Genomic DNA, 288,358 nt, shown 5'->3' with positions numbered 1-288,358 from the left:
TGAAATATTCACCAAAATAAACCATATGCTGGGTGATAAAATAAGTCTCAATGAAATTTAAAAGAGATTTAAATTTATGCTTGGAATTTAACCAAAATCTCAACTGTGGCCTTGAGCAAGTCATTTAATTTCTTATTACCTCTGTAAAGCAGGCTAACAACATTGCTTCACAAATGTTATAAAGATTAAACTAATTCCTGAATAAAAGTTCTTAATCAGTGTCTGACACATGACAGCTGATACTGCTGATTTTGTCGTTGTCATTATCCTTAACTTGTGTTAGACTAAAGACCTCCCAAACTCAGTCAAGAACTGCTTATCAGTTAATTCAAAAGAAAAGCCCTCACTGGAAGCCATTATCTTCAGCAAACTAATGCAGGAACAGAAAAACAAACACCACATGTTCTCACTTATAAGTGGGAGCTGAACAATGAGAACACATGGACACAGGGAGGGGAACATCACACACTGGGACCTGTTGTGGGAGGGAAGGCAAGGGGAGAGAATTAGGGAAAAGAGCTAATGCATGCTGAGCTTAATACCTAGGTGATGGGTTGATAGGTGCAGCAAACCACCATGGCACATGTTTACCTATGTGACAAACTTGCACATCCTGCACATGTACCCTGGAACTTAAAAAAATAAAATAAATATTAAAAACTAAAAAAAAAGAAAGAATAGCCTTCCAATATATATGCGTATATCAGTAATGGTGGTGATCTTAACCAAGGGAAGACTGAAACACAGGAATCTTCCTGCATCTATCATCATTATTTTGGCCTCAAGACAATCAATTTCAATTCTGATATCAATGTAAAATTATTAATTTACATGTCATTGCAGATAATGCAACCACTCAGGTGAATCAGAATCTCATTTTCAGCACTGAAGGTCCCTATGCTCACATGTCTGCTCCAATTTTTCAACTAAAAAGTTTTTCTTCAATTTAGAATATACTGTCTTTAAAGTTTCCATCAATCTAAGGCACTCAAAAACGGAAAAGGTCATTGAGATGGTATGGCAAATGAGAAAGAATGAAGTGACAACAAAATGCAAGAGCTAAAGGACTAATAGAAAATGAAAAAATGAGGCCAGGTACGGTGGCTCACGCCTGTAATCCCAGCACTTTGGGTGGCCGACGCGGACGGATCACCTGAGGTCAGAAGTTCGAGACCAGCCTGATCAACATGGAGAAACCCTGTCTCTACTAAAAATACAAAATTAGCCAGGCATGGTGGCGCATGCCTGTAATCCCGGCTACTCAGAAGGCTGAGGCAGGAGAATCGCTTGAACCTGGGAGGTGGAGGTTGTGGTGAGCCAAGATTGCGCCATTGCACTCCAGCCTGGGCAACAAGAGTGAAACTCTGTCTCAAAAAAAAAAAAGAAAAAGAAAATTAGAAAATGAATAAAGGTTGAAAATTACAAATGTAATTTAGATAAGATAATCCTTTGTAATTATAGCTACACTTTGGGAATTTTATGTAACACAATGAGAGTTTTATTATTCCACAGATATCCTGCCTATTCACAGTCATCATTTTACTGATCCTCAAATAATAATGCTTCTTACTGCAGTTTCAAAGGAACTGGATAATTTTATCCACTTGTCACCTTCATCAAGACAGAAAATACTTCCTGTTCTCAGTTGGTCTCAAGAAATATATGAAAGTTCTCAAGATTATAAATTAGTGATTTCTGCAGGTTGGCACTTCATAGATGGCTATGCAGTAAGAGCCATAACAGCATGTACCATCTGCTGTGATCTGAATGTGACCCTCCAAAATGTGTATCTTGAAACCTAATCCATATTGTGTTAGCATTAAAAGGTAGGGCCTTCCTGAAGTGATTGAGTCACGAGGGCTCCTCCCTCATGAAAGGGATTAGTGCCCTTATAAAGGAGGTTGAAGGGAACTCCCTTGTCCCTTCCACCATGCAAGGATGACATGAGAAGCTGCTGTCCATGAGTAACAAGCCCTCTCCAGATATCAAATCTGGATCTTGGATTTCCCAGCATCCAGACTGTAAGAAAATAATTTCTGTTGTTTTTAAATTAATTATTCTAAATTAATTATTCTAAGATATTTTTGTGATAGCAACACAAATGGACTAAAATACGATCTCAGTCTAGACATCAGAAAAAAAATAAGTATATGCTGATTCATTTTCATATTTATAATCAGAAAGTACGAAACTTTACGCTAAATGCATATCCTGTCATTATTTACAGCAGCATGGCATAGTACGGCATAGGAATGACTGTAAGATAGTGGCCATTAAAGGGTTTAAAATCTTCTCTCCCTAGCTTTGAATCCTAGATCTGCCACTTACTAGCTGTGTGACCTTGAACAAGTACTATTATTTTTAATTTTTTTAAACTTTTCTTCCTCTCCTCATAGAACTTTCACTTTAATTGGTAAGTGCTAAATATCTTTGGATCTCCCTTTCATCATCTGTAAAATAGCTACTTTTCAAGGTTGCTGTGAGATTTATAAATAATAATGTAGGGGGTATATCTCTTATTTTTAAACTAGCTTTCTTTATAAACATAAAATATTTATAAAAACAAAGGTTGGAAAACACTTGTATAGTACTTAAGAGAACAAAATGATATTCATGTTTCTGTGTTGAAACAGGTTACTTTTATGTTTGGTTAAGATAATCCCAGTTGGGTTATGTTTCCAAGCAACTTCACCCCTAAAATGTATAAACAAAGTGTTTCACTTTCCACCTGAAATGTCACTTCTACCATTAAATGTCCCTTCCTTTCAAAAGAACTTTCATGATGTAGTTGAAAGTGATGGGTCGGGTGTGGTGGCTCATGCCTATAATCCCAGCACTTTGGGAGGCCGAGGCAGGAGGATCACCTGAGGTCAGGAGTTCGAGACCACCCTGGCTAACATGGCGAAACCCCCTCTCTACTAAAAATACAAAAATTAGCTGAATGTGGTGGTGGACACTGGTAATCCCAGCTACTTGGGAGGCTGAGGCAAGAGAGAATCGCTTGAACCCGGGAGGCAGAGGTTGCAGCAAGCCAAGATCACACCACTGCACTCCAGCCTGGGTGACAGAGGGACATGCTGTCTCAAAAAAAAAAAAAAAAAAATAGTGATGTAACCTAGGCATTGAAAGCCTGGAGTTGAAACTTCATTAGTTGTTAGCTCTATAAACTACAGTCAATGACTTCATTTCTCCAAATTCCAATTTTCTCAACTATAAAGTCTATATAATAACCTCCAATCCAGTCTATCTCAAGGAATTATAAGGAAAAATGCATAATTTATAGAATAGTTCTTTTAACCAGTAAGGGCATCAATATTTCCACATCTGAAAAATATTCAGTGAATACATTGATAAAATACTCAGGTTATTTCATGAAACCTTTACATTGCCATCTTTAAGACAATAATAATAATGGTACTTTGCCTTTTCTTAGTGAAGTAAATTTAGCAATGCAATTTTTTAGTAACAGCAAGAGTATCTGACTTGAAATTAAGAGATTTAGATTAATTTCCATTAGCCATTTAATATGCAATAGTGCTTTGTTCACTTTAATGTACAAATAATGTACAATAAAAAGTTATCCACTTATTTATGTGTTCAACTAGTATTTTTTAAACACCTACTATGTGCCAACACTGGTCTAGACCTAAGGGTAGAGCAAAAAACAAAATACTTTTTTTTTTTTTAAAGATTCAGGGGATACATGTGTAGATTTGTTACATGCATGTATTGTGTAATGGTTAGGTTTGAGCTTCTAATGGACCCATTATCCAAACAGTGAATGCTGTACCCAATATGTAATTTTTCAATCCTTGACACCCCCATCCCTCCCCCGAGGACTGTTCATTTTAAGGAGAGAGTGCAGCTTCTGATTTTGATACTCAAAACTATCATATGAGGTGAGCAGGTGAGGCTCAGAGATGTCAGTAGGCTTTACTAGGATCAATAATAAATTGTGGCAACTTCAATCCAGTTCTGATCCTTAACACAGTTATTCCACTATACTATTTTCTCTCTGAATAGGTATGCCTGATTCTTTAAAGACTAGCACTCTACTCAATTAGATTATACTATCCCCAGATGATCAAAACCCAGTTAGAGGAAAAGGCATTTATTCCCATAAGTTCTTTCAAGAACTATATTGCTTTATCTGCAATGAAATGGCAAGACTTATTCAAGAAGCTGTTTCCAGCTACTGGCCCATTTTCCAGCCCATTCTTTATAATAAACCTCCTTAAAAGAGTGATTTATATTCATTCTCTTCATCTTCCTTCCCTCTATTATCTCTTTAATTCACTCCAGTTAGGCTTTTATCACACTCTTCCACTAAAATCACTTGTGTCAAGGTGACCAATAACCTCTCTCTTGCCAAATCTGATGGGCATTCATCTTATGCCAAACATATGCAGCATTGACACAGTTGATTACCTCCTCTTTGTTTAAGCATTTTCTTCAATTGGCTTCAGAAATTTCCATCTGTTTCTTGGCCTCCCATACACCCTTCCTTTTCCATCATCCCATCTTTTCCCATCTTCTCTTTCTACCTTCCTTACCTGGGGGGTGGAAGAATTAGTGGCAGGAAGAGGTGGAGGGGTGGAGAGAAAGTATGTGAAGCATCTTGGCAGCCTGCCTACTGGTGTCCGAGGATGTGGGATATGAAGCAATGAGTGAGGGGCGCTACATCAAGCATGTTTTCAGCATACTTAACAGCACCCAAGAATGCAGGGCCCTGCAGGAGGCAGGAAGGATGATCTCACAGCAACTGCTTGCACAAAGGCACACTGGCAATTTTCCGCAGATTGAGCTACAGATTCCATTTATCTCCAATCAAAACCCAGGAGGCTTTTTTATAGACACTGACAATCTGATCCTAAAATTCATGAGGAAGTTCAAAGTACCTACAATAGCCAAAACGACTTTGAAAAAGAAAAAAAGTTTATGGACTTATCCTATCTAATTTCAAGGCTTACTATATAACAGGAGTAATCAAGACTCTGGTGTTGAAAGACATATAGATTAATGGATTAGAATAGAGAACTCGGAAATAAATCCACAAAATCATAAGCAAAAAAAAAATAAAAAAGAAAAAGAAAAAAAAAAGAATGACCAGGAGCAGTGGCTCACGCCTGTAATCCCAGCACTTTGGGAGGCCGAGGTGGGCAGATCACCTGAGGTCAGGGGTTTGAGACCAGCCTGGCCAACATGGAGAAACCCCATCTCTACTAAAGGTACAAAAATTAGCCGGGCATGGTGGTGCATGCCTGTAATTCCAGCTACTTGGGAGGCTGAGGCAGAAGAATTGCTTGAACCTGGGAGGTGGAGGTTGCAGTGAGCTGAGATTGCACCTTTGCACTCCCGCCTGGGCTACAAAAGCAAAACTCCATCTCAAAACAAACAAACAAAAACAAGAGAACCTAGACTTAAACCTCACACCTCATACAAAAATAATTCAAAATTATTATGGATTTAAATATAAAACATGAAATGTTTATAAAATAGGAGAAAATATTCATGACCTAAGGATAGGCAAAGAGTTCTTAGACTTAACACCAAAAATATAATCAATAAAAGGAAAAATTCATAAATTGTACCTCATTGAAATTAAAATCTTTATTCTGTGAAAGACCATATGGGTCGCCCACGGTGGCTCACGCCTGTAACCCCAGCACTGTGAGAGTCCGAGGCAGGCAGATCACAACGTCAGGAGATGGGGACCATCCTGGCTAACACGGTGAAATCCTGCCTCTACTAAAAAATACAGAAAATTAGCCGGGTGTGGTGGCAGGCGCCTGTAGTCCCAGCTACTCAGGAGGCTAAGGCAGGAGAATGGCATGAACCTGGGAGGGGAGCTTGCAGTGAGCCGAGATGCGCCACTGCATTCCAGCCTGGGTGACAGAGCGAGACTCCGTCTCAAAAAAAAAAAAGAAAGAAAGAAAGACCCCATGAAGAGGATGTAAAATTGGTGAAATCGGAATAACTTCTGTGGGTGATACCAATGTGTATTTCCCAACTTTGATATTGTACAATGGTTATACAAGATGTTACCATGAAGAGAAACTAGATAAATCAAGACCTGTCTGTATGTACAGTATTTCTCCAACTTCCTGTGAATCTATTGTTATTTCAAAATAAAACTTTAAAACAAACAAAAGACATTGTTGTGAACATTAAAAGGCAAGTCTGAGGCTGAGAGAAAATATTTGCAAAACCTATTAACTAGAGAATTTTATCAAGTACATATAAAGAGTACTTACAATTCAAAAATATAAAAACAAACAACCGAATAAAAAACAGACAAAGATTTGAACAGATTCTTCCCCAAAAATACACAGATGTTAAATAAGTACATGAAAGGGTGCTCAAAATCATTTTCACTAGGGAAATGCAAATTAAGACCACAATGAGATATTACTCCCTCTAGTAGCTAAAATGTAAAAGACTGACCATTGTAAGTGTCGACAAGACTGTGAAGGAACAAGAGAGTTCTCATTCACTGCTTGCAGGGAATATAAAATAGTACAACCACTATGAAAAACTCTCTGGCCTTTCTTTTTGTTTTTTTGGAGATGGAGTCTCACTCTGTCACCCAGGCTGGAGTGCAGTGATGTGATCTTGGCTCACTGCAACCTCTATCTCTAGCCATTTCTTTAAATGTTAAACGTGCATCCTTCGAGCTGGAGCTGCAAGGTAAAAATTTAAAAAAAAAAAAATTTAAGGCTGGCCACAGTCGCTCATGCCTGTAATTCCAGCATTTTGGGAGGCCGAGGCAGGCAGATAACTTGAGGTCAGGAGTTCAAGACCAACCTGGCCAACATGGTGAAACGCCATCTCTACTAAAAATACAAAAATTAGCCAGGCATGGTGGCAGGTGCCTATAATCCCAGCTACGTGAGAGGCTGAGGCAGGAGAATCACTTGAACCCAGGAGGCAGAGGTTGCAGTGAGCTGAGACTGTGCCACTGTACTGCACTCCAGCCTGGGCAACAAAGCGAGGCTCCACCTCAAAAGAAAAAAAAAAAAAAAACTGTTTAAACTTAGACCTACCATATAACTTGACATTCTACTCTGAGGTATGTACCCAAGAGAAATGAATGTATAGAGCCACACAAAAACATACACGTGACTATTCTTAGACACTTTATTTATAATAGCCCCAGACTAGAACACAAATGTCCATCAACAAAATTAAAGTAGAAAAATTCTCAGAATGGCCCACATCCTAATCCCCTCCCCTTTGATTTGGGTAGAACCTGTGACTATGAAGAAATATCACTCTCATGATTATGTTACCATATATGGCAAAAAGGAGATTATCTGGTGGGCCCAATCTAGTCACAAAAGCTCTTTAAAAACAGAGCATTTTCTCTGGCTGATAGCAGAAGGCAAGTCAGAGAGATTGGAAGCACAAGAAGAATTTGATACACCCTTAATGACTCTGAAGATGGAGGGGGCACAGCCTCTAGTTGCTGAGAGAAAGCGCTGCTGACAGAAAATAAAGAAGCAAGGACCTCAGTCCTACAGCCACATGGAACTGGATTCTGTCAACAACCTGAATGAGCTTGGAAGCAGATTCTTCCCCAGAGCCTTCAGAAAATGGCCCAGCCTGACCAGACTTTGCTTTGGGCCTTGGGAGACTCTATGCAAAGAATCTAGTAGTCTGCCTGTCTTACCTAGTGTTTTTGTTTTTGTTTTTTGATACAAGGTCTTGCTCTGTCGCCCAGACTGGAGTGCAGTGGCATGATCTCAGCTCACTGAAACCTCTTCCTCCCAGGATCAAGTAGTCCTCCCACCTCAGCCTCCCAAGTAGCTGTGACCACAAATGCACACCACCACACCTAGCTAATTTTTTGTGTTTTTTGTAATGAAGGGGTTTCACCCTGTTGCCTAGGCTGGTCTCAAACACCTGAGCTCAAGCAATCCGCCCACCTCAGCCTCCCAAAGTGCTGGGACTACAGGTGTGAGCCACCATGCCTGGCCCTAGTGTTGTTTTAAAATGACTATGTTTGTGGTCATTTGTTACACAACAATAGAAAACTGTTACATATTTTGGTATCTGGAAATGCAGGGACGTGATAACAAATATGTTAAATATGGTTCTGAATTGGACAGAGGGCAGAGGCTGGAAGGACTTTAAGGAGCATAATAAATGTCTCTAAAAGACTTAGTAGAAATCTGAATGTTAAAAATGCTGCTGGCGAGGGCTCATGAAGAAGTGAGGAACATGTCATTGGGAACTAGAGAAACAGAAATCCTTATCATGCAAAGGCAGAAAATACTTAGCAAACTTATGACCTGCAGTTGTGTGGAAAACAGAATTCAAAAATGATGAATTTGAATATTTATTCAATTCCTCCTCATTTATTCAATGAGATCTCCAAGCAAAGTGTTGAGTGTGCTGCCTGGTTTCTTCCTGCTGCTTTTAATAAAATACAAGAGGAGACAAATTGAGAAAAGAAATGATAAGGTTTCAAGACTTGCTGATTTGGGAAATCCTTGGCCTATCCAGGTGGCAAGAGATGCCAAAAGTAAAAGACTGTTCTGAAAACATGTTATAAAGAAGAGGCTGGGCATGTGACTGTACAACTCTTCGCTGACACCTTGGAAAACCAAAGGGTCAGAGTGTTCAGCCACATAGAATATCCTTCCAAGAGATTAAAAGTGTTCCTAATAAATCTGCTCAATCAATACAGAGGACCTATAGGAAATTTAAGGGCACTGACCCTTAGCCATCTCAGCAGAAAAACAGAGGTATTATCTTGAAAAGATCTGTGGATTTGGCTCTAGGGAGGGAAAGAAGGGAGAGGAGAGGAGGGAGAAGAGGGAAATGAAGAGAGAGATACAGATATAGACATCGATGATATAGAAATTTGTTCTAAGCATTCTAAAAGAAGCATGCAAAATGCTCACTTTGATAATAATTACCTCTGACTATAAAATAGGAGGTTTCACAGAGGTTACAGCGGTGAAAAATAATTTAGAAACTCTTTGGTACTTTTGCATATTTTCTATAAGCCTAAAACTAGTCCAAAATAAGGGTTTTTTTTTGTAAAGTGGGTCATGAAATTAGAGGTGTTGCCAGGAAGACTGTAATTTTTTTTAAAAATGAGCATATACGGAATACCTGCTAGGTTACTAGGTCCTATGCTAGGCACATTCAGTTATTTCATTTCATCCTCAAAATAATTCTATAAGGCCCAAAGATCAGCCTTCTTACTCCTTAGAAAAGGAAGTTCAAGATAATATAGTTTAACTAATTGCTGAAAGTCACTCAGAAGCTAAATATATCAAGACTCAACATGTAGATCTAGCTGATATCAAAGTCTAGCTAGTTTTTTCCTGGCAGGGAAAGTACCATGAGCAAAAGCAGAGGCCTCAATCAGGTAACAGCATATAGTCCAGTCTGATTAACATTCAGGGAACATGTGGACAGTGTTGGGTGAAGCAATTTCAAAGCAGGTGGGGAACCATGTTTTTCTTTAATGATACTGACTAAAAACAGTTTTAATACTGCAACCACTCTATTTGCCTTACCCATCATCCCAAGGTATCCCATTGTCACAGTTACCCGACAACCAGGCCAACATCTCATCTGAGAAAATAAATTAAACCGTTTTCCTCATGCTCTCCACTACTAGATATCAATGTGTTTGTATATGGCTCCAGGGACTTGGATGGATACTGAAAAATCTAAGAGGTCCCACTCAAGTTCACAGAAGCCCCAGGAGGTCTAGGTTAACCCCCTAAGAATATTTAGGGGGAAAAGGCTGGTTGTGAAGTTATCATGGTAGTTCTGACTTATTTTCAAGCTGGTGCAGACTGGTCAATAGAGTTGTGAATTTAAACGAAACCCCGTCTGGAGTTATGAGTTGGCCCATATATCCAAACACTAGTATCGGATCACCATAAATTATCTACACTTGTGCTTACCTTACTCCCTTTTCTAACTACCCATACAGCTTCAAATCCAGGTGAATATTTTGCAGAAGAGCTTCCTTAAAATGTGAGCTTAAAATGGCTCATCTATTGAGCTGTTAGAATACAATGGCATGGTAAAAGTGCTTACGGCTTATGTCAAAGGGTTTAGCAGCCCATCAGATTCTAAGTGATTCTGAGTTGACTGAGGCTATCAGTTCAACTAATGTCACTAAAATCTCTAACAAAAAATACTGTGTTAATAACACAAGAATGATGATGTGGTATATTGAGAAAGGTATGTTTGGGTGATTATATATGAACCATTCTACATTTGCCCCAGCCCATACAATGAACCTCTGATTAGTAGCTGATGGACCTACTATTAAGATCTCAAGTTCATTAGCAAACATGTAACAAAAAGTGCCTTAATTTAGGAACCAGAATAGAATTTCAGTCTTGGTTATTAACCTTATGAGTAGCCTCTGTGACCCTATTCCCTCATTATACCTATACCTTCGTAAGATTGTTTTGAAGATAAAGTGAAACAATTAAAGTAAAAGAACTCTAGTAACCACAGAACAGTGCCAATAGTGCTGTGGTGCTTACCAAGGCATGGTAGGCCAGTGGTGCATGACATGAATCAAATGAGGTAAATTGGACAGCATCTTCAGGGAAGGGAAGGTCCTTTGAAGTGATTATAATCCTCTCAATCACATCAGGAGAAAAGCCAGCATCTGCCTGAAGCTGAATACATAAAAATGCTCAAAAGATATGTGTAAGTTTGAGATGGTAAGATTTGGGGCCCATGATTCTCTTGTGAGAATGAGTTTGCATCATAGAATTTAGAGGACTAGAACAGGACAAGGTAAAGAGAGCCCGCAGCAAGGACAGAGCAAAGGCAGATCTAAAGCTAGGCCCAGATCTAGATCCAGACTTATATCCCCAGTGTCATGGACTAGGCTGAAGGCCACTGGCCCATGGTGATGTTGGCCTCCCTCAAAGGTTGGCATTCAAGAGAAGAAACCTATCCCATTGGTGCCTTTCAGACCATCTGAAGAAACAGGACTTCTTTACTTGGTCTGTGCCTTATCAACTGGAAAATCCCCTGGATGACAAATAAAGATCAACTTCCTAACACCTGCAGCAAAGTGTAACACATCTGTTTTGAACCAAATTTACGTGGCATGGGCCTGAAGTCTCTGAACCTAGAAGAAACATAGAAGTAACATTATCGCTAAAAGGCGACCTATTTAGCACCTGTGGAATTCAACAAAAAGCAATGTAGAGTAGCTACACAGCTTAGTCAACATGGCAGGAGGCAATTAAAACATGAAGCCCAAAGCCACACGTGGCCCTTGTCTTAATTTGTTTCTTAGGCAGGACCACAATGGGAAAGAAGATTTCATAGCTTCCTCATGTATGAAATCAGGTGCAGGTTCTGAACAAGAAACAGATTAAGAAAAAAAGGATGTTTAGACAGAAAAACTGTATGGGCAGTTTAATAACACTCAGGCAAAGGGATGGAACTAACATTTAATTTCCAGTGCGTTCCCTGATTGAGAGCCCAGACTGCGGTAAGAACTTTTTGACCTGAAATTTAAAAACAAAAACAAAAACAAAAACAAAAAAACTTGTCACATTTTTGGAGTGCTTAAAATATTCCAAGCACTATTACAAGTGCCTTGCATGTATTAACTCATTTAATCCTCATAACAACTCTATGAGGTAGTATTATTATCACCTATATGCATGAATGGACACCAAGGCCTAAAGATTTAATTAACTTGCTCAAAGCCAAAAGCCAGTTGGGTTCAAATCTACACAAGCTGGCTTTAGACTGCACTGACCGTGCCACACTGAACTTACTGCCTTAGGTACAAAAAAGATCGTGTCTACAGTGGCCAAGAGAAAAAAAAACTGGGTCAAACTTTGACTACAGGGTACAAATAAAGGTTGAGGAAGAAAGGAGGGCAAATGATAAAAAGATCAAGTTTTTTAAAGAGAATCTGTTTCCAAGAGTAGTTGTGATTTTGTGTGTTTTGTATTCTGTGATTTTACTCTGCTGGATCTCATGTAGAAGGGTGAAAGAGTCAGAGAAAGGCCAAGAATTCCAAGGATATGACGTTATGAGGCACAATTCCCCCAGTTTCTTGAGTGGTGTTAGCAGTTAAGCACGTAGAGGCAAAAGAGCTCGAGGGGGAAAGCTAGAGTGTAATCCTATCACTTGAGAAATCCTTAGTCATTTGCTCAGTTTTCCATGTTTTTACATAGAATACAGCATGGGCTATGGAGTCAGGAAACTGTGCAACCTAGTTCTGACACTTGCTGTGTGTTTACAGACAAAATAGTCCTCTGGGCTTCAGCTTTCTCAACTATTAAATGAAGGTTGTATCTATCTCTCAGGGTTATACGAGGATTAAATGCAATAAGTAAAAAGCATAGCAGAGTAACATATACTACTCAACAAATGTTAGCTGCACCCCTTTGCCTAAGCATTATTACCAAGAGTCCTAAAAGACCTTAAGCCTATAAAAAGAATGTGATAGAAAAAAACCCCACAAAATTCTTACAAGTTATAAAAATAATATAGGAAGGTCTGAATGAAAACGCTGTAAAATATGTAAGTCCAACAGGTCAGTTGGCTAAACCAACTGTAGTAATGAAGTCAAAGTTTGATGTTCATATTCCTTCATTTTTGTTCTCACAAGGTATGTTATTGTTAAAATTTGCAGACTCCTTTGTTTAAAAAGGAGCCCAATAATTAAACTGGTGTTAAAACAAGGTCCAGAGGTTTTACAACTTCGGAGTAGAGCTAAAACTAGTACTCTTGCAACGTGAATAACAGATTCATTGAATTAAGATTCTCTCTCTTTTCTTTCAGTACCAGTATTTATGATGCAAAAATGAAAGTCCAAAAACTTGGTGAGGATAAAATGTTCCCACAAAGTATATAAAATCTATAAATACTAAAAGAAGCTGGAAAGAATTCAAATGAGATCATGAGAAGTTTGCTTCAAGTTTAATACCTTTTTCCTTTTAAATAACAAGTTAGAACAGCTCCATAAACACAAAATTAAGCCTCTGATACTATACTCACACACTCAAAGGATGAACAAACTTCAAAAATAACATATTTTTCTTTGACAAAATCAGTAAATTGGCAAGCTTGTCAAAGAATCATTTCAGTCTAACATTTTACTTAGAGGATAAATATTTGTCAACAACCTGTAAATAGTATAAATGCTTTTCTCAAAATGCTAAGTGAAAGAAGCCAGGCACAATAGATTACACATTGCATGATTCCATTTATATGAAATTCTCAAACAGCAGAACTAATGATAGAAAGCAAACCAGTGTTTGCCAGGGGCCAAGGATAGGAGCAGGGGATTGACTGCAAAAGGAAAAATGAGACGTTTTCAGGGTAAAGAAAGTGTTCTGTATCATGATCACTGTGGCAGACAGACAACTGTATATACGTTTTCAAAATTCACTGAATTTGACACTGAAAATTGGAGAATTTTGTGAAAATTATACCTCAATTTTTAAAAAGTTAATACATAATAAATCAACATGCATTTCAAAGAATCATTTCAGTCAAAATATTTTACTTGGTAGACAAATATTTATTTGTAGAAAATCTATAAATAATATTTTTTTCACAATCACACTGTTTACTTGCTGCCATGTTTATTATAAGGAATAGCTTTTCATTTTCTTCTAGAAAAACAAGCAAAACCAAAAAGTGCTTGGAAAGTGACCTTGAATGCAACTTAAAACCCTACAAAAATGCTGTATAAACTCAGTATACTAATGCAGTACTTGGCAGATCTTTGAATATTTTTTCCAGAACATAATAGTATACCAGAGGTTGCAAATTCAGGTCATACAAGGGCCAAATGGATGACATAAGTAAGCAGCATGGCGGCAGTGGTACTGTGGCAAAGTGGAGAGCACAAGGCTCTTCCCAAGTGAGCCACCACCGCTAGGTCCTGCAGACTGATGCCAGGAAAGAACAGAGGCCTCTGTGTAGCCAGAGCCTCTGATGTTTAAAAAGAAGCAGAAATCTGGACTTTAATGTGAAATATCCCCATTTTTTAGAATAATGGTTCTAAATGTTTTTTACAACACTGTATGGGTCACACAAAACACATCCATAGACAGGATTAAGACCTCTGGTCCACGGTGTATGTTTTCTGAACTTTTTCAATAGCATGGTCCTGCCATTTTTATAACCGCTTACCACTTAATTTGTATAGTCTAGAATAACATAGAATGTTAGTGCAACTCAAGTAAAATTCATCTTAAAATTACATGAAGGCTAGTCACTTCTGGTCCCTTACTGAAAAAAACAAGTCCTGTTTATATTCTAAGAATACGGGTTGGTAACAAAATAAAAAAATGAGTTCGAATGAAGGGAAAAGTGGTGAGGAAACAATGAAGAAACCACTACTTTAATCAAGATCATAGTCAGCTTCCAGACTCCAGAGCAATAAAATAATCCACATGCTGAAATTTGAGAACTTCATTGCCCCAACTAGTCCAACCTGGCTGTAAATTTCGAGCAAACAACTCCAAATATTCCCCATCTGGCTTGATGTAGTCTTTTAAAACCTCTGTTTAAAAAAGAGAAAAAACACAAAAATTATTATTGAGGAAGGAATCCACTTCCTTTTAGCAGTTAAGAGTAGAAAGGAAGAAATGTTTCATTTTGTTCTTAAAAGACAGCAAATTAATTTCAAGGATTTCATCACAGGCTTTACTATTTATAGTTAGAAAGCCATTTAAAATAAGTACCCTTGAGACCGGGAACAATACCATCTGAACTTCCATAGTCCTGGTTTACTGGTTTCATTTGTAGATGAGAAATGAGGACTTTAACACCTACTAGGTGACTTTTCAGTTTTCCAGTACTGCTGATATATCTCCTGAGTACTAACTTTATTTATTTATTTAATTTTTTTTTTTTGAGACAAGAGTCTCGCACTGTCACCCAGGCTGGAGTGCAATGGTGCAATCTCGGCTCACTGCAGCCTCCACCTCACGAGTTCAAGCGATTCTCCTATCTCAGCCTCCCAAGTAGCTGGGATTATAGGCGCATGTCGCCACTCCCAGCTAATTTTTTGTATTTTAGTAGAGATGGGGTTTCACCGTGTTCCCCAGGCTGGTCTCGAACTCCTAACCTCAGGCAATCCACTTGCCTCGGCCTCCCAAAGTGCTAGGATTACAGGCAGGAGCCACCGCACCCAGCCAATTTATTTTTAATAAATATAATCCATACATGAAAAAGAGCTCTAAAAAAAATTCAAAAACAACCCATTTTAAAAAAAAATAAGATAAAAGTCTCTCTGCAATATAAACTTTAATAAAATAATAATAAATGAAGAGCTGGATATAGACAGAAATACTGAGAACAAATAACTAACATTTAAATAACTAGCCCCTTTAGCAGTAAGTTGGTAGCACTAAGAACATTTCTTCATTTTCAAATTATAGATCCTTCTTTACCTAAAATTTCATCATGGTATTTCCACAGTTAAGTATTCCTTGTATTATTCAATGTGTTAATAACTACTGAACATTGTATTTTGTTGGGGAAAGAGCTGTTAGGCTAAAGAGCTGTTGTCTACACTAAAAGAAAAGAAGAACACAGAAACTTTTTGAAAAGCACATGTTCACTCAATTGGACGACAAATACTTAAATCAATTTAATCTTGATCATGCTGCTGGTTAGGAATTTGGTATAAAATTCAGATAAGAAAAATCACTAGAAAAGGTAAAATATGGTTCATAATTGCTATGTAAGATTGCGCTTGGAAGAAATCTATCAAATTCCTTTAGGAATGATAAGGGTTCTTTAGGAATACTAGAGACAGGTAAGGTTTAAAAGAGAATATATCAAATATTTTAGGTTTCATCATGTTCTTCAGTTTCTCTCACAGCAAAATACTTGTTCATCTGTCAGAAAGTACTGGTCCTGTTTAGCAAAAATCAAAGAAAAATTAAAAGGTTTCACTGTCTGTAATTCAAGTGAACTCAAATTTGGGCTTTGATGGGTTCTAGGAGATACTAGCACAAAGGCTTCTAACCCTTTCCTAAGCACATAAATTAAATGCTACTTACCTTGAAAGAGAAAGATTTCCCTAGAGTCTTAGAGGACAATAACCCTACATCATTTTCTTCCCATGAATTTAATGCCTTACCAGCCTCAATTCACTTTTAATGTGGTCTAAGGTTACACTGAAGAAAGGTTTTGTTTGTTTTTGTTTCATTTGTTCAGATTTTTGGTACGAAGATGTTAGCAATCCTATTTTAGAAATTTAAACTGGAGTCAGCCAGTCAAAAATGTTTCCTCTTCTGAGCGCCCACTATAATCAGTGTTATAAAACTTAACAAAGGAAGCAGAATATCCATGTTTTATGAGAGTTTACAATCTAATAGAAAATAATGGCCAGGTACTTGGATGGAGTGGAAAAATACATACAACCTAAACCCATTTACTGCCATCCTATTTTCTCAATGTAATAAGTTTTTGCATGGTTCTTTTCCTTTCTAGTTAAGAAAAACAGAATATTAAGTTGTGTTTTTATAACGTTAACTACAATTGTTTTATTTCAAAATAAGGGAGAAGAAATAAAGGCAAATTAATAAAAATGTATTATTCTGGTTTTTAAATATTAATTTAAAAATAAATGGGAATGTATAAATTTAGACATGAGTAGGACACATAAACTTCAACAATTACATAACATCTGGAGTTAGTAAAACACACTTTAACCAATGGAGAGGATGCAATCTGTGCACAGCTAGTCATTTCCTTTTTGCTCTGAAAGCATGGGGCAGGAGTAAGAGAGAAGTGGCCCAAACATCAGTGCATATAATCCCATCAACTAAACTTCACTCTTCAGATGGAAACTGTTCATATGTAAAGCAGTAAAAAGCAGTGGAAATTCCTCTCAGGTAAAACGTGAAAGCTAAAATTTTGATTTAAATACTTTATTTCATGATTTTCCTACCTTAAATCTTCAAACAATATCACTTTATAATGTTAGGTTGTAAACCATAGCTATTGATAGCTTATCTTTCAATCGGAGAAAATTTCAAAACTTATGCAAATGTATCATTTTGAAATGCCATATGCTACCAATGTGGTCTCCTACATTTTGCAGCAGAAATAACCAATTAAACTTAAAAAAAATAAAATCAGGGTGTTTCTAGATACAAAAGAGAAAACATTTCGTTTTATGAATTTGCATAAAACGGTTTAAGAATATTTAAATGTAAAAGCTGTAAGCATTATATACAGAACATATATCATCCCAAACCCCTAGAGTTATGATTTCAGGGTAAAATATACTGCAGAAATCTGCGAGATGCTTTCTGAAATATATAGAAACATGAACTATACTAAAAATATATATAGTAACATGAACTCAAAAATAAAATATTACAATATTTCCCATCACTACTTAACCAAAACATAAGATTTTATATATATATATATATATATATATATATGGAGTTATTCAGATGTTTCCTCCATAATCTAACTTTTGTTTTTAAATGTTTTCAATCCTAAAAATGTGTTTGTGCTGCTCTCTACTGGGAATGAGGAAGAACTGCATTTCAAAGATACAAGCTGTAATGCTTTAGGGCAAGACTCATTTTTATTCACTATTTTAAAACCTGTCTCCTGAGGCTCATCTTTAAATATAACTTATTTTATTTTAAAGGAATTGATAAATAGTTTACTATCATTTCAGAATGAAAAGTTTGTGGTCTTAGCTTTTGAATTTTTAAAAGAAAAAAATAAGGTTTGAGACAAACACTAGCTTTGTTACCAAGTGATAAAATTCAAATGAGAGGAATACATATACATATATAATCAGGTATTACTAGTGCCAAGTATAATTTTTTTTTCATGAGGAACAATGCAATCTCACTTTTCATTTGAGTTATACATTAAAGCATTAAAGGTCTATGACAATCCAAAGCATAAGGCAGTCGATTATTCACTGAGAATCCTTCTTAGTCAAAGAATGGATTATCAGGTAGACATCTGTACATGTCTCAAATGAAGTAATACTATAAACACCCTTCTAGAGGCTGGGTGCGGTGGCTCATGCCTGTAATCCCAGCACTTCGGGAGGCCGAGGCGGGCAGATGACTTGAGGTCACGAGTTCGAGACCAGCCTGGCCAACACGGCGAAACCCCGTCTCTACTAAAAATACAAAAATTAGCCAGGCATGGTGGCACGCGTCTGTAGGCCCAGCCACTCAGGAGGCTAAGGCAGGAGAATCGCTTGAACCCAGGAGGTGGAGGCTGCAGTGACCCAAGATCAGGCCACTGTATGTAACAGAGTGAGACTCCATCTCAAAAAAAAAAAAAAAAAAAATTAAAAAAGGACCCTTCTCCATAAACTATTTAAGATAACAGAAATCCTAAGTGCTAGCAATAAAAATTCTCTAGGAATTTGTATTCACTTTCTACATATCCCAGTTCATGAACTGCCTCATATTCTGCAAGGTAACATAAGCTCCCTGTAGTTTTCCTGAGTGGCAACTTGTAGCAGTTTTTTGTTGGTAGAAATTACCAAACTAATAAAATATGTATTCCTGAAGAAATTCTTTGAAAAGTAAACTTTGAATATCAAATTCAGTATCTCTCAAGGACTTATATTTCTATGTTTTTAAACTCTGACTTAAAAAATTTAGCATTCATTGAGCTTCTACCACATGCTACGGAACTTTAAATATAACTAATTCTCAGAACTCTAGAAGACTAAATATCATTATTCCCTCTTTAAATGAGGACTTTGGTATAGAAAAATATTTGAGTGACTTGCCCAACTCCCAGAGCCAGGATTCAAAATCATGTTAGTCCATTTCTAAAGCCAAATTCCCCACTATTCCCTGCTGCATAGTTTCATTGAATGATAAACATTATACTAAAGCATTAAGACTAGTGAGAATTTGCAGGCTGCAGCAATTACCTGTCAATGTTCCAGAAAAGCAACAATACCTTTAAAAAAAAGTAAAACTGAGAGCCACTAACCAAATATCAAGGGACTTCTATCTCTCTGACTACTATTCTGAGTTCCTGGTTTTAGAACAAGCAAGGGATAGAGCCCCAGTAGTAAAATAAAGGGTCTAGCTGAACTGCATCCTCAGATGCCCATCAGCATTCTTTGTGTCAGCCCAGTGATGGGAAGCAACTGATAGCAAGGGGAATCTAAAAAATGGTATAACTGGAAAAGCTGAGTAACATAAAACTAATCTATTCTCTATTTCATAGAGATAGAGAAATTCTGCTATGAATTCTGCTATAAAGTTTTAGAATATTCATTAACAACCTACGTCTGACTTAATTTCCGAATCTGTAGGCCGTCAAAGCCAAAATGTACTCTTTTTTTCAAATTTGACAAAAGTGATAACAATTCTATTTTATAAAAACATACCAGCAAGCGGTGGCTTATGTGAGTGAAGAGTACAGGGCACGCTGACAATTAATTTGTGGTCTGGAATGGGGAGCACGTTTACATCTGCATTCCTAATTAAACAGAACAAGAAAGTAAACTATATTTTAAAAAACAACTTTCTATATATAAGCCGCAGCTGCATTGATTTTTGTTCTCTTTCTGTATCTGATTTTAACACAAATTTCACAATCAATGAAAGAAATTAACAATTTAAGTATTGAGACATTCCTATAATTTCATTTTCTATAATAATGACAATTACACACCAGATAAAACAAAATATAGTTTCCTGTGCCATACCATCCATTCTTTTCTACACTGGACCATTTTCAGATTTTCAAAAACATAAAAATTTTAAAAAGTCAATGATTACTAAGCTAATCATTTTTAAAAGCGTAAAAATTAATACATGTATATAATTTTGAAAAATCACCTTTCCTACCTCAATGGTAGAGCAATTTTTTCTTGAACTCTCCCCAGTATAAGACCTTCATAGGGCTTTTTGTGTGGAGAATCTAATGGGAACACAAACTCTCCTGAATTGGTTATCTGATAGGAAGGAGCCAACAAAAGAGGGTTATTTTTTCCCATCACTATAGAGCTTCCACACACACACAAAAGAAATTAAACCTCCAGGCTAGTGATGTTCAGTAAAAATACTATGTGAGCCACATTTATCATTTTAAATTTTCTAATAGAAACACCAAAAGAAGTAAAAAAAAATGCAATGAAATCAATTTTAATTATATATTTAATTCAATCTAACATACCTGAAATACTGTCATTTCAATATGTAATCAATTCAAAAAAGTTATTGAGATATGTTACATTTTTTCTTTTGTACTATGCCTGAAATCCAAAGTGTATTTTATACTTAACAGTACATTTCAGTTTGGACTAGCCACATTTCAAGTGCTGAAGTGTCACATGTGTTAGTGGCTACCATATTAGACACTGCTTCTATAAGAGATTTTTTTAAATATCATATAAATATTTCAAATATAACTTCATTATCATCTTGCACATAAAACAATCTCTACTCTTAACTAAAATTGATTCCTGGAAACCATGTCATCAGTAATTTATTAGTTCATGCAAATAAACTAATAAATGAATTACTAATGAACTAATAAATGAATTAGCAATATGACTAAGTAGATCATAATAACACATTTCCCTTTACTTACAGGAAATAGTATCATTAAACATCGTCAAAGCCAAAATTAATAAGGATAGAAAGTGGGTGGTTGATAGACAATACCTAGTCCAGAGACTGGCCCTTGGCATTATAAAATTAGAAATTCAATTTCACATTTCACCCTGGGATGATCATACTCTCAAAGACTCATTTAAGCTAATCAAACTAAAAATAATTTAAAATATCAATTCATTAATTTACCATGGGAATATATATTTTCACTGTCAGAATACTGATATCTGTGAAACCCTTTATCCGATATCAATGTACCTAAACAACCAACTCAGTAATCAGAAAGTCTTTTATCTCCTCTAGGGCCAATCAGACAGCATCTCCTACAAAAAGTGCTGTATAAATACTGGCACATTGGGTAGTTTTTATACTCAATGCACATTACTCCTCCTATCATAACAATATGTATAATTGCCTAATAAATGCTTCATATAACATAATAGATGATATTTATGTTTTAAATTCTGGTCTTATCATACCATTTCTTAGAACTGATAACTACTACAGATTAATAATCTTAGTTTCTATGTATTAACATTTTACTGGGTTTGATTTCAAAAGGTGACCTCCTCCTGACTTTGGTCCCAATTTCTGACTATAAAAGAACTATCATAATAGGCAAGACGGAACGGGGTAGTATACTCCTATCACAGTCCTATACCAAATCAACCAACACTAAGACCAAAGTACAGCATGAAAACAAAGATACAACTGTAAGTCCTTGTCAAGTCCCATAATATAGGTATAAATAAACAATACACACTTGTCCCCCCTTATCCACAGTTTCACTTTCCAGGGTTTCAGGTACTCATGGTCAACCGCAGTCCAGAGATAGGTAAGTACAGTACAGTAAAATATTTTGAGAGAGACAGAGACCACATTCACATAACATTTACAGTATATTGCTATAATATTCTATTTTATTATTAGTTATTGTTTATCTCTCTATTTATAAATTAAGCTTTCTCATAGGTATGTATGTATAGAAAAAAAATTATATATGGGGTTCAGTACCATCCATGGTTTCAGGCATCCATTAGGGGTCCTGGAATGTATCCCCCCAAGGATAAGGAGAACTACTGTACACAGCTTTTAGAAGATATTCCAGTAGATGAAAAAGTATACACAAAGCCATAAAAAGTATAACTCTACTGTGTCAAAAATGAGTAAGCTTGCAATATAAACATTAAACACTAAAATAATAGCTTGGATTATCTTTTCAAAATTTAAGAAGGCATTTATATAAATCATCTAAATAGTCAATGTATCTTTAAAAGGAAACCTGATGAACTCTAAATTGATGCCTTATTTTTCTGTATTTTTTGGTAATCTTGTAGCATGCAGAGATATTAAAGATCATTCAACCAATTCTAGAGTTCAAATCATTTCTTTCAAAAATATGCACAGCAGCACAAAAGGCACTGAGGACCTAAGTTAAGATTTAGAGCATAAAAGGTTCTTGGTTCTGGCATCTTCCCATCCCCTCCACAATGGGTTACTTTGCTATTCCTTGCCCTCATCCCCCACAAAATAAGAAAAAGAAATCACAAAGGGTGGTTGAAACTGTGAGTATATAAAGGGAAGAAGATGAAGAGTAAGACTATTTCTATGTTTGGTGATACACAATTCCCCAAAGTTTTTGTTTGTTGTTTTTTAAACTACAGACATAATCAGAGCTTTTAAAAATTTCATCCTGATATCTTCCTGACTGACTCCCCAAAGCCAGCAGTTTGAGGCCCCATTACAAAAATACATACAAAAAAAAATAGCCTTGAGAATAAAAAATATAAAAGTGGTAAGCAGCAAAGCAAAAGTCTGAATTAGCCCATGTTGAAGGAGTACAGCAGTGACATGTTGAGCATTATAAAGTAGATGCTACCTTTACGTGACTTCTATCAAGCCGTATTAACAAATAAGCTAACTTCTGAACTTACTTTTACCCAGTGCCACTCAGCAACTACCTCCACAGACCAAGAGGGATAAAGTTCTTCCTTTATAAAACGTAGGTGCTTCTGTCTATTGGTCACCCAAGTAACAAGAAGACAGTTTGGAGCAGCCAGTTTAGGGATAGGTATTTGCTTTATTTGCAGGGGTGACAAATAACTGTACCTAAAAACAAATGGAAAAAAGGATGAGCAAAATTCACTGCAAAAAAAGAAAAACAAGCAGGGAGAAGACATGCACAACACTGACTCCACAAATGCAAAGCTCTTACTGCTATTTATCTGTGTAGCAAAATATAAAGCCACAGTGACACCCAGTGGACACATTATCACACATAAGTCAAAAATCACCTTTTTTTTAACTAGTTTAAAATCATCAGGCTGTATTTTTTTTTAGTCACTTCTAAATGCATTACATTTCAGTAATTTTACTATTTACAATATTTTTTCTCCAATTCAAAATTAAGCAAATATTGTTGTTTAGATCCCATACTCTACGTTACACAGAAGCCCCGTCACAGTGAGTCTTGAAACGAGTCTCTCAATAACCTAAGTCAAACCCTACAAGCCTTACCTGGCACCAAATCAGTGTTGCAAAATTGGTAATGCTAAAGCCAATCTATTCCAATGAAGCTTCTCCTAGCCCTAGAATCCTCAAACCCTGCACTAAATGCTGACTCCCTGTGTCATCTATCATCTCACCCATCCTCATCTCCACTGCACTGCATTTGCAACCCCCAATCTATCATCTTGCTTTTTGCCTTCCCAGTCAATTCCACTGGGTTCTCTAAAGCCCTCATATTTTCATTTTGTAAAACAAAATCTATAATCTTGTACCTCCTGGCCATAGAGTATAATGGCTAGTTTGTCCTGTAAAAATACTACTTGCTCTACAATAGTCAATCAAACGAATATGGCCCTTTCTCCAACATTCAGTGGAAGGGGAGAAGTCATTATTCTCCTGGCTCCCCCATTGCTGCTTCTAGGCTATAACTCATCCACTTTTGCAAAAAACGCTGTTCTCTTTGAGAGGTATGCTATCCAGCTATGTTAACCTCTACTGTTCCTCATTGAATCCATTTCATCCTCAACATATTCAATAAGGGCTTAAGCTCTGAGATCCCACTACCTCACCAACACAAAACTGGCCATTATTCTGAACAATTTCAAAGCACAATCCATATAATGTACATACTTCAACTATTTTTCACCTAAACAAATACAACTGCCTTCATCCCACTTCCATAATCCACTCCAATGCCATAACCTGGACCCTGTCATCACTCACACTTGCTCCTTCTCTGAAACCACAAACATCAATCTCTGGCAATAACATCCTATGCCTCACCTACTCTTTAACCTTATCTAGCAGTTTATTCCTGATTACACTTACTCTTCTTCCCTGTGGACCACCAATCGTTTCATTGCCTTCTCACTAGCACTCTCAGTTCCCATCCTCCCTTTACCCTTCACCCTCACAGTTCCTGCAAACCTCCAATCTTAAATCAATATCACAATTTTATTCAACTTGTTTGTATAGGGAAAATCAGATGAAGAAAATGCAGAAGAACTGGGTATTAAAAGTTTATGAAATCCATTATCAGGATCTCAAACTACTCATCAATTCTTTTACTCATCCTTGGTCAAGTACCACAAACCCTCACCACTTTTCAGATCCCTTGACCAAACTCTCTCTTAGCAGGTAAAGTTAACTCATACATCAGTAAAACTAAAGGCCACCAACCTCCCTCAACTACCCAACCCTAACCCCTCTCCTTTATATACCTTTACTTATCTATTTCCATACATTTCCTCTTAAAGGAAACGGCATGATTTCACTTATTAAAGCTTATCCCTCCGGTTGTATTCTCTCATTCCCATATACTAGTATCTTGTAATACCAATTATCCCCTCCTTCTCTATTTTCAACTTCTCTAGTAGTTCTTTACCATCAACCTACAAATATTATTATCCTATCTCATTTGAAAAGAAGACGAGAAAAGGAGAAAGGAGAGAGGGAGAAGAGAGAGTAAGAAAAGGAGAGGAAAAGGTGTGGAGGGGAGGAGAGGAGAAAGAAGAGGACAGAGAATACAGAAGAGAAATTCCCTCAATTCCATCACCTTCCATCTACAACTAAGCTAAGGACTTGTATGCAAATCCTACTTTATCTCCTTTATTTTATTCCTTAGTTGACTCCAATGAGACTTTTACCACTATGCCTACTCTGAAAAAAGTAAATGACTTCCTAATGGCCAAATGCAACAAACATTGGCATCCAGCTCTAGCATGTGACAACTGTATGTCGGAACAATCAATAAGCATTTCTTAAAACAAATAGGGCTGGGTGTGGTGGCTTATGTCTGTAATCCCAACACTTTGGGAGGCCGAGGCAAGTGTATCACCTGAGGACAGAAGTTTGAGACTAGCCTGGCCAACATAGTGAAACCCCATCTCTACTAAAAAAAAAAAAATACAAAAATTAGCCGGGTGTGGTGGCAGACGCCTGTAATCCCAGCTACTCAGGAGGCTAAGGCAGGAGAATCACCTGAACCCAGGAGGTGAAGGTTGCAACAAGCCGAGATCATACCATTGCACTCCAGCCTGGGCGACAACAGCAAAACTCTGTCTCAAAAAAAATAAAATAGAATAAAAATAAATAAATAAATAAGCAAAAGAATTCAGATCTCAAGCACCCAAGTTTCCTGCCATCTAAACAAGTGCTCTTCCAGCAGACTAGTATTTCTCATAATCAAAGTGATGAAAGAACTAATTTTGCTACAGTATGAAGAATGTCAGGTCAAAAATTTGAAAGTACATGGTTTCAATAACTGCAGATTCCTTGATTGCCTTAATTTAATTGCGTTGATTTGTGTGGAGAAAGAGGAAATATTCATATCGCCTCTTCTAGCTCTAATTTCATGGAAATCACTGAGCAAAATCTAAAATATGCATATTTATGTGATGCAATGGAAAGTATGCAAAAAACAGAAAGAAAATGGCGAGAATGTGGAAAATCTAGACCCCTCATTGCCGGTGGGAATATAAAATGGTGCAGGCACTGTAGAAAATAGTTTGATAGCTCCTCAAAAATTTAAAGATAGAATTACATTGTGTAGTAATTCCACTTCTAGGTACACATCCAAGAGAACTATTAATAAAAATACATTACCCAGAGTTAGCCAAACTGCAAAGTTTGAAGGCACAGTCCTCAAGACACCTCACTTCTAAAACCAACTGCAAGTTAAGGTAGTTTCCAAAGCCACCCATAGGATCAAAAATTTGCTAAACTAACAAAACTTACTGAAAGCTTTTATATTCATAGTTACAATTTCTCAGGGGTAAGGATACAAATTAAAATCAGTCAAAGAAAGAGAGTTAAAAGATACTAAAGAAGTATGACAACTGAACATGTATAATCCAGACTTTTATTTGCTACAAAGGACATTCCTGGGACAGTCAGTGTGGCCTGAATAATGTCTGTACATAATAGTGCCAAATCAATAAGAATATTATATCAATGTTGATTACCTATTTTGATAATTACATTATGTAAAACAATTATCTTTGTTTTTAGGAAATACTTACTGAAATATTCAAGGCTAGCTAACTTACCCTTTCTCTTAATTAATTCATTCTCAAGTAACTCACAAAAAAATTATATAAAGATATAGATATCTACACATACAGAAAACAGATACATGAATTCTTTGTGTGATTCTTAAAACTTTAAAAGAAACAAATCTGGCCAGGCATGATGGCTCACACCTGTAATCTCAGGACTATGGAGGCTGAGGCAGGAGGATCGCTTGAGACTAGGGGTTCAACCTGGGCAACATAGCAAGAGACTGTCTCTACAAAAAATATGTTTAAATAGCCGAGTGTAGTGGCATACACCTGTAGTCCCAGCTACTCAGGAGGCTTAGGCAGCAGGCACATCTGAACCAGAAGTTTGAGGCTGCAGTGAGCTGTGATTGCACCACTGCATTCCAGCCTGGGCAACAGAGTGAGACCCTATCTCAAAATTAAAAAAAAAATAAGAAGAAGAAGAAGAAAAAGGAAAAAAAAGAAACAAATCCTACTGGCACAGCTCATAAACAAGAAGCATAAGAAAGGTGAGGATCACTGCGGAGAAGAAGAAATTTCATATGAAGTTTAAGTCAAGGAAATTGGAATTTTTTAGTCTAGAAAACTGAAAAGTGAGAGAAAACGTAACTGAAGACATTCATTAGAATTGAAAGGAAAAGGCCAGGCATGGTGGCTCACGTCTGTAATCCCAGCACTTTGGGAGGCCGAGGCAGACAGATCATGAGGTCAGGAGTTCGAGACCAGCCTGGCCAATATGGTGAAACCCCGTCTCTAGAGACCAGCCTGGCCAATATGGTGAAACCCCGTCTCTACTAAAAATACAAAAATTAGCCGGGCATGGTGGCGTGCGCCTGTACTCCCAGCTACTCAGGAGGCTGAGGAAGAAGAATCGCTTGAATCCGGGAGGCAGAGGTTCCAGTGAGCCAAGATCGCACCACTGCACTCCAGCCTGGCAACGGAGTGAGACTCCATCTCAAAATAAAATAAAATAAAATAAAATAAAGAATTGAAAGGAAAAAAATGTTTAATGCTATAGAAAGGAAATATCATCTTAGTAAATAACTTATCGCCCTAAGAAGTAACATAAACTAAAAAATTAAAAACAAATTTAAGAATGAATTAGACAAATTCATTCATAACACTTTATTAAGGAAAACTAGAAATATTTTGGCACATATTTCTAAACTTTAGAATTTGATATCAAAGAAGACAAATACATTGTCCTTTGGTGTTAACAGAAACAGCCCTGAACTGCTTCTGGCATTAATAAATGCACTACTTTTGACATTCTTACACTTATAGTTACAGTTCAAGAGAATTAACTAGTTAAGGAAATTAAACTGTTAAAACTATTGAAAGCATTTCAGTAGTTTCAGATAAACTATATCATAAAGTAATGCCAATAGTATATTAAACTATAATGTACAAAGGACTACAGTTTTTTTAGAAAGCAAATGCTTTCATTTCCACTTACCTATTACTTCTTTTAACTGATTTGTTCTGCCATGGTGGATCTATCACAATTACATCAAATGTTTTCCTATCTGAAAACAAAGATACAATTTCAGAAAATACCTTCTCTATGTGATCACTTTAAAAACTAAACATGTTCTTCAAAACTCAAGTGATTTCACTATGGACATGAATATAATGGAATGCACCAAAAGGATCTGTATATAGCATTTATTCAAACAGAGTAATTTATCATTAAATATTAGATGTTTCCCTTACCTCTAGAATTGTATCATAATGTTACCTATTGCAATTTTTGCAGAGACTATCTGCAGATGACTATAGCTCAGTAAGCTGAACACTAATGATCTGTGAATTCCCTATGCGTCTTGGCAGCCATATTAATATAGTTCTAAGAAATCTAGGTCATTTTTTTTACTTTTTATTTTAAAATAATTTCAGCCTTTACAACTGACTTATTGGCCATAATAAAACTTCCCCAATTATTTACTAATGTACTTTTTCTGACCCAGGATCAAAGCCAGGATCAAACATTGCATTTAGCTGCCATCCCTCCTAACTCTCCTCCAACCTGGAAAAGTTCCTTGGTCTTTCTTCGTCTTTCATGATTTTGAAACTTTTAAAGGCTACCAATTATTTTATAGGATGTCCCTCAATCTGGGTCTAGTATTTTCTCATGAGTAAATTTAGATTACTTATTTTTTGCAAGAGGACCACCAAAGTAATGCCTGCCATGCCCTACCAGTGCAACATATCAGGAGATAAAGGATGTTAAAAAGTCTTTGGTTAAGGTGTCGTCTGCTGAGTTTCACCAGTTTTTCCCTTGTAATTAACGAGTATCTTGGGAGGAGATACTTTAAGACCATGAAAATATTCTGTCTCATCTTTTCATCCACTATTTTGACATCCAATTATTATGGTGTTTGTCAAATGGAAATTCTCTAGATCCATCATTCCATTCATTTATTAACTGGAATTTTACGGTAAGGAAGAGCTGTCCTTTCTCCTCCTTTTATAAACATAGGTATATTTTTGTCAATGTGGACAATCTCATAAGTAATCAAAAGAATGCAAATTAAAATAAAAAAGTGACACTTTTTAAGCTATTAGAGTAACAAAGATCAAAAAGAAGAGAAAAAATGTTCATGCATAGCATGGTTTTCTCATTAATTTGTTATCCTGTCATTTACTCTGAAGAATTTATGGCATTGCTACATGGATAACCACTCAAGTGTAAGATGGCTTGATAGCAATTAAAAGAAGCTTTTCATTAGTAAGTTGTGTTGTAGTTGCTCAATAACATAAAATTTTGCTATAAAATGTCCAAATAACAATAAACTGCACATTAAATTCAATCTGATCAATATACCTCAAAATGACCCTAAGCAGCAGGTATTATCATGTCCATTTTATAGACTGGAGACTGGGGCTCAGTTTTGTGAAATGAATACCCCAAAGACTCACAGTTAAATAAGCTTCAGAATCTAAAGTCAAATACAGGTCTGTGTGACTGCGGACTTCAATATTTAAATTTTTTAACTTTGTACAGGAAAATGTTTCAAGAAATTTTAGACAATGAGCTTGAACACTAGCTTAAAAGGTATCCTTTATACAAGGCTAGGAATGATTTGGGAATTGATATTCATAACTGAAGTGTTTCTACTTTGCTATGAAGAAAAGTTAAAAAAAAACTGATTTGGTTAAACACAACTGCATACTGAATTCCTAAGTACAGAGAAGTAACTATATTTTGTTCTCTTAGAAATTAGCTTTTGACTCTATTCATAATATTTATTTTTTTAAAAAAAGCAAAAGCCAGCACCTTAAAATTAAACCTAAGAGACAAATAACCCGAGGAAAAGTGTTTACCCTATCCTCATAAATGCTGACCCATCTTCAAATTTCAGACTAGCTCTTAACTTTTCAGCCCACAGAAAAATTATCTTTTTCTAATAACAAACACAATAATTACTTACAGTTTAGAAGTGGTTGCATACAAGAAATGTCAGATAAAAGAAAACTGCTTTTCGGTGGTAGCAGGTATTTCTGTCCCATCAAAGTAATCACTTTTGTAAAGCTAGAGTTGTTTTCAACAACTCGCAAAAATAAATCCTGTTCTGTAACAGATGTATCCTCTTCCACCAACTGTAATGTCTGATGTTCCATTTCATTCAGAGAAGGCAAATGCTTTGCCATTTCACATAATTCTGACAAATTGCAGGTGTCAAGTGGTAAAGTAATGGGCTTACTACCCTTGTCCTGTTTTTCAAAAAGTGGATAAAGAAAACCACTTTTGAGACCTTCCTGGATTAATTGTAAAGATCCATCCAAAATCAGCTCCCTGATCTGTAAGAGAATTTTAAGTACATTAAAAGAACACTGACATTAAAAAAGAACATTGACTGTGCTTTGAATATCTGAGTTTATAAACTCAAATCAATATACTTAACGCTTACAGTAAAATAATTCTGTGCTACAATGAAAAGATAAGAATGTGCAAGCACACCTTTGAACTGCTATTTCCCAACTGTAGAGTGAAACAACCTCACAAATTCACTGACAACTAAATAACCAAACAATATATGTAAGAAAATATATCTTTAAACATGTATAAGGTAAATTTGATAATCTGAATGTTTCTAGAAGAAAATGGGATTTCTAATCTATAGGGATTGCATGAGGAAGTATCTGCTCTTCATTCCTTTGGGAGGAGAAATACATCTGTAACACGCTAAACTACAAAAGTAGGTCTCAGGGCTGCCAACCTTTCAGTAGAGGTTGAGTGGTGGCATATTACTCCTATATAAGAAAAAAAGAATCATCATCGTCTATAGGGAGAATTAAGTTTAAATCACAACATTTAATCTTAGATTTCTCTGGTTATCTAATTTTAAAATAAACATACCTTTTCTTTCATAAAACACAGCTTGAATTATAAAGAAAAACATAACTCTGTAAAATAAACATATAAACAAAGTTTTATAAAAATACAACTAAAATAATTATAAAAAATAAAACCCAAGTTCCCCTTCTGGACAAGATGGAGTATCGTGGATCAGATTTACCCTTTCATCTGAAATTACTTTTTTTAAATGCACAAAATATATTCGTTTGTTTGTTTGGTTGGGTGGTTGGTTGGTTGGTTGGTTGGTTTAAAAAAAAAAGGCTTTCAGACTTCGGATGCCATGCAGCGTAGAACAGTGGTCCCTAAACAGCAAAAACAAAGGACTGCTCCAGCTTACTGCCTTCAGAAAGTTCCCAGGCACAGGAAAGACACATGCAGAGTCCAATAGTCTCTCTGAGTTGAGGAGATGGAGCTTGGAGTCTAGAAAAGCCAAGGAAGGTGACAGAGAGGAGACAGCACAGACAGAGCTCCTAAGAGCTGCAGGGGATCTGCCCAAAATTCCAGCCGAGTCATGATCAACACATGCATGGGATGAAACTACCAAGGGCAAGGAAGGAAGAACCAGATGAAATGACAAGAGGAAACAATACCCAGGGCTCACCCAGGGCTGAGAATAGTTAGTGCTCCCCAATGCCAAAATGGAAAACCTCATAACTCACAGAACATCAGGCAGACAATTCACAAGGGCATTGCCTCGGCAATTGCGGAAAAAAAAAATAGCTCTAGACCAAAGTCTGCTCTGATCATAACTAAATAAGCTTAAAGAGAGTCTCAGAAAGATCAACCAGTTGCAAAGAAACTTTTTCTGAGAAAAAAGCTCAAGAATATTTAAACGAATATGAAAATATGAACTACCCAAAAAGCTAAAGTAGAAATATCTTACAAAAAATTTAAAATTATCAGGAATGTAAAGAAGCAGAAAAATTTATTATAAAAAGAAAAAAATCACCAAATGGAAACACAGGAATGACACAGACAATAAAATTAGTAGAAAAGGTTAGGCAGGTTTACTTGCAGTCCAAATAAATATATTGGGAATAAAAGTAAAAAATGATATTAAGGTATTTATACTATATTCATATGTTCAAAGATGTAAAGGAAAAAATGAGCATATTAAGAAGTGACATAGAGACATAAAAAAAGGACCAAATGTGTCCAAAATGAAGACAGAAAAAGTATTTGAGGAAATAATGGCTGAAAATTTCTAAATTTGCTGAAGAAAATGAGGAGGAGGTGGGGGTCAGGGGACGAGGAAGAAGAGGAGGAGGAGGAATCTGCACTATGTAACATCCTAATCAAATTGCTAAAAGAAACAGTGATAAAGAGAAATGTTCAAAGCAGCGAGAGACTTCCACTGGCTGGAACAACAAAGAGAAACAGTAACAAGAGCTTTTAAAACATTAGGCAAGGAAGGACAGTAGCCCTAAGCAATGGGAAAGAAATCGATAGCCCCAGCAAATTGCCTGGAGAGAGTTTCCAGGCCATAGAAAGGAAGAATCTGAGCAGAGCCTGGAAGAATCCCTGAGTTGAGGAGATGGAACTGAGAGTACAGTTAACAGTTCACAGGACAGAATATCAGAGAGGAAAGGGCTCCACAGAGAGAGAACTCAGGAGATCTGCAGGTAGGCACACTAGAGAAATTTACCTATGTACTGATCAGTACAAGTGTGTGAAGGAACTATCAGAAGCTGGGAAAAGGAGTACCCCCAAAATTTAAAAAAATAAAATAAAAAAAGTGTCTGATGCTCCCTAGGGCCAAGAATAGTGCCTGTTTCCACCACTCAGATGGGAACACCTCATGATTCACAGGGCAATTGGGAGACAATTCATCCTGAGTCTCTGAGCAGAGGCACTGACAGCTTTTGTTCCAGAAAAAATTTCCAAGGATATGTATACAACATGGAAGATGGAGTAGTGTCTCCCCAAGGCAGAGGATAGACTTGTATGCTGTCCAGGTTAATAAAGTCTCCCTCTGGGGCAAAAGGTCAGACAGGTTTGTTTGCAACCCACTTAAAAGATGAGAGTTCCCTAAGCTTGGGATCCTTAGCTGTGAATCAAAGAATCGCTGCATGCATAGGAAACCCACTGCATGCACAGCATCTAACTACGTTGATTGCCATTGTCCTCATGGGACATGGGGTGCAAAGGGAGTCTATGAGCATAAAGCACATGCTGTGCCAGGAGCAGTAAAATCCTTTGTCCCTGACCTAGGAGTCTCCTATCTTCTCCTAGCATCCATGAAACTAAGGCAAGCTAACTTGTTAGCTTCCAAACAGGGTAAAATTTCAGACACTTCACAGTTCTTGACAGGGGTACTGGGTAATTAGATGGATCCTGCATCAGTATAGAGGCATAATTAGCCTTAAACACTATTCTAAACCAACCCAAAAAAATCTACCCAGCAAGTGAGAAATTAATGCAAAAATCTCTAAAGACACAGAAGTTCTGAAAAACACTATCAACTAACGTTATCTGACATTCATAGAACACTGCATCTAACGCTGCATCTGACATTCATAGAACACTGCATCTAACAATTTTTGGAAAGAATATGTATAGATAATACATATTCTTCCCAAAAGCATATAATACAGGCACAAAGATAACTCGTATGCTGGGCCATAAAACAAGGTTCTATAAATGTAAAAGGACTGAAATCCTAAGCGTATGTTCTATACCCCATTGGATTTAAATTAGAAATCAAGAACAAGAAGACACGGAGATAAACTCATTATCTGGAAATGAAATAGAACACTTCTAAATAATTCATATAGGTCAAAGATGAAATAATAAGGAAAATCAGAAAATACTTTTTATTGAATCAAAATGAAAATACAAAATATCAAAATACGTGGAAGGCAACCAAAGCAGTGATTTAGAGGGAAACTTACAGCTTTAAGTGCTTAAGTTAGAAAAGAAAAAAAGATGTAAGTTAACCGACATAACATTCCACTTTAAGAAAATACCCAAGAAAATTAAAAATTAAAAAAGTTAGAAAAAGAAGAGCAAAGTAAACCAAAAGAAATAATTTAAAAAAACAGAAGTCAATAAAATGGAAAACACAGAGATAGTAAGGAAAATTAACTAAATTAAAAGCTTGTTCTTTGAATATTTGTAAATCATATATCTGATAGGGGGTTAATAACCAGACTATATAAAGAACTTCTAAAACTCAGCAAGAAAAAAAAAACAGCCCAGAAAATGAACAAAGGATACGAACAGACATTTCTCTCAAGAAAATATACAAATGGCCAACAAGCACATTAAAAAAGCACATAAAAAGATGCTCAACATTACTAACCATTAGGTAAATACAAATCAAAACCACAATGAGATACTACTCCACACCTACTAGGATAGCTATTATCAAAAAACAAAAGTGTTGACAAGGATGTGGAGAAACTGGAGCCCTTGGGTATTGCTGGTAGGAATGTAAAATGGTAGAACCACTGTGGAAGGCAGTATGGTGGTTCCTCCAAAAATTAATCACAGAATTACGATAAAATCCAGCAATTCCACTTCTCGGTATATATCCAAAAGAATTAAAAGCAACAACTGGAATAGATATTTGTACACCTGTCTTCAGAGAAGCATTATTCACAATAGCCAAAAGGCAGAAACTACCCAAAAGTCCATAAACAAATGGATAAACAAAAGGTAATATTTACATAAAATGGAATATTTTTCAGCCTTAAAAAGGAAGGAAATTCTGATATATGCTACATGGATTAACCTTGAAGACATAGTGAAATAAACCAGATGCAAAAGACAAGTATTATGTGATTTCACTTATATGAGGTATAGGCAAATTCACAGAGACAGAAAGCAGAATACTAGTTACCAGGTAGCAGGGGAAGGGGGAGTGGGGAGTTACTATTTAATGTGTAGTTTCAGTTTGGAATGATGAACACGTTCTGAAGATGGATGTGGTAATGATGGCATGACACTCTGAATGTACTTAGTGCCACTAAATTGTACATCTAAAAAATGGTTAAAACAGTAAATTTTATATGTATATTTTACCTATTAAAAAAACACAAATTACTAATAAAAGCAATGAAAAAGTTATTATCACCACAGATCCTACAGACATTAAAAGAAAGCATAAGATAACATGACTTCATGCTAACAAATTTGACAATTAGGATGAAATGAACACATTTCTGTTTTTTGTTTTTTATTTTTTTGAGAGGGATTCTCTGTCACCCAGGCTAGAATGGAGTGGCATGATCTCAGCTCACTGCAACCTCCACCTCCCAGGTTCCAACAATTCTCCTCCCTCAGTGTCCCGAGTAGCTGGGGTTATAGGTGCCCACCACCACACCTGGCTAATTTTTTTATATTTTTAGTAGAGATGTGATTTCACCATGTTGGCCACACTGGTCTCCAATTCCTAACATCAAGTGATCTGCCCACCTCGGCCTCCCATAGTGCTGTGATTACAGGCATGAACCACCATGTCCAGCCTGAAATGAACACATTTCTTAGAAGATAAAACTTGTGAAAACTGACATCAACAGAAACAGAAAACCTGAAAATCCTGTTCTCTATTTAAAAACCTGATTTTGTTACTAAAAACCTTCCCCCATGACAATTAAAACACAACACGTCGGAACTTACATGATGTTGCTAAAGCTGTGCCCAGACAAAAAGTCTCACCATTAAATTCTTCTATCAATAAGTAAAGAAAAAAGAAAAGAGGAAAAAAGTAAAGTTGCCAAAAAAGTACCCACCACAAAAAGCAACACACTGAGATGGTTACAAAGTGGGGGTTCTATCAAACTTTATCAAACTCTTAAAGAACAAATTATCCCAATTCTTTTTCTATTGCTCCAGAAAATTGGAAAGTAAAAAGAAGGAAAACTTCTAGCTTTCAACACGAGAGGGCTAGTAAGTTCTCCAGTGTGCAAACATCCTACATATTTACATATATAATTATATATAAGGCCAAAGAAGTAAATATATCAGACCAATCTCTCTTATGACTGTCCCAAATAAAATATTAGCAAATAAAATCCAGAAGAGGCCAGGCGTGGTGGCTCACGCCTGTAATCCCAGCACTTTGGGAGGCCGAGGCGGGTGGATCATGAGGTCAGGAGATTGAGACCATCCTGGCTAACACGGTGAAACCTCATCTCTACTAAAAAAATACAAAAAATTAGCGGGGCATGGTGGCAGGTGCCTGTAATCCCAGCTACTCGGGAGGCTGAGGCAGGAGAATGGCATGAACCCAGGAGGCAGAGCTTGCAGTGAGCAGGGATGCACCACTGCACTCCAACCTGGGTGACAGAGCGAGACTCTGTCTCAAAAAAAAAAAATCCAGTAGAACATTTTAAAAATAGTAACATCATGATCATTTGGAATATATTCTGCAAATGCAAGGATGGTTAATATGAGGAAGAAGCATAGGAAAAATCTATTCAGTCTCCTTCAATAGGATCAATAGGTTCATGCAAAAAAATTTTTAAAAAAGAAAAAAAAAATCTCTTCAATCTCCATATATGCCTAACATGTTATTTCCAACTCAGTTGAAATCCAGTATTACGCTTAATGATGAAATATCCCCCTTGTCAAGGACAAGACAAAGTAACTATGCTCACATATATTATTTATGTTTATTATGCACACAAATATTCTTTAATATTGTATTATAATTTCCACCCTATAGAATTAGAGAAGAAATCAGAAACATGATCATTGGAAAGGTATAAGTAAAATTACTACTATCTGAAAGAGTTATATATCTGGAAAATCCAAGAGATACAACAACAAAAAGTTACTACAACTTAACAAGAAACCTGTAAAGCCTTTATAAAGAAAAATTTACACAATGACACAACAAAACGTGGACAAATGGAAAAATACATTCATGTTTTGGGGCAGAATCATCAACATCTTAAAGATGTTAGAAATTTAACTGATGCCATAAAAATGGCAATAGGTTTTCTAACTAGATGTTATCATTGATCCTAAAATTTATATGGGGAAAGAAAACAAATTTATTAAAAAGAGGAGTGATGAGAAAAGGATGGGGATGGGCAGGACTGGCACTACCGGATAGTCAAACCTCTAAATCTGATTCAACAAATATTCTGTCCTACTACTTTTTAAGAGTTTGATTCCATTCTGCAGCACGTTTCATAATTTGCATTCATGATTAATACAAGTATTTAGCAATTAGAATATACATGAATTCAAGAAATTCTATTCTCTAATTTCATGTAAACTTTAAAGTGAAAGTAAATCTTATTAATTTTTTTATAGATATAAATACCCTGGATTTTCCTGATATTTCTGCAGTTAACCTTGCAAGTGGCATTTCCAGAAAATAGGTGTATTTCCAAAATTAACAGATAAACTGCTCACATTGAGGGATTTAACATTTGTGTATTCAGCTGTCTTCAGAATATTTAAAACCCAATGTCTTTACGAAAACCACAATAAGATACCACTTTATATCCATCATAATGGCTATGATTAAAAAAAAAGGGGGGGTGGGGGCTGCATACAGTGGCTCTTGGCTGCATTCCCAGCACTTTGGGAGGCCAAAGCAGGAGGACTGCTTGAGCCCAGGAGTTCAAGACCAGCCTGGGCAACACAGTAAGACCTTATCTCTACAAAAAAATAAAAAATTAGCTGAGCGTGGTAGCACATGCCTGTAGTCTCAGGAGGCTGAGGCAAGAGGATCACTTGAGCCCAAGAGTTCAAAGCCGCAGTGAGCCATGACTGCACCACTGCACTCCAGCCTGGGCAACACAGTGAGACCCTGCCTCAAAAGAAAAAACGAAAGTTAAACATAAAAGCTAATCCAACAATTCCACTTCTGGGTATATACCTAAAAAAAGCAGGGACTCAAACAGATACTTGCACACCAATGTTCACAGAAACATTACTCATAATAGCCAAAATGTGGAAACAACCCAAATGACCATGAACAAATAAATGAATAAACAAAATGTAGTATATACAAACAATGAAATATTATTCACCCTTAAAAAGGAAATTCTGATAAGTGCTACAACATGGATGAACCTTGAAGACATTATGCTAAGTGAAATTAGCCAGATATAAAAAGATAAACATTGTATGATTCCACTTATATGAAATATCTACCATAGGCAAATTCACAGAGACAGTGAGTAGAATAAAGGATACCAGCAGCTGGGGGACAGCAGGGATGGGGAGTTATTAAATAATGGTAGCGTTCCAGTTTGGGATGATGAAAAAGTACTAGAGATGAAAAGCAGTGGTGTGGTACAACGTTGTGAATGTATTTAATGCCACAGAATTTTACACATAAAAGTGGTTAAAAATGGAAAATTTTATGTATATTCTACTACAACAAGAAAGAAAGGGAAAAAAACCCAGGGTTCTACCATCACATTAATTCAACAAGACCGAATTCCAGACCGAATTTTGCCATTTCAAAGGTGCTTCATGGAAAAAAAAAAATTAAGCTTAAAATATTTGTGTTCATTCTGTTTCTTCTCATTTCTTTAACTCTCTGATCTCATTTATCGCTATGTTCTAGAAACATATCCTTCACATTACTCATGCTCTCTTCTGCCACTATCTTAATATATTGTTTTATCTAGACAATAGGATTTTATAATCTCTAAAATCTCTAAACTTAACCAATATAGCATAAGTTTACTTTGTTAAATATTTAAACTAATAGAAGTACATGAAGTTTCAATAAAAACTGGTTTAGGCTGGATGCAGTCACTCACTCCTGTAAAATCCTAGCACTTTGGGAGGCTGAGGCTGGTGGATGGCCAGAGCTCAGGAGTTTGAGACCAGCCTGGCCAACATGGTGAAACACCATCTCTACTAAAAATACAAAAAATTAGCAGGGCATGGTGGCACACGCCTATAATCCCAGCTACTCAGAGAAGGCCAAGGAATGAGATTGCTTGAAACCGGGAGGCAGAGGCTACAGTGAGCTGAGATCACACCACGACCACTCCACTCCAGCCTGGGCAACAGAATGAGACTCTGTCTCAAAAAAAAAAACAGACAAAACTGGTTTAAACTGTTCATTACTATAAAATTAACAATAAATATATTAAGTGCTAAGCCTGATCAAAATGATTGCTTGATTTTGAAAAAAAATCCTTATTTATGTTGTCCATTTATTTTCTACTACTTCACATTAATCTTCCAATGTGATCAATGAACATTTTACACTTACCTTTGTATGGTATTCCATAGCATCCAATTCACCTTGATTGAAAACAACACATCTTTTACGCTTCTAAAAGGCAGATCAATTACAGGGGAAAAGTTATGTTGCCATTAATATTTTGCTTTTTCATTATAACATTATTTATGTCTTATATATCAGCCTAATAATAATTAATAATTAATAGTAGTAATTGTCTACTGAGGTCAAAATCAATGCAAAGGGTATGGAGTGAGGAGGTAAGCTTTCCCAAAGTAAATTAACAACAACAACATAAACAAAATGGATTGTAAAAGGTCACCTCAGCTTTATCTGCTATTAATAAGAACTAGTTCTGGCCGGGCACGGTGGCTCACGCCTGTAATCCCAGCACTTTGGGAGGCCAAGGCAGGCGGATCACGAGGTCAGGAGATCAAGACCATCCTGGCTTAACACGGTGAAACCCCGTCTCTACTAAAAATACAAAAAATTAGCCAGGCGTGGTGGCAAGCGCCTGCAGTCCCAGCTACTCGGGAGGCTGAGGCAGGAGAATGGCGTGAACCCGGGAGGCAGAGCTTGCAGTGAGCTGAGATAGCACCACTGCACTCCAGCCTGGGTGACAGAGCGAGACTCTGTCTCAAATAAATAAATAAATAAATAAATAAATAAAATAAAATAAACAAATAAATAAAAATAAGTAAAAAAGATAATGCTGATATCAGATACCTAAAATGGACTTTGTAAAATCACCTCTAAATTCCTGAAAGATATAAAAAGTATTAAAGCATAATTAATTTGATCTTGTATGGCATTCCCAAAACTCTACTAAAAGATTGCACCAGTGTGAATATACAAATACACATACTTTACAAATGGGTATATTTACCACAGGAGCTTTCTACTTGTATTACTAGAAACTTTTAAAACAATCACCCTTCTTACAAACTTTTATTACATATCTCCAAGGGATAGCTCTCTAAAAACCTCCAAAAAACCATTTACTGCTTAGAAATTTGGCAGAAAAACTTTTTTTTTTTAAGCAAAAACAGTTGTAAACATAGTCAATTAATACAAATGCCTAATCAAGAAAAGGGTTTTTTGGGAGTTTTTTGTTTGGTTTTTTGTTTGTTTGTTGCTGTCTGGTTTTATTTTCTTTGCTTAATTTACAGAGAATTCACTTCCCAGCCAACTTTGCTTATTTTTGAAATACTATGCAATTTGGTCTTCTAAGAATAGCTGAAGCTAGAAAAAAGCTACAAATTATTTCAGATATGCTAAAACCTTTTTGGGTTTTACTGATTCTTCTTTATACTTAATGAATCACCAGATATTTAAGACATTTAGATGATAAATCTCAATTATGTTTTCTGGAGAAAAATAAATATTTCTTAAAACTTTCTACCTTCCCAATAATAGAAATGGAGATTTCTTTTTCAACACCATTCATCAGATCTTCCTTTTCATTACTTTGCTGGCATTCTTTATGAACAGCTGGAGTTATATAAGGTTTGGTGACATCAAACAGTTCAGGTCGAAAAACAAATTTTTGTGTGAACATTTCATAATTTCCTCCATCATCATTCTCTGGCTTAGTGGAAGAGTCAGAAGCAATAAATGCAGCACAGGCTCCAGAGGAGGACACAGAATCCATTTGAAGAGACTCAAAGTGAACAGAAGTAGTGAACTCCTTTTTACTGCAACAAGGTTCATGATGCTGGTGAAGTTGATAGTTTATCTTGTTGATAAAAGAAAGATGATCCAGTAACCACCCAGCTGACAACTGGTGTACCACAGACATTCCCTTCCTTTAAAAAAGCCTCTGGGAATTAGGAACTAGAATTAAAATCCAACTTTCCAGATCAGCTTCTTAAATGTCTTGTATTTCAATAAACATACACTTCATACACACAGATAGATTTGATATACAAGTACATAAACCTGACATGCACATTGAAGAGAATTTATCATGCACGATGTTAATATATACAGAAATTCTAAGGAAAATTGCAGTGTTTTAATATAAACTTTCTTTTTAATTTCAGAGTTGATAATTCAACATTTTCAGCCAAAATTTGGCCAAAGGGGGTTAAAACCTGATCTTATGTCTGGAATCCCAATGTGATCCTCCTGTCTTCCTGGGCCCCCCACGACTTCTTGCTTTGGTCCTTGGGTCTAGCCACTAGGTCCACATCCTCCAAGTCAGGAAGTCATTGAATGCTTAAAAGGACAAAGTACCCTGTAAAAGCAAAGAACACTACATTAGCTACGTGAATTCACCCTTTTTAATGAGATAAACCTATCTAGAGAGGGGCACAGAATTTCAGAAGGTGCTGTTAGCAGGTAATCCCTCGTTTTTGCAAACTACACTTGTCACAGTAAGTCAGCCCATTCTCCAGTATCATCCGCCCTACTTAATCACTACTACCAATGGAGTAATAAGGTAAAAAGAAAAAATTGTTCTAGTCAGAGAAAATGCAATTTTAACAGCACATCAGAAGCACTAAACCCTAGCAAAACTGCAAGGTTAAGAGTCTAGATCTGTAATTGGTTCTGAGCAATACCCCTTGGATAACCAGTTTTCTCAGAACTAACCTTTTTTCAAAAGATGGATTAGAGTTCTAGATACTGCTTTCTAAATCCAGTGCAGTGGAGAACTTGAGGGGACAGAATAAGAAATAAACGAGTGCTTAATGGCACAATTAATAATCATAGCATTTAGATTCAAATTTCTAACTCCATGAGTGATATTATGATGTACACTGGTTTTCATCCACAGTTCCTGGCTCACAGCCCCTGTAGCCTTACTGAGTGCAGGGATGAAGGCTGAGTTGATTACCAGTGACCAATGATGTAATCATTCATGTCTGTACAATGAATCTTGGAAACGTGACACTATCTCAAGATAGAAATAGTGTCAGAAATGAATTAGAAGGAAGAAGGGGCCAGCCTAAGAGTGACAGTGACACATGATGGCAGCCACCACAGGCTCAGGAGTAGGAGGAGTACCTCTCAATTTCCAACTGTTGGAAGAACCTGAAGAAGGTTAGAAAGGAGTGGCTGGGCATGGTGGCTCACGCCTGTAATCGTAGCACTTTGAGAGGCCGAGGCGGGCGGATCCCCTGAGGTCGGGAGTTCGAGACCAGCCGGGCCAACATGGTGAAACCCTGTCTCTACTAAAAGTACAAAAATTAGCTGGGCGTGGTGGCATGCGCCTGTAATCCCAGTTACTCAGAAGGCTGAGGCATGAGAATCACTTGAACCCAGGAGGGAGAGGTTGCAGTGAGCCGAGACTGCAGTACTGCACTCCAGCCAGGGCAACAAGAATGAAACTACGTCCCAAAAAAAAACAAACAAAAAAAGGAGTATGAGACGGCACAGATAGCTAGAGTCTAGAAGATGATAAAGACATGACACTTACCAAATGGACAGGAATGATAATTGGGCCTCCAAGAACAATTTACGAAAACTGAATATACAGCCTTAAAATAGAATGTGGACCTAAATACCCAGCAGCACACCCCTTTGTAAGACGTGTAACAAAAATTAATGCTATTCTAAAGGAGTGGTGGACTCAAGAGCCACTTCAGTGCCAGCAAAATAGCAGAATTCACATAGCATCAAAGTTGTCTTGGAAGAGGTTGGACACCTAATGACATCTAAAGAAAACATGAAACTCCCTCAGCAGCCTGAAAGACACTGTTACAGTAATTAATCAAAAGAAAAACCATAGTCCCTTTTCCCCACCCCCATTCAATTTAAGCAGTCTTCATTTTCAACAGTAGTAAATTTTCTAGATACATCTTGTAGACCTCACAGTACTAGAAAGGATGCTCCTATTCAAAAGAAATGTATCTTAAGACACTGTGAATGATACTAACTTTTTTGTCCATTTGAATTATGTAAGTTGTGCTATAACAAATCATCCTGTCAAGGGACAGGATCAAGCAAGTATATTTAAACTGATTCCCATCATAACTGGCGGGGTACATCTAATTCAACTGTGGAAAGACCACACAATCACCTTGCTGCTCCTTACATGGCCTGGGGTCTCCGCCTTCTCCCCCTACCGCTCTCCCTTCCTCCCACCCCCACCCCCTGCAACAGCCCTCTAGCCTGGGAGGCTTGTTAGAGTAGACGTGAAGATCACAGCCTGTGGGACCACTGCTGAGTGTGTGGGCACTCAGTTTAAGTATTCAGTGATGCTCCTTCCAAACCACTGTCCTGTCCCCACCTCTTCGACTCCCACCCTTGGCCAAAGCACAGATCATAAGCCCTCCGCTCCGCTCCCCTCTGAGATTCGCCTTCCATGAGGAATTCAGGGCTTTCCCCATGTCTTCTCCTCCCCACCTTTATCAAGAGATGCTGCTCCTTCTCCGTCAAGTCTCTTTTTGCATTGTCACCACCCAACACTTTCCATGACACTTCTTTGCTTTGACCAGAAGCCATAAGGTAAGGTTGGAAGAACACTTATTCACTCTCCAGCAGCCTAGGAAATGAATAGTGGGTCCTCAGCCCTGCCACCTTCTGCTGTTATCATCAGCCTTTTAACTCAGGTTTTGATGTGGTGAAAAGAGTCACCAGGGTTATTCAGACACCCCGGCCATCAGGGTCCTTGGTGGTTAAACCTGGGAAAAGGCCACATGAAGACAACTGTAAGCACACATGATCCCTCTGAATTGTTTTCTTTTCCTGCAATTGTGCTTGCTCTTAAAAATTGAAGTTTTAAACAGGGCTCACATTTGATCATCCTTGCATCTACTGGAGTCTAGCTTGAAATGTGACAACTGGAACCAAAAGAACCTTGAATTTGGTGCCTACTTTGGTTTTGGTGCTGCTGCTTCTCAAGATCCTCAGCAGGGATTAAGAAGTTGGGGTGCACAGCAGGAATATCAGGAAATTGGCAGGCTTGACTTCCTGGCAAATTGCTGCCAGGACCACTAAATGCTGAACTGTACTGTGGATGTATACCGAAATACAAGCAATTATCTCTGTACTAAAGGTTTTTTTAATTTTGTATTTGTGTAAAACCACCTTTGGAAGCAGCAACTATCTAGTCAGAAAAGCAAATGATGTTTCTATTAATCTTTTCTGGGGAAAACATTAGTGCTAAGGATTTAACAATCTGTAGGTAAAGTTTAACCTAACAGTATTCCACAAGGAGACTTTTTATTATCAGACGGTTGCCTAATTTTAATATAATTTTTATATTAATATAATCCTTGGTTCCTCCCCATCCCCTTCATAGGCCACAGCTGAGGTGAAAAGGATCCTGGAACGGCTAGTGAGAGCTAGAAATTCAGAAGGGAAAATTGAAACTCAGAGCAGAAAGGCAACCTGCCCAAAAATAACGCTAGTTAATGGCACAATTGCTACTAGACCCAAGTATCCAGACTTCCCGGAGCTGTGAGATCTTTCATCACCACCACTCTCCAGGTACAGGGCAGTGCCTGTTTCTGGGTTCAAACTCACAGCAGCGAGGAAATCCTATTTTAGCAAAGTGATCTACTGTTACTGTTGTTAGTGCACCCCTCTCCTGCGTCTCTGCTTCACATCCACTCCCTCGCCGCCCGCCCCCAAACACTTGGATTCTTCCTAGCCTCTCACAGGTCCGGAAAGTGATCAAATACTGAGCCCGAATTTCGGCGGCAGCCGTACCAACGCAATCCTTGGAGCCCATTCCACCCACTTCGCAGCCCCTCTCCCACCTCACCTCTTCCCTTGTCAGAAAAGCGGACGCCGCCTTCCCAGACTGTCCGCATGAAAACAGCACCCATCTAAATAGTGATCATGAAAAACGCCCCTTTCAGTCCACAGAAAAAAAGCTTTCTCCTTTTCTAAGAGTCCATGGGCGCCGCCATGTTGCTGTACGGAAAACGTTTCCGGGGCGAGTTCAGCGTTCAGGGCGCTCCTCGGCGCTCAGGCTGCCCACGGGTCTTCAGACCTAACTTTAGGAGTCGTGCCAGACTTCGTAGGGACGGCCACACTGGCCCACAGACCCCAGTTCCTGGGTGAGGAGGCTGGGCTCGACCAGCCACGCAGCTTCCGGCGACGAGGCGGTCGCATGAAAGTTACTGCGCGCGTCGTGCGTGATGACGTCAGCGCCGGCGGAGAATTTCAAATTCGAACGGCCTTGGCGGGCCGAGGAAGGACCTGGTGTTTTGATGACTGCTGTCCTATCTAGCGGATACTTGCACGGTTTACAGAAATTCGGTCCCTGGGTCGTGTCAGGAAACTGGAAAAAAGGTGACTGAATGACACTGGATTAACTTGGTTTCTGCAGAGCTGTTCTGGAGTAAGAAAGTGATGGCGCCAATGACTTAAATTTAGAGGTCCTGAGGCAATGTTTTGGTGTTTGTTTGCTGTTGGGAGAAGCCTCGAGGCCAAAACTGTGCGAGGCGCTGGTTTCACGGGATCCATTAAATTTCTAGTGGCAACGATTTCCCAAGGAGGAAAGGGGAGGGCCTGGGGGACACTGATGAGGAGTGGAGGCTCGGGAGAGGAAACGGGGAAGAATTGAAGGGGGCGGAAAGAGATGGACAAGAGAGGACTCGTTGGGTGGGTTGCGTCTGAATACTAGTGTAGCTTCTTATGGCCGTGTAGGACTGCGCGTAGAAGTCTTCATCTTATGAGAGCACATTATAAGTGGAGATTAAACGTGGACACACAGGTGTGAGTGGAAAAGTTGAATAGATGAACAAGCGCATATTGAAGAAGAAATAGGCGGCCAAAATCAGGAAGAGTGTAATCAGTGTAAAAGACTAAGGAGTACCCAGAGAAGTAAAAGGATTGTCACCTTCCTGAAAGCCAGGGCAGGACCTGAGAAGGCTGGGTGCAGAGATGAGACAGGATCAAAAGTTTTGTCAATCATGTGTATCCTAGGAGACAACCTTTTTAGCAGATGTGAAGGGAGTGACCTGTTAATGTGGTTTGTAAATGGAGGCAGCCTATAGACCATTTTATAGACCAGATGATTTATCCTTGTTGAAGGGGACATTGATGCCAAAAGGGCAGTAATTGAGGAAACAATGGGTTAAGGACAGAGCAAGAGAGATTGACATTAGGAAAACAGAATAATTCCATTCTCTGAAACCAAAGAAAAGGAAACATTTTGAGGTGAATAAGAGAATTTGAGGTAATTTTTTTGTCTTCCTGTTGAAATAGGCACAGCCAACAGCAGTAATGTGGTCTGGGTAACAGACAGGGCTTTAGCTACCACGGATACCCTTGTGAAGGCAGAAACCATAACTTACTCATCTTTGCATCTCCTGCATTGCCTAGCACACTCCCTTATATATAGTGGGCAATTAATAAATGTTTATGTTGAATATTTTTAAATGGAATTAAATAGATGTTCCTTGCAAATGAGAACTTCAGTGTACATGAACAAATAAAGATACCCCAGGGGAAAGATGATGATCTTGAAGAAACAATGAAACCTGACTGTCTTTCTGTTTAAGGATAAATAGCTGCTTAATGTACCATCTCTGTCTGGAAATTTTTTTTAAATACTGAATTCGTGAATGTAGGTCATAAGCATGAAGCGCAGTTCAGTTTCCACCGGTGGTGCTGGCCGCCTTTCCATGCAGGAGTTAAGGTCCCAGGATGTAAATAAACAAGGCCTCTATACCCCTCAAACGTGAGTATTTCCCTTGTGGTTCTAACTTGCATGCTTTATCATCTTAGGCAAAGAAATCATAAAAAATAGTTAATACAAAGATGTAATATGAGTGATGTCTTGGTGAATCTTGTCTGTTCCTAGGGGTACCTAATTTTGGATCAATGAAATCTAAAAGTGGGCATGATACTCTGCTAGGTGTTGTTTGTCTCATTCGTTTCATAAATTCCCAAAGCCAAACGCTTTACCAGGCACCCCCTAAAAGGACTGTTAATTCTTGTTCAGTACACTCTTATTTTTCTCTTTTATTCTAGAGCTACTTGTTTAAGCAGGCTCTGTGCTGTAACTTAGAGTTCACTGAGATATTTCCAATTAGCAAAGCTTCAATCAAATCAGAGCAAAATTATTTGCTCTCATAAGGTATAATATAGTAGCAGCCTACAAAACACCACTCCTCCGAACTCTTTCCTCAAGATTTGCTGGAAAAATATCTGAAAGAACCTGCTATCATAAACTATAGTTTTTCATTATGAGTGATTATCTTCCAGATTAGAGAAGTCTATTTGTAAGCCATGGTAGAGCTGTATAATTCTTCTCTAAGTACCGAGGTACAAGTTACTTGCTAACTGTTTTTAAATTACTTGGATTTACATAGTATGAGCCTGTGTTACTTTTAGAAATTTGAAATATTTATATATTTTTCCTTTTGAATACTGTAAACCAAGAAAATGTTTGTGCTGTTATACATTACTTATACCAAAAAAAGTTATGCCTTTAATTGTATTAGAGGCTAAAAGGTCACCATTGTCAATGTTCTTTTGCCTGCAGTTTAGATAATGTAATAAGGGCAGCTACATTCTAATACAGAGTAGGCTCTAAAAGAAAAAAAAAAAATGTAAATGTGGTTAAGATAATGGAAATCATAATGTAGATAGGATTTTTGTTCTGCAGAGAAACAAAAGACTTAAATCTGCATAACAAGCCTTACCTTTGACCATTTTGTCTTAACTGGACTTCCTACTTACACTTTTCTTTGTCTTGGCAAATAAGTGAAATAAGCAGGGAACAGACAATTAGACAGCACATGTTCTCATAGGTGGAAGCTAAAAAAGTTTATCTCATAGAAGTAAAAAATAAAATGGATGCTAGAGGCTGGGAAGCATAGGGAGAAGAGGGAAATAGGGAGAGATCTGTTAAAGGACACGAAATTATAGCTAAATGGGAAGAATAAGTCCTGGTGTTCTATAGCACTGTATAATGACTATAGTTAACAATAATATATTGTATAGTTTTAAATAGCTAGGAGAATATTGACTGTTCCCAACAAAGAAATGATAAATGTTTGAGATGATGGATATGGTATTTACCCTGATCTGATCACTGTACATTATATGTATCACAGCATCACTATGTACCCCATAAGTAGGTACAATTATGTGTCAGTTTTTAATTTTTCTGTTAATAATTTAAAATCAGAAAGTAGTAATAATAATGATATTTAGGCCTGAAAGTATGTTCTGTGTCTTTGGGCTACAAATTATCTATCTTGTACTTTACCTTCAGGGTTTTTTTTTAACCTTGTTTTTACCCTTTGGAAATGCAAATTTAGGGTAGAAAATGTTTAGATAGTTATTAAAAATCAGACAAGTAAAACAGACCCTGCTGAGGTTAAAACAAAGACTAAATCTACCAAAGGGTACATACACCAGAGGGACCTCTGCTGGTCCCCCAACATTACAAACATTATAACTTATAGTACCATGTTTAGCCCATCCTATTTATAACAGCTTTCATGACTGCTACACATTTTTATGATTTTTGAATTATTTTTATAGGTAGTGGGGAAAAGTTGTTGGTTCTAATATATTTCTAAAAGTTTCTTGAGCTAATTTTAATTTTTATTTTAAAGAGTTGTTTTCTATTTTTCTTAAAGCAAAGAGAAACCAACCTTTGGAAAGCTAAGTGTAAACAAACCGACATCTGAAAGAAAAGTCTCGCTATTTGGCAAAAGGTAATTATATTTTTTATTAGCTCTAATAAAGGGATTCTTATAGCCATACGTTGTTGCCCTCAGAGAACAAATACATTAGATGACATGGTTCCTTTCGAAAGAAAAGTTATAATCTAGTTTTCCTCTGATTTTAAATGGTTAAAATTTTAGTTTATATCTGCTTTAGACAGTGTAGCTAACACATTCAGACCACTATTTCATTGTTACAAATAAATAGTTGATTGAAAATTCTATACCTAGCTTTCAGACACAGTGGAGTCATCGCATTTTAAAATAAGGAGTGGCCAGGCATGGTGGCCATGCCTGTAATCCCAGCACTTTTGGAGTCTTTGCTTGAGTCCTGGAGTTCGAGACCAGCCTGGGCAACATGACAAGACCCTGACTCCACATTTTTTTTAATTGGCCAGGCAGGCATGTAGACCAGGTGCAGTGGCTCACACCTGTAATCCTAGCACTTTGGGAGGCTGAGATGATCTTGAGTCCAAGAGTTCGAGACCACCCTGGGCAACATTGCAAGACCCTGTCTCTACAAAAAAAAATTTTTTTTAATTAGCCAGGCGTGTAGACCGGGTGTGGTGGCTCACACCTGTAATCCCAGCACTTCGGGAGGCCAAGGCGGGCAGACCACTTGAGTCCAGGAGTTCAAGACCTAGCTGGGCAATATGGTGAAACCCTGTCTCTACAAAAAATACAATGATTAGCCAGGGGCAGTGGCACATGCCTGTAGTCCCATCTACTTGGAAGGCTGAAGCAGGAGGATCACTTGAACCCAGGAGGTGGAGGTTGCAGTGAGCTGAGATCGCACCACTGAACTCCACCTTGGGTGACAGTGAGACTCTGTCTCAAAAAAAAACTTTTTTTAATTTAAAAATTAACCAAGCATCATGGTGCACGCCTATAATCCTAGCTACTCAAGAGGCTTAGGCAGGAGGTTTACTTGAGCCCAGAAGGTCGAGGCTCCAGTGAGCCAGGTTAGCACCACTGCACTCCAGCCTGGGCAACAGAGAAACACCCTGTCTCAAAAAAAAATGTAAAATGAGGAAACATCATCTAGTCCAACATTTTAGTCATTTTTACAGTCTAAAAGATTAATGAGAACTCCACAGAGCTTTTGTTTTATGGGCTATATCTGTCAAAATTAACCATAGTAGAAATTAAAACTGAGAAAAATTTAAAATATGCATTCAATTTAAAATAACAACCCATTACATGGTAACATAAATAACATGTTTTCAACTTTTAAAAAACATATTTTCAAAAATAAAACAATTTCAGTAAGAAGAGTGACTTTTTTTTACATTTTTGCAAATCTCTTATGGCTTAATAGCAGACAGCTAGATTCTAATACTTGCTTCTGCATTTAATCTGTTACAGTATCATACATCATGTTACCAGCCTCTGGAAAACTCCACTGTACACTCATGAGAGATTGAAAATGAAAAGAGCAAATAACATCTTAGTTTTATCATAAAAATAGTTTTGACTTCTCAGTGATCCTTAGACAACACTTTGAGAACAACCATCTATCTGGAGTAGGTCAGTGGTTGTCTAGGCTGCAGTTTGAAGAAGGATTAACTGTTAAGGGGCATAAGGAGACTTTGGGGGATGATAGAAATGCTCATATTTTGATTGGCAGAAGTGACACAAATGCGTTTATTGTCAAACTTCATCAAACTGTATGCTTTAAACAGGTGCACTTTATTCTAAACAAATTATGTCAATAAAATAGATATCTTTAAAAAAAGTTCAACCCCAAAATTAAGATGATAAATTATGTTGTTGTCTCACCAAAACAAAATATAACTTTAAGACAAACCTGTTTCTTCCATTCTTTTGAAAATATTTAGAGATGAAGTACTTGTCACCTTTTTAAAAAGTCTCTGCCGTGAAACCAATTTGGTTTCATTGGTTTAAACTTCCATTTTTGGTATTTATTTCAGTTGATAAAAAATCTTAAGGTATTTTTGTAATGTAATTCATCTCAGAGCTAAACTTTAGAGATGATAGTGATTACAAAATCTAATATTTGTGGAGCATTCCTATAGGCCAGACATTGTTTTAAGTGCTTTATCTACATTAAATCTTTCAATCAATCCTCAGAACTGCCCTGTGAGAAGGTACTGATACTGTCTGCATTTTTTTTTTTTTTTTTTTTGAGATGGAGTCTCGCTCTGTCACCCAGGCTGGAATGCAGTGGCGCGATCTTGGCTCACTGCAACCTCTGCCTCGCCAGTTCAAGCAATTCTCCTGCCTCAGCCTCCCGAGTAACTGGGATTACAGGTGCCTGCCAACACGTCTGGCTAATTTTTTTGTATTTTTAGTAGAGACGAGGTTTCACCATCTTGGCCAGGCTGGTCTTGAACTCCTGACCTCATGATCCACCGCCTCAGCCTCCCAAAGTGCTGGGATTACAGGCATGAGCCACTGTGCCCGGCCAAATGTGTGTGCCAAGTGTGTGTTTATTCTTGCCTCGTTTTACATCCTTATCTTTAACTGCTGTAACCTCATATTTTACTCTTCATTATTTGCTCCTTTTCTCTGCTTTATATAAGAGAATTGTTTAGTTATAAGAATGTAATGTTTGATGTTGATGTTAAAATGCAAAACTGCCTTGAAATAATTTAGACTTGATCACAGAAGCAAATAGTTTTAACTGGCTTTTTAAAAATATATTTCCAGAACTAGTGGACATGGATCCCGGAATAGTCAACTTGGTATATTTTCCAGTTCTGAGAAAATCAAGGACCCGAGACCACTTAATGACAAAGCATTCATTCAACAGTGTATTCGACAACTCTGTGAGGTACTTTAGGATTTTAATCTAAACTGTGATTGTTGTCATAGGTATTTTCCAATAATTTTCCATTACAAAACGTTTGGTGGTTCATAAAAATTATTGTAGTTCCTTACAGAAAATGGTTATGCACATAATGTGTCCATGAAATCTCTACAAGCTCCCTCTGTTAAAGACTTCCTGAAGATCTTCACATTCCTTTACGGCTTCCTGTGCCCGTCATACGAGCTTCCTGACACCAAGTTTGAAGAAGAGGTTCCAAGAATCTTTAAAGACCTTGGGTATGTATATTTCTTATTAGTTTAGAGACATGACTGGCACACAGAGACGAAACAAATGAAATCAATTTGTAAAAAGTTTGAGGTACAGAAATAATATGTTTTAAGATGACCACTGTGGGCAATATATGTAGGATAAATTGAAGAGAAAAAAAGCAACTGCTTACAAAAATAAAAATAAAAATTGCTGGTGGTAGAAGCAGGAAGGATTAACAAATTGTTAGTAACTGATGAAGTTTGATGATGGATACAGACGGATTAAATACACTTTTCTTTGTTTAAAAAAAAAAAACTACTCATAGGTTATTACAGAGCAACAGAAGATAGAATATAAAGCCCTGAACTGCTGAAGTGACAGAGAATAGAAAAAACAGGCTGGATACCACAGATTTTACAGAAGCCAAAAAAAAAAAAAAAAAAACCAGGATTCACGCCTGGTGAAAACAGAGTGTGATGAAATTCAAAGGGGGAAGAATGGATTTGGAGGTGTACATACATGTCGTTTATTGGGGGTATATTGAATTTGAGGGAACAAAAGACGTTTTGGGAGAGTAGTCCAGCATATTGGTTGTATAGGTCAAGTTCTGCAGCTTGGGGCGTAGATGTACAAAGTAATGTACAGAGAAATACACAGAGATTAAGATGACTAAGGATAGAATCCCAACATATCTTACCTCTAAACAAGTCAAGACTGAGTGTATATGTGGAATTTTTTAAATGTAACTTCTTGATTAACCGTTATCTTTAATAAATTATAATAACGTTAAATTAGCTTATGTTTTTCTGATTTCTCATAGGTATCCTTTTGCACTATCCAAAAGCTCCATGTATACAGTGGGGGCTCCTCATACGTGGCCTCACATTGTGGCAGCCTTAGTTTGGCTAATAGACTGCATCAAGGTATTTGATTGGTTCTTTTGAAATGTATACATGGGAAAGGGTTTTTTTCCTCAAAAAAATATTTTTCTCTCCCAGTCTTTTGACAGTGTTCTCAAAGTCTGCTTCAGAGTTTTCATTTTTTCAAAGCACGTTTGATTTTAAGTGTTTCAAACTATTATCGCAAGGTAAAAGGAAGAAAGTACCAACTGACAAGGAGATTATTTATTATCATGAGGTTTTACGACTCAAAAAAAATGAGTCAATAGGAAATTCATTTTTTATTTTCCCTCATGAAATTCATTTTTACCCTTTTTAATTAAAATCCATATTTACTGCAGGAAGTTTGGAGAATACAGTGATATAACCATAGTCTCCAAACTCAGAGAAAATAACATAAAATATTTCCTTGTGATAGCTTTGTTTTGTTTTGGTTTGGTTTGGTTTGGTTTGGTTTGGTTCTGTTTTTGAGAGGGAGTCTCGCTCTGTTGCCCAGGCTGGAGTGTGGTGGCATGATCTCAGCTCACTGCAACCTCCACTTCCCAGATTCAAGAAATTCTCCTGCCTCAGACTCCTGAGTAGCTGGGATTACAGGCATGCACCACCACGCCCGGCTAATTTTGTATTTTTAGTAGAGACAGGGTTCCACCATGTTAACCAGGCTGGTCTCAAACTCCTGACCTCAGGTGATCTGCCCACCTCAGCCTCCCAAAGTGCTGGGATTATAGACCTGAGCCACCACGACCGGCCCCTTGTGATATAGTTTTAAAAGTGTGTGTTGCTGTGCAAAGTACTATATGTATATTTTTTAAACTTTTGATACATACTGACAGATTTTTCTCTAGAAAACTTGTACCAATTAAAAGCTCAACAATGTTTGAGCATACCCATTTTTCCAAACCATAAGCATTGTTGTTTTAAAATCTTTATCAATTTAGGAGGTGAAAAATAGCTTGTTTATATATAAATGTGTGTGTATATGTATATACATGTGTGTATATATATGTGTGTGTATATATATATTTAAACAATTTATGTTTTTATATGATTATTTTTCTTTTAACTGCTTATACGTGGTTTTTTAGGCAAGTTTATATTTCACCATTTGCTTTTTGCTATGAATTTGAATCTTTATATATTAAACGTACTGATGGTTTTAATAGTTGGCAACACAACAAGCAAAAGATACTGACAGCTAATTTTTCCTTATTTACATTTTTTGTTTTTAAAGGTGAACTTTTTTACATTTATTGTAATATCTACTCTTTTGATATTTTTCTTTTTTTGTATTGATTTGCAAGAGTGCCATTTTGCAAGTCAAAAATGGTTGAGTCAGAGAAATTAGCTCCTGTCTATATGGTGCAAGTAATTTTTTTCTCTCTCTCTTTTTTTTAATTTCATGTGCTGTTTTGTCTGTTCAGAAATGTGAGTTTTTATCTAATTTAATGCAGTCTCTCCTTTTGTAGCTTCGAGTTTCCTGTTCTACTTAGTGCTAGAATTCCTAAAGCTAATGCTGTTCCCCTGACATTGTCTTGGCCATCAGCAAGGCTTTAGCTAAATGAAGGCAGGCACTGGGTGTATGGATTTTGACCCAGGAGCCATGCTGGTACATACAGTACCACCCATTGTCAACAGAGTAGAATTCCAATGCCATAGACCGTTAATAAAAATCCAAGTTTCATTGGACTTTATATATAATATTTATGCATTCAATTTGTCTCTCCCCAGTGATGCCCATGGACATTTGATAACTACTTTTTTGGTCTCACCATCAGATATCCCCATTGTCACTAGAACACTTAACCCTTGTTTGCCTAAGCAGCTTACGATATTGTGTGGTTGGGAGATAGCATGTGGAGCTTGTGGATTACCTGCACTAGCTTCGCTTGGGGAGGGTCCTCTTGCGATGCCTCCAAGCCCCTCTTTTTTTTTTTTTTTTTTGAAATGAGTCTCACTCTGTCGCCTGGGCTGGAGTGCAGTGGCGCAATCTCGGCTCACTGCAACCTCCGCCTCCCAGGTTCAAGCAATTCTCTGCCTCAGCCTCCCGAGTAGCTGGGATTATAGGCACCCGCCATCATGTCTGGCTAATTTTTTGTATTTTTAGTAGAGATGGGGTTTCACCATGTTAGGCAGGCTGGTCTCGAACTCCTGACCTCATGATCCACCCACCTCGGCCTCCCAAAGTGCTGGGATTACAGGCGTGAGCCACCACGCCTGGCCCTCCAAGCCCATTATTTAAGTTGGAATCCCCTCCTTTTTATATTGCTTTGCATGATGTGATGTATTAATCCATGAGAGACTTCAGGTTTCTTTTTCTAATTTTCTTTCTCACTTAACATAAGCCTAGAAATTTAGCCACATTTAGGAAGGCCTCTTTTCCTCCCCAATGTTTTTTAAAAAACAATTTTACAAATTTTCTCCTAGTATTTGTATGACTTCTTTGTGCTGCGTTTAAATCTTAATTCATCTCCAATTTATTTTAGTGTAAGAAAGAGAAGGCCTTCTTTTTTAAATAATTCACTCATGTATCACAGTCCCACTTATGGAAAAACTGATATTGGCCGGGCACTGTGGCTCATGCCTGTAATCCCAGCACTTTGGGAGGCTGAGGCAGGTAGATCACCCGAGGTCAGAAGTTAGAGACCAGCCTGGCCAACATGATAAAACCCCATCTCTACTAAAAATACAAAAATATTAGCCAGGTATGATGGTGCATGCCTGAAGTCCTGGCTACTTGGGAAGCTGAAGCACGAGAATCATTTGAACCCAGGAGGTGGAGGTTGCAGTAAGCCGATATCACACCACTGCACTCCAGCCTAGGCAACAGAGCAAAACTCCATCTCAAAAATAAATAAATAATATTTTCCCCACAGTTTTGAACTGTCACCAGTATGTTCTTAATTAAACCTATTTGTCTGCTCTTTTTTTTCTATCCCTGCTTCATGACCATACTAATTCCTGTCACTTTCTAATATATTTTATCTAGAAGACGAACATTCTTACTTCTTTTCACAATGTTAGCTATTGTCGTATCCTCACTCTCTAAATTATTTTTTCAGATTTTAACAAAATCTTGTGATTTTGATATTATCGACATAACATTGAATTCATGATATATAAGGGGAAATTTCCATCCTGTCAATAGTTAATATTGTCATATGGGAAAGTGTTAAATCTCATTTATTCATCTCTTGTCCCTTCAGTAAGATTTTGTTTTTGTTTTTTCATTCTATGGTTTTTTGTTGTTGTTGTTGTTGTTTGGTTTTCTTTTTTTTTTTTTTTTTTTTTTTGAGACAGAGTCTTGCTTTGTCGCCCAGGCTGGAATGCAGTGGCGTGATCTCAGCTCACTGCAACCTCCACCTCCCAGGTTCAAGCAATTCTCGTGCCTCAGCCTCCCAAGTAGCTAGGATTACAGGTGCCCACCACCAAGCCTAGCTAATTTTTGTATTTTCAGAAGAGACAGGGTGTCACCATGTTGGCCAGGCTGATCTTAAACTCCTGACCTAAGGTGATCCACCTGCCTCAGCCTCCCAAAGTGCTGGGATTCCAGGCGTGAGCCACCATACCTGGCCATGTAGTTTTCTTAATATCAAACAACATATTTTTTATCAATGCCATGTGTTTTGTTACTATGATGAACAGACTTTCTCTTTTTTTAATTCTATTTCTATGGTGATTACTACTAAAAGAGTTTTTTGTGTTTACTACCCTTATTGAATTGCTTTATTACAACTACTGTTCTCAGTTGATTTCTATTACTAACCACTGTTTTTAAATTAAATATTTTTCATTGTATCGTTTAGTATGATGTATTCAGTAGAAGATGTTTTGCATGTTGAAGTTTATTCACTTTTATCAAGAATGATCTTTGAAGGTTATCCTATGCTTTTGCAGGATGTATTGAGATTATTCTTGTTATCTTGACCTATTGATCTAATATGTTGATTTCCTAATGACCTCTATTTGTTCATTGTTTATTATTCATTTGTTATGCTCCTAAATTGTTTGTTCATGCTTTGTAAATAAACTTTGATTTCCTATCTCACTATGCCTCCTTGCATAGAACTTGGCACATAATCAGTCCTTATTATAGTGTCTAAGTGATAATAATTTAGCTAAAGTTACCATGTCTTCTCTACTAAGGACCATAAATAGGAGGGTTGCATACACTTCAGGAGCGTCTTGTTAGCCTTTTGGTTAGTGATCAAAGTGGACTTGGACCTGACTTATCCCAGATCCCTCTGTGTCCTTTTCCTCCTCTGATGTTTCACAATATTAAGAAGTGGTGTTAGAGTGGAAAACGCCACCTTTTGATGAAAACATGATTCGAATCTATACTTTTTATATCTATAATTACAGGTTGAAACTATTTCAACCAGTCTTCCTAGTTCACAATTCTTCAGTCCTTTCAGTAGTCTTTTCTATAGCTCTTGGGGATCTGTATGTCCCTGTGTAAGACTCTCCTTGAATCTTGCAAAGTAGCAAAAGTTTTCATAAGGACCTTGGCAAGGTGACAGAAACTGTCTTTACCCTGATGACAAGATATAAGATTCTGTTCCTTATCTTGGGTTCTGCCCTACATGTCTTTCAGACTTTATTAAATCTGTGTATTGGCCGGGCGCGGTAGCTCATGCCTATAATCCCAGCACTTTGGGACGCCAAGGTGGGTGGATCACCTGAGGTCAGGAGTTCGAGACCAGCCTGGCCAATATAGTGAAACCCCGTCTCTACTAAAAATGCAAAACTTAGGCATGGTGACAGGTACCTGTAATCCCAGCTACTCAGGAGGCTGAGGCAGGAGAATCACTTGAACCTAGGAGGCGGAGGTTGCAGTGAGCCGAGATCTCAGCCACTGCACTCCAGCCTGGGCGACAGAGGGAGACTCTGTCTCAAAAAAAAAAAAAAATCTGCCTGCCACCTGAGGCCTTGTTGAAAAAAGACAAGGTAGAAGACCCAGTTGTTAGAGGTCTTCTGCATCTGCCTTAGATAAACAAAGAATCTTCTGAATGCCTTTATAATAGGAAAGGGGTAGCAGGGCAAACAACTCTAGGCTAAGGACATTGTCTCCCTGGGACATCTTGTATGTGAAACCCCATTCTTCTTTTATGTACTCCTAACGCATAGTCCTTTTCTTAGAAGTTAGTATTCTTATACTTAGTGTTCATTATACTATTAGATACATATTGATATCTTGGCCAGGTGCACTGGCTCATGATGCCTGTTATTCCCTGCACTTTGGGAGGCCAAGGCAGGTGGATCACCTGAGGTCAGGAGTTCGAGACCAGCCTGGCCAACATGGTGAAACCCTGTCTGTACTAAAAATATAAAAATTAGCCAGGCATGGTGGCTCATGCCTGTAATCCCAGGTTCTCCAGAGGCTGAGACAGGAGAATCACCTGAACCAGGGAGGCAGAGGTTGCAGTGAGCCAAGATTGTGCCACTGCACTCCATCCTGGGTGACAAAGTGAGACTCTGTCTCCAAAAAAAAAAAAAAAAAATACATATTTATATCTAGATATCTATATATCAAGATAATAGATATTAATAGATATATATTTATATCTAGTATATCTGCGTTCATATCTACATTTATATATATTTATAGTAATTTCATTTAAGTTTTCTATTTTTTCATGTTTTAAATGTTATATTTTTAAAAGAAGATATAAAAACAGGCATTCCAAAATGGAATTTCTATGCCTTAAAAACCTTTAACTATTTTCCTTTTGGCCTGTCAATTTTAACCATCTGAATGTTTTGCTATAATTTATGTTATCACTTTCAATTTAAGCTACTGTATTTCTAAAGATTTTTCTATTGTAAAATTTCATCTAAAGTTCATACTGTACATACTGAAAGAGTTACTCGATTAACATTTGAGCACCAAAATTGAGCTCAAAGAGAAAAATTATTATTGGCTCACCTTTTATGTGGCAATTCTGTTTTGGATTCTTAGTTAAAGTTGCATTAAAATGTGTATATTTGCTCTCAATGGGTTAATAACAGCATAAAGGTCAACTTTTTTCTCTGTAGAACAGAAGTAAATATAGAGTCCATCCTTTCTAGATCCTGAAGAGTTTAGTTACTAAACAAAAGGGTTTTGAAATTATCAAAAGGATACCTTCAAATTGTTTTATTTGAAAGAAAGTCAAAAGTGTTAATGTTCAATATAATAACCTATCAAAAGAGACTTTTAGTTACACAATAATGTAAATGCTTCTAAAATTGACACTAAAAACATAATTTGCCAAAAAATGAAAGTTGCGTTTTTCAAATCAACTTGCTTTTCTTGCTTGTGTACTAATTAGATACATACTGCCATGAAAGAAAGCTCACCTTTATTTGATGATGGGCAGCCTTGGGGAGAAGAAACTGAAGATGGAATTATGCATAATAAGGTACCATGTATTATCATAAACTGTAATAATGAATTGCCTTGATATTATTGTGTCACTATTGGATTTAATACAGATGCCCCTCGACTTATGATAGAGTAATAAACCGACTATAAGGTGAAAATATCATGTCAAAAATGCATTTAATACACCTAACCTGCCAAACGTCATAGCTTGGCCTAGCCTACCTTAAACATTCTCAGAACAATTAAACTAGCTTACAGTTGGGCAAAATTAATCTAACACAAAGCGTATTCTATAATAAAGTATTGAATAGCTCTTGTAATTTATTGAATACTATACTAACAGTGAAAAACAAAAAGGTTGTATGGATACTTGAAGGATGGTTTCTACTCCATTGCTTTCGCACCATCAGAAAGCTGAAAAATCTGAAGTCAAACCATCGTTAAGTCAGGGATTGTCTGTATATTCTTTTGTAGAGTTGTCTTTTTGCTTCCTGAAAACATTCTAAATTTGTCTTTTTTTTTAATATTAATGGATCTGTTTGAATCACATTACAATTTCTTAAAAATAACTAGGCACAAAAATTTCAAAATTTTAACTAAGTGAAAAATGGAAGGGGATTGGAATTAAATCATAACATGTTGTTACATGTTATAGACGTAATGTTTCTTTTCCTCCTTTATGTTGTGGAATGAAGATATCAGTATTGGCAACATTATTTTAATGTAATTCTTTGTCAATACAAAACATAATGGGTTAAGTCTTAAGATATTGCACGTGGATAGGTTGTTTATTTTGTTTTGACCTTTTTCATTAGACATATTGCCACTTAGCTCATAGTCGCCACTTCCAAAAGTGGTTGAGATAAAGGAAAGATTAAGATTATACATTAATATTTCCTAGCATACATAAAAAACCAGTCATCACATGGGCCACTTAGAAGAAAAACTATTCTCTGTTCTAATTCTAACCTTCATTCTTTGAAACTTTTGTCACAAAAAAAGTGGAAATAATTTCAGTCCCATCTTTTATGACTGCCTGGGATGTAGTTCAAAGATACATCAACTGACTAGTGTTGGCATCATTGCCTTTTTCTTTTTAACAAAAAACAAACATGCGCCTTTACTACTTCAACAATGATCCCAGTTGGAAAGACTCCTAGAAAACCTTTGATCCCACCCTTGAGAAAATTATCCTCCCACATTGCAATATGTATATTGGGCTGCCTCTAATTGCCCCTCAGTTTTCACCCAAGTACATTACAACATCTATTAAGTATTAAATGTCTTGCCGGACACAGTGGCTCACACCTGTAATTCTAGCACTTTGGGAGGCCAAGGTGGGCAGATTGCTTGAGCTCCAGAGTTCAAGACCAGCCTAGGCAACATGGCGAAACCCCATCTCTACAAAAAGTACAAAAATTAGCTGGGTGTGGTGGTGCGCGCCTGTGGTCCCAGCTACTTGGGAGGCTGAGGCTGCAGGATCACTTGAGCCCAGGAGGTCAAGGCTACAGTGAGCCAAGATCATGTCACTGTACTCCAGCCTGAGTGACAAAGTGAGACCCTATCTCAAAAAAAAAGTGTTAAATGTCTTGACATCCATCCTAAAGGTTAAAAAATTGTTCTTGCTCTCTGAGCTATTATAGCTATTATTTCAAATGACAATATATAGAGAAGCACATGGGAAACTATAAAGTACTCTTTGTAATTAAAGAAAGTTGTCAGGGTATCTGGCTTCACAAGATTCTGATACTCAGCTTTGTGAGTCCACAAAATCGGTATTTTTAAACCTATAAGATCAAAATTGACCAAGCTTAAGGAAAATGATTCAGTCTTACCAAATTCACAGCAACTGATCTGAAGGAGAATGAAAATGTATTAATTTACCATCAGTGATACACCTTTCCAGTTACAGGAATACTCAGACAGCCTATTCAGGGTACTCACTTCAAGGTCACCTTAATAAGCAACAAATTAGCACAAAGGGAATTGGTTTGTCTTGAGGGATATTTACTTGAACTAAGCTATGGAAAATTCTGATCATCCATTCTTGCCTTCTCATAAAGTCTACATTCTCAGTGACCAAAACATCTCATGAATGCAAAATATAGTGTTATTTTCTCTTGGATAAATGTTAAGAATTCTAGTATTGTACTGTTTAGATTGCTACTCATCATGCAATTCATTTTTTAGCCTGAAGTTACAATGTAATTGTAGCCTTCATTAATTACATTTGGGTTTTTACAATTAGACCTCATCAATTCAATTGGACTTAGATGATCAGTAGTTTATTTAAATTTTTCATCAGGTGCTTTATTCCTAAAGATGATTAAGTTTGTGCATTTTATGTTGAATTACATTTATTAATAAGCTTCCCTATTTGTTTGACCTTCTCAAAATTCTGAAGGTATGGCTGTTTTTAAATATTGCCTTTATCCAAATTTAAGTGTTATTTTATCCTCATTATTCATATTTAGAAGTAGCAGACTAAATAAGTCCGTATAGCATATATAGCGTAGGTTTTTGTCTCTTATTTATAGGTTCATCTGACTACTTAGTATTTCTATTTTTTAAATTCAAATTTAAATTTCCACCTAGAAAAGTGAAACAAACCAAATAGAGACTCATGACTTTGTTTTTAAAATCTGCTTAACCCCATAGTTGTTTTTGGACTACACCATAAAATGCTATGAGAGTTTTATGAGTGGTGCCGACAGCTTTGATGAGATGAATGCAGAGCTGCAGTCAAAACTGAGTAAGTGTTCTCATTCTTAGGGTGCTTGCTTTTGGTCATTTCACTCTGCTCATGGAGTGGTAATCTATTTACCATATCCAATGTTCATATGAGCTACTTACTTTAAATGTATCTGGATGCCTAGTGATTTTTATCTTTGTGGTTTCTTTGGTGGAGAAAAGTTAAGCAAAAAGAATACTAGTGTTGGAGCCAGACCTGAGGCATAACCTCTTACTGTCTGTGGGGCCTTAATAAAATACTTGACCTATCTGACAAAGTTTAGCAGCAGTAGATGACAGTGTAATAAAGTACCAAACATGCTACCAGAAGCATAGACGATAATTAGCAAAAGCTATTCCTCTTGGGGGATAATATCCCTATGTTGTCCTTGCTTACTATTTGAGAAATTAAAGCACCAATTAGTCAAAAGACCTAAGGTCTCTTTCAAAATTTGTGGCAAAAAGTTAACAAGACATTACACTTCCAAATATGTAAGGAAAATCTTTTTTTTTTTTTTTACTCATTTACAACCTAGTGACATACAGTATTTACTAGCTAACTCTGAAACATTCCAGAGGTATTATTTTACATTTTCGTTCTTTCTGTTGAAATAGTCTTGTATATAAAATGCCAAAATGGAAGGTAAAATAGATAAATGGAGATGAAGCTATTCCTCCAAAGACAATAGAATCAATCACTTTGCAGGTATTATCACAAAAAGTGAAAGCATTCCCTCATAGTCCCCTGGGATTGTATCTTCCTGAAGAGTAACCAGGACAATTTCAGCTTGTTCACATGGGAAAGGGAGCAAAATAAATGGCTTTGTTTTAAGAGAGGAAAATTTAGAGTGATCCAAGCATCTAATGAGTAGTTTGATATTTCTGTATATAATTAACCAAGCATAAAAACTGCATTCATTCATTCAAATAAATATTTATTATATACCTACTATGTGCCAGCCACCATTTAGGCACTGAGGATACAGTAATGAATAGGATAAAAACCTCTGCCCTTATGAGCTTACATTTTAGTAGACAGAAAGAGGAAAATAATGAAATGAGCAACTTTAAGTCAAATGGTGATAAGCGCTTTGGAGAAAAATCAAGCAGGACAAGGAGAGTCGAAGTATGGTGGAGTAATGGAAAGGGTTTGCTGTTTTACAAGGATGGGATGTACTTCACTAATAGTGTTTTGGGCAGAGACCAGAAGGAAGTAAGGGAGGGAGTAATGGGAGGGAGTAAAGAATGTTCTAGGCAGATTTGAGGTCTTAAAAAGCTTTTGGATTTTGTCTCCAGAGGATTTATTTAATGTGGATGCTTTTAAGCTGGAATCATTAGAAGCAAAAAACAGAGCATTGAATGAACAGATTGCAAGATTGGAACAAGAAAGAGAAAAAGAACCGGTTAGTAAACATGTTTACACACTTACTTGAGAGCTCTTTTAGACTTTTGGGTGTCCTTGGATATTAGCTCTCTTTATCAAAATTTTAAAAAATAGATTAACAAATTAAGCTTCTTAAAAGTTAAATTTTCACATAGAAACTCCCAATGAAAACATGTTTGGTATCTGTGGAGCCTTGTTTTCCCTTGTGGTCTATCAGTCTTAGACTAATGGTGCTCTGAATCTGATGAAAGATTCTTACCTACTTACAGAAGACCAAAAGTACTTTTGAACAAAGTCCCCGTGTTATATACCTCTAGGGAGCATTAGTCACAAGAAGCCCTGGGTTTTGGAGGTAGTGCAAAAGGAATGGTTAATAAATGGGTTTATATAGTGTATTTTATCCTGAGTTTTCTAAAAGCTAAATATTAATATCCAGATATCTAACTTTATTTCCTGCATTATTAGTGAAGCACTCAAACTGTTGTTGTAAAATACCAGATTTTAAATATTTGTGCTTTTTCAACCCTAGCAATTGTGTTTTTTTTTCTATTTCAAACTGACAGTGTAGTCCCCTTTTAGTTCTTTTGACTTCCTCTAAAAGTGAAAGGAAAACTCAAATCTACCTTTCTCTAAAATAAATTTAAATAATATTGCTTTACTTTAAAATAAAATATGGAACGGTTATTGAGAATAATTAAAGTTATATTCTTTTCTCTTAAAGAATCGTCTAGAGTCGTTGAGAAAACTGAAGGCTTCCTTACAAGGAGATGTTCAAAAGTATCAGGCATACATGAGCAATTTGGAGTCTCATTCAGCCATTCTTGACCAGAAATTAAATGGTCTCAATGAGGAAATTGCTAGAGTAGGTAAGCAGAGCTAATGCTAACAGACTGGGATGCAAACCTGTGTGGGATTTGTCACATGTAAAAACAGCTTTGTTATCCATATCTTTTGTTCTTCTGTAGTACATGCCTAGAGCAGGCTACCAAGTTTTCAGTGTGTTTCGTATTTGTTTCCTAAGGCTGCTGTCACAAATGACCACAAGTTTGGATGGCTTAAAACAACAGAAATGTATTCTCGCACAGTTCTAGAGGCTGTTCCAGCAGATCTGCATCCCTCCAGGGACTCAGGGAGGATCTATTCCTTGCCTCTTGCAGCTTTTAGTGGCTGGCAGCATTACTGGGCTACATTCACATCACTCCCATCTCTGCCTCCATCTTCACATTGCCTTCTCCTCTGTGTGTTTGTACTCTACTACCTGTGTGAAATATCTCCTTCTGCCTCTATCTTATAAGGACATTTAAGATGAGATTTAGGGCCCACCTGGATAATAATACAGGGCTATCTCTTCATCTCAAGATACTTAATCACATCTGCAAAGACCCTTTTCCCAAATAAGGTAATTTCACAGTTGCCAGAGATAGAACTTTATATATTTAGGTGGCCATTGTTCAACCTACTACTCCTTACATGTTTTCAAGCGTTTGGCTTTTTAAAGCCAAGAAGGGCCCAACCTAAGAAAACATGCTGCCTGAATATAGAAATATATAAAAATTCTATACAAATATATACTGTATTCCACTTTGTAATTAATAAGCCAGATAAACCAGATTCTTTTGGTTTTTTTGAGATGAAGTCTTGCTATTTTGCCCAGGCCAGTCTCGAACTCCTGGGTTCAAATAATCCTCCCACTTCAGCCTCCCACATAGCTGGGACTATAATAGGTGGGCTCCACCATGCTTGGCTCTAATAAGCCAGATTCTTGATCTCTGCCTGCCTCAGTCTGCTATAACTGGCTATCCTCCATCACTACCGCCTAAGCAGCTCAGCAGCTGAATCTGATTGAAAATCAGAATTAAAGCTGCAAGTACTACAGTTCTTGGGGAAAAGAGCAACTAAAGAAAGCTCTTTTATGTCTTATGTCTTGTAAGCTTACTTTCATAAACACAGCAATCTTAATCATAAAATTCTGTAAAACACTGTGGCACATGCAATTGCTTGATTCTTCTGCAGTGCCTGAAGGAGAGTGAAGAAAGGTATCTACAAGTCACAGAGCCACTGGGCTGTACTTTTAAAAATAAATTTATTGACAACTATATTATTTTCCCAGGACTTTGCCTACTTCTGTTTGTTTCTTTTGGGATTTTGCTGGCTGTGTCTGTCCCATGTGGGAATTGTATACATGGCCCTTAGGATATTTGATTTAACTCTTAGTCTATGGAGTATTGATTGTCAACTCAAGACTAGTAATTACCAGGGTTATTTGCTGAATCTGTTTATTTTTTTTTTCCAAATAACTCTGATTTATATATATATATATATATATATATTGGATTTGCTCTAAACCACCTCTTTAAATATATTAACTACTTTACACTTGGCCCCTAATCAATGTCCTTTGTTTATTCTCCATGATGACAAAGAAGCTTGGACTAAATTATTATTATAACAATTTTTATAATGCAATTAATCAATACTTTTTTTTTTTTTTTTTTGAGATGTAGTCTTGCTCTGTCACCCAGGCTGGAGTGCAGTGGCACCATCTCCGCTCACTGCAACCTCCGCCTCCCAGGTTCAAATAATTCTTCTACCTCAGCCTCCTGAGTAGCTGGGATTACAGCTGCGCGCCACCATGCCCGGCTACTTTTTTGTATTTTTAGTAGAGATGGGGTTTCACCATGCTGGCCAGGCTGGTCTCAAACTCCTGACCTCGTGATCCACCTACCTCGGCCTCCCAAAGTGCTGGGATTGCAGGCGTGAGCCACAGCACCCGGCCTTTAATCAATACTTTCTAATACTAATACTTTATCTTTCTTGTCAGCATATGACCAAGAGAATTGTCATACATCCTTCTTGTTCTTGTGAGAACTTTTTCTGATAGCTGCAAACTCAGTAGGTGAGAGAGAAATACTTAATCATTTGCCATTCCAGAGTGATTTAGTTTGAGACATTAATTTTATAACTGTTAAGATGTTTTTATTCTATGAGTGTTTGAACTTTCTTGATTATGTAAAGCCATTCATGGCATGAGTGGATGAGACATATTTAAATTTTATTTTGTTTTTGTTTTGTTTTGTTTTTTTTTTTGAGAGACAGAGTGTCACTCTGTTGCCCAGGCTGGAGTAGAGTGGCTCAATCTTGGCTCACTGCAACCCCCGCCTCCTGGGTTCAAGCAAGTCTCCTCCCTCAGTTTCCAAAGTAGCTGGGACTACAGGCGTGCACCACCATGCCCACCTAATTTTCATTTTTTTTAGTAGAGACAGGGTTTCACTATATGTTGGCCAAGCTGGTCTCAAACTCCTGACCTCAGGTGATCCACCCGCCTCAGCCTCCCAAAGTGCTGGGATTACAGGCATGAGCCACCACGCCCAGCCATAAATTTTATAGATATTATATGTTGTGGATTTTTTGTGCAGATGCCTGTGATAAATGCATAAAGTTTTACTTTATCTAACCATGAATTTGCTCTAAGTTCACTGTGTTGCAAATAGGTTGTAACAAACCAAGATACCAAAATACCAATCCTCTCCACCCTTAGGATGACTCTCTTGACCCCTTGGTCATCCTCATCCTTTCGTCCCAGCCCGCTATAAAAATGCTAATCATGTTCTATATAGGCCATGAGTCACAGAAGGTTGGAAAACACTATTGGTAAACAGAGAAAGCAAAAACCTGACCAGTTTGGTATGGTTATCACTGAAAATGTCAGTAAAATATGAATAAACTCTGGTGTGTGTGTGTGTGTGTGTGTGTATCTTTTTTTTTTTTTTTTTTTTTTTTTTTTTTTGAGTCGGAATCTCACTCTGTCACCCAGCCTGGAGTGCAATGGCACGATCTCAGTTCACTGCAACTTCTGTCTCCTGGGTTCAAGCGATTTTCCTGCCTCAGCCTCCCGAGTAGCTGGGACCACAGATGTGTGCCACCACGCCTGGCTAATTTTGTATTTTTAGTACAGACAAGGTTTCACCATGTTGGCCAGACTGGTCTCGAACTCCTGACCTCAGGTGATCCACCCGCCTCGGCCATAATAAGTCTTATCTCATTTTTTCACATAGTATAAATTATATTCTTATGCAGGACTGTATTAAGACACAGTAGTTCTTAAACAATGTTACCAAATAACCACATATCCCAAAGGCAGACAGTCTTCACAGTGTACTTTTACCTCATTGAAGTTGAAGCTGTTCCTTTACGATATTTTTCCACTTCAATGTGAAGTGGACTGTTAAGATTTCATTAGGGGTTTTATTATGTGTCCTTTTAAAGAAAAAATGGTTTTGACAATTCTTCCACAATTCACAGTTCTCAGACAATAACTTTTTTTGTAAATCATATAGTCCAACTATGTTTTGAATAACCAGATGCTCTTTAGTAGATGAAATCTCTCAATGCGACTGTAATAAATAAGCATCTGTATCCTGATTCTTATTTGTGGCATCTCATCATATACCAGTATATCCTGGAACCAAAGTAAGATGATTTTCCTGTGGATTTCCTACAATCAACTTAATTGTTTTAAAACAGAATATTTCCGTCATTTATAATTTCTGTTTGGATGATAATTCTGACCACCACCTTTTTATGACTGCTTGAAGCTAGTTTATTTTATTTTATTTTACTTTATTTTATTTTATTTTCCCAAGACAGAGTCACTCTGTCTCCCAGGCTGGCGTGCAGTGGCGCGACCTCGGCTCACAGCAGCCTCCGCCTCCCAGATTCAAGTGATTTACGTGCCTCAACCACCCGAGTAGCTGGGATTACAGGCATGCGCCACCACGCCCAGCTAATTTAGTAGAGACAGGGTTTCGCCATGTTGGCCAGGCTGGTCTCGAACTCCTGACCTCAGGTGATCCGCCCACCTCAGGGCTTCCCAAAGCGCTGGGATTATAGGCATGAGACACCGCACCTGGCCATTGAAGCCAATTTAATCAACTATTACATACTCTTCAAATTTGCTTTAAAGCAGTCACTTTACTAGAAGTAACAAGTGTACTGGCTTTCTTCTGTAAACTGTTGGTAAGCACAAGAAGGCAGTCTACCACAGCTCCAAGCTCTTCTATCCTCACCAAACAAGCTACAAGTTCACTTATACTTCTCTTTCTCCAGAAAGTTAAAGCTACATTCAATGAGCTTTTTCAGAAAAAAATCAACAGTTTTCCTGCTGAACAAAATTTTGGCCATTGTTTCATGGTCCTGAGAAACCTTAGAAAAAAAACCCACTATATTTTGATGATGGGTTTTCTGTTTGGGAAGAACCAGAATCACTGGAATTAACCAAATATGTGTGACTCAACTGTCATGGCTTAATTTTTCAGGCAGGTAGCCTGCACAAGTCAATTCATTTTCTTATTTGCCATGGCACAATCCCCACTTCTAGGCAACTGTTTTTTCTGTAACAAGAATTTAGAAAGGGATGATTAACTTTCTGAAATAGACTGCCTTATGTGGTTTAATCTGGGCTTTTCACACCTTGTCCAGCTGTTCTGTTTATGTAAGCAGCCAACTGTTTTGGAGACTTCTTAACCTTCTTCATGTTTTATTAGTGAAATTAGAGATCCTTTTTCTAGGAAGGTCAATGGAGTGATCCTCGATATTACAAAAGTTCCATTTTTTTCACATTGTGAGTTTCAAATGTCATATTCTCTTAAATATTGGCACCTTGTGGTATCATGGAGCCTCAGCCTAGAATGTCCCTTGGCCCCATGCAGGGCCATTCAAATGTGGATGCATGCATGAACCCAGGATTCTTAATGGCAGTCATTATTTATGAAGCCACATTTTTTTTTCATGTAGTACTTTTTGAAAACCATTGCAAGCTAATAGGGAAATAAGTTTCTTAACATAAAACTTTAATTGTCCTATCTACCAGAATGTTATAAACAAAGTAAGATCAAAAAGAATTATCCCAAAAAATGAGAATATACATATATATGTATATATATGACTTTGAAATTTATATATATATGAGAGACTTAGAAATTTTTATATATATAAACTATATATAAAAACATATATATAATATATATACACACATATATATGACTTGTAAATTTAGATATCTTAGCTCTATTATATGATGGCATCTGTTTCTTTGTAGGAATTGAAGATACATTAAAAATTTGTTTTTTTTCCAACACAGAACTAGAATGTGAAACAATAAAACAGGAGAACACTCGACTGCAGAATATTATTGACAACCAGAAGTACTCAGTTGCAGACATTGAGCGAATAAATCATGAAAGAAATGAATTGCAGCAGACTATTAATAAATTAACCAAGGACCTGGAAGCTGAACAACAGAAGTTGTGGAATGAGGAGTTAAAATATGCCAGAGGCAAAGAAGCGGTATGTCATACCATTTCCAGAGTGGCAACTCATCATAGCTGACCTTTCTAAAGGTCTGTCCCAATTAAGAAGTCAGTGGGTAAAGTAAATTGGCTTAAGAGGTAAAACATTAGCATTGACATTTTAATGAAACACTCATCCCTTTATGTCAATTCAGTAACATCCCAATTTCTCTCAAATTTAAGATAAGTTATATTTCATAACCCAATGAAAAAATAAACAAAAAAGTCTCTAAAACTATGAAAATAATGTTCATAGGTCCCACTCCTTTTACTCTAGAAGAGGAAATGAGTCCTTCATTCACTTATTCACTACTTAAACATTAAGATTGAACATCTGCTGTGTGTCACTTATGCTAGGCATAGAGGAAATAAAGATGAAACATTGGCTTTCCCCTCAAAAACTTCCAACTGAGTTTGCATTTACTCCCATGAAATGAGACCTCTAATAGATGTTTGGTGCACAGGGTACTGAGGAAACATATAGTATACCTAGCCCAAATTTAGTGTACATGGTGTGGGGAGATGGCTGAAAGGTTTTTAGAAGAGAATTTCTTAAAGAGGGGACAAGTGAACTGAATTGGGAAGTATAGGGAAGGGTTAGCATGGCACAGGTAGGGGATTTGCCAAAGAATTATGTATAGGAAAGTTCAGAGATAAAACAATCTGATGTGTAAGTTTTTCATGCAGCTGGAGCTTAATAGCAAGTGGGACAGAGCAAGAGATGAGACTCAAGAGATAAGCACAGACCAGAGGATGAAGACTCTTTTCTTGTTTAGAAGTTTGGACTTTATCCAGAAAGCTCTAAGAAGGCCCTAAAATTTTTAAACAGGTGTGGTTACATCTCAGAAAGATCTTATTTCTGATAAGGTGAAAATCTGTGGCAGCAATCTAATAAGAAATTACTATCATTCTCTAAAAGATAGTAAGGATTCGGTCTGGGTGCAGTGGCACATGCCTGTAATCCCAGTACTTTGGGAGGCCAAGGCAGGTGGATCATCAGAAGTTATGACTTCGAGACCAGCCTGGCCAACATGGCAAAACCCCGTCTTTACTAAAAATACAAAAAGAAGCCATGTGTGGTGGCACGTGCCTGTAATCCCAGCTACTTGGGAGGCTGAGGCAGGAGAATTGCTCGAACCCGGAGGCGGAAGTTGCAGTGAGCCAAGATCACACTATTGCACTCCAGCCTGGGCAAAAATAGCAAAACTCTGTCTAAAAAAAATAAACAAATAAAGTTAAAGACAGTAAGGATTCAAAGAAGTAGGTAGATTCTGACAACTTAGAGGTAGAGTGAATGAGACTTTATGAAAGAGGGAGGAAGTGGTTGCCCTGTCTGGCTTGGGTAATTGGGCAGGTGCCACTCACTCAGGGAGAGAAGAGAAGGAAGAAGTTGTGAGACAGGAATGGGGATGGATGTGTTATATCCACGTCCAAGTGAAAATAGGTAATAGGCTGTTTTATATATGGGTCTGGACCTCGGCATGAGAGAAGCCAATTATTCAACTTAATTTCAATGTTATGGGTAATACATTACCAATTTAGCCAACATTTAATGTATAAATAATAAGCCCAAAATTTAATGTATAAGTAATATTGCTTTTGAGATCTAATGCGTTTTTGGAAATTGCAAATTGGTTAAGCAAGTTCCAAGGAGTGCTCTTACCATTGCATTCCTTCACTCAAATTGATTTTTATGGATGGGTAATAACAATGAGAAACGAAGTATGCGTTTAATGGAGGAAGCAGATTAAAAACAAGTTGCCTAGACTCTGCAAATTCATTTATTCAATCAAATATTAAGTATCTACTATATGCCAAGCACTGTTCTAGGTGCTGAGGATAGAGCTGTTTTCATGGAACTTATATTCAGGAAGAGGAGATGAACAAATATATGTCAGGTAGTGATGATGGCTATGAAGAAAAATAAAGCAAAATAAGCATTTAGAAGAATTAGGGGGCTATATTAGGGGAAAGCTTTTCTGATGACCTTATTTGAACGGAGCCCTGATGGAAGAAAGGAGAGCAGGAAATGTGAAATATATTACTAAAATATTTTTATCAGTATAGTTAAAATAACATTTTCAGACATAAATGATTACATTCTACTTATTTTGGATACATGAAATGTTTTAATTTGTACATTGACAAAACTAAGGTTGGTTTGTTTTACATGTTTCGTAATTTCTTTATCTGGCACTTCAAAAAGTAAATTTTAGTTAATACCTAAATATGGACTCTTATTCCAAGCTGTCAGATAAATAGAAGATAGTAGTACATTACACACCAATTGATAGTCTTAATTATTCTGTAAATATAAGTGTTACTAAAACCTTATCTTCTTTGTATATTTTAAAACTGCTACTCTTACTGCTAAAGATTACTGAATTAGTAAATTACTAAAAATAGGCGTGATATGTTTTGTATAAAATTGCAGAAATGCCAATTAAAAAAACATATGGAATGGGGCTGCTTTAACATTTCTTTTTGTGTTCTCTTCTTACAGATTGAAACACAATTAGCAGAGTATCACAAGTTGGCTAGAAAATTAAAACTTATTCCTAAAGGTGCTGAGAATTCCAAAGGTTATGACTTTGAAATTAAGTTTAATCCCGAGGCTGGTGCCAACTGCCTTGTCAAATACAGGGCTCAAGTTTATGTAAGTAATCATGACTACTTTTAAGATTTTTTAATTCTATGATTGGTATCTCTAAGAGTTTGAACTTTGGCATGTTCATAACCCAGTACTAAACAAAGGAATAAAACACTGAAACTGTATCTTCTTTCTTCTTGGTCGTAGAAATCTTCTACTATCCAGTAAAAAAATTGATTACATATAAAATAGATGCCAGTACTATAAAGACAAAGAGGGCCAAACCCTTACTGTCAAGTTGCTAATGATCCCCCCAGAGGAGAAAGACATAAATAAATGATATATATGTGCTTAATTAGAAGTCTTTACAAGTTATAGTGAAAAGATCAGTTCTTCCCATATAGCAAAAAAGACTCTGGAGATGGTAACCGTGGAATGAAATCTTGAAAGATGAGACATTTATGGGAAGGGTCTTTAGAAAGAATTCCAGGCACAAGGGCGCACATGAAGGCATAAAACGTGTTAGAGTACTAAGAACACTGGTAATCAACAAGGAGAAATTGGTGCCTAATTTTAAAATATGGCCAAGGAAGTAATTTTGGGAAGAAAATTTTTAAATAGCTCTATTGTAACTTGTCAGTTATTTATAGATTTTAGTATTTGAGTTGCCTCTAAAAATGCCAATTTTCAAAATACTTCAGTTTTGAATAGAAGAATGTTTATTAAAGTCAAAAGCTATACATTTTCCCTTGAGAATTATTCATTTAACAAGTATTTATTGAGTGCATAGTATGTTCCAGACCAGCTACGTGTTAGAGATAAAATATCAAGAAACATACATCCCTACTTTACCAGAGAGAACAGTTTGTGAGTGGCCAGACGTTGATTAAATCAAGCTATAGTCATTTTCAATAGAAAAAATACATCCAGTAAACATTTAGTCTATTACTAATCTATCTATAGATAGGTAGGCAGAGTTTGCTTACCACTGTTTTGAGTAGTTTGACATGGCTGATGCAAGAAAATAATTACGTGAATCACATTCTTGTAGAAAAGATTACACAATGCAAAAAGAAGAATGAATACGCTCAAGGAGAAATTTTGCTTTCATCTCTAGAAATAGTTTTACATAATAATAGAACAATAAAATAAAATCAATAAGGTACAAAGCCAAGTGTTACAAGTAGTACTTGGAGAAAAGTTCTTTAAGAGATTTGAGAGGCTGGGCATGGTGGCTCAGGCCTGTAATCCCAGCACTTTGGGAGGCCTAAGTGGGCAGATCACGAGGTCAGGAGTTCGAGAGCAGCCTGGCCAATATGGTGAAACCCCATCTCTACTAAAAATACAAAAGCTAGCCGGGCGTGGTGGTGCACACCTGTAGTCCCAGCTACTCGGGAGGCTGAGGCAGAGGAATCGCTTGAACCCAGAGACAGAGGTTGCAGTGAGCCAGGATCACGCCACTGCACTCCAGCCTGGGCAACAGAGTGAGATTCCATCTCAAAAAGAAAAGAGAGAGAGAGAGAGAGAGACATTAAAGAGGCCATTGCATCTTTTGCAAGGAGCAGGCCAAAATTAAAACTCAGCAATAACTTCAAAAGACCTACTTAAAACATAATGGCATATGGGATTTTCTTTCAGCATAATGAAATGTTTTGGAACTGGAGGTGATGGTTACTGTATTAAATGCCACTGAATTACGCACTATAATTTTATGTTAAACTTTATGTTTATTTTATGTTGTATGTTTAATTTTATGTTAACGTCATTTTAACCTAAGTATTTCAGTTTAACCATTTTAAAGTGTGAATTTCACCTCAATTTAGAAAAATGACAAGCAATGAAGTGCTGTGTTAAAGTCAGTAGAACAGAATAAACATAAGAAATACAGGCAGAGAATCCTAAGACTAAACAGTTGAAAAGGATTAAGAGAAATTGATACTTCTGGATAACATAGCATAAAAATACAACCTACATATAAATTGTTTTCAAAAAAAATACTGCAGTAAACTAAGTGTACTTGTAAAATGTTTAAATAATAGCAATGAATTTCCAGTATAGATGAGCAAATCTTGAATTTTGCAAGTATTCAAAACCAAAAGCAGGTTATAGTCTACACTTACAGAAATTTGATTAAAAACTAGTTTTGTTTCTGTTTGACAGTATATTAGATTTAAAGTGTTATAACTTCACTTTTCCTCCAAAAGTGACTCCTCCTATCACAGTGTGTAGATGCTTCAGGAGGAATATTTTGTAATTAAATGTTATATGTCACCCACATTCCTATGTATTTTATAGGTACCTCTTAAGGAACTCCTGAATGAAACTGAAGAAGAAATTAATAAAGCCCTAAATAAAAAAATGGGTTTGGAGGATACTTTAGAACAGGTAAGTAATAAAACATAAAAAGTCATAAAAAGCAAAAATTAGATTTTAAAACCTAAAATTAAATGTTATTTGTGGTTTCTGATTGCTAAGAAATTAATTTTTTAATAAAACTATGAAAACATGAGAATTGGGTATACCCTCGACAGAAATATTTGAAGTAACTTATTAAGACATTTAAACATCCTAGCCTTCACACATCACATATGATGAAGCGAGATGAAAGTAAGTAAATTTTCCTTTTTTTAATAGAGAAGTGCCTCTAACGAGATAATTTAATATTTTTATACTAAAAGAGGTTTCAGGCGGCTACCTTGAAAGTAGGCAAGTATAATTATGGCATTAGAGGCTAATTAGCTGTGATAGATTAAGAGGTTTCTTTTTACCAAGTCTTTGCATTCTGGATCATGGAATTTCAGGAGAACTCAAATTCCTTTCGAAGTCTATTTCCAAAAGTGAATTTCAGGTAGTCTCTGCTTCTGAGATCCTTAATATCACCTATATCCCTGAAAAGGAAAATTCTATTATTGTATTTAGTAACCTTTAAAGTGAACATTGTTAGTTAAGAAAAGTTAAGCTACTTCTCAAATGCACACACAAAGGATTTCATTTATAGGACAGCAAAGCAGTTAAAGGAAACCCCTTGTTAATTCAGCTCTTCAGAACTACTGTGATCTGGCTAATAGATTTCAAGATATAAAATGAAATTTTATGTTTTCTCAGAAGAGAAGCTTGTTTATTTTTTCTCATCTGGAAACAAAACCTATGGTATTTCACAAATAATTATGCTAGTAACCCAGAGAAAGACATTTTTCCAATATTAATAAATTCTATCAAGACTTACTTTGTATTAGAATTTTTACATTCTCAGAAAAATAGAAAAATTTGTAACATTAGATAAGTGAAGAGTTTGATCACATCATACTATTATTGCTGTAATTTGAGGTTTCTAAAATATCTATGGAGAAAAGATGAGGAATTTGCTCCCTGGGACTGCTCCCTGGGAATGATGATTATTTGCGGTGAAGTCTTCCTTTAGCCTGCTTCATTTTGATTTCTGTTTTTTGTTGGAATGGGTACTAAAACCTGGAGATTCTCAAAAGGTATGAATTCCAAACAACAGGAACTTCATATCTAAAACATCTTTTAGACTGTCTTGAACTTTTTAAAGGCTATAGATGGGGCAAAGTTATAAAATGCCTGCTATAGACTAGGACCCATGTTAGTGTCCTAAAGGTAAATACATCCTTCAGGCACTCCCATATAGAGAAAAAGGCTGACATAGGTACAGTTATGCTCATCAGATTTTTAGGTTTACAAAACCCTTTGGGCTACAGGAAAACATGGCTTAGAGGGGATGCAACTGAAAATGTTAGGAGACTTAAACCAATGTATAGTAGAGCTAGAGGGAAGGAAACAGGTTTAAGAAATGTTAAGGAGGTAGAACCCAAGGATTTCATGGCTGAATGTGCAAGCTTGAGGAGAAAGAAGTATCGACATGACTTCCATATTTTTGATGTGGGCAACTGAGTGAATCATAGTGCTATTAACCTAAAGGAGGAAAACTGAGAGTAGGGTGTGGTGAGATGTTGAGCTTGCTGTCTGTGGGATATCCAAGAGGAAGCAGAAGCTATAGATTCAGAGTGTAAGAAGGAGATCAGGGCTGAAAATACAGATTTGAGGGTCATTAAAGCATGTGTAATAGTTGAAGCCATATATGTGGATGAATGTGGAGGGGAAAGTGGGAGAGGATTGAATCCTAAAGAGTAACAACATTTAAGGGACTGGCAAAGGAAGGAGATTCTGGGAAAAACTCTTAGAAAAAGTGGACAAAATTAGTTGGAGAACAACAGAAGAGAATCTGTTTATGTGTAATATATATATGTAATATATATGTAATATATGTGTAATATATATGTAATATATATGTAATATATATGTAATATATATAAGCCAAAGTAGTGAAAACTTTTCAAGAAGGGAGAGATCAGTAATGTCATACAGAGACTAACAACTAAAATTGTTTTTCCTATTGGACAAATAGTTTAAATTAAGATGGGATGGGGTAAAATGCAACTGGAAATAATAAAGGTTATACAGAAATTAATAGAGTAACAAAACATTTAACCTGAAAAGTATTTTAAAATAATTGCCACAACCATTTAAGAAAAAGCAGGAAAATATAAAATGAGAAATAGTTTATAGAGATGGTGGAAATTTATTTGAATTATGAAGTAATATAGTATAAACAGAAATTTATGTTTAAAATTTTTTGATGAAATGGATTATAACCTGAACAATAGAAATTCCAAAAAAGTCAAAATATGTAAGTAACCAGAAACCAAAGTGAAAAAGAGAATTTGCTCTTCAAAAGACTCCAATAACAGATAATTTCATAGGTCACTGTTTTCAAATACTGAAGACTGGATGATTTCTGTGACATGTAAATTATCATAGAGCATAAAGAGACCTAATTCATTTATAAGGCCAATGTAGGCCTCATACCACAACATGACAAAGATATTACAAAAAGAAGAAATAAAGCTAATCACACTTATAAATATGAATGTAAATACAGGTTAAAGTTAAATATTTGAAACAAATTTATGCAGCAAGTATTCTTTGAGTGCTTATGTGCCTAGTACTGTAATAGATGGTGATACTAGTATAGTGCAGCTTCTGCCTTTGGAACTTCATTTTAAGTGGGGAGATGGGCATGAAAACAATTTCTTCTATCATAGCTTTTTGTAATGTGAATACAATGCACTATGGGTTCTCATAATACACTTAACTACAGGCTCCTTCTGAGAGAAGTGATAGCTGGGCTGAGTTGTGAATAACAAGTAGGAGTTGGCCAATGGATACACAGAAGGATGCTCATGCTCATCCACATGCATGCACACACACATACACCTTGAGGACCAGAGACCAAGGAGTACAGCATGGACCGGGCGTGGTGGCTCACGCCTGTAATCCTAGCACTTTGGGAGGCCAAGGCGGGTGGATTGCTTGAGCTCAGGAGTTCAAGACCAGCCGGGCAACATGGCAAAACCCAGCCACTACCAAAAATATAAAAATTAGCTGGATGTAGTGGCATGCACCTGTAGTCCCAGCTACTCTGGAGCCTGAGGTGGGAGGATTGCTTGAGCCCTGGAGGTGGAGGCTGCAGTGAGCTGAGATTGTGCCACTGCACTCCAGCCTAGGTGACAAAGTGAGACCCTTTCTCCAAAAAGAAAAAACAAAGAGCACAGCATATTAATAAATTACCATGAGTGTAAGTGAGATAAGGGAGAAGCCTGGAGAGACAAGAACCTAATTATGAAGGGGCTTGCTTACTGGTTGAATTTTTTGTATTCTTTAGGCAGTAGAGATCAATGAAGATCTATAAGTAAGGAAATAACAACAATTATTGTTATTTTAGTAATTCACACTGTTGGCCTTTTGAAGAATAGATTAGAGGTGCATGAGACTAAACCATGCAATTAAGAGACCTATCAATATCCTGTACAGTGAATAGTAAATGGTAGGGACCCAAAGCAAGGCTATTACAGTGAAGACGGAGAAAGGAGATTTAAAGATGGAAACAACAGTTTGGTTGTCCGTTTGTATGTGAAGGTCAAGAAAGAAATCAAGAATGCCCAGGTGTCTTATCTTTGGCAGATGGGTATGTGGTGATGTTCTTTACCTTGATAGAGAATATAAAAGAGAAGGGTATAGAAGAGAGAATTGTAGGTTGGGATATGCTGAGTTTCAGGTCCCTGGGGCATCAAAGTGGAGAATGTCCGGTAGGCGATTGGAGTCGGGCTATATGTATGTATGTGTGTGTGTGTGTGTGTGTGTGTGTGTGTGTGTGTGTGTATGTGTGTGTATATATAGTGTGTGTATATATATGTGTGTATGTGTGTATACATATATATATAAAATATATATATACAATGGAAATGTGTACTTTGGGAATCAGAAAAAAATGTTTAAGTAATTAACACAGCTTTAGTAATGCTGACATGGAAAGTGGAAGCTTCTCAGAGATGAGTAAACATGCTTTTGACCAACCATGAGGATCAGTGGAAGTTCTGGTTACTTGAGTATCTGTTGTTGTTATTACAGGTGAATTTTAAACAACTTGTTTAACTTGTTATTTACTGCAGATATAACATACCTTTTGAAAAAGTTCTTGGTGTTAGATCTGGTTTTGAGTTCTGGGCGTATGCTAGTTATATATGTCACTACCCTGTGTTTTGTAGCAAATAACAATAGCTTCACTAAATTTGAACCCCTAAATTTTTTTTTAATTTCATATGTATGTAGAATTATCCTTTAAAAAAAAGTCAGCTATTTATACATTTTACTATTTTATGTTTCCTGCAGGAAACAGTTTCCTCTTGGTATAGCTGAAGAACATTCTCTATTAATTGCTGACATCAACTGGTATCAGCACTTGCCAACAGGAAATGAACTTGAAAAACACTTTTTTCTTTCAGTTTTGGTTTCAACTGATCTTAAAGTTCAAGCTTTAACAAGATTAAATGTGGTTACCTTATTACTCTTTGAAGGAATGCATGACTATAATAGCAAACATCCAATAAAATTAATACAAACAATTCTTTTTTAACATTTTAGAAAATGAACATACAAATGAAAAGCTAAATAGCTGTAGTAGATATAGTCTAAATAAAGCTAGATTTCAAATCCAGAGGCAAAAATTATTTATATATGAATAAATTAATATAACAATATTAATAATATATAATATATATGAGAGCTTAAAAAGCACTCCCACAACAACTAGTGGAAAAACAGATATTAACATCGTTAACTTTGAGGTTTCTTTGAAATTAGTTTCTCTTTGGAGAATAATAAAGTTTTTGGACAAATGATAAGTGAGAGTCCAAAAGGACTAGAAGAAATAACATTGTTCAGTTAGTTGATTGATAATACAAAAACTCTATAACTTGTTAAAATATCTTTAATGTATAGTTATGATTTCTCAACCAAAGTTTTATTTCCCCAGTTGAATGCAATGATAACAGAAAGCAAGAGAAGTGTGAGAACTCTGAAAGAAGAAGTTCAAAAGCTGGATGATCTCTACCAACAAAAAATTAAGGTAAGAACTTTGCCACAGTTTGCGTAGGTTATCGAAAGCTATGTCATGATTGCTTGATGAGTCACACATTCTGACATCAAAACCAAAATCTTTAAGCTATGTACATCCTATAATTTGTATCTTGGGTTAGTTTTCTCTGCCAAAGTTTATCGTAAGGAGTCATTTTATTTTGTTCTTTAAAGGACATTTTTCTGGATTAGGGCTGTTTTACAATAGAAAAGGAACATTTACTGTTCCTTTTATACTTGCATATGACTGATATTTTATACTTGCATATGACTCAGTATCCTTGCAAAACTAAACAGAATCTCTCCTACCTTTTTGTAGAGATTTAGTGTTATGTACTGCTAAAGCCTGAACCCCAGTAAGGTCTTTTGAATATGTAGTTGCCCGCCAAGAGTCATTGTAAACTGACTATCCTGGTCAAATTCCAAAGACTGTTTACATGCAATCTAGAAGGTGGGTAAAATAAAAAGACTGATTCTTCAACATTCTACTGTCTGACCAGCATTTTACTTAAAAGTATTCAGATGATTCTATTCATTACCACTTACACAATTCATGTGAAAATTTTAACTATGCCAATATTTTTTACATATGTCAACAAAGTATTAGGAATTGAAAACTTTTCTCTTGGCCTGTGTTATATTTAGGACCTATTTGTTTTCTTAAACACTGTGAAATGTTTAGAAAATACACCACATAATATGATCTAAATGTGAAATATAAGACATTGGTAATCATTTTTCTTTTTTCACACATCCTCCACGACAATGCTTGAGTTTACTCTCTGACGCACTTAAATGAAAGGTTTTATGATACTTAATCTTCACAAACCTTAGAAATGATTAATTTGGGCTACTTTGCCTGTGCACAGTTAATACAGCTGTAAAATAAGGACCTAGATAAGGCCTCCCTGAAGCTCATGGGAAAAAATCTTAATTAAAATATTATAAAATTTCTTGTTGTTCAGACTGGAAAATACTGCTGAATGAATCCTATGCAAGCTTTTTGAAAAGGTCACATTTGGTAAATCCTTCCAACTCACCAAAAAACTAAAAAACTTCACTTACTAAATTCTAGCCAGTTGACCTTGGCACCCTAAAAACTGAACCAATTTTATTTAGTTTCTGCATCTTTGAGAATAAAATGACTTTTTAATTTTTTAAAGGAAAAAGTATTTTTTGTTCATAATATAAATGCTCATTACAAACAATAGAGACTTGAGAGAAATGTATAAAATGGGAACTGAAATGTACCTTATAATCTACTATAATCCCATCACTAGAAACAGTGGTTAAAGTTTAGGGAGTGTCTTCCAGATATACAAACATGTATTTTTTTCATGGTACCAAATTATACATAGTTTTTCATAATCTGTCTTTCTCAAGAAAAGATAACATGGATATCTTTTCATACAAATGTAGAGAGAACAATCCTTCTATTGTGTTTTTATTTTACATATATACATAAGTATATATATATATATATAAAACTTATTTAGCTAGCCCCTTATTAATTTTTTCCCTAAATTTTCAACTGACAAATAATGTTGCTGTGAATATCTTTGTATATCTTTATGTATTTTTCCATTCCTTCCCTTTGATACATTTCTGAAGCATTGAGTTAAAGGTTATATATATTTTAAAGGTTATATATATTTTAAATTTTAATAAATATTTTCAAATTAAAAAATAATAAAATCACTTTTTTTTTTTTGTGAGACAGTGTCTCACTCTGTCGCTCAGGCTGGAATGCAATGGCAGTCTCAGCTCACTGCAACCTCCACCTACTGGGTTCAAGCGATTCTCATGTCTCAGCCTCCTGAGTAACTGGGATTACAGGCGCATGCCACCATGCCCAACTAGTTTTTGTATTTTTAGTAGAGATGGGATTTCACCCTGCTGGCCAGGCTGGTCTGAAACCCTTGACCTCAAGTGATCCACCCACCTCAACCTCCCAAAGTGCTGGGATGACGGGCATGAGCCACCATGCCCAGCCACATTTGTTTTTATAATACAGAATTCCCAAAGGAGCACTTTAAAGTCTCTTGCATGTAAAACAGTAAGCATCTTGAGAATACAAATGATGCAACCTGATTTTATTTAAGTGCTTTTCATAATTATTTTAAATCTACCTAAAGTATACAGAATGTGAATATCAAGAAACCCATAACCATGACTTTATCCTGATAGGAAGCAGAGGAAGAGGATGAAAAATGTGCCAGTGAGCTTGAGTCCTTGGAGAAACACAAGCACCTGCTAGAAAGTACTGTTAACCAGGGGCTCAGTGAAGCTATGAATGAATTAGATGCTGTTCAGCGGGAGTAAGTTTATCTCACCAAGATTTATATGTTTATTTTCAGATTATTAATTTAACAGTTCTATAAAATTAGATCTATTTTTATTTGCTTCAATTTATAGTATACAGCTATTTAGGATGGAAAGAATGGTATATAGAACTTAAGTACAACTGCTTATAACTTGAGAACTTTCCCTATCAACAGATACATTCTGTTAGTATTACAGTTACTGTCTACCAGGAAATCATTAATCTTTAGATCTAGTTAATACATGGCTTTTAATCCCTGAAAACAACATAAAAAATTTTAAATCAATTCAAATAAATTTGGCTATTTGTTTGTGAATTTTAATAAAATTCCACTAAGCTTTAATAAACTCCACTGAGCTCATGTTTTTATTTCCTAGAAATTATGTATATTATATAGTAAAATGTAATTATACTATAAATTATAGTCAGTCTACTATAACACAACATATGCCTTCTAAATAGTTACCATGCTATGCAAAATCATGCCATAAAAATCACAGGACCTTTGGGAAAACTGATATTGAGGCACAGCACTAAAAAATTTCATCAGTAGTCAGGCTCAGTGGCACACACCTGTAGTCCCAGCTACTTGCGAGGCCGAGACAGGAGAATCACTTGAGAAGTTCAGGAAGTTCAAGGCCATCCTGGGCAATATAGCAAGACTCCATCTCTAAAAACATTAAAAACTCCATCAGTGACACATATAAACAAAAGATAAGAATCAAACAAAAATGTTAGCACAATGATACACATACTTAATGGCTAAGAAATATATAATGCTACAATAAATATGGGACCCTTCGTATTAAAAAGACCTCTAGTTTGATTTGAGAAATGGGCATTCAGAAGGCTGCAGACTGTGGGTTACTGTAAAGAGGTAGAAAGTGGGTTATCTGAAGTGGGATGGAAATTGCACCATCAGTACTGGATGCATGTGGCTCATTACATATGCAGTGCACTGAGTAGTTGGTGTACATTTGATGTGTGTGCTTACATGTGTGTATTCTTTTGCATCCGGATTCAGCTGGGTGCGGTTTTCTGCATTCACCAAGTATTTCTCAGGAAAGAAATTGGCATAAACAAACATGAAATTTGCCAGATTGCGCTCATATTTCCAAACAAACACAACAGAACTGCCTATATATTTTGTTGTATTTCTTAGAAGTACTTTATAATCAAATTATACATTGTCAGGATCTCCCCCTTCTCAGTTTCCCTTACAATTTTTAAAACTTACATAGGAAAAATTTTAGCCACACTATATAATAACATCCTTTCTTTAAATAATATTCTATCTCTGTGTATATAATGCTCTTGTCAACTTATATAAAATCAATATACTGAACAGTTAATCCATAGGCTCCGTGTACATTTATGTAAAATATGCATTTCTTAAGTCTTAAGTTGCCCTCAAATAACTGAAAAATTTCCTACTTTGAGATTGCAAGTACAAGCCTTGTGAAAGTCACTTCTCTTCACTCCTTTATTTGTAGGCCAAGGGTAGAAAACTCAGTTGAGGTTTATTTGGCCTGCAATTTTATTGGTTTTAATTTGAATTTGAATTCCTATAAGTAAGACTTCTCCTCCCCCATTTGCAAATTTTGTCTTGCCCAGAAAGCATTTGAGTTTACAATCCCTTTGGAGACTCAGTTACAACCCTTTGCTCCAAAGCTTTATATGTTAAAACTTTGGTGCTCTTTTGTTTTGTTGCTTGCAAAGGATCTTTGAAAATGTTTATATTTCTCTTTTAATGATTGATAGTGGGACCGGTACAAATTATACATATAGTATGCAGCACATAAATCAATCACAGTTTGGTTTTATTGAATGTGGAAATGGGAAGTGAGCTAACTAGAACTGATGTATTAATATTTTTCCTGGACAACTTAAACAAGAGTTTTTGTTCTACAGATACCAGCTGGTTGTGCAAACCACGACTGAAGAAAGACGAAAAGTGGGAAATAACTTGCAACGTCTGTTAGAGATGGTTGCTACACATGTTGGGTCTGTAGAGGTAAGTATGTGATGGTCTTTCCTACGTTCTAAGAAAGGTTTTTAAAACTTTGATATATTTCTGCTTTCTTCCATAGAAATTAAATGATGAATTTTATTTCTATTTAAAGTATGATCTAGCAAAAATTTATCAGAAGAATCTTGTCTAGTGGTGTGGCAACGTGATGCAGGGGAACACTTGTGCATTTTTGTTTGTTTGTTTTGAGACGGAATTTCACTCTCGTCACCCAGGCTGGAGTCCAATGGCATGGTCTCAACTCACTGCAACCTCCACCTCCCGGGTTCAAGTGACTTTGCTGTCTCAGCCTCCCAAGTACCTGGGATTACAAGAGCCTGCCACCACACCCAGCTAATTTTTGTATTTTTAGTAGAGACGGGATTTCGCCTTGTTGGCCAGGCTGGTCTCAAACTCCTGACTTCAGGTGATTTCACCCGCCTCGGCCTCCCAAAGTGCTGGGATTACAGGCATGAGCCACCGTACCCAGCCCACTTGTGCATTTTATAAAGTAATCTACTGTATTTGCATAAACAACATATGATGTTATGTATTACATCAACAATGTATAATGATGCTATGCCAGGCCATGTTCTACATACTGAAAACATATTAGTACATTTGAAAACTTATTGTACATTTAGGATTTCATTAAGCTTAAGATGAAAGGGCATATCTTATTATGATCGTTATTCTTTTCTGTGATTTCATATAAGCACAAAGTAAAGTATTTCAGAAGTATGAGGTTTATTTACCTTATCCCCACTCTTCACACAGCTAAAGTTCACCAGTAAAACTGTCCCTCCAACCTGCTGCACAGAGCCCCAGAAGCTAAGATAAATTGCTGAACTATAAAATTCTTGGTTAATTTATTAGGTGATAATATATTTCCAGCTGAGTATGGTTTAAGAAAAAAATTCACTTTATCATATTAATAGACTTCCATTTATTGAAAACATGAGCATGTGATACCCCACTACCCGTCCTCTCCCCTAAAAGACATTGAACTGCTGCTTTCTTGGTGCCAATGGTCTTCACTTTTTAGTGTGAAGAACTAAGAAAAGCATCCTAGATATTATGTCAGAAAACGTGGGTTCTACCCACTTTCTAATTCAAGCACTTAGTGGTTCTGTAACCTTCCCTGATCCTTTTCAACCAGTGTTATTCATCTGAACCATGGGACAAAAAAATTATCTGAGTGATATGTTCTCATTTTCCCAAGCATAGTATACAATAATTCTATTCTAGATGCATAAGAGAAAAGTTTATTCATAGCATACAATTGATGGCTTAGGTTGACAGAGCCTGTTTTTATGTATCATTTTACATCTTTGTGTCCTTAGTTTCTTCATCTGTAAAAATGAAGCAGTTGTGCTAAACAGTTATGAACATCCTTAGCACCTCTGACTTTCTTTTCTTTCCTTTTCTTTTTTTTTGAGACAGCCTCACTCTGTCACCCAGGCAGTAGTGCAATGGCGCGATCTCGGCTCACTGCAAATTCGCCTCCCAGGTTCAAGGGATTCTCCTGCCTCAGCCTCCCAAGTAGCTGGGATTATAGGCATGTGCCATCATGCCTGGCTAACATTTGTATTTTTAGTGGAGGCAGAGTTTCACCATGTTGGCCAGGCTGGTCTCAAACTCCTGACCTCAAGTGATCTGCCCACCTCAGCCTCCCAAAGTTCTGGGATTGCAGGTGTGAGCCACTGCGCCTGGCCGTGATTTTCTATTTTCTGCAGCTCTATTGTCTGTCCTTTGTTAATTCAGTAGTAACTTATCACTAGGGATTTGTGTGAAGTAATCACAGTTATCAATGTTTTAATCAGTTAACATAAAGCTAGATTTGAAAACCTAATGGTAAGTTACTATTATTTTTTAGTTTCTGTAGAGTTTGGTGTTATTGGGAAAATTAGACCAAATTCAGCAAGCACTAAGCACTTACTTTGCACTATGCAAAATTTATGATTAATCAGTATAAATTCTTAATAGCTTTCATAAAATATGGAAGAACCATAGAAAGTCAAACTAGTGTGGTTCCAATAAGCAATATTTGTTGAACAGGATCAAGCAAAATGAGGAAATTTTACAATGAGTAATGAAGTTGAACTAAAGAAAACGGCGGGGGGAGGGGTTTAGATCTAAAGGTACCTTTAGATGGAATATTTTTCTTGTGGGACAAAGTGTTTATTTGAGCAGTTCCTGGTTGGAGCCCCATAAAGGTCTCACATGTGGCTTGATGTTCTAGACCAGGGGTCAGCAAACTGCAACCTGCAGGCCCAATTGGGCCTACAGCCTGCTTTTTTAAATAAAGTTTTATTGGAACACAGCCACCTCATTTGTTTTAGTATATGTTTGGCTGGTTGTGCGCTACAGTGGCAGAATTGAGCAGTTGTTAAGAAAACCATCTAGACTGCCAAGCCTAAAGTAGTTATTATTTGATTCTTTACAGAAAAACTTTGCTTTTCCTGCGAGACACAAAATCACCTTTTTTTTTTTTTTGGTCTGTTTAGGCATACCAAGAATTATTATAAAGCTGTAATAACTAGCACATTGTAGTATTGATGCAGAAAGACCAGTCTCTGTGATTGAGAGTGCAGAAATAGATGCATGAGCATAGACATGAAATATATGTGAGAGAGGCAGTATTTCAGAATAGTCAGATAAAATGAATTGTTCAGTTAATGAAGTTGGATCCCTACCTTAAACTCTACACAGAAATCAGTTCCAGATGGATTCAGAAATTAATGTGAGGCTAACCTTTTTAACTTTCACGAGAATTATAAGAAAGTATCTGTATACTTTAGGGGTTGTAAATGAGTTCTTAAATTAGACACAAAAAGCACAAACCACAAAAAAAATTATTTACAAATTTACCTTTATTAAAATTAAAATCTTCTCTACATCAAAAGACATGGAAAGAGAGTGGAAAGACAAGCCACAAACTGATAGATGTTTTTTAAAACACAACTGGTAAAGGATTACCATCCAGATATACAATGGCCTCTGAAAAATAAATAAATGGACCAAAGATTTGAAGGGGCCCCGAAAATATGTACATCTGATATGTATCAATAAAAATAATTATTTTACTTGAATGAGAATTTCACAAAAGAACCAAGGTGGCCAATAAACATATGAAAGCATATGTCCATATTCCACACTTAAGAAATTGGCAAAAATTTAGTTTGATCATTACCAAATGCCAGCAGGAATGTGGAGAAATGGGAGTTCTAATTTACTGCTAGCAACTATGTAAATTGATAAAATAATTTTAGAAAATAATTTAGCGGCTGGGCACAGTGGGTCATGCCTGTGATCCCAGCACTTTGGGAGACCAAGGCCGGCAGATCACAAGGTCAGGAGATTGAGACCATCCTGGCCAACATGGTGAAACCCCATCTCTACTAAAAATACAAAAATTAGCTGGGTGTGGTGGCGCGTGCCTGTAATCCCAGCTACTCAGGAGGCTGAGGCACGAGAATCTCTTGAACACAGGAGGCAGAGGTTGTAGTGAGCCGAGATCACACCACTGCACTCCAGCCTGGCAACAGAGCAAGACTCTGCCTCAAAAAAAAAAAAAAAAAAAAAAAAAAGATAAGAAAGTAATTTGGCAATCCCAAAAACCAACTTTTCACTCTAGGTATATTTGCCCTAAAAAAATATTTACATTATATGCTAGGGGGCTGTACTAGGTTGAATAGTGCCCCCCCGCAAAAGTCATGTCTATCCTAAATCACAGAAGGTGACCTTATTTGGAAGTAGGATCTTTGCAAATGTAATTGGTTAAGATGAGGTCGTATTGGATTAGGGTAGGCCCTAAATCCAGTGACTGGTATCCTTATATGAAGATCATGTGAAGACAGAGGCAGATATTGGGGTGAAGCAGCCACATGCTAAGGAACAGCAAGGACTGCCAGGAGCCACCAGAAGCTGGGAAGAGGCAAAGAAGGGTTCTTCCCTAGAGCCGTCAGAGAGACCATGGCCCTGCTGACATCTTGATTTCAAACTTCTGGCCTCCAGAGCTGAAAGAATACATTTCTGTTGTTTTAAGCCACCTAGTTTGTGGTAATTTGTTACAGTATCAGTATTTGAAATAGCAAAAAAATAAACAACAACAAGAAGAAAAAATAATGTGGCTTGCTAGTTTCCCATTGCTAATGTAGCAAATTACCACCAACCTAATGGCTTAAAACAACACAAATTTATCATCTTAGAGTTATTAAGGTTAGTCTAAAATGGGTCCAAAGGGCTGTAGTCTTTCTGGGGCCTTTGCCAGCTTCTAGAGGCCACCTACAGTCCTTGGCTTGTAGCTCCTTCCTTTATCATTAAAGCCAGTGCATGGCATCTTGTCTCCTCTCTGCCTTCTGCTGCTGTCCTTAAATTCCTTCTCTGACTCTGACACTGGTGATTTCCTCTTCTAAGGACCCACCTGGATAGTGCAGGATAATCTCCTTTTCTCAAGGTCCTTAACTTAGTCACATCTACAGTTTCTTTCGCTATGTAAGCTAATAGTCACAGGTTCCTTTCTGGAATTAGGGCATGGACATCTTTGGAAAGGCTGTTACTCAGCCTACCACACCTGGGAACAAACAAAACTTCATTACCAGCAAAATAAGTAAATGTTGATATATTCATTCTAGAATACTATGCAGTCCATTGAATCAACTGCAGCCATATGTAGTAACATGAATGAATTTTAAAATACTGGATGAAAAAGTCATAGAACATTATATTTAATATCATTTGATAAATATGAAGATTAAAACCAGGTACTATTAAATCAATATTATTTAGACATACATTCATCTCTGTGTGTGTGCGTAATAAAGGTATAATATAAAGAAAAGCAAAACACCAGTCAGGCAAGAGGTTATATCTTGGGGAGAAAAAAGAAGATACAATTAGGAAAGGGCACAAAAAGAGAGCCTGCGTGGTGAATACAAGTATATTCTTCTTACTTTTTTTTTTTTTTTTTTTTGGAGATAGCATCTTGCTCTGTGACACAGGCTGGAGTGCAGTGGTCCAGTCTCGGCTCACTGCACCCTCCACTTCCCAGCCTCAGGTGATCTCCTGCCTCAGCCTCTTGCATAGTTGGAATTACAGGCACACACCACCATACCTGGCTAATTTTTGTATTTTTAGTAGAGAGGAGGTTTTGCCATGTTGGTCAGGCTGGTCTCAAACTCCTGACCTCAAGTGATCCACCCACCTCAGCCTCATAAAGTGCTGGGATTACAGGAGTGAGCCACCACGCCCGGCCCTTTTTATTCTTAACTTAAAAATGTTATTCTCTTGTTTGTAAATTTTACAATTAAACATTTTAAAAGAAATTAATTTTTTTTTACTTTAACAATTGTTAATTCTCTTCACTAGAAACATCTTGAGGAGCAGATTGCTAAAGCTGATAGAGAATATGAAGAATGCATGTCAGAAGATCTCTTGGAAAATATTAAAGAGATTAGAGATAAGTATGAGAAGAAAGCTACTCTAATTAAGTCTTCTGAAGAATGAAGATAAAATGTTGATCATGTATATATATCCATAGCGAATAAAATTGTCTCAGTAAAGTGTATTTTCTCTCTCATTTCTTACTAATTTCAAATGGTGAGAAGACAAGGTAGTATGATTTAAACCAGAAGTTGGCAAAATACAGGTTGAGGATCCCTTACCCAAAATGCTTGGGACCAGAATTGTTTTGGAATTGGGTTTTTGGGGGTTGGGTTTTTTGGTTTTTTGGTTTTTTTATTTTGGTTTTTTTTTTCAGATTTTGGAAATCTTGTGATACCTTGAGGACAGGACTCATGTCTAAACATGAGATCTATTTATACACCTTATACACATAGGCTGAAGGTTTTTTCATACAATATTTTTAATAATTTTGTGCATGAAACAATTTTGACTGAAATCCTTCGTGAGGTCAAGTGTGGCATTTTCCAGTTGGTGTTATGTCAGCACTCGAAAAGTTTCAGATTTTAGGCTGTTTGCGATGGCTCATGCGTGTAATCCAAGCACTTTGGGAGGCCAAGGTGTGAGATCCTACAAAAAGTTTAAAAATAAGCCAGGTATGGTGGCACCCACCTGCAGTCCCAGCTACTCAGGAGACTGAGGTAGGAATCCACCTTGAGTCCAGGAGGTTGGGGCTGCAGTGAGCTGTGATCATGCCACTGCACACCAGCCTGGGTGGCAGAGCAAGACCCTATCTCCAAAAAAGAAAAAAAGAAAAGAAAAGTTTCAGATTTTGAAGCATTTTGGATTAGAGATGTTCTTAACCTACATCATGTGGGCCAAATCCGGCCGCACCCATTTATTTTCATATTGTCTATGACTGCTTTCTTACTGCAATGGCAGAGTTGAGTATATTCTAAAGAGACCATATGGCCTGCAAAGCCAGAAATGTTGAGAAATGTTTACTGGTCTGGCCCTTTACCAAAAGTTCGCTGATCCCTTGTACAAATTATACAAAAGTTGGTACTAACTGAACTTTTTAATGACTCTAGGCATATAGTACAACCTACTCCTGATCCAGAGCCCTATGGTTTTCCAAGCAGATAAAGTTCTTTCTGGCTTCATGCCATCTTTACTCTGAAACAGAAGAATACAGAATATGAGAAACAGAAGAAATAAAAGAGTTTAACCCCCTAATTTTAGAGATGGTAGTTTATTTCTAGAGAAGCTCTGATTTCCCTCAGATTACACCTCTTAGTAGTGCTACAAGCCACAATGGAATTTACTGGAGCTGGTGCACAATCCTGGGTACAGCTACAGGAACCATGACAAATGAATATTCAGGGTGTTAGAATGTGAGGTTTAAATTTCTGTTCTTTCAAATGTGAGTCGGAATGAAGAACATAAAAAGAAATGTAAGTAATACACAATAAAAACTTGGTATTACAGCAAGGCTTTATGAAGAGAAGTGCATTTAGAGTGGAATGAAAAAGAGGTTACAGTTTAGGGATAACTAATAATGATGATTAGTAGTTACCAATGTATTGAAAAATCTTGACTTCTGACATCTCATAGAACTTTCTTCGATATAAATGTTCTATCTGCACTATCCAGTGTGGTACCAGCCACATGTAGTTATTGTGCACTCAAGTGACACATGAAGAAAGAGACTCAAAGATCTGAATGGACATTTCTCAAAATCAGACATACAAATGGCCAATGGGTATGTGAAAAAATGCTGAACATCACTATTCAGAGAAATGCAAATCAAAACCACAATGACATATCTCACGCCAGTTAAAATGGCTTTTATCAAAAAGGGAATAGGGTTCCTGGCAAGGATGTGGACAAAAGGGAACCCTCCTCCGCTGTTGATGGGAATGTAAATTAGTGCAGCCACCATGGAAAACTGGAGGTTCCTGAAAAAATTAAAAATAGAACTATCATATGATCCAGCAATCCCACTGCTGGGTATATATCCAAAAGAAAAGAAATCAATATACTGAAGAGATGTCTGCACTCCCATGTTTGTTTCAGCACTACTTACAATAGCCAAAATGTGGAATCAACCCAAGTGCCCATCAATGGATAAGTGGATAAAGAAAATGTGATATATATACACAATGGAATATTCTACCATAAAAAAAATGAAATCCTATCATTTGCAGCAACATGGATGGAACTGAAGGTTACTGTTAAGTGAAATAAGCCAAGCACAGAAACACAGATATCACATGCTCTCACTCAGATGTAAGAGTTAGGAATGTGGATCTCATAAAGATTGGTGGTTACCAGAAGCAGGGATGGGTAGGGGGAGGGAGGGATGAAAAGAGGTCAATAAATGGGTACAAAAAATACAGATAGATAGAAAAAATAGACCTAGTGTTCGATAAGTCAGTAGAGTGATTATAGTAAACAAACATCTATTGTATATTTCAAAATAGGGAATAATTCAAATGTTTCCAGCATAAAGAAAAGATAAATGTTTAAGGTGATGGATGTTCCATTTACCCTGATTTGGTTATTACATATTATATTAATATATTAATATCAAAATATCACATGTACCCCAGAAATATGCACATCTATTATGTATCAATAAAAAATAAAATTGCCACAGTCATAAATGAAATCATATCCTTCGCAACAATATCGATAGAGCTGGAGGCCATTATCCTAAGTTAACTGACTCAGAAATAAGAAACCACATACCATATTTTCTCATGTATAACTGGGAGTTAAACATGTACACATGGACATAAAGATGGACATAATAGACACTGGGGGCTCCAAAAGTGGGGGAGGGTGGAAAGGAGCCTAGGGTTGAAAAATTACCTATTTTACCTAGAAGCCCCATCAATATGCAATATACCCATCTAACATACAAGTAACCCTTGAATCTAAAAATTGTTAAAAAAAATAAAAAATAAAAAGACTCAAGATCTTTGCCACTCAAAACCTGGTACAGAAACAACAGCAGCATCACCATCACCTGTGAGCTTGTTAGAAATGCAGACTCTGTTTTAAGAGACAGAGTCTCGCTCTGTCACCCAGTCTGGAGTGCAGTGGTGTGATCATAGCTCACTGCACTTTCAAACTCCTGGTCTCAAGCAGTTCTACCACCTCAGCCTCCCAAGTAGCTAGGACCATAGGCTCATGCCACCACATCTAATTTGGTTGTGTTTGTTTTTGTTTTCTTTTTTGACACAGAGTCTCACTCTATCACCCAGGCTAGAGTGCAGTGGTGCCATATTGGCTCACTGCAACCTCTGCCTCCCAGGTTCAAGCAATTCTCATGCCTCAGCCTCCCGAGTAGCTGGGATTACAGGCACGTGCCACCATGCCCAGCTAATTTGTGTATTTTAGTAGAGACGTGGTTTCACCATGTTGGCCAGGTTGGTCTCGAACTCCTGACCTGAAGTGATCTGCCCGCCTCAGCCACCCAAAGTGCTGGGGTTACAGGCATGAGCCACCACATCTAGCCTAATTTTTTTTTTTTTTTTTTTTTTGCTTAGAGACAGGGTCTCACTATGTTGTCCAGGCTGGTCTCAAACTCCAGGAGTCAAGCAATCCTCCCAATTCGGCCTCCCAAACTCTAGAATTGCAGGTGTAAGCCACTGTGCCTGGTTCAGAAATGCATACTCTTGATCCCACCCCAAACCTACTGAATCAGAATCTGTACTTTTTATAGTGTGGTAACATAAACTACATATTTAAAGTTTTCATAAGTGTTGACATCTATATCTGTAAAACCATCATCACAATAAAGCTAATGAATATATCCATCACCACCAAGAGTTTGCTTATAGCCCTTTGCCATCCATTCTCACCCCCCACACCACACCAATCTCCAGGAAAGCACTGATCAATCACCTTTCTGTTACTACAGACCAATTAGTAAATTGGTTAACAGAAACAGTAAATTGAAAACAAATTTACAATTTTCTAGAATTTTACATAAATATATAATGTAGTATGTATACTTCTACATGGCTTCTTTCACTCAGAATAATTCTTTTGAGACTCACACATGTTCTGTGTATCAATAGTTTATTCCTTTTTATTGTCAAGTAATATTCCATTATATGAACACGCTGAGTTTGTTCATTCACCTGTTGATGGTCATTGGGTTGTTTATGGTTTTTGACTATTACAAATAAAAAGCCATTATGAACGTTCATGTATAAATGTTCATATGGACACGTGCTTTTTCATTACTCCTAGTTAAAAACCTTGGAGTAGAATAGCTAGTCCATACAGCATAGATGCAAATTTAACTTTTAACAAACTCACTGGAGGCCGGGCGCAGTGGCTCACGCCTGTAATTCCAGCGCATTGGGAGGCCGAGATGGGTAGATCATTTGAGGTCAGGAGTTCAAGACCAGCCTGTCCAACATGGTGAAACCCCATCTTTACAGAAATACAAAAATTAGCCGGGCATGATGGCGGGTGCCTGTAATCCCAGCCACTTGGGAGGCTGAGGCGGGAGAATCTCTTGAACCCAGGAGATGGAGGTTGCAGTGAGCCAAGATCACACCATTACACTCCAGCCTGGGTGATAGAGTGAGACTCCATCTCAAAAAAAAAAAAAAAGAAAAGAAATTCACTGGCTTGTCCAAAGGTAGTACGTTATCTCAATTGATTTTTCATATTCAGTTACAGATCAAACTCCTTGTTCTACTCTTTCCCTCTTCTCACTACTACACTTGACGAGTCTAAGAAAGAAAGAAAAAGAAAGAAAGAAAGAAAGAAAGAGAGAAAGAAAGGGAGGGAGGGAGGGAAGGAAGGAAGGAAGGAAGGAAGGAAGGAAGGAAGGAAGGAAGGAAGGAAGGAAGGAAGGAAGGAAGGAAGGAAGGAAGGAAAGAGAAGACAACTCACAAAATATTTGTTTTCCAAATGGTTGTACTATATTATGTTCCTACCTGCAGTGAGTGTTCCAGTTGGTCCAAATCCTTACTGACGCTTGGTATGATAGGACTTCTTCCAAACTGCTCATTACTTTAAAACATTTGATGTTTGAGCATGCTGCTTGTCATAAAGTTCTGTCTTCTACTGGACCAAAGTCTGCCTCTTTGTAACTTCCTCTAGTTCCATGTTTTTACCACTGAGTAGTTGGGTTATCGCAGTTTCTAATTCCATTGAGGAACATCAATTATCTTTATTTTTTATTATCCATCTTATGTTTGATTCTATGTTTGGTTAAATCAATTTTTTCCCAATTGTTTTAATCTCTTTGTCATTTTTCCTCACTTTCAGTGTTGTTGTTTAAGTCTTTGTTCTATGGAAGTGTTTTTTAAATTTTTATTTAATTTTAAATTTTGGAAGAATTTGACTTTTTAAAAAGGTTGTAAGAGTAATTCAAATAGTCCCCCTCACACAAATTCTCTATCTAATATTTCACTACAAACATTTATTTATCATTCTCGCTCCTCTCCTTTCTATTTACTTATTAATATCTGTTTTAGAGATAGGGTCTTGCTCTATCACCCTGGCTGGAATGCAGTGGTGTGATCATGGCTCACTGCAGCCTCGAACTCCTGGGCTCATGTAATCCTACCTCAGCCTTTTGAGTAGCTGGAACTACAGGTGTGCACCACCGCATACAGCTAATTTTTGTATTATTTTTTGCACAGACAGAGTCTAGCTATGTTGCCTGGGCTGGTCTCAAAATCCTAGACTCAAGTGATCCTCCAGCTTCGACCTCTCAAAGAGATAGGATTAAAGGCATCGTCACTGTGTGTAGCCTTTTTTCTTATCTTGACTCACCTGTAAGTTGCAGACATGATACCTTTTTAACTTTAAATAATTCAGCATATATTTCCTTAAAAGAATTTCCATCTTATATAATCATAATACAATTATCAAAATCAGGAGATTAATATTGGTACATTACTACCTAATCTACAGAAAGTACTCAACTGTTGCCCGTTGACCCCGAAATGTTCTTTATTACGATTTTTTTTTCCTGGTGCAGGATCCAACCCAGTACAAACATTGCATTTAGTTGTCAAATCTTTTCATTTATTTTTATATTTTTTATTTTATTTTATTTTATTTTATTTTATTTTATTTTTGGAGACAGGGTCTCACTCTCACCCAGGCTGACGTGCAATGGCATGATCTTGGCTCACTGCAACCTCCACCTCCTGGGTTCAAGTGATTCTCCTGCCTCAGCCTTCCAAGTAGCTGGGATTACAGACGCATGCCATGACGCCCGACTAATTTTTGTATTTTTAGTATAGATGGGGCTTCACCATGTTGGCCAGGTTGGTCTCGAACTCCTGACCTCAGGTGATCTGCCCACCTCGGCCTCCCAAAGTGCTGGGATTACAGTCATAAGCCACTGCACCTGGCCCAAATCTATTTAATCTCCTTTACACTGGATGAGTTTCTCATTCTGACTTTGACTTTTATGACCTTGGTATTTTTGAAGAGTCATTTATAGAATATTTCTCAATTTTTGCCTAATGGATCTCATGATTAGATAGGATAGCCACAGAAGTGATGTTACATTCTTTTCAGTGCATCCTACCAGAAGGTACATGGTGTTGTTAACTTTAATCGGCTGATTGTGGTGGTGTCTGTAAGGTTAATATCTTCACCTTTGTAATTAATAAGTATCTCACAGGGAGGATACTTTGAGACCATGTAAATATAATATTTCTCATCAAGCTTTTACTTAACATCTGTGTCTCTTGAATGAATTATTACTGCGTTGGTTGCCAAAAAATGATTTTTAAATTTCTATATTCTTTCTATAATTCTTTCTTATTAATTGACATTCTACTTAAGGGAGAACTTTCCCTTCCCCACCATTTATTCATTTATGTCAGTATGGACCCATGGATTCTTATTTCATTTTTATTTTTATTTTTTTTTTTAGATGGAGTTTTGCTCTTGTTGCCCAGGCTGGAGTGCAATGGCGCGATCTCGGCTCACCGCAACCTCCGCCTCCCAGGTTCAAGCAATTCTCTTGCCTCAGCCTCCCGAGTAGCTGGGATTACAGACATATGCCACCATGCCTGGCTAAATTTTTTTTGTATTTTTAGTAGAGACGGGGTTTCTCCATATTGGTCAGGCTGGTCTCGAACTCCTGACCTCAGGTGATCCGCCCACCTCGGCCTCCAAAAGTGCTAGGATTATAGGCGTGAGCCACTGAGCCTGGCCTGGATTCTTATTTCAATCAATGGGTTGTAATCTGTAACTATCACTATTTATTTTTATGTTTAAATCGTCCCAGATTTGGCCAGCGGGAGCCCATCAGGCTGGCTCCTGTGTCCTTTTTTGACATTTCTCCATCATTCTTTGAGCATTTCCTTAATTTCTGACACAATATGATGTTCCAGTCCCATCCTGTATTGTCCATGCCCCACCCCTGGAATCAGCCAATCCTCCAACAATCCCTGATTCCTTTTAGTGGACAATAATATTTAGAAACCAAAATCTGGGTCAAACAGAGTGGCTGATGCCTGTAATCCCAGCATTTTGGGAGGCTGAGGCAGGAGAATTACCTGAGCCCAAGAGTTCGAGACCAGCCTGGGCAACATAGAGACCTCACCTGTACTTTAAAAAAAAAAAAAAAAAAATTATCCAGGATGGTGGCACGCTCCTGTAGTTCCAGCTACTCAGGAGGCTGCAGTGTGAAGATAGCTTGATACTGGGATATTGAGGTTCAGTGAGCTACGATGGTGCCACTGCACTCTAGCCTGGGCAACAGAGCGAAACCTTGTCTCAAAAAAAATAAAAATAAAAAATCTGGGCACATATGTGCCCATTGTTCCTAAGGCGCCACTGCTTTCAGGCCCTCTCCAAGGACAGAGCTAGAAAATAGAAGTATGCAGGCCGGGCATGGTGGCTCACCCCTGTAATCTCAGCACTTTGGGAGGCTAATGCAGGCAGATCACCTGAGGTCAGGAGTTTGAGACCAGCCTGGCCAACATGGTGAAACCCCGTCTCTACTAAAATACAAAAATTAGCCAGGCGTGGTGGCGGGTGCCTGTAATCCCAGCTACTGGGGAGGCTGAGGCAGGAGAATTGCTTGCACCCAGGAGGCAGAGGTTGCAATGAGCTGAGATCGAGCCACTGCACCCCAGCCTGGCCAACAGAGTGAGACTCTGTCTAAAAAGAAAAAAGAAGAGAAAATAGAAGTACGTAGGTACATACACACATCTATATTTATATCTCTATCTGTATCAATATATTAAAAACCAGGAGTTCACATGGGTATCTCCAGCTTTAATCCAACACTATGTGAGTGCTTCATCATGAGGAAGCACCACAGCATAAATCTCAAAAAGCAAGAATTCACTGGCTTGGGGGCACTTTTTCAGAACACAGGATTTAACACCATGGCAAGGACCCCAGGGGATGGGGGCAAACTCACTACTGAGGTGACTCATAACAGCACATGTAAAATGATGGCTCTCAGTGATGTGGAAATGGCTGAGTTGCCCTGGCAGAGAGGAGAGGAAGAAATGGAAAGGCTGAGGGAAGTGGGCATGCTGGAATGCATCTATCATGTAAAGCCAGAAGACCCTCCAGAGGACCATGTTCCGCAGGAAGGCCTTGAGGACACCCCATCCATTAAGGCCATCAGCCCTGGTGAGAGGGGCTGCAGCATCACCAGGAAGTTCAGTGGTGTCTCCTCTGCAGGCTGTAGGAGGTGGGAGAGGCAGGTGCAGAGTGCAGTTCATTAACATCCACGTGCATGACAGAGCCCTGAAGTAGCAAAGGCCGGGAGGCTGCCCACAGTGATGGGCAAAGCCAGACAAGCTCTCAAGGGAGGCTTGACCTGAAGGAAATTGTGCAGGTAGTTAATAGGGATAGTGCCCATACGGGTAAAACAGAAGGGCAGAGCTGTGTTAATTCTTCTGCCCACTGTCACAATTTAGTCCAAAGAGACCTAGAATGCCTGGACATCACACTGATCCCACAAGGGCAGGGTGTTTTTTAAATCTATTAAAAAATCAATAGACTATTTTTAGAGCAGTTTTAAGTTTACAGAAAAATTGAACAAGGGTGTTTTTTGGAGTGGTGGGAAAAAAGCAAAAATGGTGGAACAGGGGCCTAAGGGCAGTCACTCCTATAAAAGAATCACAATCTCTTGCTCAGTTCCCAGATCTGAGCCATTTTCAGATCTGAAACTCATTGACTGAAGAGGTAGCTGACTTTCTAGAAAAAAAGAACCTAACAACACCATGGCAAGCATATACTGTGGCAATGGCAATTCCCCCAGTTCTTTTTTTTTTTCTTTTTTTTTTTTTTTTTTTTTTTGAGACAGTCTCACTCTGTCACCCAGGCGGGAGTACAGTGGCACGATCTCTCCTTACTACAACCTCTGCCTCCTGGGTTCAAGCAATTCTCCTGCCTCAGCCTCCTGCATAGCTGGAAATACAGGTGTACGCCACCATGACTGGCTAATTTGGGAGGCACTTTAGGAGGCTGAGGTGGATCACCTGAGTTCAGGAGTTCAAGACCAGCCTGGCCAACATGGTGAAACCCTATCTTTACTAAAAATACAAAAAATTAGCCAGGCATAGTGACGCGTGCCTGTAGTTCCAGCTACTCAGGAGGCTGAGGCAGGAGAACTGCTTGAACCCGGCAGGCGGAGATGGCAGTGAGCTGAGATTGCACCACTGCACTCCAGCCTGGGTGACAGAGGGAGACTCCATCTCAAAAAAAAAGAGGAAAAAGAAAATATGGTACATATACACCATGGTATACTATGCAGCCATAAAAAAGAATGAAATTGGCCGGGCACAGTGGCTCACACCTGTAATCCCAGCACTTTAGGAGGCCGAGGTGGGAAGATCACGAGGTCAGGAGATTGAGACCATCCTGGCTAACACGGTGAAACCCCGTCTGTACTAAAAATACAAAAAAAATTAGCCGGGTGTGGTGGCATGCGCCTGTAGTCCCAGCTACTCAGGAGGCTGAGGCAGGAGAATCACTTGAACCCGGGAGGCAGAGGTTGCAGTGAGCCAAGATCACGTCACTCCACTCCAGCCTGGGTGACAGAGCGAGACCCCATCTCTAAAAAAAAAAAAGAAAAGAAAATATGGTACATATACACCATGGAATACTACGCAGCCATAAAAAAGAATGAAATTATGTCCTTTGCAGCAACATGGATGCAGTTAGAGGTCATAATCCTAGGCGAATTAAGGCAGGAACAGAAAACCAAATACCACATGTTCTCACTTATAAGGGGAGCTAAACATTGAGCATGCATAGACATAAACATGAGAACAACAGACACTGTGGACTACAAGAGAGCAGAGGTAGGGAGTGGGTCATGGGTTGAACAAATACCTATCTGGTACTATGCTCATTACCTGGGTGATGGGCTCCATATCACAAACCTCAGCATTACAAAATGTTCCCATGTAACAAACCTGCACATTTACCCTCTGTATCTAAGATAAAAGTTGAAATTTTTAAAAGAAAAAAAAAACAGCCTCAGCAGGTCCTTTAGGAGGAATCCAGAAGAAGGCATTATTATCCTAGGAGATGACAGCTCCACATAGTTTATTGCCCCTGAAGACCTTCCGGTGGGACAAGATGTGGAGATGGAAGACAGTGATATTGATGATTAGCCTAAGCTAATGTGCATGTTTTTGTCTTAGTTTTTAACAAAAAAGCTTAATTTTTTTTAAATAAAATAGATAAAAGCTTAGAGAATAAGGATATAAAGAAAGAAAATACTTTTGCACAGCTGTACAATGCTTGTGTTTTAAGCTGTGTTTAGAAAAGCCAAAAAGTTTTTTAAATTAAGTTTATGAAGTAAAAATGTTACAGCAAGCTAAGATTAATTTATTATCAAAGAAAGAACATTATTTTTAATAAATCTAGTGTAGCCTAAGTATACAGTGTTCATAAAGTCTACAGTAGTGTGCAGTAGCATCCTGGCTCTTCCCATTCACTCACCACTCACTCGCTAACTCACACAGAGCAACTTCCAGTCCTGCATGCTCCATTCATGGTAAGTGCCCTATACAGGTGGACCATTTTTTTAATCTTTTATGCCATATTTTTACTGTACCTTTTCTATGTTTAGATAGATTTAGCTACAGATACTTACCATTGTGTTACAGTTGCCTGCAGTACTCAGTACAGTCATGTGTTGTACAGGTTTGTAGCCCAGGATCCACAGGCTATACCGTGTAGCCTAGGTGTGTAGGTGATATCTACATTAAAGACTTAAAGGATTCAGGGGTGAAAGCTAGGTGATACCACTAGGTTTGTGTAAGTGCACTCTATGACATTCACACTATGATGAAATCACCTAATGATACATTTCTCAGAACAGATCCCTGTCATTAAGTGACTCATGGCTATACTTGGGTGGTTGTAGACTGCAAAGGGTATTAACAGACAGTTTTAGGACAACTTGACATAGGATCTGAGTTGTCATTGACCAACAGCACCACCCACAACCCCTCTATTAGAGTAGGGTTTGTGAGGACTAAGTAGTTCAAGGAGTCTCAGCTAAAAGGCCTGGCTCATAATATACCCACTGGGTCTGTAGACCCACCCAAAGGCCAGTTCCTTGACCCAAACTGCAAAAATGAAAATTGGTATACTTGGGATTTGGAGTACACCAACACTGGGTCATTAGGCTGTAGCATAAGAGCTATTATAATGAGGAACGCCTTGTGGAAACTGCTGAAGCTGCCTGCTAGGCTACGATAGTAAATTAAAATAACATCAGATACCAGGAAGGCAGAGATCAGCGCCATCATTAAAGACTTAAAGGATTCAGGGGTGACGAGCCCTGTCATATCTCCATCTAATTTACCAATCTGGCTCTTTCAGAAAGTGAATGGGCCCTGGAGAATGGAGACTACCCCAGACTAACCCAGTAGTAGCCTCATTCCCAGTTCCTATACCAGATGCTGTCAGTGCTAGAGCACCTTTTTTTTTCTCCAAACATGATGTCAAAAAAAAATTTTTTTTTTGAGATAGGGTCTCAATCTGTCACCCAGGCTGGAATACAGTGATGTGATCATGGCTCACTGCAGCCCCAACCTCCCCAGGTTCAGGTGATCCTCTCACCTCAGCCACCCAAGTAGCTGGGACTACAGGCATGCACCATCACACCCAGCTAATGTTTTGTATTTTTTGTCAAGATGGAGTTTCACCATGTTGCCCAGGCTGCTCTAAAACTCCTGGGCTTAAGTGATCTGCCTGCTTTGGCCTCCCAAACTGCTAGGATTACAAGCGTGAGCCATCATGCCCAGCCTACTAGAGCATATTAATAAGGCTTCAGCACGTGGTATATAACCATTGATTTGGTGAATATATTCCTTACCATGCTGGCTGATTTTAAAAGTAGAACAGTCTGCATTACTGTGAGACAGATAACAATATTCATTAATAGTCATTTACAGTGTTTGTCACAGGCTATGTTAAGGCTTCTGCCTTCTGCCATAATACATCAAGATACCTGGATATCAAATATATCTAGACCACCTGGACAATGTACCAATACATTATGTCAATGACATCATGCTGATTGACAGGACAACCAAGAACTAGGTGTCATACACACATGCTCCAAAGGATTGGAGATAAACCCTACGGAAGATTCAGAGACCTACTGTTTCATTGTTTTTAGGGGTTCAGTGGTTGGGGCATACCAGGGCATCACTCCAAAGTAAAAGACAAATTGCTATGCTTTGCATTCCCTACCATAAAAAGGAAATACCACGCCTGGTAGGCATGTTTGATTTCTGAAGAAATATATTCTGTACCCAGGAGTATATATTGGCCCATATACTGGCCAAGAGGCCATGGCTGTTCACCTTGAGTGGAGCCAGGAACAGGAAAAAGGCCTGCAGCAGGTCCAAGCCATGGTGCAATTAGCTCTGCTTTGTGTTTCATAAAATGCTAGAGACCTTAGCATGTTGGCAGTGTCTGTGGTAGGCAAAGATATACTAGGGAATTCCAGGGATGGATCTCTAGGGTTCTAGAGTAAACTTATGCCATCCAAACAGAGATGTAGACATCCTTTGAAAACCAGCTTTTGGCATGTTCCAGGGCCTTGGTAGAGACAGAACACTTGAACATGGGACAATAAGTGACTGTCCATGCTTCTGATGGTGACCCTCTGAGTTATAAAGTAGGACAGGCCCAAGAGCAGTCTGTTTGCAGAAGATGAAAATGGTACATCCAGGATCAATCTGAGCAGGACCAGAGGACACAAATAAGCCACCCAGCAGGCAGTTTAGGTCCTCGTGCCACCCATTGCGTTGCACCAGCTCTGCTTCCCCAGTTTTCATCTATGGACACAGAGGTTCTCATACAACCAGCTGAAAAAGGAGGAAAAATTTCTAGCTTGGTTTATGGATGAGTCAGCTAGTATGTAGGGCCCAAGGGGAAAACACTCAGCAGTTGCATTGCAGAAGGAGGGTAAAGGCGATACCATCGTGGTGGAGACAAATGACCCTGCTCAGCAAGGTCATGTTGGAGGGGGCCCTGGAAGCTTGTGCCACCTAACAGGCAGAACTGTGAGCAGAACACACAGTGGCCATCCACTTTAAGTAGAAAGAGAAGTGGCCTGAGATAAGAAGACATAAATTCCTGAGCAGCTGCCATGACTTGGCCATCAGGCTAGAACCTAGAAGGCAAAGGACTGACTGAAAGATAGGAGATGAAATTATCTGGGGTAAGGCCAGGTGCAGTGCCTCATGCCTGTAATCCCAATACTTTGGGAGGCCGAGGCAGGTGGATCACCTGAGGTCAGGAGTTCAAGACCAGCCTAACCAACATGGTGAACCCCTGTCTCCACTAAAAATACAAAATTAGCCAGGTGTGGTGGCACATGCCTGTAATCTCAGCTACTCAGGAGGCCAAGACAGGAGAATCACTTGAATCTGGGAGGCAGAGGTTGCAGTGAGCTGAAATCATGCCATTGCACTCCACCCTGGGCAACAAGAGCAAAATTCCTTCTCAAAAAAAAAGAAAAAAAATTATCTGGGGTACAGCCATGTGTATGAACACATGGGAGTGGGCGCAAAGTGTGAAGAATTTTGTATCACATGTTAACACGCACCAGAAAACATCTACAATGGAAGAGGCACTGACAAAAGCACTCAGCAGTTGACATGGACAGAACTGGTGTGACAGGCACCTGGGTGGAATGGCCATGTTACCAGAGATGGAAGCCATGTGTAGGCCCTGTAGCAAGAACTTCCACACACCAAAACTGATCTAGTTACTGCTACTTGTAAATGTCCATATTCCCCAGCAGTAGGGACCAACACTGAGCCCCAGATACAGCACTGTCCTTTGAGGAAACCAACTGGCTATTTGGTGGCAGGTTGACTCATGAGGCCTCTTCCACTCTTGAAGGACCAGCACTTCATCCTCACAAGGATAGATTACTATTCTGAGTAAGGGTTTGCCTTTTCTGCCTGTAGGGCCCCAACCCTCACCATTACCTGGGGTTCATGGAATGCCTGGTCCACAAACATGGAATTCCATACACATAGCATCTGATTAGTGAAGGAATACAGGAGTGAACCTGTGACCATGGGATCCACTGGTCACATCATGTACTTGCCTTCTAGAATGTTGGAACAGACATCCAAAGGCACAACTGAAATGCCAGCTTCCAGGAAACTCTCTGAAGGAATCATTCCATAGGCTGCGACACATTTATTAAATCAGAGACTCTTTATGGAGCTGTGTCCCCAGTAGGAAGGATATGTGGGAATGAGAATTGAGGAGTAGAACGAAAGTGGCTCCATTAGCATCACTCTGAATGACCCACTGGGGAATTTGTGCATCCCATCCCCAAACATTGCCTTTTTCTGGCCGGGCGTGGTGGCTCACACCTGTAATCCCAGCACTTTGGGAGGCCAAGGTGGGAGAATCGTTTGAGTCCAGGAGTTCAAGACCAACCTGGGCAACATAGTGATATCCTGTCTCTACAAAAAATTTAAGAAAAAAATTATCATGCCTGTAATCCCAGCACTTTGGGAGGCCGAGGCGGGCAGAACACGAGGTCAGGAGATCAAGACCATCCTGGTCAACATGGTGAAACCCCATCTCTACTAACATTACAAAAATTAGCTGAGCATGGTGAGGTGCACCTGTAGTGCCAGCTATTCCGGTGGCTGAGGCAGGAGAATCACTTGAATCCAGGAGGCAGAGGTTGCTGTGAGCCGAGATCGCACCTCTGCACTCCACCCTGGCGACAGAGCAAGACTCCATCTCAAAATAAGTAAATAAATTAATTAATTAAATTAAAATAAAATAAATAAGTAAAAATTAGCCAGGCATGATGGTACATGCCTGAGGTCTCACCTACTCCAGAGGATGAGGTAGGAGGATCGCTTGAGCCCAGGAGATTGAGGCTTTGAGGCTGCAGTGAGCCCTGATCACACCACTGCACTCCAGCCTGGGTGACAGAGCAAGACCCTGTCTCAAAAAAAAAAAAAAATTGTTTTAACTTAACACTTCTGTCTTTCTGTTCTCTATCTTACTAAATGTTTGCTTTTTTCTTTACTAACCCACTTCTTCTGCTTTGCTTCCATTTATTTTGTTGTTTTCCCCCTAAATTTTGATTAGATTCTTAATTCTTTAAAAAAAATAAGTATTTAAACCTATAAATTTTCCTCTGGTTTCTACCTTAGTAGTATATCACATTTTTTATGTGTTGTGTATTCATTTTCTACAGTTTCAGTTAGTGGTTTCTCTTTGCTGTAAGAACTGCTTAAAATAGTTTTGAATTTCCACATAGAAGGAATTCCCACCCCCCAAAACCCCCAAACTTTATGAATTCCTAGTTGCATTGCATTGTAATCACAGAATGCTGTCTTCACTATTCTGTTTGGACCTTGCTGAGGTTTTTTTTTATGGCCTAATAGTTTTAGTGAGTGTTCATGGGCAATGGAAAGGAAAGCATATTCAGTTTTAAGGATGTATACATTGGCATGTTATCAACCAGCTCTATCTTATCAATTACTAAGTTCTTCTGTGATTTATTTATTTTTTATCTACTTGATCACTGATAGTCTGAGAAACAGAAAGGTTAAATACATCCACCCAGTTCTCCTAGCAAATGGCAAACGTCTCTAGTAAATGGCAAAATCCGAATTCAGGCAATCTGACTTCAGTTCAGTACTATACCATGCTGGCTTTCATGGGTATTTGTTAGATTTTTCTTCATATGTTGTCACTTGGGGTCAAACCATTCAGGAGAAAGACAGATCTCCCAGGGAAACGGCTTGAAATCAATAAAAAGGATTGTGAGGACATAGGAGTTAGCAAGATACTGAGGAAGTCAGTGATATGGTTTGGCTGTGTCCCCACTCAAATCTCAACTTGAATTGTATCTCCCAGAATTCCCACGTGTTGTGGGAGGGACCCAGGGGAAGGTTAATTGAATCATGGGGGCAGGTCTTTCCCGTGCTATTCTCCTGATAGTGAATAAGTCTCACGAGATCTGATGGGTTTATCAGGGGTTTCTGCTTTTGCTTCTTCCTCATTTTCTCTTGCCGCCACCATGTAAGAAGTGCCTTTCACCTCCCACCATGATCCTGAGGCCTCCCCAGCCATGTGGAAATGTAAGTCCAATTAAACCTCTTTTTCTTCCCAGTCTCGGATATGTCTTTATCTGCAGCATGAAAATGGACTAATACAGTAAATTGGTACCAATAGAGTGGGGCAGTGCTGAAAAGATACCCCAAAATGTGGAAGCAACTTTGGAACCGGGTAACAGACAGAAGTTGGAACCATTTGGAGGGCTCAGAAGAAGACAGAAAAATGTGGGAAAGTTTGGAACCTCCTAGAGACTTGAATGGCTTTGATAAAAATGCTGATAGCAATATGGACAATAAGGTCCAGGCTGAGGTGGTCTCAGGTGGAGATGAGGAACTTGTTCGGAACTGGAGTAAAGGTGACTCTTGTTATGTTTTAGCAAAGAGACTGGCAGCATTTTGCCCCTGCCCTGGAGATTTGTGGAACTTTGAACTTAAGAAAGATGATTTATGATAGCTGGCAGAAGAAATTTTTAAGCAGCAAAGCATTCAAGAGGTGACTTGAGATCTGTTAAACACATTAAGTTTTATAAGGGAAGCAGAGCATAAAAGTTTGGAAAATTTGCAGCCTGACTATGCAATAGAAAAGAAAAACCCATTTTCTGGGGAAAAATGCAAGCCGGCTGCAGAAATTTGCGTAAGTAGCAAGGAGCCTAATGTTAATCCCCAAGACCATGGGGAAAATGTCTCCAGGCCATGTCACAGACCTTCATGGCAGCCTCTCCCATCATAGGCCCAGGGGCCCAAGAGGAAAAAGTGGTTTCGTGGGCTGGGCCCAGGGCCCACCTGCAGTGTGCAGTCTAGGGACTTGGTGCCCTGTTCCCAGCCACTCCAGCCATGGCTGAAAGGGGCCAACATACAGCTTGGGCTGTGGCTTCAGAGGTTGGAAGTCCCACACCTTGGCAGCTTCTGCGTGGTGTTGAGCCTGCAGGTACACAGAAGTCAGGAATTGAGGTTTGGGAACCTCTGCCTAGATTATAGAAGATGTATAGAAACGCCTGGATGCCCAGGCATAACATAGCCATAGCAAAGGCAGAAGTTTGCTACAGGGGTGGGGCCCTCATGGAGAACCTCTGCTAGGGCAATGCAGAAGGGAAATGTGGGATTGGAGTCCCCACACAGAGTCCCTACTGAGGAACTGCCTAGTGGAGCTGTGAGAAGAAGGCCACCATCCTCCAGACCCCAGAATGGTAGATCCACCGACAGCTTGCACCGTGCACCTGGAAAAGCCTCAGACACTCAATACCAGCCCATGAAAGCAGGTGGGAGGGAGGCTGTACCCTGCAAAGCCACAGGGGCAGAGCTGCCTAAGAGCATGGGAACCCACCTCTTGCATCAGTGTGACCTGGATGTGAGACCTGGAGTCAAAGGAGATCATTTTGGAGCTTTAAAATTTGACTGCTCCCTAGATTTTGGACTTGCATGGGCCCTGTAACCCCTTTGTTTTGGCCAATTTATTCTATTTGGAATGGCTGTATTTACCCAATGCCTGTATCCCCATTGTATCTAGAAACTAACTAGCTTGCTTTTCATTTTTCAGGCTCATAGGCAGAAGGGACTTGCCTTGTCTCAGATGAGACTCTCGACTGTGGACTTCTGGGTTAATACTGAAATGAGTTAAGACTTTGGGGGACTGTTGGAAAGGCATGATTGGTTTTGAAATGGGAGAACATGAGATGTGGAGGGGCCAGAGGCAAAATGATATGGTTTGTCTGTGTCCCTACCCAAATATCAACTTGAATTTTATCTCCTAGAATCCCCATGTGTTGTGGGTGGGACCCAGGGGAAGGTAATTGAATCGTGGGGAGGGGGTTTTTCCCGTGCTATTCTTCTGATAGTTAATAAGTCCCACGAGATCTGGTGGGTTTATCAGGGGTTTCTGCTCTTGCTTCTTCCTCATTTTCTCTTGCCACTGCCATGTAAGAAGTTCCTTTCTCCTCCTGCCATGATTCTGAGGCCTCCCCAGCCATGTGGAACTGTAAGTCCAACTAAACCTCTTTTTCTTCCCAGTCTCAGGTATGTCTTTATCAGCAGTGTGAAAACGGACTAATGCAGTCAGGCAATTCTCTGAGAAGCTGAGGAATAGTGCAAAATGGTAACGTGACTAGAGCAAAACGAACTGCAAACTACATGGAATTTTGGTCAGTGAAGTTGCCAAGGGTTGGTACAGTAAGCAAGGGTGTGGTGTGGTGAGGCAGGAGATATGTGGGTAAGGTGGGAGGGTAAAATGCCTCATATCAAGCAACTGAGTGAGCGGGGGACAAGTCCCATCAACATTCTGTAAGAGGGTTATGATAGTGGAATCATTTCTCCTCTGCAGACCTTGAGACCTCTGACTTGGGAGAAAGAGATCATTTGTTCTGAAGCAGGAGACTCCACCCACCAGAAACTTGCAGGTTTAAGAAACAAATGGGGATGGCCCCTGAGTTGTTTGCCTATTAAGGGGAGGTGACAGCTCCTTTGTGGAGGAAGGGAGGGTAATCAGTAGCCCTCCATCAACGGCTCTTTCCACTCCTGAGAAAAGAGGAAAACATCAGTGCTGAAGAAGCCAGTCTGTTTGCTAGAAGACATGGGTCCACCCTAGGGAACTCGAAGAGGATACAAACTAGACCAGTGTCCCAGCAGAGGGATGGAATGGTGGGGAAAATTACTCCCTTTTTATCTTTCAGCCTTAGAAGTAGGAAGAGGATCTACTCTCTACAAATTAGAGACTAAGTTAGTTGCCCAGGCACTTAAGAGAAGTATATTGTTCACAAAGACAAACAATGCAAAATTCCATCAAAATGCTGGGAGACAAATGAAATGGTTGTAAAACGGATTCCCTAGGTATCTGACAGCTTTGGAATAGGGAAGATGAGAGTAGGTCTATTGGAGAGAGTTGGTTTTCTAGGCACCAGGAGGGTCAAGGGCCAAGTTATTTGGATCCTTGAAAAGGAATTTTTGATCTACTCTCACACCCGCATCTTCATGCCTCACATCCTGGAAGAGGGATACGGAGAAGTGAAACAGTTGGTTACTCAAAATTGTCCATTTTCAGGAGAGGGAGGAAAGATGTGGAATTGAGTCAGGCTAGAAGCAGAATTGGCTGTGGAGGCCTGGAAAGGGCTGGGAAAGGCTGGCACTTCCAGCAAAATCCCCTGATGGAGGGTGACGAGCAGGACAGACAAAAAAGTCGCCCAGCGGTGGATGCTCTCAATCTGTGCATGGAAAGAAAGGAGTAACTGGGTAACCGGGAGCCAAGAACAGCATTATCTTGATGTCTTTCCTTAAAGCAACCTCTATCCTGGGGCAAAGAAAAGGAACTTGGGGAGTTCCATCAAGTAGGTATAGTAAGCAAGGGTGTGGTGTGGTGGGGCAGGGGATGCTATACTATAGTTTAGCATTAATTATGTTTGGTTAGAAACATTGTTCTGTTGGCCTTTCTGTGTCCTGTTGAAAACATTGTTTATCACAGCCTAACTGCTGGCAGAGTTTCTCAAGCCCTGATTAGAATGTGGCTTTTAGGGGAAGGGAGGGTTAGGAGACTTCAATTCTACGGGACAATCACTCTGAGAACTGAAAATGCCACCCAGAGCTAATAAAAGCCAGTTAAAGCTCACCAACCAAAGAAAAGACCACAGGTCTTACCTACAGAAAATAGTTGCATGACTGTACTTGCTGTAGTGAGGAGGAACTGGTCATGGGATATCTCAGAAACATGGAGCAAGGAGGGGCTTTTTTTTTTTTTTTTCCCGAGACGGAGTCCCTCTGTTGCCCAGCCTGGAGTGCAGTGGCACGATCTCAGTTCACTGCAACCTCCGCCTCCCGGGTTCAAGCAATTCTCCTGCCTCAGCCTCCCGAGTAGCTGGCATTACAGGTGCGTGCCGCCACACCCAGCTAATTTTTGTATTCTTCGTAGTGACGGGATTTCACCATGTTGGTCAGGCTGGTCTCAAACTCCTGACCTCAAGTGATCTGCCCGCCTTGGCCTCCCAAAGTGCTGAGATTACAGGCGTGAGCCACCGCGCCCAGCCAGGGAGGGGCTTTTTATAGGGTTTGGCCTTTGTTCGGTGATTCTAAGAAGGAATGGTTAGTCTTTTTTTTTTTTTCTAACTACGGTATAGCATTAATTATGTTTGGTTAGAAACATTGTTCTGTTGGCCTTTCTGTGTCCTGTTGAAAACATTGTTTATCACAGTCTGACTGCTGGCAGAGTTTCTCAAGCTCCGATTAGAATTAAGGGTCCTGTTTGGGGAAAGTAACTTGGCTGCGTAGAAGGCCATAGAAACGGTTCAGTAGGACTGCAGTTTCAGAGGAGCACTCCGTGAAAATTTCAACCACAGCAGAGGAAAATAGGGACTTTGACTTCTATGGAGATAGCAGGCTGCTCGGCCACTGTGAAAAATCTAAGGGGAGCCCTGCATCGGATATCCAGAAGCTGTTACCTGCATTTCCAAGGATGCTGTACCCTGTAAGAAGATTTAGAGATGTGTGAGAGATGTAGGGACATGAGGAGAGAACAGCAAAATTATATAAAGTGTAAGATACTGTGTACTTCCCCTTCCTGTTGTGGTTGGCTTTGAGCAAGAACACCTTGAGGATTTGGCTTTGAGTTACAAGCAGTTAGTTTCTCTTAGGCTAGCAAAGCTGGAGACAATACACAAGTGTATACTTCCTTTTCTTCTGAAAAAGCAACAAGGTTGGACAGATTTAGTTTTGCACATGTGAGGCAAAAACATTCTCTAAAATGAAAAGGGTTGACATAACAGGGAATCTAAAATGTTCAGTGTGTGTGTGTGTGTGTGTGTGTGTGTGTGTGTTTACTTCTTTATTCTTTTTTTGAGAAGCTTTCTTTTTTTTTTTTTTTTTTAGGTTTACATCACCGGAACAGGAGGAGGGACACACCCAACAGCTGTAGAAGCAGGAAATATCTAATACAAAACTAAAGTACAAAAACATGAAAACAGAGTCTTTGCACATATTTTGTTCCTGCTAACTGCCTTGAAAAAGTCTACATTTCCTATACATATGATTGGGAATTGGGAGGGTTTGGTTCTCTTTGTGCAGCATATTCAGCATGATTTAGGCAGTTTTATCTCTGCAAATTTATGTTTCCTTTGCAGAAGTATTCATTTTCTAAATCACATCTCAGAAGTATCGAGAGTTATGTACCACAGGACAGCAGGGGGCAATTATAGGAGTCAGATTCACATCAAGCCAGAGTACAGTCTGTGAGGAGGAACTGACCCAGGCTTGGCAAATGTCAGCGTGAATTAACTTTTTTTTTTTTTTGGCCAGGAGTCTTGCTCTGTCGCCCAGGCTGGAGTGCAATGGCACAATCTCAGCTCACTGCAACCTCCACTTCCCCAGTTCAAGTGATTCTCCTGCCTCAGCCTCCCGAGTAGCTGGCATTACAGGTGCGTGCCACCATGCCCAGCTAATTTTTGTATTTTTAGTTGAGACAGGGTTTCGCCATGTTGGCCAGACTGGTCTCAAACTCCTGGCCTCAAGTGATCTGCCCGCCTCAGCCTCCCAAAGTGCTGAGATTACAGGCGTGAGCCATCGTGCCCGGACTTAAATTAACTATTAATAGGGATATTTAGAACTGAAAAATACACATTTTGAGGAATGTGACAAATAAAAAGTGTCCTTATTTTTCATAATTGATATGGTTATGGATGGCTAATGATCTTTGTGCTATATGATCTGTGTATCTTGTGTGGGGATGCTGCATTCTAACTCTAGAACCGGCTAATTGCCTTGTAAGGGGAGGATAAGTAATATAGTTTTAGAGAAGAGATTATTTCTCTCTAAAGAAAGTGAAACTTAGATAAGAAACGGAAATTTAGCCCGGGCATGGTGGCTCACGTCTGTAATCCTGGCACTTTGGGAGGCCAGGGCAGGCGGATCACGAGGTCAGGAAATCGAGACCATCCTGGCTAACACAGTGAAACCCCGCCTCTACTAAAAATACAAAAATTAGCCGGGCGTGGTGGTGGGCGCCTGTAGTCCCAGCTACTCCGGAGGCTGAGGCAGGAGAATGGCGTGAACCTGGGAGGCGGAGCTTGCAGTGAGCCGAGATGGGGCCACTGCACTCCAGCCTGGGCAACAGAGCGAGACTCTGTCTCAAAAAAAAAAAAAAAAAAAAAAAGAGAGAGAGAGAGACTATGTTTTTAGAACAGTTTTAGGTTCACAGCAAAATGGAAAGAAAGGTACCCCCTGCCCCCACACATGCCAGTTCCCTGGTTTTCAACATTGCCCACCAGAGAGCAGTGCATGTGTTACAATGAGGGAATCTATGCAGACACATCATAACCACTGAATGTCCGTAGTTTACATAAGGGTTCACTCTTCATGTTGCACATTCTGTGGGTTTGGACAAATGTATAAGTGACTTGTATTCACCACTACGGTATCAGACAGAATAATTTCACTGCCCTAAAAATCCTCTGTGTTTTGCCTGCTCATCTCTCCCTCTTCGCAGCCCTTGGGCAACCACTGATCATTTTTCTGTCTCCATAGTTTTGCCTTTTCCAGAAATGTCATATACTTGACATCATTCAGTATGTAGCCTTTTCAGATTGGCTTCAATATATTCTTTTCTACATCCATCACCTTTTTTGTCCCATTTGGTTCAGTGTTTCTCAAAATGTGGTGTTTGAACTATCTCTGTCAGAACCACACGAAAGTTGTTAAAAATATACATTCTCAGTCTCATATTTGACTGATTCAAAATATTAATATCTGGGTGTGGAACCTAGGAATTTGTATTTTAAACACACAGTACAGGTTATTCTTATGCATACTATAGTCTGAACACCCAGTAAAGTCTCTACTATGCTGCCAGGAATTAAGGTGGGGACCTATGTTCATAAAAGGTGATAGTGGCCGGGCGTGGTGGCTCAGTCCTGTAATCCCAGCACTCTGGGAGGCCGAGGCGAATGCATCGCCTGAGGTCAGGAGTTCGAGATTAGCCTGGGCAACATGGCAAAATCCCGTCTCTACAAAAAATACAAAAATTAGCCAGGCATAGTGGTGGGCACCTGTAGTTCCAGCTACTAGGGAGGCTGAGGTGAGAGAATCTCCTGAGCTCAGGGAGGTGGAGGCTGCAGTGAGCTGTGATTGCACCATTGCACTCCAGCCTGGGCGACAGAGTGAGATCCTCTCCCCACCACAAAATAAAAGTAATAGAATTTACAAAAAAGGAGCTGGCAGTGATAGCAATAGAAAGGGACCCCAAAGGGAAGATCGGGGCTTCAAAGTCTAGCTATTCTACAGAGCCCATGTGTAAATTCCCCATCTATTGCCAATTGTGGAGTTTTAATTTGATTGATATTGCAGGAGCTAGCGATTTCCTGCAGACTTTGACTCTTTCTTTCTGGAGAAGCCTAGAAATACCTTATGTATTATTTGCCAACAGATGAAGCCTGAGGTTTTCAACTTGGACTACTGTTAAATCCTTATGAAAGTGATCTTCTTTGAACTAGACAATACCTTCTGTAACCATTTTAGTAGGATCTCCCTTGAGTTTCAGTTCTACCTTCTCCAAGTTCTACAAAGACTCCTCATCACTATTTCATCTGGAGCCCAAATGAAAGGTTGGAAATTACTGATCAGTCTGCTGTGTGGCCTAATGAGGCCTGGACACCTGAGTGATGACACAGACTCACAGGAGCCCCAATAATAATTTATACTTGCTCTTTGTGACACATGCGTGCCATGCACACCCAACTCTATGTCTCTGTATGGTCAGTCCCTCCTTCCCTCTCTCCTTTCCTTCCCTCCACATGCCTTATGCCATTGCTAATCTCCTATGGAAGCAAAACTCACGCTTTGTTCTGCTTCCAGTATGATTAAGCACATCACATACTATAGATAGGAACAAAATCAAACCACTTCACATTCTTAAGAAAAACTTAAAAGAATAGGGTCATCCTGACTGGTTCTGGTCTCCAAAATAATAAACTCTAAAAAATTTGCAGGGAGCCTGGATTCTCTAAATAAGGCTGTCCCTGACTTTTGCTATGCTGATGTCTAAAGACATGAGTGATCTTTCCCTTTTTTTTTTTTATTAATTTTTTGGAGACAGGTTCTCACTCTCTTGCTCAGGCTGGAGTGCGGTGGCACAATCATGGCTCACTGCAGCCTCGACCTCCTGGGCTCAAGCGATCCTCCCACCTCAGTAGCTGAGACTACAGGTGTGTGCCACCATACGTGGCTAATGTTTGTACTTTGTTATAGAGAAGGGGTTTTGCCATGTTGCCCAGGCTGGTCTTGAACTCCTAGGCTCAAGCGATCCACCCATTTTAGCCTTCCAAAGTGCTGGGTTTACAGTTGTGAGCCACCATGCCTGGCCAACATGAATGATTTTTGCATATATGATACCTGTATGAGTAAGTTGCTTTTTTCCTCACCTTCGACAGGCTGATATAAACTTAGTGCCCTGATAATTTTGCCTTTCTTTCCATTTAAATACTTGTGTTTTGAATTTGCTGAGCCACTCTTTCTGGCTTCATCAGAAAGAAGTCTGACACCCTTATACTGACAGCTAGTGAAGTTTCTCTTTCCTTGTCTCTTTTTCTTCTGTTTTTAATTTTCAGAGTAGAATTAGGCTTTTTAAAATAGTACATAATTTTAAACTGACAAATAAAAATTGTATATATTTATTGTGTACAACAGGATGTTTCAAAATACATATACATACCATACTGGAGTGGGTAAATCAAGCTAATTACCATATGCATTACCTTATATACTTATTATTTTCATTATGAGAATCTCTTTCCTCTTCTAAATGCGGAAGTCTCCTGAGAATCCCTGTGGCACTCTCTTCCAACCCTTTGTACTGTGCTCTTGGGAATCCCTTCTATTGCAGTAATAGCACTTCTCTCCCCCAGCTCAATGAAAGCATCATCATCTACCCAGTGACCTAAACCCTAAACTTGGGAGTCATCTGTGATTCCTACCTCTGCTCACTTTTTTTTTTAGACAGAGTCTTGTTCTGTCACCCAGGCTGGAGTGCAGTGGCACGATCTCGGCTCACTGCAACCTCTGTCTCCCGGGTTCAAGCAATTCTCTGCCTCAGCCTCCTGAGTAGCTGGGATTACAGGCACCTGCCACCACACCTGGCTAATTTTTGTATTTTTAGTAGAGATGGGGTTTCACCATGTTGGCCAGGCTGGTCTTGAACTCCTGACCTCGTGGTCCACCCACCTCAGCCTCACAAAGTGCTGGGATTACAGGTGTGAGCCACTGTGCCCGGCCAATGAATGACTACTTCTAATAAAGTGTCACAGTTATTTCTGGTTTTGTGCCTGTTTTTTTTTTCATTTGTAATCTGTCTTTTTAATCTTGTGTTCAGTGCTCATTGAATTGCCCTTTGTTGCAATAGCTAGCTAGAAAAGGATTAGGTTTGGCACCTGGGAGCACAAGTCCTCACTCCCAGCTCAATTTACTCGTCCCTAACACCATGTTGCCTCTTTAATGCTGTGCAAATAAAAATATTATTGTGCTTCTCTAGGCTCACAAACCACAGTTTCAGTTTCTTTTCTGATAATCAGTTTCGTTTCTTCATAGTTACACCTCTTGTTGGCAAGCATCACGTTATTTTCCAGCAGCATGTTTCAAATATTGAAATCCCTCATCCTTGGGGAACTATAGCTGTTTAATTATTTAAAATAGCATGAAAATAGGTGTTTCAATCAACCACAGTATTTAATGTTTCTGGTAACAGATATCATCTGAGAAGGAGCTCAGTATATTTACTGATAAAGCACTTTGCCTCCATCTTCTAATTGACCAAAACAAGGTCTATTAAAACTGAAATTCAGAAAAAAATTAACTAATTTTGCCCAAATTTCAAACAACACTAACAAACATTAGAATTTATTTTGAACTTGATTTATGGCCCTTATCAGACTATGATAATTTTTTCAAAACAATGATATATCTTGATATTTCAGCATTAAGTCCTATACATAGTTTCAGAGGATTTCAAGGAAAATTGAGAATTTGTTGTGAATACATATATAAGACATAGAGACAGCTGAATTAATGTGAAAATGGCTCAGTTCATATTTTATGAACCCCAGATGAGGTTATTTGTAGTGTCCAAGCTTTGGAGCCAAATAAACTTAGATTTTTTTTTTTGAGACGGAGTCTCGCTCTGTCGCCAGGCTGGAGTGCAGTGGCGCAATCTCGGCTCACTGCAACCTCCATCTCCCAGGCTCGAGTGATGCTCCTGCCTCAGCCCCCAAAGTAGATGGGGTTACAGGCATGAGCCACCATGCCCGGCTAATTTTTGTATTTTTAGTACAGACGGGGTTTCGCCATGTTGGCCAGGCTGGTCTCGAACTCCTGAGATTAAGTGATCTGCCCACCTCAGCCTCCCAAAGTGCTGGGATTCCAGGCATGAGCCACTGTGCCTGGCCTGATGATTTTTGTCCTTTACATCTCAGTGTCCTCACTTCTCAAACAGGAATATTCATCTAACAGAATTCATTGAAATAAGTGTCTTGCTCACTCAATGAATGACAGTTATTATTATGACAACATTCACAGTAGAATATCAGTCCTTGGTGGATAAATCAGGGTTTTTAGTTACAAGGAAAAGAAACCACCTCTGGTTCCTTTAAAAGTAGAAATATTATTTTTGGCTAGGAAATTGGGTAGCTTGTGGCTTTGCTGGGAGTTTGGCCAATCTGACTTGAAAGCTACATAGTCAGAAGCATAGCTAAAATCATGAACTGGTCCCATGGGGATACCACTGCTACCTGTCCCTTGCACAGCTAACACTATTCCACCCTAAGGTACGTGTGCCTCTGTTGCCTCCACAAACTGGGTACTGGTGCTGCTGCCCCATCAATCTCTGAGAGACAGAGTCCTATTCATGTGCATACATCTCGACTGCAGGGGAGACTGGAAAAAGAGCATCTGGCCTCCTTCAGTGGGAGGTGGTCTCTGTCTGCCCCTCAGATTTATATGATGGGGAATCCCCCAAACATCGGAAGGGACTGAGATGCTGGATAGCAAAAAATATGCAAGTATGCACAATACTTCCCCGGGAGCCACAGATTTTGGAGATTGGCTTAACTACTATCTTTTTCATATACTCCACATTTGATCCATTAATGCATCTGTCAGTTGCACCTTAAAAATCTGACTCCTTCTGCTCAGCTCCACCACTGCCAGCCCAGCTCATGTCCTCACTATCTTGTGCCTGGATTATTGAATCAGCTTCTTAACAGGTAGGCTGGCCTCTGTATTTGGCCCCGACAGTGTGTCTTCAATAGAGCAGTCAGAGTAGTTCTCTGTAAAAATATGTCAGACCATACCACACCTCTGCTCCAAGTCTTCCAACACATCCCATGTCGTTCGAGGTGAATGCCAAAGTTATCACAATGGCCTCCGAGGCCCTGCATGATCTTTTCTTCACATAATTCCCACTCTTCCCCACTGATCTCTCTGATCGCCTCCCCTGTAACTGTATCACAACATCATCCCGCCAAAACTCTGATCTTTGCACTTGTTTTCCCTCTGCCAGGAACACTTGTCTCCTAGATTGTTACACAACTTGCTCCTTTACTTCCTTTAGCTTTCTGCTCAACTTAAGAAAGATGTCTTAACAATGTCACCTTATCAGAGAGATCTTCTCTGACTTTATATCAAAGTGTGACCATCCAGCCCCTAGCACTCTGCATCCTTTATTTTTCTCCACAGCACATTGATCTCCATCTGACATTCTGTATATTTGTTAATTTTTTTCTGTCTCCCCCTATAGAATGTGAGCACCATGAAGATAGAGACTTTGATTTGTTATCTCAATTTCTACACAATATGTGTTTGCTGAATGGATGAATGATGATAGATCTTTAATAACTGTCACTTTATCATCTAACTAAGGTATAAAGTATGCTCAAAATGGTGTCCCTCCTTTCCACTCTTGCCAGAGTTTTATTTTTATGATAGATCTTATTATGCCATACCTGCTTATAAAAATTTTTTGTTGCTTCTGACTGCCAAGAGCCATGCTTCTCAATTTGGGATACAAGGGGGTGAGGAAGTCACAGGATAAAGCCATACATTATTCTAGTCCAGAGAGTCAATTTCACTTTTAGAATTTGGGGCCAGAGGAGAAGTTCCCAATTTTATTTGTCTTGAAAATTTCTGCCACATGTGTGTATACATGCAAGTGAAATTAGCAGAATCATGTTTTCCTATTTAGTTCAGTTGGGTGAAACCCATGAAAAGCCAAGAAGGAGAAAATTTTCTATAAGCAGTGAGTGATTTAAAAACTTGGTCTTTCTGTGTTGTTAGGGAACCTGGTCTATTAGCGCTGTAATTGAATCAGAATGCACAGGGTAATGATGAACAGTATGAAATATCAAGGGTTGTGGGATCTGATAATGAGGTTGATGTGGAAATAAACAGCAGCTTTCCAACCACAACTAAGCATTTGGTAAGCAATTTACAAAGCAATACTAGTCAATTTAGAAAGCTTATGAGGTACTCAAGTTTTTATTGAACCTCAGGTATTACTATTATGGAAACACAGTTGACCATAATTCTAAGTATCTCTTGTGTGAGAAAGCACTGAGCAAAAAGAGGAGGAAATTATCACAAGTGATACCTAAAAAACAACCACATATCTTTAAGGCAGCAATGGCTTAAAAAAACAAAGCAAAACCAACTACATGACACTCCAGAAAAGGAATAAGATGAGGTGGTTTGCTCCAGTGGACATCAAAATATAATACAGCTAGAGTAATTAAGGAAGTGTAGTATTAGTAAAGAGGATAAAAAATTGACCAACCAAACAGGCTAGACAATCCAGGAACAGAGGCATGCATTTATGGAAACTTGGTATGTAACAGTAAGTCACACATAATACAGCAGAGGAAAGATAGACTATTCAATAAATGATGATCAGACAATTTGAAAAAAAAAAAAGGAGTTGGAGCCCCTTTTAGTATAATACATAAAAACCAGCTTTGCACAATTTAAGGACTAATTTTTTTCTTTTTTTTTTTAGACAGAGTCTGTCTCTGTCACCCAGGCTGGAGTGCCGTGGCACGATCTTGGTTCACTGCAACTTCTGCCTCCCAGGTTCAAGTGATTCTCCTGCCTCAGCCTCTTGACTAGCTGGGACTGCAGGAGTGCACCACCATGACCAGCTATTTTTGGATTTTTAGTACAGACGGGGTTTCGCCATGTTGGCCAGGCTGATCTCGAATTCCTGATCTCAGGTGATCTGCCCTCCTTGGCCTCCCAAAGTGATGGGATTACAGGTGTGAGCCACCATGCCTTGCCATTAAGTGTTTTTAAAATTTTAAACTTCAAAAATAGAAAAATTTTAAACTTCAAAAATAAAATTTGAGGCCAGGCACGGTGGCTCATGACTGTAATCCCAGCATCTTGGGAGGCCAAGGTGGGTGGATCACCTGAGGTCAGGAGTTCCAGACCAGCCTGGCCAATGTGGTGAAACCCCATCTCTATTAAAAATACAAAAATTAGCTGGGCGTGGTGGTGGGCATCTGTAATCCCAGCTACTTGGGAGGCTGAGGCAGGAGAATCGATTGAACACGGGAGGTGGAGATTGCAGTGAGCTGAGATTGCGACACTGCACTCCAGCCTGGGCAATGAGAGCGAAACTCCGTCTCAAAATAAATAAATAAATAAAATAAAATAAAATAAAATTTGAAAATGCCTTTGTATTAGAGGAATTCTTAGAGACCAAAAAGTACAAATCATAATGGAAATAATTTGATAAGTTCTAATATACTGAGATCAAGAACTACCATTCATTAAAAGATCTCACAAAGAAAGGGAAATTACAAATCACAAACTGGGAAAAGATGTTATATAGACATAACCAACAAAATTTTAGTATCCACAATATGTAGAGAACTTTAAAAAAATCAATAGGAAAAAATCAAGCAATTTCATCAAAAAACCGGCACATTTAATCAGGTGTGGTGGCCTGCACCTGCAGTCCCAGCTACTTGGGAGGCTAAGGTGGGAGAATACCTTGAGCCAGGAGACTGAGGCTGCAGTGAGCCTGATTGTGCCACTGCACTCCAGCCTAGGCAACAAAGCAAGACCCTGTGTAAAAAAAAAAAAAAAAAAAAGGCTGGGCGCAGTGGCTCACTCACGCCTGTAATCCCAACACTTTGGGAGGCCGAGGCGGGCAGATCACGAAGTTAAGAGATTGAAACCATCCTGGCCAAAATGGTGAAACCCCGTATTTTTCTACTAAAAATACAAAATTAGCTGGACGTGGTGGAGCGCACCTGTAGTCCCAGCTCCTCGGGAGGCTGAGGCAGGAGAATCGCTTGAACCAGGGAGGCGGAAGTTGCAGTGAGCCGGGATTGCGCCACTGCACCCCAGCCTGGGCACAGAGCCAGACTCCGTCTCAAACAACAACAACAACAACAAAAGGCACGAGCCATGAATAAGCATTTCATAGAAGAGGATACACAATTAGGAAATACACACATGAAAATGTGCTCAATCTTTTTTTTTTTTGAGACAGAGTCTTGCTCTGTCATCCAGGCTGGAGTGCAATGGTGTAATCTTGGCTTACTGCAACTTCCGCCTCCCAGACTAAAGCAACTTTCGTGCCTCAGCCTCCCAAGTAGCTGGGATTACAGGCAGGTGCCAGAACACTGGCTAATTTTTTGAATTGTTAGTAGAGACGGGGTTTTGCCATGTTGGCTAGGCTGGTCTCGAACACCTAGCCTCAGTTGATCTGCCTGCCTTGGCCTCACAAAGTGCTGAGATTACAGGTGTGATCCACCACGCCCAGCCTCAATCTCATTTATAATGAGGTAGGTGCAAATTACAACCACAATGAGGTACAATTTCACATCTACCAGACTGACAAACATTTTCAAAAGTAAAACACTCCTACATGTTGACAAGGTAGTGGAGCAGCAGGTCTTCTATACTGCTGGAAAATAATTTGGCATTATCAGGTAAGTGTGTAAATTAGCCATATTCTATGACTCTTGATATATAAACCTATGCAATATTATATCCATCGCATAAGAACATCAGGATACAACAGACACATACTCATAGAAGCTTGATTTCTAAAAAGTAAAAGCAGACAAAGAAACCAAAGACCTGGAAATAATTTAAATGTTCATTGATAGGAGAATGGAAAGACAGTGGTGTACTCGTATCAAGAAATACTATATAACAGTAAAACGGAATAAAAAAAGAATGAACTACAGTAACTTGCATCAACATTACTGAATCTTACAAATATGATGAACAAAAATGAGCAGAAGAATGTATATGTGTACACATAGTTCAAAAACTCAAAAACTAAATAATTTATTACAAACAGAAGGAAAACAAATACCTACAAATTTCAGAATAGAGAATACTTTAGTAGTAGAGAGATGTCATTTTGGAAGGGGCTTACTGCGGTCTTTAAAAGTATCACTAATACTCTTTTATTTAAGTTAATGGTTTTAAGACAAATGTGTTTGTCTTTTCACAGACGTTTAGATTATGTATACTCTTTTGTATGCGTGAAATATTTCATGATATAAAAATGTAGAAACAGACTGAACAAGAAAATGTAAAGTGTTTGTAGAGGTACTGGCAGTTTAAGAACTCAATAAATTCTAAGTACCGTTTTTCATATGTAAGGAAAAAATCAACTACATGGATTTTTTTTTTTTTTTTGAGATGGAGTGCAACTGCGCGATCTCGGCTCACTGCAACCTCCGCCTTCCGGGTTCGAGTGATTCTCCTGCCTCAGCCCCCGGAGTAGCTGGGATTACAGGCATGTGCCACCACGCCTGGCTAATTTTGTGTTTTTAGTAGAGACAGATTTCCTCCATGTTGGTCAGACTGGTCTTGAACTCCTGACCACAGGTGATCCGCCCGCCTCGGCCTAACTACATGGATTTTTGAAGGAAAAATAATCAGTGCTTTACAATCAAAACAAAAGCATAATCAAACAGGTAATGAATTTTTTTTTTTTTTTTTTTGGAGATGGAGTCTTGCTCTGTCGCTCAGGCAGGAGTGCGGTGGTGCGATCTTGGCTCACTGCAACCTCTGCCTCCCTGGTTCAAGCGATTCTCCTGCCTTAGCCTCTGGACTAGCTGGGACTACAGGTGTGCGCCACCACAACTGGCTAATTTTTATATTTTTAGTAGAGACTGGGTTCGCCATGTTGACCAGGCTGGTCTCAAATTTCTGACCTCGGATGATCCGCCCCCTTCAGCCTCCCAAAGTGCTGGGATTACAGGCGTGAGCCACTGTACCTCACCAAGAAAAGGATTTATAGGCATTGATAGAGTGCCTTGAAGGAAGAGAAAAGCAAAGGATTTTATCCAGATTAAAAAAGAGATTCCCTGTAGGCTGGTAAAATGGCCTGGTTCCCCCCTCCCCAAAATACCCATATGTATATATAGGCAAATGGGATTAAAAATAACCCTTGCAAATGGCGCCTATGTCCCAAACAGCACAAAAGCAGCAGGAAGCCACTAGATCTAAAGAGGCTGCCTCGTAGACATGGATGAGCCTCTAACCCTACCACCCAGACGCATCAAACTTGTTAAAACTGGGAATGAGGCTGGGCACAGCGGCTCATGCCTGTAATCCCAGCATTTTGGGAGGCTGAGGTGGGTGGCTCACTTGAGCTCAGGGGTTCAAGACCAGCCTGGACAACATGGTGAAAACCCATCTCTACAAAAAATACAAAAATTAGATGGACATGGTGGTGCACAACCGTGGTCCCAGCTACTCAGGAGGCCGAGGTGGGAAGATGGTTTGAGCCCAGGAAGTAGAGGCTGCAGTGAGCTGAGATCGTGACACTGCACTCCAGCCTGAGAGACAGAATGAGATCCTTTCTCAAAAACAAAAACAAACAAAAACTGGGAATGAAGGAACTCCAAAATGTTCTCTACCAGTTTGGTAGATTTGGGGCTCAAAGTCACAAATTATATTACAGAAAGTATTTTAACTGGCAAAGCCTGAATTCATGTCACTAAAATTGTTCTTATCTCTCCAGAAATAATAAAAATAAATACATTTGAGAACATAGAGGTATTAAAAAAATCACTTTCATCCTGTAGAATTCCCCACAAATGGGCAAAATGAAAAATAACCCCCCAAAATCACTTTCCTTGCCCCCCCCCTTTTTTTTTTTTGAGACAGAGTCTCACTCTATCACCAGGCTGGAATGCAGTGGCACGATCTCAGCTCACTGCAACCTTTGCCTTGCAGGTTCAAGCGATTCTCCCGGGTAGCTGGGACTACAGGAGCACACCACCACACCCAGCTAATTTTTGTATTTTTAGTACAGACGGGGTTTCACCATGTTGGTCAGGATGTTCTCAATCTCTTGAACTTGTGATCCGCCCGTCTCGGCCGCCCAAAGTGCTGGGATTACAGGCGTGAGCCACCATGCCCAGCCCTTGCCCTTTATTTTCTAGGTATTTTTATTTTTTTATAATACGGAATGTTTCACTAATTTGTGTGTCATCCTAGCACAGGGGCCATGCTAATCTTCTCTGTATCATTCCCATTTTAGTATATGTGCTGCCAAAGCAAGCACAATTTTCTAGGTATTTTTATTTGGGGGAAATTTAATCTCATCAGCAAATCCTAACAACACTCCTTTTTTTTTTTCCTTCTTTTTGCCAGCTACCATATATCTGCAATACTTTTTCAAACTCGTCTCATCTCAATATACAGATACAGCGCTATTCTCCGTATCGGGATTTTTGTAAGCCTACCTCTATCGTGGGAGTGGACCACACAGGGGCTTGGCTGCATGACTAGCTTTGGCCAGTGGGACATTAGAAAACATGATGCAGGCCGGGTGCGGTGGATCACACCTGTAATCCCAGCATTTTGGGAGGCTGAGGCAGGTGGATCACTTGAGGTCAGGAGTTGGAGACCAGCCTGGCCAACATGGTGAAATCTCATCTCTACTAAAAATACAAAAATTAGCCCGGTGTGGTGGTGCGCACCTATACTCTCAGCTACTAAGGAAGCTGAGGTGGAAGAATTGTTTGAACTCAGTTCAGGGGCTGCAGTGAGCTGAGACCGCGCACTGCACTCCAGCCTCGGTGACAGGGTGGGACTCTGTCTCAAAAAAAATATATATATATAAAATATATTATATATATTATATATATTTTTTATATATTTTATATATATATAAATTATATATTTTTTTATATATTTTATATATATATATAAATGTGATGCAAGCAGAACTTCCATAAGCACTTGCACACTGGAGCCTTTTCTTTTGGAACGCTGTGACAACCAAGTAAGAAATCAAGCTATGCTATTAGAGATGCCTACTAGAGGAAAATTGAGGCACTCCAACCAACAGCCTTAGCTAACTGCCGGCCATGTGAATGAGGCCACTGTGAGCCATCCAGCCTTGGTGAAGCTACCAGGTGATTGCAGCTGTTGAAGTGATCTCAAGTGAGACCAGCAGAAGATCTATTCAGCTGAGCTTAGCTCAAATTGTCGATCACAAGCAAATAAATGATTCCTGTTTAAGCCACTAAGTTATTTCTATTTTAAAAAATATAAAGCTACGTATTGATCGCTATTCAGCAGTATCTACAAGAAAGTAAACAATACACACTCAGGTAACATACTTATTACTATGGTGTTATTGTTTTTCCTGGCTTCTTCTGAACCAGTAATCTAAATAGTGAAATGATTGATCCTACATGTAATGAATGGATTGAGGTAAAGAAAAAGCATGCAAGTCAAGAGTTTACATTGCAATTGTTCACCCATGTATGCCACCAGGTCTTAGACAGCAACATCTCTAACCATCTATTTAGTTTCATGGGCAAAGACATTCCATGAATTATGACCTTTTGGCCAATATAGCATAAGATTTTCAACTTTTTGTAAAGAAATGGCTCTTTAGAAGGAACCTTTAAATGCTCACTTAGCTAAGCCTTGCTTGGCTAATTAAAACACACCAGTATTGGGCTGAGAGTGGTGGTTTATGTCTGCAATCCCAGCACTTTGGGAGGCTGAGGTGGAAGGATCGCTCAAGGCCAAGAGTTAGAACAGCTTGGAAAAGAAAGCAAGACCCTGTCTCTACAAAGAAATTTTAAAATTAGCTGGGTGTGGTGGCATGTGTCTGTAGTCCCAGCTACTTGGGAGGCTGAGGTGGAAGGATTGCTTGAACCCAGGAGTTCAAGGCTGCAGTTAGCTATAATTGTACCACTGCACACCGTCCTTGGCAACATAACAAGACCCTGTCTCAAAAAAAAAAAAAAAAAAAAAAAGGCACATCAGTATCTGTCTGGTTTCCTTATCTGAGTGCGGAGGTTGTTGGTGATAAAATTTCTCCTTTTAGAAGGTTTTGCAAATAAACTGTTGCTTTTATATGACTATAGCTATAGACATTATGGACTCTGACTTCGCTTCTTTTTTTTTTTGAGATGGAGTTTTGCTCTTATTGCCCAGGCTGGAGTGCAATGATGCAATCTCAGCTCACCGCAACCTCCGCCTCCTGGGTTCAAGTGATTCTCCTGCCTCAGCCTCCCAAGTAGCTAAGATTACAGGCATGCATCACCATGCCCGGCCAATTTTGTGTTTTTAGTGGAGATGGGGTTTCTCCATGTTGGTCAGGCTAGTCTTGAACTCCCAACCTCAGGTGATCCACCCACCTGGCCTCCCAAAGTGCTGGGATTACAGGCATGAGCCACCGAGCCCGGCTCTGATTTGGCTTCTCTAAATTGTCCAATTTAAATTGTTTACATTGTATTTAACTTGGCCAACTAATTACAAATTATTCAATTTGAAACATTGTGGCTTTAGGAAAAATTTTAACTTAAGGTGATCTATTCCTTGGGCTGCTTACAATGATGGCATTCCAGAAGAAAACTTGAATTTACCCATGATTGTGAAATGCTATTTCTTAGTTCATGTAAAAAACAAAACCACAACTATGAATGTGTATATTTACATATACACAAACAAACAAAAATTCAGAATAGCCTTAGGCATTATAGGTTAAACACAAGTTATGATTGAGTAATGATTATGGAAAATGTTCCCAACATTTAGAAAAGAGGAAATAATATACCATGGAACCAAATATTCTTTTCTGGTAAATGAAGCAGCTACAGAAAGCTTTTTCTACTTGTTCAAAAGTAACAAGTGCTATTGATGAAAAAAAACCCAACAAATCCCCAAAACAAACCAACCCCCAAAACTCTCTAGATTCTACTTCAAAACAAGATTTTGAAGTAGAAAATAGATTTCATTAGAAAATAGCTGGCCAGGCAGGGTGGCTCACGTCTGTAGTCCCAGCACTTTTGGGAAGCCAAGGCAGGAGGATCACTTGAGCCCAGAGTTTGGGACCAACCTGGGCAACATAGTGAGACTCTATCTCTATTTTTTAAAAAATAGAATATTTCACACTAATAAGAAAATCAAGACCTAGGTTTTACACACACACACACACACACACACACACACTATATGGCAGTATACTGAAGTGCAACAATTTTTGAGTTTCATTTTCTGGACAGGAATGCCAAGTTAGTCTCTCTTCATAAAAATAATTTGCAATTTGAGGACACTTCGTGTTTGCCTCTTTGCGTTTGCCTCTTTGCCAGCACCAAGTCAGCCTCGTCTGAATCTTTGTGTTCCATTAGAAACATTAATTCTTCACTGTAGTCTGTGGCACCAATTCTTTGCTTAGGATCATGAGTTCTGGCAAAGTCTCCTGGTTCTTCAGTAGCATCCCTTTCATTTGCTGTCATCAGATTCACTATCAGATAAAGATTTCCTTTTTGTACTATCTTTTCCTTTACCAGTTTTTTTGAGGATTAAGAAATAGTTCAATGAACTCAGGAAAATCTAAGTTTTCTTCAGGTTCTCAATTATTGTCAGCAAGTGTAAATCCTTTCTGCTTCAGGGAATATTCCACCTTCCCATTCACCACACCTTGGTGTAGTACTTTTTCCACCACAAAATCCTCAGGCTCTGCTTCATCAGCTTTTATACCCTTTCCATTAAGTCTTTTGTCCCATTTTTTTGCAATGTACAGTGGCCCTCAGTATCCTCGGGTTCCTCATTCCTGGATTCTATCAACCGAGGATAGAACATATTTTAAAATCACAATAAAACAAAAAAAATACAAATGAAAAACAATACAGTATAACAACCATTTACATAGCATTTATACTGTATTAGGTATTATAAGTAATCTAGGATGTAATGTAGATTATATGCAAATACTTCGTTCTTTTATATGAGGGACTTGAGCAGCCTTGGATTTTCCTATCCATGGGGGTCCCGGTCCAGAAACCAATTTCCCAAGGATACCAAAGGACGACCGTAGTTTTACTGGAGGCCATTTTTAATTGCAGACATGAAGAGCTATTGTTCACCATCTCTGAGCTGCACCTGGCCTGGGTCTGTGGCATCTCAGGTCCTGCCTGACTCAAGCTTGAGCTACATGCAAGGAGGAAAGGAATGGGGAACTTCTTCAGGGGCCACTAAGTTTGGGGGAAGTTTGTTATGTAGCAATAAATAACTGATACAAGGCCACTTAAATATTTTACTCTGTAGTAAGATAGCTAATTAAAATAAAAATTAAGAGTCAATTGAAGAGAACTCATTAAGGAACTGTGTCATTTCAAACGCTTTTATTTACTTGTGATGAAAATTAAATAAAGAACAAACTCATCATCTTTCTTTGATGAAAAAATTGTTTGATATTCTGAGAACAAAAGTGATGCTATACAGCCATTAAGAAACTGATTCAGACTCGATATCTCAACAAGGTAAGACATCAATGTTCCCACTAAGAGCTGCCCATAATACTGCAGTACACTTCTCTGGCACCATCAAAAAAAAAAAAAAATCTCTTAGAGATGATCCTGAAATCTCTTCTAAAGACATGAAAGAGGTGCTTGTATAATCTGGTATTACGAAGAAATGAGAAATTGCCCTGATGACCAACCTCCAGCTCTAATCTCAATTTGCTGAAGTAGAGAGGCAATTCATCTTACCCATTAAGTAAGAATTAGAAAAACAATTTGTGTTTTTCTTTGAGTCATTTAACTCAAACACCACTATATAAAGGAATAGAATGAGACATTCGCATGAATTTGAAAGGTAAATAAAACATCAAACTTCAAAGAAATTCCATTAGAATCGGGGGTTACATTTTTTTTTTCTTTTCCTCCACCTCCAACTTAAGGAACATGAACGGCATTTGGCCAGTTTGTCTTTTCAATTTTATCTTCCACCATCTACCGCTCAGTTCTCCCCACTTCCAGCCGAACAATTTATGTTCCCCAAACACGCCTTCACAATTCCGTTCTAGTTGGTGTCTACCTCTAGTATATGTGTAGTCAATTTATACACACATTCCCCACGATCTTGAAGCGTCTTGACATCCACAAGCAAATCTAGGTTTCTAACATAACACTAACTTTGTAAGTCTGTCCATATAAGCTTTTAGCAAACCTAGTAAAACAGAAAACGCACTATTATCCAGGCTTATATTCTGAGATTTGAAAAACCCCTCTATCTGCTACCTTTGGGTTTCTGAATTTACATACCACTCTCACGTATACAATATTCACGATTTCTAAGAATTGGAGAGTAAACCTAGTCCTCTAACAATGGCATTTTATTTGTTGAGTTAGGGCACTACCTGCCCACGATGAGGATAGTTACTGAAACGTTGCCCGGTAATGACGATTAAAGGCTTTTATTGAAAACGTATTAGGCCTTAAGAATTTTGCGAACATCTAATTTAACCCTAGTAACTGTGGCGTGGGTTCTTTCAGAATTTACAGGCACGTGGGAGACCACGAAGCGCAGGTAGCGTGAAAACTAGGGCGCTGGAGTCACCCCCGTACCCCGAATGCCGTCGGCGCTCCAGGGCCCCCAGAGGGTGCGGGCGGGGACGCTGTGACGTCACAGAGTGCCCTTCTGACGTTCTCACGGACCAGCTTTGTCTCGGGGCCCACGCTGGAGCCCACCCAGAACTACTAAGAAATGAGGAGGAAAAAGGGGCGCCGGCTCTCGTAGCGCCTGTTTTCTCGGCAGAGGGACCCACGTGCTCGCTTTGGTGGACTCTGCGCCCGGCGAGTACCGCGGGCCTGAAGCTTCCCGCCGCCGCGTCCACGCGACCCAGCCAGAGAGGGCTCAGCCAACCGGCGCGGCACCTACAAGCTCAGTCGGGATCATGGCGAGGCGGGAAGGCAGCGGGGCCCTTTCCATAGAGAGAACACAGCTCTTCGGGAGATTCCCCCGCTGCCCCCGAGCCCTGCTCTCCCGCCTTGGCTTCTGAGGACTACCCGCAGGGCGCAGGCACCCGCGAAGCATTCAGCCTCCCTCCAACTTCGCGAGGGCCGGGAGGGCGGGTCCCGGGCGCGCGCGCGCGCGCGCGCGGCGAAGCCCCGCCCCTGCCCGCGCGGCCTGCTGGATTCGCCCCACCCCCTCGCCGTCGCCCGCCACCCGCCACCCCTCTTCCTCCTGCGCCACAGTCCCGGCGGCGGCGCTGGTCGCGGGTCGCACCGTGAGGCTCGCGTGGGCGGCGACAGGCGCTAGGCCCGGGCCCGGTGAGGAGCGCGCCGCGCGTCCCCTTCTCCTCAGGAGTGGCGGGCCGCGGAAGTGACGTGGTGCACGGGCAGGAGCGCGTTTGAATCGGTTCCCGGGTGATCCTCGCGCCTGCCGCTGCTCGGCCGCCGCCGCTGAGGAGGAGCTGCAGCGCGCCGGGCCGAGGCCTCGAGCCGCCCGGGGAGCTGGAGCTGAAGGCGCCGCGCGGAGCGCGCACCTCAGCCCTGAGCCCGGCGGCGGCAGGCGTCGCTGTCTTTTCGCTTTCTCACCAATATGGCAGCGGCGGACGGCGGCGGGCCTGGCGGGGCCTCTGTGGGGACTAAGGAGGATGGCGGAGGCGTCGGCCACAGGACGGTGTACTTGTTTGACCGGCGCGAAAAGGAGTCCGAGCTCGGGGACCGGCCTCTGCAGGTCGGGGAGCGCTCGGACTACGCGGGATTTCGCGCCTCTGTGTGTCAGGTACGCGAAGGGGCGAGGAAGGGATGCGCGTGTAGACTTGAGGGGCGGGAGGGTGACGAGAAACTCAACTTGCTCACTGAGGGCAATAAACCTGTCACCCGGTCCTGGTCCTGCGGCCGTGGCTTCCCTCTCCCATGTGCCCGCCATGTCCGTGACCTGGTGGCCGGACGCCTCGGGCGGGCCCGAGCCTCGAAGTGCAGAGCCGGCTCCCCCGTGGCCCTCCCTCTGCCTCCGCTCCTTTTACGGGAGGCCTTGCCGCCCCGGGTTGAGACCTCAGCGTTTGTTGGCCCTGGGCGAGCTTAGCCCGATTGCGGCCCTGCAGTCTAGGGAAAGCTGTTGGTGGTGTCTGTTTTTACTCTGTAACTTTTTTAAAACGAGAGAACGGAGTTAACACCCAGGGGCTCTGTTGTGAGTGTTGCGACGGTGAGAAGTTGTGAAATTCCTGGAGTCGATCTCCCCCAAGTTCATTAGATGATGCGGGGTGTCCCCAGGCTGCCCTGTCAAGATTGCAGGTCCTTCTGGGGCGGGGCGGCGGGGGGGATCCTTCCGCACGGAGACACTTGTCCAAGTCAGCTTTGCAGGTAGAGCTGGCCTGATTGAGCCCTAACCCTTGGGAATTCCTAAACCAAGTCAAAGGTTGGTATGAGTGGCTGTGGAACACCAGAAAACGTACCTATCCCGTGTATTGGTTTGCTTTAAAAATGAACGTGTAGGGAAATCTGCTTTAAACTGTGATGTACTTTATAGATATGAGGTGGTGGCTTTGCCTGAGCTTTGAAGAAGGAATATTGTCATGCTCTGAATTAACCATATGAGGTCCCTTTTTAAGCTGTTAAGAACACTTAGCTTCCAAGGGAAAAAAAGAACTTTGAAGCCGTGTTTTGTCTTGAGGCTGATAGGTTTAGAAATGTTCTAGACCATATAACTGTATGGTTGCTGAAATAATTGAAATTATGATCCGTAGAATGAAAACGATTTGAGAAGTAAGGACTTTCTTTTGTTCACAGCTGTAGTCCCGGCGTCTAGAACTGTGCCTGCCACATTGTAAATGCCCAGGTTAGAATGGATAAATGAATGAAGACAAAAACCTATCCCCTCAAGTTAATTCTGTGCCTGAATGTAGTAGATTCCCGTTGTTTGAAAAGTGAATGAATGCTCATCTTTTTTGTTGAATGCTTTGTATTCAGAACCATTCTACAAAAGGGAAACTTTTTACGTTTATTATGTTTATAGTAAAAATATCAGTACATTAGAGAAAATACGGAACCAGAGGGGGGAAACAAGTAAATCTTTTACTCGCTGTAAAACTACTATATGACTGCTCTTAGCACCTGAGGTTATGTCTTTTCAGCCTTCCTCCTCCTTCCCACTCCATTTTTTAAATTACTAAAATATGTGTTTTATATTCTATTATTTTTTTCACTTAATGTCAGAAGTGTCTTTAAACGTAGGTCTTCAAATCAAAATTTGAAATGGTCCATTTGCTACCACTATTTACATAACCGAATCTCTCCTTTCTGTTGACATTTACATTACTTTTAATTTTTTTGATTTTAAGTAATGCTGTGATAAACATTTTCCCAGGCCCAAATATTCCCGGGCTCAGGTGATCCTCCCAAGTAGCCAGGACTACAGGTGAGCGCCACCATGCCCAGCTATTTTTTTTTTTTTCGTATTTTTCTTACATACGGGGGTTTGGCTGTGTTGCCCAGGCTAGTTTCGAGCTCCTGGGCTCAAGAGATCCACCCGCCTCCCAAAGTGCTGGGATTACTGGCGTGAGCCACTGCAACCGGTGGAAAAACATCTTTGAATACGTAGCCTTTTATGTCTTTATTATTGTTTGCTTAGTTTGAAATCTTAGAACTGGATCAAAGATGAGACACATCTTTAAAGTTCTTGTTTCGTATTTTAAAATTGCTTTTTGAAAATGTTTTGCTACTTTACCCTTCCTCTAGAAATGCACTGTTTCCCTCTTGTGAGATGTCTCAGTAACTCTTAGATAAATAAAGGAAGTATTATTGGCCTTTTATTACAGAAGTATAAACACAGTCGTGGAGATGGTGACTCATTACTCAGATAGTAAAGCTCAAGTTAGTATTCAAACCCAGAACCTCTGTTCATTCTGTTATACTACTCAAATGGCATTCTTTGCTGTAGGGAACAGATGTATTTATTCCTTCCTTCAATATTTCAACTGGAAAACCAAGGAAAATATTTCTTTTAACTAATTCTGTTCCTCCTTCCTCCCACTTTATCCTGCTAGAAAACATTTTAAATTTAGTTAGAAATGAGAGGGACCAACTAGTAAGAAAAAAGAAGGCTGAGAAGGCTAACTTTTTTGTTGTTAGACTTCTTTTAAGCGTTATTAGATTATGCCTCGGATCCCATAACTTTGTCTCCATTACGTACTCGAAGAACTGAATTAAGTCACTGAATTAATAATGTGAGATTACATGGTCAACAAGCAGTGAAACTGGGATTGGAATTTAGGTCAATTTGATTCCAAAGCTTATATATACATATACATATATATATATATTTTTTTTTTTTTTTTTTTTTTTTAAACTACGCCACACTATTTATTAGAACCATCACTTTTGTCCTTAGGGGAAGAGACAATATACTAAAGTTTTTGTTAAAATGTAAATTAAACCAATAAATGTTTGTAGTGTCAGGCAGTATTATGGATAATCCTAAACTGTTACTTATTTATTTATTTTTTTTGAGACGGAGTCTCGCTCTGTTGCCCGGGCTGGAGTGCAGTGGTGCCATCTTGGCTTACTGCAACATCTGCCTCCCAGGTTCAAGTGATTCTCCTGCCTCGGCCTCTTGAGTAGCTGGGATTACAGGTGCCTGCCACCACGCTTGGCTAATTTTTATACTTTTAGTGGAGATGGGGTTTTGCCATGTTGGCCAGGCTGATCTTGAACTCCTGACTTCAGGTGGTCCACCTGCCTTGGCCTCCCAAAGTGCTGGGAATACAGGCATGAGCCACCACACCCAGCTCTAAATTGTTATTTGAATAAAATTCACCTCATGGAAAAGGAGAGGGAAGAAATGGAAAGGGCAAATCTGCAAGAAGCCCTTAGACCTCTGATAAGCAGCTGTTGACTCACCTGAACCCTTGTGGCCTTGAAGAATCAACGATTAGAAGATGACTCATTTGGTTAGTTCTAAAATATGCCCAGATATTAAGTCCTGTGTGTGCATATCCCCCACCACCAATTGGAAGAAATCGTCTACATTTTCCTTTGTGTGGCTCCAATGTTTTTTGTTGTGCGGCTATTCTAGGTGTTTTGTATTTTAATATAAGATTTGCTCATCAATTTCTACAATAAACTTGAGATTTTGAAAAAAAAAAAGAGCAGAAAACAATGGCGTAGCAAGTGCCATAGTAAGGTAACGAAATATAATGGAGCCACATTAAAAGCTGACTAGTTTGCAGAGTTCAGAGCAGTGCTAATTAAGCTGTGTGCTTTCTGACTAATCCATGGATGAAAATTACCTGTTGTTCAGAGATAGTGAAAGAAAATAATTTAAAAAGTAAAATTAACTGATCATTTTGGTAGGTAATCATTTGATGCACTGCAAGTCAGTTAGTCCTTAAATATTTAAGAGAAGTTGGGGATGGCATGGTGGCTTACACCTGTAATGCCAACACTTTGGGAGGCCAAGGCGGGTGGATCACCTGAGGTCAGGAGTTAGAGATCAGCCTGGCCAACATGGTGAAACCCCGTCTCTACTAAAAATACAAATATTAGCCAGATCTGGTGGCGGGTGCCTGTAATCCCAGCTACTCGAGAGGCTGAGGCAGGGAGAATTACTTGAATCCGGGAGTCGGAAGTTGCAGCGAGCTGAGAACGCACCGCTGCACTCTAGCCTGGGTGGCAGAGCGAGACTGTGTCTCAAAAAACAAACAAACAATAATAAAATACTTAGAAAAATTGTGAATTCAAGATATAATTTTTATAGATGAAGCAGGGAAAACAAAGATAGTTTATTTGTCTTAATTAAATAATAATAAATTTATAGATTAAAAATCCATGTTTTTTTTTTTTTGAGATGGGAGTTTCACTCTTGTCACCCAGGCTGGAGTGCAGTGGCGCAATCTTGGCTTACTGCAACCTCCGCTTCCCAAGTTCAAGCGATTCTTCTGCTTCAGCCTTCCATATAGCTGGGATTACAGGCACCAGCCATCATGCCTGGCTAATTTTTGTATTTTTAGTAGAGATGGGATTTTACCATGTTGGCCAGGGTGGTCTGGAACTCCTGATCTCAGGTGATCTACCCACCTCAGCCTCCCAAAGTGCTGGGATTACAGGCATGAGCCACCATGCCCCCTGAAAAATCCATGGATATTTAATATGGATGAAAAATCCATGGATATTTCATATGGATTTTTGATGTGGATTAAAAACCATGGATTTTTAATATGGATTAATTTTAAAGTTTATTGCAGCACTATTTACAATAGTAAAGACTTGGGACCAACACAAATGCCTATCGATGATCAACTGGATGAAGATAATGTGGCACATATACACCATGGAATACTATGCAGCCATAAAAAAGAATGAGATCATGTCCTTTGCAGGGACATGGATGAAGCTGGAAGCCATCATTCTCAGCAAACTAACACAGGAACACAAAACCAAACACTGCATGTTCTCACTCATAAGTGGGAGTTGAACAATGAGAACACAGGAACATAGGGAGGGGAACATCACACACGGGGACCTGTTGGTAGGGTAAGAGGCAAGGAGAGGGAGAGCATTAGGACAAATACCTAATGCATGTGGGGCTTAGATCCTAGATGACGGGTTGATAGGTGTGGCAAACCACCATGGCACATGTATATCTATGTAACAAACCTGCATGTTCTGCACATGTATCCAGGAACTTAAAAAAAAAAAAAGATAGTTTGTGTGTGTTAATTGAATAATAGTAGATTTATAGATTAAAAATCTATGGGTTTTTAATATGGATTAAAAATCTGTGGGTTTTTAAAATGGATTAAAAATCTGTAGGTTTTTAAAATGGATTAAAAATCTGTGGGTTTTTAAAATGGATTAAAAATCTGTGGGTTTTTAAAATGGGTTAAAAATCTGTGGGTTTTTAAAATGGGTTAAAAATCTGTGGGGTTTTAATATGGGTTAAAAATCAAAAGAAAATGAACTACTTGCTCCAGTGCAGGAAAATACAGGCAAAACTGGATATAATTAGATGGTCAGGAACGATAACCCAGTTGCCATTGTTTGAAGAAGAGAATAAGGTGCTAGCATTCCTATCCGTAAATAATTTGACAGCTAGGAAATAGGGGGCGTCTTCTATGTAGTTAGTGAAGGCTAAATGAAGTATTATATGCAATTATCGTAGAAGAGTACTCAAAAAATCTGTAAAAAATAAAAAATAATAGACTTATGTGGGATTATATGGAATAATTAGATATATGTTTAGGTGAACATAGATCTTAAAAAAATCATTTGCACATAGTTTTTCAGTAACTACAGGATGCATAATTACGTGATTTAACAAGTGGGACATTGGCCAGGCCTGGTGGCTCATGCCTCTAATCCCAGCACTTTGGGAGGCCAAGGCAGGGAGATCATCTGAGGTCAGAAGTTTGAGACCAGCTGGCCACCATGGTGAAACTCTCTCTACTAAAAATACAAAAATTAGCCAGGTGTGGTGGCGTACGCCTGTAGTCCCAGCTGCTTGAGAGGCAGAGGCAGGAGAATGGTGTGAACCTGGGAGGTGGAGCTTACAGTGAGCTGAGATTGCGCCATTGCACTCCAGCCTGTGCAACAGAGCAAGACTCCGTCTCAACAACAATAACAAAAACCAAAAAAAAAAAAAAAAAAATTGGGACATCATAGAAATAAGAAAGTAGTAATGAATTAAAAAATACACAACTGTCATGGCTATATGAAACCTAATAAAAATCTGTAAGGTCATTTTTGTCTCTGTTAAACAAATAGAATCTTCCCAGTCAGTTTAAGTTCATAGCTTTATTTCTCTAGGGTGGAATTGCATGGAATATGAGTATCTTTTAAGTTTACTAAAGTATGCCAAATTAATTAGTTTCTTTATGTTTGACTTTTTTTCAGTCATATCAGCAGTGTGTAAGGTACCTATTTCTCTGTACAGAGGTCTACACTTGATGGGCTCAGAATTTAACACTTTTGCCTACCTGATGATAATAAGTTATATTAATTTCTCTGATAACTAGTGATGTTGATCTTTTTATGTTGTCTGGTCTTTTTATTTATGACTTGTGCTATTTGCATCTTTTGAGACAGGGTCTCACTCAAAAGTCACCCAAGCTGGAGTGCAGTAGTGTGTGATCATGGCTCACTGCAGCCTTGGCCTGCCAGGCTCAGGGGATCCTCCAACCTGAGCCTCTTGAGTGGTTGTGACTACACCTGTGCACCACCATGCCGAGCTATTTTTTTTTTTCCATTTTTTGTAGAGATGGGGTTTTACCACATTGCCTAGGCTGGTCTTGAACTCCTGAGCTCAAGCAGTCCACCCACCTTGGCCTCCCAGAGTGCTGGGATTACAGCCGTGAACCACTGTGCCTGGCCCACTGTTTGTACCTTTTCAGAAATCCCTTTATGCTCACTCAAAATTATTTCCCTTTGTATTCTTTTACAATTTTGGGCTAATGTACAGCTGCTTTAATTCTCCTGGAATTTATTTTTGTCTAAGTTAAGGTGTGGATTTTATCTGTTTCCGTGTTGAGACAACTAGTTGTCATAATATCATTCATTGGATAGTTTATTCTTTCCCCACTAATTTGTAATGTCACCTCTCTTGTTTGCTAGGCTCTCCATCCATATATATGTGGACCTGTCTCAGGGCCCTCTATTCTCTTCCACTGGTCTATTCCAGGAATTTTTTTTTTTTTTTAAGATGGAGTCTCGCTCTGTCGCCCAGGCTGGAGTGCAGTGGCGCGATCTCATTTCACTGCCAGCTCCGCCTCCCATGTTCATGCCATTCTCTCCTTCTTCAGCCTCCCGAGTAGCTGGGACTACAGGCGCCTGCCACCACGCCCGGCTAATTTTTTTGTACTTTTAGTAGAGATGAGGTTTCACCGTGTTAGCCAGAATGATCTTGATCTCCTGCCCTCGTGATCCACCCTCCTCAGCCTCCCAAAGTGCTGGGATTACAGGCTTGAGCCACCGCACCCGGCCTATTCCAGGATATTTTAAAGTAGAAATTTTCTTATGAAAAGCTTCAGACACATACAAAGAGAGAATCATGTTATGAACCCCAGTGTACTCATCCAGATTCAAGTTAACAGGAATTTACCACACTAGCATCATTTTTGTTTTTGTAATGTATTTAAGGCATATTCTAGGTCTTAGGTCATTTCACCCCATATGCTTCAGCATGAATATGTATTATCAAACCATTAAAATTAAGCATTTTTAATATTGTCTAATGTCCCTGTCCATATTGAGTTCTCTGAATGTTTAAAAGTATCTTTTTATAGTTGGTTTGTTTAAATCAGGATCTGACATAGTCCTCACATTAAACTTGTTTTTTTGTGTTTCCTAATTTTTTTCAATTTAAAGCATTTGAGCAAATTCCTCCTCCCCCAGTCTCTTTAGTTTTCCTGCAGTTGACCTCTTGAAGAAATCAACTAGGTCTTTAATATTCCACATTATGGATTTGTTTGTGCTCTTTTTTGGTGTTACTTAATTTGTTTTATCTCCATATATATTCTGTAAACTAAAAGTTAGCTTTAAAGCTTGATTTGATTTAGGTTCAGCTTCTTTGGGGTCAGGAGGCAAAGAATGCTTTATAGGTAGTACTGATACTTCATATGGCATTACATTGGGAGGCACATGATGTGTGGGTGTTTCACCCACTCATAGCAATGCTAACATTAAAATCTTGGGATTCACGTGATTTCAGCAGGATTCCTCCATAAGGAAGTTTTGATCTGATTTGCCATTCCTCCTGTGTTTATTAGCTGGAATTCTTTAAGGAACAACTTTGCCTCATCAGCCAGAGCTATTTTGGTTATCCTGAAGTATCATTGATACAAGAAAAGCAGTGTAAATAATTTGTTCTTTCCCTTTAATTTGTCAATGTTCAGAGTAAGAAGTTGGTGCCCTAGCTCATCCAAGTGGTGAGCAATAATGGTTTTTATTAATATCATTTTTGAAGATTTGAGTATTACTAGTCTAGATTTTTTAGCTGTTTTCAATAAGAATGTTAATCTTTAGACTAGTCCATTACTACCTGAAACAGAAGCCTTTTCTCTTGACTATATATTGCTGTATTGTTTCATTTTAGACAGAGCATGTATGTTTTAGTTCTAATGTAAATGAAAATGTTAACTACTTTTCTAATTCTCATTTTTTGATTAATGTGATTTTACAGTTCATGTGTTAGTTGGTCATTTGTATTTTCTCCTTTTCATTTTTTTGTGTTTTTACTTTTTCTCTTTGTTGATCCTTGTCAACCTTTTGTTTCTTGTTGCAATTTCCCTCTAATTTTTTTTTTTTTTCTTTGAGACGGAGTCTTGTTCTGTTGTTCAGGCTGGAGTGCAGTGGCATGACCTTGGCTCACTGCAACCTCCGCCTCCCCAGTTCAAGTGATTCTCCTGCCTTGGCCTCCTGAGTAGCTGGGATTACAGGTGTGTGCCACCACACCTGGCTAATTTTTGTATTTTTAGTAGAGACGGGGTTTCACTATGTTGGTCGGGCTGGTCTCGAACTCCTGACCTTGTGATCCGACGGCCTCAGCCTCCCAAAGTGCTGGGATTACAGGTGTGAGCTACCATGCCCAGCCAGTTTCCCTCTAATTTATAATTTGCTTTAATTTTTAAAGTTATTCATTTGAATGGACCTGTATGTCTTACAAAGCATGGCTATTCTTCCCTCCGTGCTATAAAATGCTAACTTCTGTTTTCTTCTATTTTGTTTTTGCATACTTAAATATCTAGTCTATATGAACATGAGTTATGTTAAAGCTTTGTTCCAAATAAGTTGATAACTTGTAGGTTGGTATGAAATACTATGTCTTTTGTCTGGGTGGGTCCTGCTGATGATGTTAAAATGCTTTTAAAACGTTCCACCTAATCACTAGTGTTCCTAGGTTGCTTATAGTAGCAGAAAAAATGACCTTGTTAAGTAAGTAATTTATATAGATTTATGCACTATTAATTATGCAAAGGCAAAATTTAGATATACTGAGTTTTATATTTCCTAGCTAAATGTAGTAATTACAGAATTATAATGTACTATCAATATTTTCATATTTTTATAAATTTGAATAATACATTTATTTCCTTTGTGTAATAAGTGATTTTATTTCTTATTTTGGATAGACACTTGGCATTTCACCTGAAGAAAAATTTGTTATTACAACAACAAGTAGGAAAGAAATTACCTGTGATAATTTTGGTAGGTAAACAGTGTTACTAAGTTCATGCTTTTATATTTAATAAGGTCTAGTACATGATATAGCAATAACTTTTATTAGATATGCATCTAAATCTGTTGATGATTTTTGTTAATTTGTTGGGATGAGGGAGGAAACTGGCTATATGTGCGTAGTTTGCACAGAGGTTATATTTTTCAAGCTTGATTATAGAAAAATAGTTGATATCAGTTATGGCTACAGAAGATGATTCTGCCTAGCACAAATCTTCTGAAGCTAATTTTCCTAACCAACTTGGATTATTCCATTATCTTTTTTTAACCTAATTAGTTTTCCAAGACTTGCTGGTTTTTCATGCTTGATTCCATCTGAATTTAACCATTCTCCATTCATGTTGACACTACTCTATTTTAGATTCTCGTCTGATTTCCTGTGATAGTTTAACTTATTAAGAATTGTTTCAAATGAATGGAAGTATTTGTGCTTGTTTCATTAATATCCTTAACATGACTTTGCTTACAGGTAGATGATTGGGGTTTTTTCTTTACCATCATTAAAGATATTTCATAGATAGAATTTGTATATTCACAATTAGAAGTTCATTGAGTTTCTGATGTTGACCTAGCACTTACGATTTTCACTCTTGATTACAGATGAAACTGTTAAAGATGGAGTCACCTTATACCTGCTACAGTCAGTCAATCAGTTACTACTGACAGCTACGAAAGAACGAATTGACTTCTTACCTCACTATGACACACTGGTTAAAAGTGGCATGTATGAATATTATGCCAGTGAAGGACAAAATCCTTTGCGTAAGTATCCCATTCGTACTAATTTTGATAAACTATTACCTGCCTTTATCCCCTGATCACATATCCCATTCCTTCACTTTTTATAAATCTTCTTATTACACTTTATTAGAAGACCACTCGTTTTCTTTCTTACTCAAATTCATCACGGTATTATTATGTCTTCTACCTATGTCATCTTCAGTGAAAAAAAACTCTCCTTTAAAGCTAACCTACTAGTAGAACTTTTCTTGTCAACTCATAAGGGGTCTTGTACCTATACAGCTTTGCATCTCCTGTATACTCTCTTCTCCTGATTTCCTGGCCTCCCATAGACCTTTCCCAATTAAGAAAATACTTGTTTTACTTTGCAAATACATATAGCTAGATTGCGTAAATAAGAAGTTTGTGTCCATATTTCCATGTCTTTATCATTTCCTTCTACCTTTACTACTTGCTAGTTTCTGTCCTTTCTCTGGACCATTTGCTAGTGATCTTTACAAATCGATTAGTTTACTGAATCCTCTCTTTCAGGACTTGCCAAAGTGTCTAATACTACTTACATGTTCATCGTAAACTTTTGTATTAAAATTATTTTTTTCTCATTATATGTGTATTCTTGTTTGCAGGAAATTAGAAAACATAGATAAGCAAATAGAACATAAAGAATATCTCTACTACCCAGACATAACCACCACTAACACTTTGGTGTTTATCATTTCAGACCTTTTCATATTATTTGATTTTTAATGGTTTTATATGGTGCATACTTCTTTAACCTACATTTTGTTTAAAAATAAAGTGAATATCTTTTAATATATATGTCTCCGTATATTTTGATAATATTTAGGTAATATAATTTATTTGAACAGTATTCTTTTTCTTTGTTTTTTTTTTTTTTTTTTTTGAGACAGAGTCTCTCTCTGTCACCCAGGCTGGAGTGCAGTGGTGTGATCTTGGCTCACTACAACCTCTGCCTCCTGAGTTCAAGTGATTCTCCTGCCTCTGCCTCCCGAGTAGCTGGGATTACAGGCAGGCACCACCATGCCTGGCTAATTTTTGTATTTTTAGTAGAGACGGAGTTTCACCATGTTGACCAGGCTGGTCTTGAACTCCTGACCTCAAGTGATCCTCCCGCCTCGGCCTCCCAAAGTGCTGGGATTACAGGTATAAGCCGCCGTGCCCGGTCTCAACAGTGTTCTTCTATTAGACATTTAGGTTGTTTTTAATTTTGTTATGGTTACAAATGACTCTGAATGTTCTTGTGACTAAATCTTTGTGTGCTTTCTTAACTCTACCACTACTATCATTACTATTGGCTACAGTGCCAGGCATTGTACCAAGTACTTATGAGCATTGTACCAAGTACTTATGAGCATTGTCTCATTTACTCCTTAATCCTGTGTGGTAGCTAATGTTAGGAAATAATATAGGTAAAGATCCTGTTTTGCAGAATTAACTGGGGCTAAGAGATTTTAGGTAACTTGCCACACTACTAGTGAGTAGTGGAGCCAGCATTTAAACTTTAGGAGAGTGACTTCAGAGCTTGAATATATAACTAGTACATTTATTACCTCTCATGTTGTTCTTTTTGTACAAAAAAGCTCTTCTCCCATCTTAGAAACACTAAAGTCTTACTTCCTTCACTGGCTACTGCCTAAAATTTATTGATCCTGTTTATAGCAAAACTCCTCCAGAGAGTTGAATGCATTCGCTATCAGCAGTCCTTCTCTTCCTCCCATTCTTTCCTACTCTGACCAGACGTTTTCGCCTACCACTCTACTGTACCCATGCTCTTATGGTCACCAACAACTAAATCCAGTGATCAATTTTTAATTTTCAGTTCTAATTTTTCTTGAAGTGTTACTTGACATTGTTTTGTCACTTCTTCCTTTTTGAGATACTTTTTTCACTTGACTTTCGAGGGTCCATATTCTTGATTTTCTTCCTTTTTGCAGTGACATGACCACAGCACACTGTAGCCTCAAACTCCTAAGCTTAAACAATCCCCCTGCCTCAGTCTCCTAAATGACTAGGACTGCAAGTGCTTACCACCATGCCCAGCTAATTAAGAAAAAAAAAAATTGTAGCTGGATGCAGTAGCTCATACCTGTAATCCCAGCACTTTGAGAGTTTGAGGCAGGAAGATCACTTGAGACCAGGACTTTAGGACCAGCCTGGGGGACATAATATGACCCCATCTTTACAAAAAAATACAGGAATTATTTGGACATTTTGGTGCATGCCTTGCTTAGCTACTTGGGAGGCAGAGGCAGGGGGATTGCTTGAGTGAGCCAAGGAATTCGAGGCTATAGTGAGCTATGACTGCACCCCTGCACTCAGTCTGGGCAACAGAGTGAGACTCTCTCTCTAAAAATTAAAAATAATAAAATTTTCTTTGTAGAGATGGAGTCTCACTATGTTGCCCAGGCTGGTCTTGAATTGCTGGCCTCAAATTATTCTCCAGCCTTGGTCTCTCAGAGCCCTGGGATTATAAGCACCTTGATTTTCTTCTTACCTCACTGCCTGCCCTTTCTTCTCTCCCCACCTTATTAATGTTGAAGTGCCTTGGGGCTTAGTTCTTGCCCTTTATGTTGTATCTTACTTCCTCACTTGGTGATCAGGTCCTATCTCGTGGTTCTAAATAACATCATTATGGAAGTGACTCTCACAAGGAAGAGGTAAGAAATGGTCATTTTTAGTTAAATATTGAAAATGGTGCTTGTAGAGGGGGGGAGGAGCCAAGATGGCCGAATAGGAACAGCTCCGGTCTACAGCTCCCAGCGCGAGCGACGCAGAAGACGGGTGATTTCTGCATTTCCATCTGAGGTACCGTGTTCATCTCACTAGGGAGTGCCAGACAGTGGGCGCAGGTCAGTGGGTGAGCACACCGTGCGCCAGCCGAAGCAGGGGTGAGGCATTGCCTCACTCGGGAAGCGCAAGGGGTCAGGGAGTTCCCCTTCCAGGGGTGACAGACGGCACCTGGAAAATCGGGCCACTCCCACCCGAATACTGTGCTTTTCCGACGGGCTTAGGAAACGGTGCCCCAGGAGAGTATAGCCCGCACCTGGCTCAGAGGGTCCTACGCCCACGGAGTCTCGCTGATTGCTAGCACAGCAGTCTGAGATCAAACAGCAAGTCGGCAGCGAGGCTGCGGGAGGGGCGCCCGCCATTGCCCAGGCTCGCTTAGGTAAACAAAGCAGCCTGGAAGCTTGAACTGGGTGGAGCCCACCACAGCTCAAGGAGGCCTGCCTGCCTCTGTAGGCTCCACCTCTGGGGGCAGGACACAGACAAACAAAAAGACAGCAGTAACCTCTGCAGACTTAAATGTCCCTGTCTGACAGCTGTGAGGAGAGCAGTGGTTCTCCCAGCACGCAGCTGGAGATCTGAGAACGGGCTGACTGCCTCAAGTGGGTCCCTGACCCCTGACCCCCGAGCAGCCTAACTGGGAGGCACCCCCCAGCAGGGGCAGACTGACACCTCGCACGGCCGGCCAGGTACTCCAACAGACCTGCAGCTGAGGGTTCTGTCTGTTAGAAGGAAAACTAACAGAAAGGACATCCACACCAAAAACCCATCTGTACATCACCATCATCAAAGACCAAAAGTAGATAAAACCACAAAGATGGGGAAAAAACAGAGCAGAAAAACTGGAAACTCTAAAAACCAGAGTACCTCTCCTCCTCCAAAGGAACGCAGTTCCTCACCAGCAACGAAAAAAGCTGGACGGAGAATGACTTTGACGAGCTGAGAGAAGAAGGCTTCAGACGATCAAATTACTCCGAGCTACGGGAGGATATTCAAACCAAAGGCAAAGAAGTTGAAAACGTTGAAAAAAATTTAGAAGAATGTATAACTAGAATAACCAATACAGAGAAGTGCTTAAAGGAGCTGATGGAGCTGAAAACCAAGGCTCGAGAACTACGTGAAGAATGCAGAAGCCTCAGGAGCCGATGCGATCAAATGGAAGAAAGGGTATCAGCCCTGGAAGATGAAATGAATGAAATGAAGCGAGAAGGGAAGTTTAGAGAAAAAAGAATAAAAAGAAATGAGCAAAGCCTCCAAGAAATGTGGGACTATGTGAAAAGACCAAATCTACGTCTGATTGGTATACCTGAAAGTGACGGGGAGAATGGAAACAAGTTGGAAAACACTCTGCAGGATATTATCCAGGAGAACTTCCACAATCTAGCAAGGCAGGCCAACATTCAGATTCAGGAAATGCAGAGAACGCCACAAAGATACTCCTCGAGAAGAGCAACTCCAAGACACGTAATTGTCAGATTCACCAAAGTTGAAATGAAGGAAAAAATGTTAAGGGCAGCCAGAGAGAAAGGTCGGGTTACCATCAAAGGGAAGCCCATCAGACTAACAGCAGATCTCTCGGCAGAAACCCTACAAGCCAGAAGAGAGTGGGGGCCAATATTCAACATTCTTAAAGAAAAGAATTTTCAACCCAGAATTTCATATCCTGCCAAACTAAGCTTCATAAGTGAAGGAGAAATAAAATACTTTACAGACAAGCAAATGCTGAGAGATTTTGTCACCACCAGGCCTGCCCTAAAAGAGCTCCTGAAGGAAGCGCTAAACATGGAAAGGCACAACCGGTACCAGCCACTGCAAAATCATACCGAAATGTAAAGAACATCGAGACTAGGAAGAGACTGCATCAACTAACGAGCAAAATATCCAGCTAACATCATAATGACAGGATCAAATTCACACATAACAATATTAACTTTAAATGTAAATGGACTAAATGCTCCAATTAAAAGACACAGACTGGCAAACTGGATAAAGACTCAAGACCCATCAGTGTGCTGTATTCAGGAAACCCATCTCACGTGCAGAGACACACATAGGCTCAAAATAAAAGGATGGAGGAAGATCTACCAAGCAAATGGAAAACAAAAAAAGGCAGGGGTTGCAATCCTAGTCTCTGATAAAACAGACTTTAAACCAACAAAGATCAAAAGAGACAAAGAAGGCCATTACATAATGGTAAAGGGATTAATTCAACAAGAAGAGCTAACTATCCTAAATATATATGCACCCAATACAGGAGCACCCAGATTCATAAAGCAAGTCCTGAGTGACCTACAAAGAGACTTAGACTCCCACACATTAATAACGGGAGACTTTAACACCCCACTATCAACATTAGACAGATCAACGAGACAGAAAGTCAACAAGGATACCCAGGAATTGAACTCAGCTCTGCACCAAGCGGACCTAATAGACATCTACAGAACTCTCCACCCCATATCAACAGAATATACGTTTTTTTCAGCACCACACCACACCTATTCCAAAATTGACCATATACTTGGAAGTAAAGCTCTCCTCAATAAATGTAAAAGAACAGAAATTGTAACAAACTGTCTCTCAGATCACAGTGCAATCAAGCTAGAACTCAGGATTAAGACTCTCACTCAAAACCGCTCAACTACGTGGAAACTGAACAACCTGCTCCTGAATGACTACTGGGTACATAACGAAATGAAGGCAGAAATAAAGATGTTCTTTGAAACCAACGAGAACCAAGACACAACATACTAGAATCTCTGGGATGCATTCAAAGCAGTGTGTAGAGGGAAATTGATAGCACTAAATGCCCACAAGAGAAAGCAGGAAAGATCCAAAATTGACACCCTAACATCACAATTAAAAGAACTAGAAAAGCAAGAGCAAACACATTCAAAAGAGCTAGCAGAAGGCAAGAAATAACTAAAATCAGAGCAGAACTGAAGGAAATAGAGACACAAAAAACCCTTCAAAAAATCAATGAATCCAGGAGCTGGTTTTTTGAAAGGATCAACAAAATTGATAGACTGCTAGCAAGATTAATAAAGAAAAAAAGAGAGAAGAATCAAATAGATGCAATAAAAAATGATAAAGGGGATATCACCACCGATCCCACAGAAATACAAACTACCATCAGAGAATATTACAAACACCTCTATGCAAATAAACTAGAAAATCTAGAAGAAATGGATAAATTCCTCAACACATACACCCTCCCAAGACTAAACCAGGAAGAAGTTGAATCTCTGAATAGACCAATAACAGGAGCTGAAATTGTGGCAATAATCAATAGCTTACCAACCAAAAAAAGTCCAGGTCCAGATGGATTCACAGCCGAATTCTACCAGAGGTACAAGGAGGAGCTGGTACCATTCCTTCTGAAACTATTCCAATCAATAGAAAAAGAGGGAATCCTCCCTAACTCATTTTATGAGGCCAGCATCATCCTGATACCAAAGCCTGGCAGAGACACAACAAAAAAAGAGAATTTTAGACCAATATCCTTGATGAACATTGATGCAAAAATCCTCAATAAAATACTGGCAAACAGAATCCAGCAGCACATCAAAAAGCTTATCCACCATGATCAAGTGGGCTTCATCCCTGGGATGCAAGGCTGGTTCAATATACGCAAATCAATAAATGTAATCCAGCATATAAACAGAACCAAAGACAAAAACCACATGATTATCTCAATAGATGCAGAAAAGGCCTTTGACAAAATTCAACAACCCTTCATGCTAAAAACTCTCAATAAATTAGGAATTGATGGGACGTATCTCAAAATAATAAGAGCTATTTATGACAAACCCACAGCCAATATCATACTGAATGGGCAAAAACTGGAAGCATTCCCTTTGAAAACCGGCACAAGACAGGGATGCCCTCTCTCACCACTTCTATTCAACATAGTGTTGGAAGTTCTGGCCAGGGCAATCAGGCAGGAGAAGGAAATCAAGGGTATTCAGTTAGGAAAAGAGGAAGTCAAATTGTCCCTGTTTGCAGATGACATGATAGTATATCTAGAAAACCCCATTGTCTCAGCCCAAAATCTCCTTAAGCTGGTAAGCAATTTCAGCAAAGTCTCAGGATACAAAATCAATGTGCAAAAATCACAAGCATTCTTATACATCAATAACAGACAAACAGAGAGCCAAATCATGAGTGAACTCCCATTCACAATTGCTTCAAAGAGAATAAAATACCTAGGAATCCAACTTACAAGGGATGTGAAAGACCTCTTCAAGGAGAACTACAAACCACTGCTCAAGGAAATAAAAGAGGATACAAACAAATGGAAGAACATTCCATGCTCATGGGTAGGAAGAATCAATATCATGAAAATGGCCATACTGCCCAAGGTAATTTATAGATTCAATGCCATCCCCATCAAGCTACCAATGACTTTCTTCACAGAATTGGAAAAAACTACTTTAAAGTTCATATGGAACCAAAAAAGAGCCCGCATCACCAAGTCAATCCTAAGCCAAAAGAACAAAGCTGGAGGCATCACACTACCTGACTTCAAACTATACTACAAGGCTACAGTAACCAAAACAACATGGTACTGGTACCAAAACAGAGATATAGATCAATGGAACAGAACAGAGCCATCAGAAATAATGCCACATATCTACAAGTATCTGATCTTTGACAAACCTGACAAAAACAAGAAATGGGGAAAGGATTCCCTGTTTAATAAATGGTGCTGGGAAAACTGGCTAGCCATATGTAGAAAGCTGAAACTGGATCCCTTCCTTACACCTTATACAAAAATCAATTCAAGATGGATTAAAGACTTAAATGTTAGACCTAAAACCATAAAAACCCTAGAAGAAAACGTAGGCATTACCATTCAGGACATAGGCATGGGCAAGGACTTCATGTCTAAAACACCAAAAGCAATGGCAACAAAAGCCAAAATTGACAAATGGGATCTAATTAAATTCAAGAGCTTCTGCACAGCAAAAGAAACTACCATCAGAGTGAACAGGCAACCTACAAAATGGGAGAAAATTTTCGCAACCTACTCATCTGACAAAGGGCTAATATCCAGAATCTAGAATGAACTCCAACAAATTTACAAGAAAAAAACAAACAACCCCATCAAAAAGTCGGCGAAGGACATGAACAGACACTTCTCAAAAGAAGACATTTATGCAGCCAAAAAACACATGAAAAAATGCTCACCATCACTGGCCATCAGAGAAATGCAAATCAAAACCACAATGAGATACCATCTCATACCAGTTAGAATGGCAATCATTAAAAAGTCAGGAAACAACAGGTGCTGGAGAGGATGTGGAGAAATAGGAACACTTTTACACTGTTGGTGGGACTGTAAACTAGTTCAACCCTTGTGGAAGTCAGTGTGGCAATTCCTCAGGGATCTAGAACTAGAAATTCCATTCGACCCAGCCATCCCATTACTGGGTATATACCCAAAGGACTATAAATCATGCTGCTATAAAGACACATGCACACGTATGTTTATTGCGGCATTATTCACAATAGCAAAGACTTGGAACCAACCCAAATGTCCAACAATGATAGACTGGATTAAGAAAATGTGGCACATATACACCATGGAATACTATGCAGCCATAAAAAATGATGAGTTCATGTCCTTTGTAGGGACATGGATGAAATTGGAAATCATCATTCTCAGTAAACTGTCGCAAGAACAAAAAACCAAACACCACATATTCTCACTCATAGGTGGGAATTGAACAATGAGAACACATGGACACAGGAAGGGGAACATCACACTCTGGGGACTGTTGTGGTGTGGGGGGAGGGGGGAGGGATGGCATTGGGAGATATACCTAATGCTAGATAACGAGTTGGTGGGTGCAGCGCACCAGCATGGCACATGTATACATATGTAACTTACCTGCACATTGCGCACATGTACCATAAAACCTAAAGTATAATAATAATAATAATAATAATAATAATAATAAAAGAAAAAAAAAAAAAGAAAATGGTGCCGGGTTTATCTCTTGAAGTCCAGTTTTATCCATCCAGCTGCCCATGTGGCATCTCCTAGGATGTCTAAAATGGGAACCCTCGTCTACTCACTGAATTTTATACCACACGTAGTTCCCCCTATCTGAATTGATTATTACTGTGTCCTTCCTGCTGCACAGGCCAAAAATCAAGTTGATACTTGTATTTCTCATACCTCTTATTTAATCTGACAGAAAATCCTTTGGGTCCTATTCTGAATGTTTTATCTTAAAATGACCATTTCTCACCATTTCTGTTGCTACCACCTGGTCTGGAGGCACCATTGTATCACCCAGATTACACTAACTGGTAGTTACTGGTACCTGTCTTTTCATCCCTGTCCATAAAAGGTTTGAGAAATTAGACTGTGTCACTCTCTGCTGAAAACACTCATGGCTCCCCGTTTCACTAAGAGTAAACGCCAAAGTCGTTACAGTTGCCTGCAGGGACTTACTAGCTCTGCTTTGTACTTCTCTGACTTTGTTTCTACTACCTTTCTTACTTTTTCACTCCCCTTCAGTGCCATCCATATTCTCAGCTTAGGGCCCTCTGCTTGGAATGCTTTTCTTCCAGTTAGCCCTGCACTCATTTCTTCACTTCCTCCAAGTCTTGGTTATCTGTTGTGTTCTCAACAAAACTTACTCTATTTAATTGCAGCTGTATTCCTTCTGTGTCTTTACTGTTACTTGATTTCATTTCTCTGCTGTTTCTTTTTTCTCCATTACACAAACCATCTTCTAACATGCTATAGAATTTATTTATTATGATTATATTTTCTTTCCCATATTCCTCCATTAGAATGTTAAATCCCTAAGAACAGAACCTTCATCTGCTTTGTTCAGTTCCTAGAACAATGCCTGGCACATAGGTGCTTAAATATTTTAAAATTGAGTGAATCTGGCTGGGCTCACGCCTGTAATTCCAGCACTTTGGAAAGCCACGGCGGGCAGATTACTTGAGGTCAGGAGCTCGAGACCATCCTGGCCAACATGGTGAAACCCTGTCTCTACTAAAAATACAAAAATTGGCCAGGCATGGAGGTGGGTGCCTGTAATTCCAACTACTCAAGAGGCTGAGACAGGAGAATCGCTTGAACCTGGGAGGCGGAGCTTGTAGTGAGCTGAGATCATGCCACTGCCACTCCAGCCTGGGCACCAGAGGGAGACTGCATCTAAAAAAAAAAAAAAAAAAAACTGAGTGACTCTTTTAATTTTTTTTTTTTTTTTTTTTGAGATGGAGTTTCGCTTGTTGCCCAGGCTGGAGTGCAATGGCGTGATCTCGGCTCACCGCAACCTCCGCCTCCTGGGTTCAAGCAATTCCCCTGCCTCAGCCTCCCAAGTAGCTGGGATTACAGGCATGCACTACCACACCCGGCTAATTTTGTATTTTTAGTAGAGATAGGGTTTCTCCATGTTGGTCAGGCTGGTCTCAAACCCCTGACCTCAGGCGATCTGCCCGTCTTGACCTCCCAAAGTGCTGAGATTACAGGCGTGAGCCACTGCACCTGGCCCATGAATCTTTATTTTCCTGGGGATAAATTGCTAAGTGTATAATTATAGAGTCAACAGAAGTATTCATTTTAAACTCTTAATGTAGTTTATGTTTCATATTGATCAGGCGATCTGCCCGTCTTGACCTCCCAAAGTGCTGAGATTACAGGCGTGAGCCACTGCACCTGGCCCATGAATCTTTATTTTCCTGGGGATAAATTGCTAAGTGTATAATTATAGAGTCAACAGAAGTATTCATTTTAAACTCTTAATGTAGTTTATGTTTCATATTGATCAGTTTTCATCATACCATCATTATGAAATGATACGAAAACCATATCAGTTGAAACCATGTCAGTTGAAAACCATATCATTTTTCATTCATACCATCATTATATGGATAAGCAGAAAACCCCACTGTTTAAAATCTTGCCTTGATTTCTGTGACTTTACAGTACATTCCCGGGTCTTTCCCTACTTCTGTTTCCCTACTTCTGGTTCTTTTTGACTCTGGTGGACATTTCTTCAACTCATGTTGATCTTTTCTTTTTTTTTTTTTTTTTTTTTGAGACAGAGTCTTGCTCTGTCGCCCAGGCTGGAGTGCAGTGGTGCTATCTCGGCTCACTGCAAGCTCCGCCTCCCGGGTTCACGCCATTCTGCTGCCTCAGTCTGCTGAGTAGCTGGGACTACAGGCGCCCACCAGCACGCCTGGCTAATTTTTTTGTATTTTTTTAGTAGAGACGGGGTTTCACTGTGTTAGCCAGGATGGTCTTGATCTTCTGACCTGAAGATCCGCCCGCCTCGGCCTCCCAAAGTGCTGGGATTACAGGCATGAGCCACTGCGCCTGGCCTTGATCTTTTCTTTTTATACTTTCAGTAAGCTGATCCAAGCCGTAACTGTTGTACCTGTGTGATGAAGCAAATTTCTTTTTCCCCTCTTCTTTTTCATCTAATCGATTATAAATTCTACTCATTTCTTCCTTCCAAATTTCTCTTTAAGTTTCTTTTCCTGCCATTTCCTGCAGCGTCCCTTTTTCATTTTCTGGAGTTATTACCTTAGCCAGACCTTTGTACGTAATCTGATTTGTGGTAACTTCTTTGCAATTCGTTTATAAACATAGCTGTCCTTGGAGTGTTTAGGGTGAGTAGAAGTGCTTGCTGGAGTGCTACTTGTTTTGTTTTGTTTTTGAGATAGAGTCTCGCTCTGTTGCCCAGGCTGGAGTATAGTGGTGCAATCTCGGCTCACTGCAACCTCTGCCTCCCAGGTTCAAGCGATTCTCCTGCCTCAGCCTCCCGAGTAGCTGGGATTATAGGCACCAGCTACCACGCCCAGCTATTTTTTTGTATTTTTAATAGAGATGGGGTTTCACTGTGTTGGCCAGGCTGGTCTCAAACTCCTGACCTCATGTCATTAGCCTGCCTCGGCCTCCCAAAGTGTTGGGATTACAGGTGTGAGCCACCACATCCAGCCTGAAGTGCTACTTTGGATTAATTACAGCTTTTGTTGGGTTAAGCTTCTGCAGAATTAAGATACGTAAATTTGATATGTTCCCTTTCTTTTTACTAAGGGGATAAAAGCAGGAAATAGTGTGAATAGTGACCTTGAAGAAAGGAGAATATTAGTTAATGTTGAGGCAGTGATAAATTGAATGTCAGGTTGGTGGTGTGGTAGTGAATCTATAGCAGTTCTGTGTCAGTTGAGCAGATGTATTCTGCCACTTGAAAAATTTGTTAGTCATAAGAATTCTATATCCAAATTAGCTTTCAAGAGACACTTATCTTGCAGAAGAGCAGTATAGGAAATTTTTTTAAAAGACACTTATTATCACTTTATATTTGCCCTCGTATTTCTAAATGTGCTTACTTTGGACTTGTGCATGATGTACTTACATACTGCAGACTATTTGATTTTATGGTTATGGTCTTCTGTTTGTCTCTTAATGTCTGTATGTCTGTCTTTAGATTATAAATTCCTTGAAGCCAGGAATCATGGCTGGCTGACTCATGCTGTATAGTGCCATACAAGTACTGATTAATGACTGCTTTTTTGATGCTGGTGGTGATTGGTGATGATGCGTTTATTATGTATTATGTCATTAGGATCAGGATAATACTTTAATTCTAGCTCTTTGGCTTTAAGGTACTTGATAGTTTCTTCTTCTTTGAACTTTTATATAAAGTATGTGGAAGGGAAAAGTTAAGCAATGTTTTCTTAATCTCTTGCAGCATTTGCTCTTGCGGAATTAATTGACAATTCATTGTCTGCTACTTCTCGTAACATTGGGGTTAGAAGAATACAGATCAAATTGGTAAGGAAATAATACTGTAAAGCAATTTAACTTTTCCTTTTGTAAGAGTAATAAAAGTTTATTGGAGAAAATTAGAAAATAGAGATAAAACTAAAAGTAGAAATAATTGTCAGATATCTCTTCATCCATTGTTAAAATTTTTTCATGTTTTTTTCCTATGCATATATGTATACATGTATATGTACCTTTGGTTTTTTGTAATCTTCTACTTTCCCTTAACAGTACATTGTTAACATGTATTATATCATGAATGTTCTGCAATATAATCTGTTGTTGCAGTGGCTTATTGGCTATAATATAAATTGTGTAGTTGTGTTCTGTTTTTGAACATTTAGAATTTTTTTCTGTATTTTTGCCACTGGAAGGAATGCTGGAATGATGAACATTCTTGCACACCTTTGTACATGTCTCTGAATATTTCCTTAAGTTGAATTCTGAGAAATGGAATTTCTAGGCTAAAGGACATGAAGAATTCTGAGGCTTTTTGATACTTACTGCTGCTGAAGTGCCTTTCAGAAAATTGTATTAATTTGCACTTCCATCAGTAATGTATAAGTGAGCCTGTTGAGTCATTTTTTTCATGTTTGACTTTTCATGTTTTAAATATTGATTTGACTTTTCCTGTCTTTTTGAACTTATTTTGTTTCATAGCTTTTTGATGAAACACAAGGAAAACCTGCTGTTGCAGTGATAGATAATGGAAGAGGAATGACCTCTAAACAGCTTAACAACTGGGCCGTGTATAGGTTGTCAAAATTCACAAGGCAAGGTGACTTTGAAAGGTTAGAAAACCTTACTTTTTTTTTTTTTTTTTTTTGTGGGTAGCTATGTATTTTAGTAAGGATAAAAAAGTGGTATGCCTTTGGATGCATATGATACATTGGAGGTTTTACTGTTATTCACATGTTTATTTAGGTTTTATATTATAGAATTTTTATGGTTGATACTCAGAAATAGAACTATATAATATTGTGCCTTTGCATTAAACAGCTTATTTTGCATTTCCTGAGGTATTTAGGAGTTGATATGTTGGGTACCTTAGAACTTTTCCCTTTTCCCCTTTCCTAACTCTGTATAGCCTCTATAGCAGTAGAATCGTTTTAAAATGGGCTTTAGAAATTGCTTCATACCATTTGCAAAATGTCTAAAACTGCATGTGGTTCTGTGGAGCTCACTGTTGCTCTACTTTCAGAGCTCTTTTTGCAAAACATTCAGGAGTGGAATCTAGTGGAGTTATATATCAGAATGTGCTTGTAGAAAATATCCTGAATGAGGATGTCACAGGGAAACAAAATATGCTAACAGCCATCAGACATAAAAAAGATTTAGATTCTTGGGATATTAGTGGAACTCTAGTAAGAAGAGCTTTGACCCACAAGTCTTTTGATATTTTAAGCTATGTTGCTCTACTTCTAACAACATACTTGGGAAGAGTCTCTTGTCATTCTTATTAAATAGTTGGTGTGTGTTCATAACCTACTTTGTTCTTTACCTTGTCAAGAAAAGTCACCCATGTTTAAGGATCAATCTCAGTGTGTTAATATAGCTAAAACATTGGTCTTCTAAAATTTCAGCACCCTCAGAATTTTAATTAAATTAGTAAAGACTTAACAGTGCCATTTAAGAGACAAGGTAGTATGAAAAACAAAGACTCTTGTATCATTTGAACCTGGTTTGGATTCTAGCCTTGCCACTTACTAATTGTGCGACATTGGTCAACTTACTTTACTTCTCTGTGCCTCAGCTTACATAGCCATAACATGGGGATAATAATCCCATGAGGTTTTATGACAACTAAGTGAGTTAGTACATGTAAAATCCTTAGGACAGAGCCTGGCATATGGTAAACAGTCAATAAATATAAGCTATAGAAGCTGTCATTTTAGTTATTCTCATTCCTGACCTCAGCCTTTTTTTTTTTTTTTTTTTTTTTTTTTTGTTTGGAGACAGAGTCTTGCTCTGTCATCCAGACTGAAGTGCAGTGGTGCAATCTCGGCTCACTGCAACCTCTGCCTCCCAGGTTCAAACGATTCTTCTGCCTCAGCCTCCCGAGTAGCTGCGACTACAGGCACCCACCACCATGCCTGGCTATTTTTTGTATGTTTAGTAGAGACGGGGTTTCACCATGTTGGCCAGTCTGGTCTCGAACTCCTGACCTCAGGTTATCTGCCCTCTTCAGCCTCCCATAGTGCTAGGATTACAGGCGTGAGCCACTGCACCTGGCCTAGATTTTTCCACAACCATTCTATTTCACCATTTTCATAAATGGTGGCATTTAAAGGATTTATAAAAAGCCAGGGAGAAGGCAAAGACCACCGTCTTTAATAGTGTAAGGATAGGATTTAGCATATGACAGAAGTATTAGGTAGAAGGGAAGGTAGAACAGATGGTGGATTAGGCAAAATGGTCAGAAAAACATCAGTTATATCAACTGGAAGAGTAGAAAGAAATGAAAATCTTAACTGAATTCATGGGACGTTGACTCTGATTTTTCTCTAGTTCTTAGAACAAAACAAACTTTTAAACTTAACCAAATATTAGGGAAATTATAATTTCTGGCAAAAATCTTTTTGCTGCTGGTTTTAGTCTTAGCTTTATGGGTTTGGTGTCAGTAAACAATCAGTTGTTATTATAGCTGTTAGGTACTCCTACTGTCTTTTAAGTCCAGTATCAGTTCCTTGACCCACTGTAATTTCTATCAATATCAGATACACCCCTTCAGTCTCTAGCTTCTGCTCAGTTGCTTTACTCCTTCCATTTGTTTTTTCTGGATACAAGGATGGATGTCATAGAAGACAGGCTGTAGAAGAAAGGCAAGAACAGGCTAGAAGTACTAAACAACTAACAGTCTTGACCTGTAGCTTATGTTGTATTGGAGAGAGAAACAGAAGTAAATACAAAAAATTACATGTAAAAGCATTTCAGTTATTATTACTATGAATAAAATGTAAGATTAATGTTGAAGGAATGGATTGCTAGAAAAAAAATGTAGAATAATAGAGCTGATGCACATCTCCTCTAGATAAGGTGGTTGGAGAAGAGGGCCTCTTTGAGATTATATTTGAGTTGAGGCTTGAATGATCAGAAGAAAGCAGCCAAATAAAGATCTGTGAGAAGTGTGTTTCAGGTAGAAGAAGCACCAGCAAAGCAAAGACTGAAATTGTGACAGTCTCATTTTGTTTGAAGGACAGAAAGGAGACTATTGTGACTGTAGCATAGTAGATAGAGGGGAGAGTGGTGGGAGATGTGAGAATTTCAGTTTGGAAATATTATTTGTAACTCTTATTTACCTGGGTACTACTCCCTCCCTCCACCCTTTTTATTTTGAAACGTTTCAAGCCAATAGACAAGATGAAAGAACTAACACCCATATATCCTTCACTTAGATTTATCAGTTGTTAACATTTTGTCACATTTATGATCTGTCTACGCACTTGCACACACACACTTTGCTTTTCTGAATCATTTGAAAGTACACTGCTGCCAGTTTGTGAGATTTCACTCCCAAATACTGTAGCATGTGTATTCTGAGGACAAGCGGATTCTCATAAATAACTACAAAATCATTATTACATCTAAGAAATTTATCATTAATGCAACAATATTTAACATAAGATTTTCATAAGTTTTTTTCCTGTTGTCATGTCTGACCTCCTTCATTCTATGATAGTTTCCCTAGCTTTTGTGTTTTTCATAATATTTCAATTTTTCTGTAGTGTTTAGGCTAGTTTTCTTGTAGAATGGTCCACAACCTGGATCTGAGTGTTCCCTCAGCACTGTTTTTTTTCCTTTAGTATTTTATTATGAACATTTAAAAACATACAGAAAAGTTGAAATTCTGCAGGGAATACCCATATACTCACACCTAGGTTTTACCGTTGATAGTTGCTTTACTCCTTATATATCTGTCCCACCATTAGTTTTTCTGGTTTTTTAATACAGTTCAAAACAAGTTATAAAGATCAGTATACTTTTTCCTAGTTTTGAAAGTGTCCGTATTAATTTCTAGGGTTCAATATTTTTAATCTTGTGGTAAAATTCACACAGTATACAGTTAGTTGCTTGTATCTGTCTTAAATGTATCTTCATTGAATTTATCTTCTATGGAGATAAAATTTACGTATCATAAAATTCACAGTATTAAAGCATACTGTTCAGTAGTTTTGAGTTAACAAAATTGTGCAACCATCACCACTAATTCCAGAATATTTTTACAACTCCAAAAGAAACACTGTACTAAGTGGTAGTCACTTTCTATCTCATGGCAATCACTAATATCCTTTTAATAGTTTTGTTTTGTTTTTGAGACAAATCTCGCTCTGTCGTTCAGGCTGGAGTGTAGTGGCGCTATCTTGGCTCACTGCAACCTCTGCCTCTTGGGCTCAAGTGATCCTCCCACTTTAGCCTTCCAAGTAGCTGGGACCACAGGTACATGTCACCACACCTGGCTAATTTTTTATAGAGGTGGGGTCTCACTATGTTGCCCAGGCTGGTCTCCAACTCCTGAGCTGAAGCGATCCACCTGCCTCAGCCTCCCAAAGTGCTGGGATTACAGGAGTGAGCAACCACATCTGTCCAATAGTCGTTAATCTACATTTTTAGTTGTTTTTCTAGGGATTACAACCAGCATCTTAATTTATAACAATCCAGTCTGGATTAATGCCAACGACATAATCTGTAGTATACAAAAACCGCTCCTACTTAGCTTTGTTCTCCTCCCACTTCTGTGTACTATTATTTTCGTATAAATGTGATCGTTATACATTATAGCCCTGTTACTAGAGTTTTATACTTACTATTTTATGCCTTGATCTTTTGAATCAGATAGGAGATTTACAAAGAATGCATTTATACTGTCTTTTCTTTCTTTCTTTTTCTTTCTCTTTCTTTCTTTTTCTTTCTCTTTCTTTCTTTCTTTTTTTTTTTTTTTTTTTTTGAGACAGAGTCTTCGCTTTGTTGCCCAGGCTGGAGTGCAATGGCACAATCTTGGCTTACTGCAGCCTCCACCTCCTGGGTTCCAGCAATTCTCCTGCCTCAGCCTCCTGGGCTTGGCTTATAGGCACATGCTGGGATTACAGGCACATGCCACTACTCCTGGCTTATTTTTGTATTTTTAGGAGAGACGAGGTTTCACCATGTTGGCCAGGTTGATCTCGAACTCCTGACCTTAGGTAATCTGCCCGCCACCTCGGCCTCCCAAAGGGCTGGGATTACAGGCGTGAGCCCCACCGCGCCTGGCTTGTCTTTTCTAATTATGTAATTACTGCTACCTTATTTTCTGTTTATTTCTTCATGTGTATTTGAGTTATAATACTTTCTAATATCCTGGTATTTTAGCCCAAAGGACTCTCTCTAGTGGCTCCATTAGGGCAGATCTGCCAATAACAAATTCCCTCAGTTTTTATCTGAGAATGTCTTAATCTTTCCTCTTTTTTGTTTTGAGAGGGAGTCTCGCTCTGTAGCCCAGGCTAGAGTGCAGTAGTGCAATCTCAGCTCGCTGCAACCTCTGCCTCCCTGGTTCAAGCGATTCTTTTGCCTCAGCCTCCCAAATAGCTGGAATTACAGGCGTGCACCACAATGCCCGGCTGATTTTTGTATTTTTAGTAGAGTCGAGGTTTCGCCATATTGGCCAGGCTGGTCTCGAATTCTTGACCTCGTGATCTGCCTGCCTCGGCCTCCCGAAGTGCTGGGATTACAAGTGTGAGCCACCGCACCCGGCCCCTTTCCATTATTTTTGAAGGCTACTTGTGCTGGGTAAAGAATTTTTTGTTGGGCCAGGCACGGTGGCTCACACCTGTAATCCCAGCACTTTGGGAGGCCAAGGCAGATGGATCGCAAGGTCAGGAGATCGAGACCATCCTGGCTAACACAGTGAAACCCCATCTCTACTAAAAATACAAAAATTAGCAGGGCGTGGTGGCTGGCACCTGTAGTCCCAGCTACTCGGGAGGCTGAGGCAGGAGAATGGCGTGAACCCGGGACATGGAGCTTGCAGTGAGCCGAGATGGCGCCACTGCACTCCATCCAGCCTGGGCGACAGAGCGAGACTCCGTCTCAAAAAAAAAAAAAAAGGAACTCTTGGTTGGCAGTCTTTTGTCTTTCAACACTTTGAATATGTTAGCTCACTGCCTTCTGGCTTTATGGTTTCTGATGACAAATTAGCTGTTAATCTTTTTGAGGATCACTTCTGTGTAACAAATTGCTTCTCTCACTGCTTTTGAGATTCTCTTTTTGTCTCTGGCTTTTGACAGTTTAATGCTGATGTGTCTAAGTATGGATTTGAGTTCATCCTACTTAGAGTTCATTGAGCTTCTCGGATATATAAAGTTTTTCATCAGATTTGGGGAGTTTTTGGCCATTTTTTTCTCCAAGTATTCTTTCTCTCCTTTGCTTCTATGACTCCTCTTATCCATATACTTGATGGTGTTCTATAGTACAGGTCTGTTCTTTTTTCTTCATTTTTCTTTTTGTTCCTCAAACTAAATAATTTCAATCAGCCTGCCTTCAAGTTTATGGATTCTTCTGCCAACCCAAATCTGCTCATGAGTCTCTTAAGTGATTTTTTCTTTTTGGTTATTGTTTTCTCCAAATCCAGAATTTCTATTCAGTTCTTTTTTATGATTTCTATCCCAACTGATACTCTCTGTTTGGTGAAATACATTTCTTATACTTTCTTTTAGTTCATTAGACATGGTTTCTGTTCTTTGAATATATTTAAAATAGCCGAGCTTCTTCTGCCACAGTCTCTACCAACTGTTCTTTTTCCTGTGTGTGAACCATACTTTAATATCTTTTTGCATGGCTTGTAATTTTTTATTGAGAACTGGTCATATTATAATAATATAATGTAGCAACTCTGGAAATCTGATACCACCCCCTTCCCCAAGACTTGTTGTTGCATCTGTTGTTTGTTTATGTAGTGGCTTCCCTGAACTAATTCTGTTAAGTCTGTATCCTTGTGTTACCCTTGAAGTTTCTGATTAGTTAGCTTTGTGGTCAGCTAATGATCAAACATTATCTTAAGTGCCTTGAACCACTAAGTCTCCCAGCTTTTGCTGAGGGGCTCTGTGTGCATAGTGGGGTATGTTTTTAGTGCTCTGTTGCAGAGTTTACAACTCTGCCTTACTTTCACTTCTTGCTTGTAGTGAACCTCAAGGTAAGCTAGAGGTAAGTCATTACTAGGACCTTTTCAATTCTTTCTTGAACGTGTGTTAAGCCCTGCACGTGGAAATGACCTTATTGAGTCTAGTGAATATGTTGAAGCTTTTAAAAAACCCTGCAGATCTCACATTCCCCAGCTTTTCCTTGTATATTTTTGGTCAGATTCTTGTTTTCTCCAACTGTTTTCATTGCCTTAGACAGCTGTTACGATAAACATTTGCTGCTGATTGATTTTGACAGTTTTTTCAGGCATTCTCATTGCTTTCATCAGTGAGTGGATTCTTGGAAGTCCTTATGCCACCATTCTGGAAGTGTTCACTCGTTTACTGATTTTTGACAAATATATACACTTGTGTATCTCAAACCCTTGTTAAGATATAGGACAATAAGCTGGACTCAGTGGCTCACACCTGTAATGCCAGCACTTTGGGAGGCTGAGGCAGGAAGATTGCTTGAGCCCAGGAATTTGAGACCAGCTTATGCAACATGAGAACCCACCACTACAAAAAATATTTTTAAAAAATTAGCCCGGTGTAGTCCGGGCACGGTGGCTCACGGGTGTAATCCCAGCACTTTGGGAGGCCGAGGTGGGCGGATCACCTGAGGTCAGGAGTTCAAGACCAGCCTGGCCTTCATGGCAAAACCCTGTCTCTACTAAAAATACAAAAATTAGCCAGTTGTGGTGGTGTGTGCTGGTAATCCCAGCTACTCAGGAGGCTGACACAGGAGAGTCACTTGAACCCAGGAGGTGGAGGATGCAATGAGCCAAAATTGCGCCTCTGTACTCCAGCCTGGGTGACAGAATGAGACCGCATCTCAAAACAAAAAAAGGAAAATTAGCCAGGTGTTGTGGCTTGCACCTGTAGCCCCAGCTTCTCAGGAGGCTAAAACGAGAGGATCGCTTGAGACCAGGAGGTCGAGGCTGCAGTAATCCATGATCACGCCACTGCACTCCAGCCTGGGCGACTGAGTGAGATCCTATCTCTCAAAAAAAAAAAAAAAGGATATATAACATTACATAAACCTAGAAAATTCTCTCATAACTTGGGCACTATAAGAATTATTGCTTTAGAAGTTAACTTGGATACCTGGAACATAATTATAATAGTATGTGTATAATTATTTTGTAGGGGAGAGGTATGACATTAGTTAGGTCAGCTGGATTCAGGTATCTGTTGGGTCAGCGCTACTCTTTCTGCACTTTCAACTTGCTCATCAATTAAAAGGCTCTCCACTCAGAGCCATTTTGTTGAAATATGAATGAGTAAAAATGCTACATGACCCATGCCATATTTATTTTAAGTTGTAGAAATGGATCCCCAACAGGATTTTTCCTAATATTCCTAAAGAAAAAGCTGGTTTGTCTTCGTTGGTTTTCAGCAAATTAAGATGAGCTTTTGTTTTCTTTCTAATATTTGTGTTTACTTGAATGTTGGGAATACGTTTGTAACATTTAAGCACCATACTTTAATTTGGTCATTTCCATATGTCTGGCACATTTATTCTAGAGGCTCTGATAGAGATTGGTGGCCAGTTTTGTTAGAGGTGGAGCTTTCTTAATTTTGGTGGTTTTTTTTCCTCCTTTGTTAGATTCAAGATAGTGAGATATATACATACATAGTTACTCTACCCTGGCTTCCTGGCAGTCATTTAGATAGTTTCTTTTACTAATTTGATCCTCTTCCCTGATAACTTTTTCTTTTCTTTCTTCTTTTTTTTTCTTTTTCTTTTCTGAGACCGATTCCCACCTGTCAGCCCCAGACCAGAGTGCAGTGGCGTGATTTCAGCTCACTGCAACCCTGCCTCCCAGGTTCAAGCAGTCCTGCCTCAGCCACCCAAGTAGCTGGGATTATAGACGCACACCACCACTCCTGAAAAATTTTGTTCTTTTAGTAGAGGTGAGGTTTCACTATGTTGGCCAGGCTGGTCTTGAACTCCTGACCTCAGGTGATCCACTCACCTCAGCCTCCCAAAGTGCTGGGATTACACACGTGAGCCACCGCGCCCGGCCCCCTGATACTTTTTCTTACTTGAGACACCTCTTATGTTTTGTTTCCGTCAAAATTTCCCAAAGATTAAGTATCCTCTTTCATTGTATGAAGATTATGAATTAAGATATTTTCTGAAATATTTTTGGACTTTGATGTAAATTTATTCCTGAAGGAGATTAATTTCCTAATTCTCCAGAGGACTGCTGTGGTGTAAAACTGTTCCTTGAAATTGTATTTTTCTACTTTTATTTGTATTCATGAAGGGATATTTATGTAGTCCTTGAGTGGATATAGGAATTTTTCTAGACTCATTAACACAAGTCTGAGACTGTCTTGAAATAAATATTCTCAGCCTTACTTGCTGTGATGAGTTGTTGCCTAGATTTGGTTTGCGTGGGTCATTTGGGTTGAAAAAGGGATTTGTGATTTTGTGCATTTCTAACTAGTGGAGAGAATTCTTTAGTTTTGCATGACCTGATGTATGTATGTTGTGTTTTATCAGTGAGCTTCTCCCTTCTCTAAACTTTTGTATATTTTCCCAGAAATATTTTAAGGAAAATATCAGAGGGTATTTTCAACTTATTTTCTAGAAGTATTGCCATAGTAACTGAATACTTAAAACTCATTTACTTTTTTTTTTTTCTTAATAAACATTAGCTCATAGACTTTGGTTAATCATAATTCTAGGAAATAAGTTGCAGCATCTCACAAGTTTTGTTACACTGTATTTTCTGTTTCATTCAGTTCAGTCTACTTTTTTCCTTTGCAACTTGGTATTTAACCCGTGGATTGTTTTAAAAGTGCATGAATTTATAAGTGTTCCAACATATTTTCCTATTGTCTTTCTATTGATTTCAAGTTTAATTTCGTGATAGCTAGAGAATGTACTCTTAAGTGATTTCAGCTGTTTTACATTTGTTGGGTTTTATGATCCAGGATGTTATCTATCTAGGTGAATTTTCTATGTGTCTTTGAAAAGAAGGTGTATTTTGCTCTTGTTGGGAGAAGTGTTCTGAAAATGTCAGTTAGATTCTATTGGTTGATGATATTATTCATTTCTTTATATCCTTGCTGGATTTTCTATGTGGTAGGAACTAGGGGGTATTGAAGTCTCCAAGGATTGTTATGCCTTCTGTGCCTTCTTGGTTGACCAACCCTTTTATTCATTATGTAGTGTTGCTCTTTGTCACTGGTTATTTTCTTTGCTTTGAAGTGTACTTTATCTGTTAGTGTAGCCATCCCAGCTACATTTGTGTTTTTTCATTTGTGTTTCATTTCATTTGCGTTTTCATTTCATTCATTTCATTTGTGTTTTCAGGCTATATATTTTTTCATCCATTTTATTTTAACCTACTTTTATTACTATATATGAAATGGGTTTCTTATAGACAACATATAGTTGGGTCATGTTTTATAACCACACTTACAATTTCATTTAGCATCTTTGTATTATTACATTTAATGTAATTAAATGTATAATGAGCATTTCATATTTTGTATTTTTGAATTTGAGATGCTCAATTTGTACTTAAATTTTTTTAAAGTCAAGCTCAAACTAGATGCTCAGCAAAACTATCTTTGGAGTTTGGGGGGAAGAGAGAGATCCTGTCAGACATACAAAATCTGAAGAAAATTCACCAAGAACAGACTCAAGTTATAAAAGAATGTTTAGAAAGATCTTCAGAAAGGAAAACAATACTGGATATTATTACATTATCCAGAAAGGAAAATAATACTGGATGTTATTACATCCATAATGTAATTAAATGTAATAATACAAAGAGTGATCGTCTGTTTACCCATTTATTTGTTTTAATTGTTCTTTGTTCATTTCCTGGTATCTTTTACTGACTTTATCTGGTGTTAATATATTCACTCTAGCTTTCTTTTCATTAGTGTTAAAATGGTAAATATTTTTCCAACCTCTTAACCTATTGTCTCTTTATATTTAAAGAGGGTTTCTTTTATGCTATAGATATTTGTGTCTCAATATTTAACAATCTCTGCCTTTTAATTGGAGTGTTTAGATCAGTTGCTTTTAGTTGGATTATTGATATGTTTAGATTTAAGTTTACCATCTTTGTTTTTTATTTTTCCTGCCTATTTTTGTTCCCATTTTCTTTTTTTTCCTGCCTTATTGCAGATTCAGTGTGTGTGTGTGTGTGTGTGTGTGTAAGATTCCATTTTATTTCCTTTTTGGCTTATTAACTATAGCTGTTACTTTACTGGAAACTCTAGGATTCATAGTATAAATCTTTAATTTATTACAGTCTGTATTAAGTAATACTAAACCACTTCGCATATAAATACATCACAACAGTATACTTCCGTTTATGCTATCTTGGTCTTTGTACTTTTGTTTTTATACATTTTACTTTGGCATAAATGTCAAAGTACAGTATTGTTATTTAGCTTTAAATAATCATTTGCCTCTCTCCTTAATGTAAAAAGGCTTCTTCTCAACTTCCTGACCTTTCTTGCTAAACTATACACATCTGCCCTGTTTTCCAACAGCACACTGTTCTGTTCTGTCCCTTTTTTTTTTTTTTTTTTTTTTTTGAGACGGAGTCTCGCTCTTTTGCCCAGGCCGGACTGCAGTGGTGCTATCTCGGCTCACTGCAAACTCTGCCTCCTGGGTTCACGCCATTCTCCTGCCTCAGCCTCCCAAGTAGCTGGGACTACAGGCGCCCGCCACCACGCCCGGCTAATTTTTTGTATTTTTAGTAGAGATGGGGTTTCTCTGTGTTAGCCGGGGTGGTCTCGATCTCCTGACCTCGTGATCCGCCCGCCTCAGCCTCCCAAAGTGCTGGGATTACAGGCATGAGCCACCGCACCTGGCCTGTTCTGTCCCTTTTTAAAGCAGTTCTCTTTTAAAAAACTGTGGTAAGATATAAATAACATAAAATTTGCAGTTACAACCATTTTAAGGTATATAATTCCATGGCATTAATTACAGTCACAGTCTTTTACAACTATTATTACTATGTATTCCTAAAGTTTTTTCACCCTGTACCCCCAGATTGAAGCTTTACCCATTAGACAGTAACTCCCCGTTGCTCCCACTCTTAGCCCCTGGTAACCATTATTGTACTTTCTGTTTCAATGATTTTACCTAATCAAGGTACCTTATTTAAGTGGAATTATACAGTATTTGTCATTATACAGTATTTGTCATGTGTGACTTACTTCACTTAGCATAATTTTCGAGGATCATCCATGTTGTAGCATGTATCAGAATTTAATTCCTTTTTATGGTTGAGTAATTCTCCACTGTACAACCATACTGTGTTTTGTCTGTCAGTTCATAGATTAATGGACACAAGTTGTTTCTACCTTTTGTCTTTTGATAATGCTGCTATGAACATTTGCATACAAAATCTGAGTCCCTGAACCAGTTTATGTTTACGCACATATTTACCATATTTACTAGAGCTTGTATTCATTCCTTTGTGTAAATCTGTCCAGTATTGTTTTCCTTTCTAAAGAAAGATCTTTCTAAACATTCTTTTATAACTTGAGTCTGTTCTTGGTGAATTTTTTTCAGATTTTGTATGTCTGATAGGATCTCTCTCTTCCCCCCAAACCCCAAAGATAGTTTTGCTGAGCATCTGGTTGAGCTTGACTTTAAAAAAAATTTAAGTACAAGTTGAGCATCTCAAATTCAAAAATACAAAATCTGAAATGCTCCAGAATCCAAAATTTTTTGAGCACCAGTGTGACACTTAAGGAAATGCAACTGGAACATTTCAGATGTTGCATTTTCAGACTTGGGATGCTCAGGTGGTAAGTATAATGCATCTGTTCCAAAATTGGAAAAGGAATCAGAAATCTGAAATACTTTTGGTCTGAAGCATTTTGGATAAGGGGCACTCAAACCTGTATGTTAAATATGTCACTCAATTTTCTACCAGCTTGCATCGTTTATAAGAAGAAATCTGTTGTCAGTCTTATCTTTGTATCTCAAAACATATAATCTGTTTTTCTCTGACTTGTTTTAAGATTTTTTTTTAAATCATCAGTGTGTATGCTTTGTAGCGTTGTGGTATGTGTTTCTGTTGAAAGTAGTGGTGTGTTTGTGTATTGAGTGAGGTGTTTTGTATAAATGCAAACTTGTGTGGGGAGGCATTTTCTGTGTGTTATTTTGTGTTGACAGTTTGTGTTGTGTGGGGATGTGATTGTAGATGTTGGGTGGGGTATTGTGAGGGGATACTATTTTGGGTACTTTTGTTGTTTTGTATCTCTGGTATTACAGTGTCCTACCTGGTCAATGTTGTCTTTATGTTTATTTTGATTATTTATATATGAGGATAGGACTTTTTATACCAATTAAAATGTTTTTGTTTATCTCATTCTTTCTGTTTCTGTTTCTTCTGTTTTCTCTTAAATTTATTGTCTTCTGCTGTTTTGTTTTCTTGCTCCTTTTTTCTTTTTAATATTTTAGACTTTATACCTTCTCTGATCTTCTTTGAAGTTTTAACATGCATATTTAACTTTAGATTTCAGGATTAAAAGTATTTTCCTTCCCCCAACTTAAGGACTTCATTAGCTTTGGTCACTCCCTTCCTTAATGACACTTTTGTTATTGAAGGTATTTAAAGTGTGACTTTTTAGAAATTCAACAATATACACACACCAGTTTTTCACCACACCAGTAAATGTCTCATATGTAGTACTTAAAAAAATTACTTTTGTATGTATTGTATTATGGTGACCTCTTGTATGTTAGATTGTGCTTGTAGGAACATTTCTTTAGAACAAGTCTTCTGGTGGTAAATTACTTTGGTTTTTATCTATAAATTATTTATTTTTCTCTAGTTGACAATTTTAGGTTAACAGATTTTTTTCAGGCACTGTAGAGATAATATTCCTCTTTGTCTTTTACTGTCGCTGTCAAAGCCTGCTCATCTATTTTGTCCTGTCTTATCTCTCAGCCTATTTTCTAGTTCTTCTGTTTGGTTTTTGGTGTTTACAGTGATGTTGATTTCTTTTTATGTATCTTGTTTGGGCTCTTTTGGTTTTCCTGGATCTGTGAAGCCATGTCTTTTATTGGTTCAAGAATATTTACAGCTATTTTCCATTCTCTGTCCCTTCTCTTTCTAGAACTACATTTAATCTGTGTGAGATATTTTCCTTTGGTCATTTATGTCTTTTAACGCCACTTTGATATTTTCAGTTTTCTTTTCTTTCTTTGTTTCCTGTGGTTACGTTCTTTGAGTCTTTCTGTTCTCTAATTCTCTCCAGCTATGTCACACCTGCTCTTTAATCTTTCCATTGAGTTTAATAGTGGTTCCAGCCTCACCTTCATTCTGTTTATTTCTGATATTGGGGGATGATGTCCTGGAGACTTTGCCTATATCTTGAAAGACCAGTGGTGCCTCTTCTTCAGAATATTGTTATGGTACAGTGTTCCCTCAGAGCTCTTCATTTATCATGATATATGGAAGTGAGATTCTCCTTTGCTCTAATTACCATTATTCTTCAGACAATATTTTAGCAAGTTTTGAAGTAGCAAACAATTTTGAAGGAAAGTTTTAGAGGCATGAGGATAATAAAAATACTTATTTAGTCCTGTTTGCTGAGAGATTTTCTGATTCAGTAGGATTGAGCCCAAGAGTTTGCATTTCTTAAAAGTTTTCCGCTAAAGCTGATGCATCTGGCCTGGGGACTACACTCTGAGATGCACTGGAGTAGATGTCTTGACACTGATTATTTCACCTTTCAGTTAGGGGTGTTTGCAGGCATGGTGATCATTTTATTAACACTGAATACAAGTGCAATGAAAGTTTCTTTTGACACTTAACTAGCTTGTTTAAAATCACTGCATTAATGTTTTATTTTAGTGATCATTCAGGATATGTTCGTCCAGTACCAGTGCCACGCAGTTTAAATAGTGATATTTCCTATTTTGGTGTTGGGGGCAAGCAAGCTGTCTTCTTTGTTGGACAATCAGCCAGAGTAAGTAAAAAGATTTCTTATAAATGAAAGTTGATCGAAATATTTTGAAGTTGACTCTGTCTAAATGCATTAACCAGTTTATTAGGAATTTAAAAAGTACTCTTTTTAATATTTAACAGATGATAAGCAAACCTGCAGATTCCCAAGATGTTCATGAGCTTGTGCTTTCTAAAGAAGATTTTGAGAAGAAGGAGAAAAATAAAGAGGCAATATATAGTGGATATATTAGAAACAGAAAGGTACAATACATTTTAATTCATAATTATAAATTTACTCCTTTGGATACGGTAGGACAGAACTTAACTTGAAGGTATGAAATTTTCAAAATGAGTTACCCTTTCCTTTAGTCATAATAACAAAAATGGGCTTTCTCAAGCCAAAAATCTTCAGACAAGTTGTCTCATAAAGCTTACTAAGCTTTCTGTAAATTGCTTGTAGGATTGTAAGCTTTTTTCCCTGGTCTGAATTTGGGTTTTAAAATCTTTGTTATGTAATAAAATTATAGAGTAGAAAAACAGTAATAGGGTAATGGACTTTCAGGAAATTGGACCTCTAGAGAAATAAATGAGAGATTGCTGTTTCAAGTTTGCATTGAAATTCTTGTGTTCATAAGACAAAATGTTAACAAATTTGAATCTTGGTGGCAAGTAAATGGTATATTTATTGTATATTCCTTCAACTCTTCTTTGTTTGAAACATGAATTTTTTTTTTTTTTTTTTTTTGTGAGATGGAGTCTCACTCTGTCTCCTGGGCTGGAGTGCAGCGGAGCAACCTCCACCTCCCGAGTTCAAGATATTCTCCTGCCTCAGCCTCTCGAGTAGCTGGAGTTACAGGCGCCTGCCACCACGCCCTGCTAATTTTTTTTGTAGTTTTGGTAGAGACAGTGTTTCACCATGTTGGCCAGGCTGGTTTTGAACTCCTGACCTCAAGTGATCCGCCTGCGTCAACCTCCCAAAGTGCTAGGATTACAGACGTGAGCCACCGTGCCCAGCCTGAAACACGATTTTTAATCTAAAATCTTTAATATATAAGTTAGTTTACTTACTATTTTAAGAGATGGGGTCTCACTCTGTCCCTCTAGACTAGAGTGTAGTGGTGCTATCACAGTTCACAGCAGCCTCGAACTCCTGGACTCAGGCAGTCTTCCAACCTTGGCCTCCCAAAGTGTTGGGATTATGGGAAAATCTTTATTTTAAAGTGATTTTGGGCTGGGCACGGTGGCTCAGTCCTGTAATACCAGTACTTTGGGAAGCTGAGGTGGGAGGATTGCTTGAACTCAGGAGTTTAAGACCAGCCTCTGTAACATAGGAGACCTTGTCTCTACTTAAAAAAAAAAAAAAAGCTGGGTGTGGGAGTGTGCACCTGTAGTCCCAGCACCTCAGCAGGCTGAGGTGGGATGATCACTTGAGCCCAGCTGCAAGTGAGCTATGATCATGCCACTACATTCCAATTTGGGCGATAGAGCAAGACTGTCTCAAAAACAATACAAAATTTTTAAAAGGTAATTTTGAACTTTTAAAAATTTGGCTTTCTGATTCTAAAACAACTTGTAGGAAACTTTATAGAAAAGCCTAAGGAAGATAAAAATACTCCCAAGTCCTAAAGAAGCCTACTGAAACATTTTGGTGAATTTCCTTCTAATTCAGCTTTTTAAAATATATACTTAATAGTTTTGATCCCACATTTAAAAAATTAACATGTTGAGTATTTCCCCATTATAAAATATTTTGATACACAACAGTTTTTAGTAGCTTTATAACATTTCCTTCAATGAATGTAACATAATTTCATGATTCTGTTGAGCATTTGGCTTATTTAAAGGATTTTACAGTAATTGTAAAGACATTGCGATGAATATCTTTGCATAACATCTTACCTGAATTACAGATTTTTTTCTTAGTTCAGATTGTTATAATTTTAATAGCTGTGATAATGAATTTGAACTTTTTTTTTGAGACGGAGTCTCGCTTTGTTGCCCAGGCTGGAGTGCAGTGGCGTGATCTCAGCTCACTGCAACCTCTGCCTCCCTGGTTGAAGCAGTTTCCCTGCTTCAGCCTCCTGAGTAGCTGGGATTACAGGTGCATGCCACCACACCCGGCTAATTTTTTTCTTTTCTTTTTTTTTTTTTTTTAGTGGAGACGGAGTTTCACCATGTTGGCCAGACTGGTCTCGAACTCCTGACCTCAGGCAGTCTGCCCACCTCGGCTTCCCAAAGTGCTAGGATTACAGGTGTGAGCCACCACACCCAGCCTGAATTTGAACTTTTTAAATGTTCATGGCATGTATTTCAAAACTACTTGTCAGAAAGGTTAAACCCAAAGTCACATACACTTCCAACAACTGTATGGAAGTACACGTCTGACCATTTACTTTTCAAAAGAATGAGAAGGGGAAAGGGCAGCAAAATGTTGGGCATTTGATAATTGAAAAAAAAACCTTTTCTTTCATTAGTTGGTGGGTTGGATTTTTTTTTTTCCATTTTATTATCTACTTTTATTTTCTCGATAACTTAATATACCCTTTGTGCAGGACATTACTTTCTTTTCTTTGTTTCATTTGCTTAACAAATTGCATATTTTGATATTTTTACATAACAGTATTCCGTCTTGTCTTAACCACCACAAAGCCCTATAAAATATAATGATGGAAATATTACTTGCCATGATAAAACTGGTGAAAAATAGGAATTGAGAATTTAGGTGGTTTTCAAAACTGTGTGCATATTACAAAGCTTGTATACAACTGTGTCTCTTGGAGCACCATTTTTCTGCCAGCCTTTTCTGTGTTTTGTGCTTAGTTCTTCCCAACAAACATTTCATGGGTACCACCAAGTACTTGGTCTGTTTCCTTTTCTGACCAGTCTTTTCCAGCCTATTTTTGTTGGACTTCTATCTCTGACCTGTGAGCAGTTTTCAGAATGTGGGTGGAATTGGTGGTTCTTGTTCTATAGTCAGTGGTCTTACCTTTTCTAAAGATGTGTATTTGCTACTTATGTCAAAAGCTCTCAAATCTGTGTTTCGTGTGAAAACTTTTCTCAATACTGAGACACTGAATCATGCTAGCTTCAGTAAAGGAAACAGACCATCCTGGGCCCTTTAAACAGGAAATATTTAATAGAGGGAATTAGATGCTTACCTGATTACTGGAAGGGCCAAAGGAATGAATTATGGGCTAAGCCTTCTAGAATGATGCCAAGACTCTGAAGTTATCCTGGAGGGATGCTGCAGCATTTGCTATAATCATTCAGTTGGAGGACCACCACTGGGTCTGGAATTCAGGAACTCACTGCTGTATCTGTGATCCAAGAGTTGGAATGATCTCACTGCCACAATTGCTCCAAAACTGGAAAACAGAGTTTCTGGCCATAACTAGGGCTGCAGTGGCCTTTTGACACTTTAAACCTGAAACCTGTTTACTGATCTTTCAGTGCCTTGTGTGATAACAGAAAACTTTTAAGAAACTTCAGGAAATAGCCTCTGCTTCATTTTTGACATCCAGATTTTGGCTAGTACATCTAATTGGTGAAACCTAATTTGCATCCACAATCCAAACAGTATTTTTTTGCCTTCCAACCTCTGCAGCCCAAGAGAGTACAGTAAAAGGTGGTAGGAATGGGTGATGAATACCAACTGATCATATCCAGTACACTCATTTCCAGGTTCAATTAGATGTTCTTTCTTAGGTGTTCGAGGAGTAACTCACTTTTGGTACCTTTGAAGTCAAATATTGGTTGGGCACAGTGGCTCATGCCTGTAATCCTAGCAGTTTGGGAGGCTGAGGAGGGAGAATCTCTTGAGCCCAGGAGTTCAAGACCAGCTGGGCAACATTGAGAGACCCTGTCTCTTAAAAGAAAGAGATGAAATATTATCCGTAAACTTTTCTTATTCTCTCCTTCTCCTGTCTTCATCTCAACTACCCTTTTCAATTAATGGCATCCACTAGCCATGCAGTTAAAGTTGGTAATCCTTTTTGTTAATCATTCAGCACATTTGATTTTGTCTTTCGTATTATTTTCTTTCATCTATCCTCTCTTCCACCCACTTTCTTTATGATCTTGAATTCATGTTCTCATTTGTCTGGAATGTTATTATTCAGTCATCTGCTGGGTGACTGTCACCGTCGTTTTACCTCTGTAGCTCTTGGTTCATATCTTCATACATAATGGCATATTGTTTTGTAATCATTTGTTTTTTCATCTCCTACCAGATGGAGTTTGTAGAGCACAAAGGCACTGTCTTATTTATCTTGAACCTATCTTTCTCAGGCCCAAGTTGAGGCATAGGACTTACAGAAGATGCTTGATAAATATTTGGATAATGAATTTGCATCATTAGTAAATTCAGACTAATCTCCTGACTCAAAATATATGAAATGTTACTTGTATATATTGTAGCTGTGATATTAGCAATTTAGTGTATAGAGATGCATTATAATGGTTTTGAAGGGGTATGGTCTTAAGGATTTATTGTTTTTTTAATCAGAAATTTTAGAATTTGATAGACAAATTCTGAAGAGCTGTAACACTTTTTAATTAAGCAAGTAATCATACATACTTATTTTTAAAAATCAACCTGATTTCCTAGATAGAATAGTTTAGTCTGTTTTTATTTCCACAGTTTTAAAATGTATATAGCAACATACACAGTAGATATAGTCTCCTATCACTTAAGGACAGGGATGCATTCTGAGAAATGTGTCATTAGGTTATTTTGTTGCTATGTGAACATCATAGGGTGTACTTATACAAACTTAGATGGGATAGCCTACTACACACCTAGGCTATATGGTATAGGGTACTGCTCCTAGTCTACAAATTTGTACAGCTTGTTACCCCAGGCAGTTGTAACAGAATGGTAAATACTTGTATAGCTAAACATAGAAAAGGTACACTAATTCTACAATACCGTATCATCTTATGGGACCACTGCAGTCAACTGTTGACAGAAATGTTACATGGCATATGACTGTGTGTGAATGCACACGCGCTCACGCGCGCATACCATGTTTTTTGTTTGTTTGTTTTTTGAGACATGCTTGTTGCCCAGGCTGGAGTGCAGTGGCGTGATCTTGGCTCACTGCAACCTCAGCCTCCCGGGCTCAAGCGATTCTCCTGCCTCAGCCTCCCTAGTAGCTGGGTTTATAGGCGTGTGCCACCACGCCTGGCTACTTTTGTATTTTAAGTAGAGATGGGGTTTCGGCTTGTAGGCCAGGCTGATGTTAAACTCCTGACCTCAGGTGATCTGCCCGCCTCGACCTCCCAAAGTGCTGGGATTACGGGAGTGAGCTACCGCACCTGGCCTGCAATTTTTTAACACCTAGATTCATAGTACAGATGGAGAAGTTTGTAATTTTATCCTCAAATTCCCCTACTAATATCCATAAGTTTTAGATATTCTCTGAAAGTGGACTAGTGTCCAGGATGATTTTACTTTTAAGCACTATGTGTTTGGGCTTAGCTAGCTGGGTCCAGCCTGCCCTGTAGTTTTCTTGAACATGGAGGGCTGGGCATTGGTCCTGACCGAGTTAAGTGGTAGGTCTCCCAAGCAAGGGTTCATTCTACCCTAGGGGTAAGTGTCCTCAATTTTTTAAGGCATTTTAAAACTCAGTATTTGTCTTTACTTTTTCGTTTATGATTCTAAAATCAGTTTAGCATTATAAGATAGGGTGCTCTTTATGCATGTTAGTTTAGCAGTCTGTGTGAAAGTTCCCTTGTCTTCACAGTGTTGTCACATACTCAGCCAGCTTGTTGTATTGGGCCAGTTTCCTCCAAAGCTTTTCTGAAGCCTATTTGTGAAACTCCAAGTAAATCACATTAAAATTTGATGCAATAGCTATTTGTATAATTATAATTTAGATGATTTAATCTGTTGTATTTCTGTTCACTCTTGTAGCCCTCTGATTCTGTTCACATTACAAATGATGATGAACGATTTCTACATCATCTTATCATAGAGGAGAAGGAAAAAGATAGCTTTACTGCTGTGGTTATCACAGGGGTACAACCAGAACACATACAGTACTTGAAAAATTATTTCCACCTTTGGACACGACAGTTAGCGTAAGTAATTATATTTGGCTTAGGAAATGTTGCTACTTAACTTTTTTAAGACAGAAAATATTACAGATACATTGAAGCCTCTTTGGTTTTGCTCCTGTCTCATTTTCTTCCTTTTAGTATTATCCAGTACTCTGATATTGGTGTTAGAACAGCTCTCTATTCATTTACTCTGTAAGTATTTATAGATCACCTCTGGTGTACTGAGCATTATTTGAGGCACAGGATTTTGACAATATTATAAAATTAAAAATGAACTTTACAATTTGTCAAATTGAGCACTATATCACTTCCATGACCCCGTTTTGTGCTTCTTTTCCATAGGACCTGTCATAATCTTCCATACCATATATATTTATTTTTGTTGTTGTTAAATTCACTGCTGTATCTCCAATGTCTTCTAGAAGAATACTTGCTACATGGTAGATGCTCAAATGTTTATCAAGTGAATGAATGCATCAAGCCTATTAAAATATAAAATATATGTACATATGTGCCTATATGACATTAGTACTGAAAATAATCATTGTGTTTTTATTCCAGTAAAACTTGTAGGGACTCTATATCCCATTAGGCCAAATCAGAGGAATAGTTATTTAATGGCTCTAAAAATTTTTTTTTCTTTCTTTTTTTTTTTTTTTTTTGGAGACAGAGTTTCACTCTTGTTGCCCAGGCTGGAGTGCAGTGGCACACTCTTGGCTCACTACAACCACCACCTCCTGGGTTCAAGTGATTCTCCTGCCTCAGCTTCCTGAGTAGCTGGGATTACAGGCGCGTGCCACCACACTTGACTAATTTTTGTATTTTTAGTAGAGACTAAAAATTTTTGCCGTGTTGGCCAGGCTGGTCTTGAACTCCTGACCTCAGGTGATCCACCCACCTCAGCCTCCCAAAGTACTGGGGTTACAGGTGTGAGCCATCGCGCCCAGCCTAAAATTTTTTTTTTATAGCTATGTGATACATACGATTTACTATATTGTTTCCCTAATTTGCATTAGTATGAATTACTGAGACTTGCAAAATGGGTACATCTGCTCAAAATTCGTATTTTAAAAATGTATCTTTTTACATTTACCCAAAAGGCTATTGTTCTTGAGAGTCTCAATTTTATACGTGATGGTACGCTAAGAGAATTTTAAAATTTTTTTATGGGAAAACAAATTTGGTTTTAGGAATACCTTTTTTCTTGTTGAATAGTTGTTTATTATCCGTGTTACCCAAGGTATTTAAATAGGACTTTGCAGTTTTCTTCAAGTACATATTTTATTAGCTATTTTATAGTTTATTGAAGGAACTCAGTGTACATTAACACATAATTTAAATATACTCTTGCTCTAATAAAGGATTATGAAGAAATATTGCAAATTTCTATTTCACCAATAAAGACTTGGTATTTTATAATCCTGAACAATGTTACCAAAATATAATCTTTTTTAACCTTTTCTTAAAAAATAAAGAGGTGTTGATTTCCAAAATGTTGGTTTTCAGTGAGATGGTGTCAAACTTACTAGTTTTGTTTTTGGAATGTTAGGGTAAGATTGTCTCAGTGCTATAGGAGAGGAGAGATGAATGTTCTAGAACAGGGGTCTCCAACACCCAGGTCGTGAACTGGTACCCATCTGTGGCCTTTTAGGAATCCGGCCCCACAGTGAGTGGTGGACCCGAGTGAGCATTACCACCTGGCTCCGCCTCCTGTCAGATCACTGGCAGCACTAGATTTCTCATAGGAGCACGAACCCTAATGTGAACTGTGCATGTGAGGTATTGCGTGCTCCTTATGAGACTCTAGTGCCTGTTGTTCTGAGGTGGAACATTTTCATCCCAAATCACCCCCCCTTCAACTCCCATCTCTGGAAAAATTGTCTTCCATGAAACTGGTTTTGGTGCCAAAAAGGTTGGGGACTGCTGTTCTAGAATGGTGTTCTCTTATTGAGATTAGATATCTAATTCAGTTTACCACCGATAATTGAGTCCTTTCTGAAACGTACCTGGCAAGTAGAATTATAGACTCTTGCTGTCTAGTTTATATTTATTTGATGAATTATTCCTTTTGGAAGTGGTGTATGTGGTCTTTGAAGTTGGAAAGGCCTGGGTTGAAGCCCACGGCTCCCTGACTCTATTCTGTGATGTCAGAGAACTTACATATATACTTCTTGCACCCCAGGTTCTATATTTGTAAAATGAGATGCAATAATACCTGCATCTCAATTGTTTTTACCATTAAATGGAATATGTATTTTAAAATGCTTAATAAAGTGCTTGATACCTAGTAAATAGTGTTAAAATATTTTGATAGAAGATTACATTAACTATAATTTTATGTGAATTAAAAGTATAAAATTATTCTTCTCTATTTTAGGCATATTTATCATTACTATATTCATGGCCCAAAAGGAAATGAAATACGAACATCAAAAGAAGTTGAACCTTTCAACAATATTGATATTGAAGTAAGAGAAAAATCCATCTTAAAAAATTATGAGATATTTGTTCCAGTTCCAAATGACTCAGGATAATAAAAAACACTCAATAATTAGACAACTTCTCTCTCCTTGCTTTTTACCAAACTACTTTGATTGTTTGATATCCAACTAAAGAGATTATTCCTAGATGTATTTTTCTCAAACCTTTATTTACTGTAGGCTTGGTTTATCTTTTTTTGTCTCTCTTCTGTAGAGCTATGCATTGTTACTGAACATCAATCATCTCTTGAAGCATGGAGGAAAAGGGAGATAATGTAGCTTTCCTTTTGTTAGTAGAAGTTATATCGTGGTGACAAGGTTTAGCAGCACAGAGCATTTGAGTATTGGATTCTCAGTACTGTAACCTACACGTTAGAATTTCACATACAATGTTGTCCCACTTCCTACCTCTAGCAAGAAACCTTGAATTAAATATACTCATGACTTTTCTGTCCTTCAGCTCTGATTTGCTGTTTCTTTGCTTACTTTATATTTTTTAGTAGTATGTTCCTTATTGAGATGCTACTTAAAGCTGTTTAACTCATATATAAATATATATATTTCATTAAGCCAGATTATTACTTGTACAAATAAACATAATTTTTGCTTATTCTATTGTTGAATCATAGCTGAGAACAGAAGTAAAGTTACCATAGAATTTAATTATTTTTGTTTCATTTTTATTTTAGATTTCTATGTTTGAAAAAGGGAAGGTACCTAAGATTGTCAACCTAAGGGAAATACAAGATGACATGCAGACGTTGTATGTAAACACAGCAGCTGATAGTTTTGAATTCAAAGCTCATGTTGAAGGAGACGGTGTAGTGGAAGGGATTATCCGTTATCATCCATTCTTATATGATAGAGAAACTTACCCTGATGATCCATGCTTTCCATCAAGTATGTTAATCTGTTATCTTAATTATAAAATATGAAGTTGTGATTTAGGACAGTGATTTGTTTTTCTACATGATTATCGGTTGGGCTATTCAGGTTAGATAAATATTAAAATTTTTTCTTATGCAAGTCTTAGGTTGTTAGGTATTTGTAATTTTTGTAATTCCTGATTTTTGTGTACATTCATTTCTAGATGAGTAAATCTTTAATGAACTCTTTTAGTTATGTTATAAAACCAAACTTTTAGATATGTATGCATATTAATCCTTTATATGTTCCCTTGTCTTCTGTTTATCCTCGTTGCAGTTTTACACTTTATGCAGTCATATTTATTAACTTTTTCTTTATGCTTTCTGATTTTGTCTTACTGTAGAAAGGCTTTTTACATCTCAAGATTATATAAATCTCCTGTAGCTTTTTTGTTTTTGTTGTCATTTTATGGTCAATGCATCTGTGTTTTCCTTTTTTGTATGTAGAGCAAGGTGGGGCTTTATTTATTTATGTAAATTTTTGAGTGATGGGGTCTTGCCATGTTGCCCAGGCTAATCTTGAAATCCTGGCCTGAAACAATCCTCCTGCCTTGGCCTCCCAAAGTACTAGGATTACAGGTGTGAGCCACCACACGTGGCCCCCACCTTTTTTTTTTTTTTCCAGTAGAGAGATAGGGATTTAACAATTATTTTCTATGTGGTATTCATATTCAGTTTCTTAGCACCAGTTATTGAATGTTATAATTTACCCAAGAGTTAGAACTTTTATAATATAAAGTTCCCATAAGTACATAGTCTAGATTCTTTACTGTAAAGTACTATTTTTTTTTTATATGAGTAATGATACTGTCTTGTAGCTTTATCTTGTAATTTGGTATCTTTGGGAAAAAACATTTTCGCTATTGTTCCTTTTTGAGAATACTTTTGCTCTTCTAGATAATTTCAGAATCAGCTTCGTACATTCACTTGAAGTAATTCTAGTGAGATTATTGGGATTGCATTGAATTTATAGGTTAACAATATTAAACTTTTTCATTCAGAATACTTCCTTAGTACATTCTTGGTTTTCTAGGGTCTGCAACCAGATTTCCTGATTTGAATCCCATCTTTGCCACTTTCTGTTGGACAGACTACTCCCTACCTTAGTTTCCTTATCTGGGAAATGGGTAGTTCACACCTCATAGGGGTGTTGTGAAGATCAAATTTAAAAACCGGGGCAACTTCTCAGAATAGTGCTCAACACTATTTATTAAGTGCTCCTGCCCAGTACATATTGTTACTCAGTGGCTCCACTGGCCTTTTTGGTTTTGTTTTTTATTTTTTGGAGACAAAAGTCTTGCGTTGCCACACAGGCTGGAGTGCAGCGACACGATCTAGGCTCACTGCAATCTCTGCCTCCCAGGTTCAAGCAGTTCTCATGGATCAGCCTCCTGAGTAACTGGGACTACAGGTGCCCACCACCATGCCAGGCTAATTTTTTGTATTTTATTAGAGACAAGGTTTTGTCATGTTGCCTAGGGTAGTCTCAAACTCCTGAGCTCAGGTAATCCTCCCACCTCAGCCTCCCAAAGTGCTAGGATTACAGGTGAAAGCCCCTGTGCCTGGCCATCTCTGACCTCTTAAATTTGCTATTTCCAATTTTTATGTGCTAATAGACAAAAAGATATAATTTTTTCCAAATGCTGCCTTAAAAAGAAAAGCAAGTAAGTTGAGTGATCAATTAGAGGGATTCTCCTCTAAGAGCAAAGTGATTTTGTTTGATTGAAAGCACCTTTTATATAAGGGACTTCTTGTGAGGGCTTTTAGGGAGAAGGTTTTGTTTTAGGTGGGTAAACTAATGCCAGGGTAGCTGAGGTGTTAATATGTCAGGATCACGTTGTTTAATCCTAATTTATCTGGATACATGAGAGTGTGTTGCTAATAAACACAAGATTATAGACAATTGTGCAAATTAATGCTCTTGATGCATAGTAACATGTCTTACAGTTCTGTGTACATTTTTCATGCTTACTTGAATCTGAAAATAATTTCTAAAAAGTAAACTTAATTTTAGCATCATTCACTAATTTGTTCAAACTAGGTAAACTCGCTGCTATTAGATGTCATAGATTTCTCAGATGACTTTCATGTGAACATACTAATTCTGATAAAATTGTGAAACTGTTTTGGATACAGGATTTAAGCTCCTATATTTGTAGGAAGGAGGGATTTTGTTATAGGGGATAATCTTTTTGGATGTAAGACTCTTTTAGCCTCGTGAATAGGTTTTAAAGATGACAGGCCCAGCAGCTAGTACATTGGTTCATATATAAGTAATTATTGACTTTTAAATGACAGACACCATTCATAATGTGGAACCACTTTGTAAACCTGCCTTTTTGTGGGCAAACAGTATAAAACTACCTTTAGGTTTTATAGAATGCAATTTGAAACATTTATGTGTTTGTTTCATTATTTCTCACATTTTAGCAATAAACATTTTGTTCCATTTGCCCTTTTGATCTAGAATTAAAAGATGAAGATGATGATGATGATTGTTTCATACTTGAGAAAGCAGCTAGAGGGAAAAGGCCTATTTTTGAATGTTTTTGGAATGGACGATTAATACCATATACATCAGTTGAAGAGTAAGTTTGATTTTTGCTGAAATTATGTTTTTACAACTTAATTTTTTTACTAACTAACATTTTGTTCTGTTCAAGCTTTGACTGGTGTACTCCTCCTAAGAAGAGAGGGCTTGCACCAATTGAATGCTACAATAGGATATCTGGTGCATTATTCACTAATGACAAATTCCAGGTCAGCACAAATAAATTGACGTTTATGGATCTTGAGCTAAAATTGAAAGATAAGAACACCCTTTTTACAAGGATTTTAAATGGACAGGTATGATTTTTAAATATAAAGTTGTGAATATTTGCAAATGTTTTATTTTTAAGTAAAAGAAGACACTAGCAGTGTAGGTTTTTATTGATATTTTGCATCAAAAGACTATGATGTATAAATTTTTTTATTAGCAGTCAAGTGTTCACATTACTAAAAAATTTTAAGCTAATTAGACTAGGTTTGGATAGAATTTACATATTTTCATTAGTTTTTTTTTTTTTTTTTTAAAGACAGGAGTTTCACTGTTTCCCAGGCTGGATTGCAGTGGCTCAATCTCGGCTCACTGCAACCTCTGCCTCCCAGGTTCAAGCTATTCTCCCGCCTCAGCCTCCCAAATAGCTGGGACTACAGGTGCATGCCACCACGCCTGGCTAATTTTTGTATTTTTAATAGAGATGGGGTTTCACCATGTTGGCCTGGCTGGTCTCGAACTCCTGACCTCAGGTGATCCACTCGCCTTGGTCTCCCAAAATGTTGGGATTACAGGCATGAGTCATCGCGCCCGGCCAAGATCTTAATATCTAGCCCTTGACATAGTAGAAGCCACAGAAGCATCTTAATGAGAACATGTATGAACAGTTGTATTTGCTTTAAGGGCTATATTTGTACATTAATAACCTAATTGTGCAATTTTTAGCTAGTCTTGAGGGTAAAAATGGGGTAAAACTGTGAAGTACTTTGAGCTAAAAGGTGGTTTGAGATTGATCAGTATTAAAATACATTATTACAAGAATGATTTCACTTTGAAATTTGTTAAAAAGTTGAGTGAAACTAGTATACTAGTGTACTTGTATTCTGTGCACAGACCTCAGAGACTTTTGATACTACTCTTTCAGTAGTTTAATGTTGAATTGCCAGGAAATAGATGATTTTATTATCAATTTATTGCTGGGCAATAAATACAGTGCATAGCACATAGTATTTGTAGTCAGTCCTATAAGATGTTGAAATTAATTTTGCTCTTATAAAGATTGTGAATCATAGAAGATTAGGACACTTTTAAGAATTATGCACCGAGAAAGACCTCATCAAAATGAATTACTACTCCTTTATAATACACTTAGAATTCATTTATAATATGGTGTTAGTTATCCAACATTTATTGAGCAGTGGGTGTTTTCAAAAGCTATCCAGAATAAGTTACTTCTATTCCTTTGTTACACTGTACTTTTAAAATATGTATTTTCTAATTTTGAAACATTCAAGCTGCGCATAATGGTTCACACCTGTAATCCTGGCTACTTGAGAGGCTGAGGCAGGAGGATGGCTTGGGGCAAGGAGTTCAAGACCAGCGTGTGCAACAGAGTGAGACACCCTCTCTATTTAAAAAAAAAAAAAAAAAAGGAAAAGAAATGTTCAAATACACAGAAAAGTTGAAAGAATATTATAAAGCGAATATCTGCATACTTTTCCCCTAGATTACCTGTCACCTTGACGTGCCTTCTGAATTGTACTTTGACTGTTACTGAGTGTCTGGAATTAATGCATTTGGTAATTTGTTTGGTTGATAGTGAAGCCATCCTGAGAGTTTTAGAAGGGTAGTTTAACATTTTGGTTGTCAGACTTTCTGGTTCCTAGTTACTAATTTAATCTCCATGTCAGCTGGCAAACTGACAACAATGATTTGCTGATTTGGGAAAGAGTTGGTACCTAGGTATAGGAGTAAGGGTGGCAGCAATTTCCTGGAAACTGTATATACCATTTTGGACCTCTGAATCTTTACCATGTAGATATATTCCTTTTTCATTCATATAACTTTAAAAAAATCAAATTTATTAATAACAAAGATAGTATCGTTCTTGACAGCAAGCTTCAAAAACTTAGGCTGAAATTATTTTTAATTTTGCCTTACTTTCCTTTGGAAATGGTATATTATGGTATAAGGTACGTAAGAAGGAATGGAGTTCTGTAACTTTAGACTGTCCTCTGTGAAAACATGTAATGGGGAGATTGTCTTACCTCCTCATTGTCCTAGAGGCAGGCATCAAACAAGTGTGTAGCACCTTATGCTTGAATACAGATTTCTATATTCTCTCCCAACAGGGTGAAGAATGGTTGGCAAAAACACATCTTCTTAAGTATTATTAGAAAACACTTCAGTTTTATATTATGAGTTTATTTTTTGGATAGGCTCTAGATATAAAAGAGAAAATTAAAAAGAAAAGTACATTTTGCATAGCAGTGTTTCTCAACCTTTTTTCGTTATCACCCTCATAAGGAGTCTTTCTTGGCATGTTTTTCTCAATTGTTTTCCCCAATTAAATTTTACTACTGCAGATTTACCATTTGTCTGTTTGTATATTGTATTCACGTTTATAAAGTACTTGATACACAATGAGATTTTTATCGTCCCATTGAGAATGTGGTTTACAGTTAGAAGGCCTCCACTCATCCCTTTTGTGGAGCTAGCTAGTTCTTCTCCCAGGCAGTAAGGGTTCATTGGTTTTTAGTGTGTCTTAGGACTTAAAGGTGGAAAGGAAGGTTTTATTGTTGATATTGACCAGGGAGACCTTGGTTCTAAGAATAATATCAAATTTTTCTTCTTTGGTAATGCATTTGTTTGAAATATCCTAAATGTGTACAGAGGAAGGATCCAGCAGAATATTTAATTTTTTATTAGGTTTTCTGAATTGGAGTATATGAAAGGAAAAAATAAAATGAATGACAAATGTTTATGGTTATATTTGTTTGCTAGTAGCTATATTTCATAAAACATTTTAAAATTCTACAGGAACAGCGAATGAAAATTGACAGAGAATTTGCTTTGTGGCTGAAGGACTGTCATGAAAAGTATGATAAACAAATAAAATTTACACTTTTTAAGGGAATAATTACACGTTCTGATCTTCCTTCTAAAAAGCAAGGTCCCTGGGCAACATATGCAGCAATAGAATGGGATGGAAAGATATACAAAGCAGGACAGCTGGTAGGTTTAACTTATTGTCACTTTTTTCTTATAATTTTTAATTTAATTTAAAACACATATGCGAAATCACATGTATAGAAAATAAGCTATTTTAAAAAATTTCTTTTTCTCCCATTCTCACATTTCATGAAAAACATTTATTCAGACTTCACAGGCCTGTTTGACATCAGTGTCTTCCATCATCTCTAAGGAAATTTAACTTATTTTTAGATTCAATTTTTAGTAGAAGTTGAGACTAAATTAGATGTATTAGAATTTAACAACAGTAACAACAAATTATGCAAATATTGGCTCCTCAGGAGCTAGGTAAGAATGAAAAGGACAAACTAATTCTAAATTCCATAATTTATTATAGCATTAAAAAAACTATTGCCAGAGGCTCAGTTAACAAGGTTTTTATGGTTTCCTAAACTAAACTTTACTCACATGGAGATCTTAGTGTTTTTTGTTTGTTTTTAATGTAATGTGTTAAGTAATGATTTTTAAGTACTTTTTTGTCGAGCATCTGCTGACATAGTAAGTTACTGCACCTTTTGACTGTGTGGTGGAGAATTCAGAGATCTAGGAGATGTGCTTTGTTCTTGGTGATATTATATCCTAGCAATGGAGATAGTGTAAGCATAAATAATAGGTAAGAAGTGGATCAATGCAATGGAAAGAAAGGATTAATAGTGTTTTGGCAGATTAGAAGGAGAGAAGAGGAGAGGATTTTTTTTTTTTTTTACTTTGGTTGGTGTTGTGGGCTGGAAGAACAGAGCAGATCATTAAATACTTTGGAAAAGAAGTAACATTTGTGTGGACCTTGAAAGGGGTAGAGGCTCAGGTTTACACAGATAATTACAAGGTAGAAGGCTGTCTGTTCTCTCCATAAATGAGAGACACCATCATATATTTAAAGCTATAGAATTGGATGAGATCATCTATACTTGGTGAGTATAGCTAAAGAGATAAAAGGATTGAGCCTGGAGCTTTCCCAACATTTAGTGGTTAGAATGAAAAGGAGGAGCTGGCAGAGGAGACTGACAGGGATAAGCTGGTGAGATAGAAGGAAACTAGCAGAATGTGACATCCCTAGAGCCAAGTGAAGAGTTACAAGAAGAAAGGAGTGATGAGTTTAGTCAAATGCTTAGTGGTAATGGAGTAAAGTGCTTTCTAGAAGGTAATCTGAGCATAGAGATGTGCGTAGGTAAATGCAGAAAAACAGCAAGTAGTAAGAGTTGGGTTGTCCTGCTGCCTATTGTATGTGTGAAGAGAAATAGTTTAGAAATGGGGCAGGCAAGGTAGGTTGGGATAAACTCTTATAGTCCTTGTTGGGAATTTCTGAATTGGAGTAGTGGAAATTTCCCTTAGATTTTTTAAGCCAAGTAAGGAGAAGAAATATGATAGGCAAGTTTTGAGCTGATGCATTTGAAAAATAATATTAACTTGTCAAAGTTTATAAATTGCTGTTCATCATCTGAGAGCAGAATTTTATGGGGAAAAAAAGGTTTCAGGTATGTTGGCATTCATTATAACTGAATTTGAAGGAATTCTGGACTTGTAAGACACATGCTTAATTCTAACACATTTGTATTAAGAAGCTGCCGTATTTTCACAACTATTTGTTAAGTACAGAACTTCAAAAATACAATTTTATTTTAATATTAGAATGCTGTTTTCATTAGTTTTTCTAATGATAGTTACCAAGGTTTTTTTCTTTGTAATAAAGAATTTCTGTGAAATTATTATTAAGCCTATTTCTCGTTGTAAATCTTAATACTGAAGCTTTTTTTTTTTTTTTAAACTAAATATTAGGTCAAGACAACCAAGACACTTCCCCTCTTTTATGGAAGCATAGTAAGATTTTTTCTTTATGGCGATCATGATGGAGAAGTATATGCTACAGGAGGAGAGGTTCAAATTGCAATGGTAAGACAGCAAGTGTTAAAACATACTGAAAGTTTCTTGATAACACTTTTGCATAATTGTTAAGATACAGTATATTTTGCTAGTGACTAGTTTTCCATTGGATAAAGTGGTTGTAGTTTTTATGTGGATTTTTATGTGTCATAGTTGATATTTTTAATAATCTATACAATTTAACATCATATGCTTAGTTTTTGTAAACATGTATACGTTATAACTAGTTACCAAATTAATTTTATAAAGTCATATTTCCTCTAGGGCCCACTAACTAGTAAACATTGGAGCCAGAATTCTATCTGAGGAATGAGTAACTACAAAACTGGAACGGGTTTTTTCCCTATACCATGCTTTCTTGTTAATGTTTGATATGTTACGACTACAGAGGTTATGTAAAAAATACAAACAAACACTGTGGTGTAACATAAGAATAGATACTGTTATTTATGTACTTAATTAGGATAAAATATATTTCTTTGGAAGAAACAAATGGGTGTTTGTTTTTATTACAGCTAGATTTAAATAGTTTTCTTTGAAATGTTGGTAAATTTATTTATTCAGGAACCTCAGGCACTATATGATGAAGTAAAAACTGTGCCAATTGCAAAGCTGGATAGGACAGTTGCTGAGAAAGCTGTTAAAAAATATGTAGAAGATGAAATGGCAAGGTAAGTCACACTTCAAGATGCATGACAAAAATAAGAAAAATTGGAAATAATTGTGCTGTAAGTATTCTGAATATGTCATTTACTCTGCTGTTAGGGCATTTGTAGTCTTAGATATTGTACCTATTGAGATGAGCTTCTTGTTAAAAAATTAAGAGGTCTAGTTATACAAACAGAATTCTGCATTTGTTTTGTAGACAAAGAAGGAAATCTTATATATCTAAAGTGTCACTCTTACAGGCACAATGATTAACATGTTTTAAAAAAAACTCAGTTTGGCCTATGACTAGAATATTACAATACCTGCTGAGAGGTAAAGATGAGTGTATTAGTTCATTTTCGCACTGCTATAAAGATACTACCTGAGACTGGGCAATTTGTAAAGCAAGGAGGTTTAATTGACTCAGTCGTACATGGCTGGGGAGGCCTCAGGAAACTTATAATCATGGCATAAGGCGAAGGGGAAGCAAGCCATGTCTTACATGGGTGGCAGAAGAGAGAGAGAGGGAAGGGGGAACTGTCAAACACTTTAACACTCAGCTCTCATGAGAACTCACTATCGAGAGAACAGCATGGGGGAAACCATTCCCGTGATCCAGTCACCTCCCACCAGGTCTGTCCCTTGACATCTGGGGATTAGAATTCGAGATGAGATTTGAATGGGGACACAGAACCAAACCTTATCAATGAGTTATAAAGAAGAAGAAGGAAGTAGAAAGTAGCTTTTCTTCTTGTATAGCTAATGATGCAATCATTTTGATTCTTACTGAATTTTGATTCTTAGGGGTTATCCTGTCTTCTAAAGGTAATTTGTACTATAAACAAGTAGAAAAAAAAAAATCACAAAAATTTGACAGTTCGTGGCTTTTAATTCCAAAAGGTTTTTTTTTTTTTTTTTTTTTTCCAGTAGCTACAGGAATGGTTAGAGAGGAAAAAAATTTTTAGATGATTAATCGTAAAGAATTCCAGATTTAACCTTTTAAAATATATGAGCAATAAATATTTAAGTTTCTAATAACTCGTATCTTTTTAATTAAAATCATAGTTAACAAAGTTTGTGGAACATTAATATGCTGGTTTCATAACAGGCTGCCTGATAGATTGTCAATAACTTGGCCTGAAGGAGATGAATTATTGCCTAATGAAATTAGGCCTGCTGGAACCCCTATTGGTATGTTTATTTATTTTTCTAATACCAAAAAGTGTGCTTTACTTTTGTCTTACATTTCCAATATGTAAAAGCTCATGAGATATTAAAATGCAATGGGAAGATTTGGCAGATTCAGCAAATTTTTGGGTGTAATTAAGATACTTTTAATTTTTCACTCACAGGTGCATTAAGAATTGAAATACTGAATAAAAAAGGGGAAGCAATGCAAAAGCTTCCAGGAACAAGCCACGGAGGGTCAAAGAAACTCCTGGTTGAGCTCAAAGTTATTTTACATTGTAAGTATACAAACTAATTTGGATCTTTAATATTGTTTTTAAAATATATCAAATTAAATATCTTTATGTAATTATTGATGACCTAGCAATCTGATAGGCACAGCAAATTTTATTGAAGTTAGGAATTTCAGGAATGTTATGAATAGCTCATTTTCTTGGTGGATATTTTTCTAAGGTTTTTAAAAAATATCTTGAATTTTTTCATGTAGGTAACTGTAGGCTAAAGTAAAGGTATGATACATATATGTAGAAGAATTTGCAGTAGGAATTTCCATAAGCATATATGTATTATTACAGTTCTAATAGTTACAGTAATAATTACAGTATTATTAGTCATCCAAAACAGGTTTCACTGAGCTAAAATTAAAGTGTCTTCAGGACTGCATTTTTTCCTGAAGGTTCTAGGTGAGCCTTGCCTTTTCTGCCTTTTAGAAGTTACTCTCAGCTGGGCTTGGTGGCACGAGCCTATATAGTCCCAGCTACTCGGAAGGCTGAGGCAGGAGAATTGCTTGAGCCCAGGAGTTCGAGGCCACAGTGAGCTATGATCATGCCACTGCACTCCAGCCTGGGTGGTAAAGTAAGACCCTGTCTCTAAAAAATAAAATAGATAAATCACACAGAAGCTCCACTCTCATTCCTTCATCTTCAAAGCCAGCAGTGCAAGTTTCATGACCTTCCTGCTTTTTTTTTTTTTTTTTTTGGAGACACAGCTTCGCTCTTGTTGCCCAGGCTGGAATATGTAATGGCACAATTTAGGCTCACTGCAACCTCCGCTTCCCGAGTTCAAGCAATTCTCCTGTCTCAGCCTGCCGAGTAGCCGGGATTACAGGCACATGCCACCACTCCCAGCTAATTTTTGTATTTTTAGTAGAGATGGGGTTTCATCATATTGGTCAGGCTGGTCCCTACTTCTATTTTTAATAACTTTATATTTATATATCTATATATAACATTAACATGAAATTTATGAAGTGGCATTAAGTACATTCATATTGTTGTGCAACCATTACCACTATCCATCTAAAGCATTTTTTCGTCATTTCAAACTGAAACTCTATAGTAATAGTTCTTCATCACTCCTTTCTCCCTGCCCTGGTAACTACTTTTTAACTTTCTATCTCTGAATTTGACTATTTTAGGTACCTCATAAAAATGGAATTATATTTGTCCTTTGTGTCTGGCCTGTTTCGCTTAGCATAGCGTGTCAGAATTCCCATCCCTTCTTAAGGTTGAATAATATTCCCTTGTGTATGTATATATACACACATATATATATATGTGTGTATATATACGTATATATAGTATATGTATATATGTATATGTATATATGTGTGTGTGTATATATATATGTATATATATATACACACACACCATATTTTGTTTATCCATTCGTTTGATGGATACTCAGGTTACTTTCACCTGTTGTCTATTGTGAAGAATGCTCCTGTGAACATTGGTGTACAAATAGTTCTTTGAGTCTCCGCTTTGGTTCCTTTTAGATACATTCCCAAAAGTGGACTTGCTGGGTCATATTATTATTTAATTTATTGAGAAACTACCATACTGTTTTCCACAGTGGTTACCCCATTGTACATTCCAGTTTCTCCATGTCACCCACACTTGTTATTTCCTGTGGGTTTTTTTTTGTGGAGGACGGATAATAGCCATCCTAACAGATATGAAGTGGTATCTTACTGTGGTTTTTTTCCCCCTTTTTCCTACTAAAGATTATTGTGGTTTTGATTTGCATTTCCCCAATATTCAGTGATTTTGTCCATCTTTTTATGGGCTAATTGCCATCTGTATATCTTCTTTGGACAAAGGTCTATTCAGGTCCTTTGGCCATTTTTAAATTTTGTTGTTGTTGAGTTGTAAGAGTTCTTTATAATCCTGGATATTAATCCCTTATCAGATAAATGATCTACAGATATTTTCTTCCACTCTGTGGGTTGCTTTTTCACTTTGTCGATGGTGACTGTGATGCACAAAAGTTTTTAATTTTGAAAAACGATTAGTTTTTCTTTTGTTGGCTGTGCTTTTGGTGTCTTATCCAAGAGATTGTTGCTAAATTCAGTGTTATGAAGCTTTTCCTGAATGTTTTTTCCTTACAAATTTTATAGCTTTAGCTCTATTGTTATTACTTTGATCCATCTGACCTTGACTTTTGCATATGGTTAACTTCTTTTTATATGGAAAACTTCTTTTGCCTGTAGATAATCCAGTTTTTCCAGCACCATTTGTCAAAGACTATACTTTCTCTATTGAATTGTTTTGGCCACTTGTGGAAAGTCAGTTGTCCACATATGTGAGAATTTATTTCTGGGCTCCCTGTTCCCTAGGTCTATATGTCTGTTCATATACCCATGCTGCACTGTTTTGTTTACTGTAGCTTTGTAAGTTTTAAAATCAGGAGGTGTGAGTCCTCCAACTTTATTCTTGTTTTTTAAGATTGTTTTGGCTATTTGGGTCCATGGAGATTCCCTATGAATGTAGGATGCGTTTTTCTATTTCTGCAGAAAACACCATTGCGATCCTGGTAGGGATTACACTGAATATGCAGATCACTTTGAGTATTATTTTTACCTTAACAATTGTAAGTCGTTCAATCTGTGAACATGATTTTGTATCTGCAACTTTGCTGAGTTTATTAGCTATACCAGGGTTTTTTTAATGGATTATTTAGGTTTTTTGCATATATGAACATGTGATTTATGAATGGAAATAACTTATTCTTTTCCAAAGTTGACGCCTTTTATTTCTTTTTCTTGCCTAATTGGTCTGGCTAGGACTTAAAATACTATGTTGAATAGAAGTAACTAAAATGAGAATCCTTGTCCTGTTCCTGATGTTAGAGGAAAAGCTTTTAAGTCTTTAACAGTTGAGTATATGTGATGTTAACTGTGGGTCTTATATAAGGCCTTTATCATGTTGAAGAAGTTTCTTTCTATTCCTTGTGTAGTGTTTTTTATCATGAAAGAGTATCGTTTTCCCAAATGTTTTCTCTGCATCAGTCCAGATAATTATGTAGGTTTTTTCCTTTATTCTCTCAAAGTGATGTATTGCGTTGATTGGTTGTTTTTTGTTTTTTGGTTTTTTTTTTGAGACAGGGTCTCACTCTGTCACCCAGGCTGGAATGATGCGGCACAATCGTGGCTTACTGCAGCCTCAAACTCCTGGGCTCAAGTGGTCCTCCCACGTCAGCCTCCTGAGTAGCTAGGACTACAGACATGCTCATTGCACCCTGCTAATTTTTTTTTCTTTTTATCAATGGATGAGAGTTTTTTTAAAATATTGACCAGATTGGCCTCGAACGCATAGCCTCGCCTCCTTATGCACCAGGACAACTGGCCTGAGCCACCATGGCTCCTTTTGTGTGTGTGTGTGTGTGTGTGTGTGTGTGTGTGTGGTGGAGACAGGGTCTCTTATGCTGCCCAGGCTAGTCTCAAACTCGTGGCCTCAAATGACCTCTTGCCTCAGTCTCCCAAAGTGTTAGGATTACAGGCATGAGCCACTGCACATAGCCTTGATTGTTTTTTATTTGTTGAGCCATCCTTGCATTCCAAGAATGAATCTCACTTGATTATTATGTATAGTTTGGATGTTTGTCTTGATCCCTGGTGTTGGAGGTGGGACCTAATGGGAGGTTTTGGAGTCATAGGTGCACATCTCTCATGAAGGGCTTATTGTGTGAGTTCTCGCTCTATTATTTCCCATGAGAGCTGGTTGTTAAAAAGAACCTGGCACCTCCCTCACCCCTCTTTTGCCATATGATCTCTGCATACACTGGCTCCCCTTCACCTTCCACCGTGAGTGGAAGCAGCCTGAGGCTTTCACCAGATGCCCAGTCTTCCAGCCAGCAGAGCTGTGAACCAAATAAACATCCTTTTTTTATAAATTACTCAGCCTCAGGTATTCCTTTACAATAACACTATATAGACTAAGGTGAGTTCTTTTAAAATTGTGCTGAATTTGGCTTGCTAGCATATTGTTGAGAATTTTTGCATCAATATTCATAAGGGATTTTGGTCTGTAGTTTTCTTTTTCCTTTTTTTTTGATGTCTGTGTCTGACTTTGGTATCAGATAATGTTGACCTCAAAGAATGAATGAGTTAGGAAGTGTTCTCTCCTCTTTAATTTTTTGGAAGAGTTTGAAAAGGATTGGTGTTTCCATTTATTTCTTAATCCCCTATAACCAATCTATCACCAAGTATCACACTAAAGTACAGTTGACCATTGAATGACATGGGTTTGAACTGTGCAGGTCCACTTACATGTGGACATTTGTGAATCAAATGCAGATTGAAAATACGTTTTTGCCGGATTTGAAACCCACATAAACAGAGGCCAATTTTTCATATACACAGGTTCTGCAGGGCCAACCACAGGAGTTGTATGTGCAGATTTTGGTATACATGGGGATCCTGGAACCAATCTCCTGCATAAACCAAGGGACAACTGTGTATCTTCGTTCTGCCCATTCAAGTCCAAGTCATCATGGTCTCTCATTCTAACCACGTAGTAGCTGCCTCAATGAAAAATCCTCTTTCACTCTTGCACTGCTCCAGCTCATTTTCCTCATTTTACGCCAAAGTGATTTTTTTTGAATTGCAGAACTGTGTATATCACTCACCTGTTTTATATTATTTCATCTTTAGTGGCCTAGGAAACTAGTCATAGCTCTGCAATACTCCACACGTGATCTGGCCCTTCCTCTCTCTCTAACTTGATCTCATCCTCACTTACCATACCTCTAACCACAACTGTTTTCTTTTGGTTCTCATCGAACCCCAGTTTTCCCAACTCTAGACCAAATTTTGTTCCTTAAATATGTCTTTCCCCTCTAGGACAGGGGTGGCAAACTATTTGGAAAGCGTCAGGTAGTAAATACTTAGGCCTTGAGAGCCGTATAAGCTGTTTCTTATGATTACGTAAGTCTGTTGTTGTAGATGAATGCAGCCATTGGCAGTCCAGTAGTTTGCCAGTCCTCTTGCTCTACAAGATTAAAAACTCCAGGAAAGCAATGATGTTGTTTTCTTTACCCTTTTTCTAGTACTTTGTATATAGGAGGTAATTAATTAATATTTGTTGAATAAATACATCAAAAATCAGAAAGTTGCTTGCATCTTTTTAGAGAATTCTCATGGTGATTTGCTGTCTCATTTATAATTGCACCCTTTTTTAAAGCAAATATTGAGAAGATGTTTCTAGAACATGTTTCTTTCTCTATTGGTACAAGTTGAGAAGTAAAAGGCAAATATAGGCATGCTTTCTTTAAGATACATCATAAACTGGCCTGGCCAACATGGTGAAACCCCATCTCTACTAAGAAGTACAAAAATTAGCCGGGTGTGGTGATGTGCGCCTGTAATTTCAGCTACTTGGGAGGCTGAGGCAGGAGAATCACTTGAACCTGGGAGGCAGAGGCTGCAATGAGCTGAGATTGCACCACTGCACTCCAGCCTGGCAACAGAGTGAGACTCCATCTCAAAATACATATATGTATTTTAAGTTTTCATATCAATTTTATCATTGACATAAAGGTTATTTAAGAGCAAGCTGTTTGATCCAAGTATTTTATAGTTTGAGAGTTTCTCTTGGAATTGATTTCTAGTTTTATTCCACTATGGTCCAAGACGTTACTTAATATGATTCTGACTTTTCAAAATTTGTTGAGATTTGTTTTGTGGCCTAGTGTATGGCCTGTCTTCGAGAACGTTCCATTTGCTGATGAGAAGAATGTATATTCCGCAGAATAATGTATATTCTGCATATTGTTGGGTAGAATGTTGTATAAATCTTTGCTTAGGTCCATTTGGTCTAAAGGCCAGTTTAAATCCGATGTTTCTTTGTTGGTTTTCTCTCTCCATGATCCATCTAGTGCTATCAGTAGGGTGTTGAATCCGTTATTATTGTATTGCTTTCTATGTCTTCTTAGGTCTGGTAATACTTGTTTTATGAATCTAGGCACTGGTATTTGGTACATATATATTTAGAATTGTTATATCTTCATGTTGAATTGATCCCTTTAACATTATATAATTTTTTTTAACTGTTGTTGATTTATAGTCTATTTTATTTGATATCAGCTACTCTTGCTCACTTTTGGTTTCTGTTTGCATGGAATAGCTGTTTCCACACCTTTACCTTCAGTCTATAATTATCTTTATGAGTAATATGAGTTTATTGTGAGTAGCATTTAGTTGGTTCATTTAAAAAATCCATTACTGCCAGTCTATATCTTTTAGGTAGAACATTAATCGATTTACATTCAAGGTTAGTATTTATATGTGAAGTTTTGCTCTTGTCATGATGTTGTTATCTAGTTGCTTTGTAGATCCTTTCTTTTTTTCCCTCCTTTCTGTCTTTGTGGTTTGGTGGGATTCTGTTGTGCTGCTATTTGATTTTTTTCTCTTCCTACCTTGTATAATTGTTTTATAAGACCTGTGAATTTTATACTCTCATGTGTTTTTATGATGGCTAGTATTGACCATTTGTTTCCATGTTTAGAACTCCTTTGTTTCTTGTAGACCTGGTTTAGGGGTAGTGAATTTCTTCAGGGTTTGCTTTTCTGGAAAAGACTTTATTTTGCCTCCATTTATGAAGCTTGTTCTAGCAGGACACAAAATTTGTGGTTGACTGTCCCCCTGCCCCCTACCCCCAGCACTTTGAAAACAGAATCCTACAGATGGAGCAGGATTGTAAAAAAAGAAAAAACAAAATGCCAATCTCTACTAGCTTATAAGGTACCTGCTGTGAAATCCACTGTTAGTCTAATGGATTTTCCTTTACTGGTGACTGGATGCTTTTTCTCTTGCTGATTTTAGGATATTTTCCTTCACATTGACCTTAGACAGTCTAATTTCTATATATTGTAGTGAGGCCTTTCTTGCAGTGTTTTTGCCTGGCATTCTTTGAGCCTCTTACTCTTTGGATGTATAGATCTCTTGCTAGACAAGGGAAATTTTCCTCAATTATTTCCTCAAATAGGTTTTCTAAAGTTTTTGCTTTTTCTTTTCCCTTGGGAATACCTGGGATTTGTTGGTTTGGCTGTTTTACGTTGACCCATACTTTGAGAAGGCTTTGATCATTTTTTACAATTCTTTTTTCTTTATTTTGTCTGATTGATTAATTCAACAGATTTATCTTCACATTTTGAGATTCTCCTGCTTGGTCTAGTCCATTGTTTGCTTTCAATCATATCTTGTAATTTCTTCCATGAATTTTTTTATTCCAGAAGTTCTTTTTTTAAAAAACAAAAAACTATGCCTTTAGTAAATTTCTCATTCATATCCTGAATTTCATTTTCTCACTACTTTATATTAGTTTTCAGATATCTCCTGTATCTCATAGAGCTTCTTTAAAAATCAGTATTTTAGCTGGGCTTGGTGGCTGATGCCTATAATCCCGGGAGGCTGAAGTGGGAAGATAGCTTGATGCCAGGAGTTCAAGACCATCCTGGACAACACAGTGAGACACTCTCTAAAAAAAATTTTTTTTAATTTAACAAGTGGGCATGGTAATGCACACCTGTATTCCCAGCAATTTTGGAGGCTGAGGTGGGAGGATCACTTGAGCCCATGAGACTGCAGTGAGCTATGATTGTGCCACTGAAATTCACCCAGGGCAGCAGAGCAAGACCACATCTCAAGAAAATAAAATAATCAGTATTTTGAATTTTTTATTTGATATTTCAAAGATTTCTTTTTGGTTAGGATCCATCGTTAGAGAATTACTGTGTTGCTTTGGAACTGTCATAGCACCTTATTTTTTAATATTTTCTGTATTGTCCTGATTTCCTTTGTATCCGGAGTAGTAGTTGCTTATTGTTATTTTTGAATTTACTTTTGTTGGGGCAGGACTTATTTTTTCCTTGACGATGTGTCTATGATGTATGTTTAATAGATTCTTTTGGCTTTGCTTCTTGGGTGTATTCAGTGACATAGATTATCTATGATTTCCTTGTTTATAAATAGCCTTAGTGTGGTGGCTTTCTCCAGTGCTGGCTGTTGTAGTAATGTATCGGGCGGGTGAGCAGTCTCAGGGCCTCCTGTGTAGCTGCAGTGGTATGGACAATTGTGGTAGTAGAGGTGGTTCAGAGCTTGTCTCCTTCCTCAGCACTGCACAATTGTTTTAGCAGATGTTTTAATGGGCTGTGAAGGTTGGCCTCCTGTCCGGTATGTGGTGCTAGAAGGTAAGAGCTGGATGCAGCTGTTGTAGTAGCATTTATGGGTTACCTTTGTTAACCAGAAGTACTCTGATGTCCTAGATGATGGGCTGGACTGTGTAACTTCCAGGGGTCCCAGTCCTGTGCTCTGCCCCTGAGGCAGGTGGGGAGGGCAAAGCTAGGCAGGGCTGGGCTGGAGAATCCTGCATTCTGGCCACCCCAACAGTGGGCACAAGCACCAGCCCTCTCAGGGGTTGCAAGGCAGTTCTCAGGCCCCGAAGCAATGCCCCAGGGAGGAGCAGAGCAACCACTGCCATGCCAAAGATCCAGCATGGGGAAAGTGGGGTCGCTAGGGCTCCACAACCTGGCAGGTGATAGTGGGACCCGGTTCTCTACAGTTTTGACCTGGTTGGATTCCCTCCTACCATCTGCTGCTGGCAGCAAGCTGAAACAGCCAGCCAAGTCACAGGCAGTCTGTCCTCAGATTGTGCATCTGTCTCAGGCTGCAAAACGTCCTGCCAGGGACAAAAACCAGGCTCCAGGCCGTACCCCTCCCAGTCTGGCTCTGCAAAGCAGGGGCACCCAATTCTCATACCCATGGCTGGGGCCCGTATTACACTTGCCTCTCAATTCTGGTTGTGGAGGCTGCTCTCCTCAATATTAGATCACAAATCTTAGTCTGGAGACTCTCCATATCAGTGACTGCCACCTATGCTGGCTGGCAGGTTTCTGTGCAGCCCGCTGTGACTTAGGATCGGGAATTGCTGCCTTCTATTTGTACCACCCGGGTCTGGGAGTACGGATGGAGCACTTCCCACTGTCCCCACTGCTCTCCAAGTCAGATCCAGTGCTTGGTAGGGCCAAGGAGCTCCCAGCTGGCTTCAGTTGCTCTCTCCCCTTTTCACACAGAGGATTCACTCCCAGTTTTTCATGGGACATGCAGTGCTGCTGCCCACTGTAGTGTTCAAAGTATCCAAAGTTTCTTTTGTGTTTTTTTTTTTTTTTGAGACAAGGTCTTACTCTTTTGCCCAGACTGGTACCTTCATAGCTCACTGTGGCCTTGACCTCCTGGGCTCAAGCAGTCCTCCCATCTCAGCCTCTCAGGTAGCTGGGACTACTTAGCTGGACCATGCCTGGCTAATTTTTAAATATTTGTAGAGACAAGCCATCACTATATGGCCCAGGCTGGTCTCAAATTCTTGGCCTCAGCCTTCCAAAGTGCTGCGATTATAGGCATGAGCCACCACGCTGGGCCTGTTATGCTTTTATGTTGAACTCCTGTGTTCCTTCTTAGATAAAAGTTCACAGTGTGAATACACTATTGTACTGTTTCCAAGTGGGTAAGGTTGACTGCTTTTCTTTCTCTTTCTCCCTCTTTTTGGTCTGTGTGTGGTCATGTTACCTACTTGATAAACATTTCGGTTTTGTTCATGAATTGCCTTTTTAAAAATTTTGGGTTTTTTAATATTTATATTATATAATTCTAGAGTGGGCAATAAATAAGGAATTTTTTGGAGAGGTCGTGTTGTCTATTCTGTTGTCTTCCTTTCTCTTTAAATAGTAATTTTAGATAAAGTGAAAGTTTGCAAGACTTGAAATAAAGAGATTTTAATGAAGAGTTAACTTTTATTGTTGCTGTTCACTTTCATAGGATAGTGTTAGATCTTTTGAAGCTTCAAAGCAGGTTTTAAAATACAGCAAATAGGTATTTGGTGCCAATGTGACATTGCATATTTCATGTTTTATGTTGAATTTCTCAAGACAGTATTGTTTCTTTTTTCTTTTATTAAGCTTCAAGTGGAAATAAAGAGATTATTTCGCATATTAGTCAACATGGAGGAAAATGGCCTTACTGGTTTAAAAAAATGGGTGAGTTCTTATTCTGAATGTTAAAAAATACATTGGTATTGTGTTGACTTGATTTTTAATTTCTTCTTAATTTATCCAGAAAATATTCAGAAGTTGGGGAATTATACCTTGAAATTACAAGTTGTATTGAATGAAAGTAATGCAGACACTTATGCAGGAAGACCACTACCATCTAAAGCAATTAAGTTTTCTGTTAAAGGTAAGCAAAACAGTAATATATAATTATATATGCTAAAGGTGGCATTTTAAATCCAAAGAGAAAAGAGAGATAAGCCAGTAAAAGATGTTTGAACAATTGGGTAACCATCTCAATTTTATTTTATTTTATTTTATTTTCTTACTTACTTTGAGATGGGGTCTCATTCTGTCACCCAGGCTGGAGTGCAGTGGCACAATCTCGGCTCACTGCAACCTCCGCTTCCTGGGTTCAAGTGATTCTCCTGCCTCAGCCTCCTGAGTAGCTGGGATTACAGGCGCCCGCCACCACACCTGGCTTTTTGTATTTTTAGTAAAGACAAGGTTTCGCCATGTTGACTAGGCTGGTCTCGATCTCATAACCTCTGATGATCTACCTGCCTCAGCCTCCCAAAGTGCTGGGATTACAGATGTGAGCCACCGTGCCTGGCCCATTTTGATTTTCAAACAGCTTTATAAGTCTACTCGATAATCATATTCCTTCTGAATTTTGAAGACATTGTTTTCTACTTTTCGTTGTTGCTGGTAAAGTCTAAAGCTGTCCTGATTCCCAACTCTTGGCATATGGCCCCTCCTCCCCCAAAACGTTCTCTGTTCCCCAGTGCTCAAGTTTTAGGGGAATCCCAGTTTCTGAAATATTCAATTGTATGATTTAGCACAGGCCTGTTTTTACCTAGTATCATCCAGCCATGTACCTTGTATACCCTTTCAGTTTGGAAATCCCTGTTTTATTTTCTAGGAATTTTTCTTGAATCACTTTGATTTTCTATTTTTTTCTCTCCTTTTCTTTTCTTTTCTGTTCTTTTCCTTTCTTTTCTTTTCCTCTCTCCTCTCCTCTCCTCTCTCCTCTTTCCCCTCTCCCCTCTCCCCTCTTTTCTTTTCTTTTCAATGGAGTCTCACACTGTTGGCCAGGCTGGAATACAGTGCAGTGGCACAATCTTGGCTGAATGCAACCTCTGCCTCCCAGGTTCAAGCGATTCTTCTTGCCTCAGCCTCCCAAGTAGCTGAGATTACAGGTGCCTGCCACCACACCTGGCTAATTTTTTTGTATTTTTAGTAGAGATGGTGTTTCACTATGTTGGCCAGGCTGGTCTCGAACTTCTGACCTCATGATCCGTCCTCCTCAGCTTCCCAAAGTGTTGGGGTTACAGGTGTGAGCTGCTGCACCTGGCCTTTTTTCTTTTTTGGAGATAGTGTCTTCCTCTGTTGCCCAGGCTGGAGTGCAGTGGTGTGATTGCAGTTCACTGCACCTAATTTTTTTTTTTTTTTTTTTTTGGAGATGGAGTTTTGCTCTTGTTGCCCAGGCTGGAGTGCAATGGTGTGATCTTGGCTCACCGCAACCTCCAACTCCCAGTTTCAAGCGATTCTTCTGCCTCAGCCTCCCAAGTAGCTGGGATTACAGGCGTGTGCCACCATGCCTGGCTCATTTTGTATTTTTAGTAGAGATAGGGTTTCTTCATGTTGGTGAGGCTGGTCTTGAACTTCTGACCTCAGGTCATCCACCAGTCTCGGCCTCCCAAAGTGCTGGGATTACAGATGTTAGCCACCGCACGTGGCCCTGTCTAATTTTTAAAAAACATTTTTTTGTAGAGACAGGGTCTTGCTATGTTATGTTGCCCATTTCAGCCTCAAACACCTGGCCTCAAGCCATCTTCCTGCCTCGGCCTCCCAAAGTGCTGGGATCACAGGCTTGAGCCACTGTGCCCAGCCTGTTCTTTCTTTCTAAAACATCTAATGTTAGGATGTTGGATTTCAGGATTGGTATATTATTTTTGTTTTTCCTACTTTCCATCTCTTGGTTTTGTTTTACTACCTTATTGGAGATTTTCTTAACAGCTTGATGTTCTATGCTTTCTATTTTTTCCTTTTTGCTACCATTTTTAGTTTCTAAAATCTCTTTTAAAATAATCTTGTTAAACAATTCCTTAAGCATTCTCTTCCTACTTCATGAATTCAGTATCTTTATTCTCTGAGGATATTAATAATAGTGGGGGGTTTTCTTACAGCGTTTTTCCTGATTCATAGTTTGTTTCCTCCATGTTGTTTTTTTAATTAGATATTCTGTTATATAATTAGTGATTAGCTAACATTGAAGAATAGAGCACTTAAAAACTTAAATTTCCTTGGGGGAAATTATGATATGAGAATTTTTAGGTCTTGTCTCTTTGGCTATTCACATTCCCCAGAGTGGAGCCTTTCAGTCACCTGCTAAAAGGGTGAAGACCTAGCTGCCAGCATTTTGGGAACCAAGCTGAGAAAGACCATTTGTGTGTGTTTGTGGGGGTCCTCACATTTAGTATATAATTTTCCACGTGATTTTCCTATTTTCAATAAATACTTTCCTATTTTCAATGACACTTTTAAATTTAATTGATTAGATTTTAAAATACAGACAGGGTCTCACTATGTTACCCATGCTGGCCTTGAACTCCTGGGCTCAAGCTGTCCTGCTTTCTTGGCCTCCCAAAGTGCTGAGATTACAGGTTTGAGCCACCATGCCTGGTCAGTGACACTTTTAGTAGTGCTGTGTCTCTCACTTCTAGACCTTTTCTTCTTTCCCTGAAGAATAAACCTTCCATCTTTTGCTGGGGATGAGGAGGGTTGTTGACTAGCCCATGCTTTGAAGGATGGGAATCTGCAAAACTGTTTCTCAAACTGACTTCAGCCAACCTTCTTGTTTTATTTCAATTTCACTACAACTTTGTACAGCCATTCATTCCTGAGACTTACGGGCATCTGATAACTGTGAATCAGATTCAGTCTCTGCTTGCTTTGTTGTTTGAGTATTTGATGTTCTTGAGTCTTTCTGCTAAGTCAGTTACACTTATTCATATGTTCTTTGGCTTTCCAATTCTATTACTCTCATCTTTTTTCTTGTTTACTGCTTTTATAGAGTCATTGTTACAGGGTTTTTGGAGAGAACTGATCTAAGTAGCTGTGATATCAAGAAGGCCCACCTTGGAGTGTGGTTTTCTTCTTTTTTAAATGTTTTAGGAGACTTTTTTATACATGAATCTACTGTGTTCTTTTAACACCTGTGGAACATATTTTCATAAGATGGGTGTGCTGTAGTTTAAGCAGTTTCCTGTTGATGAATCGTGTTGATTATTTCCAAGTTTTTGGCTATTAGAAACCGTAGTGCTTTTTGGGGAAAAAAAAAATTATGCTGCTTTCTGTACATATGTTAGAATCTCTTTAGGGTGATACCAAGAAGTGGACATCCCAAAAGGCTATGCCATGGTACCTTCACTTCTCACTATGAGAGTTCCAATTGACTGCATGCTCATTCCTGGCTGAACTATATATTCATTTAGCATAGTTGGTGGTGAAACTGCTTCTCTAATTTTTAGATTGTGTACCTCTTCTAGCCATTATTGGACATTGTATGCCAATGCTTGTTCATTTACTATACCCATTTTAATAGTTTAAAGCTGTGGTTCTCAAATTTGAGTTTGTATCAGAATCACCTGAAAGGAAACACAGCTTGCTGAATTTCACCCTGAGTTTCTGATTCAGCAGGTTTGAGATAGGCCCTAGAATTTGCATTTCTAATAAGTTCTCAGGGGATGCTAAAACTTCAAGACTAGAGACCACACTTTGAGAACAGCCAATTTATAGGAGGGCTTCATGTAGTCTGAATTTTCCTTGTTACACATGTTGCAAATATTTTCTCATGTGGAGCTTCTATTTAACTTCATCATATATATCATTTTATAACTATTGAATATCGTGTTTTGCCTTTAAAGTTCTTTCCTATGAAAAGGTATAATGGCTGGGCATGGTGGCTCACGCTTGGGGAGGCAGGTGGATAGCTTGAGCTCAGGTGTTCAAGACCAGTGTGGGCAACATGATGAGACCCTGCTGCTACAAAAAATACAAAAATTAGCCAGGGGTGGTGGTACACACCTGTAGTCCCAGCTACTCGGGAGGTTTTTCCCAAGTGGATTGTCTGCATAACATATAATTTTTGCGCTGATTTTAAAATGTTATTTTTAGCATAGTCTAAAATAGATTTCTAAAATTTCTCAGATAGAAATGGATCTGTTTTTGACCCCCAATGGATTTTCTGACCAATGTACTTGCTTTTCACTTCATTTTTGTTTTTGTTAAAGAGGGTAAGCCAGAGAAATTTTCATTTGGTCTTCTGGATCCTCCTTTTCGTGTTGGAGTTCCATTTAATATCCCTCTGGAGTTTCAGGATGAATTTGGTCATACCAGTCAACTAGTAACTGATATTCAGCCAGTTCTTGAAGCAAGGTAATCTGAAGGATCAGTATGTATTTGTCCTTTGATATTTGCTAAGCATTCACTCTTTTTTTCAGCTTCATTTTTTGTGTGTGTAAGGTGTTCAACTTTAATATTGTTTAAAATATTAGTGAATTTTATTATATCTGGGTAATTTAGCTCCAAGCTATCCTCTGTGACTAGTGTCATATATAAATTGCTTCACTAAAGTTTATATTTTGACTGGATTTATTGCTGAAGTTGTTAAGGTGTTTATGTCTTACTCCATGTTCTTTTGCAAGTATGATATAATGTCTCTTAACAATTCATTATTTGAAATACTTCATTCTGTGTCTTCTGTCATCACTGTTTTCTCTTTTAGGGTTCTTAGTTATTGGATGTTGGACCTTCTGGACTTAATTCCCAATTTTTAAAAAAATGTTCTCAATCTTTTTGTTTCTGTTTTACTTTCTGATAAATTTTCTCGACCTTATGATTACTACCTTTCCATTGAATTTTTCCTTTCTGCTAACATATTTTTAGTTGTCGTGAGTTCTTTCTGGTTCTCTGAAATTTTTTAAAGACCCTCTTGTTTTATGAATGTAATACCGTTTTCACTGATAAAGCAAATGGTTGGGGTTTTTTTAAGCTTTCTTTTACCTATACAGATACTCTGTTGTCTCCAGCTTAGTCGATTGCTTGTTCTTCGTTTCTAGAGATACCTGGTTATTGGTCATCTGCTTGTAAATGAGTAGGAGACTGGAATGCAGGTGAAAGAGTGTGGAGAGGCTGTTGCCTGTGAGCTCCACTGTGGGATGATCTGTCTGGAGTACATTATTGGGGGAAATCCTGTTGTCAGTATTTTTAGGTCTTGGGCTGGGCAGTTTCCTCAAAGAAGAATCTTCAGTCTTTTGCCTAAAGCAGGGAATAGTTTGGTTCCAAGTGAGTCAAAGAACAGGGCTGGGGTGGGAATTGGGGAGGAGAGGTCTCAGTATCCATATGCATTCGTTCCAGATAACCTCTTCTCTTCTTTTTAGTATTTCATTCTCATCCTCAACTTATCTGCTGTCCCTGGTTCAGAGATCTTCTGTTTTAACCTTTTCAGAGATTCATCTTTCACTCATCTGCCAGAGGCAGAGAGGAGAGATCTGGAGATCTGAGATCTAAACTTTTCATCAGTCTTTTTGCTTGTTTGTTTAAACCTTTTCATTTTGCCAATTCTGAACAGTACCTGGGCACTCTATGGTAGAGATTGGTTTCTAGCTTTTTCTATTTCTATTTTACGATTCGGCTTTTTGGAGACTGCTATCATTTGCCACTTGTCTGTCCTGTTTTCTAGCAGATAAGTTTGGTTGCCCTGTCTCTGCTTCCTTTCCGTTTTTTCTTTATGTTTTCCTTTAATAATAAAATACATCCCTTTACTGTCATATTAGTGGGATTTTAAGAGACAGTGAAAGTAGGCGTATATGTTTAATGTGCCATATTTCCCAGGGGATTTATCTTGTATGCCACATTGCATCTTTTTTCAAATGAGCTTTACAGTTTATTCTGAAAATACCTGTAAACACTTAAATTCCATTCCTCAGAAAAATTAGGCTTTTCTCCATCATGGTATATTTTTTACTTTTTTTCCCTTTCTTTACCTTTGACAGAGTAAAATTTTGCCACTGCAAAGATCTACATCTGGTCAAATCTGATGAAATTAGCTTTGGAATCAGCTTTAGGAACCATATTACTCATGGAAGTAGATTAGGTGATCTCTCCGGTTTATGTCATCATAAGCCTGTCTGTTATTATTTGGATTTTATCTAAATTGTCATTCAGTTTAATAACAGATGCCCAGAATTCTCTAAAATCCCACTGGTGAAAGATTTGAAAGAATTCATGGTAAATGCTGAGGACATCCTTAAACCTGGCTTCTTTAGGTATTTATTTCCTTTCCTTAGGCTTGTATACATGGTCTAGCATTAGATTAGGTACTACGTTGTATTCAATACTAATTCAATACGTGCTATTTTAATTTTACATTTTATCTATTATATCATTTTCAGTGTTTAACCCATTGGTATCACTTATTAATACTTGTTGGATCAATTTTCTTTGTAAAAGAAATCCATTGGAATTTTTTTCTGTTTAGTTCTTTATATTTAAAAAATATTTTATTAGAAAACTAGACATGCCAATGTCACATAGGAAAGCAAAAACACATTTGCAGCTTACTTGTAGGCAATTGAGGGGAGTTAAAAAATATTTTTTTTTCCCCAGTGGTTTATCTTTACATTATGAAGAAATAACCAAAGGACCAAATTGTGTAATTCGAGGTGTTACAGCCAAGGGCCCTGTAAACTCTTGTCAAGGCAAGGTAAGCATTATGTATAGATCCTATGATACTTGTTAAGTATTTATTTCTCATATGGTTAGAATGAAATTGTAAATGAAAAGTGGAATGACCTATTTTTAAAAAACAGATGACAGTAATTGGGTTCTTAGGAATTTATCAACATTATGCCACCTGACTTACCAGTTACATCTGTAAGAAAAGTTGGCACATTTACTACTGTTGTTGGTTAAACATGAATTAAATATTTTTCACCTGTCCCCATTATCTGTATTTCAGTTTTTTCACATTCAAAGCCATTTTTTCGACACAGTTATCTAGGACTATGCTTTTTTTTTCTCTCTCCTACTGTTTCTGTCCACTTTTGAGTATTTTTCTTAGAACAAAAATGACAATTAGAAATATGAGAAATTTCAGCTCACATCTTTAAACATATCACTTTGGTATTTAGATAAAAGGAAGTGTTTGGTGAGAGATACAGTTAAGGAAGGAATCCTATGCATAGTTGGTCTAAAAAAAACAGGGAAGCTAAAGATAGAAACTCTAATAAGGTAATTTTTCAATTAGGTCTATAAAGCAGCTAATAGACTTAACTGACTAAAAGGAGCACTGTAGCTAATTTTTTTTCAGTGTATCATTACTTTAAATATTTAAAAATTTTCCCTATCAGTGTGATGTTTAAAACAGAGCATGCGTATTTTTTTCAAGTACTATATGCTGCTTTGTATAATCAAGTCAAAAATTGAGTTCTTGATTCTTTCTGAATTCAGATTTTTCTGGAAAAAGAACTTGAAATTCACAGAAAATTTGACTTCAGTAAGATAAACTTACTAAAAATTTCTAGATTTTAAAAACCTTTTTATTTTGAAATAACTTTAGAGGAAGTAACTTACAAAGGAGTTTGAAGATAGTATAGAGAGGTTGCATGTAGAAAGTTCCTCTGTTAATGTCTTACAGAGCTTTATATATTTATCCACACATTGACAAAATACTACTGACAAAACTGTGGACTTTTTTTTGCTTGTCTCCAGTTAATTTATTTTTCTGTTCCAGGATCCAATATAGAGTACCACACTGCATTTCAAAATTTTGTGGCTTTTGTTTCTTTCTACTTTACTATTTCATATGTTTTATAATATCTATCTTGATTATGATAATTATTCAGAGGGTTATGCCTTTTGAGAATAAAAATTTAAGAGAAAAATTGATCCTAAAATGATATTCCTATTTTGGAAAAGTAGATTCTACCATAATTCTCTTCATTTCACTGTCTATAAGGAAGCAGTATTGATCAGTTTTTTTCCTCTAAGATTTCTGACTCCATATATGATAATTTTAGTAAGTATAAAATTGGTAAGTAATTTCTACAATGGTATGAAAATAAAACCAAAATATAAATCAGAATTGATGTGATAAACTACTTAAGTATGTATTCAGGACTGGGTTTAATTTTTACTGTTTTTTTCAACAGAATTATAATCTGAAGGTTACTCTGCCGGGCTTAAAAGAAGACTCACAGATTTTGAAAATTAGATTACTACCTGGTAATATTATTTCAAGAAATATTCATAATTATTTAAAATAATATTCTTATGTTAAAGTATAATGATATAAAGTTAGAGGTTTTTGGGCTTTTAGTAGTGGTATAAATCTTGAAAATACATTTAAATGTCAAACCATAGCACTGACAGAAATGACCAGTTTTTGAAAAGGAAAACATTTAGGAAAATGTTATTGACATTCTGAATATAACCTTGGGAGAAAAATTTGGATATTGAAAATGTTTTGGGGAACTATTTCTTGGAATGTATCTATTAGGCTTTATTAGAGCTGGGTCTGTTCTTTACATTTTGTTGATAAAACTGTTTCATATTTTAAGAAGAAAAACTTCTAATGTTATTTTTATTAAGTTAACTTGATAATGACTTAACTTGAGAAAATGAAGTTGCATTAAAGTTACGTAAGATAGAATATGCTGGCTAATTTTAGAGGCAGTCTATAATAGAGGTTTTAAGTACGTTCTGGAGTCAGCCCTTCTGGGTTAGTATCTAGGTAAACTCGTTCTATGCCTCAGTTTCTTCATGTGTAAAATGAGATAATATCTACTCCCTTGGGGTTGTTAGGAGGATTAAATGAGTTACTACAGGTAGTCCTTACCTTGCACAGTTCTGTAGTACTCAATGGAGGACACAGTTCCAATATGCATGAGTTTTAATTAACACCTACTGTACCAAGTAAGAACTGCCTGCACCTGTAAAACACAGCAGTGTTTAGCATGTAAGTTTTAGCTCTGATATGAAAAATACCACAACCATATCTGTGTGCATATGTGACCTTTTTACTGGTTTTAGGCAAAAAGAAACGTATTAGCTATTTGCTGTCACAAATTGAAGTTGTTTGACGTTTCCCTCCAGTGTGAATTGTTAAAAGAATTTAGGTAGGTCCATTGGTGGAAGTATAAGAAAAAAATCATACATATCAACAAACATTCATTTATTTGAGAGGTTAGATTATTAAAAGTATGGATTTGAGTAGTACAATTCTTAGTAGCTAGATAGTTCTTTTTGTGGGGTAGATGGGAAGTATCATGGTGTAGTGATAAAAGTCAAGGAGTTTCAAATTACAAACCAGGATTTAAACCTGTGTTTGCTACTTACTAGCCTTGTGACCTGGACAAAATACTTAGTTTCTCTGAATCCCAGTTTGCTTACCTGTAAAATGGGGATGATAATAGTAACATCTTCATTAAGATTATTGTGAAGTTTATGTAAGAATAGTGCTTAAAAAAACTTAACACAGTGCTTCATGTATAGTAAATAAATGAATATAACTAATATTAGTACAAAATAAAATAAATATTTTAAGTAATTCTCTCCATATACTTGTGTTATCAGTATGTAGCATTAATTGAATTTTAAAATATCAGTGTTTATGAACGAATCAGACTGGCTTACTGTAGAAGTATAAGCCTACTTTTCTTAATCTTAGAGGAAATTTGTGATGTTAATTGCTTATGACATCAGAGGTAGTGGGCAATCTAACAAGTAAATGACCTGATCATGTCATTACAAGAACTAATTCTTTGAATGTCTAAAACATATAGTTACTTGTGCCAGAAAAATCATCATGTAAAATTGGTAAATAGTTTTAATAAGCCGTTATTTTTGTTTTTGAATACCTTTTTCCCAGTATCTTTTAAAGATTTTAGGTGATTTCTAATATGAATTATCACTGTATTGTACCCTGTGGAATAAAACTTAGCCTAGACACCGAGCATTTTATGCAATTGAGATAAGTCTTGTCATGTATTGAATCTATGCATTTTGGGATGAAACTGATTAAGCATGGACATTGCCTATATTTTTCTTTCTTGGCAATATTTATAACATATTAAGTCTTTAATGTTAAAGTTATTTCTTTTTCTATTTCAGTACTTTAGTCTTCAGAACCTGAATATGTATTTCATTGTATAATTTACTGTTAGGTCACCCTCGTCGATTGAAAGTGAAACCTGATTCCGAAATTTTAGTTATAGAAAATGGAACAGCTTTCCCATTTCAGGTGGAAGTTTTAGATGAATCAGACAACATAACAGCACAACCAAAATTGATTGTTCATTGTAAGGTAAGCTTATTGGAAGATATTTAGATTATTTTAAGTACCATTGTAGTAAGTAGCAATGACTATTTTAGCCACTTAATAGTAAGTCTTACGTAGGATTTAAGTCTGAAATGATTATTCCGTGGAGGGATTTGTGGGATCTTATTGCCAATAGTTTTTTTTTTTTTTAATCGTACCTAAACCAATAAAGATGCCAACCAACTGTGCCCAGTTTCATAAATTTGTGAATAAAAGTTTACTCACCTCTCCTCTCTTGACTCCATGCCTCTCATTTCACATGAATTATATATGAATAGAAAGACAAAAATGTCTTTCAGGATTGGGAATGGGCTGCTCTGCCTATGGAGTAGCCTTTCTTTATTCCTTTACTTTAGGGGAAAAAAAAAAATTGGGAATGATGGTTAAATGAAGGTAGGTAAAAGATCGCAGAAAGAGAAAGAAAATCCAGTTAAGTAAAAAAGAAAAGGATTGTAATTGAGGAAGTTAGTTTTCCTTCCAAAATAGATAAATTTTACATAGTATAGTAGAAAATTGCTGTTTTTGTTCAGTATTCTACAGTTTTAGTGACTTTTACTTAGAAGTTCCTTATTCATTGCCAGAAATAGTAGCTCTACTGAATTATTTGAAACTTTGAACAATTACGGAATAATCAGATATATTTAATAGGGGTCTTACATTATTTTGCATCTTTCAAATAGTTTTCAGGTGCTCCAAACCTTCCAGTCTATGTTGTAGATTGCAGTAGTTCTGGAACCAGTATTTTAACAGGATCTGCAATTCAAGTTCAGAATATTAAAAAAGACCAGACGCTTAAAGCAAGAATTGAAATACCTGTAAGTTATTATTGTTACTCATTGATATTATATTGAGTCTTCATACAAATAGTCTTCAACTGCTTAATAACATTTTTTGCAAAATTATTAACTTCTGAAAATGAGGTATTTGTGGTTCTTTCAGCCAAAGCAAAGCAAAGACAATATGAAATGCTATAATGACTATTTTAACATTTTGTGTCAAATATTAGTAATTGTCTTGATTTTTACAGTGTCTTTTATAGTGTCTATAACTATTATTGATTTACATTTCCCTAAAATATTTTTCTTCTATTAAAATACATAATTTTATTCTTTTGCTTTTTTTTTTTTTTTTTAAAAAGAGATCGGGTCTCACTCTGTTGTCTAGGCTGGAGTGCAGTGGCACAATCATGACTCGCTGCAGCCTCCAACTCCTAAGCTCTAGTGATGTGCTCCCCTCAGCCTCCCAAATAACTGGGACTATAGACAAGGACCAATGCACCTGGTTATTTATTTATTATTTATTTTTTGAAAAAGAGGGTCTTGCTGTGTTGCCCAGTCTGATCTCAAATTCCTGTCCACAAGCAGTCTTCCCACCTTGGCTCCCAAAGTGCTGAAGTTACAGGTGTGCACCACTGTGCCCAGCCATTTTGCTTTTTATCATTCTCATTTGTTTTAGAAAGCTTGGTAAATATCTCTGTTAAACCACCATGGAAGGACATATAAACCTTTAATTTTTGTATATAATTTTCTATACACACATAGCTTTTTATTTGTGTTTTTACACAAAGGGATTTTTTTTATTTTTATTTATTTTTTTTGAGACGCAGTCTTGCTCTGTTGCCCAGGCTGGAGTACAGTGGCACGATCTTGGCTCACTGCAAGCTCCGCCTCCTGGGTTCACGCCATTCTTCTGCCTCAGCCTCCCGAGTAGCTGGGACTACAGGCACCCGCCACCATGCTCAGCTAACTTTTTGTATTTTTAGTAGAGACGGGGTTTCACCGTGTTAGCCAGGATGGTCTCGATCTCCTGACCTCGTGATCCACCCGCCTCGGCCTCTCAAAGTGCTGGGATTACAGGCGTGAGCCACCGTGCCTGGCCCACAAAGGGATTTCTATATCATGTGCCAGTAGGATACTTTTTATTGGCGATTCATTGTGGCTGATAGTGAAGCCAACATGGAGGCAGGAGCTGTAAACAATCTAAGGTTGCGGAGTGGGGTAACAAATACTTAAGTAAAACTTCAAAGGTTGCTGAGTAGGATAACAGATACTTAAGTAAAATACTTAAATGTGATTTCTTAGTAATTGATATGGTGATAGATAATCTAATTGGTTGATTAACTCATACTTTCCTACTAATTATACATCAGTTATTAACATAGCTTGAACCTCAAATGGATACAAGATGTCTTTTACTTTTTAAATTAGAATGAGATGACTCTTCATTCCAGTTCTTTTTAAGCTGGTTATATTTGATAACCTTAAAGTATTTTTTATGCATTTTCTTTATGCAATAATATGGGCAACATACTTTTGAGCACGGTTTCTTGCAAAAGATGACTATGAATTAGGGAGGAATCTGGACTTAGAGGCAAGAGCAGCAGGCATTAGGACTTTTGTAAATACTACAGACCACTCAGGAGAAGACCAAGAATTCAGGTCAGTTAAAACAAACGCCAACGTAAATCCTCTAATATGCAGTTACAAAATGTTATCCAATAGCAATAACTGAGTTTAGGAGTAAGGCAAGTAAGATACAACAGAAGATGGTTATGTGCCTGACATTCCATGAGGTAGGAATTTTTAATATCACTCACGTGGCTAGGCTTCCATAAGTTAAATGGCTACAAGTGGATGAGGAAGGAGACATGAGTTAAGTAAGATTATAAAGGTATTTTATGTTTAAACTTATTTTAAATTTAGTGTGTGCTGTTGAATGGACTATAACTAGATTATGAAATAATGTAATATTTTAATTTTGTGTGCCTAAAATCAATTTATATAGCATAATCTAGGTCTTTTCTTTGATCTGTAGAACACTACTGTGCCAATAATAAATTGTAAATATGCCAGTATGTTGACCAGTTGTCTTTAGGGCATCTAGAGGCCTTCTCTGGCTATAAACAACCTTGATCACTTACCCCAATGTGTTATGAATTGAAAAAATACTGAAAGCCTTAATGTAATCTGTTACCATTAAATAATGTATTTTATGGTAGCTGTTTGTCTCTGATTTTATGAAAAGTTCTTGATTTCTTACATCTTTATTCTTATTCATAAATACTAACAGAGTAGGTAACATAATTAAAATTTCACAAGATGGCAATACTTTTAAAGAAACTTGGAAATAAGAGGAAGGGACCGGGCGCAGTGGCTGACGCCTATAATCCCAGCACTTTGGAAGACCGAGGCCAGTGGATCATCTGAGGTCAGGAGTTTGAGACCAGCCTGGCCAACGTGGTGAAACTCATCTCTGCTGAAAATACAAAAATTAGCCATGCATGGTGGTAGGCGCCTGTAATCCCAGCTACTCTGGAGGCTGAGGCAGGAGAGTGGTTTGAACCCAGAAGGCAGAGGTTGCAGTGAGCCAAGATCATGCCACTGCCCTCCATCCTGGGAGGCAAAGCGAGACTGTGTCTCAAAAAAAATAAAGAGGAGGGGAATCCTTTTAGTCCAAATATAATTGTTTCTGTTTTAAGAATGTGGCCACTGCCATTTATAACCTGATGGTATAAAATAAGGAATTATTAATAGTACAATGCCATCTTAATGACAAAACCTGTGAATATAACAATGTATGGAGATGGTCTTCCATAATATTGAAAGTAAATTCTTCAGGATTGTAAAATTTCAGTACAGCTATCACTCAGTGTTTGTGGTTTCTTCTCTTTCTAGAGTTGTAAAGATGTGGCACCTGTGGAGAAGACTATTAAGTTGCTTCCCAGTAGCCATGTTGCAAGACTACAAATATTCAGTGTAGAAGGACAAAAGGCAATTCAGATCAAACATCAGGATGAGGTTAATTGGATAGCGGGTGATATTATGCATAATCTTATTTTTCAAATGTATGATGAAGGAGAAAGAGAAATCAATATAACATCAGCTTTAGCAGAAAAAATTAAAGTAAGTATCTCTAACAGATTGGTTATTTGTAAGAACTTTTTAAATTTTATGTTTGTAAGACTGAACAAGCCGTTTTACGGGTAGCCTCTAAAAAAGAAGCTTGTCACAGAAAAGTTATACTATCATTTCAAATTCTAAGCAGAATAAGCTTTTTTCATGGAATAGGTTGAAATGCAAATGATTCATGTGTGACAAAATTATACTTAGAAAAATGATTTTGACACTTAAAAATCTAGGTTTTGGCATTTTGTTTAGTTGTGCTCTTCCTGACTAGCTGTTTTTCTGCGATCACAATCAACATCACCACCTTGATAAAGCTAGCAATAAATTGGTAGCAGTTCTGAAAACACTAAACAAAAGATCTGTTAAAGGCAAGCAGTGAAACAATGTTGTTAACTACAGAGCCTCTATTTGGCCATTGGAAATTATTGAAATTGGTATACCACTCGAAAAATATGATCCTTAGAAAAGAGTTTTGTTGGTCCTCATGAACCTGCTGTCATCTAAATATGACATTTGTACCTTGATAGGGTTGAATCTGCATGTTGAAACTTAACACCTCACTGAACAGGGAGCCAAAGCAAAATGTTAAGAGTCTTATTACATAAAGTAGACAGTTTTTTAGCATTCCTTTGATGGTTGACTGAAAGAATAGTGGACAGTCTATGCTTGCTTCTTTCAAAGTTCAGTTTGTTCTTCTATAATGAGACACATGCATTCTCCCAAATCACTCTGCTGTGCAAAATTGTGCAATAAAAAATCACAGGGCTTATGAGGGAAAATGGAAACTAGAGGCACAATACTCAAACTTTCTCAGTAACCCGTTAAGAGAACCTAGTAAAATAGTGGCAAAAACAATAATGATAATACATGTTAAATGTTAAGAAATATATAAATACTATAATAATATGGGAGGTTACCTAGCTTGATGAAGCAATGATTGCAGCTTTTGAGTTACTGTGAGGTGGTGGAAGGAAGGTTGTCTGAAAGTGAGGGGAAAGTTGTTTTAACAGTCTGTGGATGAGCGTGGCTCATTAACACATAGTCAACTGAGGTGACTGGTAGGTGTTTGAGGTGCAGCATTTTTTGTGTTCCCACTTGGTTGGTTCAGCTGGGTACAGTTTTCTGTGTTGACCTAGTTTTTTCATAGATGAAATTGTACCTAAACAAAAGTAAAATTTGCCTTATGCTTAAATTGTTTACTGATAATTGTATTGGAACAAATTTGCATTTTCAAAGTAAACATAATTGTACTGGAAGAAATTTGCATTTTCAAAGTAAGCATTGTAACAGAACTTACTGTACTTTTTTCTCTTGACGTCTATGGAGATAAAATTGCCAAGTGTGGAAAAATAATTTATCAAAATTCCAGGCATTTTGAGGTAGTTAAAAATAAGCATTCCTCCATGTCTGGAGAGCTGACATTCATAGACTCTTCGTACGGAGTCCCAATTAGCCAAATTTTTGGAGAGTTAACATGTTTGGCACTATGTAGGAATTGCTCTTTCATATCGGTATACACCATACCCATCTTGTGTTTCCAAACGTAAGATCTGGTAATTCAAAAGGATTATTTAGCCACGGGTTCAACTGAGCTGAGTTTTAAAATCTTATTTGGAACAATGCTTGTTCTAGCCAGCTTTTTTTCCCTTTCATAATGAGGGAACATTGACTGGAGAGCCTCTCCCTATCATACCTTCTCTAAGGTTGTTGCCTGCATTTGACACATTTTGCCTCTAATTTGGTAATTATGTATGTATGTGCACTTCTTCATTGACAGTAAAAGATAGTGAATACTCCTTTTTACTTAAGTTGAATGCACAGCCTTTACAGTGGTTTTGTGGTGTTGAGAGAATTAAGCCAAGATAGAAGGAAGTCAGCCTGAACTGAGCTGGGGAATCTGTTGAGGGGAGTACACAGCCAGGGTGAGTGAGGAAAGCCTTTTATCTTTTTTGTGGAACTCCTGCTTGCTTATTTTCCTGTTTTTTTTTTTAATACAATAAAGAACAGAGACTAAAGATGGTTTCAAAAGATGAAAAGGTAACTAAAAACATTAGAGCAGCATAAACTAGGAAACAGAATATTAGTGATTTTCATTAAAAAGTTAGTTCACCACGGGCCAGGCGTGGTGGCTCACACCTGTAATCCCAGCACTTTGGGAGGACGAGGCAGGTGGATCACGAGGTCAAGAGTTCAAGACCAGCCTGGCCAAGATGGTGAAACCCCATCTGTACTAAAAAAATACAAAAATTTAGCCAGGCATGGTGGCGGGCACCTGTAATCCCAGCTACTCAGGAGGCTGAGAGAGAGAATTGCTTGAACCCAAGAGTCAGAGGTTGCAGTGAGCCGAGATTGCGCCACTGCACTCCAGCCTAGGCGACAGAGCAAGACTCATCTCAAAAAAAAAAAATAATAATTCACCACGATCAAGTAGGCTTTATTTTTGAGATTCAGGGTTGGTTCAGTATACGCAAATAAAGTGTGATTCACCACATAAACAAAATTAAAACCATATGATTTAATATGGTTTCAATAGACGCAGAAAATGCTTTTGATAAAATCCAACATCCCTTAGTGATAAAAGCCATCACTGGACATTGAAGAACACACCTCAAGATAATGAGAGCCATCCATGACAAACCCACAGCCAACATCATACTGAACAGGCAAAAGCTGGAACCGTTCTCCTTGAGAACTGGAACAAGACAAGGATGCCTGCTCTCACCAATTCTATTCAAGAAGTTCTACCGAGAGCAATCAGGCAAGAGAAAAATAAAAGGTGTCCAAATAGGAAAAGAAGTCAAACTGTCTCCTCATTGTGGAGATGATTCTATAACCTAGAAAACACTAAAGACTCTGGCAAAATCCTCCTGGAGCTGATAAACGACTTCAGTAGGGTTTCAGAATGCAAAATCAGTGTACAAAAACCAGTAGCATTTCTGTACTACGTTTTAAGCTGAAAGCCAGATCAGTAACACAGTCCCATTTACGGTAGCCACAAAAAACGCAAAATGCCTAGGAATACATCTAACCAAGGAAGTGAAAGATCTCTGCAAGGAGAACTGCAAAACACTACTGAAAGAAATCGTAGATGATACCCAAAAAAGGGAAAAACATTTCATGCTCATGAGTCAGAAGAACTAGTATCATTAAAGTGACCGTACTGCCCAAAGCAATCTACAGATTCAGTGTTGTTCCTATCAAACTACTGTCATTTTTCACAGAATTGGAAAAAAGGTATTCTAAAATTCATGTAGAACTAAAAAAGAGCGCAAATAGCCAAAGTGATTAATCCTAAGCAAAAATAACAAAATGAGAGGCATCACACTACACATCTTCAAACTGTACTACAGAGCTACAGCAACCAAAACAGCATGCTACTGGTACAAAAACAAACACATAGACCAATGGAGGAGGTTAGAGAACCCAGAAATAAAACTGTACACATACAGCTGTATGTGTGATCTTTGACAAAGGCGACAATAACAAGCAATGGGAAAGGACTCCCTATTCAATAAATGGTGCCAGGATAACTGGCTAGCCATATGCAGAAGAACGAAACTGGATCCCTACCTTTTACCATATACAAAAATTAACTCAGGGTGGATTAAAGACTTAAATGTAAAACTTCAAACCATAAAAATTCTAGAAGAAAACCTAGGAAATAGCCATTCTGGATGTCGGCCCTGGCAAAGAATTTATGACCAAGTCCCCAAAAGCAGTTACAACACAAACAAAAATTGACAAGTTGGAACCTAATCAAACTAAAGAGCTGCACAGCAAAAGAAACTACCAACAGTGTAAACAGACAGCCTACAGAATGGGAAAAAATATTAACAAGCTATATATTCCAAAAAGGTCTAATATCCAGAATCTATAAGGAACTTTAAGAAGCAAAAAACAACCCCATTTAAAAAATGGGCAAAGGATATGAATAGATAACTTGTTAACAGAAGACATACATGTGGTAAGCAAATATGTGAAAAAATGTTCAACATCATAATCATAATCATAGAGAAATGCAAGTCAAAAGCAATGAGATACCATCTCACACCAGTCGGAATGTCTATATTTAAAACATCAAAAAATAACAGATGTTGGCAAGGTTTTGGAGAAAAGGGAACACTTACGCACTGTCGGTGGAACTGTAAATTAGTTCAGCCACTGTGGAGAGCAGTTTGGAGATTTCTCAACCTTAAATAGAACTACCATTTGAACCAGCAATACCATTACTGTATATATACCCAAAGGAAAATGTACCATTTCACCAAATATACATGCAGTTCTCTGTTTATCTCAGCACTGTTCACAACAGCAAAGACATAGGTGCCTATCAGTAGTGGATTGGATAAAGAAAATACACCACAGAATACTACACAGCCATAAAAAAGAACAAAATCATGTCCTTTGCAGCAACATGGATGCATCTGGAGGCCATTATCCTAAGTGAATTAATGCAGGAACAGGAACCCAAATACTGAATGGTCTCACTTATAAGTGGGAGCTAAACATTAAATACACATGGACATAAAAATATAGGAAAAGTAGACACTGGAGATTCCAAAAAAGGGGAGGGTAGTAGAGGAGCAAGGGTTGAAAGACTACCTATTGGGTACTATGCTCGTTACCTGGGCGATGAGATAACTCATAGACCACATCTCAGTGACATGCAATTTACTCATGTAACAAACCTGTATATGTACCCAGTGAACCTAAAAGTAGAGGAAAAATAAAGTGTAATTTAGAAATTTTTTTTAAAAAGACTATTAGTGATTTTAAGGCCAGATGTGGTGGCTCACACATGTAATCCCAGCACTTTGAAAGGCTGAGGTGGGAGGATTGCTGGAGACTAGAAGTTTAAGACCAGCCTGGGCAACATAGTGAGACCACATCTCAACAAAAAATTAGGCAGACCTGGTGGCGCATGCCTGTAGTCTCTGCTACTCATGAGACTGGGGCAGGAGCATTGCTTGAGCCCAGGAATTGGAGGCTCCAGTGAGCTATGATCATTGCACTCCAACCTGGGCTACAGAGCGAGACCTTGTCTATAAAAACCAAAAATAAAAATAGAATATGAGTGATTTTAAAATCACAACTATAGAAGGCTAAATAAAAGTAGAAAGTTGAGGTCAGAATTCTGAAATAGAAAGTATTGGGAGTTTAAAAGTAAGGACAGAGTAGAGCAAACAACTTGAAAAAGTATGGATTAAGTGACAAAATATGGAATGTAAGAGGTATAAATTAATACAGAACTAAAAACACCCAAGAAGAGATTAAGGCCAAAGTGTGGCCAGAAAGTTAGATCAAACTTCTTTTTTCTCACCTTGCTGAGTAAGAATAATGTCCACCTAGTTCTCATTGAAGCCTTCCCGTAAATAGGATTCTTTTCAAAAAATAATTGAATATTGCTTTTCAGAATTAATCACATGATCTGATTTATATGTTACTTTTAAACGATAATGGCCACAGTGATACTTCTGTGGCAAAGCTCTAAAGAAATAACTTAAGAATTTTTATTTTATCTCACTAAAAAATAGGGCAATATTAACAACAACGACAAAGAGGATGCCTTTGTATCATGGTAGTATATGAACCACACCATTTCTGACCATAAAGAGACTTTTTTCTTGGGGGTAAAGAAGACGGATTATAATGTAGTTTTAAGAGTAAGATAAGTGGCAATAAGAGAACATTAGACAGACGAAGCTTTATTATTGTTAAATATATCTTTTTCTCCTAGGTTAATTGGACTCCTGAGATTAACAAAGAACACTTGCTACAGGGTCTACTTCCTGATGTGCAAGTACCAACATCTGTAAAAGATATGCGCTATTGCCAGGTTTCATTCCAAGATGATCATGTGTCTTTGGAAAGTGCATTTACAGTAAGGTTTGTGGACTCATTATATTTTGCAGCCTATGGCAACAAAATACTGTCCTCCATTGCACATATATGAAAGTTGTTTTTAATGTAAAAGTATTACGGTTTCTATGAAATATAATAGATTGTCTTTGGAATAAAGTGTCATTGGTGATAGCGATTAATTTTTGTTATCACTATAACCTTGCACTGAATTGGCCTTCTAGTAGCTGGAACCTTCATTAAAGGAAAGTTTAGTGCCAGTAACAGTGAAAACACCTGCAAAATGACAAAGACGTGAAAAATACAAAAGATACAGTGGGATCAGTCAGTGTTGTTCAGAAGGAAAAATCCTTTCATTGCTTAGTGAGAATTTTTAAAGCTGAGAGTCCAACCAGAGTTAATATGTAGAACTCATATTGAAGGGACACAATTAAGTGAATGTGTAAAAAAAACCTTTACACTGGCCTATCAATTTCTTGGCCACCTCTTTTCCAATAACCTCTTGCACTTTAATTCCTCTACCCATTTCTATACTTTTCCCAACACTTAGGATAGTTCTGTTTTTGAGATAGAATTTTCAAATGTACTGCATTCTGACCGTAATGAGATCTCTCAATGAGTTGTTAACTCATCTGTTTTCTTGTCATAATTTCCTTTTAATCCAGCATAAATACTGTGACTTAATATGTCTGTAAGTTTTTGGTCCATATTCTCTACTATCTTTGCACAGTATCTTTTTCCTATTTTCTTTTGGATTAATAGCAGATTATATAAATTAAACAGTTATTTGAAGGAGTATATTGTATTTGAGTTATTGGATATGAACATTATATATGTGTTATTCTGTAGCATGTTGGAACTGCTTCAATTAATGGTGTCACTAAAGACTTCTAACTTGTTAAACAATTTCAGACCACTTCCTGATGAACCTAAACATTTAAAATGTGAAATGAAAGGAGGAAAAACAGTACAGATGGGCCAAGAGCTTCAAGGAGAAGTAGGTTAGTATGGCTTGCTTTAAAAAACAAACAACAAAAAAAACTTCTCTGATGTTTCCTTCCATGGATGTTTTAGATACGTAATCTGAAAGGAAAGCTTTTGGGTTCATATAATGTTACTGGTTTAAAATCTATTGTCAGATAAGATTGAAGTATTTTCATTATCTTTGCCCAGGCTGACATAGCTTTAAAATCAGTTTGACAAACATATTTTGTCGAAAAAAATCTTGTCTTTTGTTAGAAGTAATATTACTAATTAGAAGTTAATAATAAAAGTATAAAGTAAGCTTGGCATGGTACACATGCCTGTAGTCCCAGTTACCCAGGAGGCTAAGACGAGGGAATTGCCTGAGCCAAGGGGTTTGAGGCCAGCCTGGAGAAATAGTGATAATGTACTCCTAAAAAAATTCTTTTTTTTTTTTTTTTACATTATACTTTAAATTCTGGGGTACATGTGCAGAACGTGCAGGTTTGTTACATAGGTATACACATGCCATGGTGGTTTGCTGCACCCATCAACCCGTCATCTACATTAGGTATTTCTCTTAAATGCTGTCCCTCCCCTAGCCCCAACTCCCCTGACAGGCCCTGGTGTGTAATGTTCCCCTCCCTGTGTCCACGTGTTCTCATTGTTCAACTCGCACTTAAGAGTGAGAACATGTGGTGTTTGGTTTTCTGTTTCTGTGTTTGTTGAGAATGATGGTTTCCAGCTTCATCCATGTCCCTGCAAAGGACATGAACTCATCATTTTTTATGGCTGCATAGTGTTCCATGGTGTATATATGCCACATTTTCTTTATCTAGTCTATCATTGATGGGCATTTGGGTTAAAAAATTCTTTTTTAAACATAAAAGTATAAAGTACATGTATGAATGGATTCCTATGTATTTTTTCTTATGTCTAGAAAATTACATTAAAATATTATCTTCAAATTTTCATGGTAAAAAAATCTCATTAACATTAGCATCGTGTTAAATGTAGTTGAAAATATGCTTATTTAAATTCTTGATGTTTATTTTGTAGTGAATTAAAAAGATGAGTATAATTATTTTTATACCAAAAATTACTCAGTAAGAGAACAAAGAGTAAGTTTCTAAGCATGTTTTTATAGTGTATTGTAGACATTTATATCTTCTATTAAAAGATAATACTAAAATAAAACTTCCCCCTTTTTAGTTATAATAATTACGGATCAGTACGGAAATCAGATTCAAGCATTTTCACCAAGTTCTTTATCTTCTTTGTCGATTGCTGGGGTTGGACTTGATAGCTCAAATTTGAAAACAACCTTTCAGGTATGGTTACTTTCTATACCATTTTGGTTTGATTCATTCTATTGTTATATGTGTAACAAAAAGTTTGGGAAAAACTAGTATAAGAAAAAAGTTTGATTTTAGTTTTTAAATTGAAAAGTCATAAAAGGCATTTAAAAAACTTGAAAAAGTTTGAACATATTCAGAAATAAACATAGAATGAGTATTTCTTGTGTTCCCATCATCTTCAACAGTCATCATTCTCCCCATACCATATCATTTTGAAGCAAATTCCAGACATCATACCATTTTATCCATAAAGATTGTGGTATGTAGATTTTTTGATAGCTTTTCATAGTAGCTGTTTAAATAAAATTTCTTGGTGTTTAAACCATGTATTAACAGGATGAGGAGAAAAATCATTATAAAGGTTTGCAACTATGCACTTAATTCATGTTAGCTTAAAAAATAAAAACTCTGGTGGAATTCTTTCAGTCTAAAACAAACAAGCATGCTGTACTCTGCTTAGAGAGGTAAAGACAGCTTTAGGGAAAAGGACATGCTGGAGTTGGGTCTTCAAGGAACCTGCCAGTAGTAGTCCACAGTGGGTGAGAGAGAAGATCTCTCAGGTCAAAGGGAAGTTAAATTCATTTAGATCATTGAATGCTTTTTAAAACTTTTCCTCCTTTGAGAGTCTCTATTACACTTTTTCTTAACAGGGCAGTCACAAAAATAACTTCCATGTTTTCCTTCTAACTAGAGTTTCTGTCTCCAGTAATCTGTTCTGCATTTTCTAATGTCAAGCATCATTTTCACTGCTGCGGAACTTTGAATGATATTTTGTTCCCTCCACAATGATAAAATGTGCTCTTTGACTTTTAGGTTCTTCCATTTTCTAGCTTCACCCTACAAGTAGATGAAATCAGAAAATAAATGTGCTCCTGTTATGAATAAACAATCCCTGCTTCCTATCACTCTTCGCACAGGCTCCTAATTGCTCCTAAATTAGAACCTGTCTTCCTACATCTTCAGTTATCTCTTCCACTAGATCAGTCCCACCAGCATGTAAACATGCTGGAATGTCTCTCATCTTAAACAAACAAAAGGAAAAATCCCTCCACAAAAACCAGCAAAGCTTCCTTTGGCCCTGTATTCCTGTCCATCTACTGCCCTCCTCCATTTTATAGTAAAACTCCTTGGAAGAGTGGTATGTTTTCACATCCTTTTCTGTCATTCTGTAGCAAGCCACTCTGATCATGTTTTTCTGCTCTGTTCTACCTGACCAAATCCAGGGGTCAATTTTCAGTTCTCATGCTACTCATTAGACCTATCAGCATGTTACATTCTACTGCATTTGAAATCCATTGCCTTAGTATGGCCTGTAATACCTATAGTATTCCACCCTACCATAATCTCACCCCTTTCTCTCTCCATAGCTCTTTACTCTCCAGCCAAGTGGACTTTTTTTCTACCTCTGTCCTTCTGTAATTGACGTATACTATCTTGGCACATTTTCGGAATTGTTTATTTAATTCTGTTTGTACCCATCTACAATTTGTAAATGCAATTTCATTTCCAAGATTTGAAATAAAACCAGAACAACTTCCAACATGACTTTAAAAAGAAATCACCCCTTCAGAAGGGCTTTTGGTTCAGAAGGGCTATCAAATTTGGAACCCTAAGATAGACTTTACATATTTCTAACTTCAGTACATTTTACTAAGGAATATCTATTTAATTTGTTTTCTGAATATTGAAAAATTCTTCTGTGCTTATTGGGCTTTTCGGAGAGATTAATTTTGATTATTTTACAGTGACTTTTTACATAAAATATTCTGTTCTACAGATCATTGTTTGAGAACATAAAACATGAAGTTTTTTGATTTATTTATTTAATTTTTCAAAACAGGATCTCACTCTTTTGCCCAGGCTGGAGTGCAGTGCAGTGTTGTGAATATGGCTCACTGTAGCTTCGACCTCCTGGGCTCAAGTGATCCTCCCACCAGAGCCTCCCAACTAGCTGGGACTATAGACGCATGCCACTACACCTGGCTAATTTTAAAACTGTTTGTAGAGACGGGGTCTTACTGTATTGCCCAGGCTGGTCGTGAACTCCTGGGCTTAAGGGATCCTTCTGCCTTGGCCTCGTAAAGTGCTGGGATTATAGTCAGGAGCCACTGTGCCTGGCCTGATTTTAAAATTTTGGTGAAATATTGTTACAGCAGCCCAGAAACAAAAACAAATAAAATTTTGATGAAGTAGATTTGTACCTAGTAGAAATTTAAGATGAATAAATCATCAAGGGTCACCATTAAAATACGAATACTACAGCACTCACGCCAGTGTGGAATCATTCAGTCATATTGCAAAGATTATAGGCTAGTTTCATTGATTCTCATTAATATGATGTGTTAGGCATTATTCTAAGTAATAGAGATTGAGTAGTGACAAATCAAAGCTCCTGCCCTTGTGGAAATCATCTTGTCATGGAGGGGACATGCAATAGATGAGAAATAAGAAGTAAGAAAAATGAAGTAGGTAAGGAAGGGGATAGATAGTATGCCAATAAGTAAGGTGATCAGGGAAGAGCCTCTTATTAAGATATCATGTACAAACATCTAAAGAAAAACAGTGTGTATATCTGGTAAATAATGTTGCAAACAGAGGGAAAGAACAAGTATAAAAGCTATTCAGGTAGCAGAAAGGAGGAAGTATAAAGAGGGAAATTAAGAAAAGATAAAATAAAGAGACATTGCCAGAACCTTTTAGATTCCCTACCCCTTGAGAGAAAAAATTCAGTTTCTTCTCTCTTGAAAATAAAATGTATGGCATGCCATTATTGCATGGGTGCTATTTATTTTCTGTCATGTTACCAAGAAACACATCTGTATGCCCATCGGTTAATGACAAAACATGTTGTTTTGTTTTTCTGAACACTAAGTGATACCCCCTGTCTTTCTCAATGTACTTTTCCTCACTAGGAAAACACACAGAGTATAAGTGTAAGAGGCATCAAATTTATTCCAGGTCCTCCTGGAAATAAGGATCTTTGTTTTACTTGGCGCGAGTTTTCTGACTTTATTCGAGTGCAACTAATTTCTGGACCTCCTGCTAAACTTCTCCTTATAGACTGGCCAGAACTAAAGGAGGTAAGTCACTTCATGTCTTCACTGAAAGAATTTAATATCATATGGCGTATTACTTTCAGATTGTCAGTGGATCAGAATAGATATATTTTGTTGCTGAAGTAACAACTAACAGTTGTTAACAGTAAAAATAAAAGAGCAAGGTAATGTGAGTCTTAATACTTTATTATTTGATTCATCATTGCGTCCTCATTTGTTAAAAATAATGAGTGTAATAACTCAGATCTTAAAAACTACATTACAGAGGATTTCAAACATGCATAAAAATAAAAAGAATAGTGTAGCAAACTCCCATGTGCCAATTACCTAGTTTCTATAGTTACTGATTTTTGCCAATTTTGTTCTTTGTTTTCTTATACTAATCTAATAACTTTTTATTGGAGTTTTAAAAAGCATATCTCAGATATCAAGTCATATCCGTAAATACTTCAGTCTGCCTTCCTATGCAAGTACTTAAATTTTAAATACTAATTTTGTAAATGTCTGTCAAATCTGTTGATTTTTTTTTTACTGAAGTTTTAGAATTCTAATTTGATTGACAGACAAAAATTGTACGTATTTATTGTGTACAACATATTTTGCAATATGTATACATTGTGGAATGGCTAAATCAAGCTAATTAACACACATATTCTCAAACTTTTTTTTGTGGTGAAAACATTTGAAATCTATTCTCTTAGCAGTTTTGAAGAAACATCTTGTCACGGAAAGGACATGCAATAGATGAAGTAGTTTTGAAGAATAGTAATATGCTATTAACTGTAGTCATCATCATACAATAGATCTTTTGAACTTAATACTCCTAACTGAAATTTTGTATCCTTTGATGGAATTCTAGTTTTAAAATGTCCAGATTCTGGCATTTGCTTATGGAATAGCAGGGCTTTAATGGTTTTTTTGTTTGTTTGTTTTGAAAGAGTTTGACTCTTGTTACCCAGGCTGGAGTGCGGAATGCATTGGCACGATCTTGGCTCACTGCAACCTCCACCTCCTGGGTTCAAGCGATTATCCTGCCTCAGCCTCCCAAGTAGCTGGGATTACAGGCATGTGCCGCCATTCCCAGCTAATTTTGTATTTTAAGTAAAGATAGGGTTTCACCTGTTGGCCATGGTTGGTCTCAAACTCCCTGACCTGAGGCGATATGTCCGCCTTGGCCTCCCGAAGTGCTGGGATGACAGGCATGAGCCACTGCACCCGGCCAGGACTTTAACTGTTGATATGATAGCTAACTTTGAAACAAGTTTTATTTTAAAAAATTAAAAAATTTATTTGTTTTTAATAGAGACTGGGTTTCACTATGTTGACCAAGCTGATCTTGAGCTCCTGGGCCCAAGCGATTCTTCTGCCTCATTCTCCCAAAGTTCTGGGATTACAGGTGTGAGCCACCATTCCCAGCCCATGTTTTCTGTAAAAGAAAATGAAGTCACACAATCATGGTAGTAGGTGAATTTATCTTAGTAAAGGGGCAGGTCATCTAAGAAAGGTTAACATGCTCATGCCTTAGTTTGAGATTGCTCTTTTTCACTTGTGAGTTTAAAAAGCAGATAAACTGGTTATGACAGTGTGCTTTATAAAACACAGTTTTTAGAATAATAGTGTGTTGACTAAAGGGTTTTACTGAAAAGCCAGTGCATTTTTTTTTTCTGGGAGCACTTACAAAACATAAATTAACCCACTTTTTATACCTACTGATGCCAATGAAGTATTTGTTGATTGACTATTACCTGAAACAGTTGTGTGGAACAGTTTGGAGGTGGAAAAAATCTGGACATGTTTGTCATATCATTTTGGGGGACAAATATAAAAAATAATGACAGCTTGTTAGCTCAAAAATTTATTATGAGTTATTTGTAGATCCGTAATAATCCAGAAACTTAAAATAAAACAAACTAATATGTCAGTCTCTTGAGATATGGTTATATATAGATGAGGCTAGAAAAATGATTATTTGTTATCTAATTTTTCTAAGTTTTCTAATTTAATTGCTGACCCACCTTCCCCCGATAGGATTTGTGCAGAGAGGAGGAACTGATACAATACATAAACATGATGAATAGAAAAATAGATGTGTATTAATAAATACGTATATTATTCTTTATAAATGAGGGAACTGGCCAGGTTCAGTGGCTCATGCCTTGTAATCCCAACACTATGGGAGACCAAGGTGGAAGAACTGCTTGAGCCCAGGAGTTCAAGACCAGGTGGGGCAACATAGTGAGAATTTGTTTCTGTAAAAACGTAAAAAAAAAAAAAAAAAAAAAAAAAAAAAAAACAAAGACAAGTAAATGAGGAAACTGAAATTCTGAAATATTAACATGCCAGTATTAAAAAGTGACATTAAATGTGATATTAAAATGCTTATGAACATTTGATTTTGGAAATTTGCTTTTTCTACTGTTTTCTAGAAAACATTATTAGCAGTTTGGACTACAAGTCATTTACTTAAAGATAACCTTTAAAAGTAGATAGGAGTCCTTTAAAAACTTAGACTGTCTTTTAAAGGTAGTTTGGGTAAACGGTTATTTGATTAGGAATGAAATACTGTATGTTTACATTTGGAAACTCAGCAGTTTTCAAAATTCAAGCTTTTTATAAACTTTGGCAGAGGGAACATGGCTGTAGCTGTGTAAACTTTATGGTAGAGGGACATAACTAAACCAATCTCAAGGGTCTTTGGTTTTTTTAATAATGTCCTATCCATAGCAGACTGTTAATTTTTCTTTCCATTTTCAGCAGCCTTTTCCCATAATCTGGTAATTAACTACCTCAGTTAAGAGTAGGGGGTAGAAGAAGCAGAAGGAACATTCTCGTTAGAGGAGAGGTGATAAATCAGTTTTTTTTTGTAGTTGTCCTTTAGTTCCCTTCCATCTTTTGTAAACTTTTAAAATGTTGACCCAGGGGATTGGGCTTTTGTCAGGTATCTTGTTTAACACTGTGTTTCCTTTGATGTGCCCAATATTAATAGGTCAGTAGGCAGATTTCTAGAATTATACAGCCTTACATACTAGCTAGGGAAACAGCAAGAAGCATTTTAAGTCAACAAGACAGTGTAGATCATCAGTGAATAGTCCTATTTAACCAAGGGCTAGAAAGCCATGTTACTGCTTTTAATAATGCACAATGGCAGAGAGCTGAACATTGACTGAGGGAGAAGCTAAACTACAGATTGCCAGTGCTAAATCGGAGAACCAAGGATAGGTTTCTGTTTCTGTTGAACACATTCTAGTGCTTACATAGTATTTGCATTGTATTAGATGTTATAAGTAATCTACAGATGATTTCAAGTGTATGCTTAGGTTATATGCAAATACTGTGCAATTTTATATAAAAGAGTACCTGCAGCTTTTGGTATCCACTGGGGTCTAGAACCAATCTCCTGTGGATACTGAGGGAAGACTGTAATGTCAGGTGTTGCTTTTTCTTTTTTCAGATCATTTATCATTTTGATAAGAGGGTCACACAATTTAGTTGGCTTTCAAAAGTTCATTTTCATTGACCAAAGAAGCCATTTGCAAATAGAACAGAGATAAATTAAGTCATTGTTACACAAATATACAAGTAATTGCATTGTTTGGCCCATATATTTTAGTGTTTCTTAAAATATTTCTACTCTTTTCAGTGCATTCCAGTGATTAATGGAAGAGATTTACAGAACCCTATTATTGTTCAACTTTGTGATCAGTGGGATAATCCAGCACCGGTACAACACGTTAAAATAAGTCTTACAAAAGCTAGCAATTTAAAGGTAAGTTTTAAACTTCCTTACATCTTCATTTAAAATTCTGGATTTCATTTTCATGATAGTATCTTTAGCTGTCATATTGCTTCTTTTCTAAAAAATATATTTTACATAATCTTTATTATTGCTTAGTGTAAATAAACCTCAAAAATTTTTTAAATTATTTTGAGGAAATAGAGTTTATATCTTACAGTAGTACAACAAGGGGCCAACATTGTACAGTTATGGCTGTTTTAGTGTTTCTTATATAGTGCTAGTAAGACTGCATTTCAGATTAGGATGAATAAGTAGATAATTAACACTGACAAAGCGAATGAAGACAGATATCACAGTGACCTACAGAATGGATTAAGGAACAGGCATTATTGGGGAAACATATATGGTGAGGCTAAACAAAAAAAGTCATGCAGGTACCTATCCTCTACTTATCTTATGGAGAGCTACCAGATCCTGGGCAGAGCTACTGGAACATACTGATATATTCTAGAGTGAGGCTCCTGCCCTTTATTGTTCTTTTTATGGGGCAAGTATGAACATGGTCTTGTAAAGTTTGGGAACAGTCTTTACCAGAAAGTTCAAGATTAGGTATCATTTATTCCTATGAGTATTGAGAAGCTGCATGGGATCTAGTGGCTGGTGCAAAGTTGGAGGCACTCTTTCTAGGGGAAAGAGGAAAAGCTGGTGCAAAGTTGGAGGCACTCCTTCTAGGGGAAAGAGGAAAAGCCGCTAGTCTTTGCAAAGTTGTGTGTGCATGTGTGTGTGTATAAATTTTTTTTTTTTTTTTTTTGAGACAGAGTCTCGCTGCAATGCCCAGGCTGGAGTGCAATGGCGTGATCTTGGCTTACTGCAACCTCCGCCTTCCAGGTTCAAAGCGATGCTCCTGCCTCAGGCTCCTGAGTAGTTGGGATTACAGGCATGTGCCATCATGCCCAGATAATTTTTGTATTTTTAGTACAGACGGGGTTTCACCATGTTGGCCAGGCTGGTCTCAAACTCTTGACCTCGGGTGATCCACCCGCCTTGGTCTCCCAAAGTGCTGGGATTACAGGTGTGAGCCACTGCGCCTGGCCATAAAGTTGTATTTTTATACTGTCTCTTCTGTTTGTTGAAGGGAATTCATTGGTCCCAGCCAGGTTGTTGCTAAGCAAGCCAGAGGGAGTTGGGGGTCATATTCAGACAATCTTGAGTATCCCTCCACATAGAAAAAATAAATATAAATGTAATGGAGAAACCAGTTGATATTATGTAAAGATGATGTTTCTCTTGCAATTATTTATAGTTCAATCAGAATCCCAACAGGGATTTCGCAGAACCTGAAAAGGTGATCTTAAAAGTCGTATGGAAGATTAAAGTGCCAACAATGGCTTGTTACATATGGACCTCTTTTCATAGTAATTACAGTTGGAGTTTTTAAATGAGTCTGTTAAATGAGGCTATGATATTGCTGCTATAAGTACCTGAAAAGACTTACTTCTCTGGCTTAGCAGTAAGGATTTGATACCCAGATGGGAGACATACTTTGAGAAAGATGGGTTGAGAGATAATGGACCAGAGGGTAATAGGGACAGGTATAAACATAGGATTTCATCCTATCATTTCAAGTACCCTTTCTCATTTTTTCCTGTTCAGCTATTGCTTTTCCTGTCTGCATGTACCATTATTACCTACTCTTTAGGTTCTATTAAGTTGAGATGGGTTTTAGGGTTTGGGAGGAAGTCTGATTTTTCTTCTACTGTGGTCTACAAATTCAGTTATTCTGAATGTTTGCTTCCTGTAGAGTTAGACAATGATTATTTTCAACCCCAGAATAAAGATATGATTCTAGTTTCTGGAGAACCATCTGTAAAAGGCTGAGAGACCCTTCTAAATCAGTTATTAGGAAATGTGGCCACTGATTATTAATCTCTTGAAAGTGAAAGCTTGGTTATCACTGTGAATGTAGTATTGCAGCAAAAATTTGAGAAGTGTATCTGAGTAGACATTCAAGAGAAAAATGAAGAATGAAGATAGTGCTATGATGCTTTGACTTGAGTATGTGTGTACAGTATATATTTCTCCAGTGCAGTCCCCTACACCTGCCCCAGCTTTAGAATATACCTTCAATGTTTGTGTAAACAAACTTCATTTGATGTATCAGTGATATTGAAACAGTGAACTAGAAATCTGCAACTTAGTAACTGAAATACATAAAATTCTAGTGAAATTGATCAAGATGAGTGATTGTTATTCTACTTTGGATTATATCATTACATACTACATTATTCCAATTAGTTCAGATTTTTAAAATTTAGATTTTAGAAGTATGCAAATACTGCTTTTAACATAGGAATCGAGGGAAAGAACATTGTAATGGAAGAAAAGAACTTGATTGATCTCTAGAATTTTCTAATTAATCATTTTGTTTTGTTTTGTTTTTAGCTCACGCCTTCAAACCAACAGCATAAAACAGATGAGAAAGGCAGGGCTAATTTGGGAGTATTCAGTGTTTTTGCCCCTAGGTAAGAACCAAAAGTTTGGTAGTTGTTGGTGTTATAGAGATTCATTTTTCTTACTGCTTGCTGAAGTTACAACTAATGACTATTCTTCTGTTTAATGTTAGGCAAGAGTTGGGACTGAATAGAAGTTGAGAGGTTTTTCTAAGAGTTGAACTTTGCATAAATTGTCTCAGAATTTTTAGGTTATTAACTAATGTAATTTGAACCCCTCTCCTCTTTTGTTTTGTTAGGGGAGAGCATACTCTTCAGGTTAAAGCCATCTATAACAAAGGTATCATAGAAGGACCTGTAATTAAGTTAATGATTCTTCCAGACCCAGAAAAACCCGTTCGTCTCAATGTTAAATATGACAGAGATGCGTCCTTCTTAGCAGGGGGTCTTTTCACTGGTGAGTATTTCACATACATAAATAAATCTATAATGATAATTTGCTTTGTACATTAGTGGAATAAATTACTTATCCTAGGTTAAGAGTGCTCAGTCTAATGTAGGAGACAGGGAAGCAAATGATTTCAATATCATGTTGCAGATGTTAAGTCAATAGGAAATTAATTTTTGTTTTACACAAATAATTTTCTGGAAGACTTCTGTTTTCTTAAAAGGATGAATCCCTATACATAGTTTTAAGTAGTGAATGAAGCACCTCAAAGTTTAGATTTAAAAATTTTTAACAATAATTTTTAATAATTAAGTTACATGTATACATAGCTTTTTTTACTCTATAAAGTAGACTATACCATATATAAAGTTTTAAATCTATTTCAGGGAGATCTATTTCCTGTGATTAAAAAATTAATAACAGGTGCCAAATGAATGTTATAAGTGGTAAATGTAATGGGAATATTATATATATTGATCTTTTGGCTATTGTATGCTATTGAAAATCATACAAGAAAGTAAATATTATGTTCTTGGAATACATAAAGCATATGGTGCTATGACCAATTGGCCTAACTCTTAAGTTGCTGAGTATATATTCTAGTCTTTTTGGTCTTGTATGCTAGAATTTATACATTTCTTCATCAGAATTGTATTAACATTTAAATAACGTGTGCTTTAAACATTTAAATAAGATGTTTGCTTTAAGGCGTACAATTATTTAACCATATCCATTAATTGAACTAGAAAGAAAATAATTTTTTAACATTTACCATGACAGATTTTATGATTAGTGTTATTTCTGAAGATGACAGTATCATTAAAAATATTAATCCAGCACGTATTTCCATGAAAATGTGGAAGCTGTCTACCAGTGGGAACCGATCCCCAGCAAATGTGAGTCATGGGAAGCATTTTTTGAAGTTAAAAATAGTTCTTACATTTAACTTAAAACTAAGTCTCATTTAATGTAAATATATAATGTTATATAAATTTGAGAAATGGAAGTGAATTTACTTCATTCCTTGGGGTTAAAGAAATTACATCAATGTATGTTTCAAAATTAAAGGTTGATGCTATTAAAAAAGAGTAGTCTACATTGTGATGTTTCTTAACATTTTAAGATGCCTACACATTAAAATTATTTCATCTGAAGGACAGTAGCACAAGGCAGAAGCTATTAAATATGAGGGGATAATATAGAAAATGAGATAGTAAAGAGATAGGATTGATAGACTGCTTGAAAGAGAGTGGAGAGAGAGTTAGAGGGTCTAGAACAGTGCTGTCCAGTAGAAAGATCACATCTGGTGTTTCTGCTTTCTAGTAGCTACATTTAAAAGCTAAAAAGAAATAAGCAAAATTCTAATGTTTTTAACCTAATATATCAAAAGTTACCATTTCAACATATATTCAGTAGTTTAAAAATTATTGCTCGGATTTTACATTCTTTTATCTTACCAAGTCTATGAAATTTGTTGTTTATTTTACACTGTATATCAGTTCAGACCAGCCACATTTCAAGTGCCCAGTAGTCACACGTAGCCATTGGCTACCATATTGGATAATGCAGATCTGAAATAAATCTAAAATTGGGAACTAAAGTTTATCAGTGTCCTGATATAATAATCTACTTCAACATTTATGGTTCATTTTAATCATTGGTTTTGGAAACTATCTTGCTTAATTAATCCTGAATCTTTGCTTGCTTAATTTAGACCATCAGTCCAATCAAGTTGGTATTATCTTTAAATAATATCACCATAAAGTTCTATTGTGTGTCTTTTAGTAATGGGGTGTCTTTCCACTGTCACTAATCTCACATTGTACCTTACATGTATTATGAAGATATAAATGCATATATATATACCTGTATGTTTATAAATGGAATCCAGATATACGTTCAGTTTAGGTATATAATAAGCTTTCCTCCTAAGTATACTATGTTAAATTTTGTCATTTTCCCCTCTCCCCTTCTCTCCTACTCCCCTTTCTAGGCAGAAACATTTAGTTGTAATAAAATAAAAGATAATGACAAGGAAGATGGCTGCTTCTATTTCAGGTATTTCTCAAAACATTTCATATTTTGAATACATATCTTGTTACAAAGTAATTCAACCCTGGAGATACATGGGGCTCACTTGAGGAAAAGTAATTTATGATCAAATAGAAATGTTAGTGTCTCTAAATTTTTGTCAGTTTTTTGGGAAAAGGTGTGTTTTCGTTTTTAAGCACTAAATTGATTTTAAGCTTTGTAAATTGTAATTGTATTTGCTTTTGAAACTATCGAAGCCATCAGAAGAATTCTTTTATGTTGTCAGCACACTTTATAACTTTTTATTACATAGGAGGTTTCTATAAAGATTAGACTGGCTTTTAACATTTCTGTGACTTTGAGCATGTTGCTGCTTCATTCTGGACCTCCATTTTCAAATCTGAAAAGATTATGTCTTAAGTTTCTTTAAAAATCCTTTATCATCAATAGGGTCAAAATGCTCATTATATTTGTTCAGTGCTTTTTCAGACTAACTGGTAAAGGACCAATCATGGAAGCTCCACCCCTTACCTCTTCCAGTTATTACCGTCTTCCTTCCTGTTGTGCATGCCACGCACACACTCATGCAGACACACACATGCGCACACCACAAACCCTCTCCTGATTTGGTCTTATTTGGAGTTCCGTTTATCTTAGCATACATCTCTATAGTCTCTGATTTAGTTGTGCCCATTTTTGAACTTGATATACAATTATTTTCCTTTGCATATGACTTCTTTCACTCAGCATCATGAGATTCTGTGGCATATAGCTATAAATTCATTCATTTCCATTGCTGTATAGAAGTCCATTGTGTGAACACATTACAATTTTCCATTCTGTTAATGGCTGTTTGCATTTTCAATTTTGGGCTATTACAAATAATGTTTATAACACTGGTGCTCATATAAAAGTAAAATTGCTGGGTCATAAGTTCATAGATGTGTATATTTAAATATAGATGTGTATGTTAGATGTTAAATATAGATGTTAAACATAGATGTGTATGTTTAACTTGAGTAGCTTGAGGGTTTATTTGTTTTTAATACACAGCCTTGCTAGAGTGCAATGCCTAGAGTGCAGTGGCTCACTGCAACCTCTGCCTCCCTGGCTCAAGTGAGCCCCCTGCCTCAGCCTCCCAAGTAGCTGGGACTACAGGAATGTGCTGCCATGCCCAGCAAATTTATTTATTTATTTTGTGTGTGTGTGTGGAGACTGGGTTTCACCAAGTTGCTCTGGCTAGTCTCAAACTCCTGAGCTCAAAGCTATCTGCCCGCCTCAGCCTCCCAAAGTGGTGGGATTACAAGCATGAGCCACTGTGCCCAGCCCTTCCCAACACGGTTTTGTGGGTCTTTTCAGGTGTAATCTTCTGGTGGACATGTAATAGAGTGGCATCACACTTACTCTTAATTTGCATTTCCCTGTTTATCATATATTTATTGGCCACTTAGATTACCTTTTGTGAAGTGCCTTTTTTGAGTATCTTAATAACTTTTGTATTATTTTTTATATTAATTTGTAGGAGTTCTTTATATGTTAGAGATATAAGCCTTTTGTTTAGACATCTTTGCCTATCCTGTGGCTTGCTTTCTCACTTTATGATACCTTGAACAGCAGTGGTTAATTTTTATATAAGCAAATGTGTTAATCATCTTTTTTATAGTTGATCTTCTTTGTGTCCTGTTTAAGTCTTTCCTTACATTTAGGTCATCAACACATTTTACTATATTATTGTGTTGGGGGTTCCCAAGACCAATGCCAGGTTTGATGATTCACCAGGAGGACTCACAGGACTTAATATATAGTTGGGCTCATAGCTATGTTTTATTGAAACAAAAGGATTCAAAGTGAAATGAGCAAGGTAAAAAGCTCACGGGGTGATGTCCAGGGGAAGGCAGACACAGAGGAAGCTTTCCAAGGATTCTGTCTTGGTGAAGACACAGAGTATGTGCTTAATTCCCCAGCAATAAATTGTGACAATGCGTATAAAATGTTGTCAACCAGGGAAGCTCCCTAGAGACTCAGCATTCAGGGTTTTTGTTAGGGTGTGGTCACATAGGCATCCTCTGCCTAGCAAATACCAGATTTTCAGAAGAAAAGCAAGTGTGTAGCATAAACCATATTAGTGCAGTGGTTTAGGCAATGTGAGCCACTCATATCAGTTAAAGGTGAGAACCCTCCTGAAATCTAAACTCACAGATGTCTGCCAAGGGCCCATCTTGCAAGCAGGCCTTTCTAAGGGTAGCACTTTAGGTTTGCTGTGTTCTTTTTGTACAGTTACATGTGCGATTGATTTTTTTTTTTTTTTTTTTTTTAATGTATAGTGTGAGGCCGGGTACGGTGGCTCACACCTATAATCCCAGCACTTTGGGAGGCCGAGGCAGGCAGATCACATGAGGTCCATCGTAAATGATATCTCCTAAAACATTTTTATTTTCTGTTGTTTTTGGTTATAGAGATGCAATTGATTTATGTGTATTGACCTTGTAGCAGTTATCTTTGTTAAACTCCTTTATTTCTTATTTTAATTAATTAATTAATTTAGAGACAGGGTCTCACTATGTCACCCAGGCTGTAGTGCAGTGGTGCAATCATGGCTCACTGTAGCCTTGACCTCCCAGGCTCAAGCAATCTTCCTACCTCAGCCTCTCAGGTAGCTGGGACTACAGACCCACAGCACTACGCCTGACTTATTATTTTATTTTTTGTGGAGACAGGGTCTTACTATGTTGTCTGGGCTTGTCTTAAACTCTTGGGCCTTAGCCTACCAACTGGCTGGGACTGTGGGCCCACACCACCACACTTGGTTGATTTTTTAATTTTTGTGGACTCAAGGTCTCATTGCTGGTCTTGAACTCCTGAGTTCAAGCAATCCTCCCACCTTGGCTTCCCAAAGTGCTGGGATTACAGATATGAACCACCACTCCTGGCTCTGATTTTATTTGTAGATTCTTTGGGATTTAATAAAAATGTCTATGATTTATAATAGTAAGTTTGTTATCTTCTAGTTTTTGTGTATTTTCTTTTTCTTTTTCTTTTTTTTTTTTTTTTTTGAGACGGAGTCTCACTCTATCTCCCAGGCTGGAGTGCAGTGGCACAATCTTGGCTCACTGCAAGCTCTGCCTCCCGGGTTCATGCCATTCTCCTGCCTCAGCCTCCGGAGTAGCTGGGACTATAGGCACATGCCACCACACCCAGCGAATTTTTTGTATTTTTAGTAGAAACAGGGTTTCACTGTGTTAGCCAGGATGGTCTCGATCTCCTGACATTGTGATCCACCCGCCTTGGCCTCCCAAAGTGCTGGGATTACAGGTGTGAGCCACCACGCTCAGCCGTGTATTTTCTTTTTCTTACCATACCACAGCATCTTGGATTTACAGCAAAATGTTAAGTAGACATGATGAGAGTGATCATCCTAATCTGGTTTTGAATCTCAAAGGGAACATGTCAGCATTCCACCACTAAGTGTGATGTTTGCTTTAGAGTTTTTCTTTTATCAGACTGTTCGTTTCTGAGTCTTAATAAGTCTTTTATCAAACTGTTCATTTCTAAGTCTTAATTATAAATTGACTTTAGATTTCATCATCTATTGAGGCACTGTGTGATATTTTTCCTTTACTTTTAAAATCCTTTAAGACATTATTACTTTACTTTTTAATGTGGTAATTATAGTACATTAGTTTTCTGAATGGTCAGCCAACCTTGGAATTACTGGAATAAACCCAATTTTATCATGTTGTATTATTTTTATATATCGATGGAGGTGTTTTGCTAATATTTTCTTAGGATTTTTGCATCTACCTTGATGTTTGAAATTAACCTGCATTTTCTTTCTTACAAATTCTTAGTTTGCTGTCTACATCATGTAGCCCTCACAAAAGTAGGAAGAAATTTTCCCTCAGTCTTGGTTTATTCTTAGGAGAATCTTATATAAGAGTGTTATTCCTTCCTTAAATGGTGATAGATTCATCAATGAAGCCATCTGAGCCTGGTGTTTTTGTAGGGGGAAGGTTTTAGTGATGGATTGAGTTTGTTCAAATTCAGAAGTTATAGAACTATTTGTATTTCCTGTCTCTTGCTCAGTTTTGATATCTTGTAATTATCAAACTATCTTTTTTTTTTTGAGACAGTCTCGCTGTTTCCCAGGCTGGAGTGCAGTGGCATGATCTCAGCTCACTGCAACCTCCACCTCCCTGTTCAAGCGATTCTCCTGCCTCAGCCTCCCAAGTAGCTGGAACTATAGGCATGCACCACCACTGTCTGTCAGACTATCAATTTTATCTAAAGAAATAGATAATTTTATCTAAATAAATAGGCTGTCAGACTATCAATTTTATCTAAATTTTCGAATTTGTTCATACTGTTCTGTTTATTTTCTGTAAGATCTGTGATGATCTCTCATTCTTGACACTATTTGTACTCTCTTGTGGCTTGATTAATCTTAGTAAGAGATTTCAATTTTTTAGATCTTTTAAAGAACAAACTTTGGGCTTTTAAAATATATTTTATGTGTTTTATTATTTAATTTCATTTACTTTGCATTTCATTTATTCTTTTATTAAAACTGCTTGAGAAGGTTTTTTAGCTCATTTATTTTGGTCACACACACACACAACATGTATATGTGTATATGTATGTAGAGCTGTACATTTCTAAGTGTAACTTTAATAGCATTCACAAGTTTTATATATTTTATTTTTATTAGTATTTGGATCAAAAATTGTTTTTTCTTTTTTCTTTTTTTGAACCAGAGTCTCGCTCTTTCATCCTGGCTGGAGGGCCATGGTGTGATTATAACTCACTATAGCCTTGAACTCCTGGATTCAAGCAATCCTCCCACCTTAGTCTCCTTAGCAGCTAGGACTACAGATGTGTGCCACCACACCCAGCTAATTTTTTTTTTAATTTGGTAGATTTTTTTTTAATTTGGTAGATTACAGGCATGAGCCACTGAGCCCAGCCTTGGATTAAAATATTTTCTAATTTTCATTGTTATTTCATCCTTTAACCATGGCTTATTCAGATGTTTACTGAATTGTGAAATTTAGTTTACCCTGTATGATTTCAGTCCTTTGAAATTAGTTGTTATTTGTTTTTGTGCTTGGTATATAGTCAATTTTTGTATATGTTCCAAATATACTAGATAATAATGTGATTTTTGCATTTGAGGTACAGTGTTCTATATCTTTTATATTTTTTGTCTGTTTCACCTAGCAGTGTAGTAAATCTCCAAGTATGAATGAAGATTTGTCTATTTTTTCTCTTAGTTTACATAAGAGAAAAAATACATATTTTGAGGCTTTGTTATTAGGTACATACAGACTTAGATTATTATTATATTTTTCTTGCAAATTAAACCTTTTATTATTATGAAGTATTCTTTTTCTCTAGTAATGTTTTTGCCTTAAAGTTTACTTTGGTAACAGTATACCAACTTTCCCTATGAATGACATGCAAAAGCTATTTTGGGAATCATGACGATTAGTGTTTGCATATATATATATATTCTTTTAAGTGTATCTTTTGTAAATGGCATTATCATTTTTTTTTCCCGATAATCTTTGTCTTCTCATTGAAAGTTTAGGTCTTACATATACCAATTCACTTGGTTTTGGATCTGTTTTGTTTTCTGTATGATCCAACTGTTTTTTCCCTTCTCTTTCCTGTTTTCCTTTTTGATTTATTGTTTCTAATAGTAATTTTCTGGTAGTTATACAATCTTTCACTGTTCTCTAAGTGATTTCCTTGGAGATTTGTAACGTGTATACTTGACATGCCAATATCTAGTAATAATTTGTATTTTTTTAGCTTCTTAAGCAGTGCATGGATCTTAGAACATTTACTTCCATTCCCTTCTCCCAATTTACATGCCTTTTTGTTGTGCATGTTAAACCTATCAAGGCATCACTTTTATTGCTTACAATCAGTGTTTATTTGGATTTACTCATTTATCCTTTCTGTTAATCTTTAACTCAAGGCTTTCATCTGGTATTGTTTTCCATCTTAGGAAGTTCCTTCAATATGTCTGCTGGTGATGAATTATCTTATTTTTACCTGAAAATATCTTTATTCCACCTTCATACTTGAAGGATATTTTTACTGCATATGGTATTCAAGGTCAGCAATTTCTTACCACCATCCTTCACTATTTCATTCTGTTGTCAGTCTCATTATTGTTTTAAAAAAAATGTATTTTCCCTCCTTTGGTTATTTTGTGGTTGGTTCCTCCCCTGCCCCCACCCCATCCCCTGCCCAGGAGTTTTACTATGATATGTCTATGTGGATTTCTTTTTTACATCCTGCTTGGTTTTCACGGGCTTTGATTTCGTGGTCTTCAGTTTTTAAAAATTTTGCCATTCTTTTACCTCTCTTCCTTCTAGATGATTACTTTGAACTATCTTCAGTTAACTAATTCTCTCTTCCGTGACATCTGATTTTCTGTTAAGTCCCTCCTTCAGTTGCCAATTTCTGTTTGACATTTTCAGTTAATCAATGTATTAAAGTCTGCCTAGAATTCCTTTAGGTCTGTTTTGATTTTCTCTTGGTTTCTGTTGGTTTTCATTCTAGTTCTGTCCTTCATGTATCTGGTGATTCTATTATTGTTGTACTAGACATTTTATTTATGAATATTTATATAAATAATTGGATATATAGGATAAGAGTGTGTTACATTTGCTTCTGTCCGTAGTCTGGGCTGCTACCCATCTATTACCACTTCAGTTTCAGAGATTGACATGATTCAAAGGAAGTTGCATTTGTTTTGCAAGCTGGTCTGCTTTAGGTTTACCTGTGCTGCTAGAATTTACTCCCAGGACTAAAGCATCCCTAAATGTGAAATTCATATCCCAGGGCCTCCTTTCTATCTTATATTCTACTAAGTTATTTTTTACTTTAGCTTGTTAACTCTTTAACATTTTCAAGGAATTTTTTTTTTTTTTTTTTTTTTTTTGTGCAGCTGTTTTCATCATGAAGGGTTGGCCTGCCATTTGGAAGCAGAAGTCCATTTTAATTCTTTTTTTTTTTTTTTATTTGAGATAGAGTCTCACTCTGTCACCCAAGCTGGAGTACAGTGGAGTGATCTTGGCTCACGGCATCCTCTGCCTTCCGGGTTCAAGCGATTCTCCTGCCTCAGCCTCCCGAATAGCTGGGACTACAGGCGCACACCACCATGCCTGGCTCATTTTTGTATTAATAGTAGAGATGGGGTTTCGCCATGTTGGCCAGGCTGGTCTCGAACTCCTGACCTCAAGTGATCCGCCTGCCTCGGCCTCCCAAATTTCTGGGATTACAGGCATGAGCCACTGCGCCCAGCCTTGTTTAAATTCTCAATATAACTTTCTTAGGAATTACCATCTCAGAGAAAACAATATAGAGAAAGGTTAAATAATTTTCTTCAAGGTTGCATAGATGTTACGGTGTCGAGATTTGAATTCAAGTATGTATTCAGAGCCTGTGCTTTGTACTGCATTGAGCCGGTATTTTGAGAATATGAATGACATGCAAAAGCTACCCTAGGGATCATGAGCCACATCGCACATATTGTAGAATATTATTCATATTTTCTTTGTGGTAAAGCGTGACCACAATAGGTTAATAAGTGTACCTCTTCTTAGGCACTGAGTTCATTATTGATAATTGATTCACAGTAAATACCTTGTATACGTAGTTAAATATTTCAAATAGTACTTGAATGGAAAAAAAGTTACATAGAAGATCAGCAGGATGTTCTATAATTTTGAAATACAAAACTGTCGCTTAGAAATTTGTAAAGTAGAAATGAAGCAAAATTTACTTGACATATAATTCAGCATTTTTGACGTATTTACTGCTTTCTCAACTTCATGTTCCTGTTCTTTCCATTTTTACCATATCCAGCACTTTTATTCTGGATGTTTTGTAAAAGAATGTACAGGTAAGAGGAACCTGGGAGTAAGCAAGAAATATTTGTTGAACGAATGAAGGTCAATATAGTATTAGTAGTTCTATTCTTCCTACTCATTTATTTTTGTGGAAAGAACAGAAATGTTGACTCTTTGAATTCCTTCCCCCTTTATACAAACATTGTCAGTAATCTTAACTTTCTTTTAAATTTAGGGATAAAGTAATTCCTATTAAAGTGGGGACATATTGTATCCAGTTTGGTTTTATGATGGATAAAACAAATATTCTCAACAGTGAACAGGTTTGCTTACTTTTTTTATATACCACAGTTAGCTTTACATTTTCTTTTTTTTCCCCCTTGGTTCTGCATTACATGCAATAGCTTCACATTTTCTCATTTAGTTTATGAATGAAATATTTTGTTTAAAAGTGAAGTAATTATTGGATGTGAAATATAAATAATTCAATTTTCAGGAAAATTAGTATAGAATATGTTTAAATTTGCTCAATAATTTGACCTGTTACAGGCGTCACATTTCCATTTCTCTTTATATCAAAGACTCAGCATTTTAGTGTGTAGTGTTGTAAAGTTGCTCATATCAACCATGCATGAAAAATATTAGTAATATTTCACACAGCCATAACAGAGAGCGAAATTGTCCTTTGCAGCAACATGGTGTGGCTAGAGGCCATTATCTTAAGTAAATTAATTAAGAAACTGAAAACCAAATACTGCCTGTTCTCCCTTGCAAGTGGGAGCTAAACATTGGGTACACACAGACACAAAGATGGGAACAGTAAACGCTGGGGATTGCAAAAGAGGGGAAAGAGGGAGGTGGGCAAGAGTTGAAAAACTACCTATTAGGTACTGTGTTTGCTACTTGGGTGATGGGATCATTAGAAGCCCAAACCTCAGCATCCTGCAATATACTCATGTAACACACTTGCACGTACACCCCCTGGATCTAAGATAAAATTTTTAAAATAATGAAAGTTGGAAATTAAAAATAAATAGTATTTCAGTTATTAGAATTCTGGATAGTGATGTTCAAGGCAGTTTAAATACACATCTACATTTAATACTGTTGGTATAGGCTGGGTGCAGTGGCTCACGCCTGTAATCCCAGCACTTTGGGAGGCCGAGGTGGGCAGATCACTTGAGGTCAAGAGTTCCAGACCAGCCTGGCCAATATGGTGAAACCCCACCTCTACTAAAAATACAAAAATCATCTGGGCATGGTGGGCGCACACCTGTAGTCCCAGCTATTCAGGAGGCTGAGGCAGGAGAATCGCTTGAACCCAGGAGGCAGAGGTTGCAGTGAGCAGAGATCACACCACTGCACTCCAGCCTGGGTGTCACAGTGAGACTCTGTCTCAAAAAAAACAAAAAACTGTCGGTATAGTAATTTTTTTAATTACCTATGTTTTTTAATACCTCTAAGTTTGTTCTTGGATGGCTGTAAACATCCAAAAATTAACCTGACCTAACTTTTTTATGCTGAATTTTAAAAGCAAATTGATTACTTTTAAAAGATTAATGGAAATAAATTTTAGAAGGTAACATTTAATTTTATTTAGTATGTGCCATTGTTATGTCTTCCCTTCCTCTTAAATGCTAAAGCATCAATATATTGTTAATCAGAATATCTCTTTTGTTTTGTAAGGTTATAGTTGAAGTCCTGCCTAATCAACCTGTGAAGTTAGTACCTAAAATTAAACCACCTACACCAGCTGTTTCAAATGTTCGCTCAGTTGCCAGTAGGACCTTGGTCAGAGATCTACATCTTAGTATCACGGTAATGTTTATTTTCTTCCAAAACTACGAAGGGTAAGAAGAAAAATTATCTTTGATTTTAGGGTACAAAATTATTTGTATGGATTCTGTCAATTACTCTGATTAAGGTTTTAGGGAAAACTTGTGCAGATGAATTAAATATTTATAAATATCTTTGTATTTGAATACAGATAGAGAATATATAACATTATACATAAAATGAATTCAGAATAATAAGCAGAACTTACTCAAAATGCAGAAATCTCAATCTGCCTACCTTTTTTTTTTTTTCAGACAGGGCCTTGTTCTGTCACCCAGGCTGGAGTAGCATGGCACAATCATAGCTCACTGCAACCTCAAGCAGTCCTCTCACCTCAGCCTCCTGAGTAGCTGGGACCACAAGGTGCACAGCACCACACCTGGCTAGTTTTAAATTTTTTTCTGTGGGGTTTTGCTGTGTTTTGCTGTGTTGCCCAGGCTAGTCTTGAAATCCTGACCTCACGTTATCTTCCTGCCTCAGCCTTCCAAAGTGCTGGGATTACAGCTGTGAACCACCACAGTCAGCTGCTACCTTTCCTAATACATACCTTTACTCACCTGTTTCGTGTATATATCACGAATGAGTGTGAACTATATTGACTCTTCAATGTCCAGTTCACTGAGGGGACTGAAGGACATAAGTATTTTTTTTTTAAAGAGATCTGCTCTGATGCCTGCTCATAGTTAAGAAAGAAAATCAGAGCTCCTCCAAGGCTGCTGATTTCATGAAGCATAAGCAGCAACACAGCTGTCAAAAATATTAACAAAAACATGTAAAGCACAGTAGTGGGACTGCACCTTTATGGAAAATTTGGTTGGTGGGATACTTGTCTACTTTCAGTTTATTTTCCTGTTTTAGATGATTGGTTATTCTTCCCTAGACATCTCTTCTTTTCCCAAAACATCTTGTTGGGGTAAACGGTGCCATAGAATTACTCCAAGGGTCTTTGAATCTCATATAAGCACCAAACATTGTGAGAAACACATATAGGCCTATTGGTTTTCAAATGTATACAGGTGCTGCTAGTGTTAATAAAATATTTAAAGTCACTACAAGTTTATAATAACTTATTAAGCACTTTTTCATATCTGTAGGTGCTAAAAGTACATGAAAAGGTGATATTTTAAAATGGGAGTCCTTGTAATTTAGTAAGGTAGGAACTGTTGTATTGAAGTCTCTTGTTTTATGGTTTCTGGAGCTATTTCTTGCCTGTGGAACGCTCAAACTTAGAACTGAATTTTGTGCTTAGACTGAGAAAGATCCAGATAATTTAATGTTGGGGGCTCTCTGTATTATTTCTGATTTGTACATGTTCTTCTCTGGGTTTAATCTTCTGATCAGTTTCTCTAATTGTTTTCCATTTTTTGTTTTAAGGATGACTACAACAACCATACTGGAATTGATTTGGTTGGCACTATAATAGCCACCATTAAAGGCTCTAATGAGGAAGATACTGATACCCCACTCTTTATTGGGAAAGTTAGAACACTTGAATTCCCCTTTGTGAATGGTTCGGCTGAAATCATGGTAAATTTTTTATATCTTTTGGTAGATAGAATTTCTGTATTTAATGCTTTTAACCACCATATTAAGACACCTTTTCTTTTGTATAGCTATGAAGATGTTCTAATCATAGCACTAAATTGGGAAGTCAGCTGAAATATTTTCTGATTTTGCTATTACAAATTGAACCCAGGATCTTTATAAGTAAGACTCCCGTTTTTCCTATGGATAACAGCTTTCTCTGATTCTAGTTGTTTTTAACTTCAGTGACAGTACGTGATGTTTTATGTTTCATTGAAAAGCTGCTGTTATGTGGATAGAAACAAAAAATGTAGCCCAGGTAAATTTTAATTAAACAACTTATCTTTGTTACTCATTTTTTTCTAAAATGAAAATAGTTTCATTTGTATTTTAAAAATATACAGTGCAAGAACCTCCATAAATAATCAAGATGTTGTCACCTGTCAGAGATAATAGATGATTAGCAATTTAGTATTACCTTTCAGAGTTTCGGCATATACACTAATGCTGCCTGCATACCATGTGTGTATATGATTTATATACATGTTTGGAGGGTGTAAAATTTCATTAATAGAATTGTGCCTTTATAAAAATCTTTTCTTGTTTAACGTTTCTAATATATTCTTAGTAAAAGTAAGCCTACATCATTGTATATTAATGACCACAATTTATTTGATCAATCCTTAGTGAAAATTTTAGTTCTTTTCTAAAGTTTGTTTTTATCAACAGTGCTTCCATTAGCTTTCTTTTATGTATAGTCAGCCCCCCATATCCGTGTGTTTCACGTCTGTAGATTCAAAAATAATTAGGAAAAAAATTTCATCTGTACTGAATACATACAGACATTTTTCTTGTCAGTATTCCATAAACAATACAACAACTATTTTCATAGCGTTTTAGTAGTTATTACTAAGTAATCTAGGGATGATTCAAAGTATATGGAGTATGTGCATAGGCTGTATGCAAATACAACACCATTTTATATCAGAGTTGTGAGTATGCATGGATTTGAGTATCTGGGAGTCCTGGAACTAGTACCCCACAGATACCAAGGGATGACTATGTATCCTTTTGCATATATTATTTCTTTAAGAAATTACTAGAAGCAGAATGTGTTAGAGATAGGATATGTATATTTTAAGCCTTTTGGTAGTTACTGCCAGTGCTCTTCAGTTTATATTCCTGCCAGAAGTATATGTCTATCTTACTTATATTAGCAACACTATATGGGTGAACACTTTTAAAAATTCTAACCAAGTATCTGATTAAAAATTTATTTTTGTCGAACATTTTTTGGTTTTAATCTTTCTAAGATTGTTTACTGACCATTTCTTTTAGAATTTTCATTTTTTTCTTAAAAATATTAGTGCTCTTTGGTATATAAGTACTTTTTCCTGAGATGTTCTTTTGTTTTTAGAACTTTCCTTTGTTTATATTGGAGGGGCAGATCATATTCACAGTGCTATCTCTGATATCCTTAATTTCTTTAATTTTTGATATATCTGGATTTTATTGACCCTTTTTCAAATCCATTAATTTTCTTGATATCTTTTCAGTAATTCTGACAGTACTAATAGATATGAAATGTTACCTTTTCTTGTATTTTTGTTGTTGTTCATTTCTGTGTCTAACTCATTGCAACATCACATTGTTTCAGTAAAATTAGGCTAATACAGTAGGAGCCTGCCAGCTGTACCTGGCCTGAAGACTTGTCAGTCTGGCAGTGGCTGACCAATACAGCATTTTCATTTTAATTAGTTTCCAGCATTTAAAGTTCTGGAGTTTTTACATAAAAATCTGCATTTCTAATTTATTTGGTGAAATCTAAAGATCTGTCAACACTGGGTGAGGATTCTCTTAGCCAGCTGTATGTGCACCCTCAACAGTGACTGCTCCTCTCAGTGTGTCTGGTTTCCAGTCAGCCGCTTCCATGCCACTTCTTTTCATTTACTGACATTGAGGACATGTGTATTTGCCACTTATATTCACACTTATTGTATTTTTATTATAGTGGAGAATAAAGTAAAATTTTCTTGTGCTCTAACAAAAATTAGGTAATGAAAGCCACATTGAAAAACAAAGAGGAGTGGAGAGACATACTTAACATGCAGAGTGGATTTGTGTTGGAAGAAGACATCTAGTCTTCTTTCTAAAGAAAGTTTTCTAAAGAAAACTTTACCTGTTTTCCTGTTTAGCTATGTCCAGTTTTCTTTTTCTTTTTCTTTTTTTTGGAGACAGAGTCTCACTCTCTCACCCAGGCTGGAGTACAGTGGTGCGATTGCGGCTCACTGCAAGCTCTGCGTCCCGGGTTCATGCCATTCTCTTGTCTCAGCCTCCCAAGTAGCTGGGACTACAGGCACCCACCACCACATCTAGCTAATTTTTTGTATTTTTAGTAGAGATGGGGTTTCACCGTGTTTGCCAGGATGGTCGCGATCTCCTGACCTTGTGATCCACCCGCCTCGGCCTCCCAAAGTGCTGGGATTACAGGCGTGAGCCACCGTGCCTGGCCTGTGTCCAGTTTTCTTGGCCCCCTTATAGTCATTTGAAATTGCTAAGCCTGCTGTATATACTCCTGAGATTCAGACAAGAGATTTAGCTATTCCCCAGCAGCTGTATATAAAAATCTCTTCACATCATGCTAAATGTACTCTTACCACTAGAGGACCCTGATATCTCACTGAGTAAATAGAAAACTCAAGTCCTTCTTGGCTCCTGCCTCACATATTGATTTAGTATGTCTGGAGCAGGGCTCTAGAATCTGATTTTTAAAAAGCAGGTGATTCTTATCATTAGGGAAGTTTAGGAAACACTGGTCTAGAGCACAACCAGTATTTGTAAATGTTCCACGTTATTGCTTTGTTTAAAGTTACAATCTAAATTTGTAGTTGCTCAAGTTTGTTAATTGTGCTATTCAGATTCACTGTATTATTTGCCTACATGATCTGGAAATTTCTGTTGGCAGTGTCTAAGTTTCATTCTTATATGCATTTGTTTGTTTCTCATATGCCACATTTCCGTTTATACTTGGATCCAGTTTGGGACTCTTCAGTTCTCTTCATTTCTGTTATTCTGTTTATCCTTTTTTCTTGGTAGGTATGCATCAGGGATTAAAAACTATAAAACTTTGAGATAGGAGATTCCTCTTCAAACAAGACAAAAAGGAAAAGATTATATTTAACTACATTAAAAGTTACACTTTCTGCTGGGCACAGTAGCTCATGCCTATAACCTTAACACTTTGGGAGGCCAAGGTGGAAAGATTGCTGGAGCCCAGGAATTCAAGACCAGCTTGGGCAACATGGCAAAACCCCATCTCTACAAAAAATTAAAAAATTAGCTAAGCATGTTGACACGCACCTATAGCCCCAGCTACTCAGGCAGCTGAGGTGGGAAGATAGCTTAAGCCTGAGAGGTTGAGACTGCAGTGAGCCATGATTATGCCACTGCATTCCAGCCTGGGTGACAGAGCAAGACCCTGTCTCAAAAAAAAAAAAAGGTTACACTTTATGTACTGTAAGCATATCTTAAAGAGAATTAAAAGAACAGTGACAATGTGTTGATAATTGTTGACACTGGATGATCAGGTTTATTATCTGATTCTGTAGTAGAAAAAAAAGTTTTTAAGGTAGTAAATTGAGGAGAGATATCGATTTTGCTATATGCAGTCATGTCATCACTTAATGACGGGCATATGTTCTAAGAAATATATCATCAGGTGATTTCATTGTTGTGCAAATATCGTAGAGTATACTTAAACCTAGGTGATACAGCCTACTATACACCTGGGCTATATGTCATAACCTATTTCCTCTTTTTTTTTTTTTTTTTTTTTTTTTTTTTGTGAGACAGAGTCTTGCTCTGTCACCCAGGCTGGAGTGCATTGGTGCACTCTTGGCTCACTGCAACCTCCGCCTCCCGGGTTCAAACAATCCTCCCACCTCAGCCTCCCGAGTAGCTGGGACTACAGGCGCGTGCCCACCACACCCAGCTGATTTTTGTTTTTTCAGTAGAGACAGGGTTTCACCATGTTGGCCAGGTTTGTCTCGAACTGTGACCTCAGACGATCCACCCACCTCGGCCTCCCAAAGTGCTGGGATTGTAGGCATGAGCCACCACGCCCAGCAGCATAACCTGTTTCTCCTAGGCTACAAACCTGTACGGTATGTGACTGTACTGAACACTGTAGGTAATTTTAACATAATAGTATTCGTGTGTCTAAACATAGAAAAAGTATAGTAAAATACAGTATTATATAATCTTCTGGGACCACCATTGTACATGTGGTCCTTTGTTAATGAAATGTTGTTATGTGGTGCATGACTGTATGTTAGATACATATAATTAGAGGACTGATATATTGAACAGATTTCTAAAACCTCCTAAGGAACTACTTGCAAATCACTTAAAAAAAAAGACAAACCGGTAGAAAAATAAATGGGCAAAGAATATGAGCAGGCAATTAATGGAAAAGAAAATATAAATAACCTGTAAACGTGAGAAGCATGATTTCAATACCACTCAGGGAGATGTTAGTTAAAATAATAATGACTGGTTGCTTTTTAATTCCCCTTTTTAGAAAAAAAAAGATTGATATTAAATGTTGGCCAGCATAAGGGGAATTGGGCACTCCCGTATACTGCTGGTGAGAGGATAAATTGATACAGCTTCTTATAAGGGAAATTTGATACTTACCTTTTAAAATAAACTTATACTTCTCATTATTCATCCCAGAAAACACATTTGCAGAGAAACATTTGGAGATATATTTTTGCTATATTATGGATAATTGTTTAAAAATTGTAAACATACTAAATATTTGCCACCCAATGAATGAGTAGTATAGTACAGTGTACTATGCATAAATTTTAAATTGGCATCTATACATTCACATGAATTGATCAAATCGAGTGCTGAAAGCAAGTTGCTAAAGTATAAAGTATATGTTACTTATTTTTAAAATGCAAACAGCATTTTTTAAATACATGTTTGCATTTATGTAAGTCTATTGAAAACCACATTCAGAAACTGATTGGCAGTTGGTTTAATGGTGGGCTTGTATTCTATATTCTTTGGGAAAAAGTCTGTGAGCTGTAATTTATAATTTTATTTCATGGATTGACCTACAGTGCCATATTGATTTAGATTTTTTTAAAAATACTACTTCTCTGTAAATTGTATTGTTATAGTCTAAACAAAAACAGCTACTATCATTGTTTCCCTTAGAACTGTGTGAAAAAATCATTTCAGATAAAAATATATTTGTGTCATTTACTAGTTATATGTTATGGTCTTAAAGTATATCAAAAGGTTTTTTATCCATTAATGAGAAAGACACAATTTAAAAAATCTTTAGAGCTTTTCAGAATCTCTTGTTCTGTCACCTGGGACTTTGATGGGTCTGTTTCCATGGTAACAGCTGTAACTTAAACTCAGCAATGGGCTTTGTGATTGTTTTTATAACTTTCACACTATCAGCTCTTTCATGCTGCTTTCAGTTTAGAGGTTAGAATCAAGAAGATTTTACAGGTCAAAATTGTAAGTGGCCATCTATTTCTAATGTGAAGGAAATAACTTTTTCATGAAATTTTTTATCATATATAATTTTCACATAAGCTGTTTATTGATATGATCATTTGGCTTTCAAACCAATATCAGAAGGTAAAAAGTTGTATATCTTGGGTAGTGGTGGTGGTGATGATGGTTTAATGGAATCTTAAGGATCAGCCTATGCCTTTGGCCTTTAAAATTAACCACTTACTTGAAAACAGCATAATGAGTTATGTAACATTTATATGTTGAAAATTTTCTTTTTAAATCTTGTTTTCCCCTATTGTTTGTTTATATGTACAGAGTCTGGTGCTGGCAGAAAGTAGTCCTGGAAGGGATAGTACTGAATATTTTATTGTATTTGAGCCCCGGCTACCACTTTTATCAAGAACCTTAGAACCATATATCCTACCGTTCATGTTTTACAATGGTAAGTTTCTAGGAAATAAATGATTAAACTCCATTGTTAGTGATACTTTAGATAACCTTGTTTTGCTTTCCATTAACTTGGTGTTTATTAGTTGTCTAATCACTTTATGACATTTTAGAAAAGTCAGTTTTTAAATTATTTAAATTATCTCAATTTTTTTTCTTAGATGTTAAGAAGCAGCAACAAATGGCAGCACTTACAAAAGAAAAGGACCAATTATCTCAGTCTATTATTATGTATAAAAGTTTATTTGAAGCCAGCCAACAGCTTCTTAATGAAATGAAATGTAAGTCATTTTGTATTCAAGACAAAAATTATGCTTTGGGGAATGATGAGGCAGGTGAGATCGTGATACACAAACATGCTTCCACTTTCCTAAATCACAAGTAAAATGCAGAATGTTACAGAAAGGTGATAATGATGGTTGATACTGTCATTGAGAATTCTTAAGATGAAGTATTTCTTATTTTAAATAAATTTGTATCCTGCTTACTTAAAAGAAATCAACACGTTCTGTTAGGAATCTGGACCTGTGGAAAATTTAAGGCTTTCTACATAATAATAATGTTTATATTTAGCTCTAGCTTCTGGCAAAAGATACTGGATAATAATATCACCAAGGGAGTGATGTGTAATGTAATTTTTCATTTGGGTAATGAGCTGTATGTATTTTACTTCAAACATCCGCAGTTTGTCATACTATGGAGGTATCTGGGGCAGCACACACTGATACTGAAATATGTAAATTATTCCTGAGTCAATTCACAGAAAGTTTGCTGCAGTTTTGTTTTATTTTGTTTTGGTTTTTGGTTTTTTTTGAGACACAGTCTCTCGCCCAGGCTGGAGTGCAGTGGCACGATCTCACTCACTGCACCCTCCGCCTCCCAAGTTCAAGTGATTCTTGTGCCTCAGCCTCCCAAGTAGCTAGGATTACAGGCACGTGCCACCACGCCTGGCTGATTTTTGTATTTTTAGTAGAGACAGGGTTTCACCATGTTGGCCAGGCTGGTCTTGAACTTCTTACCTCAAGTGATCTGCCCACCTTGGCCCCCACAAAGTGCTAGGATTACAGGTGTTAGCCTGTAATCCCACACCCAGCCTACGTTTGCTGCAATTCTTAATAATGTTTCATATAATTGAAAGACAAGACATTTTCTGAGTTGTGCTCTATCATCTCTTCCCTTTTCATTTGTCTTATTTTTTTGCTAAGGTTTTTGGCTTTGTGTTATTTTGATCAAGTTAACCAAGAAATATTTACTGCTTGCCTCAAAGTACTCACTTTTGTGTATGCCTGCACAAGATCAAGGATATTTAGAATATAATAGGAGCTAAATCTAGTAGTGAGATAATGTCATTTGTGTAGCACTAAAAATTGTTTTTATAAAGTCTTTGAGAACAGCCTTGTGCAATTATGTATAAATTATGTATACTCGTGGATTAAGATTAAGTAACTTATCCAAGATTACTAGGAGTTTGCAGTATATCATATCTCCCTTTAGTTGCATTAATTTTGTTTTCTCATTTTTGTATATCAGAGTTGAGCCTTAAGATGTATAGTTTAATTTTGAATTTCTAAAATGGTCACCTATCAGTTTTCATTTTAGCAACAGACATTAAAAGGAAAAAACAAAAGGAATTTTAAAATATTTTTCAAAAACTATGATTTGGGGGCTATCAGAAATTGATGCAAATTTTTTGTTTTTAATTTTAGGTCAAGTTGAAGAAGCAAGATTAAAAGAGGCCCAATTGCGAAATGAACTAAAAATACATAATATTGACATTCCTACAACACAACAGGTACAGCTTCCAACTATACGTGAAAGATGTTTTATTAAAGTCTATTCTACAATTTTCTCAATTATTCAGTTTTTATTAGGAATTCTGAGTATTGTTTTAGGGTACAAAGACGTGTGCATTATAGTCACTAGACATTAAAAATGACTAACAAAATGATAGAGTGCTCTATTCAAAGAAATTGCAATTTGTATTTTTAATGTAATGACACCAATAAATGCAATTAATAATACATCAGTTCAAGTACTGCATTGAAAAGGCTGCATAACCACTACACGTGGCGGTAAACAAAATAAGAGAAAATAAAAAGCAATCTAGATTTTTAAAATTTATATTATTTTATATGTGTAACTCGGTTTCAAAGAGAAGTCCTATTACAGGTAGTGTATTTCTTGGCTAAGATTTTTTTAAATTCAGTGAAGTGGGAACTTTATATTACTATAACCATGGTTTTTAAAATTGTGTTTTCTTTGTGTGTGTATGTATTTTCTGATAGTTTTTTTTTTTTTAATAATGCCTACTTACCAACTTTATATTCTTGAGTTATCTAAATTGTTAATTTTTCTCCCATGTCATTATGGGCTGCCTGGTTCAAGAGTAATTGGTCTTGTAGTTAATTTTTCTTTATAAATTATAGGTGCCACACATTGAAGCACTTCTGAAAAGAAAGCTATCAGAACAAGAAGAACTGAAGAAAAAACCTAGAAGATCGTGTACTCTTCCAAACTATACTAAAGGCAGTGGAGATGTTTTGGGAAAGGTTTGTGTTTATTAAGCCTTTTGAAAGGCAGTACATTTTATTATCTTGTTTGTTTAAAACGAGTCTTCTAAAAGTGACAAAAAAGTGTCAGGTTCTTTGTAATTTACTTCTTTCCAATAAAGTACCTGCTCTCATTATTGCAATAGGGATTTGGCAGAGTTTAAAACTGAAATCTGTAATGTTACTATTGAGGGCTGTGGCAAAAGTTGTTAAAATCTATTAGTTCAAGGCTTGTTGTTTACTTAGAGATGCTTTCATGTCATGCAGCTCTGTTTTTGGAGGGGGAGACAGTCTGTTACCCAGGCTGGAGTGCGATGGTAAGACTGTGGCTCACTGCTCCCTCCACCTCCTGGGCTCAAGTGATCCTCCTGCCTCAGCCCCCCAAGTAGCTGTGACTACAGGCGTGTACCACCATGCCCAGCTGAAACCGAGGTCAAGTAACTTGCTCAGAGTTGCACAAATAGCAAGTGGCAGAGCCAGGGGTGAAACCCCAAGTAGTCTGACTCTGGAGTCTTTGGTTATTGCCTATGCATGTATATTCTACTTTTATAACCACCGTATGAACTATTATTTGTAGTATTTCTCATTTATACATAAAGGAATTGAAATTCAGGGAGCTTAAATAACTTGTTAAAATATAGTTAAAGGCAGAGTTTAGATGTGACTCAAGGTCTCTCTGACTCTAAAGTCTGTGGTGGTTTTTTTATATGCCCTATAACTTCACAAATATACTGTCCACTGAAAATAGGGGGTAACGTGTAGCAATGTGTATGACCAAAACCGTGTTACGTTATTACCCAAACCTCAAATCTGCAAACTGAAAAATTGAATTTTAATTCAAATTAAATATAAATTTATGTATTAGGAAACAAGTTGCTAATATACAGTGTTTTAAAATATTATTCCAGTTTTTAGAAAAAAGCAGTTCTTTGATCCTAAGCATATAAATATATGGCTTCCACATTTTAATAGTTCATCCAATACAAAATTCTTGGACAATATGTGAGATTTTTACCAACATATAAATTTTAGCAAGAGAAATGTATTTTAAAGTCTCCTTTTTAAATATTTCCCATTCCATGTCTTGAAAATCTGGGGGAAATCTTTGAAATTTCACTTTACATAGTTTCTCTTTTGTCCCCTCAGAAATACAAACCCTACCCTAACCAGTAGGAGAAAACTTTACAATCCCTCCATGTCATCCTTAGTCTTTTCCCTTGCTTCCTTAAAAAAATACTCTTCCTGGCATTTATTATAAAACTAGAGTAGTCCGGGCACGGTGGCTCACACCTGTAATCCCAACATTTTGGGAGGCCAAGACGGGCGCATTACCTGAGGTCAGGAGTTTGAGACCAGCCTGGACAACCTGGTGAAACCCCATCTCTAATAAAACATACAAAAAATAGCCAGATGTGGTGGCATGTGCCTATAATCACGGTTACTCGGGAGGCTGAGGCAGAAGAATTGTTTGAACCTGGGAGGCGGAGGTTGCAGTGAGCCGAGATCACGCCACTGCACTCCAGCCTGAGCGACAGAACGAGACTCTGTCTCAAAAAAATAAAAAAACCCTAGAATCAATAATCATAGAAATATAGTAGGAACAAGGGGAGACTTTTTTCCCCCAAACTTCAAAATGTATTTATTTTTAACATCGTGAATACCTCAAGTAACTTATTTTACACATTTCTTCCTCAATTCCAAATATCTTGAAATCCCATCTCTAAATGAGGAAGATGTAGTAGCAGTTTTAAGATTTTTTTGTTCAGTTAAACATATTATAGTTATACTTAACATGCCCTTCTAAATAGGTTTTATGACAGTATCGTGGTATTTCTTTTACCAAACACATCTAAATGTCACAAGTAAGCCATTTCTTCTGCTTACATTTCATTTGCCTCTACTAATTCTTTCTCCATTGGCTAGAACATTGTTTTCATTTTTGTCTACATGTACTAGTTTTTTTGCATGTTCATTTTCTTATCTTTCTTCCACTAACTTCTAGAGAATTAGAATCTAAGAGTAGATAAGAATTAGAATATAAGGGTAGATGTTACGATGTGTTTTGTTTTTTGGCTTTTTTTTGAGACAGGATCTCACTCCTGTCGCCCAGGCTGGAGTGCAGTGGTGCATCTCGGCTCACTGCAGCCTGGACTTTCTGAGCTCAGGTCATCCTCCCACCTCAGCACCCAAGTAGCTGGGACTACAGTTTCATGCCACCATGCCCCCCTAATTTTTTGTATTTTTAGTGGAGATGGGGTTTCGTGATGTTGCCCAAGCTGGTCTCAAACTCCTGGGCTCAAGCACTCTGCCTGCCTCAACTCCCAAAGTGCTAGTAATACAGTCGTGGGTCACCATGTCCAGCCTGATGTTTCTAAAAGTGACACACAATGTTCTTATTGCTAGAGCAGGTTTGTGCTACTAGATCAAGTAAGATTAAAGGGTAGACACCACCATCCTAGCACAATGAACTAGGCTTTGATACTGGCCACAGTAGTCCAATCTTGGTGGACTTGACTTTGAACAAGAATGCTTGTTGATGATTGGGTGTTCACGCACATGTGTGAGATATGCCACCCTTGAACCTTGTTACACTGTTGGCACATTACCTGTCTGACCTGAGGGAAAGAAAAAGAATACTTGTGACTGAAGCAAGGATTTGTAATTCTAAGCTCCAAAGCATTGTTCCTAGAAACAGAAACAAAAGGAACAATTCTTTTTTTTTTTTTTTTGGAGACGGTCTTGCTCTGTCAGACTGTAGTGCAGTGGCACAATCTCGGCTCACTGCAGCCTCTACCTCCTGGGCTCAAGTTATCTTCCTTCCTCAGCCTCCTGAGTAGCAGAAGAAACAATTCTTATTTGTGATGTTTAGATTTGTTTTCTGAAAGGAATACTATAATATTGAAGTAAAGTATTTACTTAGAAGGGAAGAGCATATTAACTGTATTTATGTTTAATTGAACTGCATTATTTTATGTGTATATTATTTAAGTATACTTTATGATTATTTTACCAATAAGACAGATCCCATTTACAGTGTTAAAATGTGAAAAAAGTATATATTACTAGCTAATAAAATTTCTAATTTTTTCATCCCTGAACGGTCTAAGAAGGAGAAATTCCTAATATTTTTATTTGCTCATTTGCAACTCTACTGGGGTTTAATCTTTAGAAAAAAATTTTTTAATTTAATAGCAGAATACAATGTTTAATATATTCAAGTTAAGTTTTTAACAACTTGACAGTTTATTTTTAATTCATGTGTTTCAGAGAAGTTTTTGTTACCTAGGCTTGGGCTTTTAACATAATATCAAATTTTTATATATAGATTTTATATTTTTTTACTTGATTTTATGAAAATGGGTTATAGATTGCACATCTAGCACAAATTGAAGATGATAGAGCTGCGATGGTTATTTCTTGGCATCTGGCAAGTGACATGGACTGTGTAGTCACCCTAACCACTGACGCTGCACGTCGTATCTATGATGAAACCCAAGGTCGTCAGCAGGTGTTGCCCCTTGATTCTATTTATAAGAAGACTCTTCCAGATTGGAAAAGGTTAGAAAAAAGTGAAAGTAATGTTTTTTTCTGAAATATATTTTCTGTTTTTTATCAAAGCCTTGAATTTAAAAATGATTTCTCTAAAAGATACCTAAAACAGAGAATTGACTTGAACTATCTACGTTATTTTTGTCTTCATCACAAATGGGCATTTTTCACTACATATGCTGGCTATGTTTTATTTGCCAATTAAATATTATTTGTATATGTAATGTATACAAAGACATAGTTACATGTATATGTAACGTATACACACAAAGACATAAAAACACACAAAGACATAAAATTTTTTTTTTAATTTTTTAATTTTTATTTTTTGAGATGCAGTCTTGCTCTGTCAGCCAGGCTGGGCGTGATCACAACTCAGTGCAGCCTCAACGTCCCTGGATTCAAACTACCTTCCCACCTCAGCTTCCCAAGTAGCTGGAACTACAGGTGCATGCCAGCATGCCCAGCTAAATTTTTTTTTTTTATTGCTATATTGCCCAGACTGGTCTCAAACTTTTGGGCTCAAGCAGTCCTGCCACCTCAGCCTCCCATACTGCTAGGATTACAGGTGTGGTCACTGCACCCAGCCCCTTTTTTATGTTTTATGTGTACCCTGATTAGGCCTACTTTTTAAAATGCACCTAAAGACAGGAAGGAAATACTAACAAAAAATAAATAAAAATGTATAACAGAGTATTTATTAGTCAATATTTTATCAGATTACTAAACAAACCTTTTCACGGCCTGTGATTGCATAGGAATGGGGACTTGAAGGAGAATGGGGTCTCATTAAGAGTCTACTATGTCAGTAAACTTGTTATTTCATCTTGTAAATCTAAAAATAGATTGAGGAAACAGCTGTATGTTGAACTCAGATCTATCAGATTCTAAAATCTGCCACCCTGCAGCTAGTCAGTACTCAAAGGAACAGCATGGGAAATCCTGACGGGTCATAGTTACTGTGTTGATAAGGGTAATACTTTTTCTTTTCTTAAGAGAACAGGTTTCACTTGCCCAGGCTGGAGTGCAGTGGCTACTCACAGGCACAGTCATAGCTCACTGTAGCCTCAAACTTGTGGGCTCAAGTGATCCTCCTCCCTCAACCTCCCAAGTAACTGGGACTAGAGGCATGCACCCCCCACACCCTAATACTTTTTGTGAGAAGAATTTTTTTCTCCAGGGGGGCTTCTTTATCTCTATAATCCCTGGAGACTAAGTTAAGGATCGTTGATTTAGGGAAAGTATGGATTTGACATTTAGGGCTAACGTTTGTTCTAGAAACGAGTTATCCTCTCTGTTTCTGGTATTCTCCCTCTTACTGGGATTGAGTTAACTAGAGCTCCTCTCCACCTATGTTGAAGGGAAAGTCTCTGACACCCCAATCAACTACCATCTCTGAAATTCCATTGTTATCATCTACTGGCTTTAATTGCTCTTCCTATTGTGTGGGAAGGACAGGGAGACAGGGGACATAGAGCTGCCTTCCTCATATGTGTCTCAGTCTTGGGCCTTGCCTCTTCCCCTAGTCATTCTGTGACCACTCTTCACATGAACAGTTATGTCATTCATACTCTCATTTGGAACCAGCTTTAGAGGCTACTTTTTTTCTTTCCTTGTCAAATGAAACTGTTATTTATTGTTAATACAAACTAATAGAGGGTAGTAGTACAGATAAAACCAAGTAGATTTTTTATATGGTCAATATTGTTTCCATTTCTACGGGCATAATAGCGGATCATTTAGAAGTATCACTTGTGGTGGATTGGGAATTGATTGTATGATCAAAATGATGTGCAATATATTCATGTTTTCCATATTGTCTTTTTTAAAATTAAGTCATGTGCTTTAATATCTTTTTAAAATTTCTTTTTATTTAGACCTCTACCTCATTTCCGAAATGGAAAATTGTATTTTAAACCCATTGGAGATCCCGTCTTTGCTCGAGACTTGTTAACATTTCCAGATAATATAGAACATTGTGAAACAGGTAAAAGACATTATGGTGACTTTACTTTTGTACAGGTGTTAAATTTGTGACATAAATCTATAAATTACTGATAATGAAAATTTATATTCTTATTTTGCTTATCAGTCATAGTTTTGTCAGTATTTTTTAGAGTACAAATAAAATTAGAACGAGAATACTAGCACTCTTTCAAAGAAAGACTTGCAATGTGCATTATATTTTAATATAACCAAGGAAAATATCATAATTTTCAAAATTCATTTGTTGACTTTTTTAGTATTTGGTATGCTGTTAGGAGACACCATTATTTTGGATAATCTGGATGCGGCCAATCATTATAGAAAAGAGGTATGTATTTGATTTCTTTTTAAATTTGTAGACTTCAGTTTTAATGTGTATCATGTCTATTTGATGATACATATACAAATGACTAAGTAGCCTTTTCAAAACCAATTTAAATTCTGCAAATTGATAAGCAACATAAAAGTAGGCAAAATGTAGGAATGAATGGACCAGGATGCAAATTTAAATAGATGTGTTTTGAGGCTACGAAATTGTCTAAGACTCAAAACAGTGTCTGTTAGGATTGGAAAAAAGTACTGTCAGGTAATTTTGGTGTAAAATGTAATTGGCTGTAGCCCTTTGTATTGGTTTTCTAGGGCAGCCATTAACTGATGTGAATAATAGAAATATTACTGTCCCACAACAGACTGGGTGGCTTAAATAATAGAAATTTATTGTATCACAGTTCTGGAAGCTGGAGATCCAAATTCACAGTTTCAGGAACCAGGGTTGGTTACTTCTAAAGACTGTGAATGAAGGATCTGTTCCAGGCCTCTCCCTGCCTTGTAGATGAGGACTCTGTTCCCCCTGTCTCTTCACATCTGTGTGTGACTGTGTTCAAATTTCCCCCTTGTTGTAAGGATACCAATCATATTGGATTAGGGCCCACCGCAGTGACCTCATATTAACTTGATTATCTCAGTAAAGACCCTATCTCCATATAATGTCACATTCTGAGGGACTTGGGGTTACGGACTTTAACATGGATTTGTTGGGGGCTGGTCCCAAACAAAGGTAATGAGTTATCTCAATTGATCACAATCAGCTACAGATCTAACTCTTTGTTTTATTCTTTCCTCCCCTCCTTACTAGTCTACTTGACTGGTCTTGTAAAAAGTAAATAAATAAAAGATTATGGTGGAGCACAGTTTAGCCCATAGCACCTTTGGAGGGGAATTTGGTAAAATAAATATTTCAGTTATTTACTGCTGCTATATATATAACACTCTAAATTGTAAGTTTAAACAACAACATATTAGTCCTCTTTGTAGATTTCTCCAAGTGATGTTGGCTAGTTGAACTGGGGTGGTGGCAGCTCTAAAATGCCTGCCTTATATAGCTGGCAACTGGTACCTGTTGTCATCTGGCATCAGTTGGTATTAGCCACGGGTTCTTTTGGGGATGTCTGCTAGGGTTATTGTTCTCAGCCATGAGGGTGAGATAGAGTAGGGTAATGCCACTTAGAATTTTAGAAGCCCTTTTGTCTAGCTCAGAGGATCCAGGAGTACAGTAGTTTAAATCTTTCAGAGGTCTTAACAAAGGAACATCCTTGACTTGATTTTGACCCTAAAGCAACATGTTATAGGCAGTACCCTGGATTGATCTAAGCCAGTATCTGTAAATGGTGTATTCTAGAATCATGGGGACTATAGGGATCATTTAGGATGATCTAGGACCAGTGAGAATAGATGAGAGACCTTAAGCTGAGAACAAATAATGGAGAGCTGGACATGTGATGCATGCCTGTAGTTCCACCTACTTGGGAAGCTGAGGGAGGTTTGCTTGAACTCAAGAGTTCAAGGCTATAGGCTGTCGTGTGCTCTGATCATGCCTATGAATAGCCACTGCACTCCAGCCTAGGCAGTATAATGCGATTCTGTCTAAAAAAATAAAAATTGTTAAAGAGGTGGGGGATTTGTCCCAAGTCACACTTTACTAATTTATGGCAGAGCTAGAACTAAACTGGTATGAATAATTTTTCTTTGGGCCTCATTAAGAAGCAATAATAGGGCACCGGGTACAGTGGCTCCTGCCTGTAATCCCAGCACTTTGAGAGGCCAAGGCAGGAGGATCATTTGAGGTCAGGAGTTCGAGACCAGCCTGGCCAACATGGTGAAACCCCGTCTCTACTAAAAATACAAAAATTAGCCAGGCGTGGTGGCAGGCGCCTGTAATCCCAGGTACTTAGGAGGCTGAGGCAGGAGAATCACTTGATCCTGGGAGGTGGAGGTTGCAGTGAGCTGAGATCATGCCACTGCATTCCAGTCCGGGTGACAGAGCAAGACTCTAATCTTAAAAAAAAAAAAAAAAAAAAAAAGCAATAATAAATTCATCTTAGTTTAGGAAAACTAAATTACTGGGATTATTGAACATTATATAGCTAATTGGAAAATGGTATTTGGCATCTTCTTGAACGTTTCCTTGTAAACCTAATAATAAGTATAATATACTGTACCAGAAACTGGCTGTGGGTTGGAGAGCTACTATATTCTGGTAGTGATTAGCATTTTTATATATCCCGAATTATGAAATAGAAACATACCCATTAAATGTTATGATAACATGGAATCAGTTTGGAGACGGTGAGAAGCTTGCTAGTAAGGATTGAACTAACTAATAGGATGGTAACTGGAAGACTCCTGTTCAATGAGATATTTGGATACTTACTACGTATGAGACACAGTGGTGTGCTATTATGTGTTGAACTAGCTCTCTGAGGAGGCATGTGGAAGTCCCTGATTTGTAGCTTTTGCCAATTTCTATGGTGTAAGTACTTGTATCATGGATGATTTCCAGCAGTCTGTATGAAGTCCTTCATGCCTATGTGAATGTGGTGTTCAGGAGACCTGGCTTTCGTGACCCAGTACAGGCTGGTTCCAGCATATCACTAGGCACAGTGCACTGAGGGTTATACAATGATGAATTAGACAAACCAGATAGCCATTGGAAATTCCAGCTGAGATTAGCTAAAATGCTATTTCAGATATGTATCTTAATGAACTGGCAAGAAAGTAAGGATTCTAAGTGGAAGTGGGAACCTGGAGAGATAAACAACACTAATGCCAGATTTTTGCAGTGAGAACGTTTGCCAAACTAATTGAACTTAAGCATTGATTTTTCACTCCCTCGAGGGGCTTAAGGGTGGGAGACAAAACCCAGAGCTCTAAACAACATGGGGAGTCTGATAACTGGGGACACCCCCTCTGTGGGGGAAACCTTAGTTTAAGGGTAAACACACATATAAACCTGCCACCTTCATCTCAACTCCAGCTGCTTCAGGGAACTACCAGAAAATTCTCTCTCTTGAACTTTGGCACTAAGTGGAAAAGTTAAAAAGTTAAACATTTTTCTAGAGAATTCATCAGCATAACAATTGACTCTAATATCTGTTTGCAACCTGTATTCATACTACTTGGATGTTCTGAAAACCTTCAAGGTAAACATTTGGTTTCATGTGCTGGACTAGTAGTATCCTTAGATACCTGATTGAAGTAAACAAATGTTTTCTGGAGGAATTTCCCCGTTGCTTTTGAATGGAAATAATTTCCACATTGAAAATGAGAGCAAATATTTTTAAAGTGTTAATATTTGATTAATATAGTTCAAAAAATGAAGGTGTTGAAAATGAGAAAAAAACAAGGTAAATTGAAAAATATCTATATTAATAGTTGATTAATATAGTTCAAAAAATGAAAGTGTTGAAAATGAGAAAAGAATAAGTCAACTTGAAAAAATCAAATAGAGCTTCTAAAAATCAAAAGATACAATAGAAATTAAATACTAACTGAGCAGGTTTAACATCTTAAGAATTTGTGAATTAAAAAGAGGGTCAGAAAAAAATATTCAGACTGCAACCCAGAGAGAAAGAGAAAATGGAATGTAAGACAAAGAAGATGAAGAGACATGGAGGGTAGAATGAGAGAGCATCTAAGCAAAATGTAATCAGAATATCAAGAGGAGAGCGTTTATAAAAGGATTATAGGCAATATTTGAAGAACTAATGGCTGAAAATATCTTAAAACTGATGAAAGATACCAATACTAGTTTTGCAAAAATGTTATAGCACATATGTGACAAAAAAGGAATAGAATTTGTTCTTCATAATTGATAATAGCACATATTGATTTCCTTGCTTCCAGGTTTTTAAATGAAGTCATATGTAACTTTGCCAATCAAATATTATTTTAAAACTTTTCTAAGAAAAAACTCTTATGACATTCCTTGGTAACATTGTTGGGTTTCAGAGTTGTAATATTGTTCATTCCAGAATTTGCAGAATTTGCAAACACTGTCATGACTTTTTTTGTCCTAATAGTGTACTAGTGAGGTAGAATCAAGGTTGAGGGAGAATTGAGAAACTGTCTGTGAAAGTAGTATTTCCAGAATCATTATAAAAGGAGAGCCAAACTGTCTGTCCTTCTACCATAACTCTTCCCTCATATTGCTTCTTAACAAGAGAATAGAAAATCTATACATTTTAGTGTATTTATTTAAGATCATATTAGGCTGAGCATGATGGCTCATGCCTGTAATCTCAGCACTTTGGGAGGCCAAGGCAGGAATATCGCTTGAAGGCAAGAGTTCGAGACCAGCCTGGGCAACATAGTGAGACGCCAACTCTACAAAGTTTAAAAAAAAAAAAGTAACCAGGCATGGTGGCCTACACCTGTAGTCCCAGCTATTCAGGTGGCTCAGTTGGGATAATTGCTTGATCCCAGAAGTTGGAAGCTGTAGTGAGCCACGGTCATGCCACTGCACTCCAGCCTGGGCAACAGAGCAAGACTACAACTCAAAAAAAAAAAAAAAAGATATTAAATCCTTAGAAACATTGATTGCCTGAATGTTGATAAGTGGATAGCACATGAAGCCAGTTTGTATTTTTGTTGTTGTTGTTCACCACTAGAAAACATATAAACCCAAACCAAAACTAAGAAATTAAGTTGTGGTTATTTCTTGTAAAAACAAATGATTTTTGAATTTGTAAATACTGGCTTTACCAAAGAATTCACCACAGGATTTCTTCAAATAATCATCTTAATTACATTTACTTTATCTTGTATTTGTATAATTCAGAGACTGTTTAGCCCCAATATTAGATAGGACTACGTTTTTATACTTGTTAAAAATTACAGTGTTCTTCTTCATTCATTAATGTATGTATGCTATTTCATTGTATGGATGTGCTGTAATTTACTTGTATAACTTGTTGAGACATGTAAGTTTACTACTTTTCATTATTAAAACAATATTTCCGTATACGTCGTTCACATCTGTTACTATTTTTTCCTGATTAGATTCTTAGAATTGCTGAATCATACAGAATGTTAAACTTTTTAACACTTGTCCCATTTCCTTTGAGAAGGGCTGTCCCAGGGCATATCAGTACAAGAAGGCCCTTTTTCCATAGCCCCCCACCAAAGTTGTGTGTGTGTGTGTGTGCATTTTAACATATTGAGTAGTAAAAATATCTTATTTGAATTCCATGTCTCTGGTTACCAATGAAGTTTAACTTTTATTTTTTAATATTTTCTGAACCTTTTTTGCAAGAACATTCTTCTAGATTATGACGTACTAAATCCAATATTTTTCTTTTATTCTGACTTCTCTGAAAAATTTCTTTCTTTTTTTTTTTTTTCCTGAGACAGAGTCTCCTGTTGCCCAGGCTGGAGTGCAGTGGTGCGATCTCAGCTCACTGCAACCTCCGCCTCCTGGATTCAACAAATTCTCCTCCCTCAGCCTCCTGAGTAGCTGGGATTACAGGCGCGTGCCACCGTGCCCAGCTAATTTTTGTGTTTTTAGTAGAGATGGGGTTTCAACATGTTGGTCAGGCTAGTCTCGAACTCCTGACCTCGTGATCTGCCCGCCTCGGCCTCCCAAAGTTCTGGGATTACAGGTGTGAGCCACCACACCTGACATAAGAATTTAATTCTTAATTAACCCTTCATCTTTTCCCATCCATGACTTCAGTTTTTCTACATTATTTCAGTTCCCCTAACTCTCAAATTATCACCTCTTTATCTTCCATACCTAAAACCATAGTATTGTCTTTGGAAGAGTCACTCTAGTGCTTTCCAGTCTCTATTTTCTTCAGTGTAATATTCTCCTTTTGCTATCCTTTGGTCATCTAAAAAACTTAAATCTAACAGAGGAAACTGGGTTGGTGATGCTACCTTGATACTTAACTGCCATGGGTTCCAAAGCACAGAACTCTCTGGCCTGTCCTCTTCCTTCCACTTATCAATCCATCATTTACTTTTTTCACTTGTGTTGTCACTGTTCTAGTTTAGGCTGACATTTGAAAAGTTGTCTAATTCATCTCTCTGCCTCTGGATTTTTCCCTCCAGTTTATCTTACATATTGCTAGTTACTAAGTTTTTGAAAATACTACTGTGATCCTGTCATTTCTAATCTCAGAAACTTTAAATGATTTCTCCTTTTTTGGAGTAGTTGAAATAAGTTGCTCACTACTTACTATTCACTTATTTACAATAGGTTGTTAAAATTACACACTGTCCTACACTGCTGACCAGAGATGGAGATCGAATTCGAAGTAATGGAAAGTTTGGGGGCCTTCAGAATAAAGCTCCTCCAATGGATAAACTTCGGGGAATGGTATTTGGAGCTCCAGTACCAAAACAGTGTCTGATCTTAGGGGAACAAATAGGTAAGTTGAATAAGTACTTAAATAGCAATTTCTAATTTAATTTTACTCTTTTATTTTTCTAAGAGCTTATGTTTTGAGAATCTAACATGAAAAATTAACAAATGTAAGTAAGTAACAAATGTAAGTAAGATGTTTTTGTCTAGTACTTTCAGCTTTTTTATATCAGGTAGTTTAGAGTTACGTAAATAGTAGCTTTATCCTTTGTGTTTTCATTCTTATATGTAGTGCATGCCTGTGTTCCCGGCTACTCGGGAGGCTAAGACAAGAGTGTCGTTTGAGCCCAGGAGTTTGAGGTCAGCCTGGGCAACATAGCAAGACTCCATCTCTTAAAAAAAAAAAAAGAAGAAATTTCTGTCATTATTGAATAAGTCAGTATTTTATTACATAATCATAATACTTATTTCTATCTTGAAATTTGTAACTATCTAGAACAAATAAGGCTTATTAGAAAGTGTATGACATGTGATCTCCTGCCCCTTTTTCCCTTCCACAGGCTGTGTCCCTTTGCATCTAATTAGCCAATATAATTGTCTCTGCACGTCTGTGCTCTGAAGTGCATATATTTACCAGGAAGTCTCCTTACCATCCCTTACCTTAGAGCCTATTTGCTCTTAATTTATATAATTAATTCTGATACACTTAACTCTACTTTCCTAACACAGAGCAGTTTGTTGTTAACTTTCTTTTAATTGAAAAATACATATAACATAAAATTTACCATCTTAACCATTTTTATTGGCCGGGCTCGATGGCTCACGCCTGTAATCCCAGCACTTTGGGAGGCCGAGGCAGGCGGATCATGAGGTCGGGAGATCGAGCCCATCCTGGCTAACACAGTGAAACCCTGTCTCTACTAAAAATACAAAAAAAAATTAGCTGGGCCTGGTGGCACGCACCTGTAGTCCCAGCTACTTGGGAGACTGAGGTAGGAGAATCGTTTGAACCCAGGAGGCGGAGGTTACAGTGAGCTGAGATTGCACCACTGCACTCCAGCCTGGGCAACAGAGACTCTGTCTCAAAAAAAAAAAAAAAAAAAAAAAAGTACAGTTCATTGGTGTTAAGTGCATTCACATTGTTGTTCATTCTATCTCCAGAACTGTTTTCAGTATGCACAGTTGAAACTTTGTATAAACTCTCCATTGTCCATTCCCTGACAACCATTATACTTCTTTCCGTCTCTCTGAATATGACTTCTAGATACTTCATATAAGTAGAATCATACAGAGTTTGTCCTTTTGTGACTGGCTAATTTCACTTGGCATAGTGTCCTCAAGGTCTGTCCATGTTGTAATAAGTGTTAGAATGTCCTTCCTTTGTAAGGCTGAATAATATATATTTCATTGTATGTATTTGCAACGTTTTGTTTACTTTTATTTACTTTTTTCTTATTTTTTATTTTTTTGAGATATTCTCACTCTGTCACCTAGGCTGGAGTGCAGTGGCACAATCTCAGCTCACTGCAACCTCGGCCTCCCGGGATCAAGCAATGCTTGTGCCTCAGCCACCCAAGTTGCTGGGATTAACAGACATGCGCCACCACACCTGGCAAATTTTTGTATCTTCAGTAGAGATGGGGTTTGAACTCCTGGCCTCGAGTGATCCACCTTCCTTGGCCTCCCAAAGTGCTGGAATTACAGGCATGAGGCACCGTGCCTGGCCACTTTGTTTACTTTTATTAAAGTAAAATACATGTAGAAAAATGTGCATATTTCGTGAACATTCAGCTCGATGGATCTTCACAACATGAACACTGCACTATTGTATAAAAAAATAGAACATTAGGCTGGGCTTGGTGGCTCACACCTGTAATCCCAGCACTTTGGGAGGCCAAGGCAGGCAGATCACCTGAAGTCAGGAGTTCAAGACTAGCCTGGCCAACATGGTAAAACCCCATCTTTACTAAAAATACAAAAATTAGCTGGGCATGGTGGTGGGTGCCTGTTGTCCCAGCTACTCGCGAAGCTCAGGCAGGACCGTCACTTGAGCCTGGGAGGCAGAGGTTGCAGTGAGCCGAGATTGTGCCATTGTACTCCAGTCTGGGTGACAAGAGCAAAACTCCATATAAAAAAAAGAAAAAGAAACACCAGTACTGTAGAAGATTTCTTTTTGGCTCCTCCACTCTCTACCACCACTCCATACTCAAAGGATAACAACTTTCTTGACTTATAGTAGCATAGATTAATTTTGCCCATTTTAGTACTTTATATACTTGGTATTGTGCGGTGCATACTTTTTTATATGTCTAGTTTTGTTCATTCAACACTATGCATGTAGTTCATTTTCATTGCAGGATAATACTTCATTGTGTGAATGAAATGTTCATTTATTCTACTGTTGAGAAATTTGAGTAGTGTCTTAGTCTGTTTTGTGTTGCTATAAAGGAATACCTGAAGCTGGGTGATTTATAAAGAAAAAGATACTTAATTTGGCCTACAGTTCTTCTGGCTGAAAAGTTCAAGCTTGGGCATCTGCATCTGGTGAGGGCGTCAGGCTGCTTCCTATCACAGTAGATGAAGAGGAGCTGGCATGTGCAAAGATCACATCTCAAGAAAGGAAGCAAAAGGGAAGGGGAGGGAAGGTGCCAGGCTCTTTAAACAACCAGCTTTTAGGAACAGAGCAAGAATTCACTCACTCCCAAGGGATGGCACTAATCTATTCATGAGGGATCTGCCTTCATGACCCCAACATTAGGCCTCACCTCCCAACACCACCATACCAGGGATCAAATTTTAACATGAGCTTTGGTAGAGACAAACCAACCATAGCAGGTAATTTCCATTTGGGGCTATCAGTTCAGCCTCAGAAGTTTTTTAATTAGTAGTTGAGAAAGGTGGTGGGAAGAGGAGTCATACTTCTGTTTATGACATCAGTGGACACATACAGTCTCTACAATGAGTGAATATCTAAAGAAACTGATAAGAAATCAGAGAAAACATTTTAGTCGAGGTCAGTGAATTAATGTAAAAGGCCTAGACTCTATACCTAAGCATTTTATGGCAGTAGTTCCCAAAACCAGAAAGAATTACCTGTGGAACTTAAAAAATACACGGATGTCATATTTAATAGTTGCTTAGCTTTCTTGACAAATATATTCAAAGATACACTCCCACATACAGACTAATGATTCATTGATAAGAACTCAAAGGAGACCATTTAAGGTTACTAATATATATAAAGTAATTTTGATTGTAAGCAATGGCAGCCATGCATGACTACTTTAAGCCAAACAGGAATCTATTGGAAGGAAACTGGAAGAAATCACAGATTTAAAGGAGATGGAAACAGCCAAGACAAAGTCAAAGATAACTCTGGGACAGTCAGCAACCTTGCATATACCTTCACCCTGAAGTTTTAATATAACTTAACTCCCACCAGTCCTAGGAGAGAGAAATGCCCACCGCCTTCCAGGTCAGCCAGACTTAGTAAGGATCAAATAAAGCAAACAGGTTTGGAGACCCTCCCCTGGGTATCATGGAATCATTCTCAGAGCAAAAGCAATTTTGAGGAAGGCCATCACCATAAAAATTGTCAACTGCTAGCACAGTTATAAGCAAAGTATTTGTTTTCTAAATAATTTGCCTATACATTGTCTTGCATGATTAGTATGAGATAAGAGCAAATCAGAGCATAAGAAGAAAAAAAATTACTGGACATTTACATATTATAAAATATTATTACGTTGCAGACACCCTGTTAAGGTTATCACATGAATGATCTTATTTACTGCTGTTATCTTCATTTTATAGATGAAGAAGTTGAGGTTCAAAAAGCTTAGATGGCTTTCTCTTGTTTAGAACAGTGTGTGTATTCGTTAGCACATTGAAAAAAGTAGAAAGAAACATACTTTTAATTCTGGGTTATATAATTGAGATAATTTTCTCCATTATCCCTTTCTATATATTTTTCCAGACTTGCCTCAGTAAGCATTGTGTCACTTTTATAATCAGAAAAATCTACTTATTGTTTTTAATATTCATTTATTTTTTTTTTTATTTTACTTTTTGAGACAGAGTCTCGCTCTATTGCCCAAGGTGGAGTGCAATGGCTTGATCTAATTGCAACCTCCACCTCTCAGGTTCAAGTGATTCTTGTGCTTCAGCCTCCCAAGTAGCTGGGATTACAGGTGCACGCCTCCATACCCAGCTAATTTTTATATTTTTGTAGAGATGGGGTTTCACCATGTTGGCCGGGCTGGTCTCGAACTCCTGCCCTCGAGTGATCTGCCCACTTCAGCCTCCCAAAGTGCTAGGATTAAAATGTGAGCCACCTCCCCTGGCCAAATTAATATTCTTTTAATGCATAATTGATCTAGGAAACATGCCTAAGCAAACAATCCTAACTACAGACAAGGCATTGTTTTATTCAAATGAATATCACAGCTTTGTTTTTCTTTTTTTGTTTGTTTGTTTTTTGAGACAGGGTCTCACTTTGTTGCCCAGGCTGGAGTGCAGTGGCACGATCATGGCTCACCATAGCCTTCTAACTTCCCGGGATCAGGTGATCCTCCCACCTTAGCCTTTCGAATATCTGGGACTACAGGCTTGTGCTACCACACTGGCTAATTTTTTTGTATTATTATTATTTTTTTTTTTTTGTAGACATGGGGTTTTGCCATGTTGCCTAGCTGGTCTCAAACTCCTGGGCCCAGGCGATCTGCCTGTCTTGGCTTCCCAGAGTGCTAGGGATTACAGGTGTAAGCCACTCTGCCTGGCTACAGCCTTGTTTTTCAAGTAAAACATAGAAATGTTAAATCCTTTGATTGAATTTGTAATCTGGAGAATGTCTATGTCAAGGTTAAGTGGAAGGTCAATAAAAATACAAATATCACACGTTAAAAATTAAACCTTTAAACCTGTGGAATGAAAAGAAAAAAGTGAGAGAGCAGACCTTCTGTTTTTTTTCCCACCATTTCTTGTTTCCTATACAGACTTAGGATGTTTCACCTTACATTTTTCAACTTCACAATAGTGTGAAACCAATACACATTCAGTATGCTTCTCAACTTATAATGGGGCTGTGTCTGGATAAACTCTTAAGAAGTTGAGAATATCATAAGTTGGAAGCGCACTCTCAACTTTTACAATATTTTCAAGTTATGATGGGTTTATTGGGACATAACTTCCTCGTAAGTTGAGGAACATCTGTATTATTTCAGGTTTTCTGTAGAGATCTTGGAAATATAAATACTTTTAAAATGCAAAGGAAATAACTAAGGACACTGTAGAAGCCAGAATGTAGACAGAAGAGAGAAAGAGATGTTAATAATAACTCAGGCTGGGCGTGGTGGCTCACACCTGTAATCCCAACACTTTGGGAGGCCGAGGCGGGTGGATCATGAGGTCAGGAGATTGAGACTAGCCTGGCCGACATGGGGAAACCCTGTCTCTACTAAAAATAAAAAAAATTAGCCGGGCGTGGTGGCACATGCCTGTAGTCCCAGCTATTCAGGAGGCTGAGGCCAGAGAATTGCTTGAACCCAGGAGGCGGAGCTTGCAGTGAGCCGACATCGCACCACTGCACTCCAGCCTGGGCGACAGAGCGAGACTTTGTCTCAAAAATAAATAAATAAAATAAGAGAAGAAAAGCATCTTATCATAATCAGTAAGTAACTGCATAAGTCCCCCCTTCCCTGCAGTTTTGCTTTCTACAAATTCAATTACCCGAAGTCAATGACAGTCCAAAATAGGTGAGTGCAGTACAATAAGATACTTTGAGAGGGAAAGACCACGTTCTTATAGCTTTATTACAGTATATTTTTCTTCTGTTTTATTGTTGTTGTTAATCTACTATGCCTAATTTATAAATTAAAATTTATCATAGGCTGGTATGTATAGGACAAAACACAGTATAGGCCGGACACAGTGGCTCACGCCTGTAATCCCAGCACTCTGGGAGGCCAAGGTGGGTGGATCACCTGAGGTCAGGAATTCAAGACCAGCCTGGCCGAAATAGTGAAACCTCATCTCTACTAAAAATACAAAAAATTAGCTGGGCGTAGTGGCACACACCTGTAATCCCAATTACTTGGGAGGCTGAGACAAGAGAATTGCTTGAACCCAGGAGGCAGAGGTTGCAGTAAGCCAAGATTGCACCACTGCACTCCTGCCTGGGCAACAGAGCGAGATTCCATCTCAAAAAACAAAATACCACAGTACAGGTAGAAGAAAAATAATTCAAATGTCCCTAGCATAAAGAAAAAATATTAAGATTAGGGATATCTCAATTATCTTTATTTTATCTTGACACATTATATAAAGTATCAGAATATCACATGTGCCCTGAAAATGTATACATCTGTCATATATCAATTTTAAAAATGAAAAACAAAGTCATGAGAATTGGAAGGGAAATAAAATGGTAACTATTTGTAGATTGTATAACAGTATACCTATAAAACCCAAGGTAATCAAAGATGAAAATTAAAAGAATTTATTAAGGGAGAAAGTTATAAAATTAGCATACAAAAATAATAGCATTCATATAATCTTTAAGCAGTTAGAAGATATAATGGGAGAGGAAAAAAGTCATATACAAGAACAAGAATAAGTTTTAAAAGGTGTTTGTGCAGCTAAACATGTTGATCCTTAAATACAAGGAAAAATAAATATGAATGAATACCTAAGAACAGAGACTTCTGCTTCTCACCAAGATGGAATAACTTACATCAAACAAACCAAAGAAAAAAACCACTGAGGCCAGGCGTAGTGGCTCACGCCTATAATCCCAGCACTTTGGGAGACCAAGATGGGTGGATTGCTTGAGATCAGCCTGGGCAATACAGTGACACCTAATCTCTACAGAAAATAAAATAATTAGTTGGGCCTGGTGGTTCGCTCCTTTAGTCCCACTTCTTTGGGAGGCTGAGGTTGTTGTGAGCCGTGATTGTGCTACTGCATTCCAGCCTGGGTGGCAGAGTGAGGCTCTGTCTCAAAAAAACAAAGCACTGAGCAAAATATGTGAAAGAATAGTTTTCAAGACTTTGGATATCAAGCAGTAAAGAATGGTGATTCCTGAGAAATAGGAATCAACTGAAGTAGCCCTGTGGTTGTTTCAGCTTACTGCCTAGAGAGATTTTCCAGACTATGTAAAACAGAAAAGGGGAACCCAGGAAGAACCTCAGTAGTCTCAAAGTTAAGAACAGGTTGGGAGTCCAGGAAGGTCAAGACAACTATAGTTCACAGACAGGTTACTGGGAAGGCAAGAGCTGCCTTAGAGAGCGAGCGAGCTCTGGAAATGCGGTAGGTCTCCCTTCAGTATCCAGCTTAGTACTGATTAGTGCATGCATGTGAGAAGACCACCCAAGGCCAGAAAGAAACACCCTGAAGATGAAACAGTAGTCAGAACTCTTAATTTTATAATAAATCATTTCCAAAATATTTATTGAATTGAATTGTAAAATCTGAAACTGTACTTACTGAGCGCTACTATATTCCCAAATATTTCCCATTATTTGCTCCTTTAAACTTTACCAATAAAGTACAAAAAGAGTTCATAGAGTTAAAAATATTTCTTTACAAATAAAATTTGCTTTTAAAAAACAGCAATACTGTCATGTGCTGCATAAGGCTGTCAAAAACAGACTGTATGTAAGACAGTAGTCCCATAAGATTATAATGGAGTTGATTACCTTTTCTGTGTTTAGATACACAAATGCTTACCATTGTGTTAGTTACCTACAGTATTTAGTACTGTCAACATGTTGTACAGGTTTGTAGTCTTGGAGCAATGGACTATACCATATACCCTAGGAGCATTGTAGGCTCTACATACCATGTAGGTTTGTGTAAGTACACTCTGTTGTGTTCACTCAATGACGAAATAACCTAATGAAACATTGCTCAGAGCATATCCCCATCATTAAGCAACACATGACTGCACAGGATTCAGTAGTATCCACTGGGGGTTTCAGACATCCACTGGGGGTCTTGGAACATGTCCCATGAGGAAAAGGAGGGACTACTGTAATACATAGTTTGTAATCATGACATCATCAAAAGTATTAACATTTTAATTATGTTCATATACTTCAAAATATTATATATCTGACCAGGTTAGACATTACTTATACTTTATTGCTTTCATACTTGATTTATTATAATACTAAGCTGTCAGTATTTCAGTCAATTATTATGGTTCTTTAAATAAAGCTATTCTTAATATTTTTATGAATAGTGATGAAGATTAGTTAAGCACTCTGGCTTTCAGGGAAAGGGTGTTTTGTTTTGTTATGGGAATAGAGCAGTGTGATGATCTCTCATGGACCTGTCACCTAGCTTTGATTATTAAAACATAACCAGTCTTGTTTCATTTATACCCACCCTGTCACAGCTTGCCTCTATCCTCCTCTTCCTGGATGGGTTATTTGAAGCAAGTCAAAGCAGAGGTTCTGGTGTATTTTTTTCTTGTAGTTTTTCCCAGTCATAAGTGCTTATCAGTTTTTTTGCCAATAAGTTTCTTGAATTATGTGGAGCACAAAGTTTGAAGAGCACTAAATATTATTTAGGAAAGTCTACCTATGTATCTAACTGCATAAATCCTTCAGTGGTGAGAAAGTTGCTTCAGATTTCTATTAACTCATGTTTGGGAAGTCCTTACACACTTACCTGATAACAGCCTTTCAGATATACTTTCAATCCTTTTGTGTTTCTAGTAGCTTCACATAGTCATTTTCCGGGACATGTTGAAATAACCTATCTTAATATTGTGACTCATTTACATACAAAATAAGTATTATTTTATGTACGTAGAAAACATTGCTTGAGGCCAGGCACGGTGGCTCATGCCTGTAATCCCAGCACTTTGGGAGGCTGAGGCGGGCGGATCACGAGGTCAGGAGATCAAGACCATCCTGGCTAACACAGTGAAACCCTGTCTCTACTAAAAATACAAAAAAACCAGCCGGGTGTGGTGGCGGGCACCTGTAGTCCCAGCCACCCGGGAGGCTGAGGCAGGAGAATAGCGTGAACCTGGGAGGTGGAGCTTGCAGTGAGCCAAGATCGCACCACTGCACTCCAGCCTGGGTGAGACTCCGTCTCAAAAAAAAAAAAAAGAAAACATTGCTTTAATGTGGAATTAGAAATCATCAGACCAGAATAAAGTTCTCAATAAAGCATAAGGAACTTAAGGGTCTTATCGTCACTCAGTTTCAGATGTAGAATTTGTATTTAAATATGAATATATTCACAAGCACACACAGATGTGTATGTGTAATTTGGTCACTCATTCTAAGTGTAGATTTCTAGAATATTGGGTAGATTTCTTTTTAAAACACTACTCTTGACTCTTGACCCTTAAAGTATAGACTGTCTTATGTTAAACCTAATGTACTCTGTACTCTTAAGTAATTTATTCCACAGTTTTACTTATAAACTACTTATATATGTATAAGTGTTTGAATGTTTATATGTCCATTTCCATGGATATTGATCATCTTGGTGTGTGACTAGAGTCTTATCAGATGCTAAATGTTTTAGGTTTTGCAAGCCAAGTGGCAAAATCAAGGATGATGTTACGAAGATATTTATATAACTAATTAAAATGTAACCATTTTAAACTGGATAGGCCAGTGGCTCACTCCTGTAATCCCAGCACTTCGGGAGCCCAAGGTGGTTGGATCGCTTAAGCCCAGGAGTTCAAGACCAGCCTGGGCTCAAGCAGTCCGCTCACCTTGGCTTCCCAAAGGTCGAACAGCATAGTGAAACCCCGTCTCTACAAAAATTAGATAGGTGTGCTGGCCAATTTGCCTGTAATCCAAACTATTCACGAGGCTAAGATGGGAGAATCACCTGAGCCCAGGAAGCTGAGGCTGCAGTGAGCAGTGATTGTGTCACTGCACTCCATTCTGGGCGACAGAGTGAGACCGTATCTCAAAAAACAAAAACAAAAAACAATAAACCATTCTTGGCCAATGAGTGGTAGTGTACTAACCCTTAGCCTAGAGTATAGTCACTATTTAATACTTAGTGTCTAGTAAATCATGGAGACAGGCAATAATCAAACCTGAATAATGTAATACTTTTTTGGAATGTCAAAATTTATTTTTATGGCAAAAAAGAACACTTGATCATTGTGGAAAAAAATTGGAACATACAGGCAAGCATCATGAATTTTTAAAAGAACTCATAATTCCCAAACCTACAGATTAAACATTGTTAATAATTTATTGTATCACCTTCTAGCCTTTTGTCTATACATGTGGGAGTATATATAGTTTAAAATAAGTTGGATTATTCTAACAATGTTGTTTTATAGTCCTTTTCTATATACTATTCTGTGGTGGAAATTTTCCCAGGTCATTAATTTGAATAATGTAATACATTTTTAGACAAAGTAATTTAAGGAAAGTTTTTTGAAAGTGAAGTATTTTTCTGAGTGTGTTTTTTAAAAATTCTGTTTTTTTGTTTTGTTTTGTTTTTTGGTTTTTTTTTTTTTTTTGAGACGGAGTCTCGCTCTGTCATCCAGGCTGGAGTGCAGTGGCGCGATCTCAGCTCACTGCAAGCTCCGCCTCCCGGGTTCACGCCATTCTCCTGCCTCAGCCTCCCAAGTGGCTGGGACTACAGGTGCCCGCCACCACACCTGGCTAATTTTGTTTTTGTATTTTTAGTAGAGACGGGGTTTCACCGTGTTAGCCAGGATGGTCTTTATCTCCTGATGTCGTGATCCACCCGCCTTGGCCTCGCAAAGTGCTGGGATTACAGGCGTGAGCTACCATGCCTGGCCTAAAAATTCTGTGTTTAAAAATAATAGCCATGCTTTTTGGAAGCAATGATTTTCTTTTTTTACGGTACAAAAAATAAGAACAATTAATGAGTTGCATTGCTGCCAAGTTGGAACCACAGCATGCTCACTGTCAGTTACACTTACACATCTTTTTATTAGAAACCCCCTGTTACTCATCAGTTTTCGTTTGGGAAATAGTGATTTCTAATAATACAATATTTAATGTATTTGCCTTCCCCCTGCAAAATTTGTCCACATGGAATTATATTGAATACTGAATATCAGACAAGATATAAACATTGGCTTGAGAGAGTGATCCAATAAAAGACAGAGCACTTTTATATAGAGAACTCTTCCCTGACACAGAAGTAAACTTAAGTCAAAGAAAATTAAATTTAACCATTTTGTGCTGGGATCTTAACTATGCTTTTTTATTTCATTTGTTTATATTGAATGTTTTATGGCTTTAAAAGTAGATCCCCTATGTTACCATAACACAAATCCCAGTGTTGCTCATTTTTTCCCCTAAAATGTGAGTTTGGTTTAATAGCAGTAATTTAATCAAATGCATTTGGTTTCTTTACAGATCTTCTTCAGCAGTATCGTTCTGCTGTGTGCAAACTAGACAGTGTGAATAAGGATCTTAACAGTCAATTAGAGTACCTTCGCACTCCGGATATGAGGAAGAAAAAGCAAGAACTTGATGAACATGAGAAAAATCTCAAACTAATAGAGGAAAAACTAGGTAAGTCTTTGCTTTTTGTTAACTTCTACTTTCTTTATATGGAGATAAATATTTATGATGAGAGAGAATCCAACTGTAAGAAAAAAGAATGCAAATGATTCAGAACTTAACAAAAACTCTTAACCTCCAAGTCCTATCTGATAAATGGTTATAAACTATTCTTTCACCAGAAGTAATAAGAGGCATTCTCAGTATTCTCTCTTAATTCTTTTTCTATAAATTATGACATATTCGTGTTTGCATTTCTCTCATATAATTCCATTGTTTCTATTGTAAAGTTAACTTACTACATTTTCCATCTTCACAGGTATGACTCCCATACGTAAGTGTAATGACTCACTGCGTCATTCACCAAAGGTTGAGACGACAGATTGTCCAGTTCCTCCTAAAAGAATGAGACGAGAAGCTACAAGACAAAATAGGTGAGTTTGACCTGAGAATTATGCTTGGTTAGTTTACCAAAGTTCTTGGGTCTCATGATAGCTTTGTTTTTTTGAGATGAAGTCTTGCTCTGTTGCCCAGGCTAGAGTACAGTGGCACAATCTTGGCTCACTGCAACCTCTGCCTCCCAGGCCCAAGGGATTCTTGTGCCTCAGCCTCCCGAGTAGCTGGCATTACAGGCGTGCACCACCATGCTCGGCTAATTTTTTGTATTTTTTTGTAGGGATGGGGTTTCACTGTGTTGGCCAGGCTAATCTCAAACTCCTGACCCCAAGCAGTCTGCCCGTCTTGGCCTCCCGAAGTGCTGGGATTACAGGCGTGAGCCACTGCATCTGACTTGGTCATCATACTTTAAAAACAGTATGAGTTGATGTCTAATTCTTCCTTTGAGCCAGAATTAATATTTTAAATTAAAAAAAATAAAGTAATAATGAAGATAAAACTTAAGCATTATATTCACTTAGGATACTCAATCTTCTAAATAACTTGTGCTAATTATTTAGAAATGTTTATATTTTATGTTAAAAGTGATTGTTAAGAGTCAAATTGCTTGTGTATTGTTTGGCTCATTGCATTCTCTTTCAGAGGATCAGTAACTTAATAAGTATAGAATATGCAAAACCATTTGTAAATCACTTATTTTAAAATTGCTTATAATTTTTGGTTTGGAGAATCAGATGCCATTTAGATCACCAAAAAGCCAACACAGCCATTTCCACCCTAACTTCATAGTAAGAAAACTGTCCCTTTTAGATTAAATGTTAGTAAAGTAATCCCACAGAAGGATATCATGGTACTGGTGTTTCTCTTTTATTATTTCAAAAGGTTTAATTGTAGACTCTACCTGAATATGTTTTCTCATATCAACCGTAGAGGAATTCCCTTGAAACTATGGTGTTTGGAATTGGTATTCTTTGCCATATTCATCTGCATATTCTACATTTATTCAGTAAAGATTTGAAATCTCACTCTGTGTTGTATGTTGCTGGGTGAATAAAACTGACATGGTTCTTGCCTCCGTTGGAATTCTGTAATTCTATGCAGTAGAGGGACAATTTAAAAAAGTAAACTTTTTTCTATTTATAAGGAATGAAAAGGCCAGGTACAGTGGCTCATGCCTATAATCCCATAATTTTGGGAGGCCGAGGCAGGTGGATCACCTGAGGTCAGGAGTTGGAGACCAGCCTGGCCAACATGGCAAAACCCTGTCTCTACTAAAAATACAAAAATTAGCTGGTCATGGTGGCACACGCCTGTAATCCCAGCTACTCAGGAGGCTGAGGCAGGAGAATTGCTTGTACCCAAGAAGCGGAAGTTGCAGTGAGCCGAGATTGCACCATTGCACTCCAGTCGGGGCAACAACAGCATAACTCCGTCTCAAAAAAAAAAAAAAAGCTACAGCTCCCAGCGTGAGCGACGCAGAAGACGGGTGATTTCTGCATTTCCATCTGAGGTACTGGGTTCATCTCACTAGGGAGTGCCAGACAGTGGGCGCAGGTCAGTGGGTGCAGCACACTGTGCGCGAGCCGAAGCAGGGCAAGGCATTGCCTCACTTGGGAAGCACAAGGGGTCAGGGAGTTGCCTTTCCTAGTCAAAAAAAGGGGTGACAGACGGCACCTGGAAAATCGGGTCACTGCCACCTGAATACTGCCCTTTTCCAACGGGCTTAAAAAACAGCGCACCTGGCTCAGAAGGTCATACGCCCACGGAGTCTCGCTGATTGCTAGCACAGCAGTCTGAGCTCAAACTGCAGGGCCTCAGCGAGGCTGGGGGAGGGGCGCCCACCATTGCCCAGGCTTGCTTAGGTAAACAAAGCAGCCAGGAAGCTCCACTGGGTGGAGCCCACCACAGCTCAAGGAGGCCTGCCTGCCTCTGTAGGCTCCACCTCTGGGGGCAGGGCACAGACAAACAAAAAGACAGCAGTAACCTCTGCAGACTTAAATGTCCCTGTCTGACAGCTTTGAAGAGAGCATTGGTTCTCCCAGCACGCAGCTGGAGATCTGAGAACGGGCAGACTGCCTCCTCAAGTGGGTCCCTGACACCTGACCCCCGAGCAGCCTAAATGGGAGGCACCCCCCAATAGGGGCAGACTGACACCTCACACGGCCGGGTACTCCTCTGACACAAAACTTCCAGAGGAATGATCAGACAGCAGCATTTGCGGTTCACAAAAAACCGCTGTTCTGCAGACACCGCTGTTGATACCCAGGCAAACAGGGTCTGGAGTGGACCTCTAGCAAACTCCAACAGACCTGCAGCTGAGGGTCCTGTCTGTTAGAAGGAAAACTAACAGAAAGGACATCCACACCAAAAACCCATCTGTACATCACCATCATCAGAGACCAAAAGTAGATAAAACCACAAAGATGGGGAAAAAACAGAGCAGAAAAACTGGAAACTCTAAAAAGCAGAGCGCCTCTCCTCCTCCAAAGGAATACAGCTCGTCACCAGCAACGGAACAAAGCTGGACGCAGAATGACTTTGACGAGTTCAGAGAAGAAGGCTTCAGACGATCAAACTACTCCGAGCTACAGGAGGAAATTCAAACCAAAGGCAAAGAAGTTGAAAACTTTGAAAAAAATTTAGGCGAATGTATAACTAGAATAACCAATACAGAGAAGTGCTTAAAGGAGCTGATGGAGCTGAAAGCCAAGGCTCGAGAACTACGTGAAGAATGCAGAAGCCTCAGGAGCCGATGCGATCAACTGGAAGAAAGGGCATCAGCGATGGAAGATGAAATGAATGAAATGAAGCGAGAAGGGAAGTTTAGAGAAAAAAGAATAAAAAGAGACAAACAAAGCCTCCAAGAAATATGGGACTCCAAGAAATCAGGTACGTCTGATTGATGTACCTGAAAGTGACGAGGAGAATAGAACCAAGTTGGAAAACACTCTGCAGGATATTATCCAGGAGAACTTCCCCAATCTAGCAAGGCAGGCCAACATTCAGATTCAGGAAATACAGAGAACGCCACAAAGATACTCCTCGAGAAGAGCAACTCCAAGACACGTAATTGTCAGATTCACCAAAGTTGAAATGAAGGAAAAAATGTTAAGGCAGCCAGAGAGAAAGGTCAGGTTACCCACAAAGGGAAGCCCATCAGACTAACAGCAGACCTCTCGGCAGAAACCCTACAAGCCAGAAGAGAGTGGGGGCCAATATTCAACATTCTTAAAGAAAAGAATTTTCAACCCAGAATTTCATATCCTGCCAAACTAAGCTTCATAAGTGAAGGAGAAATAAAATACTTTACAGACAAGCAAATGCTGAGAGATTTTGTCACCACCAGGCCTGCCCTAAAAGAGCTCCTGAAGGAAGCACTAAACATGGAAAGGCACAACCGGTACCAGCCACTGCAAAATCATGCCAAAATGTAAAGACCATCGAGACTAGGAAGAAACTGCATCAACTAACGAGCAAAATAACCAGCTAACATCATAATGACAGGATCAGATTCACACATAACAATATTAACTTTAAATGTAAATGGACTAAATGCTCCAATTAAAAGACACAGACTGGCAAATTGGATAAAGAGTCAAGACCCATCAGTGTGCTGTATTCAGGAAACCCATCTCACGTGCAGAGACACACATAGGCTCAAAATAAAAGGATGGAGGAAGATCTACCAAGCAAATGGAAAACAAAAAAAGGCAGGGGATGCAACCCTAGTCTCTGATAAAACAGACTTTAAACCAACAAACATCAAAAGAGACAAAGAAGGCCATTACATAATGGTAAAGGGATCAATTCAACAAGAAGAGCTAACTGTCCTAAATATATATGCACCCAATACAGGAGCACCCAGATTCATAAAGCAAGTCCTGAGTGACCTACAAAGAGACTTAGACTCCCACACATTAATAATGAGAGACTTTAACACCCCACTGTCAACATTAGACAGATCAACGAGACAAAGTTAACAAGGATAGCCAGGAATTGAACTCAACTCTGCACCAAGCGGACCTAATAAACATCTACAGAACTCTCCACCCCAAACCAACAGAATATACATTTTTTTCAGCACCACACCACACCACACCTATTCCAAAATTGACCACATAGTTGGAAGTAAATGTAAAAGAACAGAAATTATAACAAAATGTCTCTCAGACCACAGTGCAATCAAACTAGAACTCAGGATTAAGAAACTCACTCAAAACCATTCAACTACATGGAAACTGAACAACCTGCTCCTGAATGACTACTGGGTACATAACGAAATGAAGGCAGAAATAAAGATGTTCTTTGAAACCAAGGAGAACAAAGACACAACATACCAGAATCTCTGGGACACATTCAAAGCAGTGCGTAGAGGGAAATTTATAGCACTAACTGCCCACAAGAGAAAGCAGGAAAGATCCAAAATTGACACCCTAACATCACAATTAAAAGAACTAGAAAAGCAAGAGCAAACACATTCAAAAGCTAGCAGAAGGCAAGAAATAACTAAAATCAGAGCAGAACTGAAGGAAATAGAGACCAAAAAAACCCTTCAAAAAATTAATGAATCCAGGAGCTGGTTTTTTGAAAGGATCAACAAAATTGATAGACCACTAGCAAGACTAATAAAGAAAAAAAGAGAGAAGAATCAAATAGACGCAATAAAAAATGATAAAGGGGATATCACCATCAATCCCACAGAAATACAAACTACCATCAGAGAATACTACAAACACCTCTATGCAAATAAACTAGAAAATCTAGAAGAAATGGATAAATTCCGCGACACATACACTCTCCCAAGTCTAAAGCAGGAAGAAGTTGAATCTCTCAATAGACCAATAACAGGAGCTGAAATTGTGGCAATAATCAATGGCTTACCAACCAGAAAGAGTCCAGGACCAGAAGGATTCACAGCCGAATTCTGCCGGAGGTACAAGGAGGAACTGGTACCATTCCTTCTGAAACTATTCCAATCAATAGAAAAAGAGAGAATCCTCCCTAACTCATTTTATGAGGCCAGCATCATCCTCATACCAAAGCCGGGCAGAGACACAACCGAAAAAGAGAATTTTAGACCATTATCCTTGATGAACATTGATGCAAAAATCCTCAATAAAATACTGGCAGACCGAATCCACCAGCACATCAAAAAGCTTATCCACCATGATCAAGTGGGCTTCATCCCTGGGATGCAAGGCTGGTTCAATATACGCAAATCAATAAATGTAATCCAGCATATAAACAGAACCAAAGACAAAAACCACATGATTATCTCAATAGATGCAGAAAAGGCCTTTGACAAAATTCAACAACAACCCTTCATGCTAAAAACTCTCAATAAATTAGGTATTGATGGGACATATCTCAAAATAATAAGAGCTGTCTATGACAAACCCACAGCCAATATCATACTGAATGGGAAAAAACTGGAAGCATTCCCTTTGAAAACTGGCACAAGACAGGGATGCCCTCTCTCACCACTCCTATTCAACATAGTGTTGGAAGTTCTGGCCATGTCGATTAGGCAGGAGAAGGAAATAAAGGGTATTCAATTAGGAAAAGAGGAGGTCAAATTGTCCCTTTTTGCAGATGACATGATTGTATATCTAGAAAACCCCATTGTCTCAGCCCAAAATCTCCTTAAGCTGATAAGCAACTTCAGCAAGTCTCAGGATATAAAATCAATGTACAAAAATGACAAGCATTCTTATACACCAATAACAGACAAACAGAGAGCCAAATCATGAGTGAACTCCCATTCACAATTGCTTCAAAGGGAATAAAATACCTAGGAATACAACTTACAAGGGACATGAAGGACCTCTTCAAGGAGAACTACAAACCACTGCTCAAGGAAATAAAAGAGGATACAAACAAATGGAAGAACATTCCATGCTCATGGGTAGGAAGAATCAATATTGTGAAAATGGCCATACTGCCCAAGGTAATTTATAGATTCAATGCCATCCCCATCAAGCAACCACTGACTTTCTTCACAGAATTGGAAAAAACTACTTTAAAGTTCATATGGAACCAAAAAAGAGCACTCATGGCCAAGTCAATCCTAAGCCAAAAGAACAAAGCTGGAGGCATCACGCTACCTGACTTCAAACTATACTACAAGGCTACAGTAACCAAAACAGCATGGTACTGGTACCAAAACAGAGATATAGATCAATGGAACAGAACAGAGTCCTCAGAAATAACGTCGCATATCTACAACTATCTGATCTTTGACAAACCTGACAAAAACAAGCAATGGGGAAAGGATTCCCTATTTAATAAATGGTGCTGGGAAAACTGGCTTGCCATATGTAGAAAGCTGAAACTGCATCCCTTCCTTACACCTTATACAAAAATCAGTTCAAGATGGATTAAAGACTTAAACGTTAGACCTAAAACCATAAAAACCCTAGAAGAAAACCTAGGCAATACCATTCAGGACATAGGCATGGTCAAGGACTTCATGTCTGAAACACCAAAAGCAATGGCAACAAAAGCCAAAATTGACAAATGGGATCTAATTAAACCAAAGAGCTTCTGCACAGCAAAAGAAACCACCATCAGAGCGAACAGGCAACCTACAAAATGGGAGAAAATTTTCGCAACCTACTCATCTGACAAAGGGCTAATATCCAGAATCTACAATGAACTCAAACAAATTTACAAGAAGAAAACAACCCCATCAAAAAGTGGGCGAAGGACATGAACAGACACTTCTCAAAAGAAGACATTTATGCAGCCAAAAGACACATGAAAAAATGCTCACCATGACTGGCCATCAGAGAAATGCAAATCAAAACCACAATGAGATACCATCTCACACCAGTTAGAATGGCAGTCATTAAAAAGTCAGGAAACAACAGGTGCTGGAGAGGATGTGGAGAAATAGGAACACTTTTACACTGTTGGTGGGACTGTAAACTAGTTCAACCATTGTGGAAGTCAGTGTGGCAATTCCTCAGGGATCTAGAACTAGAAATACCATTTGACCCAGCCATCCCATTACTGGGTATATACCCAAAGGACTATAAATCATGCTGCTATAAAGACACATGCACATGTATGTTTATTGTGGCACTCTTCACAATAGCAGAGACTTGGAACCAACCCAAATGTCCAACAATGATAGACTGGATTAAGAAAACGTGGCACATATACACCATGGAATACTATGCAGCCATAAAAAATGATGAGTTCATGTCCTTTGTAGGGACACGGATGAAATTGGAAATCATCATTCTCAGTAAACTATCGCAAGAACAAAAAACCAAACACTGCATATTCTCACTCATAGGTGAGAATTGAACAGTGAGAACACATGGACACAGGAAGGGGAACATCACACTCTGGGGACTGTTGTGGGGTGGGGGGAGTGGGGAGGGATAGCATTGGGAGATATACCTAATGCCAGATGATGAGTTAGTGGGTGCAGCGCACCAGCATGGCACATGTATACATATGTAACTAACCTGCACATTGTGCACATGTACCCTAAAAGTATAATAATAATAATAATAATAATAATAATAATAAAAGAAAAATTATAAGAAAAAAGAAAGAAAATAGGGAATGAAAAAATGATGAAGTAATAGAAAATAATAGGGAAACATTATCAGTTGTCTGGAGAGATGCATTGAAACAGAACTGAAGGATGGGAAGGAACCAGCCATATAGGGATTGGTTTCAGTCAGAGGTTGGGAAGGAGGCATGATGCTCTAAGAAAATAACTGGTGTGGCGTGTTTGAGGAACTGAAAAGATGTTAGTGGCTAAGGCATAGTATGGTATGCAAGAGGGAGAGGGCCAAACTGTTGTCGGACATAGAGGCAGAGGCCAGATTATGAAACTCCTCCCTCATCATGTTGCAAAAAAACTCTATTTTAAGTTCATTGATATCTCTTGAGTATCACACATGTAGGCATGTGAATGATGTGTTCATGGGCATGAGGTGTATACAGACTATTAAGCTGATCATTCAAAGTGTGTTGGGGCAGTTTAGCATCAGAAAGACTCTTTGCGGTGGATTTAGACATGTAACTTTTAGAAATAATGAGTTGAAAATGACGCAAAAATCCCTTATTGGTCATCATTGCTGGTTGGTAGGGCACCTGCTTGTGACTGTGAAAATTTATATATTTATATAGAAAAGATATGTGTATGAACTATCTTCCAGGTTACCAAATAGTTACAGAAAGTTCTTCTTTGTAAAAGTTATTCTTTGTAGAAAGTTCTTATATTGGTTAAATAATATGGTGTCTGGGATATACTCTAAAATACTCCAGGAAAATAAAGTGGCAGAGGATATCAAAATAAGACTTGGCAGAATGTTTTCATTACTAAAGCTTGAAATAGGAAATTCACTGTATTATTCCCTCTGCTTTTATGTAGGTTTGCCATAATTTTTTAAAGAAGTATTTTATGAACAGTGGGATTATTTTTTTAAGAGACCAGAACCCACTTCCCACTAAGGAAATTCCTCAAGGTGCAGTTCTAGGCTAAGATGTAAGGTACATGTTTTTGTGCCACAGTCTCAGCACTAAATTTGCCCTAGACCTTCCAGTTACTACAGCACTACTGTGGACATTGATTTGGAACTTGTTAATTAAGATTTTGTAGCAATTCAGAGGGAGTTTATGTTTTAGTTTATAATATTGTTAGTAGTATAATGATCATCGGTCATACGTGTATATATATCAAATGGTATAGATTTACAGTGTTGTACTATACGTCACATGTATAATTTTAAATTCTCTAGAAGCCATATTAAAAAGGAAAAAAGGAACAGTGAGATTAAGTTTAATAATAGATATTATTGAACCCAGTATCCAAAATATTTCTACATGTAAACAATGTTAAAAATGATTAATGAGCTATTTTACATTCTTTTTTTAAAAATACAAAGTCTTCACAATTCAGAAGACAGCAAATCTCAATTAGGACTAGCTACATTGCAAGTACTCTGGAGCCACACACATGGCTGGTGGCTACTGTTTTGGACAGCACAGGTATAGAAAGAGCTGATGATCATAAAATCTTGTATCCTATGCATCCTTAACTCTATTCCATCCTTCAGAGGCAACCCTTGTTTTAACTGTTAATTTTTAGTTACTCTATTGTTGCCTCCACTTTTAAAAGTTACATTATTATGACTATGTAAATATTGTTCAGGCAAATATTGTACTAGGCAAACTTGTGTGCTAGAATTACATTTCCTTCTCTATACGGGTCTAATGTCATGACTCTTACTTAGGCCACCAGTTAGTGCTCCAAACATCAGGCTCAAATAAATCTTCCTTACTCTGTTATTCTTAAAATCACGTGAAGTGTTATTCCAATTGTTACTAAGATTCTTTCTTGTTGTTAATTTTTCTGGAGTTTTTAATTGCCACCTTTTTTTTTTTTCTTTCCCTATGTATCTTAATCACATCTTCTTCCTCCTGTACCAGTGACTAGTAAACTGTGCAGGCCTCCTGTAAATCTGCCATCCTGAGTCTTCCTTAGTTACTCTCTTGGATTATATCCATTATTTATTGGATTCCATGTCTTTCTCTCTCTTATAAATTCCTTAGAAAAAATGTGTAGAAAGATAACTTGGAGCCCTTCCATGTCCGAAAATGTCTTCATTTTGCGTTCACATTTGATTGAGGTTTTCTGGGGATAACAGGGTAGAAACAAGGCTAGAATATACTAGAGGTGAAGGGATTGGGAAATAGTCTAGAAATAATAGGAGCCAGTCTGTCTCATTTAGCCCCAGAAACACTTTGGACTCAGAGTCAGTTAGAACAAAAGAGTGAGAAGTCCAGCAACTCTCCCTGTTTGGGAGTCCTGTCTCCCAAACAGGGAGAGTGGCAAATAAAAAGGACGGAACAGAATGGAAAAGGAAAGGAAGCCACAGCCTAGAATGTACCAGATTTTCAACCCAAACTTTGAAAGCTTTGTTTCCTTGTCAACAGGCATGAAAAGTTGCACTACAAAGTTAGATAACAATGGAAATGAGTTAAATGTTGGTATATTGGCTTTTGGTAGTTGCTGGCACACTAGGACCTAATGCTGGCCTCTGGGAACCAAAAGGCTGATAATTGGCTCTGCACCTGCACATTTATCTATTTTGATTTTAATTCAACAATTTTTACTTATTTATTTATTTTGTAGAGATGGGTTCTTGCTGTGTTGACCAGGCTGGTCTCAAACTCCTGAGCTTAAGCTACTCTCCTGCCACGGCCTCCCAAAGTACTGGGATTACAGGCCTGAGTCACCATGCTCGGCCCAACATCCACATGTTTAAAGCAAAACCTGTGGACCCATGACGTTGCTTTGCCCTATCCCAGTTATAGTTACCATCAAGTCCCACTCGGAGAAGAGACTTGATGGTAAAACAGTTCTATTTTTGTAATAGTAGAAGAAATTCCAGCTAGCAACATAATCTTCTTAAATGTAATTGTACAACTAACAATCATCACACATATGAGGGTAGCCAGCAACGTGAGAGACAAAATTCAAGATTAAGTTCCAAAATCAACCTGGAGGACAATTTAGTAAAGAGACTAGACCTCTTTTATAAAATTATAATTACTATGTAGCAGAAAGGAGCCAGGACAAGAATGAATAAACAGATTACAAATATTGTTGCTGAAATAAAAATGTTCAATAGGAGGACTAAAGTCCAAAAAGAAAACTTCCCAAATACAAAAAGAGATAGAAGACATAGAGAACCAATTCAGACTATTAGGAATCTAGAAAGAAGTAAATGGAGAAGGAAATGCTATCATGTGGAAGAGAATTTCCTAGGGATGAATAAAATTCATTGAATGCCCAGCAACAGTGACTGACAAAATCCTCACTAAGATAGTTCATAGTAATACTGTATCATATCAAGGAGAGGGAGAAAGAATGTCAGTGATTTTAGAGGGCCAAAGAACCATATTTTCAGTGCAGCCTTTAGCACATGGGGAGACACACATACACAAAGCTATCATTTGCTTAGCTTTGTGATGGCAGTATTAGCAGTTTAGGTAGAAAATTTGGTGTATTCTGGACTGTGACTTTCTCCCCTTTGCATCCTGATTATATTCAGGAAATTTGTTAAAATCACTATGAGGGATTTTCTCATCCTCAGTCTTTTCCTATTCTCTATAAATCTTTAATAAATCTCACACTCTCAAGAGGTCAGAGCATTTGAAATAAAAATCTTAACAGTATTGAATATTGGTATATTTCATCCATACAATCAGGAACAAATTTAATAGGAAAGGAAATAGGTACATTATATGTGTTTCTGTATATTTATGTTTATGTTTTTATTTACATGTATATACTGAATATATATTTGTTAGTGCTTAGAGATCACATACTGTGTTTTTATTAACTATAAAAATGTTATTTTATGAAACATTAAAGAAAAATATTGCAAATTAACTCATGACCTTATAAAGTACGTCTGGATTTCAGAGATGTTAAATGTGAAAAAATATCTTATAATTCATTAAATATGCTTAGCAATATATGATACTATGCAGTATATTCCATTGTTTTCTTGAATAGAGGCTTCAGTTTTCTAAATCATTTTCCACTTATAAAGATTAAAAATTAGTTCCGTTAAAAATATGTATCTTCTATTTGGAGATGGTTCAGGGAACTATTAGAAAATATTTAGATATATCTGATTTTTAAAATCTGTAGCTATATATGTCAAGGTGCTCACTGTGTTCATCTCTACATGAATGAGATTATGAATATTAAATATGTTTTATTTTGCTTGTCTTTGTTACTTTTCTGTAATAAGCATTATAATTTCTGTTCTTAAAAAGTTCATTTAAGGAAAAGGGGGTGAAAAGCAAAAATCTGCAGAATTTGGGTCTGAGATAATACCATTTCAAAGCACTGTGATACAAATTACTTATATACAGTGTGGGTGTGTTAACTACTTCTGTTTGGGGGCTTGTTTTGCATACATGTGAAGGAAATGATTGTATATAAGGATTTAATTAAATCTGTTTATACCAAGAATTATATTTAAGAGAATACGGTTTCATTGGATATTTAAGCATCCAGGTGTGATGAGGGAGTTCAGGGAAGGGAAACCTTTGGTACATAAAACTTTTTTTTCTTTCCCCTTTGACCAGGATTATAACCAAAACAGATGTGTGAGAGGTGACAGAGAGAAGAGGCCATTGGTCTCAATAAGAATGCCCTGCTTTCTGCATCTCTGTTTCAGAAGACCAAGAGGGTGACTTACCAGACTGAGTATTTCTGGGGACAATACAAGTACCTGGGCATGAATTTCCATTTCGATTCAGACGGGACTGGAAACAACCATTCAATTTTATGAATCTTACTGGACATTATGGATTTACTGGAATCATTCCAGACATTATGCCCTTTGGTTGTCACTACCTTGCAAATGTGTAAGAGGAAAATGTGCTAATGTGGCAGTGACTGTAAAACTGGCACATGGCATTTATTAATCCTGAAGAAAAGTATATGTACTATTTTTCAGTATAAATATAATGAACATGTCAGAACTATTTCTTGAAAACCTTTTTATTACTTTTGTGTGAATTTATTTAACAAAGATGTTTTGTCTTTTGTGCAAGGGAGGTTCTAGAGGCTAGATATTTAATTGTAAATATGTGAGGAAACTCAATGCAGAATTCAGGATAAAAATTTTAAAAGCACAGGTATTTGGGAATTGAAATGTTAAGATACCCAGAACAACATTAAATCGATGAGTGAACTTGTGACAGTGGTAGCATTTCAAATTTCAAAAGACTTCTCCTGTATATATGTATATATATATATATATATACATATATAAATAAAATATTCAGCAGTACCAAGTTTTATAACTATTGTTTGTTTGACTTTATTAATACTAGAATATGTAGTCTCAGCCTTAATTTTACATTTACATTATTTTGTAATTTTTTATTACTATTTTTAAGCGGTTAAAGAGAACATACATTCTCACATTAATGTACTTTCTGGTAGAAAGTTGCTGCAAAAACATTTGAAATGTATATTTACCTAATGTATGTCATATATATGTCTGTGTAAATTCAAGACTGTTGATCTGTGAAGTTATTTTGTAAGGACATACATTTGGTAAGTTTGTGTCCCAGGAAATGTATGTGTTTTTAAACCCTTTCTAAATATGCAGGCCGTTAATAAATAAGATTGTTTCTTCCCTACTGAATAGATAAGTGTTTTTCTTTTTTAAAATTGGAAGCTTTGTAAAAGTTATCGGTTAAAAAACTATGATGATGTTAACCTATCATCTTTATAATTGGAAATTATTTAAACTGTTGTTTGTTACAGAAGAAACAAAATGGTAATTATAGAATTAGCTGTGGGGAAGATTGGCTCCCATAGTACTATAGGTTGAGTATCCCTTATTCAAAATGGTTGGGACCTGAAGTGTTTTGGATTTTGTTTTTTTGTGGGGTTTTTTTAATTATTATTTTGGAATATTTGCATTATATATATTTACCAATTTAGCATCCCTAATCCAAAAATCTTTCATTAGAAATTGGAAATGCTTCAATGAGCATTTCCCTTATGTGTCATATCTGCTCTCAAATGTCTTGAATTTTGGAACATTTCTTGTTTCTGATTTTTAGATTAGGGATACTTACCCCGTACCAATATTTGGAGTCCTTAG

At 37.7% G+C, this 288,358-nt stretch overlaps 3 protein-coding genes, 2 non-coding genes and 4 pseudogenes across 9 annotated transcripts; 5 read left to right on the top strand and 4 right to left on the bottom strand.

The window, feature by feature from the left end:
- Positions 1 to 12,911: 12,911 nt before the first annotated feature.
- METTL4 (methyltransferase 4, N6-adenosine) lies at positions 12,912 to 44,751 on the bottom strand. Of its 5 annotated transcripts, XM_063653461.1 has the most exons (11): positions 44,378 to 44,730; positions 43,015 to 43,292; positions 40,761 to 40,903; positions 40,070 to 40,402; positions 38,698 to 38,760; positions 29,578 to 29,947; positions 27,603 to 27,672; positions 22,535 to 22,709; positions 19,833 to 19,939; positions 19,370 to 19,461; positions 12,912 to 14,527 (listed from the first exon to the last, which is right to left on the bottom strand). In XM_063653461.1, exons 4-11 carry the CDS (start codon positions 40,316 to 40,318, stop codon positions 14,382 to 14,384), a joined length of 1,272 nt encoding a protein of 423 aa, XP_063509531.1. In that variant the 5' UTR covers positions 40,319 to 40,402; positions 40,761 to 40,903; positions 43,015 to 43,292; positions 44,378 to 44,730; the 3' UTR covers positions 12,912 to 14,381. The 5 variants fall into 5 exon arrangements, with proteins under 5 accessions (XP_063509531.1, XP_054317028.2, XP_054317030.2 ...); XM_054461053.2 differs by having other exon boundaries at positions 40,070 to 40,903; positions 44,378 to 44,737; XM_054461055.2 differs by lacking the exon at positions 43,015 to 43,292 and having other exon boundaries at positions 40,070 to 40,903; positions 44,378 to 44,751.
- Positions 30,274 to 30,408, top strand: LOC129019222 (small nucleolar RNA U109). Its single transcript, XR_008495563.1, has one exon. It is a non-coding gene; the product is annotated as a small nucleolar RNA U109 (small nucleolar RNA).
- Positions 41,637 to 42,379, top strand: LOC129018943 (ubiquitin-conjugating enzyme E2 variant 1-like; annotated as a pseudogene).
- On the top strand, positions 44,697 to 89,045 carry NDC80 (NDC80 kinetochore complex component). Its single transcript, XM_054461052.2, has 17 exons — positions 44,697 to 44,910; positions 46,194 to 46,303; positions 48,216 to 48,293; positions 50,973 to 51,096; positions 51,196 to 51,368; positions 52,163 to 52,265; positions 58,550 to 58,639; positions 61,261 to 61,354; positions 62,629 to 62,735; positions 63,438 to 63,582; positions 68,856 to 69,061; positions 71,567 to 71,719; positions 73,949 to 74,038; positions 79,047 to 79,139; positions 81,335 to 81,465; positions 83,382 to 83,484; positions 88,849 to 89,045. The coding sequence occupies exons 2-17, from the start codon at positions 46,203 to 46,205 to the stop codon at positions 88,984 to 88,986; spliced, it is 1,929 nt and encodes a 642-aa protein (XP_054317027.1). The 5' UTR covers positions 44,697 to 44,910; positions 46,194 to 46,202; the 3' UTR covers positions 88,987 to 89,045.
- Positions 67,255 to 68,354, bottom strand: LOC129019150 (KATNB1-like protein 1; annotated as a pseudogene).
- A 33,863-nt stretch (positions 89,046 to 122,908) lies between the features above and the next one.
- LOC129019242 (U6 spliceosomal RNA) lies at positions 122,909 to 123,015 on the bottom strand. Its single transcript, XR_008495573.1, has one exon. It is a non-coding gene; the product is annotated as a U6 spliceosomal RNA (small nuclear RNA).
- A 1,011-nt stretch (positions 123,016 to 124,026) lies between these two features.
- LOC129018758 (chromobox protein homolog 3-like) lies at positions 124,027 to 126,808 on the bottom strand (annotated as a pseudogene).
- An 838-nt stretch (positions 126,809 to 127,646) lies between these two features.
- On the top strand, positions 127,647 to 287,900 carry SMCHD1 (structural maintenance of chromosomes flexible hinge domain containing 1). The gene is made up of 48 exons (XM_054460294.2): positions 127,647 to 129,485; positions 138,826 to 138,901; positions 139,532 to 139,693; positions 152,200 to 152,282; positions 152,934 to 153,064; positions 167,275 to 167,389; positions 167,509 to 167,628; positions 173,282 to 173,448; positions 175,805 to 175,895; positions 176,597 to 176,807; positions 179,301 to 179,421; positions 179,497 to 179,680; positions 182,412 to 182,606; positions 184,401 to 184,514; positions 185,070 to 185,176; positions 186,262 to 186,344; positions 186,506 to 186,619; positions 196,575 to 196,652; positions 196,732 to 196,851; positions 200,960 to 201,104; positions 203,337 to 203,433; positions 204,881 to 204,953; positions 206,894 to 207,033; positions 207,729 to 207,863; positions 210,723 to 210,950; positions 216,691 to 216,839; positions 217,725 to 217,813; positions 218,988 to 219,106; positions 222,046 to 222,213; positions 225,830 to 225,955; positions 228,368 to 228,447; positions 228,675 to 228,832; positions 229,604 to 229,719; positions 230,817 to 230,881; positions 238,949 to 239,036; positions 240,400 to 240,531; positions 241,924 to 242,076; positions 247,927 to 248,053; positions 248,220 to 248,339; positions 249,765 to 249,850; positions 250,485 to 250,607; positions 253,975 to 254,165; positions 256,034 to 256,143; positions 256,400 to 256,470; positions 262,678 to 262,849; positions 274,155 to 274,313; positions 274,621 to 274,735; positions 286,824 to 287,900. The coding sequence occupies exons 1-48, from the start codon at positions 129,300 to 129,302 to the stop codon at positions 286,846 to 286,848; spliced, it is 6,018 nt and encodes a 2,005-aa protein (XP_054316269.1). The 5' UTR covers positions 127,647 to 129,299; the 3' UTR covers positions 286,849 to 287,900.
- On the top strand, positions 253,106 to 253,223 carry LOC129019214 (small nucleolar RNA U13; annotated as a pseudogene).
- Positions 287,901 to 288,358: the final 458 nt, after the last annotated feature.

Source organism: Pongo pygmaeus, chromosome 17 (genome assembly GCF_028885625.2).
Source record: "Pongo pygmaeus isolate AG05252 chromosome 17, NHGRI_mPonPyg2-v2.0_pri, whole genome shotgun sequence".
Taxonomy (NCBI): domain Eukaryota; kingdom Metazoa; phylum Chordata; class Mammalia; order Primates; family Hominidae; genus Pongo; species Pongo pygmaeus.
This window is presented reverse-complemented; position numbering and strand designations above follow the sequence as displayed.

Excerpts from the sequence above, each read along its gene's own strand:
- METTL4 (XM_054461055.2), bottom strand. The coding sequence starts at position 40,465 with ATGTCTGTGGTACACCAGTTGTCAGCTGGGTGGTTACTGGATCATCTT. Across the intron at positions 27,673-29,577 it reads TATGCAACCACTTCTAAACT|ATAGGAAAACATTTGATGTA; the intron begins GTAAGTAATTAT and ends CTTTGTTTTCAG. Across the intron at positions 22,710-27,602 it reads TCAGTTAAAAGAAGTAATAG|GTACAGTTATTTGTCACCCC; the intron begins GTAAGTGGAAAT and ends ATTTGTTTTTAG.
- NDC80 (XM_054461052.2), top strand. The coding sequence starts at position 46,203 with ATGAAGCGCAGTTCAGTTTCCACCGGTGGTGCTGGCCGCCTTTCCATG. Across the intron at positions 69,062-71,566 it reads ATGCCAGAGGCAAAGAAGCG|ATTGAAACACAATTAGCAGA; the intron begins GTATGTCATACC and ends CTCTTCTTACAG. Across the intron at positions 83,485-88,848 it reads CACATGTTGGGTCTGTAGAG|AAACATCTTGAGGAGCAGAT; the intron begins GTAAGTATGTGA and ends TCTCTTCACTAG.
- SMCHD1 (XM_054460294.2), top strand. The coding sequence starts at position 129,300 with ATGGCAGCGGCGGACGGCGGCGGGCCTGGCGGGGCCTCTGTGGGGACT. Across the intron at positions 256,471-262,677 it reads CCAATCATTATAGAAAAGAG|GTTGTTAAAATTACACACTG; the intron begins GTATGTATTTGA and ends TATTTACAATAG. Across the intron at positions 274,736-286,823 it reads GAAGCTACAAGACAAAATAG|GATTATAACCAAAACAGATG; the intron begins GTGAGTTTGACC and ends CCCTTTGACCAG.